Source organism: Anoplopoma fimbria, chromosome 6 (assembly GCF_027596085.1).
Source record: "Anoplopoma fimbria isolate UVic2021 breed Golden Eagle Sablefish chromosome 6, Afim_UVic_2022, whole genome shotgun sequence".
Classification (NCBI taxonomy): Eukaryota; Metazoa; Chordata; class Actinopteri; order Perciformes; family Anoplopomatidae; genus Anoplopoma; species Anoplopoma fimbria.
This window is the reverse complement of record NC_072454.1, coordinates 11403200-11691557: the sequence shown is the minus strand read 5'-3', so window position 1 is coordinate 11691557 and position 288358 is coordinate 11403200. Positions and strand designations below refer to the sequence as shown.

The 288358-nt window shown below is 39.2% G+C and overlaps 5 protein-coding genes across 5 annotated transcripts; 3 read left to right on the top strand and 2 right to left on the bottom strand.

Annotated features, from left to right (window-relative positions):
* Positions 1–12663: 12663 nt before the first annotated feature.
* pcsk2 (proprotein convertase subtilisin/kexin type 2) lies at positions 12664–37823 on the top strand. The gene is made up of 12 exons (XM_054600111.1): positions 12664–12849; positions 14779–14883; positions 18882–18995; positions 19462–19570; positions 20138–20175; positions 25438–25514; positions 26464–26552; positions 27331–27506; positions 29732–29947; positions 31338–31438; positions 32796–33023; positions 36885–37823. Exons 1-12 carry the CDS (start codon positions 12664–12666, stop codon positions 37372–37374), a joined length of 1929 nt encoding a protein of 642 aa, XP_054456086.1. The 3' UTR covers positions 37375–37823.
* A 3330-nt stretch (positions 37824–41153) lies between these two features.
* On the bottom strand, positions 41154–50124 carry LOC129092245 (filensin). The gene is made up of 8 exons (XM_054600110.1): positions 49757–50124; positions 48853–48913; positions 48283–48378; positions 46407–46499; positions 44948–45061; positions 43763–43983; positions 42838–42929; positions 41154–42585 (listed from the first exon to the last, which is right to left on the bottom strand). The coding sequence occupies exons 1-8, from the start codon at positions 50122–50124 to the stop codon at positions 41549–41551; spliced, it is 2082 nt and encodes a 693-aa protein (XP_054456085.1). The 3' UTR covers positions 41154–41548.
* A 6795-nt stretch (positions 50125–56919) lies between these two features.
* prokr1b (prokineticin receptor 1b) lies at positions 56920–60851 on the top strand. The gene is made up of 2 exons (XM_054600813.1): positions 56920–57386; positions 60146–60851. Exons 1-2 carry the CDS (start codon positions 56920–56922, stop codon positions 60849–60851), a joined length of 1173 nt encoding a protein of 390 aa, XP_054456788.1.
* Positions 60852–74850: 13999 nt separating this feature from the next.
* Positions 74851–79982, bottom strand: plek (pleckstrin). Its single transcript, XM_054600274.1, has 9 exons — positions 79851–79982; positions 77748–77903; positions 77455–77636; positions 76450–76541; positions 76163–76347; positions 75959–76063; positions 75548–75631; positions 75367–75436; positions 74851–75222 (listed from the first exon to the last, which is right to left on the bottom strand). The coding sequence occupies exons 1-9, from the start codon at positions 79890–79892 to the stop codon at positions 75083–75085; spliced, it is 1056 nt and encodes a 351-aa protein (XP_054456249.1). The 5' UTR covers positions 79893–79982; the 3' UTR covers positions 74851–75082.
* Positions 79983–157785: 77803 nt separating this feature from the next.
* On the top strand, positions 157786–287920 carry LOC129092135 (protocadherin-15-like). The gene is made up of 35 exons (XM_054599942.1): positions 157786–157876; positions 169781–169846; positions 189917–190077; positions 192176–192331; positions 193481–193600; positions 193723–193833; positions 196008–196178; positions 199593–199701; positions 199861–199973; positions 203059–203265; positions 206164–206298; positions 209322–209471; positions 210981–211174; positions 212067–212199; positions 212486–212565; positions 217555–217648; positions 222093–222221; positions 228213–228518; positions 229612–229842; positions 233773–233889; positions 238975–239115; positions 240601–240713; positions 256178–256287; positions 257664–257804; positions 261380–261507; positions 265152–265367; positions 267040–267128; positions 268177–268353; positions 271190–271408; positions 272717–272725; positions 274358–274477; positions 281739–281760; positions 282573–282643; positions 284162–284276; positions 287256–287920. The coding sequence occupies exons 1-35, from the start codon at positions 157786–157788 to the stop codon at positions 287868–287870; spliced, it is 5160 nt and encodes a 1719-aa protein (XP_054455917.1). The 3' UTR covers positions 287871–287920.
* The last annotated feature ends 438 nt before the right edge of the window (positions 287921–288358 follow it).

The following is a 288358-nucleotide window of genomic DNA, read 5'->3' as shown; positions in this document are numbered from 1 at the left end:
TAGTGTATTAGAGGAAATAATAGTTTTCAAAAAGACATTTGAACTTGTATTTTGTAATAAAAGAAACAACATACTCCTCCCTGAAAAAGTGTGTATGTGGAAGAGGATTGGCTCACTGGGGGTGAAGAAGAGGATAACTGTAAGAAAGAGTAAATAAAGTAACTCCAGAGTGAAAGTGAGTGAGGTATTGATAGTTTTCATGTCGCTCCATTTTTCCACTTCGTCGTTACGGACGCCTACATTTTCCATCACACCTGAATAAACCCTGTCCTCACCTTCCTCACAAGAGGAAGTCAGCTTCCTTCCAATATTTTGTCCCCTCTATTTTGCCTGTCACCGTGGTTACCAAAAAGATTTAGGGAAAGTCTATTGTGTGTGTGTGTGTGTGTGTGTGTGTGTGTGTGTGTGTGTGTGTGTGTGTGTGTGTGTGTGTGTGTGTGTGTGTGTGTGTGTGTGTGTGTGTGTGTGTGTGTGTGTCAATGGGTTTGAGTGTTTGGGGGCTTGGCCGTGTTTAAGAGGACCTTCAATCATTATCCAAGAGACACTCTGTGTAAAGCAGCTAACCCTCTCCAATTGGCTAATAAAGATCTTGTAGGTCAAAAGGTCATAGAGCTGGAAGAAAAAGACAGGAAATTAATCATAACATGGGGAAATGGGTACAGCCATTAGCCTGTAATTTAAAAAGAATTGAAACCGAGAAAACTCATTCTGAGACTAGTTTGACATATAAGTCACAGATATGTGGAAAGATAAATCTAGTTAAAGGAAAGTGGCTCAAGTATGAGTCTTGTTGTGATATCTGAATATACGTATACTCTAGTTTAAATAAGTATGGGCCTTCATCAAATTCAAACACCTCATCCACATTCTTGAAATCATATTTAACCATGACATTGAAAATATTTAGGGTAGCACTAAGCAAAGCTTTCTGCACTAAAACAAACTCTGCCAGGCTGGTTTGCAGTGTTTCACACCACCCAACATTTCAGAACGTGAGCAAACTTTAACTTATCCTTGAGCGAGACTTTTTAAATAATGTCAGACATTTATAACAACAATCAGAGCCTGTCACGGCAGACAATAAGCACGTTAATGATGGTGCCAACTTGACTCGATAGATGACATTGCAGCCTTTGCATAACTGATGGGTGATCCTGCATAAGAAAATAAAATCTACACGAATCTGTTACATGTCATCTGATTAGATTTAGATTTCTAAGACAATGCAGTGACGCATAATGTGTAAATCTCAGTAAATGCTCAAAACGTTGCCGTTTCAGACACACGTATTAGAGTAAGGGCTGAGTGAATTAGACTTAACTCCACATAAATGAAAACATGCGGCATGCAGTGTTTACTATCAGAGCCAGAAGGTTCTGGGTTTAAACCTGCCAGTGGCTTGCATGTTGTCCCCATGCCTGTGTGTGTTTCCTCCAGATGCTCCGGTTTCTTCGTGCAGTGCAAATACATGCAGGTTAAATTAATTGGTTTTCTCTAAATTGCCCGTAGGTGTAAATGTCTGTGCGAATGGTTGTATGTCTCTAAACGTCAACGTGATTAATGGATGGGTGTCTGTTGGATGTGTAAATGTGCATCTGTTTGCCAACATGCTCACCACAACAACTATACACAATATTAGGCGTGATGTTGTTTTTGAAGCTTGTTCTAGGGCCCTCAAGATTCACTTAAAATCAATTACTACTGCTTTAAGAACTTTTAATCATACTGTAAACCAATGTTTCCCCAACTGTTTTTCTGCTCTATTCCACTCTATTAGTAATATTGTATTCTAAAACATAGTGAGACGGACTTAGATACATAAAATAATCTCTGTGGAGTCTCTTCAGTATGAACACATTCCCCGGAGTCTCTCAAAGCTTTGAAAACTTCGTTTAGGAGACATATCCACTGACCTTATTAAACAAACTAATCAATGAAGCTGTCTGCGGGCTGTCAACAAAAGTTTTCCTCTATTCATTCCCTTTATCCGTTAGTGACCTAAAAGACACCTCACAGTCTTGTCCATTTTTGTTTTGTTATCATGCAACAGAGAATTCGACCTTGCATTGTCTGTTCACTTCCTTGAAACATTTTCTAACAGTATTTAAACACCAACAGAGTCAAAATGCTTTCTCAATAAGAGAGCATGTTGTATGGGCCCTTTAATTACTTTTTTCTTGTGTAACCAAGAGCTGGGGTCCATTTTGTCCCGAGGAGTTTCCTTGCATCAGGCTGACAGATTATCTGTAGCTTTATGGAGTTGCTGAAAGCTTTTATCAGAAATCGTCTACATCCTGTCTTCAAATGTTTTTTTCTTTTTTCAGAGGTTTTTGCACAAGCCTCTGAGCTATGAATAGAGTGTTTGTCATGACAACCAATTACCCATTACAAAAGCAGTGAGGCTAAATAAGGCAATTAAGTGTTGAAACTAAATTGTGTGTTGCAGGATTTCTCAGTGTGTTTCCGCTCACATAGGTATGTGGGTGAGCACACAGCAAAATGTTCCAGTGTGATGTTTTATATAAGAAGATGGGCTGTGCTTCAATTCTAAGCTTTCCTAGTATTTCAAAAAGCAAACTGTCTATACCTGACATTATTTTAATACATTTGATTTTTGATTTTAGAAGTAGCACTCATACAGCAATGTTGTTATATTAAGTACTTACCATTTTAATTTTAATAAAGCAATATAATTCATTGGTAAATGGGCATTGTTATACACAACAAGTTGGAAAACTAGCCTTAATGGTTCATTACTTTTAGATGATGATGTGTTCAACATTGTCTTAGTAAAACTCAAAATTAAATAAATATACTTCAACGACTAGTGATTGAATAACAATAAAAAGCATTCTTCCAAAGTTGTATAGCTGTGCTGTCAGTAATAGGGACTTTTGATCACTAAATTATTATTAGCTGTCTGTTTTTTAAAGCACAGCAGCTCTCCTTCTTGGTGTACTGTGTCAGCACGCTCATAAGGCTGCAGTTCGTCTTTTAGGTTTCGTCTTGTTTCTTTTAAGTTCCATATCTCACTCTTGCAGCCAGCCAAAGCGTTTTGCCAGAGTGACATGACTGACAAAAACAACTGCTGTAACAGAACGTATCATTATGGAAAAAATGGTCATGTATTACCCCAATGGCTGAATGTCAAATTATAGCAAACAGTGCAGCATAAACAAAGCACGTGCACAGACATACATTAAAGGTGTTATTGCATTTAGTTGGAGGGGTTACCTGCGTCACCATGTGTACATTAATGTGAGTGTCTGTGACAAATGAGTGTCAGAATACATTGAGTCAGAGTAGAACAACATCCTGCTTTGAACAAACCGCTTTGTACGCACCTCTTGGCCCCTTACAGGTCGGCCGGCTGTCCTAGTGAGCGTGTTGTTACTTTACAGAGCCTGTGGGCAGTTTATAGACAAACCAGGTTTGTTAAGCCTAATGGTCCTTGTATTGATTGGCTGGGGTATCCTCGCAAATCGCAGGGGTAGAATGAACAATGAGATTCTCATTGAGGATCTCTAAATGCATTTCAGCTTGTAGTTTTATTGACCCTCCTGGAGCGGTGAGCGCAGGGTTTATTTACACACTTTGCTCTCAGCCTCTTTTTACAATGGTACGATGGAGCTGTGAAGGTGTTGGAGGAAGTAATGTTCATCATCCACTGCACAGTTGACTGGTTATAATGAAGTGAACAGCTTTTAATCATATCTAAAATAAAGTGGCTATGGTTTGTAAAGTTGGGAAGTGAAAACAATAAAAAAGTATATGCAAATCAATTACCTTTTTTGCGCGATTAAATAAATGAGGCCACGCTGAACAAATGAATCAGTCCATGCAGGAAAGAACTGCTAATTAGCTGCGCTGACTTCACAGTCAGTAGGCAGAATGGCAGGTTTATCGCTTAGCTGCTGTCAACTCACAACAGCCAGTGAGCCATAAGGAGACTGTGGCCACCACTAATCCCAGGCTGGATCAAACGATGCAGGTTTCTCACATCTGTGTTAACAGTCTGATGAAAGGTGTCAAACTCCCCGTTTCTGTGGGAGACACAGCTGCGGATTAAGTGTGCACCGTTCACACACAAAGGACATAATCGGAAAGAGCCTTCTCAGCTGACTCGCATGGAAAAACATGCTTATCCACACGCATAATGCACATATACAATAGATTGTTTCTTACACAGCAGTTCTCTTTACCCAATGTAACCTTTGTTCTCAGTAACCGACGCTTAAATGTCAAGCTGTTGTGTTAATGATTTTGTGTCTGAATACCTGGAAATGTTTACTCCTCATCACCTCTTTACTCGGAAAAATCTCCTCTTTCATTAATTTCTTCCTGGCCATTTGTTTGTGTTATCAAAGAATTATGTCGGAGCTTTGAGCATTGCTAAATAGCTAAAGCACATGATATGTCGCTGATTGTTTGTGGCATGTTTACCCTGTGCCCTGTGTGGCCTATGACATATATCTATTGTTTGCCTTCTTAATGGACTACGCTCTTTGGCTGCTAGTATATAGGGCAGTACTGGAAAGAGGCTTGGAAACCTCTAAGATACCATTATCATTAGCCCTAATGTTCTTTTAAAATGGAAAGAGCATCAGAGCCCACACACAGAGACTGCTGCACACGCTGCTGATGCTGTTTGCGTAATACTGTCTCATTGTCATCATATCCTGCCGGGCAAGGTCACTTGGCCTGTCCCTTTCCTGAAGTCAGTCACATTTGCCTCTTAGCAAAACAAGCACTTGTGTGATGCTGTCCGGTGTTCATTTAGCTATTTCTAGCTGTGCAGTCATGATACAATATCCTGTCGGTAAATGTTTATATTTCTCACACTTACAGTTTCTAATGAGTTTTTCTGACCTAACAGAAACAAATGGAAAGCATAACCTCATTTAAAAACACTACAATTTCAGTGAGTCAGGTTTTCTTTTCCATTTTTGCACACGTATGTTTTGAGTGAGGACATTGGACCCTCGACAGGTTTTGTGACAATAACATTGGTTAACATGGTGATTATTTCATGTTGTGCCTCAAAGGTCAGGCTGTCTCATCAGACTAAAAAGGCACGCAACACTTCACCGTCAAACTTCACAGCCCGGCTAAAGCTGATAATTGCTCAGACATCAGTTTGGAGGTGGCTGACGACTTAATGAGTGTATGAAAGGAAATGGGGGAGTTGGCAGTGCTGTGAACGGCTGAGGACCAGGTCCAGCTATGGAGGCTTGATTAGGAACATTTACTTTGAGGTAATGTTTCCAACACTATTAAATCAAAATCATCAGCAGCAAATGTGTTTGAGGTGTTTGATTCTGGCATGTTGGGGGGCACTTGGCATGATACACTAGTAATGGGAGATAGAGCAGTAGCTGTTGGTAAATGGGCTCTGCTCAAAATACAACTTCAACAATGTTGTGCTTTTCTACCTAAAATGAAAGATCAAAACTAATTTTCCAAACTGCCAATTCGACAATAACGATGTGTTTCATTAGCAGAAAAGCAGGAACCCAAATACGTTTAAAAGAAGTGACTGTACAGTTTGTGTAGGAAGCTAATAGTATAATAGCACTATGTTCAGTTTCACAGAATTACCAAATATTCCGAACTGAGTACAAACAATTTATATGATTTGGACACGAATTGGTGAATAAAAGTCACTATAGATCTGCACATTATATTGATATTTTATGAAAGATGGTTAAATATACTTTTTTCTTCAAAGTGTGAGTGGGTTTGCTAATTTATCAAATCAGACTGAATGTTTTTTCATCCTCTCTCTCTTTCTTGATTCATCTCTGACGTTAATTTGCATGTCCTTTTATTCCCTCCTAGGTGGTGCATTCATTAGGCAGCACAGAACACTCACCTTGAAATAAGTAATACACAGAGGGAAATAATTGTTGTGATTATGCATAATCTTTGCCCGCACAGTTGTTTTTCTTTTCCAATTAAACTAAATTTATATTCAGAATATGCTTTGAATAACAAAGCAGGTGGTACCATAGCTCTTGCTAAACCTCCACTGCCGTTTGTGAGGAAAGCTGTGTGATACCTGCACTTCTACAAGCTGCGATGGTGGATTGTTTTCCCCCAGACCATTCATAATATAGGACATTTTTCCCCATACTGATGCTGAGCCTTGGCACGAACCCAGCAAGTTTATGTTTCATTTGTACAGGGATTTATAGACGGAGCTGGGCAGAGAGAAAAAAAAATTCTGGAGAGGAAACAATTGCATAATTTATCTCTCCAGTTGGTGAATAAAACATAACATAGCTGGTGAAATAACATTATGATGAGTTGAACTCGTGTTCACCGTTTTTCAGGGTATACATTCTAGTAAATATAGATTATTTGTCTAAAAATTTGTTTTTGGTTGCCAAGACTGATATCTCATAGTGGCGCCTACCTCTAATCTTTTGCACAGCGAGCGGTAGCTGCCGCCTGGCAACATTGGGGCTCTGCATTTTGTACCAGCGTCAACATGAGCACAACACCACTGCTGGCGACTTCAAATCATACTGGCCTGTGCACCACAGGCTGCTGTTACGCACCTACTGTGATCTCATCATGCAGCTAAATATATAACTAATAGAGCGTGTTTCAGCTAAAAAGGTGGCGGCATGTCAAAAAAAGTTCAACCTTCATAAAATCTGCATGCAGCAGCAAAGATTTAAAAGAAATATGTTAATAGCCCTACATATAGAAAAAAAAAAAGGCTTCAGAACTCTAGTGTACCTGCTCAGCACCAAACAACACCAGGACAAAGTGAGAAACCAGGTAGTGAACATTCAGTGAACAATTGGTGACTAGTTGGTGGAGCATTTAACTGGAAATCAAATCAGTGCTCAAAGACAGGGAACATTTGATTTACATTACACATGTTGATATTGTTGCTCCATATCTGCTTGATGCGTTAATAGGCAACTTCATGATAACAAATTTTCCAAATCCACGTTTAGGTGGTCACTTGTTTCTGCTGCCCCAAGTAGCCAAAAATGATGAGATATGTCAATAAACTAGCCCAAGTTTGGGCTTGAATGAAATTTGGATATTTTCACTACAGAATGCTGTAGCATTAAGTATGTTAGTTTTGGCTGAATTAAAAATACTTGTTTAGGCCTGCACTAAATACATATATTGAGTTTGGTAGCACCCTAATCATATTCAAATGTCCATGTTAAGTTTCATGTTCAGTATGAGGTGAAAGTTGCTCACAATGAAACCTACCTGTTTATGAGTAGACAACAAGATAGACATTAAGGTTTTTGTCATGCTCAAGGTTAGCCTAAGGTGAAGCAAAAGCCCAGGCAGGATTATCAATAATGTCTGAATTAGCTAGCAAAACTTCACAGTTGTGTATCACTGGACCTCACAAATGAAAGATGTGGTAAACTGAATTACCTGCTTCCCACAGAGCATTATTTCCTTAGAGTCCCGTAGTCCTGCAGGGGGGATGTAAACATCTCTTACATGGCAACATGACAATTTAAGGAGATGGAGGGAAGAGGAAACTTAATATGATTTTCAGAAGGAGAGTGGGAGAGAGAGGGAAGGAGAGAAAGAGGGCAGAGTGACATAAGAGTTGGGGTGAATGATGAGTTCAATTTAATCTTCTTCTGGCCCATGACAAATCGAGCCGCTGTTTCCACCTGAGTTGGCCTTGCTGTCTGCCTCGCTTCACAGCACATCAGGCCCAACATAACCTCGTGTTGTCCCTCTGCTCCCTGCTTACTGCTTCTCCAGCTGGCCCGATGGAAGTAATAGATCTGTACAGTGTTACGGCCAAATCTGCTTGTAGAGCAGCTGCAATTAAATCCTAATTCCACAGTTCCTCACTTCATAGAGAGATTACTCTTGAATATCAGAATCAGGAGACTTCACATCTCTTGTGCAAACTTACACTTGACAATGTGTCAATTTATGCACATAGACAACATCGTTTTGATCACATCCTGGTTGCCAAAGCTGAAGCATATGACTGAACCAATAATTCTTTAACAGTCTGCTCTCATTTCTAGAAGACCACAGTTGAAGCCAAATTGAATGATTGAATGACACCGAGGTAATGATATGTCATCATTTGTCAACCCTCTGCCATTATGAAGAGCAGCGAAGTCAGATATGGGTCTACCTGTGATGGCCGGCATCTTATCTCACTGAACCAGAGGCAGGCAGTGGCGTCCTATGACATAGAGAGAGTGGAGCAGAGAGACACTGAGAAAGAGATAGACCATTAGAAGAGCAGCTCCTGGCACTATCCGCACTGCAATCAATGCGGATATACTACCCACAATCCCCCACTCACTCACAGACATCCCGTCCCACATCACTGGCTGGCACTGGAGCAGTAGAGTATAGAGCTGCCTCTCTGAAATGACAGCTTAACTACAGAGAGGGATAAGAAAGGCCCTTTGCGTTTGTCATTTTTTTAATCTTTGCCTTTCTCTGAGCCGCTCTTAATTTATGCAACACTAATATTCACGGAAAACTGTAAAATGTTAAGTCCATTTGGAGGTCTTCACTTGAGAAATTACAAGTAACTTTAGCCTCACTTGCTCTAATAGTGAGTGTTTGCATTTCAGGGAGCGTTGGTTGTATCAGCATCTATACAAGAGCAGAGGAATGGGATCTATCTTTAATCATAAACTATTCATAAACGTTGCATATAAAATGCAGAAACAACGCATTGTTGTTCATGTATGGAGTGTTTCTTGATTTCATTTAGCATTGAAAACACAGTGGAGGAGCAAAAGATCAATACTCTTGTGTCTGAGAGCTAGCGAACAATTCCAGTCTGGTTGGAAGCTTGGTGGCAGAGGTTGCAGAGGCTTTGTCATGGTTCTGTGATCCTTGTGTTTTGGTGTGTGCACATGCTTATCAGCTTGTATGATAAGCGCGCAACACACAGCTTGAAGCTGCCGGAATAATCTTTCCTGTTTTTCGCAGAAACTCGCAGCAGAAGCACTAACAGGCAGCCTGTATCCACTCCAGCCTCGGGCGAGTATGAAAAATTAAAGATCCATGTTTTTCTGCTCCTCCTCAAACACTGCCGCAGATACACAGCAATGAATTCTAACAACTCCCATAATGTTATGTCAACCCTGCACAGCCTGTAATATAGGGTTGCCTAATGATAAAGTAGGAAACAACACAGTAAATATCCAATTTCAAAAAGTCTTTAGAGCTTTAAATAAACAATCAACCCATAATATTTTTTATATTATATGTTTATTTGGACTAAAGTCATCCCATAACAGTAAGTGCTGATTTGTGAACATGTAATTGCTATACCATAATATTATCACTATATTATGGACTGTTCTAAATTAAATAAAGTTTGCAAATTGCAAAAAAGAAAGATTACAAACAGTTCCATCTTTAATGTGTTATGAAGCCTCTTTATAGAAAACAAGATCCCAAAGCCATTAGGAAAGATGAGGAGGTCTGAGACATTTCTTATGCTGTAAAAGTATTCTCAGTGCAATCAGGGAAGCATACTTTAACTTGAAAATACACATTTAACATTCTGTTTTGATGAAGATGCAGTATCAAATATCACTGCAGAGGCTGTAAAAAATAATCATAAGCTGTTTAGTAGGATCAGATGACATTCAGTTATTAAATAAAAGCAAATGGATGATTTCGATGTTTTATTCGACATTTCCCAGGATGGCTCGTACGTACTTGGAATAATTAAAAATCAGACTTTCTTCAGCCACCCACTGCAGACCACAGGATTTAAAGCTTCAGAAACAACACACAAGTTAGACTGTGTGTTCAGAATTATTAAGTCAAACACCTGTTTTGAAGGTCAAGAATGAACCTTTAGGCTAAAGCTTTAAAATATTAAATTAAATTATGTTTTTTCGTTCTGCTATAAATACCTGCTAAATTTCTGTGTTTGCCTTTTGTGCATCGGGAAAGAATGTATTTAACCCCAGCTGAGACCCCAAACAGAAGTAATGACTTATTTTCTCAAGCTGCCCTCTGAAACCTTATGTCATCAGTTAAAAAATGCTATGTTTAAGCAATTATTATTCCCAAAAAGGTTACTATTCACTTTCATGAACTGAAAATACACTGTGATAACACATTTACTGAGGTAATAAATCAAGTGAGATGTAGGGTTATTTTCTCATAGACTTCTATAAAATCTGACATCTTTTTGCAACCAGAGGCTATAAGAAAGAATACAAGTTTAAGTCACCTCGACATAGGCTTCACTCTTCAGACCCGGAGGTTGCTGCCTGCCTGGACCCCAAACAGAAAGAGCTAAAGGGATCCCAGCGCCATCTTTACATTATTTCTATAAGTGCCAAGTAATATAATAAGAATATACTGTATTATAATTAGCTAGTTAGTCAACAGGTTTTTCTTTATACATCAGAAACCACTTGCGCTGATTAGTACCATGAATAAAACCAACTTGATTATATACTGCACAAATGAGTGACATGATTTCCACCATGTCAAATTGACTCCATTTCCTTCTGTTAAAATGACAGGCTTACCTGCGCTAAGCACAGGAGGGATAGTCTTTGAGTATTAATTCAAACAGTGGGAGATGGAGCAGCTTTAAAAGCATACAAAAGCCCACTCCTCTAACAACATCAATTCTTAGTGATTTGTCAGAAAAAAAAAACTGTCTATAAGCAGAGGATGATGTAGTTTTTCATTACCAGTTTCCCAGATATATGATAAAGGGAATACTTCTCATGTGAATCAGCAGTATAAACACAAGTGTGGATCAGTCACGAGGACTCCGCAGTGTAGAATGGTGTGCTGATGGAGAAAGGAAGGTTGCTGGCTTGCCCGAGATAAATAAATAATCTCTGGGCTGTAGAATCTCAGGAGTGTGGGAGGAGGTCTACAGGGAGCATGGAAACAGTGATTAGTAAAAGCGAATCCACTTATATAAAATCCACCTTCATTATTTTTCCAGACTTCTATGAGAACTGATCCACATGCAATTGTGCTCCCTTGTTACCACACCTTGTTAACAACGTTATGTGATAGTGACAGTACGCCATTATGGTGATGGATTAGCATCTTTCAAAGAGGTGCGTACTGGCTTAACAGAAAGGAACACATTAAATACAAAACACGGTTAAAAAAACATGCATATTTTATTAGGATTTTCTATCACTCTCAATGCACATTTTTACATCACATTGCACTAAACAAGTGTAACGATGGCAATTAATCATTCCTCTTCAGTAAATTCACAATTTAAACTGGTTTTATTAAAATCCGGCTCTTGAAATGTATGCAATGCTAAATACTTGATGAACGGGACTATTTCTTGTAAATCTTGCTTTAGCTCCATTTGGTCGAGATAGCTGGATACTTAAACCCTGCAGTTGTGCAACTAGACAATGTGGCTTTTAGGTGCTGACAGAATGAATTCCGACGGATGACAACAGCGGTGTTAAAACCGAAATTAGAAAAACAAAAACATCCTGCTGCACAGTCCACTTGCTAATGTATAAAAACACATACAGAGTTATGTTAATTGGAGAACCTGCTGATTCAGAAATGGGCCACTTAATAAAAAGGTGCATTTTTATTCAAGCCAGGGCAATGACCTGTCGCATAAGTTGACCGATGTCAAGTCCTTGTGGCTGAACTGAAAAGACCAGCTGAGCAGCAGACATCAAATATGCCCCTTTTCACTGAACCTTGCCTGCATAAGGGGACCTAACAACATCACACTCACAGGAACACATTTCTCCATCTTGCTCTCTACTTTCTCACTTATGCACATCACTGTTACATCAGTCTACAGCAGCCAATGCATGTATCGTAGAGCAGCAGGGGAGCAGGAGTCCTTTAATGAGCCACCTTTTTTTAAGAGAAGTCTTTTTTTTCGCAGGGTTCTTTCTAACAACCTGCTGTTCACATCCAAATGACCAATTATAGCCCAATGGGACTGTTCTTACATTCTATGTGACAAAGAAGGTCAGGCTGGTCATAGTAGAGGTATGCCATTTATAAAACAGAGAGTGGACTGAAGGCTGAGTAGCAGGCTATGTTGTAGAATTGTACATATAGGAATTCTATTTCATTAAAAAAAAAAGGTATTCCCCTCAAAAGGGTCACCATGGGCTATAAATGGCACACTATAGTCCCTGTTGGGATATTATGTGAACATGTATCCATTCCAAAAGAGGCCATTATCAGAAACTAATCAATAGAATGCCTATTAACTCTGAGGGCGATGGGAGGAATTCTCCAAGGTGCTGAAAAAGCTCATCCGGGGGAGCAAACAACGGGACACACCCGCCGGAGCCCATTGGTACAACGTCACGCGTAGAAACTACCCGAGCGAGTAAGGTAAATGAATTACAGATGAGAAAGAGGAGGAGGAGGAAGAGGAGAATATAGAAAGCTGAGGATGCAGGTTCGGTCCAAAAACACACCAAACCTCCCCACTCTTAGCACACAGCAGGAGCGGCTACACCTCGGTGACATACAACTTCCAGTGGTCTCATCAGCTGACGGAGAGGAGATGCGTCCGCTGAGGCTTTGATTCGACCCCCTTCGCATCCTCCCTCCCTCCCTCCCTCCATCCCTCCCGTCTTTAGCGAGGAGCACCCCCGCACGGCGACTCCACTTCGACGGTCAGGCAGACGGGCGGATTGACACAGGACAGCCATGATGCGTGGATCTCCCCGACATGGGACAGCCGTGGGATTTATGGTGCTGCTGAACGCGCTGCTGCTGGCGACGGAGGCTGCAGAAGGAGCGTTCACGGACCATCTTCTGGTTCAGTTGCATGAGGACGCGCAGGATGAGGCGCACCAACTTGCAGCACAACATGGGTTCCAGAGTGCCCGAAAGGTAGGGGTGATCCGATACAATTGTCACGCATTGCTTGAACTAAAGGCTTTTTTTTTTTTTTTTTTTTTTTTTTTTTTTTTTTTCTCCATGAAAAACTTAAAAAAATAAATGATTTATTATTGTAAATCAAAATATTCACATTAAATGCTAAAACATGAATCTATTTGGCAATGCTCCTATCCACAACACACACACACACACACACACACACACACACACACACACACACACACACACACACACACATATATATATATATATATATATATATATATATATATATAGGTTTGAAATAGTTAAACATACCCTACTGTATTTAGTAACACTAGCAGTCCAGCAGACTATAGAACTTACAGAGGCTTCTCATGGTTTTATTTGGGTTTGACTTCATTACACTTTTGCCTAATTTAATGACGTCATTCATTCTCAAACACAGGCCCTGGTTAGGTTGCCCATTGGCCTATGGCCCTTGGGAACTCAAAGGTGCCCAGGTCTAATACATTTATATCCTCTAACACATCCAATATAAGTGTCCTATGAATAAAGAAAGAAAAAGGGATCTTGGAGATTTTTTTGTTGTTGAAATATGCCTATTCTTTTTTTAAATTTAAACACATGAGAAGTATTCCCTTTATCATATATCTGGGAAACTGGTAAAGAAAAACTACATCAAAAATTTGATACATTACAATCTTTGAATGTTAAGTCATTCAATACCATTAATGGATGTGGATAACATTTTCACCTTTATTTATGTTGAATTTATTTTAGTGCCGGGTTTGTTAAAGGGAGTAACCATTTTAACATTACATTTAGTGACATTAAAAAGAATATATATTTTTTATCACTCACACAGAGTAGGCGACATGGTGTATTCAGATTGCATAACGTGATATACATGGCCTTCCCTGCAGACACCTGAGACAATATGTCTTATTAAGAAGCTTGTCAAATGCAGCACGCATCACAACATGTCAAAAGACGTATAATAAGCCCTTTATGGCAGACCAATGGAAATAATTTCCTGACAGTGTGTGTGCCTTGCCACATGTCAAAATAAATGTGTGGGTGAAATTGTCCGGAGCCTTAGTCAGTGAGGCGTAGCAGTGAACAGAGAGGTGTCTGCCCTGCTCTGAATGGGAATTTTATTTTTTACCTCCACAATAACAAAATAAACCTGTTTCAATCTGGAAATAGTCTCTGTGTGGTGGTTGCGCAGCATCAGCAATCCTGTTTTCTAGTTCCATTTCTTGTTGCTCTAGATCACCCCCCCACCCCATCTACTGCTTCCCAGGTTATGTAATCTGCAGCTATATTTGTCTTAATGGGATATGCATCATTAAACAATGTCTGTGTCATTTGAATTATCTTCTATTGTTGCTTAATTAACAAGATCACGACAGAACTGAGACAGGCACATGTGAGCACAAAGAAAGATAAAAAGAGAGAGGAAGAGATCTTACATCGTCATATATTTCTTAGGCAACAATGGTAGAATTTAAGAGGAGTGGATGAAGGATAATCCTCATCTTTCCCTGAGAAATTTATTTTTCACATTAGATCTGACAGGCGCATCTGAAAGCGTTTATTCTGAGGATTGACCCTGGCTGTTACTAGCATAAGGGGGTCTTTAATCTGTGCACAGTGCTGGAGGGAAAGCTCTGGATGGTGCATCTCATTTCCATGCCCTTGTGATTTATTATGGTTGATTACAGCACTGTTCTCCAGTGCCTTAATATAGACCCTTGTTGAAAGCCAGGGAATCAGTGGAATATGACCTGCTCTCCTTCTCCTTCATTTATTAATATATAGAATATTTTCTATAGGTAATTCACACATTTTATACTTGCTGTCTCTGTGTTTTTTTTTTCCTATCTCTGCTTCTGCTCCTGAACTATCTTCCATATCTTGTTTTGTTTTTTTATCCAGCTTTCCTTTGGAGAGGGGCTCTTTCACTTCTATCCTCAGGACACTTCAAAGAGGCGGAGCAAGCGCAGTGCCCACAGCAGACAGCGGCTCCAAAAAGACCGCAGGGTAAGCATACACACACAGAGATTCACACTAAAAAAAGCACACTTTGTGTCTATACTGTTTGCATGTTCCTAGGAAAGAATGGCCCCCCATTTACTTTGCATGACAATGGTTATATCTAGAATGCAGTGCAACACAAAACATACTCAGAGCAAACAGAGCTCACCGAGGACAGTCTACATACTATTCAGTATAGCCAGAGATGAAATAAGAACATAGCATGAGGGTGATATAATTAAAATTCAAAAGCAGGGAATATCTGTAATAAAGGGAGTATTGTATTATGACGCTGATGTTGCTGCACATTAAAAACACTCTTGTATGAAGTGTTTACTGTGTGAGTATTATCTGTATTTTGAAATGATATGGTGTACAGATGATGACGACCATGATGAAGATGTCAGAAGTACCGGTCCCCAGTCAGTGTCTTATGATTGTAGCATTCATTATAGCAATTTTTAAGTCCTAACATTGAGGACTGCCACCTATTCGATACCCAGCTCCAAATAAGTAACTAAAACTGCCTTTTATAGACGTGCCTTTTGGTGATAGTTTTGGATTTTCCTGATAATGTGCCTTTTTTGTATTATAAGATTTGTGTTTATATGCCTTCCTATGAAGGGTTTTAACAAGGCTCAAATAAAGTAGGCCTAGTTGAGAGGATCAAGGACAGACACACTGGAGAGAATTTAGATCTCGTCTGGCCTGGGAATGCATCTGGGTCCCCGGATTGTGCTGGAAAATGTGGCTGGGGAGAGGGACGTCTGGAATACCCTGCTTTGCCCCCGCAGCCTGGCCCAGAATAAGTGGCAGATGGATGGATGGATGGACAGATAGATGGACTGATGGATGATTTTAGGTGAAGCAGTGGAACTGCATTTGCTTTGTAAATTATTGTAACAGTTATTTTCTAATATGCTAATATGCTATTCCAATATAATTATACTAATATTTCAAATCCGATGACATTTCAAGAGCTTGGGATGATCACTAATTGCTTTTGTCTGTTTGACCAACAGTCTGAAAATATTCAATTTACAGTAACAAAACAAGGAAAAGCAGCAAATTCTCACATTTGATATGATTAAGCTAATTTTAGTTATTTCTGCTTGAAAAATGAAGGAATCGATTTTCCGTTTTGTTTATGTCAATGGAATTATTGATGAATTGACAAATTGTTTCGGTCCTACTTCATTATATTAGTCACAAAAATATGCCGTGTCTTCAAGCTCTTTTCTAAATAAAACAGTTGGGCTGCGTGCTGAGCTCTGTGTGTTCAGCTCTGTCCACCGTTGGAGGCGGTGACAGGGGAGCTCCTGCTGCAAACAATCAACTAACCTCTCTAATTGCAGTTGTGAGAGGTGCTAATGAAAATAAATGCGAGCCACTCCACAGGGCTAATACAGCTAATGGAAGTGAGACAGCCTGGACACGGGAAGGTCTACGTTCCAGATGCTGGGGTTTCATCAGATGCTTGACATGCTCATATGCGACACTGCAGTTATTGATTTCCGTGCATCTCTGGAAAGGATGGGGTCAGCTCGTCTGATTTAATGTTGCCTGTTTATCATTCTGAAGTGTATTCCTTCCATGTTTCAAGACGGTACGGCAGACATATCTCAGTATTACACCTGCAGTGCTGTCACAGAGAAAGGAAATATTCTGTTGCATTCGAACATTTAGATATAGATGAAAAAAACTAAATAGTATTTTAAATGCTGGAAAAAAAAAAGAGTGTGACCTTTGTAGTAGTCTGTTAATTGTTTCTTTTTTAAAGGAGTCCATACACACTCACTAAATACACTTCACTAAAAACTCTAACTGAGCAGCAGCTGTGAATGTAGTGCTGAGTGTATGGGATGGATTTTGTAGCGTCCCAGGAGTCCTGTTATTTGTCGGAGTCTATAAGTGGAGGATTTTGACCCACTTCTGACTCACCCAGTAGCTTTTCCTTGTATTTCTCTGCATCTTTCTCTAAGGTTTCTTGTCCTCCCTTGTCCTTTTACATCTCATGTCATACATTGATTTCAAATGAGATGTCTATTCATCCACGCCTTCACCCAAACCCTCCATCCATCACAAATACATTAAAAATCTATTTAAGGCATATTAGGAAGTAGGTGAGAAATACATAAAGGTGGGAAATAGAAATAAATCATTGTGAATGAGCGGCATCCCCTGACCCTGAAAGACACATGCCTGGTAAAGCCTGGAGGAAAATAAGGACGAGGAGAGAGCCGGCACAGCTCTTTGATTTGAAGGGAACTGGAGCATTGTGAGTTGTGAGCAGGCAGCGGGCAAAGGCGAAGAGTGATGGTGGTGCATCGGCGCTGTTGGATGTTGTGAGTGGGCAGTATGACATGCTGTCTCAGGGGAAATACAGGCTTTCCTGCCAAGTGATGGAATAAATTGATGATGGATGGAGAGAAGGGTGGGGGGGCCGTGGATAATGTAGAAAGTGCAGGTAGTTTCCCTCTGAATGCGAATGAAATTATTTGAGGACAAATATGTGTAACAATGTGGGTAATTCAAAAAAAAGGAAATCCTCCAAGACAGAATTTGAATATGCAAATAAAGTGATTTTATTTTCTTCAGAACTGACGTGTCTTTTGAAATGACCTGCGTTGATTTACAATGTGTGTGTGTGTGTGTGCGCCTCTTGATTGCGTGGAGTATGCCATAAAAGAAAGATCTGGATGAATAGGCTTTGGCCGTTTTAAAAGGCCATCTTAAGTGCAGCTCTGCTCTCTTATCTGTGGTGGTAAACACAGCGGACAATGCCGGCTTCCCTCACGTCACACTAGAGTGAATTTGCCATCGGTAAGCAAAAGATGAACACGTAGCCGCAGTGACCTGATTTCAAAATGTAGCTTTGACACTGCGGAAAATACATTTAGTTTTTTTGTCATTAGCAGCACTATGTCAGGTATGAAAACAGAATATTTGCCAATGCAATGTCTAGTTATATTTATTGTGTTTTATTTGAAGTAAATAAAGTCCAGTACACTTACACACACAAAGAGACAGAAAAGGACCTAAACCTTCAAATGAAATCATTTTCCTTGGGACCTTTTTGACAAGCTTTGATTGATAGTAATACATTTCCAATGGAGAACTTCTCTTCAGGCTTGGTTTAGGTATTACCAGACTGTGAAAGATCAAATGACTCATGCTTTCTTTACCTCTCCTCACCCTCTTCAATTTTTCCAAATGTGTGAGGGTGCCTATTTGATTAAGCCTCACAGGAAATGTGATTAATTTCAAATTAGAGCAGCTGAATTGATTGGCTACCGTTGATTGGCGTTGTCGTCACAACTACAGACAGAGAGGAAGACAGTGAAATGTTGGGAGTGTATTATTGGCTTGATCTTTAAATGTAGCAGAAATGAAAATACAACATTTTCAGAATACCCAATAATTTTGATGACAGCAGCCAGCCAATCGAGAACCTAAATCTCACGACATTTATCCCCATCATTTATGTCCTCGGTCCTATGTTATCATCCACTGCTTGATAAATGGTGTTGTGGCAGCTTTCAGTGAGCATTTCTAATCTAACACACAGCTGTTCATCCGCCTGTAAGTCTCTTTTGATGATTCAAAGAAACACAAGCGTAATTGTGAGGGTAATTGCTGTCGCTTTTTGTTGATAATGTACTAAGAAGAGAAAAAAAAACCTCCATCTCTTGTGTGGCAGGTTAGTCTGGAAGCCCTGTCTCCAGCTGCAGCCTCTCTGATTAGGAGGAAAAGAATAGCCCTTTTGATTTACATGATGTTTTGCCTTCATGGTACAGTAGAGCACAGCTGGGTCTGCTGATTTCCAACGCATAGAGCAGCACACGCCTACATCTCACCCGCCATATTAAATCCTATTTCTTATTTCTCTGGTGTGCACTTTCCTTTTGCTGTTTGTATTTTTCTTTTAGAAGAGGTTTTGTGAGGTCATTTTATTGCCTTTAAATAGATCCTTTACCTGCTATTTCTTTTTCTTTTGTCCCCAGGTGAAGAATGTGTTTGAGCAAGAGGGTTTCAGTCGTCAGAAGCGAGGCTACAGAGATATCAATGATATTGAAGTCAACATGAGTGACCCTCTATTCACAAAACAGTGGTATCTGGTGAGTAATAAGCCAGGCAGCCGCCTCCATGAGGCCTGACCTTCAGCACAAACCCACCTTAATTACTCAGAGGCCAGGCATATTCCCCACTACTTTCCGAATCAACGTTGTTATTCATTCTTTAATTAGCCTTGCCAATACTGCCCGAGCCACCTCATCGCTGCATTCATGCCGCCTAGTTTCCTCCCCTCTTGTTTACCCAAACTGGCAAGCGTGACTTTTATGCCGCGGCGAGCTTGCTGTCAGTCATCTGGCGTGGCGTATCGCTGACATTTACTTCCCCTTCTTCTCACCTTCACTCCCCCCCCTCCCCAAGCAATCCTTATCCGTAGCTTCCCACACACACACACTCACACACACTTACACACACACACAGAGATATCTTCCATGTTGACTGAATTCTTTAATGGCGACTTACCAGGGTGCCGTGAGTCATGGATGTTCTCCATATTGTCTGAGTGATTAGATAAACACAGGCCAGGCAGACGGGACCCCTGGGCTGGATCTTAATGTCGCGGAAGCTTGGCAACTGGGCTACACAGGCAAAGGAGTTACCATCGCAATCATGGACGACGGTGAGTGTGAAGTAAACACACAGTTATACCTGCGCGCATATATAGTCACCATGCTGATTTGATTAATTCCTTTGATCACATCAGTTTAATTTACAGTACAATGAATAGTAAGAAAAGGTTACTTTCCAGATGACGTAGGGTGATCACTGATAATTTGTTATGATTTGTAATTGTTTAGATTGATTTGTCATTCTCTGTTTATGGTGACTAACTACATAAAATTGTGATGTAAGACATAGCACCAAGTAGGAAAAAGCTACAGGTTACTGTACAATGAAAATTATGTATCTACAGCATGGTCCAACTTTACAACATTTCACCTTTTTAAGCAGAAGTAGTGGGATTTTCTCAACCTCTAAAGAAGCAATTAATCCTTTTTGTGTATCTGTAAATGAAAATCACTAAATATGCAGTTAATAAGTAATACCAAATCTGAATGCATGCAAAAATAAATAAATATAAAACGGTGGTGAAACAGCAATAACACATTTGAGGTCACACTATCATCTGTAAAGCACATCCTCTGAGGCTTAATATCACTGATTAATGTCAAAAATCCCATTTCAGGCATCGACTATCTACATCCAGACCTGGCATCAAATTATGTGAGTACTCCAGAGTTATTGCATTTCATACTTTCCCTTCGTTTCTTTATGAAGGGCTGTTAATGAGTGAAGCGGGGATCAGGTGGTGGATTTCATGGGCTTTGTGTGGTATGCCATCGGCAGTGACAGGTGCTTTCCAAGTTGCCTTCATGGCCGCCGAGTCTCCTTGTATTCCTGGAGGACGCAGAGACAGGCAGACGGCCAGCCAAGCTGTTTAATGTTAATGCACACTGCACTGTGGCAGGCACAATGGCAGGCCGATCTGTCACAAGCAGAGATAATGCCAGGGTAGTTGGCGCTGCATAATGTGACGCTCTATCTCCAGAATACTGATAAAAAAACCTTAAAGGACAAGAGGGATTGCTAAATGGAACAAGGAAATGTGAAAGGCTTAGTCTGATTTGACACTATAATTTGCAGTTTGTTCACTGGAACTATATTGTGCCGTCGTCTTGAATCCAGGATGTTCAAATAAACCTTACAGAGAAAGAGTGGTGCTTTGTTGGTCTCAAAATACCCCCTTTTGACAATTACATCCATGCTTTTTAATAAGGATTCTAGTTTGAAACGCCAGCAGTTTGTGTTCCTTTCTCATCGATTTGCAGAAGTATAAAAGATTTCACCGGCACAGTGTGATTTCTGTTTTGCTTTTCCGCCTCAGCTCTGGTGCACACTATGTGATCCTTTTAAAAGTGGCTTGCATAAGTGTTGTTTTTTGTGTGTGCATGTCACTGTGCACTTACCACTATGTTTGACTATGTTTCTTGCCTATGAACAGAGATGAGCTGCGGCCCAAAAATAACACTCGGTCTCAGCCGGTGCAGGAGGATGCTCTATCATGCTGTGCGTAGATCCATAGTGCGTGTTTGTATGAGTGCGTGCAAGAGAGAGACAGAGAGAGACGCTGTGTATATGTAATCCTTCTTTTGTTACCGTCGTCATGGTAACTTTAAACATTAAAACAACTTGGGTTCATTCTGTCTTTCAGTTAGATTTTAATTGATTGTGTGGTTGTGGATCTTTGCGGGATCAGCTTTGGACAACAAAATATTTATCGAAGAGCGTTCATGTTTTTTAAGATTACCTGTTTGGTTTGATGATTATACTCTACTGCAATAGCTTAAGATATATTTTGATATATGATTTCAATGCGAGTTTGCGTGTATCCTGAGATAAGAAAATGTCTGACTTGGTAAATCAATTTCACGGCACATTAACCAAAAGTTATACTACTTTAAATATTTTTCGCATTAATAAATATATACATACATTCTTGTATAATGCGGCTAACGATATAATAGCAGATATACTTTGTTGTGTATTTCCTACCTTTAACAGTATTTAAGATAACACTAGTGGAAAATATCTCTGATATGAATAAAAATGAGGAAATATGGTTGTATTTTTCCTTATAATTCAGTTGTGATGTTGTGTTTGGAGCTATGAGTGTGCAGTTACTCGTTTTTTTTCTCCAAGCTTGCCAGCACCTGATCAATACAAGTATTGTGTTAGGCTACTACAGTATTTGGAGGAAGTGTTGATCAGCGGATGTGTGTTATTTTTCTGTTGCAAAGATAATTTTTCAAGTGTTACTACATCCATGGAAGTTACCATGACAACATGTTATGATCTCACATTACCATGAAGTTGATCTCATACGTTGCTTTTGTATAAGAGACGGAGCGAGAGAGCCATAGAGAGAAAAAGAGAGAGTGTCTATAAAATTAGCACGATTTATAATGTTGGTGGCTCCTTGTGATGGAAAAGGACATTTCCATCTGTACTGTAAGCTCGGACCTTGCTAAATACTTTCTGTCATGGGACTAAAGCATCTTCCAAAAGACTTCCAAGTAAAGTTCTACATTCTACAGCAAATCTGCATCAGTTCTTTCAGATTATAGATTAGGTTATCAGCACCAAATGGACAAATGAAATCAGCCATGATAACATGATAAATTACCCTAAAAGAAAAACAAGAGGCTGTTTTGTCTGTGCTTAGTCCCCTCATTATTGACATATATAATAAGTCAGGAATAAAACACATCCACAAAAACAGGCTTCACTCTGGATTTAAAATATTTGCCTTTTTAGTGGTGGAAGAATTCCTTTACTCAAGTAAAAATCAGTACAACAAACAAAGTAAATTTTACTTAAAAGTCCTATATTCAAAATCCTACTTCAGTTAAAGTGCAGAAGTATTATCAGCAAAATTTACTCATTCTGGCTCCTGTGAATTATGTATTATTATATGTGCCATTATTAGTTAAAGGGTCACAAGCTAAACCTAGGTGTTGATATGAACAAAGACTTGCTACATACATTTGTATTACTTTTCTTTTATATTTGCTATTTCTGGGAAATATTGGATATTTTTTAAGACGTTTTAAAAGGAAATCATCTTTTTGTAGAACTGCTGGCAACTAGACACTGGTTTTTTTTTTTCGGGTCACAAGCCAAAAAGGTTTGGAACCACTGTAGGAATATATTATTAACACATCATGTTTTCTTATGTAAAACGTAATTAAGAAAATGAATAGGTAACTGCAGCTCTCAGATAAATGTAATTCAGTAAAAGCCACAATATTTCCCTCTGAAATGTAGTGGATTAGAAGTAGAAAGCGTCAGAAACTGGAAATATTCCAGTGAAGTACAATCATTCAGAAATAACACTTAAGTATAGGGCCTAGTTAATTCCATTCCAAAAAAACGTTATGTTACTTTATCTCTAGAAAAACAGCCTACGCTACAGCAGCTTTAAGTCATTGCTCTCTCAAGTACCCTTAGCCCCGAGGACGGTGAACAGACAAGGGTTGCCCGGGAAAGGTGAGGTGGCTGAGACTGGACACAACCCATTATTCTGGCCACGGTCACTCACAGGACACCAGAGGAAGAACAGAGTCTGATTGATGACAGAAGATATGAGCTTGAGAAGCACAGCAAGTGATTCATGTACAGGCCCCTGTGACATTTATTACCGGTACTCAGCACTTTTTCACTCCATTTAATGAATAAAAGAAAACAACATTCCTGCTTGTGATGTAAGCACAAAACACGTTCTCCGTTCACAAATGGTTCTCTGTGAATAATGCTAACAATTATAAGCCAATTGTTTTAATATATATATTTATATATTTTAGTTTTTTATTGTTTCTTTGACATGTACATGTAAAAAAAAAAAAAGAGTCAAGATGACATTTACCCTTCTATTCATCAACACAATGCCTTAAATGCAATCAAGCTGCTTTATTTTAGGGGTTTAGTGAAGGTCATTTTTGACCCTTAGGACAAGTGGTGTATACAGAAAGTTAAGACAACACAAGGGTTAAACAATCAGAGAGGTGTGGAACTCTCTTCCCCGCCACTTCCTTGTGCACCCCGTAAGCATCGCTAATTTCCTCCAGTCACCTGCTCCACATTGTGATAATTACAGGGTTTCTCCATTGGGTCAGTAAGCTTCTGCCTTTTTTTTTTTTGTTGCTTTCTCTTTGTCGCTGACTGAGTCATCTACTCTAAATGTCAGCCAGCAGAGCTGTCAGGCCCGAGCGTGGAAACGGCCCCCAGATGGATCTGATGTGTTCAGTTCTAAGGCCAATGAACGCGGCGGTGGCCTCTCCATGTTCGTGACCACATTGAGCACCTATTACTTTGTTCCAGAGCAAAATGGATACCACAACAAGTGTCATGAGTGACAGGTGAAGGAGAGATTATTGCAGCAGCCTGAATGAGCTTTGGAAGAGAAAGCGCCTTTGTTGCAGTAAGAGCAATAGGTGGTAGACTTTCCCTTGGACGTCCGTTCAATCTTGAATCCAAATGTTTGTGTGTGTGTGTGTGTGTGTGTGTGTGTGTGTGTGTGTGTGTGTGTGTGTGTGTGTGTGTGTGTGTGTGTGTGTGTGTGTGTGTGTGTGTGATCCTCAGACATGGCTATTCTGGTAATTACGTTGGCTGCATTAATGTCTCTCTGGCAGATGTGTGTCTCTTGCGTCTTGTTTCTCCTGCTTTTTCTGTTGCCGTTCATTCTGATCCTATTACTTTTGGCCATGTGGAATTAAATGCTGGCAGTGATCAGGCCATTATTTTCTCAGCTTGAAATCCCCGCTGTGACCACACATTATTCCGGTATTGCCGCAGAGGAAATATTTTGTAGTTAGATTCTGACTGAGTTTGTTTTTCTCAACCTTACTTTCTAAAACATCTAAAATGGCAACCTCTATTAATTACAGGTCCATACCATTAGAGGAATAGCTTGACTTTTTTGCAAAATACATTTATTCACTCTCTATCTCGGAGTAATAGGAGGTCGATACCATTCTCATGTCTTTAAGGTGAATATGAAGCTACCGCTAGCAGCTGGTTAACTTAGCTTGGCATAATCAAAATCAGAAATGGTTTATTGCCAAGTATGTTTGCAAATACAAGGAATTGGTGATTGGTGCATGGCAATAAACACAGTGCAATAGTATAAGACATCATTTAAAATAAAAAATAAAAATTTGTCATAGAATATGATAAACAAACAATATAAGAGTGTGTTTCTACTTGGGGTCATATGCCAGACTATTTCTTGAAAGAAACAGTAACAATTTCTACAATAAATAATTTTGTACAGGTTAACCAAACTGGTAGGAGGATTTTGTTACCATTGACAGAGCCAGGCTTGCTGTTTCCCATCTTTATGCTATGTTAGACAAAGCCTTTTTAAATTTCCAAGGGACGTTGTCAACGGGTTATCAACATGGGACGTAACTCTGAGCGACAAGCAATCAGGTCCGCCCGGTGTAGATGGCCAATCACAGCACATTAGTTCTTGGGCGCTAAGCTGGTGGAAAAAAATAACACCTGAGCGACCGAAATATCGAAACAAACTACAGCTTGCTGAGATGAGCTAGTGTATTATTAGTTTAATATTTTCGAAAATGCCCCAACAGCGCTCTTCTTTATGGTCTTTGTCTCAAACATAGCACAACATAGAACCGGTTGTGAATGTCCAAAGAGGGGTCCCATCTGCCTGAACAAATAAAACATGAGCTCACAGATTTGTGTTGTTCGCAGGCAAGTTTGTTATAGTTAGCCTAGGTGTACCTCATCACCTATAAGTATCAGCTCTAGAAAGCAATGTTTTGGAAAAGAACATCTAAATGACAGAGCAGCAGGTGATAAGGTCAGCACCTCACCAGTAAATGCTTCTCTCTCTGCGTTCTCTCCTTTTGTTTTTCTATCTTGTTGCTTGTTGTTTTTGTAAATGCATCCTATTGGTCCTTTCAGAATGCCGATGCCAGCTATGACTTCAGCAGCAACGACCCGTTCCCATTTCCGCGCTACACAGATGACTGGTTCAACAGGTAAAGCTCACCCAGCCGACCCCCTGTTTGTACACACATGCTCTGGGTGTTTTTCTGTGCATGTGTGTGTATACTCTCCCCGGAGTCTGGCAGCTCGCCTCTATTGATTTTCTCTTCACATAGTTCCATTAAGACATTATGGTCCAGCATAAACAGTGCTGTTGTCTAACACAACACAATAGAACACATGATAGCTATTTTTAAAACACGCTCACTTGGAGGAGATAAGGTAGACAAAGGAGGACTCGCACAAGTCTGGTCTCCTTTCAGAGTGGCAGTGTTCACAGTGGCGACCTCCTGTCTGATAAAGCCTTATCTGCCTGCCATCTCCCAATCACATCGGCTGATCCACTGAATGTCGAAAAAAGAAGGAACAAAGAGGAACATATTCTTTCTCCTCTTCTCCTCCTCCACCGTGCCTCCATCTGCTCCGATGTCTCAGTGTGTGGGAGGGAGAGGGGAGTATTTGGGTTTTGCCAGTGTAGCAGTTGCTGACTGTCGGGCGCAACTCGCTGGCTAATCAGCTGGTTGTTATAAATAGCTGCCTGTCTGTAGCAAAGCATGCTGGGAGAGAAGGGGTTGATTCTGCAGTGTCCCTGTGGGGAGAGATAGACACATTACATGGTGCACACAAAACACTGATATGTGCAAACATATTCAGTCGGATGGATAAATGGACGGGTTAATATCGTTGCCACTCCATGAGCTAATGTTCTACAGGTCACAGAGTGTTTGTTATTTTTAATTGATTTGATGCAAAAATAATAAAACCTTTTCTATTAATAATTGCCTCATTCTTGTCCGGCACAAAGTGAAAAATATCATGAGTTGCATCTAATCTGGGAAATCTTATCTCAAACTTTACCCACAAGATATCCTTTTGTAAATTCATGCAAATTCATGCAAATCCTCTGAGGTGCATTCTCTGCTTTTTTTTTGCTATCACCAGCCATGGCACACGATGTGCTGGAGAGGTTTCTGCATCAGCCAACAACAACATCTGCGGCGTGGGAGTCGCCTACAACTCCAAAGTGGCAGGTGTGTGTCATATTCAAGCTACAGTTTGACCAGGGAGAAGGATGACAATTAGCAGTCAGCGATGTAAGCAGATAACATTTCTGACAATGGTATGATTCAAGGGTGAGATATAGCTTTATGTGGAAGAACATTGTTGCATTGTTTGGTATTTAAGCATCTTTAAACTGTACCTCTTCTCATAGAAATACTGAAAATGACTGCAGAGGTCAGTTACATCCAGTCCACATAACAACAGGACAACACCCTAAATCCGGACAGATCCATGTCTCATTTCATATAGATTATTCTTGAAATTTGCTCTGGGTGTAACACAGTAGTAAAGGTGCACTCAGTAGAGAGCAGACCTCTGCCAGGTGTGTCTGCAATGGCTACTGCTGTATCGTGTGATTGAATGAATACAACCCAGAATTGGCTACCTCTCTGTCTAGACACCAATGTGCTATAACGCTTCATGAAACACATTTCATTGAAACTCAAAAACAAGCTGCGACTATTGCAGGAAATCGACTAAAGTAGTCGTATAAGATGAGTCATACAATATTGTATACAACTCACAAAGCTGATTTGCCAATATTTGTGTGCTGGTAGTCCTGTTAGCTTTTAGAGGTTATCCAAACACACCATACAAAACAAAGCTTGACAGTCTAGATTCTGAAAACCTGACCAGCGGAAAATGGTTTTATAAATCAACCATTTATATTTACATTACTGTGTTTCTATAAACCAATAGTCGACAGAATTGTAATGTCACATTCATATGGAGATGTTGCTCTTTCAGGTATCAGGATGTTGGACCAGCCCTTTATGACTGACATTATTGAGGCGTCATCCATCAGCCACATGCCCCAGGTTATTGACATCTACAGCGCCAGCTGGGGACCAACCGATGACGGAAAGACGGTGGATGGACCGCGAGAGCTCACGCTGCAGGCTATGGCTGACGGCGTCAACAAGGTAAGGCAACGTCAAACGTGCTGTGCAGAGGGTTTCATGAATAAAAAGTAAGTGGTGGATACTGTAATAATCTTTTCCACTTACAAAATCAAATTTGCTTCCCTAAATTCTTGTTTATTCTTTTTTGTTTGACTGATGTCTATAAATCAGATATTTTTTCTTATTAATTAACTACTGCCTCGGAAAAAGTCAGAGTGGAGATTCAGGGATTTCTGGAGCTGATTAGGCATTCTGGTCTTGCTCAAGGACACTTCAGGAAGTTGAAATCTCTCCTAAGGACGGCCAACAAGCGCTTGAATCTTAAATGTAGATTTAGGACTGTCTGGTTGAAGGGCAGTCTTCTTTGACACACACACGCACACACACACACACACACACACACACACACACACACACACACACACACACACACACACACACACACACACACACACACACACACACACACACACACACACACACACACACACACACATACCATGCCAACAATGCCACTGCCAATGACTTGCTTGATTAATCATCATGCACTGTGTGCATGGCAGATGTGGGTTGCTTTGAAATGACCCTGTATCGGGCAGGGTAGCTTTGTTGGAGCAAAGCTTACTGTAAAGTCTGATCATGTAAACACAACTAATCAAGCAGCCACTCGATCGTAATGCCTCTTCAGTTCTAATGATCACTTATATAAGCTGCTGTGTAGGCTGAACATGATGTGCAATGTGCAAAAAAAGGAAAACATTTAAACATTTTATTATTATGTTATATTAACAACGGAGTCGGACAGAGTGGCTTTAAGTCAGCATGTTAAACTAACCTGTGTGGTTTTGGAAATTGCCACCGATAATGGGAATAAATAACACTGAGTGCCGCGAAAAATGAAAGCACTGTGTTTGGATTGTGCAGGAGACAGAATACAGAAGGCGAGAAGCTTAACAATACTCAAACATGTCTTTGCACTTCAAACAAAGAGCGACATGAATAAGCATCATGAAGGGAAGGACATGCCACTCCTACTCCACTTGATCTTTTGTTCTAGGGAAACTGTCGGCCTTTTGTAGAAACAGGTGCAGCATTTGGTGAGGAGGATGCTCTCTGCGTGGAGCCACGGTCAGCTGTTTCATGTTTCAAGGCACTCTATCAGCAACAAAGATGACATTTTGCTGTGTGTTTAAATGCACACAAAGTATTATGCTCCATTGCAAGGATGATGTACAAATGGACATACATGCCATTATTTTAATCAAACCTTGACTACTGTAATGCTCTTTACCTGCTGCAGCAAGCACAGCCCTACATAGGACCATATATGTCTCTATTTGTTTCCTGTTCTTGTGAATAGGGTTTCAAGATATAACTGACTACTTCTTGGTGTTCGCATGACCGACCAACCAAGTTATTCTTCTCAATTCAGATGTGTTCCTGTATCCTGGTTACCAATGAGAGATGTTCAAGTTTATCTGATAAACTCATAGAATCAGTACCATAATTTCTTATTTAAATTAACATTGATACATGTTTATAATGACCCTCAACTTCTTTTGTTTGTTGTTTGTGTATTGTATGCAGTTTTCCTGTTCTTTTCCTGTCAACCAATCTTCCTCCAATAGACAATGAATCCTAAACCCAGACACACAAACACAGTAGTTTCACCTCACCATCTTGATCTTATTCTATGTACAACGAACAAACAACTGATGACCTTAGAGGTCAGTGAGCATGTCAGAAGTGTACTGTGAAGCCCATTATTAAGCACTTTAAAGACTAAAAGTACATTTTTGTACAAGTTTCTGTATGATTTGATTGATTGAGTGATTGATTCTTAAATAATCCATCTTTGGGACCTCAATCTATTTGCTGTTATTAACATTTTATAACATATAGATGTCTAAACGTATAGAAAACGACAGATATTATAAGACACTACATAAAAAAAACAGACCAAAAAGATTGAAATTTAAAAATATCGGTAATTTCAGCACTTGTTATATCCTCTGAAAGGCTATTTCAGCTACTTGGAGAGTAAATATGTTAAATGATATATCCTAGCTATATCAGTAGGATTTGTCCTTTCATTACTTGTTTAGATAGATTATATACATTCTTAGTAAACTGGCACACACCGATAAATACTGTATAGTTACAGCCAGGTGAAATTCCCAAATCTCATTTCCCCCATGTATGTCCCACCAGTAATAAACAGAACTGTGTTGACGATGTTGTTTTAGGGGCGCGGAGGAAAAGGCAGCATCTACGTGTGGGCATCAGGAGACGGTGGTAGCTATGACGACTGCAACTGTGACGGTTATGCCTCGAGCATGTGGACCATCTCCATCAACTCAGCCATCAATGATGGACGCACCGCCTTGTACGATGAGAGCTGCTCCTCCACCCTGGCATCCACGTTCAGCAACGGACGCAAGAGGAACCCAGAGGCTGGCGTTGTGAGTATCTTTGTGTACATTTATGTTTTCACAAGACTGAAGTTAAATCTCTTTGACATTATATGGTCCCTGAAGTTGCCTTCTTTTAATAGATACAGGCAAAGGAGACTCAATACTGTTTGGTAACGTTTTATGTCTTTCAAATTCGTGTCCTCATTCATGGACTGAACTTTAAATAGCTTATTTTCAGTTGATCCAGCAGGCACTGTATCCTTAGCCTTTCAGGAGATTGGATGAGACCAGGGATAAAGCCTAAGAAGCTGTTATGCTGTAATTGCTGGCTGGATGTGAAAAATGGAGGGTTCAGGTGGAGGAATAGCTCTTCTGTGATTACCCTCCTGAACATCCAGATGCATCATTGTCGACGCTCAGAGCAGACTCCTAAACCTACTGCGTTTAAAGCATAGTAGATGTGTTATCAAAAGAAATAGGAAAATGTTTTTTTATGGACCTCTCTTATTTGTTCTTATTGTTAAAAAATATTTTTCATCCTGACAAAGGAAACCAAAAAGAAAAAAGTTAATTTCCAACAAAGTGGCTTTACAGGTTTTTTTTCTTCTGTATAAGTGGAAAGAAAAGTAACAAGTGAGACACCCAAAGTGAATCTAGTGACTCACCTTAGCATACACAAATGGGCTATAACTGTATCTGTATAGTGGCTTTTTCGAATATTAACCTGGAGTATTATGTCACCAGTGTGTGATCATTGAAAGACGGAAAAGATGAGTCTCCAGAATCATTAAAAAGAAAAGAGCATAAAGATAGCAAAAAGAGAGACAGCTGAAGTGTGACAGAGGATGCTTACCTCCTGTTACTGAGGACAATTTTTTAGGAAAAGTAACGCTCTTGTGTCTTAGCATGCACAGCACACATCGAGGAATACAAATCGGCACTCTATACCATGCGTGTAAAATAATTTCCCAGTGCACAAAGGCAGCAGTGTTTGTGTTTGAGATTATGCAAATCACCTTTGGCTGTTTACAGAGTCACGGATCTTCCCTAGGGTTTCCCCTCTAATTTCAGTCAATCTGTTATCACTTCTAATTAAACCCTAAATTAAATAATGAATTGCTTATTCAGTAAATAAAAAACATGACTTGCCGATGTGTGTATAAAACAGTACAGCAACTATACACTCGGCCCTTCTTTGTGTCCTTTTCTATCTTTTTTTCTAAAATGTATACATAAAGCAAAAGGATTATAGTGATTACGCACACGCCCTGACACTGAAAACACTTTCCCAGATGAATGTATATTGAATGTCTTTGTTGGTAGCTGAGGGACTGTAAAAAGAAATATTACGGGGGGGGCGCGTAATCATTTTTTAGTTACATTTTTTTGTTGCGAGAGTCTTAAGAGACTGAACGATTCTGTGATTCACTCCTTTCAGGCCACCACGGACTTGTATGGGAACTGCACGCTGCGTCACTCTGGAACATCAGCAGCAGCTCCAGAGGCAGCTGGTGTCTTTGCTCTGGCAATTGAGGCGAAGTATGCACTCTACTGCCCCATCCACACACCTGAAGTATTTGTGATTATTGCTTTAGATGGACTGCTTATATGCGTATAAAACACTACTACGTTGCTCAATCTATTCTTCTCTGCTGAAGAAAGTGCTGCTCAGACAGTATTATTTCACAATAACATGCTTTCAACCACTAAATCTGGATAATACTTGTTTTGAAATAACAGTGATTCTATTCATTTATGAGCTGCTTGCTTTTTCCAAGTAACACCTTGAGCTTTTATCCTGCATTGATCTATCAATCTTTATCCTCAGATCCTTTATTTTACATTTTCTTTCGGTGTGTCTGAACTCCTTAAAAGCACAAATCATTTCTCCACTTTTCACAGAGTTCCTTATTTATCACAACCATGAGCTGAATGAAAAGCAAAACAGCACATATTTTGTTGCCCACAAAGTACAGGCTCTATGTGCTTGTGTCAAGGACACAAATCATATTCGGATCAGTGCTCTTTATATTTCAGTGCAAGGCTAGAAAAATCCAGTTTAAATTCTGATAAGATGGGCCCCGCTCCTATGTTTTATTTATTACTTAATATATGCATATAGCAGAGTGACTGGGATGATAAAATACACTGTAGTAAAATGGATGCAGGCTAATGGTGATAGTCTCTATTATTGATGTTGGAGTTGAAGTGTATTTTATACTCCTCGTGAATTCAGAGCAGATTGTTCCTTGTGGATCAGAAAATTGAAAATGTATGCCACCAAGGTAAACTCGCCCACACCTAATTAAACTTATTTGACAAATCTAAAACCTGGAGAATTGCTGCTTCTACTGTCCCAGAGGGGGGGAGCCTTTCCTTTCTCTCAGACGCTTCATTTCTCACATTAAACGCTGACACCACTCTGCTGCCATTAACTGACACCAGTTAGTGGAGTTGAGTAAAGAAACGTTGTTTGCTCAGCACACACAATAATGATGTTGCTGTTAGGAGGAGCGGATGCTCACCCTGTCCGGCGGCAAATAACCCACAAGGCTGTTTCGCCTTTTTACTGCCCAAACACACTTGAACCAGCGGCAGGAGTCAGTGAGTCAGCCAGAACAAAGCTGTCGCTGCACACGGCCGAGATAATGGAGGGAGACGCGGACAAAGGCAACCATCTGCCTCACAGTACAGACACTATGATGTTGAACAATTGAAAGCATGTCCCTAACACAAATCTATAAATCAAATGGTTTAATATTTATCATTAAATGTTATTTATTTTCTGCCTACTGATTCTAAATTACAATATTGTCTCCCCTCCATCCCTCTTTCCTTTCTTTATCATCCTTCCTCTTTCCTCTCCACCCTGGTGACTGTTTGTCCGCCCCCCCAGCCCAAACCTAACGTGGAGAGACATGCAGCACCTGTCAGTCCTAACCTCCAAGAGGAACCAGCTCCATGACGAGGTTCACCAGTGGAGGAGGAATGGCGTGGGCCTCGAGTTCAACCACCTGTTTGGCTACGGTGTGCTGGATGCTGGGGGCATGGTGAAAATGTCCAAGGAGTGGAAAACTGTGCCTGAGCGTTTCCATTGTGTAGCCGGATCCATTCAGGAGGCCCAGTGAGTCATATTTCTACAATGTTTTTTTTTGGTACACTGCATATTGCATGTTCACACTACATATTACTACTGTGCCTATCAAGATGGTGAGTAGAAAATACTGCTGAGAACAAGAGACACACTCATCTAATGACTGAGTAATTCAATAAAACATCTGTGATGGGAGTGTCCACTTCATAACCCTGTGATATTTAGATTAGCTGCTCAGTCTGTCTGATGGTCTGTAGATTTGTTATGACATGGACTGATGTCCTGTCAGGCCCTGATGCGTTTCTCTTATGACATCTGAATTGGATATCTGTCTGATTATGGTAAACATTCCTAAAAGGACTGTAAACAAATACATCTAGAACCATCTTGTTTTGATTGAAAATCTTTCAGTTTGTTAAAAAAAGATGTAGAATTTAAAGTCAAAATTGCTTATTGCCCCTTCACTGCAGAATGATATATGTGCAGAGTTTGTCTGTGCTCACCTTAAAGTAAAACTGAAACTTTTGAAATGAGACATAACATTTATCCTATTACACATGAAAAGTTTCATTCATAAGCATTAAAACATACTTGATCTGGTGTGACTTGCACCTTATGGCGGCTGATCTTGTGACATCACAGTGAAGGTGATCTTAAAATAATTTACTGAAGTACACAGTAAACACAAGGTCATGAACAATCTTTAGAAATAGACGTTAGGCTGTAAACAAACTACAGCACGGCTGCATGAGTATACAACAAGGCTGTAAAGGTGGACTAGTTGGACAGATAAGGTGTTGTAGTTTTATCCATTCAAATCAATAATCACAAATACTTCAGGCGTGTGGATGGAGCAGTAGAGCACACACTTGACCTCAATCGCCAGAGCAAAGACATAAGATGTCCACTATAAACTAGATTTGAACTGAAAAAACGACGAGTCAGAAATAACTCAATGCCTTGTCAAGTTGCTGGTTCATCATCCGTTTCGTCTTGTATCAGGAGAGACTTATGAGATTTGGTCCAAAGGACACTGGGGCACTGCTGCGATTTATGGCAACATTTTTTTTTAGAGGACTCCGGTATTACCTTAAAGTTACTACTAGATTTTAAACATAAAATATTTCTCACACTCTGTAATGTTAACTCCTGCTGTCAGGCCTCTGGTTAGAGTGAGACTTAGCCCCCATCTTTCTTTCTTTTTTCTAATGACATTAAATTTATCTCCACTTTCAATCACCCAATCCTCTTCCCCGCATCTCCTCCATCCACAGCCTTCCTTTCACTTCCTCCTGTGTTCTCCCTGTCATCCTTTCCTTTCCACCCTCACCTCCTCTTCCTCTCTTTCATCATGTTCATCACATCCTGAGGCTTTGAGCTCCCCCGTGTGTGATGCCTGGTGGTTTCCTGTGGCTAGCCCTCTTATTCACTCCAATTAGCACACCCAGCATGGCGTGCCCTGGAAACTATGTCAATAAGATTGACTGACAACCGGAAAGGGATTCCAGGTGGAGGTGATCATGATTACACACAAATTTATGTGTGAGACATAACAAAAAGCTTTCACATACATTGTGAAAATGTCAATGTGTGGGTGAAGATAAAAAAAAGGAGGAGACTGAATGTAGTGCATCTGTGTTTTTTACCACCATCTACACCTCCTATTCCTTATTTTAGTCTCTAATCAGCACTTCACAGAAGATGCAGTCACGACAAAATGGTGTGAAAGTAGGCCTGTATGTGTGTGTGTGTGCGTGTGTGTGTGTGTGTCTGTGTGTGTGTATGGGTATATCCTTTGAGAACAGTGCCAGAGAAAAAAGGAGCATCCCTTTGGGGTTATACAGCTTTTATTGCATCTATAAGGACTTGCCCTACAATCATTATTGCAGAGTGGTTGTGCCTTTAGACATTCTAGTGCAGAAAGAGGCATCAGCTTAGAAAACCTTATATATGTGAAAGAATAACAGATTGTAAAGGTAGTATTTATGAGAGTAAAACACCATCTCTGTTTTTCATCAGTTCACTGTCTCCACAGCAGCACCTCTGCCTCTACTGCCTCTATTGTGGTAGAGATATAATTACAACAAGCCCACCTCTGTGATAGTGCATCACCAGAGAAAAGCAATAAACATCGGCATAGTCACGCTCGCAAACACGCTGCTCAGCATTGATATGATCGCTGCTCTTGCTGGCTGTGGCTTACTTAGCAGGGGGAGAACTTTTCATTATCAGTGGAGCTGGTACGCAGTGCCCCGCTGTATGGGGGGTTTGTTTTTAATCTACACTGGTCCTGCCCCTTCAGAGGCATCTCTCTTCCTGCTGTACCGACTGCTGTAATTCTTCTCGCACGTTATCTGATGGGGACGGTTCGCCTGCTGTGCACAAAAATCATTTCTGGGGTTCAAAAGTGAGATCTGGACATATTAATTCCCAGATTTAGTTGTAGGCGCAGCCAAAATACTAATAAACTACTAATAGTAATAAAACATGAACAGTAATGACACGTTTAATGATAATGAAAATTACAGCGATTGTTAAGTTTGTAAAATAACTTTTAAGCTGTCTCTCTATACTTAGGCTATGATAACAAATACAACCCCAATGCCAAGGTGACTGAAACTTGCGTTCTTTCCAAAAGCAAGCAGGGGGTGACTCCTGTGCAAAATGTAGTGTGATTGTATAGAAGTCTATGAGAAATGACCTTTGAGAAAGTCTATGAGAAATGACCCTGCTTGTATAGAAGTCTTAGAGAAATTACCCTACCTCTCACTTGATTTATTACCTCAGTTAACATTGTTAACATGAGAATATGGGCTCAATCGCTAGTTTCAAGTCTTCTTCAATACAACATGATCATTTTGTAAATTATGGTCCCATTTAGAGCATAATAGACAATAAAGCATAGGCGTCGCTATCTTGTGATTGACAGGTTGCTCCTCTGGAAGTTGTCAGTTTTTCATCTTAAAACTTTAACCCTTTCACAGTGTTTTTTCAGTAACTGAAAGTGAGGGATAAACTTTTTTTGGTTGCCTAAAAATGTCTTATTCAGCGTTGCGGTTGTTCTTAGCTCGACTTTCTCGTGTCACTTCTGTTCGCAAAAAAACAAAACAATATGGCTGCGGCCGAAATGCCGAACATGAGGCTTCAAAACGGCAGTCTACAAACCAATGTGTGCCGTCACGATGACTACGTCCACCTTTATATACAGTCTATACAAACAACCTACATATGCAGTGTAATGCTGTTAGTAGAACAACCGCTTAATATTTGGTTTCTTCCAATAATTCAACATGCATTGTAGGGTGTAACTTGCTGTCAAACACCCCACTGTGGATCGTTCGTTTTTTCTGGGAATAGTAATTTGCTTCATCAGCCCTTAGAGATCACCATTTTACACCACCTGCGGTGCAGCCCCGGCCTCTAATAATGTTATTAAGCCTCCTCGTAGACTTTGGTCACCACCCTTGCCCTGCTGTGTTCTCGCTCTTTCTTTCCATCACCCAAAGAGATGGGAACAGCAGTATGTCTTCTCTACCACAAAGCAAAAACAATACCAAGACCAGCCTGTTTTTACACTCTTTTGGCTACGGTTGGCTATATCATTTTCTACAGAAATTCCCATCAGAGTGGGATGATTTTATAGGACAACCAGGTCAAGTTGTTTTTTTAAAGAGACGTTCAAAAGGAGAGCAGGATGTAATTGGATTGAAGGACAACAATATTTTTTTCACCTGCTCTCATAGTTGTAGCTTTAGTACAGGGATGCCCAAATATTCTCTCTGTGGTCTGTCTATTTAATTTTACACTTATTTCACTTATTTCGCTAATTTTTAATATATATTATAGATATTAAACTTTTTTAACTTCCTCTACTTCTTTCTCCTCTTCCAGTAAAATCCAGTCTGGCAACAAATTGGTACTGACCATCACCACTGACGCCTGTCAGGGGAAGGACAACTTTGTCCGCTATCTGGAGCACGTTCAGGCCGTGGTCACTGTCAACTCCAGCCGCCGCGGCGACCTCAACATCAACATGACCTCGCCCATGGGCACCAAATCCATCCTGCTGAGCAGGAGGCCCCGTGACGACGACTCCAAGGTGGGCTTCGACAAGTGGCCCTTCATGACCTCCCACACCTGGGGCGAGGACCCCCGCGGGACCTGGGTCCTGGAGGTGGGCTTTCAGGGCGAGGAGCCACAGCGCGGAGCCCTGAAGGAGTGGACTCTCATGCTGCATGGAACACAAAGTGCCCCTTACATAGAACAGATAGTACGCGATTATCAGTCCAAACTTGCCATGTCCAAAAAGGAGGAGCTGGAGGAGGAGCTGGATGAGGCTGTAGAGAGAAGCCTAAAGAGCTTGCTGAGTAAAAACAACTAAAGTCCCATCTGCATGTTGCCGACTCTCTCACTTCCTCTTATCTTTCTCCCTCTCTGCAGTCTTGCTCTATCCTTCTCTAAATCTCCTCAGTTCTCCCCCTCTCTCTCCTCATCCTCCCTTTTTGTCTACCTCTCTTCAATCTGCTTTTTGTCATCAAGTGTTTCAATTAGCCCCCAACCTTCAATTAATGTTTCTTGTAATCCAATCATGATAAAAGTGTAACCTTTATTAATCTGTTCTACATAGAGAAAGATAACTATATCACCAGAATTTTTACACTTTACAGAATTGTACATTGAACCAAATATAATCCACTCGCTCATGCTCTTGCTTTAGCTGCCCTGCACCTCTCTTCTGCCAACTGTTGTACAGTTTGTGACTGTAAATGATTTCTTTGTGTCATTCTACTTAAAGTTTAATATCTTGCAAACAGAGCAGTGATACTTCTTTCTGTTTATATTTTTATGTGACATGCACTGTTTATATAAACAAGGAGAGGAATATGTGATTTATTTTGCAGCCTGTGGTCCTCAGTTTCATATTTCATAATCTTTGACGTATGCTATAATAAATCTATTCAGCTGTTTATTTAAGCACTTGAGTGATTTGCAACACACTAAAGATACTGAGTAAAAGTAGCCTGCCATTCTCTGTCTCTTAAGGGACCAACATTTAGATAGGGAACAAATAATAATATGATAAAGAATTAATAACATTGAGTAAACTTTCTCCATCTGAAAAATATAGTCTAAAAAGTGGAGCACAAGGAGCCAACATAACGGTTTGTACCTAGTTTTTAAATTTTCTTTAATTTTGTAATATAAAATTTAAAAGAAAATGCTCCCCAAAAAGCATAGCCTTTACTACTTATGCCAAAGTACTTCTCACCTTAAAGACATGTGTTTTTGTTAATGGTGCTTCATGTAGCATCAATAAATCAATGTCACAATTTACAGTAATGCATTATAAATATGTTAAGCATGTATAGAAAACTCACTGTATAAAATAATAGTAGAGGTTTAACAATCATCATCCAAATAAATGCTAGCTTTGTATGGGTGGATGTGTGAAAAGCAACTGTTTGCATTATCAATTTATAAAGGTGATAGTATGTCAGGGGATTGTCTTTACTGTAGCTTACTTCTGCTGCCCCTTAATGCCCCCCCCCCAAAAAAACTGTTAATGTAGGAAAAGAGAGCAGAGAAAGACGGGAACATTTCTTCATGCCAAAAACAGGGGAAAAAATATATATATATTTTTGGAACATTGTGCAACATGGTTATACGAAATATAGTACTTTAAACAGTTTCTGAGTAATATATATATATATATATATATATATATATATATATATATATATATGTATATATATAGCGCTGTCACTAGGGACTACTAAGTATGTCAACCATTATATCATTCCTCTAAACAAGCCAATATCAATATATCAAGCTAAAGGCTAAGAAATAACTTGATCATAGGCCAATACACCGGGATGGTCAAGAGTACTACATACTCAAGTAAAAGTACTGTTACTTTAAATAAATTTTACTAGGTCAAAACTAAAGGCCGGCCTACTTTTGTAAAAATGTACTTAGATAAAGGTAAAAAGGAGGTCAGTTAAAATGTTCTCTGAGTAATCATTACTGCTTTACATTTGTTTTTGAAGTGTAGAAGAACATCACCTCATCGAGCCCTAATGTCCAAACCAACAATAAATTGGATTTCTACAGAAGGCGGTCTGCAGCGATATGCATCAAGCTGATTATGAATTAAAATACAATTTCCTTCCTCAGTGTGGCCTTACCAGAATTAACCAGAAAGAGACAAAACTCAGAAAATTCATCACAAATGACCCACAGTAAATACAAACAACTATGGAATCTGGCGGCAGGTGAAAGCAATATTAAGCACACATGAATTGCAGCCATTAAACATAAAACATAACAAACTCCAAAACAGAGACAGCATCCAGATGAACAGAGCAGAAACTGCACAGATTTTACTCATCGCTTGGCGTGCACTCCGTTTACAGGTATTGGGGGAGTGGCTTCTGACGCCCTCCTTTGTACAGTAAGTTAGCTAACGTTACATTAATAAGTGTTGCTGTACTCAATGTCTGGACGGCATTCTGTGAGACTCTGCAGTCATATCAGGTATGATTGTTGCAAACAGCAGAAAGTCCTCATACACCTTGCTGGAGGTAAAAAGGTCCGAATGCAGAAGCTTTTAGCATTTGGAACGTTAACTAGACCCAGAATGCACCTGTTGTTGACGCAATGTCGCAGGTGTGTTTGATTTGGATCACATAGCATGCTTGCGGGGTGGTGCAGTATTAGATCATGATCAATTAAGGAATATGCAACCCATTACATTACATTACATTACATTACAGTCATTTAGCAGACGCTTTTATCCAAAGCAACTTACAATAAGTGTATTCAACATAGGTATTCAAGAGAACTACTAGTCACCAGAAGTCATAAGTGCATCTCCTTTCTTAAACAAGCATCTAAAAGCATAAACCAGAGCAAAAGTATAGTGCAGAAGCAAATTACTACGAAAACAATAAGTGCAACAAACTAATACGAATACAATAAGTGCTACGAGGAAGGCTCAGGGTAGTACTTCTTGAAGAGGTGAGTTTTCAGCCTGCGCCGAAAGATGGGCAGCGACTCTGCTGTCCTGACGTCAGTGGGGAGTTCATTCCACCACTGTGGGGCCAGGACAGAAAAAAGCCGTGACTGGGTCGATCGGCCGCAGGGACCTCTGCGGCCGGGACCTTAACTATGCCTAGGTACAATAAGGTTTACCATGAGCGTACCTTATAAGTACCTGGTCCTCAATTGTATATCGCTTTTGCACCAATTTATGTCTAATAATAATCTTTGACATAGTCATCATATATTTTGCAGAGATAAGCAGAGGGCAGTGTTTCCTTTTTAGACCCCTGACCTGCTGCAGCAGATTCAGATTCATCGCTGCTACTGATTGGCTGATTTGGCTCTTGTTTTTTAAGGCCTTATTGTATGACTTTTGTGTATAGTCTGTTATAAAAAGAACTTAAGTAGCAAAATTACGGATTTAAAATCTACTCAGAAATATACTCAGAAAAGTAGCCTATAAGCACACAAACATATTTTGTTACAATAAGGAAAGTTGTTGTTTTATTATTTCCATTCATCAGTCGTATTCTTTTTGGATGTACGAACAACAAACATATTAAGTTTTAGGCTGCTTTATCGGGTCAAAGATGAATTATTTTTCTCAAAAACCCTCTCATACCTTTTGCTCATTCAGTCTTTCTTATCTGAAATTATTCCCCCCCTCTTATTATTATATCCTTTTCAGAGGCAGATTTTGTCATAATGAGTGAAGGGACATTATGAACTACTCAAGGACACATAAAAAAAATATTTCCTGTGGATGCTGCAGCAGACTTCTTAACCCTTGAGTGAGAACTGTTACGTACATCAAAAATAAGTGTGCATTTTTAAAAGCACACTTAAAATTATCATACTATAAATTGTCTGTATCCACACATGCACATGCATAAGTGGTTTTATGACACATCAAATAGTAGTGTGTGGTGTTTGGTGAAATGCGCCTGTCTAAAAGCAGACCAGGGTGATAACTGATGTTTGAATCGTTTTTATTATTCAATATATCAAAGCAAATTAATACACAGCAAAATTGTGCTGAGGGCAGGCAGTGTCATCGAATTAAACAAATCAGCTCAAAGGGGAAAGTTGGAGTTCTAACACAGAGTTCAGAGGGGTGGCACAACTTCTCAGTTTTTATTTATTTTCTTATTAAATTGTATTGGTGGCATGGAGCTCCGTTTTTTCATTCTCCCGAGTTTTCAGACAGTAAAGGACTCATAGCATGAGTATGGGTGTTAAGTCGAACAACAACAGCAGTACTTATGGAACCAGCAAAACGTATTCTGGACACAAGGCCAGAAACTGCAAGCAATGGAAGAGCATTGGATATCAGATCAGGAATGTGTAGTTGGTCTTTAAGCACTGTTGGGTTCCTTCAGAGACAAAACGTGTTGGTTTTATCACGGTAGTTAGAGGAACAGTGGTATTGATCAGAATTGTCTTTTTCTCAGAGGACCTGAACCATGTAGGACACTGGTGGAGTTTGCTGACTCTTCATGTCAGGTGACGTGGTTTCAATGCTTCTTCTTGCTGGACTTCTCGATCATGGTCTCCACCACCACGGAAGTCTCCTCATAACCTTTAACCTTGCGGCCGTTGGAGAACTTCTCCACAGACTCCACCACCTCCAGCTTCTCGTAGCTCATGGCGTCTGGGGTAAAGCCGCTGGTGCTGGTGCTGGTGCTGGTGGTGGTGCTGGTGCTGGTGCTGGAACTGGAGCTGGCGCCACGAGGAGCAGGTTTTGGAATGGGCCCAATGTCATCCTGGCTTTTCTTGGGATGATCGGCAGCTGGGGTGGGATCTTTGGGGCCAGAGGGTGACGGCTGTGGGCTTGGATCTTTAGAGTGAGGGTCTCCGTTCTTATGCTTACCTTTACCGTCGTTGTCCTTACCTTTTCCACCCTTATCGTCTTTTCCTCCTCCTCCTTTGAAGGGCGGGGTGGGTTTTGGAGGCTTGGGGTCTACTATGGGCTGAGGAGGTTCAGGTTGAGGTTGAGGTTGAGGTTGAGGTTGAGGTTGAGGTTGAGGTGGAGGTGGAGGTTGAGGAGATGGTGTGATTGGTGCGTAAGGATCATAGGGAGGCATCATTCCATCTCTGATTGTAACAAAGATGTGGCCGGCTGACGGCGTAGAGGTGCAGAAGCATGGATCTGGGTAGCTGCCGTCGCCGGTTACGAGGACATAGCGGCCCTTGGTGTAGAAGTCAGCGATTGGCTCGGGCTTCTTGTACTTCCTCATTCTGTCTCTGACGATGTTACACAGAGTGTCAAAGGCCTTGCTGATCTGAGCTCCGTCTGGGACATCCTGTGGAGACACTCCAGTGAACACAGGCCTCTTCTCCGTTCTCTTTACCCTCTCCTCCTGCACTTCCACGGATGGGACTCCCTTTGTATATTCATCTGGCGCCGCTCCAGCAGCTCCGCCATTTCTATCATCCTGGCCAATGTCCATCTCGTCTTTCGGGGTCAGGTCTTTCTTCTTCAGGACTTTCTTGGCCTGGATCTTCTGGCGGGGCTTGATGCTGGTGATATCTTGGATAACCTGGGTGATATCTGGACACAGATGAGGCCATAAGTCAGCTAGATAAAACTAGTGAACTATGAAAAGACCAAAATTGTGTATGCAGATACAGATCCAAATGTTCTGAGATGCTAAAGACAATTAAGACATCACTTCAGTTAGCTTTGTAAGACTGAATATTTAAAACAGAGTAGAGTTTTCTCTAGCAATGGTGGCTGATTGCATGTGCATTCAAAAGTGATTCTCAATGTTAACCAGCTGTGATGTGCCGACGGTGCCCTCACCTCTCCCCCTGCTGGCTGCAGTGGGTGTGTGAGTGTAGCGGTAATTAGTGGTGAACAGGGTAATAGGAGTGCCAATTATCGCTGAATTCAACCTACAGGAAAGAGAGCAGTGAAATGTCAGCAATGCAACAGCCGTGCACTCAACAGCTTAGCTATGTACAGAAATATGCATTGGTAATTCATATTTTTCAAAAAAGGAAACAACTTGTAACTTTGAATAACAAACAAATATAGATTACCTGACATTAAAAAACACTCTGCTTTTTGTTGTGCTAAGAGAGAAACATTTGTTGAAAACCAGTGCTATCTGTTGGCTGATTCTGCATGTGAATGAACGCTCTACAATTATACTGTAAAATTACCAATTATGTTTTTCTAAGGCTAATTCTGATATCGTTAAGAGTCAATAGCTTTAATTTTTTCTGTGTTCTCACAAAACAGCACTTGTCCAGAGATAAATTAACCGTGTTTACCTCTATTAAGTATGGAGAAGGCCACTAAAACAGCATTTAGACTTTCATTTAAGGAAATCAAATTTAAAGAAACTCATTAAAATAAATGTAAAAAAAGCAATATAATCATAGCATTTTGCAACATTATTTTGGTAGCTAAGTATTTGGGGTCAAGAAGGATTTGCGTCTGTCTTGAGATCATTTTTTAAAGACTGTAAATCCTTAAACTCCATTTTGCAGCTTTTGATCCATGTTTATGTTAACTTATTATGTATCCTGGTCATAATTTGGTTATGTAAAAGCAGTATGCGTCGCCTTTGCATTTATATTGTATTTACTTGGGGTCAAAATGAGCAGCTATTATTTCATCCTTCAGTGAAGAGCTACGTGCCTTTTCAGCCTCTTAAGTCAGGCCCTACATGCCTGTTCGAGTGTGTTCTCTGTGTGTCAACAACCAGGTGGATGTGGTCTACCTGTTATCCTCATTCTCGATGATCCTCTTGTATCTCTCCAGCTCATTCTCAAGGGAGGTCTGGTACATGGCCAGGTGACGACATTCACTGGTGAACTTCTCCAGTGACCGCTCAGCTTCCTCGATCTCCTTACGCAGTGATTCAATTTGCTCGTTGTACATCTGAATCTCATCGTCATAACTCTCCTGAGTGTTTTTGATGGTTTGCTCCAAAACTGTAGTCTGATTGACAAGTCAGAGACAATATTGATTAATGAATTATGATTTATTTATTTTTAAATAGCAAACCCCTTTGAGTCGCCAATGAAAGCGAGAAGTAGAGAAAAAAGATGAGCAAGTTTTAAAGTAAAAATCAACCTTCTACCCTTCTGTCATAAAGTGGTCATGGCTGACATCTAGTGGTGCTTCTGCAGCATTTTTTAGCAAAAAGCACCACAGTATGGAGGCTGCAGGGTGGTGCCTATTCTATGCCCGGCTCATTCATTCATTCATTTTCCGTAACCTGCCTGGCTCAGTGAGTAGTTATTATTCGTTAACTTATGAAACAAAGTGAAATGAGAAAGGATACAAGTAAAATATTCCTTGAAAATCATTCTAAAGCATATGCAATCTGAAAAAAACATCTATATGTTGTATATATATATATATATATTGTTTTTTTTACTGATTACTGATTGGTATGCTGACTAAACAACTAGTAAAAAATTGTTTCATTTGTCTGTTATTGCATTTTTTTTTACTTTTCATGTATTCTGGTTCCAGCGACTCATATCTGTGTTGTTCTGGCTAATTAAGAAAATGATCGGCAGTTTAATCAATAATTAAAATAACTAACTAATAAATAAGTTGTAGCCCCGCTCCAGAGGAGGACAGACTTTGTTTGATGTGAGAGCTCAGTGTAATTGAGAATGACTCACGAGGGTCGGGCACTCTCTGTACATGACACAGAAATAATCCATTAATCAATCAACTTTACAAACTTCACAACAGCTCTACTTCTTTGAGGTACTGGTGTAGTTCATGACAGAGAGGAGCTTCGACTGACAAATGTATGGAAATCCTGTTCAATGAGCCAGTCCGTAAATACTGGCTTGGTGGTGAAATAAAAAATGAAATAAAAAGGGAAACATGTAAGGCATGTCATTAACATGAAACCTCCTGTTGTCATGGGGGCCGTGTGACCCACCTCAGAATGGAGGCGTTGTTTCTGGGACTGCAGCTGACAGAGGGCGCTCTTATATTCCTCCAGCTGACTCTGCAGCCCCGGCACTTTCCTCTGGGCCAGCAGCTTCTCCTGTTCCTTTAAACATAGAGCACAAATCAAGGACACGCAGACGAGCACACTGTGTCTTTACATCATGAAGGCTACACACAGACTCACACAGCCATCAGTCAAGTGTCTTCCTGAAGTCGCACTGTATTAAAAGGTTTACTGATTGATTTTGTTTTTAATTTAAGGGCTCTCTTGCCTAACGTTGCCTTTTAGCAATGATGTTTTCTGTTTTATCTACTCTTAGAATTAACCTATTGAGTGTGTAGAGGGCAGTGTCCACCACCCAGAAATTGAATTAATAATGATACAAGTGACATAAGTGGCTGTTGTTAGAGCATTACTCTTCACACATGGTAGATATATTGTAAGAAGTCATCCTTCTCAGTAGTATAAATTAATTGAGTTTAGAGTGTTGGCAGAAGGGGTGGTTTTTATGAAGCAACATTATAGAGTTTTGAATCAATTCAAAATCCAATACTGACTTCCAATTCTTAATTCCATGATTGAGATGCATCATTACTGCTCATTTAATGCTCATCTCCAAAGCATAAGGCTGCTACGATGGGAACCAAATAATTAAATTAAATAAAAAGCTTGTGAAATGTATGGTAAAAATTAGCATGCAATATACTTCGTAAACTTGATGATCATTGATGTAATTAGTGACATGAGTGCTAAACTGTACTGCCTTGATGAATGCGCAAAAGCCCAAAACTGTGGCATAAAGCATGTTGTACTGGTTACGTGTATTCATTGTGGTTTGTGGTAAAAAAAAAAACATGCCATAGGATTTTATTTCTCTACTCCTTGTTATGTTTCTCCATTTACACCCATTTGTTTAAATCCCTATACATAAAGCTGGACTACTAAAAACTCCATGAAGTCATCTCCCTCCTTGTTTACTTTTGTCGTATTTTCATTGGATTTCAGCTCAGCAAAGCAGCCAAGAGATGCAGCTCTTTATCATTGCCCGCTGAGATTTAACTCAAGCAATTAAACAATTTCTGCATCCAGAGCAGCTCTGCCTCTAAGAAATGTTTGTATAAATAAAACTCCCATCTCCTACACAAATGCCTGTCACTCTGGCACAGTTGCTCAAAAATTAGCATGCACAGCTGTTCTTCCTTGCATTTGCTTCATTATGTGTCCTGCAATCACAAGCTGCAGGGCTGTCCATGTTTCCGGTGGACTGTGGACACGAACACGTATACACAATAAAACATAGACAAAAGCGGGCACAGGCCATCCAACTGAGAAGCCACTAACCTCATCAACCCCAGACACGTAGCCAGCACTGACACACATGCAAACAGCCTCCTCTCCCCCCAGGGACTGCAGCACACGCACATAGTGACAACATTAATGACCTCACCTCGGAGATGCCCACTGACACATTGGGAGCAAGGGGGAGTGTCTGGTTGATTTGCTGTAAAATGTTTACGTAGGTCTGGATCTCTGCGAGGTTCTGTAAAGGAAGATGATATGAAAGGAAAACTTGAAATATACAACCCATTAAAAGGAAGAGCGTCCGTAAGCTCTACCATTTTGCAATGTTGAACCACTTTATCTGCTTTGCTCGCAAATCTCTTGCAGATTTACTTTGCGCTTTGGTGGGAGAAATAAAATATCCAATAAAAGGCTTTAACTAAGCTGAAATATATGTATAAATGGTGCTAGAATTTCTTTACAGCATGGGGAGTTTCTTCTAATATCCATTTGTACAAGCGTGAGCTCAGACTCTAATAAAGAAGAAGTGATATATTTCCTCTCTCGGGATACTTCAAAGCTCAGGACCAAAAGCCTAATATTCATGTGAGACGACCCCTTATTCTCTCCCACATAATATAGGGACAGCAGTGCCCTTTGATATGCTATCTCAATATTGCAGAGGCCGAGTTTAATTCAATATCAAAAGTAGTGCTGGGTGACAATAAAAAGAGGAGAAATTGCTCAGGCAAGAAAGTCTATGGAAAGTATGCTTGATGCATTATGGAACAGTTTTTGTCTCAGCGTTTCTGTTGCCACTGAAGACGGAAATATTTCAGTTTTTCTGGATTTACTCTGTGCTTTCCTGCCATGCGTCAATACCTGTGAAGAGCAGTGTTACAGTTTCTCTGTAATCCTTTTTCTCACTCACATCACATAAGGTGTATTGGTGCTAAAGCCCCAGGTACATCATAACACCTTCTCATTCGATGAGTAGCGGCCTGAGGCCCAGAGTGTTCAAAAGCAACAGAAAGGAAAACGCACACTGTGGACTGAAAAACTATTTTGTAAAAATGTTGTTTGATGTGGATTAATTTTCTTTACTGACTGTGAGTTATACAACAAACCCATACAAAATATACCACCCAGAGATCAAAGATACTGTCAAAGAGAACAATATGGACACAATTTCAAAATGCGGTTGCCCTTTAAAGAGCAATAAGTAAGCAATATGAACTGCTATGAATAATGAAGAGCAGCTATTAAAGTCATTTATCTGTGAGTGGCTTATAAAGGTCCTCTTTCTGCTAGCCATCAATAAAGACTACAATAATGTGAGCATCAATACAATTGTGTCATTTTTACTTTATCTTCGCTCTAACATCAAAACATATTGATTTATATATTGATAAACGCTCTCCCTTGACTGACAAAAAATAGATAGCTGTTACATATTTATCTATGCTAACCTTTTAAATGTGTGGATTTCTTACTGTATATAAGCTTAGCATTTACACCCAAAGATAATTTGCAATACTGTCTCTGTGCAACTCCATCTTGCTGAAATGCCATTTACATGCTTCTTACTAATATACAACATATAGAAACATCATTTCTAGGATGCAGGGTTTCCCTGTGGGGCTTTTATGAATGGAAACACATAGACTGTCCAATGGAAATACATAAACAGTTATGAAAAAGAAGCTGAAAATACAATATAAGTTCACTAAAAGTAGATAAAATCTTAAGGAGAGGCACATGATGAGCCATAACTACATGTCTAATCATTTTTAAGGAAGTATTTCTACTTGGAGGATTTCTTGTTAAAAAGGTTATATTAAAAAAGTATGTAAAAAGACATTTACAGTGAGTTATTTGTGTTGATGCTATCAAAACTATTATTTTGAACATGGCAATGATCAGGTCTCATTGAGATCTTATGTGCTTCCTCTTCAACATCTGCATTGTGTTTTAGGGGTTATTTATGGCCAAGGAGTTGCACAGTAGTTTCCTTTCGATCATTTACCATTAGGGCCACTGACCTTCTTGTGTCTGTCTCTGGTGGAGTTGATGTCATCCTGCAGGAACTGTGATTGGATCTGGTACTCCAGGTTTCTCAGCAGAGAACTGTCAGCCTCCTGCAGAACGGGAGAAGAACAAACAATAATAGGAACCAAACTGTGGAAGGTTATGTGTGAACTGTATTTAGTTCATCAAAAGCCAAAGAACACTGAAGTGACAAACTTCTTACACATGCTTCAGTGTCATCCTGGCCATCTAAAATCAGCAAAGCTCTCTAATTGTGTTGAATCTTGCATAGGCAGCAATCATAAACCATTTTCACCGTTCATTTTCTAATCAAATCTCTGTATCTTCTTCTCTCATTATGTGTAAAGATTTAACAAACCTATTACAGAAAAAAATCACATTTGCTTTACTCATTTTTTATTTTAGAGTACCATAATTTTAAAATCATTTATAATTTCTCTTGTTTCATATGCAGGTTTTTTCCATGTTTAAATCTTGCCGAATTTTGATACAGTACATTTAAAATGCCTCTCATGTTAGTTTGTATGATGGTGTAAACACACTTCATTAAAACCATACAGTACCTTGTTCAATTGTTCCAGTGTGCCCCGCAGCTGTTCTTGATAATCACATTCATTTCTATATCTGGAACATAAAACATCTGGATTATGTGTAAATCTAATATAAAAGCAGGAGAAGGTATTATTGCATGTTTGTGTTGTGTGCACCCAGTGAGACAGGACAGATAAACACTGTCTCTTTCTTGAAGCAAGAGACATCTGTGTCTGTAATGTGTCAATGCAATCAGAATTGGTAAATATTCTAATCAACTTAATCAATAATGTAGTGATGCATTGCTGCCTCCAGACAGATGATGACACCGTGTTTGTAGGTAGTTGGAATTACATACTTATTTGAATCCTAACCATGCTCTTTAACTAAATCTAACCCAGCGGTTTTGCTTCAAATCAAAACATTACCCACGTAAAATTGCGACCTTTTTATTATGAGCTTGACTAATTCAATTCCATGTACCTATTATATTTAGTTAAGGCGTGGATATTCTAGTGGTGAGTGGGGTGATGTGTATTTTGCTTTGTTAGTTTGATTGTTTTTCAGTCATTTGGGTGAACTTACCCTTTATTTTGATTTATTTCAATTACTTATGTATTTAGTGTTTTGTTTTATGATGACCAAACTGGTTAGTTTTTAGAATGATAAGATTTGTCAGCAAGTTGTATGATTACCTGATTATAAGGCAGAACATTGATACAATTGACTTTCAGTAATGCATCCATTCCATCTATAGATTTACAGTTTCCATGCTGATTTACTAAGAAGTATCAATTATCAGATTGTTTTAGAACCAGCATCTTTACTTCATTAAGATTTAGGTCCTGTGTCACCTCCTCTTAATTCTGAGAACATTTCTATAGATGTCTCATCACTCCATCTCTAACGAAGATAACACCAGCCCAACTCTCTTACTTGCTGGTGAATTCATCCAGCGTGCGGCAAGCGTCTTTCAGCTCTCGCTCCAGTTTGGTGTGGTCAGAGGACAGCTCCCGGATGCGCTGCCTGTTGACTTCGGTCTGCTCTGTGAAGGCCTCCTCTAGACCGCTGGCCTCTTCCATCCGCTGCAGCGTCTCCAGCTGCTTGCGGAACACGGCGTTGCGCTGCTCCAGGACTCGTGCCCTGTTGATGTACCGGGCGAAGCGGCCATTGAGCTCCTGAAGGTTTTCCCAGCCCTGGATGGCTGAGATGCCGGCAGAGGAGTCCATAGGTTCCTCTTCAAAGACATCTGAACGCTCATACTTCTCCTTGCGCACCTCGTGCAGGTAGCTGGTCTTGTACATGGTGGTACGCTTCCCTCCTGTAGGTCGGTGATCTCCCCGGAGTGCTTGGTCCCCTTCCGCACCTTTATTGTGTGAAAACTCGGGTGTTCACCCTTGACTGTCTCATGCTAGACTAAACGCTGCACAGCACTGGCTGTTAGCGAAATAGCCCCCAAAACCTCCCCCTAGCTGTGGCCGCGCACGCTACGAGCCTGGGGCCTTCCACAGTGTATTGTTGCCTTTGTGGCAGAGATTAGAAAAGCCGTGCTGTTGATGACATAGCAGAACCACAAAAACAAACAATTGGCTGGCCCGCGAAAGCACTGGTTGGTCACACGCCATTATTTTGTTTTCTTAGTCAGCTGCTTTTTAGATCCCTGTTTGATATGGCAGATTGGATGGTAGCCCACCACAGGACAGAGAGGAAAATTCGTGCAGAGCAATTTGTGTGGACTGTGGAGAACCATTCCTGCTAGAAGTGGCAAAGTGTTGGCACACTGAGCGTGCTGAAAACAAAAACAAGTGGGTACTGATTATGTTTGGGTTCATGATCTCAAAAACATTACACAAGTCAAACTAAATTACAGAAATGTATAAGCAGCAAGCTGGGCGTCCTGGGCGTTCATACAATTCAGTGAGTGTTTAATGGTTGTTTATCATACTAGTTCTGTCTGTTAAACACTAAAACTGGTGGCAAACAACATCAAATGTTGCCTATCAACTTAGGGTCTGACGCTGAATATGTAACAGAAGTTTCAATATTTCTACACATTATGTTGTTTGTTTTAATAGAAACAATCAAAGAGAAGAGACAATATTCAAATGCAAAGTATGTGGCAATGTTTGTGTTTTGCTGGGAATATGGCTTTGGAGCAGTTATATCTCACCATTTTATTTTTTAATAACAAGAAATAGACCTTCTAGTTGTTATCCTCAAGGTGCTTTTAGCCCACGTGTCTGTATTTCTTTATTACCTTTTTGTATTTCCATTATCTCCCTCCATAACATTTAGCATAGATGAGAGTAACAGAGAGTGATAGAAAAATAAGGAAGAGACACAGGAGCTCCTGCTTTTGGCTCACTCGCTGCAGGCTGTGGTACAAGGTCAGTCAAAATGTCCCTCTAGAGTCTAGAGGGATCTAGCAGGCTGTAAAACAGCTGAATGAAACACATGTCAAATGGCTTTACATCAGCATTTCAGCAAATTTGGGCCCCAGCAAAGCCCATAGCTCAAGGGCAAACTGATAACTACATAAACTGCAGTATGAAAAATAAGATACTAATAAAACTTCATGAAAATAACAGAAAAGATAAAGATATAGAGCTAATATCTCATTCAAACACTAGATGTCTGCTTTTCTTTCACACCCACAGTTACTTGATCAAATAGATATAACCAGTGTTGATGTGATGACCTTTACCTACTCCTACCTGCTCTACTTTTACCTACAGTGGTATACAAAAATAACTTGATATAGTTAAAATAAAAGTGCAAACATTTTGTTATCTTTGAAAGGGTCAGGACATTTGTTGTTCAAAGGCAAAGTCATTCTCCTACCCATTTCCTTCCAAAGTTTGGGTTACAGAGAATATCTCATATGTATCACACATATTCTGCTCGAAAAGAACTTTACAAATTACATTCACACAGCGTTGTCTATAACGCCTTCCACACTTACCTTTTCCCACAGTACCAAGAGCAGGAATGTTCTCTTTAACAATTTCTCAGCCCGGCTCCGTGCTTGTGTGAATCTTCAGGTGTATGCAGGGATCAGTCTCTATCGCAGTAGATGCATACTGTCTGTATTTATTAATCTGTCTTCATGTAGTATGTGTCATGGCTTGACTCCTTAAGCCTTCAGAGTGCACATGTGACATTTCCGCCACGTGCAGTGATTTCAAACAATGAGCACACTGAGATATCGTTCATCCATAGAATGTACAAGTTTCAAGTTGTTCTGTAGTGTATGACACACACAGGTGGTGTCAAAGCTCTATACACTACATGCCAACGTTTACCCCATTGACACACACGTTCATACAAGGTGCCAAACTGCTCATCAGGATCTAAGCCAATGCTCATCAACACAAACAGACACTTCAACATACTGACTGGAGGAACCAGGGATCCCCAGAAGAACCAACATCTTGCCAAAACAGACAGCCTCTGTTCAGATTTGAACCACATATATATATATACATATATTTGTATGGATTTGGTTTAACTGCTGTTTATCCCTCACAACGTTGTCATCAATAAACTATGTCACTATCTGTCCAACCTCAACTGCAGGCCATAGATTATAAATCTTGTGAATATTCTCCATGGCTGAGGAGACAACGCCAGAATCACACTGCAGTCATTTTCCATCTATATTCTTTGGTTACGAGAGGCAGTAAATCCGAGGCCCAGTTGAGATTAAAGAGATGTCCAGAATTGGAAATGAGAGCCTAGTGTTTATCCTGCTGGTCAGGCCTCAGGGGCTACTGTGACTGACACAAGCAGGGCCGAGCTGTAGCCCCTAATATTTAGTGGGTGATAATAACTAATAGAAACATACAAAGGCAGTTCTCTCCTCTCTTATGAGCTGATGGGTGGATATGTTCAAGTTCTCAAAAAAAACCTTTTTCATCTTCCTTTGTCAATTGTAGATGACAGAAGGAGTTGTCTGATGGTTCACTCGTGTCTCTTGCTATCTGTAATGATGTTTAAACTGCATTGGGTATATCTGCTAGCCAGCTGCACTCAATGTGAGAGGACACAAAAAGCCATCACGCCCGCGACTGACAGATGATTGTCAGAGGCGGTACAAAATCCCAGCAGTGCTAGCTTTCCATAACAATAAGGAATGGATCTGAAAAAGTCATCAGGGCTGCTGTCTGTGCCCGTTCATCTGCTGTTCAGGATGGTTAACCTCAGATATTTGGTGATGACAGCTTTCTACAGCTCTGGCTATGCATGGACTCCCCAACCAGAGAGAGGGGGAAAAATGTCTTGTAGATTCAAGGAACAATGCAGTTTATCATAAAAACCACTAAACCTAATGAAAGTCTGATTAATATGAAAGGATTTCTAAAACAGAAAATGAGACGTGATTTCTAACAGTAAAAGCCAATGGGTGTGAACATAAAACATGTTTTTTTTTCCATCTAAGACCGGCAGAGGCGAGAGCACTTATCACCACTTGAGACACTTTACACTTACATGCCACTTTAATATCCGCATTACATTATAACCATAAACGGTCAAACCAAAGGAAAAGCCAACCCCCCAGGGACTCTTACACAGTGATACAATCATTTCAGATACTCAGCCACTTACGGTGCTGGAACATTAAAAGGTGCAAAGCTAGAATTTTATGTTCAGGTATTTAAAATAGTTGCATTTTGTCGTATTAAATATGAAATTTATTAGTTTGTCAACTGTTTAATTAAACATATTGACATCTCTTTTTTGAGAGAGACGCCTGTACACAAGAATGAACATACAATATAAGCAAAACATACACTATTCAAAGACTCAAAAAACACACTTTACTCAGAGGCATTAGCTCTACATTAAAGAAAAAAAGTAGTGTTAAAAAGGCTTGAGTAGGCCTGTAGTTTTTAAAGGCTTCATAAGGGAATGAGATGTTTTTGTGTCTGTTTCAGCTAACTACGATACACCGGAATGAATGTGGAATATGTCAACAATCAATATGTCAAAGAATTTTTACCCAAGTTCTGGTAGGATGGCAACGTAGAGTTGTATAACTCTAGGAATTCAGTCAAGCAAAGTTTATTTCTCTTCCATTTAATAGTCCTTACACCTACCGAGCATGGCCAGACTAGACATTTATGAGCCATTGTGGGAGATTCCAGACAACGCAAGACTTCCCAGAAGAAAAGGTAGGTGTTATAAATTGGACATTTTCAACTTCATGTAAATGAGCATGAAGCTAATATGAAAAAGCAGTGGAGAGCAAGTCTTTTGAGTCATTTCTTGCTGTGGATACATGTCTGTGAAGGAAAGATCATTGCTGTACCTTCACGGAGCCCTCTTTTCTTTGTTTAGCAGCCAAAGAGCAAGATATTTCCAACCAAGAGCAAGACATTTCTCTATTAGCTCAACAAGAGCTAATAGCAGAGATATTGTCTCCAACAAGGAGCATTGGTGCGGGAAGTGTATGTCCGAGGGTGCTCTAGCACACACTGCTTTTCCTTTAGGATTTTTGTTTAACTGCATTTGGGAAAAAAAGTAAAAATAAAATAATGAAAAAAAATAATGAAAGAAAATAATAATACAAAATATATATTAAAGATCTAATAAATAAAGTACATTTATATTCATTAGTTCTGTGTTGTTAACAGTGTAGTTGCTGTGACTGCTACGACATACAGTATGTTGGTCTTCAAGATTCCTGTCTGCTGTATTGTAAAACTTTCAAAAAGTAGTATAAAATGTTGTTAATATCTTATAAATATAAATGATCCTCATCATTCAAATTAATGCAAAAACCGTGAATGTTACGCAGCACTTAATTTGACATCATTATAGACTGACTTTCTCTTGGCATCCCTAACTCTGACTGATTTCCAGCGTCGCTGCCAAGGAGGCTCTGTTTTCGGTCTGGCTTGTTTGTTTGTCTGTTTGTCAGCAAGCGATTTTCATGGAAGAAGGTTCTAGCATTTGTCAAGGGAGAAGCCATTACATTTTGGAGCGGATCCCAATCGAGGGGCGATACACACATTCTTTTTTCACCTATGGAAAGGGCCTTCTAGTTGCACTGACATCCACCAGGTGGCCATGTGAATGCTAATGTTGCTCCAAATCTGCTGAAAGTGTATCAACTGTATACTGATTCCCTATATAAACTTAAAAAGACCATAATATGTCCGGGTTGTGTTACAACAGTTGCTCCCGAAGGCTTGCCATCGGTGTGGACTGGATGATGAATGTTAGTTAGAGTCTGATGGGCAGCTGGCATGGTATCCCTATCATCAGTGTGTGAATGGGTGAATGATATGTAACATACTACTGATTGTAAGTCGCTTTGGATAAAAGCGTCTGCTAAATGACTGTAATGTAATGTAATGTAATGTAATGTTTCTGCTGCCCCCAAGTGGCCAAACCAATCAGTTATTGCTGTTTAAAACCAATTTTCCAATCTTGGACATAAAGTACAATTAAATGAATAATGTGAGCTGAGAATGTATGAGGTTAATGAGAGTCCTGTTTTTTTTTTGTTTTTGTTTTTTTAAATCTCTCCCTCCTTCATCCATCCATCCATCACTCTTGTAAGGTTAACAGCCTTTAAAGTAAAGCACATCTTGTGTTTTCTTACACTGTATTTACGGACATCCACTTAAGCTGGTTGATCTTTGAACTGTTTCAGACCTGGTGAACACTTACCCGGGTGTGGACGCGCACACACGCACCTCAGTCGCACCCCTGACAGGGAGGCTATGTGCTTTCTCCACCTCCCTTCACCGTCGGATTTTACATTTGAGGCGGAAAAGAAACAGACGTAACTTTGTACCCCTCCTTTCTCCGGAGAGGAGCTGGCAGACGGATCGCTGCTGTGCGTGGAGGCTCTGTTTGCTCTGGTGGGGTTTTCCAATCATTTTTCACACCTGACACAAAGCCAGCAATTACATTATTTTTTAATTATTGTCCTGGGACCTTCTGCAACGTTTTCTGGTAAGTGTCTTTTAACATGTTTTAATTAAATTAGCTTTTATTCCTGGAGATAATAAGAGATTTGTAGTTCTTATTATAACTCAAGAGATATAGTCTCTCTCTCTCTCTCTCTCTCTCTCTCTCTCTCTCTCTCTCTCTCTCTCTCTCTCTCATATAAGTCTACATTTTAATGTGTGTTACTTTTACTCTATTGATTTAAATTCAAGGTGATCTCTCTCCAGGATTTGATGATCTCTAACAGCTTAAAGCTCCATATTGAGACCCTCTGTTGCTCAGTAATAGAGCCAAGTTCAGTTTTATAAACTACCCCAGAGCCTTAATTCAAAGAAAATGTTCCTTTTAACTCTGCATATATTGATATATTTGATGCTGTTTTTGCCTTGTCATTGCATTAAAAAATATATACCATTACTGATCTCCATATGCAATTAGCTCTCCCATTCATTCCAACATAGTGCTGAATTAGTGGAGATCTCATAAATCATGATTGTAAAACACATTTTTTTTTTAAGATCATGGCTTAAATCTTTTGAGAGCATCATCACCTCTCTGTCTACCTCTCTTCTATTATAGGAGTGCGCAGTTAATTGCCCTGTACTTCTGTCACGATACAAACCTGGTAGAATCTTGTTAAATGTACTGTTTTTCTTCTAATTTGTTTTGAATATTTATATGCCCCGTCATCACGCTGTGCCTAGTCTGTGATGTTAGTCTGCTGTTGAGTGACACAGTCCTAATAAATTACCTAGAGGTCTCACTAGATTTAATGACCTCGAGAATTATTATTCTTCGTCCAAAAATATAGAAATGTCACACATGCCAGCATGATTACGCCTGAAGCACTGAGATCATGTTATTTGTTTTGATCATATCTTGTCTCCTTGGATCCTGACCCTGAATTAGTAATACTGAGATGAGAACTCTCCTTTCCAGGTGAAGATGTGCTGCTAATATCCAAAGAAGAAGCCTGTTAAAATTTACATCTACATACAAACAATTTATTTAATAGTTAAACTGGTTTCAAGGAATCATTGGAATTATGTACCAAAAATCATCATCTATTTTCACCTAATCTGTTGAATCAAATTGGTCAAATACAAGTCTCTCTCAACCAAAATAAGAGCGTGTGCTAAGACATGGGGGACTCCAACATCAGCTACATGGTAGCAGCTTATACAGAGACACAGGAGAGTCTCCCAACAGGCAAGTTGGATCATTACATGGACAGCTATTACATGGACTATGGTATCCCTCCTGATGAGATCCCAGACACGACGCAGGGTCAGGCCTTCTTTGTTGCCACCATCGTTATCGCCCTGGTGCTCGTCTGCATCATGCTTGTCTGTGGGTTCGGAAACTTCATATTCATTGCCACGGTGATGCGCTACAAAAAGCTCCGCAACCTCACCAACCTACTCATTGCCAACCTGGCCATCTCAGACTTTATTGTGGCAGTGGTGTGCTGCCCGTTCCTGGTGGACTACTATGTGGTGAAACAGCTTTCCTGGGGTCACGGATTAGTGCTGTGTGCCTCTGTCAACTATCTCCGGACAGTGTCACTCTATGTGTCCACAAACGCTCTGCTTGCCATTGCAGTTGACAGGTGAGTGTGTTGTTTCTTTTTAATATTTCTTTGGGTTTATTGGTTTAATCCAGCAAGCCAATGCTTCAGCCTTCCAGCATAGTCTATAGAGCCCAACAAAAAAAAAAAAAAAACATATAAATCAGGTCTTTGGTCATCATTGTTGATGATCCTTCATTTTCTTGCCATAACCAAGAGATTTTGAGAGATGGAAAGACATTGATGCTTATTTCTTGATTTCTATTAGCAGATACAATAAACAGATTTTTAGTGCAACAGATGTTAACAGTCTTGCTCTTTCTTTAAGTGACCTGGTATTGTGCATGCTGGCTCACTGCCATGGCTTAATGCACATGTGAATGCAACAGGGCCATTCGTTAATGAGATTAGCAACACCTGTGTTTTTCCTTCTCCAACAAGTCCAAAAAGTCTGCTTTAAAAAAAAAAAGGCACATAAATTGACAAGGCCTAAAAATGCGTTGAAAAGCCAATCGTGACACTTACCCATTTTTTATCCAAAGTGCTTTGGGGGGGGGGTTGCTCTACAGTCGCGCCTTCTGCTACTAAGCTACCAAAACCTTCATGCTGCGATTACAGTGATGATGAAGTTGCAGTACTTTAGCTGTAAGCCGCACTGACTATCTAAACAGTCAAGTAGAAACAAAGATAAATGGATTTCCAGCAATGCAAATTCCTCACAGTAGCTTTACCTCTTGATCTGTCATCTTCAATTTATCTGACCTTAGTAAAATAGTCCGTAAGAGCTGGAGCAGATGTTAAAGCTCTGGGTAGTCCTGCACTTAATTGATTAACGTCCTCTTCATATATTTACCGGAGACTAATATTTAAGGAAAACAGAAAAGATATCTGCTAGCTGTAATTGTTTGTTTTTGTCACATGACATGCAGTGATCACTGCAGCATTATGAAAGTTTTTTTAAAAAAGTGTCTCGGGGCAAAGCTCCCACACCCCCAAAAATGCATTTAAGAAAGCTAGGCGTCAATTTGTTTTTGGAGCGCGCTATCTCGCAAGTATACATTAACAGCAATGGATTTGAGAGCACAAAAAACATTATATGTCACAACCCCCTAGCGTGTTTCAATGCTTAATAAACCATGCTAAAGACCATGATTGCTTCCGAAGAGTCACAGATCAGGAGCACTATATGCTAACATAGCACTTCCTCTTTCTAATTGATTGAACTGACTGGTTCATTGCCTGCACCTGTGCCTTTGATATTCAACACCCTTAATCAAAGGTTCTGTAAGCATAAACATGATTTTCTGCCTTCCTCATGGACACGATTACACGATGCAATTTCTTATTTTATGCTTTTCCCCTGTTTTGTGTTTTAAAAGTTCAGTTTTCAAATCTTTACAAATCAAGAAACTGTTTTTTAGTAAACCCAGGTCTCCAGAATTCAACCTCCACTGTCTCCACTGCAATACTCTTCCTTGTATGCATGAGTGCACACGACTTCTACAGATTCACTAAAGAAGTGTGTTAAAAATTCAAGAGGTAACCTGAAGGCTGGATAACGAGTGCTTAGTGTGCCAAAGTGATCATTAAAATGTATCGTTCCGTCAATAATCCTGCTGCCTTTATGTAATCTTACTTGTTTTAACTACAAACAACAGCTTACTGAGCACAGACTGTTCCACAGGAATCCACACGACTGTTGTCAAGCTAGCGGTTGTTAATTTACTTCTTTGAAGGAAGTGCTCTGTATTTGAATGTGTCACACAGGCTGCAAATTTACAATTTTAAGTTAATTCTAAGGTAGTGTGAATATTTCTGCTGCAAGAAATTAATATGAGAAAAGAATACAATATAATAATAATAATAATAAGTTATTGCGTCACCAAATTAAGCACTCAACTATCTTATTTAAGATTTAACTTAAGGTCACCCTTTATCACTACACTATATAAAAATGGAAATCTTATTAGGAGGATGCTGTGCAATAATGTTGCTGATTAACATTTAGTAACTTGTAAGTTTTCAACCTAAGTGAAGTGTGTGTGAACCAGGTGTGAACAAGTGGTGCAGTAACATGATCAATAACAGAGACAGTGAGTATTCAAGTGAGCTGTTTTTAGGTTTCTATATTAGTGCAGCGTAAACAAACCAGATACAGCATAAAAATAAAACAGCTTAGTAGACACTGATAGGTGTAATATTGTCACCCTCAAAATTAACCAACTCTTGCTTAAACGTCAGATTTCAAGACATCAAATGTTTTTTAAATGTCTGAGTTGAAATATTCTAGATATCTTGCACATCATTTTATACACATTTTTCAGCTTTCTTTATTAAATAAATATTTAATTATGATTTGTTTGACTGTAGGAAAGTGTATCCACATTGAAAAGGTTGACCCATCAATGTTAACACTAAATATTGTCTCATAATTGAAGATACATTACTTATTTCAAAAAATTTAGGAGTAAACAATTTAAACATACATTAACAACTGACAGTTTTTACGTTAGCTCATGCATTTACCTATTCCTTTACATATAGATAAGAGAGGAGAATAAGAGTAGCTGAAAGCCTCAGTACCCTTTGTCCACCACTTCTATCAATATGAAAAATCCAGTTCACTGAATAATGGAGTGCTGTGTATTGAACTTCAGTGTTCCACGAGTGACTGAGAGCCATTTTCCCAATCTATTGACTTCACACAGCACTCAGGCTGCTCAAAAGGGCGGTTTGATTGCATTGCAGTATGTGTTTATTTCCTGCCTCTTCAATGCAACAAGATGTCTTTGTTCTTCCAGGTACATGGCCATAGTTTATCCTCTGAGGCCTCGCATGAAGTACCAAACCGCCTACTGCCTGATTACAGGAGTCTGGATTGTTCCCATTCTGATATCGATTCCCTCTGCCTACTTTGCCTCCGAGACCATATACCCTCATGGCGGCAGCACCCCAACGACACACAAAGTCTTCTGTGCCCAGATCTGGCCTGTCGACCAGCAGGTCTACTACCGGTCCTACTTCCTGTTCGTCTTTGCTGTGGAGTTTGTTGGGCCTGTGATCGTCATGGCAATGTGTTACGCCAGAATTTCCCGCGAGCTCTGGTTCAAGAATGTCCCCGGATTCCAGACGGAGCAGATTAGGAAGAGACTGCGTTGTCGCCGCAAGACAGTGATGGTCCTGATCGGGATCTTGGCGGCGTACATCCTGTGCTGGGCGCCGTACTATGGCTTCACCATCCTACGAGATTTCCACCCAACGCTCATCTCCCGCCAGAAGAACTCACTGGTGGCCTTCTACATCATCGAGTGCATTGCCATGAGCAACAGCATGATCAATACCTTCTGTTTTGTCAGTGTCAAGAACAACACAGTTAAGTACCTGAAAAAGATTGTACTGATGCGCTGGAGGTCAACGTATGCCCCCAGTAAGACTGTGGACGAGATGGACATTAGGACCTCCTCCATGCCTATAACAGAGGAGATTGAATGCATTCACTTGAGGTGAACAGAGGAAAGTCTTTAACATAACAGTCATTTAGATGTGGGCTGTTGATATACAAAAACTACATGGCTGACAGTGATGATTTCACCCAGAACATTTCTCTTGTCTTCTGATTACATTTTAAAAAGGTCAAACTCTAACAGTATAGTACACTTATGAGGCAACATGGCTCAAACTTTGTTAGCCAGCAGAACATACAGGACTTCCGTTTTAGGTATTATGGAAATGCAATTGATGTGCACACTGTCACTATATACTGTGTTATTTTTAAATGTTGTAGCATGTGTATAATAGATATTTAATGTAAGACTTGTTAATACAGCTACTACTGCCCTTACCAACACGTTCTCATCCCAACTCGTCACATAATAACTAAGTGATACGTAAACACGTAATATATATACATAAAACATGTCACAAACACCTGTCTGCTGATTGAAAGTCCTGTTTGTTTGACCCGACAACCCCTATAAGACTGTATACTTCGTCAATACACTTACAGAGCATTTTTTCTGAGCGTCCAAAAAGGATGCAGATGGTTTGACATTGAAGTTACTTAAGAGCCTGAAGTGTTAATACAAACGCTAAAGGGTGCGTTGTGCGTCGGTTTCAGATGCCGAGGTGCGGGACAAAGGGTTGGTATTTGACGTCCTGGGAATGAGAACGGGTTGTTCCAAGATGTACCTGAGGTTAATCTAAAATGCCTCTATGTTTGTTTGTTTGTTTGTTTAATATTCAGGATTTCTCATTTTGTGGTTTGTGAAACATTAGGAAGTTTAATTTGAAGACGTAGTAAAACAACAAAGATATATACCCATGTCTTTTGAATGTCTGGAAAAGAAAATTTATTTTATTAATTTGTCATGAAAATAATTGATACATTGCTTGTCTGTCTTTGTGTGCTTACTGTAATAAATAATAAGACAACTGAAAAGAAAGCTGTTTTATTTATTTAACTATACTTTTATTTGCTTTATTTCCATTATGAAAGTTGCTTTTAACAACCACGGACTCGCTCATTATCAGTTGTAAGTTGTAGTCTTCAAATTTGTAATACTACAGCATTAAAAATCGTGACCATCTTGACTTCAATCTGAATGGACGTGTACATAGAAATAATTAGGGGTTAGAGAACAGCCTGGATTTTAAAACCTCCGAGCCAACAGCTGAGGCATTATGTCCTTGTCCATTCTCGTGAAAGAGGATGTCTCAGAAAAATGTATTTGAAAATTTTGGCACACTTTTTTTACCTGGACTTAAGGATGAACTGGTTACAATTTGGTGATAAAAGGTCACTGTGACCTAACAAAACATATTTCTGGCCATGAATCTGCTAATTATGACAATTTCGCACAACGTCTAACAGGAGAAAATTTTGGAATGATTGATTGATCATTTTGGATAGACAGCTTTGTTTGTATTATCCGTTTGTTATAAATAATACAGATAATTGTTGTTTATCTTGTGGGACAAATCTGATGTCATATTAGTTAAACACTGTATGCTGGAAACACACTCAGACTCTGTAAGATCCTTTAAGCATTAGTGCCATTCCTGCACCTTTGGGAGGATACCTGGAATTCCGGGGTCCTTAGATTAATATCGTAGATAAATATCTTTCTTTCATTAGAGATGCACAGTGGAGTAATACAAAAATGTGGAAAAGTTTAACTTTTTAAAAAATCAACAGAAAGCCTCAGGTTTTGGTGTCATTCTCTCAGAAAAAAAACATGCAAAGGTTTATTTATTGAGTTATTATGTGCACTGACACACGAATATCTTTTTTATTTGAAATCCTGAAACCAACCTGCCAGCTCATGAATTTAACATACCAGTAAGCGTAAGCCGCTAAATTAAAGTAGCAAAATCATGCCCACCTCTTTTTGTTATGAAATACTTGGGAATATTTTTGAAGAGTCAAATAAAATAAAATGTCAATTAGATGGTCTGCATTAGAAATAAAGAAAAAGGGAAAAAACTGTTTGACCTTGGCAGAAGTGATCACTATAGGAGGTTTGCACTGTATGTAAAATGGAACCCCTTAAATGTCCTCAAAAATGTAGTGGAGTACTGAGAAGCGACAATATTTCCCTCTGTGAAGCACTGAGGTAAATGTAATTAGTATTACTCCAAGCAGCGCCACAAAGCAGGAAGTGGAAATTTTACTTTACTTGAATTAGTTCAATTAAAAAAAAGTATGCACCTTCTGCTTCTGTGGATGGCAAAGAGTTCATCATTAGATTTCCATAATGTAAGACCCGGTGACCCGCTTACTGGGTTCAACAGCTTTATGTAAACTCACAGCAGTGGGTTAAAAAGGTCATTCACATTTTGATTCTGATTCTCATACACCTCTAAACAAGCTGCTAACCATTTACCTTAAAGTAGGAACAGCAGCTGACCTTTTTTCCTATCAACCTCATTCCACAGTGTGCATCAGTCTTATTGTTTTTCAATTAGCTTAGCCATGCTTCTCCTGATTTGGCCAATCATTTCTTGTTTAGTATGTCAGCAGCTTGTAAAGATTGTCGCCTCTTATGCAAATTTTCTTACAGGCTTTTGTCCGAAGCTAGTAAATGTTGTCATTAACTGTGTCCTTGCTTATTGTCTAAATTAGTCTCTGTTCTTTGGCCCCTGTGGGTGAAGTGTCAGTAAGTGCGTGTGTTTGCTTTTTTTTTTTCCTCTCCCTGTACCTTCATTTCCTGGAGAACCAACATTTTCAAACACATATTTTGCTGCAGACAGACAGCTCGGCTTCTCATTGTTTGGCTCTAATGGGCTGTTTCTCAGTGAGTGTTTACACATCACCATTTCTCCTCCACCTAGTGTTATCCACTTGCTCACAAGGCATGTACACTTCTCAGATATTTGAAATGACATTGACCATTTTCACATATTTTCTGTGTTGTCTTGTAAGTGTTACAATTGAAATCAATACAGTTTTTAAAACATTTTTCTTACCTGAAAAAGGAAAACTACACAAGGGGCTGGAGTACTATCAAGTCATATTGACAGAAGTAATACAGATATTTAAAGAACAGAAAGTCCTTTCCATTAAAAAAAACACTTTTTCGACAGCTCAATGGGGAAAAAAAAGGTTGTTTCCATGAAATTAGTTTTTATGACCAATACAAATCTAGATTTTCGGGGATTTAATTTATTTGTTGTCCTTAGGAAAAAACAAAGTGTATGATTATAATAATTTATATTTTGATAACGGTCAAAGTAAAACTCAGAAAGCAAGATCCTCTATTGAGACTAGTTATAGAAGGTGTTGTTGCAAGTAATGCATTTGAAAGCCTCCCCTCATCAGTGAAAAGTCCTTACTCCCAGCATTTGAGGTTCAACATTTTTTGTTGTTCTGATTTGTATCTGACTCAATGGTTTTATGCTAACAGTAACCATTCAGCACTAACTGGGTTCATGTCTGCTTGGCATTGTGGCATCATGTGAGTGAAATCTCTGATCACGAGGGATTATGCTGCTGGCAAAAATCAATTTGCAGATGGATGCACACCTGCCATGGAGAAGCACACATGACTGACAATGATATCAGGATAGACATTTTATCCACTGCATGATGGATGCATAAACTCACAGGATTTTCTTCCTTTCCTTTTTCCTTTCATCAGTGTAAACAGCAGGAACCTGATCTGAATTCAACAGATCACAAAATGGTTTTCTCACATCCCACCCATTTGGTTTCCTGAGCCCGATGTAACCGTGCCTTTTCTTTATTCACATCACCACAATACATAGTGTATGCATGTTAACATACAAATGAGGAGGGGAAACAAGTTTGAGTCATCCCCCTTTGCCATCATTCAGTCAGTAACTCATTTTCATTTGTCCAGACACCGAATTAAACTTAAATTATTATTTACAAATTCAAGCTGTTGTTACCCGATATAATTAATTCAAAATGTATCTCTTTTGTCATGATGAATTTGAAAATATTTAAATAGTAGCAAACATTTTGTGTTGATATGTCAATTTATGTAAAAAGGGTATAACGGTATCCTCCCACCAGGCTGTATACAGTGTCACTTTTGTGTCTATAAGTGTGTCTGTGTGTCTGTGTGTGTGATGTTCATCTGTGAAAACAGTGTTCAGTCTCTTGACCTGCCAGCTGACTCTTAGTTTGACCTTCCATCACGAGCAGATGACTATATCCAGAGAACTTCATCTGACGATAAGGAAAAGTTTATTCTAACGCTCCTTCTTTCCCTTTGCTTAAACTCGACTAGACTTCATGTTAACCTATTCCTTACAAAGAAATGAGGCTGAGGTGTAAACAAAGATATCCTTAAATGGGTGAGCAGTTTGACTGTCATCAGAAGCAGATTCAGCAGGATGACTCTGTCCAGGAGGCAACATTTGACATTAACAAGAAGTTGCTTCTTCTGTCTTTCTTATCCTCCTTGCTGAATGTGCCTGGCTCATTCTGCATAGGACTTCATGTTAATCCATTTACTCAAAACACAGAGACCCTTCTTTTCCTTGAATGGGAATTGAATTTCACTTTTCATAAAAGTTGCAAAATTCACTTTAACCATCGGTATCCAAAATGCAGGGCCATCGTCAGCCTCATCTCACAAAGGCTTGCCTTGCCAGTTTTGTTTTGATTCAGTGCAGTGGAGACGTGCTTATACTTATACAAACTGAGGAGGCAGGGGTCAGCAAGACATCCTAAAGTGACTTAAGGTCTTCAGCATCATTAGATTCTCTGAATACCATAAAAACTGTATTGGTGTTAAAATTACCAACAAAAAAAATGTAGACTTGTGCCTTCCGGAAGCTTGAATAATAGGCCTCTCCATCCCAAAGTCCCGTGCTTGATTTAAGTCCCAGTCTGCCCCTGATAACTAATTTGGAAGAAAACACTTACATACAGAGCACAGTGATACCACTTACTGTGAAAAAATAAACTGAAAATCTATATTGGGAGTATAAGATACACAATGTCTTCAGGCTTGAAGGGTTGCTCTACAGAAGTTTTGCTAGCTCATTCATGGAAGACAACAGTGGTAGTTGCGGCTGTGGCGTAGTGGAGAGCAAGGTAGTTCTCCAATCAGAGGGTCGGTGGTTCGATACCCGGCTTCGGCAGTCGATGTGTCCTTGGGCAAAACACTTAACCCCAAGTTGCTCCCGAAGGCTTGCCATCGGTGTGGACTGGATGATGAATGTTAGTTAGAGTCTGATGGTGGCACCTTGCATGGTAGCCTGTCATCAGTGTGTGAATGGGTGAATGATATGTAATATACTACTGATTATAAGTCACTTTGGATAAAAGCGTCTGCTAAATGACTGTAATGTAATGTAGTTAGTTTGGATTCGCACCAATGAGGGCCCAACTCCCAGCAAAAAACAAACCGTCAAAACCATAGACTAAATGGACAAAGTCTCCTTAACGTCACCTATAGGTTTCTAAAGAGCCACTGGGCTATTAAAAGTGGGTGCCTCCAGCCATCAACATACAGCCTAACTCTAAAAATTGGTAACGAGGTGCATCGTCGGTGGAGCGGAGGCTTGCTTTTGTAGCCTTTGTCAAAACGTAGAAACACACATACAGACTTCTCTAACCATATGCAGCAGAATCCACTTATATGCCCTTTAACTGTGTGTTCAGTATGTTCATGGAGTCTCTCCACAGTATGGTAAAAATAAAGTTCAGTGTTGCACCATAAGTAGCATTTATTTTGTATCAACCTATTGGGGAAACCAGGACACTACTAACCTAGAAGGGAGAAATACAAATATCACAACTATCTTATCTATTGACATGCCATGTAAATATCTCATGGTTGGGGAAACCAGGACACTACTAACCTAGTAGGGAGAAATACAAATATCACGACTATCTTATCTATCTGACTTTAAAATGTGTATCACAGCTCACTGAAACACATCCAAATGCCAAATACGCAACTTAAATCTATATAAAATAGAGAAAAAGAGAGTCATTAAACATTTACAAATGCATCCATATGTGTGGATCATTCCTGCACTTTTTTCATAAAAATTGTGGCCGAAAACGTTCAGTATTGGTGGATTTGCTCAGCACTCCTCCATTTCACAAATAAACAGAGGCAGAATCTCCTCTTTAGATCAACAGGTGTAAAGGTTTTGCCAGGAGCTAGCATGTTCAGCAGACTAATGAATTTTGGACATATTATCGAGGGCTGTTAAGACCACCTTGTCTCTTAGATAGCAGTTTAATGTGATGTTTGTGCACTTCCCTTAGTTACACTGCCTACAGCTTTGCAAGCTAGGGACATCCTGTGACAGAAAATCGTTGCTGGTCATGAATAATGATTCACTTGAGAACAATTTGATCAATACTGTTCCTATAACAGCTTAAATGAAGCCCTGTTAATTTGTCTACTGAGATGATGTTTTTTGTTTTTTTCAATCTTCTGTATTTAGTTTACACTATTAATTGTCTAAAACCTCAATTGAACATCAAAGCATTCACAATCAAACTAATTAAGTAATCATATTTTCTAATTGACCCATCGCTAAGTCCCACCCATAAAACACAAAGGGGAAATACGTTTCTAAAAAAGTTCTGTTTCTATGTTAAAACCTTAGAAGATAACATTAGCAGACTATTTTAGCACACCATTAACTAGCGTTTGCACTTCTATATGCAAGCTACTGAAGGTTTACTGAAGGTATAAAGATGCTGCTTTTGCTTTTTAATGATTGTAACTGTGATAAAGACCTGCCTAGCTTTACAGGAGCAGTTTCTGTTACGTTTCAGCAGAATTAGTAAGACCCAAAGCACACTCAGAAGCACAGTGAAATGATTGAGGGATGAATTAAGGGGGAAAGGGGGGAGTGAGGTTGGGTTTGGGGAAATAGCGAAGAGCGAAGCTGAAGGGTAGATGGTGGAGAGTGGTGGCAAAATATCTGGGGAAGATGGTAAGGCAGGCTGGTGTGGCTGATGAGAGCAGGCAGGCAGAAAAACGGTTTCTGGAACACAGGAAAACACAATTACTCGGGAGCAACAACACGAGGAAAAAACACTAGAGAAACTACACAGTATGGACTCAATGGTAGCCCCAAGAGCCTGACGGTGTTGCAGTGGGGGGCTGGGCTTAGCGTAAGGCCATTTTTGCTCTGAATCATCAATCATGAAATCGACATTAACTAAAAAATGAACTATAGAACTTACATAAACAGTAAGACCTGCTCAGCATGGTTGTGGATACCTTGAAGCTAATACCTTTGACTTAACTGATGTGAAAAAAATCGCAATTTAAATAATGAGTTAAACCATAATGAACCATTGGATAACTATGAGCGTGGCTCTATTTAGTAAGTATCTGTTTTTCAAAAAATGCTTCAGTTATGTGGTTCTTTGGGTGCAATGTGACAATGTTGCCCGTAAGCCACATGGACAATCTGATAAAGCTAAAGGACATAATTAAGTATGATGCATGTGTGTCATTCTAATCTTGAAGGCAGCAACACATTGGACGCAGAGTCCCCACCGGGCATGAAATCAAAATGGAAAGCCAGTCGTGTCATTAGTTGTTAGAGTGGCACAACCCTCTCATCACTGGGCCGATGAGGTGATGACAGGCTGTCAAGCTCCAGATTTTACCCACACTGGAACATGAGAAAGTAAGAGGAGGAGGAACAAGTAAACAAACCTGGCTGTTTGTACAAGCTCTCATCACCTATCAACTCCCTGCCAAGACCTTCCATCAATATCTCACCAGCTCAAGTACCAGCGGGCTTGAGACTTTTGGCAATCACACCTTTCAGTTGCTGTCTGCGTGGGTTGGTAGGCTCATTGTCAAACATGAAGGCTCTGTGACAATACAGGAGATGGATTTCTTACAGTGGAAGAAGAACGAGGGACCAAATTTATGGCATTCATTTAACAAAATAACAAAGTACTTTTGCTCTTATCCTTATGAAGGACATGCCCTTTTACTTTGCTGTTGACAATGATATTCTACTAGTCTATAGATTGAAACTTAAAACTTTCCTTTTATCTACACTGTGATCTACTTAGATAGAAATGTAACACATTTGTTATTAACCCTCCTGTCGTGTTCGGGTCAAATCTGACCGATTTACAACTTTAATCAACCATAAATATTGTGTTTTACATCTGATTGCCTCAAGGCCTTATGATATCCTCCACACTAGGCATTTGAACATATAAAATTGCTGATCACCACTTTCATTGAATTTTGAGTGGTTTAGTCAACTTTGTTACACCCATGGTATTCCCGGTCAAAAGTGACCGCCATAGGAAATGAATGGGAAACTAAAACACTAAATTATGTCCATTCATCAGATGGAAAACAGCCCCATACACACCCACACATCCACAACCACACCCCCCTCCCATACACACACACACACACACACACACACACACACACACACACACACACACACACACACACACACACACACACACACACACACACACACATCCCATACACATTACATTACATTACAGTCATTTAGCAGACGCTTTTATCCAAAGCGACTTACAATAAGTGTATTCAACATAGGTATTCAAGAGAACTACTAGTCACCAGAAGTCATAAGAGCATCTCCTTTCTTAAACAAGCATCTAAGAGCATAAACCAGAGCAAAAGTATAGTGCAGAAACAAACTAATACGAATACAATAAGTGCAACAAACTAATACGAATACAATAAGTGCAACAAACTAATACGAATACAATAAGTGCTAAACTGGAAGGCTACAGGGTAAGTGCTTCTGGAAGACTCAGGGTAGTACTTCTTGAAGACCACACACACACAACCACACACACACACACACACACACACACACACTCACACACACAGACACACACAGACACACACACACACACACATATCTGTGTGAACACCTGTTCACAGCCCCATATATAAAGTTGTACACATTTCAAAATCAGGTGTTTGTTATGGGAACCCATCTCTATCCCGCGCTTATGTGCCATCCCCCCACGTGAACCACACCTTCCACACTAAACAATGTTTCATATCTTCTCACTTTCCCCTTATATGAACCTTTATTTGTGCCTTGCTCTCATTTTACTCTGTGAACACAATGAGTAGGCGACGGATGAGGCGATTTTCTGTCAGAGAGGCTCTGGACCTAATTTAGCGATACATTTTCAATGTCTATTCTTTGTATATTCACAGCAGTTATTAATGTAAACCACTAGTCTGATACATTGTTTACAGCTTCAAAAGGTGTTAAATAAAATCTGGTGATGATTAATGTTTTTTGTGTTAATGTAAGAGCAGTTAAAACAGACCGGTCAAATTTGACCGGGAACACTAAAGTAAGGGGGGAGAAACGAACACGACAGGAGGGTTAATGAAAACAAAACAACAGATTTGTTTTAGACAAATTAACTATTAACTAACTAAATAATTGGCAGTAGTACTATTCTGAAATATGTAATTATTGAACTATTGCGTTACCCTCTTGTGCCTTTGGAAACCTTGTTTTTTTACAATACGCAAATAGTATCGGTGATGGTACGACTATTATGTCCTTTTTCTGAGGCCACAACAAACACAGGAACCTTTAACAAAAGATTATTTATTTAAACAAATGAACCCAAATTAGACTCAATATCTACAGTGTGGAGTGTGGGAATCAGTGTCGTTTGGAAAATATGTGTGTGGGTGCAAGACAAAATATAATGTTAGACTAAAGCAACATAACAAAGCCAAACTGAAGCAGTAGAGTTTTACAGGCCCATGTGTTCCCGGTTGGCCCTAACAAGTCCCTGCCACCAGGCATCAGGAGAACATGGCACATTACGGATTGGCAGGGAAGGGCTGGGGTTGTCACATGATGGAAATTCCATTGGCATTGTAGTGAATACAATTTCAAACGCGGCTGTTGCTGAAGCTCTATCAGTGGAAATCATTGACAGCTTTGGTGGCAAGGTACCATCATGAGCCAATGATTAAATGTTATTTGGTCATCATTTGACAAAACGAGCAAATGATCATGTCTTTTGTTGTCTGCCTTATTAAAAGGTGTCATTGTTTAGAATGGCACAGAATAAACATATTTAATGCTTTTATCTGTGCAAGGAAACAAGGGAGGGAATTGTGTGGAGATTATCATACTCAGTGTCGAGCATGCAGTGAGGTTTGACGAAGCTGTCATGCTCCTTACACACACCAATTAATGGATCCAGACTTTAGGAAATTCAGTCATCCATCATCTTAGCAATTATTCTGTTATTCTCCTGTTGCAGACAGCTGTTGCTGCATAAAAGTAGGTTATCATTTTAGAAGATTGTTGCTCCAATCATCCTTGCATGGCATGACCAATACCTTTAACTGTCTTACCCAGTCCAATGATTTGGATGGGTTATCACTGTCAATTGTCCTTACTCATAACAAACATTCAATAAATGCAGATGTGTGCATAAGCTAAAATGTAGAGAAGACAATCAAATAATTGGCAATTATCAGTCTTAAATGTGTAATGTTGACCAAGCCTGCATCACACACAATAACAATGTGTAAGCTGAGGAGTCAGACATCAGAACCTTTGAATTGAGAACAAACGTTTGAACATACAATACTAATTTAATTCCTGTTGACAGGTACAGACTGCAGACATAGACTGTGCCTTTTGAACAGCTGATGGAAGATATGGCTTTTAGTCAGTAGAGCTTTGAAGTACTCCTCCTGGGCAGAACCTAAACTGCAATCTGACAGCAGGCCACTGATCCAATCTCATAACCCATGTTATCTGAGATCAGACACGTATAAAAGACTCTTCTTGGGGATTCTCCAGTCAAAGGTGAGCTAAACCTTGTTTCCATGCTGGTCAAAAATGGGCTCTCAAAAAAGCAGTTTGGCCAAACTCAGGAGTAAGTCACAGGCTTCCTGATGTTACTGATGCCATCTCAATGGGATATAAACTTGGAAATGTTGTTCGCTTGCCAAACAGGGTTCCATTCGCCGAGTATTTTCCACTTTACACTTAATACTAGATAAGTGGTCTGCTTCTGCAAATTTAGTTTAATGTCAGTTGGAAAACATCAAAAAATGTGAAGCACCATTATCTTCACTGCATGGATGGGCCGTTTTGAAAAAGATGAATGGTAACTGTGCTTGGTGTCAGCAGGGTAAACCTTCCAATCTGTGATCACTTATTAGAAGGAAAAAGATATGTCAAATAGAACACTGCCATAGCAGTGTTCTATTTCACATATCTTTTTCCTCCTTCTGTTGACAAAAAACTACATGAATATGATAGTGTCATTACTGACAGTTATACAATAAGTGCCACCTGTAAAGCAAAGCTCATGATAAGTCAATGCTGCATAGAGGCAAATGGTATTAGTTGGAGGCAACGCAAACATGGAAGTAGAGCAATTGGCCAGCTTGGACAAACATTTTTAGTGCTGGAGTTTGGGCATCGTGTTTGGAAAGCCAAAAGAGAGAAAAACTAATATTTTTAAAGCGTGGACTTCAGAAAATAGTTTTTTCCCTGTTATTGTCCTGTCTGTCGATTTACAATATTTTTCCAATTTCTAGATCCTGCTCATTCTTCCTCTGTCTCATTACATTTTGTTTCTTAGAAGACTTTAAACATGCATTAAATCCATTTGTATCAACATTAGCCTGCTTACACATAATGGGGAAATATTGGTACATCTTTACTTTATTATAAGAGTTCAACTGTATTGTAGCTTCATAGAGTTTCCATCAACTTAAATAATAAAAGTTCAGTGATCAGGCTGAACATTACAATGAAGAGCACTGCATTCTTCTTTAAATAAACAATATACTGTCACATTATTTTGGAAATCAATAATCACTTTTGATTTAATTCATTATAATATTGAATTAAACATTGGTGCCTGTATGTTAGAATACAAACTCCCTGTCTCCTACTCCTTGGGATGTATTTTATTTGCTCCAGGATCAGTGTTTTACACATGAAAGAGCTACTGTTTCTTGGTGCTCTGCTTTGATCTGACACCACCACCACTGCTGGGGACTACTCTTGGATGACATCCCTATTAAATTGATGAAATATGTTTGTTATCTTCCAAGTTTGGTGGGACCCACATCCCTTTTCTATTTGCTACTCTACAAGAAATGTAACTGTGTCCAGCACCAATATTGCAACAGTGTGCATGAACACGCATGAACAAGCTTTTACTGAGCCACATGTATGTCAACTAAGACTGATAACTGTTACATTTACATTTACATTTCATTTCCACTCACTAGCTGGTTCAGTTAGTGGGTTACATTGTACATTTAAATGTATTGTGATTGCCTCTTAAGGTATTAATATAATAATAGCATGTACTATATTCTGATTAATGGTAATGTAATTATACATAGCTACAATATAATTCAAGCTTTAATGAGTGGTTGCAGTTACCATCTTTCTTATATAAATGAACACGTGTGTGTGTGTGTGTGTGTGTGTGTGTGTGTGTGTGTGTGTGTGTGTGTGTGTGTGTGTGTGTGTGTGTGTGTGTGTGTGTGTGTGTGTGTGTGTGTGTGTGTGTGTGTGTGTGTGTGTGTTTTGTGTGTGTGTGTGTGTGTGTGTGTGTGTGTGTGTGTGTGTGTGTGTGTGTGTGTGTGTGTGTGTGTCATGTTTTGCAAGATATATTGACCATTAATCATTGAAAGCAAGATCCCACTTTGCAATGAGTCACAGGAAGATAAGGTTGATATATAGTGCCCTCTTGTGTTAAAATAGTAAAACACACACACACTCACATTCAGGCAGCCACAATGATGTTTGTTTTTGAAATGCCAATGCCAATCATTTCTAAAAAATATATATATATTAATGTAATGTAATATGATTCAATAGGTCTTGATGGAGGAAAAAAGCTTGTGGTAAATGGTGACAAAATGTTCCAAATGTAAATAAGATGATACATCTCAAGGGGCTTATCCTGATATTATAAATATGACTCATTCCACAGGAAAAACTGCTAACAACAGTAGGAACACATGTTCAAAGTTGAACAAGGGGATTGATCTGTAAACTGTCACGATTTAGGAGACAATTCTACCATTTGGCATTGTTTTTTCCTCCTGATGTTTGGCTAACCCAGGGGGTTTGATTAATACCCTGTATGAGTGCATGTTTTTCGTTCTTGCCCTGTAGCTAAAGCCAGTCATTTTTGCTACTGATAAATTATTTCACAGATGCAGCAGGCCAGTTAGCCACAAAGTGACACTGATGTGTGAAGGCGGAATATGATTCAGACTGAGTTCACACTCAGGAACCGAGTGTGTTTGTATGATAGTTCAAAATACCTTGAACTTTGTAAGACAAGTGAACAAGGAGGAAACCTGAAAAAACACATTGGAAATAATAAGCCTCCAACCAAAAGCATACAGCTCCTATTTCATTGTAAGCACTCTTTCCTAATGAATATTATATTCAAACAGCATGTTGAAGCTGACTGCGAGCCTTCCCTCTAAAATAGTTGCCATGGTGTCTTCTATGAAATATATACATTATCCTACTTAGCAAATAAACCTCAGCATGCAGCTTATTATAGACAATCAATTAACAGATGCAAGGATATAGCAACTTTTTTTGATTCCACAATGAGTTGTCTTCTGAGGGACATGAAAATATATAACAGTAGCACTCATAAGGTAATGAAGAGTAATATCTTGAGTACTACTGGGTAGTATAGGTAACAACATGGCAATTGCACAGGTAATAGCATGTGACAATGACAATGAGGTTTCATTTCTGTAATAGGGGTATAATGGGTAAAATACTTTGATGTAATAATGGTACAAAACATAATAACACCATTATTAAAAAAAAAGTGTTAGTATTATACGTAGTAAGTACTAAGATATTCATCATTATTACCATGTTTGTCCTGAGCTTGAAAGTAAAGTGCTCGTGATTTAAATATATTGCCACACATTATAATATTGTTTGCATCGTTTGCATCAAAAGATGTAAAACATCTGTAAAAAACTACACTGTTAAATGTAACTGTTGTAACTTTTATTTATTTTTTATTAGATACATGCACAAAAAAATCATGGAATGAGTTTGATAGTGTATACAGCATTGAAACTTGCCAATTACTATGGAATGACACAGCACTATTTTAATTTTGCTGACACATGAAAACTTTGCTGACACACTTTGATGTAATTAGAGACATTTCAAACGTAGCATTTTTACAATGAATAGGTTCAACTTTGGTTGCCCCACTGCTCCTGTTATTTTCCGCCTTTTGAAGCTGCCTGTATTGCTTTGATCCACTCCTTTCTTTCTTCCGCCGTAGCACCTTGGAGGAAGTAGTGAGTCTCATCTGAGGTGATGATCTCAAAGAGGTTGTCCTCGATGTCATACTTTTTGGCTGAAACCGGGAAAAGATGCGGAAAAAAGGAGTTAAAAAGGATGAGTCGATGGAAAACTACTGACAGTAAACACAAATGATATTTCCTGGTCACAGTGGGGAAGCAGCAGGTCATGTGATTCCTGTGACAGTGGTTCCACTCACCATCAGGCACAAACTCCACAGCTGTAACTACAGACCCACGGAGATGGATCGAGCCCAGGGGATCATCACCCTTACACAAAGAAAAGAGACAAAATAACCCACAATGTAAGAGCACATGAGTAAAATAAACTCATATTCTTTGATCTTTCCTATTTCAGCTTATACAAGACAGTATATTTACCTTTGTAGGGTCATAATAATGCATATAAGCAGGGTCGTCTCTCAGTACGAATTTCCGCACCTTCCAGTTTTTTCTCTTATGTCCCTGTGATTAAATAACACAACTTGCTTTATCTGATTTGTTCATCATTAGTAAACAACAAACGTGGCATTGTGCAAATAGAAGACTTCCTCTTTCACAACTTGACTGCATAATTGTTATAAAAAAAGAAATGTTCAAACTTTCCATCGCAGGTTATTTTCATCTGTATGTGTGCTTGAATGTGAGAGCTCAATTAAAAAGTGTGATTCTTTGCTGCTGTGCAACAGAGAGCCTTGCTTCTTCTCCTTAATAACACAGTTTAAATCAGAATCGTAAATGCATCCAGGGGAACAAAATAACTGTGACGCCTTTGCTTTCATTCTGATTCACCTGTTTCAGTAAACAGCCCTGTTTTATGACGTTTCCTCTGAATTCTTCCTTCAGAAGCACATCTTCATCACTGGAGTAGCCTTCGCAGAAGAACCCACTGTCTGCCTGCCACAATGCACATCATATATAGACACACAGAAGTCATGTTTAACCATCCTCAATCTTATTAATTAAATATGTTAAATAGTAACTTTTCAAACTTACAAAGTAATAAAGAGCAACTGTCTCATCTAAGAAGGCTGTTTGCTCTCCACTCTCTGCTCTCTCCTTTGACAGGTCACCAGCAGGCTGGAGAAAACCCTCATTCAGGAGCCCTGTGGCTAGCATGAGGGCCTCATGTCTATTTCTCGCTTTCTCCTTCGAAATCAGCCACTCTACCACTATTGCACCTGGGGGAAAAAAAGAGCAAAAATGGCGAGGCCATTAGAAAGACAACGAAAAAGACAACAACCACTTCCACACATGTTACATAAAAAAAAAGACTACAGTACCGGTGAAGCAGTGGTTGAAGACTCGGTTCTCCTGCTCTAGCTTTAACTCTTTTACTCCATCGTCTTGGTCTTTCATCAGTGTGTACAGTTCTCTGATAAAACACAATGTAGACATTGTCAACATGTCTTGCCATGCTATCACTAAGCACAAGCAATTTTCTGTTCACCAAAGGAAGTCCTGTCAAGCATCACATTTACTCCACTTTCAGGTGTGCAGACTTGAGAGAGCGACAGTAACATTAGTCCAAGGACAAGAAGCATGTCTTTACGTAATTATATTATTTTGTGCAGTTACAATTAGCCAATACAGTCTATAAAAATGACACATTCACTCTGTGTGCACTGGTCTTGGATGCTGTTTTATTGCTGAACATGTTATTGAATCTAAAGCGGCTATTTTTGCAATTGGGGAACCAAAACCAGGTCATTACTTTCACATCACATCAGTTAGTCTTCATGCTCAAAGTCTTTTCTCTTGCAGCTTTAAAAGTGAAACATACTATTAAAGCATAAATCTAACCTTTGTGTTTCTTGTCCAGAAATTATTTCCCAGAATAAAGAAATCCATAAACCAGGTGATGCTAGAATGACATAACAGTCTGATCCTATATTTTACTTTACAATATGTATAATGTTGTTGATATAATATAATATTGAAGACCCATTTTCAGGTATCTCGCCAGCCACAGAATTTACTACCAGTTCATAGACAACTGTAAGATGTGCCAGCAGCAGTTATATTTTCAGCCAGCAAAATCAATAGCCGACGGCTAGAAGCCTGCTTTTCTCTGCCTCAATGTAAAATCAAGGTCCCATTGTTTCCCAAATTCTAAACATTTATACCTGGAGTGGGAAAACGAAAAGCTTGACAGGTGTAATAAATGTAGCCTAATCAAGGGAGGCAGGCTTTAGCCAAAGGTCAATTCTCAGAATGTAATGAAAGAGTTTTATTTGTCTTTTTAAGTGATCTTTCTCACCACCGAGAAGATTTTACAGAACACATACGTCAGGTTGACTTTGTCAGGCAGGCGAATGGAGCGTCTTGTGGACTTTCTGGCAAACTTTTTTCCCCCCTCTAGGCAGGTAATCGCTCTCTTGATGTCCTTGACCCAGAACTCTCTCTCCTCCACATGTGAGGCTTGGAAGAAGTGATCCTGCTTCCTGTCCGTGGTAATCTTGAAAACCAGCTAAATGGATCGTTATTAGTCAGTAACTCTGTTACCAATACTAATTTTCACGTATCTAATCCTTCAATACGAGTTCAGATTTTTCAACAGCTGTACTTGTCGTTTTCTTACCATTCTCTTGCCAAAATCCTGGCAAGGACTGCTGAGCATGGCTCCCTTTAGAGGGATCATTCCTTTCGGAGAACGGTCTGTTTTCTTTTTGTAGAACTCCACCCCATCTTCTGACAGCACCACCCACACTGCCTTCCAGGAGTTTAGCACTGTACCCTAAGGATCAACAAGACAGTTGAGAACAAGCAGCCTCGAGCAGAAGCGTGAAAGTATTCTAGAATGTAGTTGTTACCAAAAGCATTTTGTAGATAAACTGAATATTTAATTTATTATTTTAACATCTCTATTTTATCATCAAAGATACTCATGTCTGTCAGTTTGATATCGCCAGAAGAGTTAACTTTTTGTTCAGATGATGTAACATGAAAAGTACAATTTTATTTTTCCAAGAATTTCTCTCTGTAAATATATTTTTTTTGCCCTGTCTTTGGTTTCACATGAAAGTGAAAGATTAACTTACAGGCTTAAAAAATGAAAGTGTAAATAAAAAAATGCAGAAATGAATCTACAGTTGGGAATTCTGGTAATAAGTAAGTTGAAAATAAATGACTGGCTTTGGCAACCCCACTCTTAAACAATGTGGGAAATCTTTCATTTCACAAAACTTTGAGGTTGCAGTATCCTCTGTTCACTTCACTCTCTTTGTGAATCTTCACAAATATAACTGCTGTGAAACATTTCCTTAATTTTTGTTATTAATGTCCACTGTGTGTATCATGATACTTCACCATTCATACTGTACTTTCTTTCATGTGACACTGTGTATGGTTTTAATACTTACACTCTGTTTATGCAAAACACAGATTTATAAATCCATTTGCATGTCAATAAAATCAGCATGCATGCAGAAACCTTATTATATTGAGTCTATCAAAAAGTTTTATTTTTCCAAGAATTTCTCTCTGTAAATATATATTTTTTGCCCTGTCTTTGGTTTCACATGAAGTGAAAGATTAACTTACAGGCTTAAAAAATGAAAGTGTAAACAAAAAAATGCAGAAATGAATCTACAGTTGGGAATTCTGGTAATAAGTAAGTTGAAAATAAATGACTGGCTTTGGCAACCGCACTCTTAAACAATGTGGGTTTGTTTTTAGTTATCTTTCATTTCACAAAACTTTGAGGTTGCAGTATCCTCTGTTCACTTCACACTCTTTGTGAGTCTTCACAAATATCATCATCATCATTTGTCATCATCAAACAAGAGATTAATAATTATTTTGTAACTGTCATGCACAGGGAATCAGAGATTTTAAAGTGCTTCGCAGTAATACAAAATTTAAAGAAGTTACAAGATAATAAAGTTACATAAGACAAAATGTAAACTAAATAAAAATAACAAAACACTGAACAACCTAAAGCAATTCATTCAAATGTTGTTTATAAATGTTCTTTTGATTGGCATGTTAGGTCTGTAGAAGACAAAAAGTCACACGTGGCAAAATCTAGAAAACACGGAAAGTGAGAAACGAACACATCCTCAATACACTTTTTTTTGTGAATTAATTCCTGTTTCATGACATAATGCAAGACATAATGTTTATTTCAGGTCTTTGCATTCTTAGGTTTTAACTTCAAGTTTAAATTTTATGATCGATAAACGGTCAAACACAACATACAAAACCAATGACATGTTTCTCTCTTTTGCTTCTGGACAGAAGCAGGAACTTGAGTTTTGGTTGCAACTATAGCACAGAAGTGTGTAGCTGTGTGTTAACCAGCAACTTTTCAGTAGAATGCACGTCGGTTCCTCTAAGTGTCGGTTTGACTCGTAACAAAATTCCTCTTTATCAGCCCTGTTTGTCCACACATTTTTGAAATGTTAATTTATTTAAGTCTGTCACAGTTTGGGTGATGGCTGCATCCGGGCAAACCATAAACTTACATTAACTGAGGCAGTGTTCCTCGCCACTGCAGCCATGTCCTCCCGGTACAAAAACTCAAAAGTGGTGCTTGTCAAACATCTTAGAAATCTCCTACATTCTGCAATTCTGCATCCTTTAACAAACACTTTTGTTTTGTTATGTTAGACTTGTAAAAAAAATGTTCTTGCACTACAGATCCAATGCGAGGTGGATTGTGTTTTCTTAAAATTATTCTTACCTTTTTCACCAAGTATCCCTCTCTGATCTCTTGTGGCTCCATGATCTTTGCTACTTGCAACTTTCGTCACTTTTTCAGTGACTGTCAAAAGCGTTTATTACCCAATCCACCTCTCTCTCTCTCTCTCTCTCTCTCTCTCTCTCTCTCCCTCTATCTAAACCATAAACACACACAGGCAGACACAAACAGGAAGTTGAGCCGTTGGGTGTGTGACAACTACGTGTGGTCAACCAGCTTCCTCTTCTGTATGGTATTATTAGTTACAGATACTGCTCGGCTGATGCCTCTAAACTTCATAGTGAGGAATATAAAGAGGTAGTTTGATAGTTCTGATAAAAAATACCAAAGTTACATCTCTATAAATTCAAACAGAGGAGGCTGGAAAAGAAACAGAGTGAAGCGCAGATTGAACTGCCTTATGATCGTACAATAAATGTGCCCCACATTTAGAAAACCTTCAAATTAAGGTTTTCTAGATGAGTAGTTTTCTTTATTGGACTTTTTTCTTTTTAAGTTATAATATCTCTATCTTCCTCTTTATTGTTTCAAGCTGCTATATTAATAAGTCCCTTGCCCGTACTCTCAACCCCATACGATCTGTTTGTGTTTTATATATTTTTCTAGGTTCCTGTGGTTGTGCTGTAGTTTTAAATTTTGTCTTATGGCTTTAAACTTCTTTCCTTTTCTGTAAGATTACTTAACATGAGTTTTTTTGAATGGTACCAGAAATAAACTTGTGTCACCAAGGTATTGGGTAAGTATTGCACTTTGGTATTCACGGAAACTTGCTGACCAACTGTATGCATCCTAAATTTAGCTAGAATATGAATAACTATGACTGCGTGACTTAACTACGGATGGGTTCATTACAGCGGTCAGACTACAGTCTGCCTATTTCTGGAAAAACAAAGGTTCCTCTTTTCTTGATTGCTAAGGCTAACTAAATAGACAGGCTGAATAATAACATAGGGAAACAGCTTTAAAAGAGTCAGACTGCAGTACAGTCTTATTAATTTATCAAACTTCAAAATGTATGTAAAAGAAGAACAATGGGAACATAAGACTTTAGATTAAACATACAACATAATACAGTATCTACTTAAAAATCATAAAGATGGAGAAGCTTTCTGAATTTCACAGTTGTAGTCCTAACTCTATAAAACCATTACACTTGCTGAACTCTTAACTTCAGTTGCAACAGATGCCACTCACTCCTTATCAGAGAGTGTCACAGTATGTTGTTTCACAAACTGTAGTCATCTCATGACATGAAAGGAAGTCTTTGTATCTGAAGTGTCAGTTCCCATCAACGTGGTGACCCATCTGTTTGCTTCAGCGGAAAAAACTCAAGATACAACAAAGAGTGGCAGGAAAGAAACACTGGGTACGACTGGAGGTGACAGACTTAACGGGTGAAAGTTTGACTTGTTCTCTGAATCAATATTGTAACAAGTTTTTTGATACTCTTAATGGTTTAAAAAAATACCCAATATAATGCAACACCTTTTTTTACATGCTGTGCTTTCAGTCTATCTTTATGAAGCATATAACACAATAGCAGCAAAATCTTTCACAATTGTGAAGACAATGATGTTGACTTTCTGTTCAGCCCATTTGTGATTCTGAAAGATACAGTTTGTGGGAATGTAATTCACAGGGATGGCAGGAACAAATGACAACACCATTCACAGCAGGTTATTCTTGTTATGTTGTAACTCTTCCTCTAGAGGGTGTCAGAAACACATCAGAGGCAAAATAAGCTGAATAAAAGCAGGGAGATAATTGCTGTACTAAATGGAAGGCTAACACTAAAAAGAGGATGAGAGAAAACAAAAGGCTATAGATGAGAAAGATTGAACATAAACATAAAAGTGATGATAAGAAAGGTGGATACTTCATAAGAGTTAACACAAAAAAAATTGCATGTGAATCAGCATCATCATTTAGGCAACCGGAGCACAAAAACAAGCTGATAGAATGTTGAATAAGACATCTAATGTATTCATTAATCCTCCTAATGGGAAGAAGGTTGAAACTAGCTGCCTGATTTTAATCAACCAGTTATTTTATGATAGGACCATGCTGTGAAAAGTCACCTTCTGATGATGATCTCAATCCTGAACACGGATCACGTGGACATTCTAGACAGCATTTATCAAAAGGGACACTGACTACTGGGTGTGTGTCTGCCTCGAATCATGCTTCCTCTTTCCCATGCTGTGCATACACATCAAGCGGTGGGGGGGCTGTAGTTTATGAGTGTAGTAATAATTCTTGGAGCAGGTTCATTAACTGTCAACATAAGAGTCATCTCTCTGGGGGGTTTGTAGGTATGGAATGTTAATTTCACTAAGAAGACAAAGATGGAAGCAAAGAGGACTCATCTTTTGTTGTCGTCTCTTCATCAGGGACATCTTTAAAAAGAAAATAAAAACTGCATGGTCTTCTTTGCTTGAGACACATAAAGGTGCAATAACAATAGCTAAGAGAAAAGCAATCACAATCAAACGGTCCTTTGGTTTGTTTTACTTAAAGTATGTCTCTGTCTCTCCTCTTCATCCCTGTCAAACTGTACATCCTGGGAATAGTGATAAGAAACAAAGAAGTTAGTGCTGTGCTTGAAGAGTAGAAAAGTAAAGTACTGTAAGTATGATGAAACTGAAGAATCAGGATGTCTTCTCAAAAAAAGGGAAAGAAATCACTCTTCCAATCTTATAAACTCTTTTCACTGACCTATGAGCAGCCATTGTAAAACACCTGCAAGAGTACTTTTTATGTACCAGAACCATTATTATAAGGCACTGTAATTTCTTCCTGTGGAGTTAATGGTTTACAAAATGTACAGTACAGGTAAATGTCGTTGCCAGGCCCCCCCACATTAATCCAACTCTTCTCTGTAAGTAAACTTTAACACGTTGAAGTAAAAGGTGAAACCTCTTCTCAGATCCTGAGTGAAAACCACAAAGTCAGAGTTCATTTTGCATTTGGAAGAAACAGTCATGCTTTACTTTGAGTAAATCTTTTGCAAACAATTTTTTCAAATCTCTTTTTCATTGAAATATTCCTTGTGACTGATTGACTCATTTTTGATTAATCAATTCTTAAATGTGGTACACTAAAATAGTAGTGAGGGTATTCACTTAATAACTGTACCTAAAGCTGCTTTAATGAATATTTCTAAATTAACATGCAAGCATATGACTACCCCCCATCTCTACTGAATTATTTAACGTGCATTTATTAGTTTTGTTCTACAGCCTGTAACTTTAATTGTCTTAAGTCAAATGTTCAAAGCAGGTCTACCCTTTTTTATTAGAATTCAATATTTTCATTATGTTATTACGTGCCAAATTTCTTCCATCACTCCTAATACAGTAACAGCAGTACAGGATGAGTTCTTTGTTGCTCCACTTTTGAGATCACTTCCATTTTTCTTCCTCTCTTGCCCCTTATTGAACACAGCAATAAATACTGCATGTGTTGTTCCTCCTGCTGTCCCATCCTTTGCCATAGCTCTTGTTTTGCAGCCCAGGCATTGAGACATCTTCATCCCAGTCCTCTGTACCTCACAAGCACCATCAATAATTCTGCTAAAGAGTGCACTGAGCCGAAAATGGGAGGTTGGAGGAGGGGGGGGTCAGTTGATGGCTTTTCCATGGCATACTCAATCTCTCTACATCCTTCCATTCCCATTGTGCCCCCACACTTCCTAACATGACCTTCTGCTGTGTTGTTTATCATCTTGTGCGGTATGGACGACAGGCACACACAGCAGGCACACACAGCGTTTAGCCCTCACATAAAGCAGGCACCCTTGAACTGAAGCAGGTTCTCAAGAGGGCTTTTATAATGTCATGAGCAGTGATCATTATGAATCAGTAGGAAGGTTGGAAAGTTACTGTATGGAAAAGATAGCAGATATTAAAAACATTGAGTGATGGAATTTAATCAGTGCTTGTAACATATTCAGTATATTGAAAACCTGTCAGTATTTTAATATAGATGAAATTCAGAGCACTTTACATCATAATATATATCAAATAAATAACAAAACTCTATTCTCCCGATAATTTGTGTTATCACGAGTTACTGAAAAATGAGTGTCCATAGATTGCACGAGGCCATTTTTTGTTATTTATTAAATTCTGTCATAGCTGGCCTAAATTCTGTGGACGCTAACTTATTGTAATGAACTCCCTTTCATTCTAGATGAGCAGATGTATCCATATTCCTACAGAAATCCTCCAAGATTGTAACCACTAACTTTATCTTCTTCTTCCTCACAGTGGAAAATCTCAAGTGGTGTTTTGCTGATATCTTGTCATTGAAGTAAAAAAAAGGAAATGTATTTCATTGTGTAAGTAATTGCAAAAACCATTAGGAAAATAAATAACTGCAAAATTACTTCTTACCAAATAACACAAAATACTGTACATTACAATCCAGCTCTAATTTGATGTCAAATATAATATCAACAAAAATATGCAATTTAATATACTAAAGCCATTTTATCGTTCACCTCCATACATTTTTTTTTATTGTTTCTTGCAAAAATAAAAAATGTCAGACAGGATTTAAAAAGTCTGTGCAAACAAGTCCATGCTTCTCTGATCCAAAACTTTATATCAAGCCCTCCTACAGTGAATTTTTCTCCAATTATCTCTTGATTTAATCATTTGTTAGGGTGTAGAATTGTATGACAGATAAAGGGCAAAGACATCAAGTTCACAGCCTGAATTGACAACAAAGTGAAATGAATAAGGTGCTGGAGAAGATGGCCCACTGTGGTGGGACTAATAAACCTGCAGGCCAGTTTGGAAAGAGGAGGAGGCTCCTCCATCCTGCCAATTAAATGAAGAGGAAATTAATGGATAAACAGTTTCACTGGGGATCAGAAAAGACGGATGATGCTGTGAGCCCTGCAGGGGACTAAATCGCATCGTTGCCACCGCCATCACCAACCTTGTGTTGCTAACAGCCTCAAAGAACAAGCCGTTTATTTATTTTCATATTTTATTCTAATCTCTCCATGCCATTGCCAGCAACTCCCTTCAAGAGTTGAGTTCTCAAGCACAACTATGCTAATGTAATCTTTTTTAGTATATATGCTCTTATGCAGATAAGTCTTCTTATCCCTTGCCACACACCTGCTTCGCTGCTGGCTATTTCTGCCCATTATTTTTGGATTGGACGACTGAGTGCATACACTAGGTTCTGGCTTTGAAAACTTTACGTGGATTTTCATATGATTACATGGCACCTGTAACTATTGAGACAGCCACATAGAGGCAACATTAAATGTAGAGGCTGAGCGATTTGGAGTGTCTTCATATGGCTTGTATAACCTTTTTAAAGGGATTGATTTGAGTAACAGCCCAGAGCCACTGAGGTGATTTGTTCCCATCATCGGACCAAAGCACTGATGTGGTCCATCCATATGTCTGTCTGTTCAATCTCAGTGCCCTGAAGATTGTTTTGATTTCTCCGGCTTTAACATGAATTCTATTTGATCTGTAGCACTTTGGCAACACCTGTGGATGATGTTGTCGTGTTACGCCCCGTTAGCTCCTTAAAATTGATGCTGACATTCATTGTTGTGGCTCCAGGCTGGGCCATTTGTGCCCACATCACTATTGTACAAATGTCAAATTGTCTTTTTTTTTTTTTCTTCAAGCGAGGATAGATGTTTGTTCAAACTGTGCATTAATTTGCCTCAGGGCTTTGATCTCACTTTGTTGAGACACAGAAAAAAAACAGATCACAGTCAGACTCTGTCTCCAGTAAGATATAACCTTGACAACATATGATTTTTTTTCCCTTTACACATTCTATAATAATAAATCCAACCCTGAAAATAGACTGTGGTGACCATTTACTTGTTTTGTACAGATGAAAACTACATTACAAAAAGTGCAATCTGTGTTTAAAGGCTGTATAACATGTTTACCGTTTTTGATGATCTAGTTTTCGATAAAAATGAGTAAAGGTGGCTTTGTGAGAGCGCCGCCATTGAAATAATGTGTGGTGAAGGGAAGGGCTGGCTTGCTCCTGCTCTGGGGTACAGAGGGTAGCATGGAGGGAGGAGATGCCAAACAACAGACTGAGGCAGGATATAAATCAAATCTCTCTGGAGAAAATGGGGCTCACGACATACACACACACACACACACACACACATGCACAGTGTTGTCTGGGGTCTGCCGGTGCTTCAGTATCTCAGCCACCAGGTTAATGACTTCTAAACTCTTCGGGAACGAAAGCATGCAGAAGTGATTACAACATTAGAATAGTAATTGAAATGGAAAGCACTAGAGATTTGATTTGAAAGACATTTTTAGGAATAATAAGGTATTATCAGTCAGGTTTGCCCTAGCTTATAGAGTTGATATAGGGTGCATTGTGTTTTATCTATACTTAAAAAAACTAAAAGAATCAAACAAAAGACAGCGGTTGAAAATTTGAATCGCATGTGAAGAAAATGTCTCCACAGATTAGAGCATTGTCCAAATCAAGTGATTGGATGCTGTCACTTCACTGCCTATGTTTCTGCTGTGGTTAAGTGTGTGATTTGGTTCAGAGGCCAAGAGGCTGAGTACAGAAGGACATTATGAAATTGTCTACGCCTGAGAGGATCAGGTTTATTTAAGTGGCTTTATTTTCTAATCTGTCTCTTCTATTTCTACTGGACCTCAAACAGCTAGTCTGGGGTAAGGCTTTAGCATTTTATGATCTCTAATGTTTGATTTATCTTTTGTTTTTTTACATTATAAGCTAGTTTGTGACAAATTGGGGACTTGTCCAGGATGGATTCAGCCATGTTTGTTTGTTTGTTTGTAATTGTTTGATCCCAGTATTTGGAGTCGATAACCGGTACATGGCGTATTCACACTCTAAGTCATTCTAGTATATTCCAGCCCATGCACATGGCCTTTTCCTGTGCCAAAGCTTTGGCCTGGCCGGGCGCAGCACTCAATCAGGGTCCTCAGAGATTTCAATGTGCCACAATGTTTGTAATCAAAATCCCCCGACTCCTCCTTTGAATCCAAAGCCCAGATGGTCATTCACAGGCCTCTGTATTTTTAAATTCATAAAGACTTCCCAGAAGGTCAAATCAACTCAAATAAACAACAGAAACCAGCAGGAGGTTGCTCCTCTGGAGTTCCTTCATAGCTGAGCGGCACATGCTTTACCGCAATTTCCAGGGTTTTATTCCAGCCTTGGTCCCTTTGTTGCATGTTAGACACTTCTCATTTCCAGTCTCAAAAATGCCCATAGAAATACTGTTCAAAATTCAAGAATTTTGGTCCTCTGACTTTACAAATGAGATTTTCTCTTGGAAAATTCCAGTTGCATGCAATATAAGTCCGCATTGCACATTTTGGATTTAAATGCAGAATAATCAGAGTTATGTTATGTCATGTTGTATCATGCACCATGCTGTGGGGAATTGTAACCTCCAAATGATTATCCTCAAGGATTTATTAAACAAACTGAAATCACAGCAATCCACCTACAACCTAACGTGTTGGCTTCAAACGTGCTATCCAACAATTATACATTTCTTGTATGGCTATCACATTTGCATTTCATTCATTATTAATCATTGTTTAATTATGGATTACATGTATTTCACACATCATGTGTCCTGCACTGCATTATTAATAATTGTCACGAGATGAATACCATGAGCACTGAGCATTAGGATGAGCTCACTTTTCTTTACAAGACATTGCAAAGCGTCTTCTCAGAATGACAACTTGTATGGTAGGTACTCTAGTTTATCCAGGAAAAAAGATTGTTGTGCTGCTGTCTTAATCTTGTGAATCTTTCCAAATACCATTACAATATTAGAAAACAGCATAGCACTGTATGTTAACCACTATTTAGCAAATGTATCTTATAGTGTAGTCGTAAGCAGAATTACAGTGAGGGGTTTATTAATGTATTTGACAACAATTACAAATTATCCAATAAAGTTATAATCAGTTAAAGGCAAATCATATACATTCAGTAGTTTAAAATACACCAATAGAAAGTTTTAAACAGATGTACTCACAGTTAATAAATACTTGTTACCCACTATAATAACATCCCAAAAATTTAAAACAACATATCCGGACACTATAAACTATTTTAAACGGTAACCTTGACAGGCTTTGCATAATCAAATGAGAATAAGTAAATGTTTAATTGAAATGATCATACTTACATTAATCAAGCATGTGTGTCCTGCATGTCTGATTGGGTTTTAGATTTTTGTTATACATATGTTATTAACATATGTATAGATACGAAGTCTACCAGTGCTTCAGAGAGATAACTCTTTACACTTTCCAAGTCAAATATGTATATTTCCAATTTACTTCTTATTGACTATTTCTGGTATAATAATTTTAAGAATTCCTTATTATATGATGAATTAAACTTCGTTCATAAACCCAAGAGTGTCTCTCCTAAGCTGGCTGTCACTTGCTCTTTAATTAAGAGGGTATTTCTTGGCTCCGGTTTCAGTATACGGATCGATTCTGTTTTGCTGTTGTCCTCTAATTCACTGACTATTACATCCATATTGCTTCTATTACATCTATTTTCATTTGCCCTTGATTAACAAATTAGTTTCACCATGATGTAGTCTGTTCTGGTTATATGACATAAATAATGTTGGATGAAAATAGAGGCTGCCTACATGACTTCTTCCATGCTTTCCCTGTCACCCCATGCTTTCTGGTCCTGACAGTTGCCTTGTAAACAATGTGCAATGGGGAGCCAAATCAGTTGGCACATTCATGACTGACTACCACCTGCCATTGACACACAGTGATTGGCAACCACCTGTCTTTGACCAGGCTCTTATTTGATTTAATCCTCATTCCAAAATCCATCCTAACATGTGTGCTGCCTTGTGCATACCAAGCAGAGGGCTGCCTGGGAGGTTAAATTGTTCATTATCTGATTATGGAAGACAAATTGTGGTATCACGCCAGCAATAATGATACAAGACAGTTCAGAAAAGCATAAGATTTTTAGTGGCAGAGACTTAAAGTTGTCAAAGCAAAGTGGATATTTTTTATCACAGGCTTAACACAGTGAGCACTCACTTTGGACACATTAACTAAAACGTGTCACATTTTGTTCTGTGCTTCAATAACTGTGTCATGTTCACACGTTCCAAGATGTTAATTAATTATGAAAAATTACAAGTCGTCCGTGACAACTTGCGCTTGATTTTTTTTAGACACTAATTGAGGGATGGCTATTCTCATACTGAAACATTGATCAAAAACATTAATGTTTTCCTTCTTTGTATTAAGCGTGTGGAGCAGTAGGTCAAAAGCATATATCGATTTGATAAATACTTAATCACATTTGAACAAAAAGCAGTTTTTGTAGAACTGCCAATCATTTTATAACATCAACAAATAGACGACTACATGAAAAATGATGTGCTGTCATGAAGATTAATGAACTACATAATTGTGTTGCCATTCATTTTTCTACTCTAATCAAACTTGGAGGCAATATTTTTTTGACTGCAGGTAAGCGGATATCAAAGCGTAAAAAAATGGTTTAAAAATAAAAATGAAACATGCATTCACTACTTTAACAAGGATAGAACCAACAGGGCACATGCTACAAAAGATGAGGTGTGACTGTGAAAGCTGAATATGTCTCAATTTGCTCATAGGAGAAAGTAATAACTTTCATGTAAATCAGAGCAGTGTTAGTTCTGCATTCAAAGTCAGATGTACAGCTGTATTATGAATCATTCAAGCTGTCACGAAATGCTTCTGCATAGTAAAGGAGAGCCAAATCTGACATCTCTATCTGCATAACAAGAAAGGATGGTGTCTTCTTACAGACAAAAAATTTGATATAATCCACATGTTTTATTCATGGGGAGCTTACTGGGAGATTTGTGGTTTGGCCAAGTGCTGCATGTTGAGCCATTTAGCACTAATTCCCCGTGAAATAGATGTTATTGTTTGTGCCTTAACAACAATACTACATCCTTTAAATCTGTTGGCTAATGGATCTGTCAGACAATCACAAATGGATTTTAATTATATTAAACATCTCTCCACAGTCATTGGCCAAACTCCTGATTGGACCAGGCGGATTGAGTTATTATGATTAAGCTCAGTGTTTATGGACAAATGATTCCAACCTACCTGAAAATCGATAAAGGACACCTCAAGGACCCTTTTCATGAGAAGTAGCCTGCGATGCATAATAAAGTTTCTCCAGCTTCTACCCGATAAGTAATTACATTCAATACTGGTGTTGAGTTAAGTCATTTACTTTGTGTAGAGAAGCATAAGCTGCCTTAATGCCCGTCTCAGATTCAAATATGGCTTTTAATCCTTAATAACTTCACACCTGAACTTCAGAAATCGTTTAGACGTAGTTTTATGGCAAGCACGTCTTTGCTCAGGACATTCAGTCACACAGTATAAAGCGGCCATTGCTGAAGGGTTCCTCAGCTTGCCTCTGGTGCTAAATCGAGCGAGAATCACTTGGCCCCCAAGGGTTCACAAGCACCTCACACAGCACATTTGTTCAGAAAAAAGAGCATTATACACCATTTCATATGAACAGTGCTTCTCTGCTTCTTGTATTTTTACAATAATTCCATATCTGAAGCTTTTGTTTTTTGGCAATCAAAAGTCTTGTCTGTTGGCATTGTATATGTGTCTCCTTGCGTTTGCTTTTGGAACCACACATATCATCTTATTTTTCTCTACTTATATAAAAGCGGAGTAATATGTCGCAATGACATTTGTGTTATTTGCCTACATGGTCTTTTATTGCAAAAAGAAGTACTCAAAGCATGGTTGACGCCCTTGTAGTCTATTCTGTGACCATGGTGAAGGCAGCAGTCTGCAACTTAATGAAAATTTTGATGTTCTTTCATTTACTTCCTTTTATGTTCACAGGGGCGGCTGTGGCGTAGTGGAGAGCAACGTAGTTCTCCAATCAGAGGGTCGGTGGTTCGATACCCGGCTTCGGCAGTCGATGTGTCCTTGGGCAAGACACTTAACCCCAAGTTGCTCCCGAAGGCTTGCCATCGGTGTGGACTGGATGATGAATGTTAGTTAGAGTCTGATGGTGGCACCTTGCATGGTAGCCTGTCATCAGTGTGTGAATGGGTGAATGATATGTAATATACTACTGATTGTAAGTCGCTTTGGATAAAAGCGTCTGCTAAATGACTGTAATGTAATTATGTAAGTTTTAGATGCCAGATGGATTGCATTCTTTGACTGCCTGAATTTGGGTTTTGAATTTAGAAAATGAAGCCTTGAAGTTTTAATTGATAATTTACTTTACAAGAGTCATTAGTGAAAGTCTCACATGATGTACATTTGGTGTCCAGAGTACTGTGCAGAAAATGATTTGGTTTATTTCAATTTTGTGGTTTATTTTATCATGGGTTAGGATTTAAATTATGGCATTTTTAAATTTAACAGCTGATTTACTTAATTAAACTTGTGAAATTGGTTTCATTTTTGAAAATAAGTTCTAACAAGTTACTGGAAGCCCTGTCCTGCTACATGGTTCACAATACAGCATCGTTTAATGTCAATCTTCCAAACACTCTTCATCACATAGATATTTATAATAAGACAGGAATAATTGGTCAGACCAAATTTGGAGAGGCCATTTGGCAGTTCTTCTCTTAACACATGTGATGACATACAACTATGAACAGGATCGGTGCTTAGGACCGTAGAATCATAAGATCAGTCCTTTAGATCATAAGTGTAGAGTAAATCAATTATTTGCTTTTTTTTTTAATTACCCATATTGCTCCTTTCCAGTGATTTTCCTTTCATACGAGAGCTTTGACCAGAGTCTTATCTCAAATCTAACGATTAAGATTCAGGTTGTTCCTCTATTTCACAGTAAGAAAAGGTAACACTTGAGAAAAAGAAAAGCTGGCGTATTTGCATTCACCAGGTTGGGAGTTTGGAATTTGCAGATCAGAGCTTACATTGGATCAGTGTGGGATATGATAAGGTACATGTTTAATATAGAATCTGATGTGCAGAATCAGCACTTACATCTAATGTGCTTGACACTGAGGTCGTTTTCACTCTGCTTAGCGAGATTTACGGTAAGAAATAGATAAATCACAACGGATCTTTCAAATCCTGCCTGATAAATAGATATTATGCAGATTGTCAACACTTGCAAACACAGCACACTGAAGGTGCTTCAAAGTCTTTCTTACTCAAATGGTTCTATGCAGCTATAGATTCTGTGTTATATGGGAGTGTATATAGGTTCGGATATAGCCCTTATTCTCGACAACCGGTCGTTAAAGAGCAACAGACGGAGTTGGAAATTGCTAGTTTGCCTTATCAAATTGACAACCACATTGTTAAGACTTAATGTTGCAGGCATTTGGATTTTGACCCTGATACTGTAGCTTATGCATTAAAAAATGATATTAATACTCAAACTTTTTTCCCCTTTATTGCTGACCTTATTAAAACCCAACATATTATAAAGTTTTACCTTTCCTTTGACACAAACTGGGCTTGCACAATTAATAAAAGGTGGCAATACACAGAAATGGACTTGACAATGTGTTATTTACCAGAAAAGGAAGAAAAATGTTAGGTCTTATGGCAATTTTAAACGTTATATTGACAGTTATACTGTATATTCCCTTTAGAAATATTCATAGCTGGGATATCTAATTAACCTAAACAAAGCTATACATCACATAGTATAGCTTGAACTTTGACCCTCGTACTACTTTATTTGCTGCACAGAGGTTTGTGTTTTAGAATATAGGAGTAGATTATATAATATTGCCTGATATTTTTGGCATACTGCATTTGACATATATAATTATAATTGGGGCATACTAAATATTTACTTAATATTTGTCTCGCACACTAAATTGTACGGTAGTATTGGTATTGGGAACACACTGGACCTTTGCTTTGTTGGTTACTCAAACAGGCAGGAAAAAAAGGCAGACAAGTGTCCCCAAAAGACCAGGAGAAACAGCGACGACCTGCCTTGGAAATGAGGGAAAGTGCACTAAAGGCTAGGGAGCAGATTATGACATTCAGACCAGGTGCTCAGGTGTATAAAGATATAAAGATATAGGAAACAAGAATTAGTAACTTGCTAACTGAAAGCTGATTCTAAGCAATATTAAGAACTGTTTGTCGCCACAACACACGTTCTAAAATGTTTATTATTTGACTCATAACTTCAACACACCCTCCAGCTGTGCGAGTATGGCGCTGCAGAGATTTGGATTAGTTCCATTTCACTGCTATTTAATTCTTTCGACGCTCCCGAGTAGAATAACAATGTGAGAATGAAATCACATTTCTGCACCACATGATATAAACCTCAAACTCGACGAAGTATAATCTCAGAAGGTGTGTCCCCTACATGGAAATTGTATCAATCGGCCTTTAATCTGGTTACATGAACATTTGGGGATCCTTGAGTGTGGATAAAACTCTCCAGGACAACTTCGGGTGGCGCCAGAGTGCAAGAAAAAGATGGGGGAGAGAGATGGGGGGGATAAACACATGGGCCGGGTTAATCTGCCCGGAGAATCGCTTTATGGCACCGGCCGTCTCCACGTCCCGCTATTGTGATGTGCGCATCTTTTTCAGCGGGTGGTTGGACTCGGCCACCTGTCAGAAACGGTGAACGGACTTCCTCGCTGAAGACCGAGCCGAACCTCTCCTACTTTTATTTATTTATTTATTTATTTATTTTCTTTCCATCGGTAAACGTTGACATTATTTCGTATAGGCTCGCCTGCATTAGAGGAATAAACGCGGAAAACTTTGTCTGGCCGGCTGCGCAAGGGAAGTGAAGTGACAGTGACAGTGGTGAGATTAGGAACGGAGTCTCTGAGCTCCTTTGAAGATTAGAGGGTTGACGACGTCTGAAGGACACTAAGAACTGGATTAGGTATTGTGCAGTGTAACCTACTTCTCATCACTCCTACAGATTGTCCTCCGAATATTTTGCGCAATGACCTTTGGTGCACTTGGAATACAGCGGGTGCGTCCGTGAGGTAAGGTAATACCATTTATACTGAGTTTATTTCAATTTGTTTTGTCATTTTTTCCTTCTGCTGTTCTGATTAATCACATTATATCAAGTTGAAGCAGTCAGCTAAATCCATTCTGAACACATAGCAGTTTGTGTTTGCTTTATCGGGGTCTATTACGCACACAGGTGCCATCGCAATCCCTTTTAATAATAGCATCGACATCTACATTATTATTTTCTTACACAGGCGTAATGTTGGTGGATTGTTATCCCTCACGTTGCATGGCTTTGGGGACCGTGCATTAGTATGTGACACGCTTATTAACGCGTCAGCCTGCTCCATACGCATGAAGGTCTATCTGCAGAATTGGCACCAATTCAGAGCCGATCAATACTAAATGGACTTGTGCATAAGTGTGCGTTACTGCATGTTTGGTAACAGGGTCAAAGCTGCCATCAAATGTCTCGACCTGCTCTGAAACGGGGGCATCGACAATGATTTCGGTGTGAGCTCCCTTCCCTCGGAGTGCCACTATTTAAGGAACACATTTGATTTGGATCGTTATTTTTTTAGCAGAAGCCAAGGGAGACGTCTTTCTTGTCACAGGATGTATAACGTGGAGTTGCTTGATAGATCAACAACATTAATGAAACGCTGAGGAACGTGGCGTGTATTATTCTGTGAGCATTTCATAATGCTCACTTATAGAGCAGACTGTCTCTGCATCAGCTTTACATTATTTACAATTATGGTAATTAATAATGCACTTAATCCTTAGAAAAGACAGAGTTGATGGATTTATGGTGCCCTTGTTCCTGACCAAACAGAGGGCACAGAAAGCATCATCATTTTATTACACAGCATATTAATGCATTGTCTCATGCCTTGAACCCCAGTCTATCGATCGATACTGTACAATAGCAAGCAACTGAAGGCCAAATGCATAAGCACAAAAGCCATTGTAATTTATTTAGTATTGAATGGCATGAATAAAAAAAAACAAAAAAACCTCTGTGCATCAATCAGTTGAGTGCAGTTTGACTTAGACCATAGCACATTATGTGAAGTTTGAGTTTGTAGAGGACAATAGCACACACTTATTGCAGACTCTGACCCATCTTAATTTGACTGTATTTCTGTGATTTGATGTTGCTGCAGACAGATCGGTAACTATTAATGTCCGGATTTAATTAGTGGAATTGTATATATTAATATAATGGTATGTGCATAGTGCTGCTTTTAGTAAGCATCAAGAAAAACTCCAAGAGGTTTTAAGGTACTCTTTTCTCTTTGGTCTACTATGAATATCATTTATTCAGTGTACTACAGTTCCCAGCAGCCACAGGTTTGGTATAGTGCCCTGGAACTGTGCAGGGAATACTTTAAAAGCATTGCTACAGGATGTCTTCATCAGTCGAGGTTTGGACCGGTTCTTTCCAGAGGCTCACATTTGGGAAATGAGAGATGAAAAGTAGCGTGGCTGAAGCCAGCCAGACTCCATTGATATTCTGCTAGAGTCCTGCTCCATAGGCAGCCCATTGTCATGGCTCGCTCAGTGGGATAGCATCTGATGATTGAGGGGTATGCAAGAGGGTTGAAAGCCAGCTCGGGAAGAAACTAAAGGTCCATTTGCTGAAGGTTAAAGATATATCCCCACAATAAAGGCCGATGGCGTGTTTGTGTGCAAGCTGCATAGAGATGAAGTGAATCCAAAAAAAAAAGAAAAATCATGATCTCTAGTATGGTATTTTAATGATAGTTTAGTTAGAATTTCATGTAATGCCCATATTAAAGTGGTCAGTTTGTTGTTGTTTACTTTTACTTTCTAAGAGTTGAATGGCAATCAGATGCATATTTAACAAAATCAAACCTGCTTGTTCAGAACCCCAATGGCCTTTTTTATTTTCTCTAAATGTGCAGGCATTTCCAAGCAATGCTGGTGCATCCAGAGTTTCATAGGGTGCAGCTTCACTAACGTCAGGTGTCACACTGTGTGTCCACTCAGCCCTAGAAGATTCATGGCCAGCCAAGTAGAGAGATTTACTCGTCATGAGTTTGTGAAATTGCGATGCTCTGCAGTATGCTGTCTAGGGCCTGTGAGAGAGACTGATCCTCCACTGCTTTGGAAAATAAAGAGAAGTAACAGAGTGGAGATACGCACAAAAATGTAGTGAGCGCTAATGACACTTGTGCTCTGTGTCCGGTAGACGTGATCAAGGCAGTAGTCTGTTTTTTTATGTGGGGAAAGAGAGAAAGAAAATGGACAGAAAAGAGGAACCACAATGGAGTAAGAAATGAATTCCTCTGATGAGTCGAAGAAATAGGAATAACTTTTAAAGAGTTCCATGGAAGTTGACACAAAGACGTCGGAAAGTTTGCAAGTGGCTGCAGTAGTTGGATGCACTCTCAGTTCAGCATTTTATTAAGGTATTTACACCTTCCAAAATTGCTGCAACTTTGTGTGAATTGTTAATTTAGAACTTAAACGGCTAATAAAAAGTAAATCTATCATGCTTATAAATTTATTGACTTTTACTTCTGTTTAAAGTATTACACTGCGTTGAAAACAGTATAATTCTGATACTGTTATATATCATAATGTGGCACATTGATATATTTACATACTTTTCATGTCTGTCTAATGTTTTGAAACTCAATGGCCACAAATTAGTTTTATCTGTACTATTGTAACAAGACTGTTACTGGATTAAAGTCGTTACATTATAGATCAACCAAATCAAAATGAATATGAAAAATACATTAAACTGTCAGAACAGCCAGTAGTGTAGTTTCATGGGCTGCTTTGACCTACAGATCGAGAAAACAACAGAGAATACAACATTTCATCAGCTTGATCCTGAGGTGTTGTTAATTTAAAGCCAAAAGCTTGCAGCTGCATTAGGTCTTAGTAGGGCTTGACTAACCACAGTGGCTGGCAGCAGTGACAGAAATATGTGCCCACGCTCCCACTCCTACTGAACCATGAAGGGAGAAGATGATTTCATATAAGTTATCTCAGTGTGGCAACATCAATAGTCTCAAAATTAACAGAAAGGGAACTTGATTTGAATATGAAAAACCATGCATATGGATTCATTTTGTGTCCTGTTCTTTTAGGTTCAGTCAACAGACAGATCTTATTGTAGTAGGGAGCCCAGTCAGTTAATCTACAGTGGGCTCCCGTACTTTGACTATCTTGTTAGGTCTCTGAATATGGACTACAGTCATACTGCTGACTGGGCAGCAGTTTCTTGTAGAGAAAAGGATGCTTTAAGTGTTATATGTTATGTTTGGAAATGCTCGACTCCACAGTGGAACAAGATTGCTCATTAGCTGTATTCATGTAAGCTATGTTAGTGTAAGTCAATGCATGACCTCCATATGAAACTCTCAACAGATGTGTCTGTGAGGAATAAAGAGGCTGCTTAATAATGTTTACTCTTCAGTGAATTGCCCAAATTGAAAAGAGTGTCAAACTACAGAGCCAACTTGCCAATTACACCAGCTGCGAAAGCTAAAATTGAGCATTTATCATTCAGTTGATATTTGGACCTTTTGACTCAATAAATATATGGAGGTTGAAAGCTGTTTGTTGTTTACTTGCCCTTCAGTTAAAGTCCTTCTAATGAACCAGTGCATCAGTAACTTAACATTGAGCGTCATCTCCCTCTAGCAGCTGCCCGTGGAAGGAATTTATTATTTTTCATTTTTGCTTGAGAAACCATTGACAGCTCAAGTTTTGAAGTGGAAACTGTTTGAGAGATAATATATGGAGTCTATTTACATCTATAATTTGTAAGGAAGTTTTTAAGTGTCCATATGTTTGCTGATTTAATTTCTATTAGCATGAATTAATATTTGCCTCGGCTCCGACTATATATTGCTGTACGAAAAGCAAATAGAGAGGAAGGATGTGAATTATCATGCTATGATAATAGCTTGACTTAACATTGGCTGCACCATTTGAAAGTGTGGACTGATAACATAGTGGCCGTGTTTTAATTTCACACTTCAGCAAGAGTTTTATCTGTGGCTGGTGTGTCAGAATATGGTATTATGTTCTCTATCTTTACCATGCAGGGCGTTTGAATGGACCCTCTATGAACTTGCATCTTTATGCACTTCATAATTATTTGATTAGGAGAATATTGTAAAATATATCGCATACAATAAAAAAAGATTAAAAACAACAGTAAGGCCTATGAAGTTTTGCTACAAAATCTACAGAGTCTGTCTTCACTATCTCTGAATATTTGATGTTAAAGAAAGGTTTTGAAGTTTAAAAATGGAAAATCCTACTAGGATGATTCAGCAAAACATATTTTTTCATGTCGGAAATGTAATGAAAAGCACATCATCATTTTAATTCACACAAAAAAAGACATACATACACCTTATTCTAACCTGGTATTAATTTAGTTTTTGCCACTTGGTGGCAATGCAATGAGTTGTAAATACAAATTGACATACTTTATTATCACCTGATGAAGTGTAGTAGTAGAACATTAGAATTTATTCTGAGACCGATTTTTTTTTCAGTCCTCTTTGCTCCGTTTTGGTCTGCACCAACTGAGGAAAACATTTGCCTGCTTAATGGTCCTATATCTTCACCAGCTAGTTGTTAGTTAACCTTGTCTTTGTGCCGTTAGATGCTGGGCAGGTAGTTTACGGTGGATTTGTTTTTGCTGGAAAAAATTATGTTAGAAGTAATCAGTGAGTCTAGTTGAGTTTGCTACTTTGTTCATTGAGTTTTCAACTTTGGTATTTGAATTTGCAACTCAATTGTTCAACTTTGGTCATTCAGTTTTTGAATGCTTGTAAACTCAAGGTTATACTCAATCAATGCTCCAGCAGAAAAACCCAGCAATGATGCTGGAGCTGAAATCTGTCAGTTTTTACATTACATTACATTACATTACAGTCATTTAGCAGACGCTTTTATCCAAAGCGACTTACAATAAGTGTATTCAACATAGGTATTCAAGAGAACTACTAGTCACCAGAAGTCATAAGTGCATCTCCTTTCTTAAACAAGCATCTAAAAGCATAAACCAGAGCAAAAGTATAGTGCAGAAGCAAATTACTACGAAAACAATAAGTGCAACAGACTAGTACAAATACAATAAGTGCAACGAACTGATACGAATACAATAAGTGCTAAGAGGAAGGCTCAGGGTAGTGCTTCTTGAAGAGGTGAGTTTTCAGCCTGCGCCGAAAGATGGGCAGCGACTCTGCTGTTCTGACGTCAGTGGGGAGTTTTAGACTCAGAATTTCCAATATTTCCAAACATCTAGGTTACACTGTTGGCAATATCACTCAAATTAAAAAACATCAAGACCCAAGGCAACCTGCTCAGGCCTGTGAAGGATTTTTAGTCTCAGAGGTATGAATCCTGAAAGCATATACGATCCACCCTCCCACCTCACCAATAAAACATCTCCAAATCCTCATGCTCTCTATCTCTCCCTTGAATACACACTCAAACACACAGACTAAAACATATGCAGCTCTCCTTGAATATCTATTTCAAGCCTAAAAATAGTACGATGCACACAATACCATGAAGCTCTGAGGCAATCGTAGGTTGTTTGAGCATGATATGTGACTCGAGAGTGGCATATTTTGATTATGCTTTAAGTCGTGGAAAACCTAAACCTGTTGGGATTTTTTTTCTCAACACATGACCGTTTTAAGAAAAAGGTTCAGACACTTGAAGCATTGAAGCTCCAGGTAGTTTCAAAAGTGGCTGAGGAGATATGTTGTGGTCTGGTGGTGGCTTAACCAACCTCTTCACATAGACTCAGCTGCTCAGTTTAAATAAACAGGACGGGCAGTGAGACAAGTTAGATGTGCACAGATACATGAGACATGAAGTAAGAATATCAACTCCATCTGATTGATTGACAGCCAATCAGATTTATTCATGACTATGGACTAGACTATAATGATCTTTGCCAAACTGGTATGTGAGATCTTTCGTAATAGATACTATTTAAAATGATTTAAAGATTATAAATACATACAGTACACCAATGGCTAATACATAAAACAAATCGTATAACATTAAAACATTTATAACAGCTACGCTAGGAGGGGGTCTTTTTTAAGTAGACATATTGTTGGTGTAAGTCTACACTGAGGACATACTATTCCATTCTCTAGGTGTAAAAGTACTAACTTCAATCTATCCAGACTTTGAAAATGCCCTCAGAACATGAATGAGATTTGTGCCTTATGACCTAAAAGATTTATAAACTGAGATCACGTCTGATCTATACTGTGGAGCAATGCCATTTAGAGGTTTGTTTCCCTCTACCAAGAAAGCTATGGTAGCAAATGGAGGTTTCTGAGCACCAGAATAATGTGGTCTGATTAAATATTTATGTCATAGTTGGAACATCTGTCTGTCTGATTGAAACTGTAGTTTAATTTTGGTTTCAGCATAAAGGTAGACTTCATTTTGTGAGCATTTTTTTATTTAGTCTTAGTCTTAGTCAAAAGTCAATGTAAAGTTTTTATAACATGCAGTCAATCTCTTGGTAAAGTTTTAGTTCTTCGCATTTTAGTCTTATCTTCTCAAAGATAACTCTAAATTAATTTAGGTTTAGTCAATGGAAACTGTTGACATTTTATTATTTTTTAGTAATCAAATTGTATTTAACATTTCAGTCTATCTTATCTAGCCAAAATATCAGCTTGTTCCTTTCTCCCAAGGCGTGTTGTTGTCATTGTTAACTTAAGTCCTTCTAAATATGCAAATTGTATGCTGCCGGTGTAGTCCCAAAACGGTGCAGCACAGGACAAAATACTGGCGTGCATTAAAAAGAAACAGTCTAATATTTTTTCCTGTTTTTTTTATCAACTAAAATACAGAATGAATACAAAGCTTTTATTTTTCTTAACTACATTTAAGTCTCTTTTTTTAACCAACAATATTGCATGTTGATATAGTCACAGTCAGTGTTATAATGACGTTAGTGCCATCTCAGCCAGCTCATGACAAAGACTCCATTTTCAATTTTAAGTAGTTTTTAGAGCCAAACAAGCAGTTGATTTGTGAGTTTATGGAATTCATGTGATCATAGGGCAGTCCTATGAGCTATGACAACTAATGTTTGATATTGTCACCAAAGGTTAAGCATAAGGTGTAAGTAGGAGAGGTCCAAGGTAAGTCATATTTGCAGGAGTCAAAGCCAGCGAATATTAAGGTCAAATACATGCATGTAATTGTCAGAAAGACCAGCTCAGTTTTTCATCATACGGTATCGACCCAGATCACATGTCAGGCAAATCCTGCATGGTCATTGACTGCGTTGCATACTGAAATTGCTGTGCACATTAGTTATGTGCGGGATTCTGTATGTCCTTGATATGGATTAGGCTATACCAAAATCAATACATGGAATATTCCATGTTTTTGGTTAAAAGCGGCTCACCTAATAAGCAAATGGGAAACAAGAATTTGTGATTAGTGGGGCTCCTACCTGGCTTGGACTGGTAAATCTATATATATATATATATATATATGTATGTCATTTATATCGAAGTGTAGATATATAAACAAAACAAAACTGAAGCGGACATACCATCCTCCTTTAGACATTAATGTTCATACAAATTCCTTTAATGTGTTACTCTCTAATGCTCAGCAGTTTAAAAATATTTCTTACTTTCCATTGTGCCCGAAAGATAGTCCTTTAATTGAGTAACGGAACAAGTTTTGTCTTTGTTGATGAATATTTAAGTAAAAACGTGGGCGTTGCCATTAACATTTCTTTATCTTTTATTTTAAGAATAGTTTGCTCTGGGCTGGTAAACCTCTGCACCTTTACAGCACTTATTCTTTCATTAATGCAGAACTAATATAATGGGTCTCTGACTTGTATGACCTACAGTATATTAAGATTAATCAGGGCACACATTATAATATTGAATGTTTTATTTAAGAGGAAACGATTATATGAAAAAATACATAGTTCAAAGCCTTTCCCGAGTTATATTTGTGCCAGTCAGATGTAAAGTGTGCATCATGAAAAATAAGAAGGTAGTTTTAGTTAAATAGCCTACAAACAGCTAGAAGTAAGATTATTGTAGTTTTCAGTTCATTGCAGTCTTGTTGTAATAAATCTGTCTTGTTTCCCTTCCCGTGCTGAAAGATAAAATGCTTGTGAATTTCATTACAGTACTGAGTTAGCTGATGGTCAAATGCCTTGTCAAATTTCAAAACCCTTCATGCCTGGGTCGTAGACTTTTTTAATTTATAAAATCTTCAAAAGCTAATTTGATGATTTACCGTCACAAGGTGTATTGATGCCCGCTGGAGGATTGTGATGAAAATAAAACTTAAAAAAACACAAGCCCACAAGAAAACAGAACCTTTTAACGTAAAGAGGGGACAAATTGCCTCAGTTACATTCATTGCCAGCAGATGGCGCTAGCACAAAAAAACTGCAACAGCTAGTAGTTTCTTTGTCAATAGGAGTGGACATTGACATCTCTATATTTCCATGTCTGAAAATGTTCTAAAGATGGCAGGAATGATCTGACAATAAGTGCATTTCCATCCAACCCTTGAATGTTCAACTCGTGCATAACAATCCTAAAATATTGGGCAGAGAAAGTTTTTATGCTGGTCTGTGGTAGAAAAAGTTGGTTTATCAATAAAGCTAAATGTGACACAGTGCATTGGAAATAGCCTTAGCAAATGCTCATGTTGTTCATGAAGCATGTTACTTCAACATCTAATGAATCACCTCTGTGCAGAGTGAGGAGGAGACTGTAACCTTCCTCACATTAATACATGAAACATGCATAAATGCCGTTTTTCATCATATTCATTACAGGGTTGATGCCACAATGTATGGTCCACAGGGGCGAATGGTTAGGATAGCCCATTAATCAAGGGATAGGAAGCGCAGAATCCGGCAAGCGTCCATCTGGTCTATCTATTCTAGCATCAGCCTTTTTTACGTTGTTGCACTTTTTCTTCTTCTGCAGTGGTTTAATCGCACCCGTCTGGAGAATTAGCGCCTCCAGCTGTTTATCTCGATGAACCAACTCCTAATATTCACATAACAATAGTGGAGCGAAATGTTCATTAATTCACATTTTCTTTGTTGATTTAGCAACACTTGGATTTCAGAATTGATAGCGGCTTTTAACTTCAAACAGTGAGTGAATATTCATGCAGTAGCTGAAGTACATACTTTACCAGAGCGTATCAGATGTAATGGCTGTCAGACCTTTCTTGGCAAAAAGAAAACGTATTCTTTACTGCTTTCGAACTGAATGTATATTTTGTTTTTAGTTGTTTGAACAAACGACAAATGCTGCTGGGTATTTTTTTCCGGAGAGGCAGAGATCTTAACAGATCATCCAGCTGGAGGGCCTCAGTCTATTTATCTGCATGAAAACAATATCCCACTGTTAGCTGCATGCAGAGAAGGACTTCTTGGCATGTTTCTTTTTTATAAGTTTCATCTACATTTATCCTTTTAAAGTAAAACATTTCAGAATTCTTATCATTTTGATTGTAGGTACACAAAAACACACCTTATACCATGACTTTCAAGACACTGAATATAACACTTTTGTCAATCTAAGTATAACCTGGCAGTTTAGTTGCATGTGTGGAAGTGAGACAGGTATACGATTGAGATTTTATGAAGCAGTCAGGTTCTGTTGTGTTCTGCTATCTACAAGATGGAGATTTAAACTTGCTCAATACGAAATTCATAGCATAGCTGTGCTTCTTCAAAGCTCTCAACATGGCGACGGATGATTTTTCTGTCACATTTTTCTATTAAAATGCCATAACTTAAAAGAATTTGTCCTTTTTATTCTGCAGCATTTTTTCCAACAATGCCTTCCCACAGTTCTGTAGCAAAGTCTTTCATTGAATATTGATCTAAGCATACTTTTGATGTGGCCTAAAATATTAATTCCCCATTTATCATAAGAAGGGGACATCATGGTTTTGACGTCTGCTGCTAATCAGGTCAGGTGAAGTAGAGCTTGACTTTATCAAAACCAATGTAGATCCTCATCTGTAACACGTAATCCATTAGTCGCCCAACAATGAGCAGAGCTCCAGCCTACTGCTGTGATTTTGAGAAGCATTTTAACTTTATTGTTCCAAGATAATTGATGCTTGATCTATATTTAATTAATTGAATCTGTGTGAGTTTAGAAATGTGCGTGTATCTGTGTGAGTCTGTCAGGTTGGGTGACACTCTTACATTAATATTGGCTTTTAAGAAAGGAGACTGAGGCAAAGATCCAATAATACTTTTAAATGAAGCCAGAAAATCTTAATATTTGGAAATGGGCACCTTGTTCTTTACCTGCCATTCACTGACTTCAACCATACAACTCTGCTGTTTTATTTAAGTTTTGTTTGATGTTTCTGTCTTTTTTTTTTTTTAAATAGTCCTAGAAATTCTGGACCCACGATTATAGATTGTGTCTGGGAAGCTGTAGATTGAATATTACCCAATCCGAGGGAAATATGTCTAGATTTTGAATTCCTTTACAAAGAATCTTGAATTGAATGTTCATGCCTGTGGACCCGCTCGTGGAGTGCTGTTTAGGAAGTGAGAGAGTCCCGAGTGGTCCAGCCAGTCAATTAGTTGAACCTTCACCTAATTAACCTCTCTCTCTGTTACTGGAGACGCTTGCTGAAGAGCTTGTAGACTGAAATACCATAGTAAATGTCATGGAACTGAATAATGAGAGTCCATTACAGGCCTTTCAGCTTTAAACGGCTATCATACATACAGACAGCTGCTAAAAGAGGAACATATAATTAGATGCTTATTCCCAGGAGAGGAAGACTGAAATAATCCATATAAGAAGAAAAAAACACTGCTGTATCTGACTGTTACTCTGCACTTATAAGAGACATTTGGTCACTGGGTTTCAATTGCTGACAGGTGGTGGTTTTGTGTAGGCGCAAAGTTTATTTTGCAGTCTAAGCTCTATAGCAACAACATTAACCTCCACTGGATCACGGATCGTACAGCAATGCAGCAATGTTTTGCTTGTGCTGTATTCGTTTTTTGTAGTTGAAAAACAATTAATTATCAGAATTGTAATATTTAGAATACAATTTATTTCACAGTTTTTTTTTTTGTTCATCTTCATCTGGATTATAGTAGCAAAAGTATGTTAGCGCTATCTCTGTCAACAAGCTGGCCAATTCAGAGGTTTGTCAGAATCACCACTTTGAGCAATGACCAAATGGGTGTTGGAGATTTAGGTCATTCCTCATCCAACTCGTACGCTGAGAGCAGCAGGTGTGTTAAAATAAGTTCAACACATTGACAATGTGGATGAACTGTCATAGTCAATTGTTACATAATGCCTGTGTTATAAGTAGTATGCTGGCATCTTCAGTTGTTCCAACTGGCTACTTTTAGCAACTATACAACTAACTTCTTTTGACTATAACCACATGGAATAATGGAAAAACAGGGATAAGACAACAATTTACCGTTCAAGGTTACGTCTGAAATCCTTGGCCACAGAGCAATTCTTGGAATCCATTTGGTATCTTTAAAAAACGCAATGAAATTGATGAAGCAAGAAATATCTGAGTACACCACGGCATTTCAAGGCAAGCTGCAAGGTTTTCCTCTTGGAAAAATCTATTTCAACTTTTGAGCACCACAGTTCCACTGCAGTTTTTACCTCATTATGCTTTTCTCTCTCCGAGCGATAATCACTGTGGTCCCTAGTCCACACTGCTTTTCCCTTATTTTGACATTTTATATCAAATATTTCATTAATCCAGCCTAGCAAGGAGCTGAGAACACTGTTTGAACATGACAGGCTCAAGGGGATGAGGAGGGATGGGCTTTTAATGAAGAGGACAAGGTTTTAGCTTGGGAAAATGAACACCAGCTAAGAGTGGGGAATTACTTGTCTGTCGCTTTGAAGTTAATGTGAGAGCTTCAATTAAATTGGAAAAAAAGTCGTATTTTTCTGCACTTCGCTCTGCTTAGCAGAAATCCTTAACCTTTTGCATACCTTTTGCCCACGTGCCTTGGATGTGAGTTCTTCTGCATCTTTTTTTCTCACACTGCAAGATGAGGAAATGGTGCTTGTGCTGTATGTGTGATATGACAGAGAGGAAGACTGATGAATAGAAAGAAGCTCTTACTGTAGCATGCCATTTTACACATCAGAGCTCTGTTCACGGGTTGGCTGGGGTCATGTGCTACAGTGAGTGCTTTGCTCGTGTCACTCGTGGTTGACAGCAGTGTGTAAATGCACATGGTCAAGGCCCATTACCTTACCATTGAGTGGTAGCGCATTCAATAGAGAAAAATGCCTTTTGGTTCAGTGAAAAGAGACATTTTTTGTGAGGATAAACACCTTTTTTTCTACAGGGATTGTAAATGCAGCCTACCAGAACAGTTTGTTTCTTAAAAGCCAAAAACATGTTCAAAACGAAATCTTATTTGCAAAAGACACGTCATTTACCATAATCTAAATTTGCGCTGTTGCTTTGGTGAGTGTTTACAACACATGATATGCATACACTTTTGAGGCGAAACACATTATTTGTATAGAGCGGACATTGTAGATGAAACCGGGAATGATATATGCATTCAAAACTAACATTGTGTGGTCCAAGTCAGCGATTCAGCAGATTCTACATAATAACGAGAGAGATTTGCAGATATCTCTCAAGCCTTGGCACAGAATTAAATGCATATTACAATAAGAATGGATTTAGTTAAACATCAGCTCTCTTTCCATCTAAATTACCTTCAAACTGCATCATGTGTATTTCCGATGTGATCCTACCTCAGGCAGTGGGCTGAAAGCTCATGCTGAGTTTGTAACAGACTCGCTCTGAGTTACCAGTGAAACATTTTGTGAGTCAGTGTAGACCCAAAGCCACGCTAAGCCCTGCAAATGAAAATTTATGATGACTGGAGACAAAAAAAAAGGCAAATCAAGACAGGGTCATATTCCTATTACTTCAGATTTATTTTATGAAATGGAATTAGAGTAAAATTGGGCAGTAAAATGAACTATAAACTGTATACTGTGGTGTTTCCACATTAGGAGAGGAACACTACAATAATGTGTAGCATATGCACAATTGTTATCAGAGGGTTTTCACAAGCCGCAGCAAAAATAATAAAATTTTAAGCAGTAAGACCTCTGTCACATTTTGTAATTGTTTGAATTGAGTTGTTTCTTGCAGTTATGCATCAGTGAATGAGTCATTTTGAACTGACCAACCTCATGGCAGTGGCCTACAATAAAACAGGACAAGTTATATCTCCTTCATTACAGTATTCAGTTGATGCTTCATTGATGTAGTTCCCCTGAAAACTTTTAAAAGTCTCATTTCCACTTTCCATTGGCCCTCCTAGTGTTTTTCTACATTCTGCTCTGAGGAGGATATCTATTAGAGAGGACGCCAAATCAAACCTTTTGCCAGAATGTGCTCTTCTCTTGTCTAAACCTTCCCCGTCGTGTACCTCCCTTATGAATTCTCCTGACAACTCTGATAAAACCAGGTGCTGGAGGGCTATTTATACACCAAAACTGCCATTTGCATCCGAAAAGCCAGTTGGCAAGCAGAATCACCAATCCTCATAACACCCACAACAGGGGCCTCGTACAAGTATTTCCTCGAGTTTGTCGGTGCATTGATTTAGAGGGCAGGCTGGGATAGCAAATGGCTGAGTAACCTTGCATCCCATCGTGAAGGTTATCACTATCCCGAGCAGTGTTGGAAAATCTTGCAGGTCCGATGACAATTTCACGACCAATTACGCGCTCTCTCACTCATCACCACTTGACAATGTCGCCCCTAGGTGAGGATGAGGATTTTTACTCCTATTAGAACTGAACTTTCCTGCCTTCATCCTTCTTACTTTTCTCTCAGACAAATAGAGCAGTACCTACTGTTTTCAACTCTCTCTTAACAGTCAAATCACTGAATGCTTATGAAACAAATTGTTAGAAATAAGGCGTCTTGTTTGTGCTGTACAACATGTCGAGAGTGAAACTGCTGGACAGGCCTCATGCTGATGGATACGCGAGGTGAAAAAAGGGATTCTGGAGCCAGTGCAGTCCTCGTTCTCGCAGGCTGCCAACCTGCCAGCACTCAGCCGAAACCTCTAGTGATTGCATACAGACTTCAGTACAGTCACATAAGGACCACACAGGCCTCATGTTAGTGTACATACAGTGTACTGCAGACGGAATCAATCATAAACTGAATGCTGGTAGAAACTGCATTGACTGCAGAAGGCTGTATGCAGTTGGAAGCCAGTGTGATTTATATATATGTATATTAGCTTGAAGTCTTCATTAATTAATGCAACGATTTGTTGAGTTATGCGGTAAAACTCAATGCTAGCTTTGAAAAAATATATTTCTTTAGATAACCAGAGCAATTAATTTGCCTACTGGTCTTCAAACTGGTTTGCCAGATCAAGGGGTCTCGGTCGGGGAATATAACAGTGTGTTATCTGAGGGATGACATTTACCCCCCTCTTCCAAAAAAAAAAAGGCATATACATTGTACAGTGAGCTTAGCCTTTGTCAAAGTAATAGACAGTGACATTTAAGAAAGTGCCACGTTGCACTTGTAAGGCTGACAACAAAGAAGCTTCTGCTCAGAGGCTTCATTAATGGTTTTCTGAATGTTGGAAAAAGTGCCGGAGTTTTTATTGGCACTCAGGAGAATTGTGCAGTAGCCATACACACCTTGTAATGTAAATAAATTAGCTGTGAAATGTGAAGTTGTGCTGATGTCAGGTTCTAATTGAAGCCCTCTCTTTCCCACTTTCAAGGTGGGCTACTTTAATGTTTCTTTTCTTTACGTAACCAAATAGAGCATGACAGACCCTTGGAATAAAAAGTAAATCATAGATCATACTGGTCAGTTCTTTTGTGTTAAAATGACAACACATTCATACACTTTGTCTGCCCATGTCAGCTCTTTTGCTGGAGTCCTGCTCACAATTTATTGCCAGTCCACACCATTGCAATTGTACAATAGAAATTAGTTTGTATCCGGCACACAGTCCATTATCTGTGCTCCTGTGCCCCCAAATGTTTTCCCATTTAGCAGCTTTTGTTTTCTTATGGTATTGTGCAGTATGATAGGTTATCCAGCAAAATTGGACATGTCACCCTAGCTTATCGATGTTTTGTTTTGTGACCTTAAATTCATGTGGTAGGACTCAGTCCAGTGCAAGAGAAATCACTGTGGTCTATTTATGTTTATAGTTTCCTGTGATCAATTTTCATTTGCAGAAGCCAGAAAAAAAAATCTAGGCCACCTTTAGAAAGGCCAGCAATGCTTCAATGAGCAATCAATGGCCAGCATTCCTCTTTTACTGGAAGTGTTTTAGTGGAAACACCAGACATTTTACATTGAGCACTTGTATGTCAAATGTTACACAATGTATTGCTCGAACAAATAAAAACAATGTTTTATTTTGGAGTTTCCCAGAGCAACACATGAACACCTAACGGCTGTGTCTCGGTTTTATTTAGTGGCAGGTCAAACCGAGGTCTTCTTTTGGCATGAACCTTCAGGGTGTAGACAGAAAATGGGGACACTGCCATACAGACTTCTTGCAGTGCTGTTGGCTTTGTAACGGCTTATTAAGCTTTTGCAGCACTGTGGTGGTCTTTAATTTCCTGCAAAGAAAGGTCAATGATAATTACTACTAACATAATCACTGTCCATGAGTGATAATCTTTAGCCTCTGGTTAAAATGGTGAAAAGTCCTTATTATGCATTTCAAATGGGCCCACTTGCAATTCAAATTACCATTCATCTGTTCATGAAAGGGATATTCAATGCACTTCCATAATTAAATTATATTCTGTTAGGAAATGTTTATACTGATTATTGCAGCTGTCATGTTAATAACTTCTTCGGGTAATCTTGTGATCTTATTTGAAATGAATCTCATAATGGGAGAAAGCATAATATGATTAACAGAGGTGGTTACTTTTAGGTATTATGTTAACCATGCTCACCATCATGGCGTGCTAACATTTCTAGCATTAAACACAAAGTAAAGCCAAAACTGATGGAATTATTGTTTCATGAGAATAAGTGAAATGTTTTCCTGATAATGGTGTTGGATGTTAAATTGAAGGATTACCAAAGTTATTACAAATTCATGGCATCCATCCAATAGTTGAGATGTTTAACTCCAAACACCACCACAAATGTCAACCTCCTGGTGATGCTGGAGAAAAGGTCAGAAAATCAAGTCGGTAGACTTTATCCTCTGGAGACCATGTCTGTTCAGTATTTCATGGCATTCCATCCAATAGTAGTTGAGATATTTGGAACAAAGTAGTGTGCTGAACAACATTGACATCCCGAGAGCCATGCTGCTCACCCAGCTAAACATAATTAATTGGTACTTAAAGATAAGTGAAACGAAACACAACAGAAACAAAGCCACAGCAAGACAACCTGTACCATTTTCTCAAAACAAAGTATCAGAGTAAACGAAAGGTGTTGCCAGGGCAGGGAGGGGGACAGTAGAGAGTCCTTAGTGTCCCCGGCCACTTAAACAATCAGAACAGGCAAGGTGCATCTACGTGGAAAAGGTCAAAAAAGTTAAGATAATCACCACAAAGGCCAATAGGGGGGACCGGATAGCACTCATTAATCTTTTAAATAACTATTTGTTTACAACATACTCCCGTTTCTTTTAGTTTTTTGTTTCTGCACACGTTCCACAAAGGTCACCTGTGCACTGGATGCATGAAAGCAAAAGAGCAGGAACTCAAGTAAAAGAGGCACGCTTGCTCCTGAAATGCAATTAATACCAATAAAGTACCTGATCTAATTCCTCTTTTTCCTTCTAGGCTTTTGCCACACATTCCTTTTAGATTAACAGTATGTGATTTATCAAGCAACCTGTGTGAACTTTTCAAGTTTGAAGGCAATTCAGAGCTGTTACAGGTCTATAGATAGAAAGCTCCAAGTGCATGTTTGATCCCTCAAAATGTGTTTTCTAGACTCTGGACAACAGCCATCATTGATCATCACTGTGCTGAGAAAGATAAGATAAAACTCAATATATTGCATTTGTCTTTTCTACTGACTGACTGACTGTGGGGTTTAATGGCACCTTCTGTAATTTCCTGGACTAAATGGAAAGATCTCTGTCCCTTTCTATCTCTCCGTCATGCTGCCTCTCATTTACTGAGTCTGTCCATCATTCTGTTCCTAAGCGGCAGTTTGAATGCGGCTGTTTTCTCACTAGAAAGCATCTCCATGGCTTTTACTGTCCATTAAAGTACATCAGCAGAGACACATGTTAATAATAAGGAATATCTCTGCTTAATGGCTACCACCAAAGGCCCAGGTCTGTCAGACTATGAGTGTCACATGCTGAATGAATTCATAAAAAGGTGCTGCTTTTAGCACCATGTGCTGACGGTGCTGATGAATGATCCCATTAAGTCCGATGTCGTGCTATATTCAGGGTGACTGCATTTGTGTACAGTTGTTAGAGGGTTTTTTTATTTTTTTTATGTCAGCTTGATAACAGCTATCATATAGTAAACAACCAGTCATTGGCTGTTTAACTAATATTTGGCACAGATGATTCTTGATTAGTTCAACATGTTTTGAAGTTGTGCATTATTGAATTAACACCCTTGACATTGGTTACAATGTTATAATAAAAAAAAAATTGTAACAGAAATACAAAAACTAACTTCACGCTATGCATGCAGATTTTCTCGTTATACCACATCCCATTTACCTTTTAAGAAGTTGCTTCAACCAACCAGTAGGAGTTGCTAGTGCAGTGTCAAGGACATGATCCCTCACTGGCTTCCCTCTCTGGAACACTAACAATAGGCCTAATGTTTGTTGGATGATAATTGCAGTGACATTCGTTATTCAGTTTTCCTTCTTTTTTTGCAGGCCTTGCTTTGTTTCTCTTCTTAGCATTCAGTTGCTATAGGTGAACAAGTCCACACACAGTCATAATGTTGTTTAATCCCAGTGCCCAGCTAGGTGTGCAGCATCAGCTCAACTAGCTTGACTGTCTAAAATATTGAATTGGCATCACCCAGACTTAATATATTCTTAACTGCCAAGCAAAGCAATGCACCCTACAAGCGTCTTTGTCATAAAATATGTTTTTAAAGCTTAGAAAGGTACTGCTAAGATAACAGGTCTTCATTCACAGACCTCGCTGTCAGGCTACATGTAGTTTCTAGGTCTAACAGCCTGAGACAAGACAGTGCTTGAGAGATTACACTTATGAAAATAATGTTGCCTATGTTAATGCCCAAAGTCATCAACTTCCAAGCTGTGTTGTTACTGAGATATGCATGGTTTGTTTGAGTAAATTGTTGACATTAAAAAATGTGTCCAACATCAGACTGCTGGTAGTTGTAACACGAAAACAAAATATTTCATTCATGCGGTGACTTATCCATTACATTTTGGAAAATCGCTCGGTACATGGAAAGGCAGCACACCAGCTACCGGCAATTTCTCCTTTTATTTCTTTTCACATGTCCTTTTTTTTATGAATATTAGGCCCTACTTTCCTCAATAGCTTCCACTGTTTGGCTGACAATCTAAAGATTCAAATGACTGTATCCTGTTTACAAGACTTTTCGAAGGCCGAGTCCTTTAATGTTAGATTTAGAAAAGAATTCAACAAAACATCAATTAGCCTGCAGAAAATCTCTTGAATGCAACATGAACATACATCCGTCCTTATCTGATTAAATGAATGTTAATAATTGCTCTTAATGTAAAAAAGTGTTTTCCTTTAAAGTGGAGTTTATGAAAATGCATCAGTGAAATAAAAAAAATACCCACTAGAAAACTAACAACCTCAGGTTGGATAAAAGTCCTTATTGAATTGTGATTATATGCAGATGTGCCGTTCTTTCTTAATGACACATGGATGTTCTTATGCCCTCTCATTATCATAACAGCCAGACTCTGAGACATGTTATTAAGAGTGTGGTGGAGCGGTGGCGGTGACGTTCATGCACCTCATAATTCTTCATTATCTCCATTTCCCTGAAGTAATGTCCTTTCTTCTTAAGCATGCTTGGTTTTTTTTTTAATCATCAAAACAATAGTTAAAATTACACATTAACACATAGCAATAGCATTACATCAGAACCTCTGAGACAGTACCCTCTAGGAAAACTACGTGTTTGGACGTAGACCTGGTGGAATAATGTAGTGTTTATTTCCTTGCTCAGAATGCTTACATGTCACTGAACTTTCAATAACCTTAATTACGGCAATAGTATTTCAATAACCAAGTGTTTTGGTTACCTAACCTTAACGATACAATGTCTTAAAGCAATAGTCTCATATCAGTCTGTTAAATAGACAGCTACAACATAGCATAGCTTAGCATAAAAACTAGATGAAAAATACCCCTACCAGCAACACTAAACCTTTTTGCTAAGTTATATCTTGTTAGTTTTATCCATACAAAAACAGATTTAACCTTGCTTTCAGTCTTTATGCTAAGCTAAGCTAACTGTCACCTGGCTGCAGTTCCATATTGAATGGACAAATAGAGCGGTATCGACCTTCTCATCTGACTCTGCAAGAGATTTTTCAGTTTACACAACCTTCCTATGTGTTGTTTTTTGGAATGCACTCAAACCACCAATTTTGTCATTCAGGTATGAGGCCCCAGAACAAGATTGCTTAATGTCTGTGGCGGTTGCAGTGGTAGATGGAGACAACCAGGGCCACAGGGAGAAGCTAAGCTTTGAAGGCAGAGAAAAGCACCATATGGCCTCAACAGAGATGCTGTACACTTTAGATATTGCGAGTTTATGTGCAATACCGCCAAAATGGGATAAGTGCGTAATTATTATTTGGCATTTTGGCAAAATGTTAAAAATATTATAGGACTTAAGGAACCTAAGTAGTTGTTTTGACCTTTTGACCTGTATTATCTAAATAAATCATAGCTGCAGTGTAACCTAAAAAAAATGCTCTCTGTCTCTTTAATCTTTCCTTTTGGACGGACATATCCTACTGGGTACGTTTGGCATTTTAGCTGCTGCTGCAACCCGGTCTCCTATGAATTTACGTTACCATACGACTAAACGGCTCTCTTAATTACATTTCGAGGGAAATATATTTTCTTCCTGTCTGAATGGACGCCGTTTTAAACGGTTTCATGTGATTAAATAACAAAAAAAATGTTTAAAAACCTTTCTGCTTTGTTTAGTAAAAAAAATATCATGGTTTGACTTTAATTGAAACAAACAAAACAAAAATGCAACAAAAGTACTTGGGTATGTTAAGGCAACAAAAGTATTAATTCATATGGGACCTGAACAGCAGCGTCCTGGGTGAAAGCCCCATAGTTTTTGACCCTCCCCCCTACCCTTACTTTAGTAGACTCATTTGAAAAATATTTTTGAAACTTCAAAATCAAATGTAGTCCACATCAAAATAAGTTTCGCTCGCAAAGTAATTCAAAATGCAGTTTCATTGTATGGGAACTCAATTTTGAGGAGACAGGGCCTTCTGTGAAAGCAACTACTTGCATTCAAACTCTGTCCATCTCTTCACTTCTTATTTCTCTCATATTTTCCCTCCCACTCCTTTACTCTGTTCCTTTGCTGCTCCCCCTTTGCCTTTTCCTTTTTCATGTTCCCTCTCTCACCCTGTGCTTATCATTTCCTTTTTTTTCTCCCCCTCTCTCTGGCTCCCTTCTCTTTTCTCTTGTTTCCTTTGAAGTGCTAAACAATGAGAGGGCTTCACTCCCTGTTAAGCTCGTAGGGAAATCCAGGCTGAAACTGCGCGTGGCACAGTGCAGCGAAGCAGACTCGTGTCCTGGGGACCACAGGGGCTTGGGAGGGGTGGAGGCAGCATCAGAAGTATCGTCAGCATGTGGTGGCAGTGACAATGGCTGCACAGAGCCTTGATCCTCCAAGCCGTCACCAGACTACATCAGCACAGCATGGCTGATGAAAGCAATGACTCATTTTCAGAGAACATGCCTATCTGAGCCTGTGACTGATTGTTGAACCTTGACAACTGTCAATTTCTTAACAGGATGTGTACGAGACTATCAGGGTGTAATTACGGAGACCAGGAGATTTGCATGTCAGGGCCCTACTGACTATAATTATTGAGTTTCATTAGTACAGCATATCAGTGTTGAGGGGAAAGACAATCACTTGTCCTTCCATTGTCTTTGTCTTCCCCCTCCTGTCTTTCGTCCTTGTGTCCACACATCCATGCAGTGATGAATGCTATTCATTACTAAAGGATGGAACGGGAAATGAAGCAAAATGAGTGCTTTGGGAAGCAATCCGTGACTGGGGCATTTACTTTAGTCTGCTGAAGCATCTGAGACATGTGTTTATCCACTCCCACATGTTTCCTTGAAGCTATATCTCCCAGTTGCTCACATTTTGCTGTAAGTACCTCTTTCTGAAATCTGATACGGCCTCTCTCCTCTACAATTTCCTCTGCTGTTTGTCTCTTTCAATCATATGCATACACGCAAATTCCAACACTGCATGATATTCTCTTATTTGGCCCTTGAGTCCGTCTGTGTTTTAGAGTAAGTGCTATAATTCACCCTCCATCAACCACCCTTATTGCAATCAAATGCCTTCCTCCTCTTCTGACATGACACATAGAAATTTGTGATGACCACTTGACATTTTGCATTTATTTTCATGAATCAAGAATATTATGGAGTTCATATTTTTGTAGAAAAGGCATATGTAGCACATTTCCTTTTTCTCTGCCTATAAATACCTGCATTGGTGTTTGTGACGCATGTGGGTAGAAGATTGCCTCACTCTCAGTGGGGCTCTGCAGTTTCATCTAATGGCTGTTTAATTTGTTTGATTACCCTGATGAGGTGAACAAGTCTTAAGGTCTCTCCATGCTGATCGAATTGTCTGAACTCTTAGTTCTCTCCAAGTCATTTCACTTCATTGGAAACACAATGTGATAATTGCTGAACCTGCAAGCTACTGAAAATGATCTGCAGAAGGTTTGAGAGACTGATTTCACTGTGATCACTGATGATTGCATAAATGCATAAATGTGATGATTGATTCTTGTGATAATGTTTGTAAGTCATAATCATTTTTTATTCATCATAATCGACACAGTGATATTCATGTGAGCCTTGTAAAGTATGAGGGACTTTGTATGAGGGACTAAAATTATCCAGGATAAATGACCAAAGGAGAGGATTCGGCAGCCTAATAAAACTATCGAAAGACATCTTAATGGACGAGCAGGTGCTAGCATGTAGGGAAAGTCGAGCTCTCGCAGCAGACTATGGTCACAGCCCCTGATTTCTGAGATGCTTCCCTATTCCCAGCTGCTGTTGATCAAGAAGTGGCTGAAACCTCTGCATTATCTATTTTAGAATTGTTTATATCTGTGTTTGTTAACTATGTGTTAAAAAGGAAGTTATTAAGTTTGTTAAAAGGTGTATTGTTTCACTGCTGATGTAGGTAAGCTTCTCCTTGGCAACTGGCATAAAAGGAAATTCTGAGCTGTATATGCTGTTACTCAAAGATCAGAGTCAACACATTAAGGTTGAATTTATTGTATCCAAGGACAAAACAGTCTTACATACAATTAAGCTACAAACTAAACAGAGTAAACAGAAGGACACCTCTCTTTGTGTATATTCAGTAAAGGGTGATTATGCAAGTTAGGCCTTTATGTACATCACAGGTCTTAACCAGTGTGTTGCAACAGTTATGAAGGCAGATCTACGTGGCTCAGTTTACTTGCACAACGGACTGGTGGTACACTCACACCGTACATTGTGCTAAAAGGGTTCAGATTTGGTCCAACAAATATGATTTGAATTGGATAAAATACTTAACTACCAGGCTAATGATGCCTGTTGTACAACGACGTTGATAGTTATCATGGAGGTATCAGTAAAATATCACTCAGGATCCACCACATCAGAGTATACAGCCTCCTACAGTACGAGACTAATCTCCATCTTTGCACAAGACACACTCAGTAGCTGTATGCATCACTGAACAGTATAATGGAGACTGACAGAAAACATGGGAGACTGAAGGGATTTTATCTGAGAATGAGATTAGTAATTTCACCCATATTCACAAATAAGTGAGGAGATGATTGCACATCAGTTTACTGAGACGTGGTTTGCTTCTGCATTTGTTTCTATGTACAATAGATGTTATGAATTGTCTTTCATACAGAAACAGGCATTATGGATCTAACACTTTCCTCCTTTTTTCTGTATAGGTGTGTGTGAGTTTGACTACAGGGCAAGATGTGGTGTGATAATAGGAACTCAAATCAGGTATTTATCTATTACATTTTAATGTTTGCGTTGCGTGCATGTTTGTATGCATTAGTGGTCTTAGAGTAGAACATTCCAGAGACATACTGAATCAGACAGGATGGACCGTGGAGGTTTTTAAAGCGTTGCTTTGCTATGTTTTATTGATGTCCCTAAGATGATTCACCATGACATTTTCTGATGCTCTCTGTCTCAAGAAAATATCTTGCCATCATAAAACATAAAACAGCTTGTCCAGGGTCCACTTGGTAAATATTTAAGGGTCCCCTCTATCAGTGTTGACCAGCGTCTGAGGCCCAGATTGTGTTGTTTTTAGAATAAGACTTGAACTGTTATTAGGTTTTACCAAAGTCTACTATACATTTAAAGCTGGGACAGGAACTTTATTCCAAGATAAACAAAACACATTTAAGCCGTTGTGAGACAACCACACGCCTGGCACCAGAAAACTGAAAGGGGCTAAGATCTGCACAGAGCGTGATACACAGTACAAGAAAACATTTCTTATTGCAGGGAATTATTTTATTCAGTGTCACAAATGTTTCATTCTGGAGAGCAGTGTCTTTGTTAACTTCACAATAGGTGTATGGAATTAAACATGAGCATAGATAAGAAAAGGAGAGTCCGTTTTGTGTCCATTACCCTCTTGAAAGCCGCAAACCGTGTCTTCAAACGTCCGTGCCTTAGGGCTGATAAAGACACTGGACAAGCTGCTCGCAAAAAGTAGAACATTATAGCTAGCTTCCTCTGCATGTAGGCAGTAGTAGAATTATAAAATGCATAATTCAACTGCATAATTCAACTGCCCTCGGTTATCAAGGCTGATTTTTGTTTGGCGAATCAGGGATGAACAGGCCATGACAGCTAAGACCTAGTCAGTAGCGAACATGGGTATCTGTGTCATCATTTTCAGGTCTCTGTTTCTGACCGTATAGACAAAAACTCAACCTCGGTATTTTCAAACTTAAACGATATCAGTAGCATTTTAAAACATCTCTGTTTTAGGGATTCTAAAATGCTAAAATGAGTAGTGTGGATGCTGGGCACAAGTGAAGCAAAAGTTATGTGTTTTAAAAATAAAACGTAGTAGTGTGAATGTAGCCTTAATGAAGCTATATCTATCTGTTTGACCTTGACCTTAATGACTCTTCACAATTGCTGTTTAGGGGTCTCTGAGAAACTTTGACTCGACAAGCCCCAGACCTGTGATTGAACCCCGCCTTCATTATTGTCTCAACATATGATTCTTTTTCTGCAATTTGCTCTCTTTTGTTGAGAAAGGGGTGAAAAAAAGCAGCACCTCTTGATCAATATCTGTATCTGGATTGGGCAAGGGAGGCATTTAAAAGACAAAGCAGTTGATGGAGCCAGAACTTACATTACATTACATTACATTACATTACAGTCATTTAGCAGTCGCTTTTATCCAAAGTGTATTCAACATAGGTATTCAAGAGAACTACTAGTCACCAGAAGTCATAAGTGCATCTCCTTTCTTAAACAAGCATCTAAAAGCATAAACCAGAGCAAAAGTATAGTGCAGAAGCAAACTAATAGGAATACAATAAGTGCAACAAACTAATACAAATACAATAAGTGCAACAAACTAATAGGAATACAACAAGTGCTAAGAGGAAGGCTCAGGCTAGTACTTCTTGAAGAGTTTTCAGCCTGCGCCTAAAGATGGGCAGCGACTCTGCTGTCCTGACGTCAGTGGGGAGTTCATTCCACCACTGTGGGGCCAGGACAGAAAAAAGCCGTGACCGGGTGGATCGGCCGCAGGGACCTCTGAGCGAGGTAGCAGAGCGAAGTGGTCAGGCGGGGGTGTAGGGCTTGATCATGGTCAAGCCCTACACCCCCGCCCGACCACTTCGCTCTGCTGGAGATAGGAAGGAGCTGTTCCTTTCACTGCCCTGTAGGCTAGCACCAGAGTCTTAAACTGGATGCGAGCTCTTACAGGGAGCCAGTGTAGAGAACGGAGAAGGGAAGTTGTGTGGGAGAACTTGGGGCGATTGAACACCAGACGAGCTGCAGCTTTCTGGACAAGCTCCAGAGGTCTGATGGCCGACGCCGGGGCTCCGGCAAGTAGTGAGTTGCAGTAGTCCAGGCGGGAGATGACCAGAGCCTGGATGAGCACCTGCGCCGTCTCCTCAGTGAGGAAGGGGCGAATCCTCCTGATGTTGTAGAGGAGGAATCTGCAGGAGCGTGTGACCAATGCAATGTTTGCTGAGAGCGACAGTTGGTCGTCCAGGGTCACACCCAGATTCCTCACAGTCCGAGTTGGCGTCACCACGGCATCATCAATGGTGATGGACAGGTCTCGGTGCGGGCAACCCTTCCCCGGGAGGAACAGTAGCTCGGTTTTTTTTTTCTGCCTCTGCGTAACTCACAAGGAAACATTGTGTTTTTCTAATAAATTAGTTAAACAGTTAGACTGTTTTAAACATTTGCATTCTTCATAAACCAGAATGATATAAGTGACATTCCCATTCAAGACAGAATCAGAAGTGAGACGTCAGAAACCAATTGATTGATCTTCTGCTTATTGACAGCAGTTAAGTTGAGCACACATCCCTGTGCTTGAGGGTGCCACACTCAAACTGAGATTAATGTAATTACTGACAGAATTATTATAAAAAAAGCTTTTCACACCTGGTTATAAAGAGTTTTAGCTGATGCGTTTGTCGTGTACAATCTTTGCACTACTCATAATTAATGCAGGTTTTCTAATTTCTTCCCGGGAAAAAAAAAGGCTTTTCATAGCTGCCAGATGCAAGTACTCATATTTTGCAAATGCAAATTAGGACTCATATGTTGATCATTTAAATGTCTCTCTCTCTTTGTGTGTCTCTGTTTTTAACTGTCTCATTCACTCCCTCAGTTTCCTTCCTTTCCTTGTAGTGGAAATAGGAAAAGTTTGGTGTCGACTTTAGCTTTTGGTCCACCACTTCTGAAGGTAACAGGCCCAGTACTTTTGACAAGTTCAGAGTTTGTGTTCTTTGTGTTAAGAACAAAGTGGAATGAGGAAAGAGATGAGATGAATAAAGAGGCAGCCGTGCAGGAAGGCAGAATGTAGCGCAGCATATAGGGTATATAGCCTACGCTGAGCAGGCGGTTGGAGCAAAAGGGGAGCTGATGAGGCTCAGATGGTCACACTCAATAGATGGCATGTTTGGTGGAGCACAGGCACAGACATCAGGCTCACATGGCACCAAAACGGGGGTCAAGATCAGACATTGATCATACAAGTCAACCTTATATGTGTATTAACGGATATAACAGCTGAGGTTACATAAGTGGCTAACGCTCAATGGACGCTTAAAGGAATATGGTATCCTTGCACTCCAATATAGAGGAACCAGTGAAGGTGCTGAACCAGAGACTCATCTTATTAATCATATTTCAGGAGAGACAAGTGAATGAAGAAAATATAATTGTTTTTGTCAAACAGATGATGTGTGATAACAATGATAACAGAAAATTGCTAAGGACTCTAAAGGGAGATTTGTAATCAAGCTTCGTAAGATAAAATAAGATAAGATAAGATAAGATAATCCTTTATTAGTCCCGCAGCGGGGAAATTTGCAGGCTTACAATAAAATCAAATAAACAAGTATTATAAATAAGCAATAAGAAACAGTAGAAAAACAACAATAACTGAAATATTATATTTACAGACAGAAAAAACTATTTTAACTATTATTGCACAGTGTAATGTATTGCACAGGTTTTTATTGTCATGTGTCATGTGGTCTGCTGGGAGCAGAGTTGGTTGTGCAACCTGACAGCAGCAGGAAGGAAGGACCTGCGATACCTCTCCTTCACACACCGGGGGTGAAGCAAGTATTTCGGCAGTTTACTATTACATCTTGCTGCTGGTAAACCCTTACCAGCAGCAAGATAAATCCCCCACTGGAGTCCAGACACTGGTGCTGGTGGTGGTGGTGGTGGTGATGATTCTTGAGACTTGAGGCTGATTGAATGTTAAATCTGATGAATCTGCGATGATGGGGAGTTGGAGGGGCGTGTAACAGCAGCATGAACATACTTAACGCAGAGAGAAGGTCTTATTTAAAAGGAGACAGCAGCAAGATGATTGGCTAACATGTAGTTGTGTTACTGGATGGATGTGACCAGCTGATGAGAACAGAGGATACCATGATTGAAAGCCCCAAACAAGGAAAGCAAGCAGATTATGACTGAGCATGCATGAGAGTAGTGAATGGAAGCATGTATGAGGAATAAACCACAGGCCTAAGTGTGCAAAAGTGTAGTGTTCCTGACTGAACTTTCGCTAGAGCTTAATTTGTGTTGTCTTTTAAAACAGTCCCTCCCTCTTCATGGAGTTTCTATTTGAATAGAGGAGGGGGAGAAAAGCGTGCCTTTGAGACAATCCAATTCAGTGCTCTTCTTCCACGGCTTTGCTGTAACACTAATATAATCTCCCTCATCACTCAAGCTCCGAATGCATCTCCCTGACAAAACAGTAATCAGTGCTCTGCCTAGCATCCCTTAATGGGATGTTAAAAACTGCGGCATTTTTTATGACTGTTGTTTCATTCATCTCCAATTTCATTTGGATGTTTCCAGTAGGCAGAACACAAACTGCATTTAGGGAGGCTGTCTTGTTTGCCAACTTGGCCTTTGTGTGTGTGTGTGTGTGTGTGTGTGTGTGTGTGTGTGTGTGTGTGTGTGTGTGTGTGTGTGTGTGTGTGTGTGTGTGTGTGTGTGTGTGTGTGTGTGTGTGTGTCTTTGCATTAAGGCTTCAGTATTATTCAATTTTATCAAAATCGCAATATGGCCTACTGCAATTTTTTAATTAAATTAGGCCTGCTGCAACAAATATTTTAAAATTGCAGTAGGCCCTAATATATGTTAAAGGTAAAATGTGTCTAAACTAATTTAAATTAAATATTGTCATTCTGCAGAGATGTCATGGCCTACACATCATATTTGCTGCACAAATTACACCACAGTAATTTCAATGTTTGTTCCATGAAAATAAGATTATCAATATGATTACCTCTTATGTTGCCATGTCGCCATTGCAATATCAGTTAACATAACTGCAATAAAATATATTTTCAAAGTGTTCAGCCCTACTTCTTTTACCTTCTGCAGAGAACCTGGACATAAAGGGTTCAGGAAACATGGAACACACGTGGTGTGTGGGTGCTGAGAACACTGCAGGATGAAATTGCTGTCTTTGTTTGTTTGCTCTTTTGCAGTGAAGATCACCTAAACATTCCTGTGTATTTAGAAAATGTCTGTGCTTAGAGTATCTAAGTTTTATTCTGTTTTTGTTGCAGCTGCATTTCACTGTAGGTACAAATGGTTGTAAAGCAATGGCGGCATCTGAAAGAGAAGTCAGAATCTATGAATGTCAGTGGTGGTCAGTGGAAAGGACTTTCATTGTCAGTTGTTATGTGTCATTATTTCCACACTAAGTCTGAATTTTTTTTTTTCATATTGGCACAAAACCAAGCGGTTAAATCCTTGTTTCTAATTACACTAATGCACCAAAGATGTAATTTTGTAAAATACATTAGGAATTGTGTTATTGTTAAATCCATTTCCATTGAATGGCATCACCTGGTTTCAACCTATCAAGTCCACATCTTATTTTGTGAATTATTAAAACATTGCGTCATCATGACAGACTGTGGTGACCTCTTACAACAAAATCTGTCAGATGGAGGTGAATGAGAGGGAAAGAGCTTTAATGGCCCTGAAAACAAATCTATAACATAATCCTACCTCAAGCCCACTGCCATTTGGTAAAACTCACGCAGATGATCTCATTTCTTAATTTCCTATTATCATTAAAGCATAATAAGCCTATAATCATCATTGTTGGATCTAGGACCATTGCTGACAAAAAGAAAATGAAATGAAACACATATATTTTCATTTGGCCATTGGTTCATGGTCCACTGTTCAAGTAGAAAATTATCTTATATAATTATCTAATACAGGTTGATTTGTTTCACCATTATCACAGATATATCAATATCTACATGTGTGTTTGCAGATATGAAAAAGAAAAAATGTAATAGTAAACTGCCGAAATACATGTATTTATTTTTGATTTATTTTGGTTTCTCAAGTTAAATATAAATATAAGTTAAATATAATTTAAAATGATGTGATTTTAGCAATAGTTATTGTTTACATCTTTTGAATTTTCTGTTAATATGAGTGCTCAAAAAATACATATTTACGTGTTACCTGGTTAGTCAGCGACCCAACTGCATACCAATAAAAAAGTGTCACTCGATGTTTTCTCATATTTACAGTTTAAATGTGCTCACAAGTAAGTTTGTTTGTTGCAGAAGTTGACTATCATACCAAAAATTCAACCTAGTTGCAATCGCAGCTGTTTTAAATAAAAGGAAAATATATTTTAAAGTTATGCTGAAATTAAATGAAGCCCGCTTTTCCATGTCTACTCATCAATGAGCCGATGTGTGTAAAAGGGCTTATTCAGGAGACACTGTATATGACAAGTAATAAAATGCACGAGTCTGCTGCTGAGCCCAAAGCTATGATTAGGGCCAAATTCAAATTCACATAATTTGCTATTCATCTGACAGGTGTCTGTCTCCGCTCCTGTTCTACCTCCAGTGTATTCTAGATGTTGCCACAATGGAGTTCTTGAAAATCAGCCCACTCCACCACGTTCAAATCCAATCTCTGTCATGTCACCTCCGTCTGATCGGCTGTGTGAAAGGCATTTATAAATGTCTGAAAATACATTTTATTCATTAAACGCATGCATCACACACTTGTGTGTACACACCAAGTCCCCCAGGAAGAGCGCCAAGCTTTGAAGCAAATTTTGCATAATGGCCAAACTGTCAGGTGATGCCATAGGGCCCAAAAATACTTTTCCCCATAGACTTGAATGGGGAAAGAGATGTCTGTAACTGAATGGATTTTTGTTATTGAGGTAAACCAACTTCTTAGTATAAACAGATGAATAACCTTTATTTAAATCATTGGGTTCTGAGAGTTTTAAAACACACTAGACGAATCCAGGGTACTTTTTGATCCTCTGTTCATGTGAATGAAGGACGGGGGCTTGGACAGGGGGTTAAAGGAACACTAGGTTGAAAGATTGCCCAAAGAGCATATTTTAATATGAATTATTTAGTCTGAAGTCAATCTTTATTTGCTTCGAGTGTCACTGAGCAGCTTTCCTCCGAAACTGTATCCAGTCCTCTTAATACATCCATGGTCCACACACACACACACACACACACACACACACACACACACACACACACACACACACACACACACACACACACACACACACACACACACACACACACACATACACATGCCAACACTCAGGAAACAGGAAAGAAGTTATCACAAAAATAAAGTTGCAGCAGCCACTTGGGTGTTTGGAGGTGGATCTGAGGGACTCATTTTATAGATGAGTTGTGTGCCTCTGAGTGGCACAGCTATCATGCTGGTGGAAATAAAATAGCCTGGATAAAGTCTAGATCGAGAACAATGTAAACTAAGCACATTTGGCTGAATCCGTTTATTTGGAGTTTTCTTTGACTTGTCAGGACTCGTTTGACAAGTCTTTTTGTCTCGTATGAACACTAATAGCGAAGCAGATTGATCTATATTTACCGTCCTGACAGGTCAAGGGCATTTTTCAGGAATAAGACGTTTTATAGCTTTTGTTTACTCCCCCCTCCTATTTGTTTCTGCTATTACGCCTTTATCTGAGCCCCATATCAGACTTATCTCCCGATAGCATCTACGCCCCCCTATGTCCTGCATCTTATCTGGAGTGCCAGACACAAGGAAATGCAGTACAAAAAAAAGAGAGATAAAGGGAGAAAATGATTCACAGACGTAGGGAGAGATGGAGAATGGATGGTATAAGAGAGTGAGAAAAAGAATGATTCAAAGGCTTTCTGTAGGTGCCGTAAAGCTCCATAATCACACAAAGTACAGTACTAGTCAAAAGTTTGGACACACCTTCTCATTCAACTACTTTGAAGAATCTAAAATATAAAACATATTCTGGTTTGTTGAGCATTTGTTTGTTTACCACATAATTCCATATGTGTTCCTTCATAGTTTGGATGTCTTCAATATTAATCTACAATGTAGAAAAAAATAAAAAATAAAAATAAAGGAAAACCATTGAATGAGAAGGTGTGTCCAAACTTTTGACTGGCACTGTAAGATGCCAGTCAAGGTCTGTGTTTTTCAGTCACCCTCTCCACTGCAGAACAGAAGGTATCATGTAAATTTGTAATTTTAATAGTTAAAATATTTGTATTTCATTCTGTTAAAAGTTATTTCACATCATGAATTTGGATTTTTTTTCATGTTCTTTTTTTTTTTTTTTTGCAAAGGATTCTGCCCAGGCCTTTATCTTCTACATCTGTTTTGATAGAATACAATGCATCTTTACAGTCTTGTTTTGAGTATGTATTGATTTGCACTTTGTGACTATCCCAACACCGTGCACAAACAAACCGTGACACCAATCAGTGTCCTCACAAAGCACTCACTTTGGCACTTAATTGATCCTAGTTTGCACAAACTGTCATGTTTTGATGGATCGACTCTGTCCTCTTTTAAAGTTGAAAGTATCTGCAAGCCAGTTATAGAAGTCAACTGCTCTTTTAGGTGCTAATGGACTCTCTAGAGGTCTGGTTGCCCCTGGTCACAAAAGTAATAACCTTTGGTTGCTGTCAAAAGAGCTCTCTCTCTCCAAGGTTGCCAAAGTGCAAAAGGAGAAGAAAAGGCAGGAAGGGGGGGAAGAAAAGTAAGCGGGAACATTTTCATTACAGCCCTTAGTGTTGGTTTCTATAGCCGCTGGGATTCCTAGTAACAACTGTGGTGCTGTTACTCTGGTCCCTATGTGTTCCAATTATCAAACCATTTTTAACTTCTATGCCCATGTGAGCAGCACAAAGAAATCACATCTCATGAGTATCTGATGTCACAGCTGTAGGGCAACTGAAAGAAATAATTACAAATAGTATTACAGAAATAAACATGCAATTCTTTTTTATTTCAATTGCAACCAGTTATTATTACTAGTAGACATTATTCCATCAACAATGGATCACATTATTACTTGCATTTGTGTAATGATCTCACAGAGAATTATCCTCTCTGGAGTTTAAATTAGCTCTTTAGAGCATTTCAGAATCTTTTAGCTCATTGTTTTGGTTTTCTCTTTTTTCCGCTCCAACACAGTTGATCATTTAGCAATTAAAGGGTGAAAATACATCCATGTGTGTTCACACAGCCTGTTTCAGCTGCCCCAAAGTGGCCAAAAGACAATCAGTTATTTCGGGATTTGAATGGCAAGACATGTGTAAGCAAACTGTTGAATGTGACAAGTAGCTTTGCTCATGTTCTTTTTTTGTGATGATTGACCTGATGTACCTTTGCATCACAATCCAAACTGTACAGTTGCACATGGATCAAGGATTTACCACACTAAAAGCCTTTTCACACCATGGATGATTTCTCATGCAGAAAACTCAGACAGCAATTACAGCTAGAACATATAGATTGACTCCAAGTCTGCAATATAACTATTTACAAAGTGGCTCAAATCTGGAAGCAGTAAGACATTTTTTTTCATAATTATGCAATTTCAACACGCTTGCATAGGACTTTTTCAGATTGGCTTACGGCATTTTGAACAAACTAGTCACAGTTATTTTAAAATCCAACCCCTGTGCAGACTTAAGCCCATGGACATTCTATGCTATGTTCGCTGGAAACTTTAACTGTTTACAATTTTCTGATTATTGACACTGGATTTCTTAAAGTAGCAGCATCAGCTTCCTACCGAGTGAATTGACAGGTTACAATGGGACAGCATTGTTTGTATTGATGTTCAAGCACCACTATTATCTCTGGCAATGATATTTTTCTAGGGCCCCCATGTATCTTAATTTTTGACTGTCTTGCTCACTTTGTTTCTTTGACCTCTTTCACACATACACTGTCTGGTTTCTCTGACCTCCCTCTCCCTCTTGCTTGCCCGCTGTCTCAATTGCTCTGACCTCTCAATAACACACAAGCTGTCAGTGCCCAACTATGAATGTCCCTTGACACTTATTCGACTCAAGACTCCCTTCGGCATTTCCATTTGCACAGAGCCAATTTCAATTTTTATAGTGGGTCGGGTCGGGTGGGGGCTAGTGTAAAGCCTGCACTCAGAATGAGCCAAAGTTGAACACAGAAACAAGCACCCTGAGCAGAAGTGTGTGTGCGTGTGCGTGCGTGTGCGTGTGCATGTGCGTGTTGGTTTCCTTGAAACTGTGGCTCACTCAACCACCTTTGGGAAATTCTACCAGCTGAACTACCCACCATCCTTAAACTGGCTTGACAAATACACATCTTGACTTGAAATGCGTATTCCATAGGCATTTCTTATTTTTAAGACAAATCAGACAAATTTATAACAATCTGTTATCTGAGAAATAATTGGCATGCTAATGAAGACTCACGGCAGAAAGCTCACCACTGGGAGTGCATGGTGCTTTTGTGCCTCCCAGAGCTGGCTCTCATTCAGCACCATGGACAGCATCAACTACTTGTGTGGGAGGCTACCTTCTGCCCACATCAGTGTAACCATAAATAGTTGAAGCACCTGGTTTTTTTTTTGTAGAAAAGTCAGTTTGAGCTCTGGTATTTCTTTTTCTTCAGATGTGTACTTGGGCAGATTTGTAAAGTTAAATCTCTAAAATTGTAGAAAAGCACTGTCATTTCTTTCTTTTACCTTTTAAGTAAATGTAGAGGGTGGTGCTCTCTTGGGGACTGCATTATGAAGTCCAGCTCACATGCCTCCAGAAAATGTTTCGGGGAGAGAAGGAGAGAATGTGTCATTGCACCATGCTGTGCTCACAAAGCAAGACATCCCTATCCTATCCTATCCTATATTTTCTTCACACATGGTGTCACGCATCAGCAAGTCTGTTAGCTGCTCTACTCATCATTCAACCTGTTGGACCGGTGCGGTACAGGCGGTACAAGGAATGCCAAGATTTTTTTGTTAATATTATAATACCAACATAAACCTCTAAAACCACAGAATAGTCGGTAATTACACAGCATCTTTCAAACATCACATTGAGATCGAGATCTCATCTACAAGCTAGATCGAAGTACAGAAAAAGTAAATAGAATAAATAATAATGACAATTATAGTAATCACAAAGGAATCCAGTTATCACAGTTTAGATTTTGACCCAAACACAGATAAAGTGATGAGGAGGCAGCAGGTAGAGATTGAATCATTTAATGAGAGAAGAAACGACTTTCATCTGAGAGTCTAAAAACAAGCAGGTAACAGAAGTCAGTCTAGGGCAGACAATCAGAACTGCTGCGAAAACAAACAAGGCAGGAAGTGAAGCGAACTGAAACGAGAAGAAAGGTGAGTAACTAACTTGACTTGAAACAAAACAAACATAACCTCAGGGTAGAGCAGATTATGCCAATAGTAATAAAATAGCAAAGTTTTAAATATACATACATATGCGGTAGACAACAGCATAACAAATTATAAATGCATGTTTTCTGAAATATCCTTGCGTCGGTATAAAAAGGCAATAAATTATGTAAAACAGTCACACCTAAAATCATATAACCTCCAATTGTTTGAATTGCCCTATTTATATCAGTTCCTGAAGTTTGGGTCCACTTTGTATATAATTCTAGACGAATGGGAAAAAAATTACTGAAGGCTGAATTTTAAAGATAGGTATTTACTGCAGTAACATATAGTGTAAGCCAGTCCTGAGAACTGGTATTATAAGTATATTGTCTCAGTGTTACAGGAGTGACAATAAATAAAGTGGTCATTTTTGGTGAAAAGATAAAAGTGCTAAACTCGCTTGACTCTAATACGAGTCACAATGATAACTGGTGCCATATGGGTCGTCAGTTCTAGTAATAAAAGAGAGATAGACAGCATCTAGATGTTTAAGGTTAGGGATAGTAGCACGTCTATAAATAACATCACCATAAAAACAATACAGAGAAAAAGTTTGCTTCCACAATCCTGTTCCTACCATGAAATGGGGAACAGGAGCTGTTCCTATTAAAATAAATTCTCAATTCGTGTTTTGAAGTTGTCAATATGAGTTTTAAAAGTATATTTGTCATCAATCTCTAGCGGACTGTTGATGTCTGCTAGAATGTCCTTTGGAACGGCAATCAAGGTGTATAGCAAGAAATGTGTTTGTGTTTTAGCAGATTGGGTGCGGGGGTTTGGTACAGATTGTGTTCATCGTGTCTCTCTTAAGTGCCGCCAGTATTAGTTAAGGCTGGGCGATAATTCAATATGATGATTCATTGTCTTTCACTGGAATCAAATTGTGATGAAATCATACATCGAGATAGTGTGATACACATTTAAGTCTTCTTAATTGCTGAAAACAAGCACAAACTAACTCAAACGACTCCGAAAATCAGTTTACTTTGCACTAAATTTCCCCAATAAATAAAAAAATACCGAGCACTTTTCTTTCGGTAGAGTATAAAAAAACTATTTATTGAGTTACCAGAAATCAAGCTATATCATGTTATATAGGCCTATCGTTATGGAGACATGAAATAAAAGATAAAAGATAAAAGATTTTGGCCATATCGCCCAGTCCTAGTATTAATACCTTAGCAACTGAAGAAGTAAAAAGGAAGGAGAGCACACTGAGGGGAAGAGGTGAGGTTTGAAGGCCTCGCCTCGTTTAGCGGAATTAGGTTAGTTAACCCTGAGCAGACTTCTTGAAAGAGGCAGCCAGTTCAATTGCAGGCCTAAGATTTGAGCCTTTCAGCTGTTTTGCAGCTCTAGATCTGCGTGTGTGTCCGTGCATGTAAGTGCACATTCAGTTCCATGCGCGTGCACAAACTCCCATGGGATTGCCTAAAGGGAGCTCACAGGCAGAGGATTTTGGGACTGAACAGCTGAGTGCATAGACACAGTCCAGGAAAATGATGCTTCAACAAGAAGAATTGTTCAATATGTCCCCAGTGAAAAAAACATATTCAAGATGAAGAATGCCGTTTTGTAGAGTCAGTGTCCTCTTGCTCCTGATTTCTCTCTCTCACAAGGCTTGTATCATCACTGGTGCTGCTTTGATGAGTTTGTGGACAATATGCTTTAAGCGCTCACCTTAAAGAGGCAAAGCAATATAAAAAATGGTTAAAGAAAGAAGGCATCCAAGGAATTGTGTTCATTTTCTGCTCATTCAAGTATGACCACGCTCTCCTAACAAAAGACCTGTAGATGATTTTTCTTTGCCATTGATTCAAAGAGCTCGCACCACCAGTTGACTTTTAATAAGGGGGAGGCATTGGTTCAATTGCCTTTCATTTCCAGGTCCATGTTGACTGGATGGTTGCTTGAGTCCCTCATTTAGCCGAATAAATAAATAAATAAAGCTAAATAATGCTGCAGATGGTGTGCAACCAATAACAGAACTCGGTGCGGTACAGTTCTGAAAACTTCCAGTCATTCTTTCATATTCAAACATTTTATCGGTCCCAAAACAAATTTAATGGATCGGCAAAATTCAATGATCAAACAATACACCTTCCATTCAAAAAAAAAAAGATTGAATGAAAACTTTCTCTAGTCTCCAAATGTGAGACAAGAAGCATTCATTGAGAATAATTAAACCACTGCTATCTGTCACTGCAGGGGGTTTTCATCTGCAAGGCAAAATCTGTTCTTTGAGCTTTAAAGAAATGACTGAATGCGCTGTATTAATGCAACATCACTAATAGGAATTATTTTCCCTGAAGAAGACTTGCCTGCTTAGTGATTGAACCCCCAACCGAATACAAATAAGCAGTGTGCATCATTCATAAAGGGACCCTGAGGCTTCCCTGGTTGTACAGGGGGAAAAAAGGCATACACATTGATATGACTTTGAGCATTCTCAGAAGAACACACAGTACCTCCAAGTAAACTGAAGCGCTCCTGGTCAAAAGTACTTTGTGCCTGTATAATTAGTTTTAGAGAGAGAAGACTTGGGAATTCTAGATGAAAAAGACTGTTTTGTTTTTATATAATCATTATTAGGATGGACAAAGACACTGCAGATATTTGAAGAAGTATTGAAGAGTGAGATGTCTGTTCATTTTTGTTATAATTGCCTGCAGTTTTTGTTCATTTTTTTGTTCTCCATTATTCCTTACTCATTTTTTACTGATTAACTGACATACTAGCACAGACCTGTGCATTCACACATACCGCTACAATACAAGGACACACACACACACACACACACACACACACACACACACACACACACACACACACACACACACACACACACACACACACACACACACACACCTGGATATGTAGGATGACTGTTCTCACTAATAAGACTTCATCGGGGTGCCGAGAAGAGACATGTTCCCAAGTGCAGCATATCCTTTAATCACCCTCCTCTGTGGAGTGTCTTCACTCCTGCCTGAACCCTTGGCCTCTCGTTTTCTCTGCAGCAACAGAGGCAAGATGAGAGGGAGAATTAGTGCTGTGGCAGGGCCTGATTATTAGAGAGCTTCTGCTCAAAGCTTTCTTCCTACCAAAAACAAGCTAGGCCAAGTGGAGGTAGTGATGACTTAACCCCGGATTATCTCTGCATACTCATCCAGGGCCTATGCATGCCTGTTAGAGGGCTATTTCTATACAAATCTTAGATGGAAATTTTTAGCTTGAATGATAAATATGCAATGATCTTGCCTTGTCTGTATCCTAATGGTTCTTATGTATAATTTACAAATCTGCTGCAGGTCTGTTGCAGCCGTATTCTTATTTTGTTCATAACGTGTCTTTATATTAAGTAATATGTGTTCCGTTTCGCAGAGTAGGTGGTAAGTGGAGTACGGGGGACAGTTAAATAGGTGAATCAGTAATCACAGAGCAGGTGTGTTGTTAACCCCAAATGGGGAGAACGTTTGTTACTGCCATGTTGTGTGTGGACGTTACGCGTATCGTAAGCTATTTGTTTGTTTGTATATGCAAGTTATTCATTGATACAAATGCATGTGAATCACCGTCAAAACTGGAGATGGACTTGATGGTGTACAAATAAATACACAGAGTAATGTTATTAATACACATATACATTTGGGATATAAGTTATTCTACCGACATGATACACAAAGGCAACTTGTCAATTAGGCAAGTACCGGTATACCAGCCCCTCAGTGGCTTGTAGGTTCCTTGTTTTATCAAGTTAAGTCAAGCCTCTACAATATCTTTGATGTTACAGATCACCTAATAATAATAATAATAATATAATAAAATATGGCTACATTCAACTGCTATCAAAGACAAACTGACATGATGCGCTCTTTAATGAGCCGTTGGTCTTGAATTATATATTGTGAGGAATAGAATCTAAGAACATCCATTCAATGAATACGGTCTGTTGAAGTAGGGCGGCTGTGGCGTAGTGGAGAGCAAGGTAGTTCTCCAATCAGAGGGTCGGTGGTTCGATACCCGGCTTCGGCAGTCGATGTGTCCTTGGGCAAGACACTTAACCCCAAGTTGCTCCCGAAGGCTTGCCATCGGTGTGGACTGGATGATGAATGTTAGTTAGAGTCTGATGGTGGCACCTTGCATGGTAGCCTGTCATCAGTGTGTGAATGGGTGAATGATATGTAATATACTACTGATTGTAAGTCGCTTTGGATAAAAGTGTCTGCTAAATGACTGTAATGTAATGTAATGTAAAAAACTCCACATTTTAGTGGTGGAACTTTTGTGTTGAGATCTTTTACTGCTCTCAAAGGTCAAGAATGAACATCCATTCTGCTCTGAATTATTTATGTCAGTAGTAATATTTAGAGCAGTGGTTCCCGACCTTCTTTTGGTACGAGGTATAAAGGCCTCAGATACCCTTTCATTGACACTACTTGTCACATTTTTAACTGGGATATTTAATGTGTGATTAAGTAGAAGCCGAATTTGTTACAATATCGTTAAGGTTTACGTCTGGTCTTTCCTTTTTTTCTATAGACATGGCGATGACGACCGGTCCGTCCGCCACCTTGTTCCAATCTTTAGTGATCCCCTGTGCTGCTCAACATCAGCATGTTTAATTGTGACATCCATGCTTTGTTTTATTTGGGTCTTTTCAGTGACATTTTTCAGGTTAAGCAGAACTCCAAAATACTCCTGCTGATTAAAAACTGCACCTGATTTTCAGTATTTGGTTCATCATCTCTAAAATAAGTTGAGTTACACCACAATCTGGCTATATTTGCCTTTGCAACTACAGAAGTACAGGAAAGTTAGGAATCCATCATTTATAGGGCCGCATTTTTGTGGCGTCACATTAAACCAGCAATCTGTTCAGCTGTCATCATAACAGCTATGCTGATTTTGATGACGCATGGATTGAAGAGTGTCAGTTTTATTTACATTGGTTTGGCTGGTTGTGATATTCCCTTTTTTGCATGTTATTTCATTTGAAGTCTTAATAGATACTGGCAAATTGTTCAAATCTCACCATGTACATGTACTGTTTGAGAAAGGCAATTTCATATTTTCGCGAGATTTGTCACTGACAAGACCCCGCTTTGAATCTCTTGCGTAGACGTTGTTATTATTATTGAATGTTCCCTGCAACCTTTATTTGGGACTTGCGTATACAGCACAACATCTTATTAGAGCATATTGATGGGAGGCTTTTTTGTTCATGGTTAAGAAAAAGGGCCAGTGATTGTTGCAAAGTGACAGGTGAATCATAGCCAGCTGCCTCCAGTGGTATTATTTCTCAGCTCCACTCCGATCGACCTTCAATCAGAAACCACAGTTCCTCTTTGGTGAGGGGATGGGGATGGGGGGGGGGGTGGTACCTGAGTTGGATATGGTGTATATCTAGCAGATAGGAGGTGGGAGGAGGGGTAACGGAGCTTGAGCCGGGATCACCTTTACTGACCGGTGTAATAAGATTAGACTACCTGCCTCACACGTCATGACCAGAGAGAGAGAGAGGGGGGAGAGAGAGAGAGAGAGAGAGAGAGAGAGAGAGAGAGAGAGAGAGAGAGAGAGAGAGAGAGAGAGCTTGAAGCAGGCTGCTCTGTGCAGGCTGCTCGTATTAGAGCCAGGGTACATCCCGACGGTGGAGCGTCGCTTCTCGCTGTGTCGTGCGCAGCGCTGATGTGCCCGTGTGAGGAGACTGTAGTTGCCTCGCCAGCCGGAATTAGTGGCGTCTTTTCCCGTCCGAAAGGGATTTTTTGGGGTACGAACTTCTGGAGCCAAATCATGGTAAGACGTTTTTTTTTTTTCTGTTATATTGTGGACGATCATCGTTGTGTTTAGGCGCATTTAATAAATCATACCACATTGGGCGTTAATACGCACACATACAGCCCAAATGTCTCCTGTTCTCACTGCGTTCTCACTGCTTTTTTTTATTTTTTTTATTTTTTAAACCATGAAATAGGAGCTTGTTCGGGGCGATGCATTGCCTATATTTTCACCGTATTGGGTCGATTCCCGGCCGTGAAATGAGTAATCCGTTTGGCGAGGCGCAGTCGCTCACCTCAACTCTGATCTGTGCCGCTAAGCTCTGGAGGGGGAAGTTTTTCAAAACACTGATTCAAAACGACGTTCACTTTGGATGATCTCAGGATATCTGTCCCATCGATGCCTTTTGGGTTCACTGTAAAAAACAAAAAAAAAAAACAAAAAAGCAGTCGACACACCATGCAGTATAGCTCATTGAAATATTTCAAAAAGCTATATTACGCGAGTGATTACCCACAGTTTTAAGTGAGCAAAACCCTCGATGAGAGTGTCGATTCACCGGCTGAGCATCGACAGCTGCGTGTTGTATTGGTTGACTTCTGTATCCCTCCTCATATGCATATCAATAAGAGCATCTGATGGAGAACACGCCTGGCATGCGATGACATCCCCCTGCGAGTCTGACACTTCAAAACTACTAAAGTCATACACGCGGTCTTTTGACAGGCTCACGAGGGCACATTAATAAAATGTAACGTGGAGGATTTGGTCCTTAAGTGGGTCATAGACTTTTTTTTTAGCTATTAGAAAGCCGTTTTAAAACCTTAAATGATTTCAGAATATACTTTGATTGCAGAAGTAAAAGCTTCTGCCTCGTGGTGGAGGTTATAGACTACACCATCAACTAACTTCACAGCATTATAGAGTCCTGTAAGGGGTTCTGGTGGTGACTTATTTGGATCTCATTATAGAGTCCTGTAAGGGGTTCTGGTGGTGACTTATTTGGATCTCATTATAGAGTCCTGTAAGGGGTTCTGGTGGTGACTTATCTGGATCTCATTATAGAGTCCTGTAAGGGGTTCTGGTGGTGACTTATTTGGATCTCATTATAGAGTCCTGTAAGGGGTTCTGGTGGTGACTTATTTGGATCTCATTATAGAGTCCTGTAAGGGGTTCTGGTGGTGACTTATTTGGATCTCATTATAGAGTCCTGTAAGGGGTTCTGGTGGTGACTTATCTGGATCTCATTATAGAGTCCTGTAAGGGGTTCTGGTGGTGACTTATTTGGATCTCAAAGGTGTCTGAGGTTAATTGGCATGCTATAATTGATTTTGCATTCAAAATAGAGCAATCATGATGCAGCCACCTACAGTATAGCCTTCAATTTAACGCTTATGTTGTCCAATTTCTTGCTCAATGGTAGCCTGAGCTCTAACAGAGAACCTGAGTAAATGAGACTTTAAACTCCAAACACATACAGCTCTGAAAGGCCAGAGTTACAATAACTTGCATACACATAGCACATTTCCAACATACCAAAAAACTGCAGTAGCACATTGAAAGTCATCATGTACAAAGCAATCTCACTCTACATGACTATGTTACAGATCCTCTTGATACCTCATGTTTCCTATGGCGAACCATCTGTCAGCCAAAAGGCTATTAAGGTAACACTGTTGCTATTCAGCCAGTCTTAATAAATTATTAATAATGGCCCTTTGTTGATAAAGGTAGCATCATTTTGGTACTAAAGCTAAATTCACATTGGGATCTTATTTCTGCTTAGGTCTGTCTATTCCGAGAAGGCATTTCCCTCTGCAGATATTTTTGCATGTCATAGGAGCAAGAGAACTGGTGTAATTACTGATGGCTGCTTTCCATTTAGGTGTGCGTAGTGGCTTATCCTGCTGTGACACTTTAATAGAATGGACTTCATTGATGTTATTAGCTGTACCTATGCTGTTCTTGTTATGGCGAGTCAAATGTTTCCTGGTAGGCAGTGTTATCCAGTCCTATTCTCTACCTTAATATAAAGTGTTATCCAGTTCTGTTTCCTTCCCTTAATATAAAAAAAAAGGTAAAAAGCTTTTACTGTCAAACGACTTATTACTCCTGAACCTCGCTTTCCAAGTGGCCGTTTGGCTAAAAGTAACATTGTAGAAAACAAAACCTAAAGGAAGGACTCGAAGAAGCTGATGCTTTGTAATTTACATTTACTTCATTTTCATTTTTTAATTTTCTCAAAAAACGACAGTGCGCCTTATAATCCGGAGCGCCTTATATATGGATTAATTCTGGTTGTGCTTCCTGACCTCGAAGCGGTTTTGTGTGGTACACGGCGCTCTGTCAACATGTTTTAGTACGACTTTGGTAAACTACAAAGCCGCACCGCAGCAGCATTACGGCTACCGTAGTCAGGAGCGTCGCGGAGTAATACACACTGTGCTTCACCATAATATTACAGTGTGTGTGTATAAGGACCCCAAAATGGCACCTGTCAAGAGACACGCTTACGACGCGGACTTCAAACTCAAGGCTGTCAGTCACGCAGGAGAACATGGGAATAGAGCAGCTGCGAGAGAATTCAACATTAATGAATCAATGGTAGGAAGTGGAGGAAGTTTGACTGACTGACTGTTTTGTTTCGCTTAATGCGCCTTATAGTCCGGTGCACCTTATATATGAAAAAAGATCGAAAATAGACCATTCATTGACAGTGCGCCTTATAATCCAGTGCGCCCTATAGTGCGGAAAATACGGTACTATTTATCACAGTCCACAGGTAGTTTAGGTCCTCCACAGGCTTCTCCAACCTAAAATGGTTTCTGTGCCGTATGTTCACCTAGTTATTGAGTGAAAAGTTCTGCCGCACAGTTAGAGTGTTAAAAAATAATGGAAAAATTGGCAGGTGTCAGACCTAATTTCCTGCAATTTCCTTACCATAGAAGCACTTGTATGCAATGTTATTTTCAGTGGGCAGTGCCTATAGAGAATCACATTATGCACTGTAGGTAGCAAAGAGCAATTCCAGAGAGAGAAACTAGTGTGCACTTGCACTCTCTAGGTAGAATGATCGTGGCCCTGGATAGTGTTCTGGACACTCAACCAAACGGAATAGTGAGGAATGTAATTTGAAAGACATTAGAGACAATTATTGTATCTGTCTTAAAATGTCAGGGACATCGTGGTAGGAGTAGTTGATAGAAAAATGATATATATATATATATATATATTTTACAGGAACCACGATCTTAACAGGATTCTGATTCATGTTTGAATTTTAAGAACAACACAAATCAATACCGGACCAGATTCTGTATTTCATTTAACATTTCTTTAATTATTTATCAATTCCTTTTTCAAAATCCACATTAACCACATCGACATAAAACAGATGTCAGGAGATGAGTTTTCATTCCAACAAAACTATGACTGGTGTTTAAACTGCATGCCAAATTAATCAGCGCACAAAGGACCCAGTTGCCTCCTTAGTCACCATATGACCGGTTATGGACGAACAATGTAGGAATTAAAAGGCCATTTTTTAAACAGAGGCTAGCGCAGTGCTCACTCAACATTAAACACACCGTGGGGGCTACATTACATCCTCACTGAAAACAATGATGATCTGTTTTAACAGAATATTCACTGGTCTAGCACAGCTAAAAACCCAAAAGTACAGCATACAACAGCGTTGCACCGCTGTATGAAAGAGCGGTATTGGCCTTAGAACTGTAACTGATAGAATGTTCAGTAAAGGGCGATTCTAACAATCTATCTGTAAAGGCAATTTTGTTAATGTAATCGTTCACAATCTTATATTGTCATATTTCACACACCCTTATCTGTAGGACAAATTATGTAGGCCTATATATTGAATTAATAGGTATTTACATCAATGTGACATAATGTTGATTTGTCAGCCGTTCAATTCGCCGAATTGTCCAAATTTGTATTTAATATTTTACGTTATATTACTCATTTATATTTCGAAAAAATGTATTATTAATGAATTCTGTCGTCATCATGACTTAAAAAGACATAAAGTATCCCATGCACGACTGCAACTAACTATTATTTACATTGTCAATGAATCTGTCATTGCTTTTTATTGTGAAAAATGCACATCAGGATGTTCTAAAGCCCAATGTTATTTCTTGAAACTGATTGTTGTTAAAACCCACAGATGTTCAATTTGTGATCCAATTTATGAAGAAAATCTGAAAATTCTCACAATTGAGAAGCTGCAGTTAAGGGAAGTTTGGCAACACTTTCACTTTTTTTAGACACTTTGGATGATTGATCAATTATCAGAATAGTTGCTGAACGAACTTTCTTTGGGGTTTTCTTGAAGCCAGTGCTCAGATGCCATCAGATGAATTGCATATTAAGGGGCTTCTGTACTTCAGCTTTGGTGGTTGTTGCTTGATTGATGTGAGGTCTTTAGCTCTGCTAGAGCTTCAAGATTGGCACATGGTGTATGCCATTTTCATTGTCATAATGGAAGACATGAAGCTCAAGGCGATCTTCCCTTTAAGTATTAATTGGGTGAACTACTGTAAAGAGGTTATAAAATACTCTGGTAACTGAAGTGAGCCAGAGGGGATAAATTAGGCAGTGGTGAATTATCCTAAGAAGTAATAGAGGGTCTTGATCATACCAGAGGATGGAAAGGAAAGCCTTCGGGGTGTGGCTCGTACAGGTGGAAGTCAAAATGAGACTAATCATTCCACAGGGCGGTCGGTTCCCACTAGACGTAGCAGGTTATTTTTTGATGGAGCAGCTTGTTAGAGAACAGGATGGCTTTCCATGTTCTTCTGGCTCAGCATTATCTTTCAATATTGAAATACAATGCTCAGCAATCCACAGCTACACAGCTCAAGGCACCTCATGTTCGCATCGCTTGGGGTTAACAGTTTGCATTAATTTTGTCTTCACCTCTTGATAACATTTGCTCACACCAGGCAGATGTGTGTATGTGTATGTGTGAGAGTGGGAAAAAACGGTAATTAACAAGGGCTGCAACAATCCCATGGCTGACTAATGATCTAATCTTGTCTGTTGCATCAGCGCTTCACAAAAAATGTATTCTGGTGCTGAAACAAATATAAGACTGCACTAATTTGCAGCCCTTAAGCACTGAAGGCAGAAAACAATCTTCGGAGTCTAAAAAATTGTCTAATTTTAGGCTTTCATACTATCATCAAAATGAGTAACATTAGCCACTGCTAGTTAGGTTGAGGTTGGCAGTATTCCATGGTCATTAGAAACAAATTCCATTACAAACACTTAGCCCATTGGTTAGGAACTGAAGACGTAGAGCTTTAGAAACAAGTCACAAATATATACTAACATTTTGTGCTCAAGCAAATATATATAGCAGCAGGACAACGTACGTGGGATGGACTCCAAATAAACAGCACCCATGTTGATCGTAAGGAAGCAAAATGTCACCCAGTAGAATGGTGTGCCACATTGATGAGTTTGTAATATTGTTTTCACATCCAATAGAGGTCCATGGCACAGAGGACAGTGTAAGCTACAGGGCATCAGGCTTTGGCTACTCATGCAATACTTGTTAGTTGAATCAGTTCATTGTTGTTTTTGGTCTTTCCAAGGCATTTGTTGCAAATAAAAATATAGAACTTTGCCTGCCTTATGGTGTTAATTTTAAATTGTAAGACTCATTCATGTTGTTTTTAAAAGTTGGGTTATGTTTTGAACGAATCTAATAGGTTTACTTCAGCTGAGTTGTTTAAACTTGTATTAATCTATTTATTTGGGCTAATTGGGGTCTGCGTAACAGGCTGTAACCACAGCATTGACTTATTATCACAATTTAAACTTGTTAAAGCAAATGTGTTAGAAGGCACTGATGAGAGCAGTAAAAATGGACCAAAAATGTTAATTTGCCCGCCAGAGGCAGTGACATTGTCTGTATGACTTATGCCTTTCACATACCCATGGTCAATCTAAAACATTTTTAATTTCTGAATATTTCTTAGAGCAGCTTTACATTTTGCTGCATATTGTCTGGATCTGTAAAACACCAGAATTTCACCCCCCAAAAAAGCAAGACTACAAGGTTTAAGAAGTTATTAGGCAAAACACTGTAGAGTAGGCTGGGTTTGATGTTTTGAAATTCAGTAAGTGCTTAGTTCTCGATTTAGATTTTTTTGCTCTCAGGTTTTACAAAGTGAAGAAACAGCATGAGTTATGAAAATGGAATTTCATCATAGGATAAAAAAACATTTTCCCTACAGTCCATTACTATCATAACTTACTTATCATTCAGCAAATATGTCTTTATTCATATGCACAATGGACACCTCAGGGTAACCATTTCAATATTATTTGATAAGAGACTCGTGGGTAGTGATGCCTGAAATGATTCGGGCCCAAGTGTATAGTGAGAGGAAGAGGAAACAGGAGCAATCGTGAAATGTGTTTTCTTTCTTTTCACCTTCCTCCTGGTGTTTCAATTTCCACTGATGTTCTTTCACATATTCAGAAGAGAGGCAGTGGGTTGCAAGCCTGTGCAATGATTTACCACCTTCTCCCTCCCTGTTTCCGTGTGGGGAAGGGCACGTACTGCACAGCAAGAACACCATTATCAGATCAGTAGCTCAGTGTCAGATATCAGAGGTAGTAAACTCCGCCAGCTGTAGTGGAATGAAATGTGCGAATGGGAACCATTAGTACCGAACCAGTATAAGAGGCTGCAGTGAGCATTGTAGAGATGAGTCAAAGACACAGGGGTGGTACAGGAGACTGAAGGATGATCTGTTTCTCTTTACCAGGGGAATGGTGTATGTAGTTTAAATTATCTATTTTAATCATCCTACATTTCTTGAGTGTTGGATCATTTCTAACTCGCACATTAGTCTCAGATTGTCTGCATCTCTGCCCTCTTATCGCTCTGTCTCACATTTAAACCTTTCCACAGCTGTCCTTATTACCGTCAATTATGGATTCGTCATGCGTTTTGCATGTCAGTGTACTTATTATATGTGAGAAAACAAATTAGATGTTGAAATCTATCATGTAATATGACATTCAGTCCATCAGCGTCAGTGTCATTGTGTGTCAGTTTATTGTTCAAGCAGTCATCTTTCTTACCTTTGCAGTTCCAGAGTGAGAGCTTAAACAAAGGTAATATCTCAAGGCTACAAAACAACTGCATTATGGATTCTCTTAAGAACTCAGCACAAGGTGTTGAAGGGAAAATAAGTAACCGTTAATAAGCTTACAGGAGATAGAGGTATTATACAGAAGTCAAGCAGTATAGTCTGCGTGGGATTTCATACTCTTCTTTAATTAACTGTAAGCCACATATCACATATTGTTACAAACTAGTCAACATCTGCTTAGAGTTTTTTCCTCTCTTGAGACATATTTAGTGGAAACACTAATTAGATGCTTTGGTTTGGAGAATAAATTAGTGTGTCTTGGCCTTTGACCCATTGTTAGTTTACTTTGTAATGACAAGCATATTGACAAATAACAAAAGAACGTTTGATCTGCCCTTCTCTCCATGCTAAGGAGAACCACAATTTTTTTTTTTTTTTAAAGTTTCATTTGGGGCATTTGCATTATTTATTTGTTTATTGTGACTTTAGTCAGACTGACTGTGTTCCAGCTGGGACTAGAGGGTGGCTGGCATTACATCTGTGGTGCCTGTCATCACTGCACAAATTCCCTTGAGCCATGCTTTAAACCTGGTGTTTCAACAGTGTGCAGCACTTTCTGAAACTCAAACTCAACCATGATTCTAGAAATTTCCCTCTAGTGTAAAAAAACAACAAAACAGTAGTATGTTTCCCACCCATAGATGGCTTGAATTCTATCTTATTGCATAACAGAGTGCTGCAGGGATGACGTATTTTTGTAGGCCAACCCAGAAGGTAGCATCATTCTGGTTCCCTCAACAAAAGTCATGTATTATTGCAGAAAATAAACTCTGTGGCAAACAACATTTTATGACACTCCCAAGTTTTCTTCAGCAAGATAAAGTAACTCCACTATTATGAGTTTTGGAGCTTGAATGCAATCGACAGAAGTAAAGAATAAAGACTATGCTATCAACAAACTACACCACGGTCACATGAGTGCGAGTATACAAAGAGTCTGTAAAGGCGGACTAGTCGGCGTGATGACGTTTAATGGACATGACAACCTCTGTAGTCTCATTCAGCCACTTGTTAGCAACCGCCTTTTTTTAAACACATAGAAGCTTTAAAAATTCCTCAGTAGTATTTTCGTATTTTATGTCCCAGAACAAAATGTAATAATCTCTCAAGCATGTGTTAACAACGGACATAATTTCAGCCATCTAACCCAAAACCCATTCAAAAAACCTATTGGCTTTGATACGAGAAAGATTAACTTTTTTTCCCGATTTTTAGACCCATTCCGCCAACACTCAGGTATTTTGATTAGGGCACACATACATGCATACAATACATATAACAGCCTGTTATTGGTACTCCACATACATTATCTTAGAAACCAAGTGATCTGAAAACATGGTATTGCATCTAAATGTGTCTTGCGGATGGCAAGGACTGACTGTCAACAGCCATGGCTTGCATGAGAGAGAAAAATGGCAAGAGTGCCAAGGCCTTGTTGAATTTCCAACTCACCTTCAAGCAAAACCATGCTGTCTTTGCCAAGCGCAGATATCAGTTAATCAACATCCTTACATATTCTTACTCTGACCTTAACACACTGAACCTTTGCTGAAATGTAAATAACTCAAATATCTCAACACTGCCATATTATCATATTTACATTTTACCCGAAGGCATCCATCCTTTACCTTATACCTAACACAATCTGCCATTCTAGTACCATTGTTACACTTAACGCAACAAACAAAAGTATTTATTTTGAACTATTTGATAGCTCGCTTACCAGACATTATAGTGGTTTTGTTGTCTTATTAATCATCAGGTTTCCGATGCAGACTATTTTAGCTACTGTACTATGTTTCAGTGTTTCTTAAGAACTTGGGGCTGAGGTCAGAGATCTTCTAAGCTTTAAGCTTACCTTTAGTGCCTTATTGTGCTTTTACTGCATTTTTGAAGGATCACTTTGACATATATTCATCTGAATGTTACTCAAAGGGCTTTGTTGGCACATGAAAGACCCATTTCAATACAAATAAGCACACTGTCTTTTATATCAGCCATTAAATAATCCTTTGAAGCATTTGAAGCAGTCAGAGGAAGTTAAGGAGGTGAGTGGATCGCGTTGTGTGGTGGCTCACGTGCCACGTAAGCAGACTCTTAAAAGGAAAAAAGAAAGTTTTATATTTCATATCGTGGTTGAGCCCACAATATTTGTGAAACTTCTTCCCAAATGTGAGCAATGAAAAGAATAAATTGAGATGTCTGATCTAAAGAAGATATCATACAAATCCATTTAGTATTGTGCATCTGCCAGACATAGATTTTTGTAATGGATTAAGTGATTGTCTGATCTTTGATGACCAGATAGAACAATACGATATATTCATCACTTTGTTGAACGTCTGCATTGCAGGCAAGTGGCAGATGGCAATGCATAGTATAGTAATAAACTTAATATTCAGTGCTCTGAGATCTTCTTCCGATGCACTGTATCATGCATTTGTGATGTTTTTGCAAAGCAAACTGCACCCAGTGAACTTACCGAGACATTCCATTGCAGGGAATTACAACAAGACCAATACTTGAGTTAAAAAACAATCCCTTCACAATATATTGTCCGAAAGTCTTTTTATTGTTAAACATAAAGCAACATAAACAGAATAAAGTATATATATTTTTTTGTGACCAAGAGTGTCACTGTTTCTAAATTACCTCAAACCTAGTTTAGTATTTTTGTACTGCAGTTTCTTGTTACTTATTGGCCCACATATACACAGATTCCAATTTATCTGCAATAAGCTAATATTGACCATTCTGGCTGATGAATCGTTACAGTGAACAATATTTCTTATTTAGATAAATGTAGCAAAAATCCCCACCTGCTTCATAATTCTAACCATTGCCTTTTGGATTTGTATTTTACTTTGAAAGGATTAGTCATTCCAGAGAGCAACCTTGTGATCATCACTGCCGTGCTGCGTTTAGCCGGATGAAAGATTTTAAGAAAGTAAAAAAAAAAACGTTTTGTGTGGCATCAGCTGCGTGTGTTTAAGTCCATGTGGCTAAGTGGTTCCTATTGTGCAGAGCTGTGCGCCTTGTGACATGGATAGGGCATTGTTGATGCTAAGCAGACAGCTAAGAGTGGTGGTGGCACCCACATGGACTGAGCTCAGCGAGGGTTTAGAGATATAAAATGTGGTCATGAGATGACTAAGGCAGGGGGATTAGACCCTCTGAGATCTGTGCCTCGTTCGCTACGTATTAAAGAAAATGAGAGGTTTAGTGGACCACCAGGCTCTGTTGACACTATCTACTTACTGCACTGCATGTGGGTTTACTTTTCAGCTTCCTGTTAAGGGTTCTTCAATTGTAAATGAGAGTGAAAATCACAGAGATTCTATGGTGTGCAATTATAGTCTTTTTGAAGATTGTAATGATGTATGTTCTAGTGCTGATTGGTGCTTTTTGTGTCTGGCCCAATTTTTGTTGAATTTTTAATTAGTTTTTTTTATACAGTGTTCTTAAATGTATTCACAAAAGAAAAGAAACAAATATATTCCTGACTTCAACAGAAGATGTTATTGCACTCCTCATACACACTTTTTCATCCATTTCATCCTGACTTTCCCCTGCCCGCCCCTCATTTAAGTTCCCTCAATTCCTGCAGCCTTCACTTTATGTGATTTGAGCGGCATAAAATCCATTAATTTCTGCTTATCATATGTTATTTTGCTTTCCTTCATTATATGTAATAGCCTTTATCAAGATGTGCAATAATGTATGATTAAATCCCCTTGCTGATTGTAGCTTTACCTTAACCCTTTAGCTACAGTATATTCCACATCATTAAAACTGACCTGGTCTTCACCAGGGGATACCTGCTTGTTACTTTGGCTGTATTTCCACAGGCCTGGTGTAGCCCGTCATAGTTACACTCTTTACTCCTTATTAGGCAGCATGGACTTCAGACCAAAGTTTCGTCTAGCGTTAAACTGGCTCAAAATGTGCTGCTTTGCTGGTGGCCAGTGAGAAAGTACTGTTCATGAAAGTGTTTGTATTCACTTCTCAGTACTTTCTAGGTTCTAACTGAATCTCTGTTGTATGGAGGATATTTTCACTCCTACACTATTGTGTGTGCTACTTCACATTAAAAGCTTTCCATTAGCGGGAGACTTTATTTGTGAAGCAGCTAGCTATTGTTCAATAAAATAATCTACACTGCAAGACGTGGACATAGTTGAGGCTATTTAGGGAACCTGTCAGTTTTAAGGATTGCAGGGGGGAATGGTAAAAGATAGATATTTTGTCTGTTTGGCTAACAATTACACACAACTTTCTGATGTATATTCTTGGATTCTGTTTGTTAACATCACATCTTTACTTATTAATTAATTCATCATTGTCAGTTATCTATAACACCTCTTTATCATCCAGACATTCAACGGTCATAACAAACAGTGGAGCGCTTATTTCTTCTTTGTTCTTCTACTTAGAACTAGCTACATTTTTGTCTGTGAAAGTACATTGCATAAACAGGTGCACCGGGTTTATCATGTACAAACCATCTCAGCCCATCACTATAATCATGAGAGCACTTCAGTCCTACAGTAAATCTTTCATTTACTGCTAGCAGCACCGTAGAAGCACATAATGGTGTTTATACATTTTCCCATTAGGGTCAGTGTTTCCAGCCGAAATACACAGGATAAACACCACCTCCACTTTTTTATGTCTGTGTTTAGAATCAGCACCAGTCAGCTCAGGACACATCCCCATAGGGAACATGATAAAATGCACTCCTTGTCAGAGGTGGGGCTAAACAAGCAGTTACATAATTAGGGAAACCGAATGAACACCAACTGCATAATAGCTTTTCATTTCTGTGTCAAGTGCACATTGAGGATGCTGTTTGCACTGAGGGTTACTCTCTCCTACAGCGACATGCATACAATGAGCACTCAGTTAAGAATCACTCGTCATAATAGCAGTTACATAATCATATAGAGGGAAGCACCTCTAAGCAGTGTTACTGATTGAAAACAAACCAGTATATTGAATTTAAATTCAATCCAATGGGGGTTTATAACAACCCATTACAAAACTCCCCCGAATACAAATACTATTGATATTGATCGTGTGAATCCTCATTACTTTTGGTGCATTAAGAAGGTACAAATGCAGCCTTAAAGATCAGGATAAAACTATATTTGTTCAATTATATCAGGGTAAGATTATGGCTTGTGCAATTAATTAGGTTTTATTGCCTTGATTGTCATATTTACACTTTGCATTTATAGCTGTGCTTTGGTATATGTAGTTGCGCTGGAGGTCAACTTTTGGACCAATCACAGGTGTTTGTTCTGATCACACTGTGATTAGCTGGTCTTTGTTTTCCAAACTGAAAGTTGCAGCTGTATATTAACACTTTTTTGAAATGGCTGCATGCTGCTGCAGCTTTATTATTTTTGACCTGGTGTCATGTAAAGAACTACAAAGGTGAACTCAACAGAGTGAAGATTTACGCAATATGTGTCTGGAAGAACCACTGCTGTGTTGTGTTATTGAATGAATACAACCCACAATTGGTCAACCCTTCGTCTAGACACAAATAGCCTGTAAGGCGTCGTTAAACACTTAATTTAAATTTAAACAAAAGCTGCGATGTTTGCAGGCGATCATGTCAAAGTCTTTGCATAAAACATGTAATACAGTCTTGCCAAAAACAGATTTAAAGTGGCTGAGTTGCGCAAAGATACAGCAGTGTGTTTACTGGTAGTTCCGTTAAGTGTTAGCAGTTGCAAAAAAACTGTAAAAAACAATAAAAGTGAGCCAACAAACAGCTGAGGTTGTACACAACTAATAGGCTGTAAAGTGTTATAAAACTCAGAAACAAGCTGCTATGTATACAAACAATTTGCTCCAATGTGACGTATAGAACACGTCATGCAATATGTGGACGGACACAGAGGTGCACACTCACAGACGAACGTACACACACTATTGTTCGCATGATCATCTTTGCGGAAAAATATTTCGACACCTTATTTTAAATTAACTCTTAATTGCTTTTCAGTACAACAGTGTAGGTTTGTAATGCAATTTGCCAGTAGATTAAACAGTGTTTTCCACAAAGATGGATGAATAATTCTGGTAATGTCCGCCGTAATTGTTCAGCCTTTATGGTATGTTATTATGTTGATATATCGCCTAGCTGTATAGTTCAGTTTCTGGTTGTGTTCCTTCCTGCCATCAGGAAGCAGTAAGTTAAAACTCAAGTTGTCAGTAAACAGAATTTTTGAGAATGTCTTGCTTCCCTAATCTTTCATACTGTACTAAATTTCCTGTAATGAAAGATCAGGGCAGGCTATGTATAGTAATGTAGGGAGTGATCGCAAACACTTAAATCAGTAAGATATCTGTAAGGGAGAGACTTGAATGACATAGCCACAGTTGGTTTCGGAAAAAATACATTATAGATATTTTCTTTGACAATCTTTGGTCCAAGTTTACTTCCTGTCAGCTACTGCATTTACAAACAGTGCAACAGATAACTCAAATGGGCCCATTTAAAAAGTTTTTTGTCAAGCTGGAAAAGATCTATTGATTGAAGTTATTTGGCCTACTTTTTTGAGATAAGATAAACCATGAAACATTCACTGTTTCGGAGAAAGTATAACTGAGATTTGTATAGGAAAATGTAGTCCCATTTGTAGGTATTTAATGTTAAATAGGTGTATATCATGGCATGGAAATGGAAAAACTACTGAGGCGTAAAAGCCATTTTTCATAAAAAGAAGTTTACTAAACAGCAGCAAGTGAGTGCTCCATTCAGGCAACTGGATCTTTGCTGTCTGTCATACCTTTAGTTTCCTTTACTTCAAAAACATCACTGACCAGCTGGATAAGGAAACGTAAGCATGGCGTTTGCAGTTACTGATGTCAAGTCCAGTTTTAAACGTTGAGTTCTCCTATTAAAGTTAAGGTTGCATGCGCGGTGCAGCTGAAATGAGGGAAGGGAGTGTGAAGGGAGAGTCTGGCCCAGCAGTGCAGAGCACGAGTTACATTGACCTGCAAAAGTCTCCTTGTCTCAGTGATCGAATACCTTACATTAATCAGTTAATGAATTGTCTTGGTATCTATGAACTGGAGAGAGATAAGACTTTAGCTCCAGCTGCTTCACTGGATGTGTAACCTGCTTTCTTTTCTGTATTTGAATGCTATCTCTAGCTGGGTGTAAGCCATGAGCAGGACGGTCTGTTAGGGCTAATCACTCCCATCATTAGAGCACAGGCTTCCCTTGCTTCCACTGATTACATCTCACAGTAGGTAATAAATAGATCTGCACTGGTCTAGCACACCTAACCAAACTGATTTAACATTTGCTTTATTTTTAATCATTTTGTTAGTGTTTTCTTGCGGAATTTGGTGCACAAGCATGCATGTTTGTATCTGTGTATGGCCTTGCTTAAAGAGGCAACAGGGTCGTTTACGTTCCCTAGTTTTGAGTTACACACGAGCGTTGAGCTGCTGGTGTAACATTACTGTGACAGGTATATTACGCGCTTGATTTTGCTTGCTGTTGCCAAGTAAAGATCAACTTACATGCCCAGGTAAGACATTACACACCTGGGACTTCATCTATTGGGACTTTTTGGTAATTAACTATGATGACTGATGTACTATGTAGCTCTATTTTATTAGACCATAACACCCCATTTCAGGTTAAGTAGAGTACCATTCTGTGTTTAAATGCTCTAAATTGACCCCACTCCAACCCCTGCCCCCTGCTGCTATTCCCTCAACCTGTCAGATCTATGGAGCCCACACTGTCACTAACTGCACTCTCTGAATATATATCATCTACTTTTTGAAAAGAAAAAGCTATTTCAGAGAAGAGCAAGCAGGAGGGTCTTCAAAATGAATTTAAAGGATATATCCAGTCTGCCTTAAGCATTATAAGCATTATTATGCTTCGCTAGCTATTAAAGGTATACTGAATGTACACACATGCTGCTTTTGCTTTTTAATGATTGTAGAAGTGAATAAAGACCAACCCAGCTTTAGAGGAACAGTGCTAATCCCTAATTTCATTGTCTTCTGTTTCGATCGCCAGGTGATGTGGTGGTTCACTTTACCACTGTGATCTGTTGGCTTTAGCTTGTTTCTTTATCTTTTTAACCTGTTTTGGCTGTAGAATCAGTTTGACATCCTAGGTTTTCTTCAAACGCATATTATAGACCTTTCTGTCTGCTTCTCTCTGAAATAGCTTTTTATTTTTCCAAAAAGTAGATTATTATTCTTCAGAGTGCAGTTATAGTTACCAAGTTACTCATTGTCACTGACAGCTTGACGGCGTAGCAGCGGGGGCGGGACTTAGCGAAGGGGTGAATTTGTCGCTGGAGCCACCATGCATTTTGCAAAAGTCAGAACCTGGACACAGAAAGGAGTCCTCTTGTTGTGTTAAAAGAGTGCTGAGCTGTCAGCCCCTTTCTCTTAGTCATTTTACATTATTTTGTTCCAAGTAAGTTGGTTTAAAATAATTTTCAATTGATTTGTTTTGGCTATATAAATCACAATCCATTGTTTATTTAAAATGATGGTTCCCTGTGTTCCTGCAAAAAAGACAAAGAGTGTTTGTTTCCAGCGGGTGTTTTAAAAATGAATATTACAGGACAGTCTGCTGCTATTCTGATTCTAATTGGGATATAATAAAGTTGTAAACACGGTGATTAAACTAATAGTCCTTGTGTTGCAGTTTGTCTGAGCACTCTGACATTATGGGTAATATAGTGTCCACTGATAACTAATTCATGAGCCCATGTGCTGCTGGCATCTCAAGGGTTTTATGACTTAGATCTTTGCATAATTTATAGTGCTTTGTTTTTCAATTGGTCACTTGATCAGTTGAATGTCATGGCTCTGCAATGTAAACAGGGATGGGGAGGAGCCAATCAAGATGCAATCTGGTGCTTTTGTTACATTGATGAGTCTGCAAATTTCATTACCTGCACAAAGGGGATGATGCTGATATGAGATTGATGAGGATGTCAAATCTCTTGAGAAATGACTGTTTTCTTCAGTCATATATGTGAGGCACTTTGTTCCTGAGTGTTCAGCTTAGTTAAAGATTCCATGATTTGCATGGACATACAGCATACAGGAGACAAGGGGAGAGAGAGAGAGAGAGAGAGAGAGGGGTTAACACCATTAATGTGGTAATGTTGCATTTTGGGTATGCACCTTAACCATCAGGCCTTAGGTAGAAAAAATGTTTGTTATTCAATTTGTCAAATCCTGTTAGTGGTTATAATGATAAGATTAGACAGTAATTCTGTATGATCTTTTATCGACTTTTAGCAGAATCATATTACATAACAATCTGATCATGATATTATTGTGATTAGACTGTGATAAGAAATTACCAAAACAAGTTACTAATGAAGAACAGAGTTTGTTCTAATGTAATGCATAACAATTGAAAATATTAATCAGTTTGAATATTTTATGCGATTTTATTTGCATAAAATATTTGCAGCATCATGATGTTTATCTATCAATAAAAATCCTATTAAATAGTGATAATGATTTGAGCAATTTAGCCCAACACTCATAATTAGACTTTAGTGAAATGTGTATCAGTCAAGATAAGAGAATGTCTGAGTGGTACATCATTCAGATTATGTCAGTGTATTTTGTCTTTTCTGCCTCTAGTCAATTTTGTTCTGCTACAGTGGAAATGCCGCTGTGACAGATTTAAGAGACAATGTTGTGACCCACTCAAAAATCCTCCTCTGTCAGCTATCAAAGACGAGTAGCATCCACACCTCCACTTTAACAGCTGGAAAACAACAGCGAGATGTCATTACCTCACTGTCACCAGCTCAGTACCACATTTCCTAGAACTGAATGGGTTTATTTTGACATAAAACAGACAAAACAATTCATGGGGACAAAGCAGCACTACTAGGTTCCACACAGTCTACACATGAAAGGATTATTTTGCTGCTTGTTTTGTAGAGGTCCAAGCTGTGCAGGGTAGACATTTCCACCCATTAGCATTAATCATATTAGAACATGTTCTTGTTCTATTTCTCAGTGCAAACTAGGTTTGAATTAATTATTTTTTCAATATGGATTCAAAAGCTCTGTAAATTGAAAAATCACTTTAAATTGACTTCAAAATTGGAAACTAGGAAAAAGAAAATTTAACATTTTAAAGGCAAACATAATTACTTCTCTTTTTTTTTTGTTCAGCATGGTGGATCAAAGCCATTTTTAACCTCAGAGACTACAATAGCAAGGTTGTTAGCAAGGAAATGAGCAAGGGGATGAAATCCAGCTTGTCATGGTGGTTTGCCGTTCAGATGGCATCCTCCAATGCGATGAGACATGGTGGAGCACCTCAACAGCACCTTAACTAATAACACTTCCTCTTGCCTCGCATTCGCTTACTCGCATTTCTGGGTTTTTTCCTGGATCAGAATGGGCCTTTGGAATGGGACTACGTACGGCAGGAAACATGACCGGTCTATGTACAGTATAGGTAATTAGTCTAGGTGCTATTATATGACAGAAATCTATGCATTTTCCGTTTATTTCTGACGATTTGATAACCAACAATTGTTACCTATGCTTGAGTAAATGAAACCTCAACTAACAAAACTGGTTAAAGAAAATCAAATTTGTTGCTTCAAAATTCAGAGGTTGTTTCAGAGCATTTCACTCTTCTTTGCTGGCAGACTAGAAATCAACATTGAAGGTGCATGCTGCTAGCTACGTGGAGTTGCTAGAGGGTGAGGCGGCTTAACAGCCCAAAGATTAAAGAATAAATGCTACAATCTAAACCACTGGGAGAGTCTGGTACAGCCTGACTCTGGACGCTAAAACTGAGATCCCATAAGCGCGAGCTTCAGGCCCAGTCAAAACAATTCAGCTTAGCTGGCTTATCCAGCGCCAGGCTGCGGATGAGCGGGGAGTCGACTGCTGGAATTTAAATACCTTGTATTTAAGTTAATGTTCTGTTCATGCAACCGTTGTTTGATGAATTGCTATTGAATACATTCAGAGAGGATTTGATTACTATTTTTATTCTCAATTCATATAATTTTGGCTTTTTTGTCCATTTTGCTTGGCTTTTCCAAACTGCTCAAAACACTGAATTACAAAAAAAAGAACAAATTAAGAATACTTTGTTATCTTTTAAGAAAACAGCCTAGACAACAAATTCACTTCAGAATGGGATATGTACAGTGAAGGAAATAATTATTTGATCCAATGCCGATTTTGTAAGTTTGCCCACTGACAAAGAAATGAACGATCTATAATTGTTATGGCAGGTTTATTTTAACAGTGAGAGACAGAATATAAAAAAATAATCCAGAAAATCACATCATATAAAAGTTATAAATTGATTTGCATTTGATTGAGTGAAATAAGTATTTGAGCCCCTACCAACCAACAAGAATTCTGGCTCCCACAGACCGGTTAGATTAGTCCTCTCACTTTAAGAAAGTACTCCGAATCTCAACTCGTTACCTGTATGAAAGACACCTGTCTCAATTCAGTACCTGTATAAAAGACACCTGTCCACAGAATCAATCAATCAGATTCCAACCTCCATCATGGGCAAGACCAAAGAGCTGTCTAAGGACGTCAGGGAAAATATTGTAGACCTGCACAAGGCTGGAATGGGCTACAAGACCATCGGCAAGCAGCTTGGTGAGAAGGAGACAACTGTTGGTGCGATTATTCGGAAATGGAAGAAACACAAAATGACCATCAATCGCCCTCGGTCTGGGGCTCCACGCAAGATCTCGCCTCATGGGGTATCAATGATCATGAGAAAGGTTAGGGATCAGCCCAGAACTACACGGGAGGAACTTGTTAATGATCTCAAGACAGCTGGGACCACAGTCACCAAGAAAACCATAGTTAACACACTACGCCGTAATGGATTAAAATCCTGCAGCGCCCGCAAGGTCCCCCTGCTCAAGAAGGCACATGTACAGGCCCGTCTGAAGTTTGCCAATGAACACCTGAATGATTCAGAGAAGGCTTGGGAGAAGGTAATGTGGTCAGATGAGACCAAAATTGAGCTCTTTGGCATCAACTCGACTCGCTGTGTTTGGAGGAAGAGAAATGCTGATTATAACCCCAAGAACACCATCCCCACCGTCAAGCATGGAGGTGGAAACATTATGCTTTGGGGGTGTTCCTCTGCTAAGGGGACAGGACGACTTCACCGCATCGAGGGGAGGATGGACGGGGCCATGTACCGTGAAATCTTGGGCGACAACCTCCTTCCCTCAGCCAGGACACTGAAAATGGGTCGTGGATGGGTCTTCCAGCACGACAATGACCCAAAACATACGGCCAAGGCAACAAAGGAGTGGCTCAAGAAGAAGCACATTAAGGTCATGGAGTGGCCTAGCCAGTCTCCGGACCTTAATCCCATAGAAAATCTGTGGAGGGAGCTGAAGCTTAGAGTTGCCAAGCGACAGCCTCGAAACCTTCAGGATTTGGAGAAGATCTGCAAAGAGGAGTTGACCAAAATCCCTCCTGAGATGTGCGCAAACCTGGTGACCAACTACAATAAGCGTCTGACCTCTGTGCTTGCCAACAACGATTTCTCCACCAAGTACTGAGTCATGTTTTGTTAGGGGACTCACTGTATGTGATTGTTAAATCACAAAGTTGCTTTCAGCAGATAATGGCGTCTACAAATTAGATATTGATTTCTAACCTTTTTGTCACTTTTCACCAAACTTATAAACAAACCTTCCGTGGTGTTCCAGTGCATCTGTTTGGTGTTCATTGTGACTGTGCCATTAAATAAAATATCTTAAATATTTCCACTTGCCAGTAGCAGTACATTTTTAATCATCTTGTGTTTGGTTTTTAACAGTTAAAGATTGTGATATCTGTTATCGAGACATCTCTGACAGTCTGTCAACAACCGAGCACATGAACAGGAAGAGGTCGAAAAAAATGGATGCCAGGCGAGAGGCGATCGAAGGAAAACAGACAGATGAAGAAAGAAAGAGACAAGCTGTTTTCTTTCTTCCGGGGAGTGCAAAACCCCTGCACTTTAGGGATAAAGAACGGCATCTTGACTCTCCCGAGTAATCCATAACTGTGATTGTTTCATTCGCCTCTCCACACCCTACCTTAAACACTGCCTGCACTTTCTTGTCCACCCCCTGCATTATAAGTTTAATAACTTTTCCCCCTGCACCAAAGAGATATGATGGAAGATATAGGCAAGCATTTTTATTTGGAAGAACCACTTGACTCGGAGGGAGTTGTAGTTTGGTTGTGGTAAAAATGATATGCGTTGACGTAGAGCAGCTGTGGCGTAGTGGAGAGCAAGGTAGTTCCAATCAGAGGATCGGTGGTTCGATACCCGGCTTCGGCAGTCGATGTGTCCTTGGGCAAGATACTTAACCCCAAGTTGCTCCCGAAGGCTTGCCATCGGTGTGGACTGGATGTTGCATGAATGTTAGTTAGAGTCTGATGGTGGCACCTTGCATGGTAGCCTGTCATCAGTGTGTGAATGGGTGAATGATATGTAATATACTACTGATTGTAAGTCGCTTTGGATAAAAGCGTCTGCTAAATGACTGTAATGTAATGTAATGTAATGTAGAGCAGAGTGGGATTGACCTGTTGCACTGAGAGCTTCATGAAAGTTTTTGATTGTCCCTGAAGACACAGATATCTGCTGATGTTATGAACTATGGACGGCAATAATTGCGAGCATTGAAGCCATTTTTCTTTCAGCACCCAGTCAACAATCTCTCAAGTTTCCCTGTTCATTTAATTTGAGGGATCACCGTTGTTAGCCTATGTAAATGAGATACAGCGTTCCCATGTCAACCAAGAGGAGATTTGGATGAAGCTGCGGAAAGAAATGACTTCCCTCTTCAGGGTGGCTGGCTGTGCAGGTCTGCGTTTTCTCATGTGAAAAGGATCAAAGCAATCTTACTCAGCCCTGTTAAGAAAGATAGATGTACGAATGTGGGGAATCAAATCTGCTTCAAAAGGGAACACCACTGGGAGCCAGAGAGATGAGAAGGCAGTGAGAAAATAGGAAACCAGTGTGAAATCGCTCTTGTTGCACCGTAAGAGAAGAAAACACAGCTGTCTCCTGCCGTCCACAGACTTTTCGTGCAGGATGTCTGTTGTTTGGAGTGCTGGGTTCAGCGGGGTAAAACGTGTTTGGGGTGTATGTCTGCACAGATTTTTAAGAAAGCGAATGAGTAAATACATACTGTACATTGCGTGGTAAAGAGAAAGTGAGTGGGGGAAAAAAGAAAGAATCACTGAGTGCTGATAGTGTGAGTTGGAGATTTTAGATTTTGTTCAGCATGCTTTGATATGATAGTGTTGATGCTTGTGAGTCCCCTCCCGTCCCTTTAGCATATGCTATGAAAGCTGATTTCACAGCTTACCGCCTGCTCAGAGAACAGGCCGTGTGAGGAAGGTGTGACATCAAATAGCTCAGACAGACACAAACCCCCTCTATCCCCCTCCTGACACCTTGATTTCCTGAAGCTCAGAGTGGAGGCTGTCTGCTATGGATTTGTGTTTTGTGCTGCACAACGAGTCTCGATGTACAAACTGTGCACAATTCTTTGCTCGTGATTTCCATTATAGCCAGTTTGATACATAATGTTTTGGGCTGATACAGTTGGATCTGATTCTTAGGTGCTGGCTGCTTGCTTATAGGTTATAACTTCTAACGATGATGTGTTATGGTATGCCATTCAATTCCACCAGAAATGTATTTCTTCTTCCCACACACACACTAAATAACGCAATCTAATTGTAATTTATACACATTGACTCTTATCAATTCATGTCCTATGTCGTTGTAACTGCTTTATTGTATTGTCTGAATATCTGTCTACCACGTTTGTGTCACTTTATATGTTGTTTTTTTGTTGTTTTCACCAGTAGAAAAAAGAAATGCATCCTCTGTAGACTTGGATAGTGCCTTCAAAAAAAAGTTTGTAGTGCTGGACTTTGACAATGGAAGCTGTGGTTGGATTTCATTAGTAAGAAGTAGTACCAAGACTTTCAGAGAAGCTTCCCAAGCATAACTTGCAGCATAATAATAAAACATGTTTGTATTTAGTCATATTCCACAATCCACCTCATGGGGCTTTCACTTGGGCAGACTGCCTTCATTTCAGTCTTTATTCGTTCCAATCAAGCCTGCCAGCAGATGCATTTGTTAGCTGATTTATGAGTTAAGATAAGATAATCCTTTATTAGTCCCGCAGCGGGGAAATTTGCAGGCTTACAGCAGCATAGAATAAAGTGCACACAAGAGACATAGTAAAGAAAGACAAGATAAAAATAAAAATGAAAAAAAAAAAAAACAAGTATTATAAATAAGCAATAAAAAACAGTAGAAAAACAACAATAACTGAAATATAATATTTACAGACAGAAAAAAACTATTTTAACTATTATTGCACAGTGTAATGTATTGCACAGGTTTTTATTGTCATGTTTTTATTGTCATGTGTCAGTTAGCTGGCTATCTGGAATTGCAACACCACCCGTTGTGTTGGTGCATGTCTGTAGTGGGTAACAAGACAGATTGATTGGGAAAGGGGTGCTCAGTGTTAACCATAGTGCACCACCTAAGACCCATCATGCTCTCAATGGTGACAGACTAAAACACTCATCCACTGTATATTAGGGAAGGGTAAAATAACTGCTACTTGCTCTGAATCCTCCAAACAAAAGTCAGGAAAAGGTTTTCGCCTAAAATAAATTCTCAAGCACACTGGTATCTATGAAGTTCTGATATACTGCTCAGTCCATGAGACAATGCAAATTAAATAATCAGTTATTCCGATTTAAATCTGCATGTATGAGATCAACATTGCTGTTATATAGAAAATCCATTTGCTTTTTTAGGAGTAATCCAGAAGTAACTGCACACATTTAGATTGATCCAGATGACCGGGTGGATTATTTTATTTTCTGTTTCAACAAATTGGATTGCCAGATTAATATGTTCTTTGAAAATGTTAACCTAATGATAATGCTGTAGGTCACTGTGTGTACGGGTTGGAGGGCTTGCTGAGACATGAATGAAAAAAATCTCTCTCCCTCTCATTTTTTTTTGTCCAGGTGGGCAGGCAGTAAGGCTTGACAGAAGATGCGACGGGGGTGGTGGCTCGTCAGATGGCTGGGGACAGGAATGGCAATCCTCTCTTTGCTAACCCACAGCTGGGGCCAGGACACAGAAGGTATGAGCAGCCAAAACCGAGGCCAACATCAGGCCTCCCCTTTTTCAGTTAACCAAAGCTGCACGGCCAAAAGAGGACAGTTGTAATGTAGAAAAAGGCAATGTTTCCTTTCACTGCAGCAGATCTGATAATTATTACTGATTAATGTGCCAAAATGAGGTGAGGACCACTTGAACAATTTTACATAGTTGCTAAATGGAGCGAAAGTAAAACTCATTTTGTGAATATTTGAAAATAATTTTCTAGCTCTACGCCCTTTACTTCAAAATATGGTTGTACAGTTTGTATTTATTCCCACGGCATATTTTATGTAGAAGGTCTGTAAAGAGTTTTCATCTGTTAAAGATTTTGAGATGTGGATGCCATCTGAAATATTAAATATTTAATGTTTATGTACTATATACCTGCCACCCACTGTGCTGTATTGATCTGTAATTATAAATAATGCAATGCTGTTTTTATGGATAGTAAAGATGATTGTCTTTTCATGCCAGTCCAAATATGTGCCTTTTCTATATATCAGTACCCAGTTGTAGAGCTTTCATGAGAGTTTGATTTCATCGAAGTGGAGATGGACCGCAGGGACTCTGCTCTCAGGTGCACTCTCACTGACGTGCATACTGTGATGCTTCAGTGCAAATACTCTCGCTCTCACAATGCTCCTTCTATCCTCCCTTTTAAATTTCCATAATGTTTTTCAAAGGACATAAGTTAAAAAACGGGGGCATGAATCCAGCTCACTTCCTACACAGTTCACAGTAATTTTATGTATAAGTTCCCATGTTACTGAGGGAATCTTAGCATTTATAGTCTCAACTCACTGACTTTGTAGCAGATGCCAGTTAAAAGTGAATTCCAGCTGCATGAGATTGGCAGGTCTTTAAAGACGGTGCTGAGAGGAAGCTGCTCATGCACAGAGACATGCTTTAATTCCCCCCTGTGTGGCAATGTTGCACATAATTCAGGTCAATTTTAAGATCCCAACCCCGTTTCCTTCTTTTTTTTTCATCCCTTTTCTGCTTCCCAGTCTTTCTTGACAAGCTCACTAATGTAAACACATTTTTTTAGATAAAAGCGTAATCTCTGTTTACTGTCTTTGAATTAAGATTTTATTTTGAGAGATTTAATAGGTATGTATGATATGATTTTAGTAGAGAAATGACTTCATGACCGACTGATCCTTTGAAGGTGAATGAGTGCCTTGTGGTTCCCTTTAATGAAGTCATCCTCCCAGGCTCTGACCGCATTAATAGACGTGTGTTTTTGTGTAGAGTGAGGAAGCCATTTACCCCAAGCATAGCAGCTGTGAAACTCAACAACGGCCCCGCGGAATATGGGTTTGTGGGTAATTTATTTTACAATTTATGAGGGCGTTAATATACGAAAGTATTATTAATTTGGTTTTTTTACACTTCATATGGTGTTGCTTGAAATGTAGGGCAAATTATTACAATATTTTTAATGTGTCACTTAATATAAGATCAGTTAAACACATAATTACCACATAATTCATTTTTTTAACATTGCAAGTAAAGAAAAAAGTTTTTTCCTTAGTTTTGAAATCCAACTGAAACTAATTTGCTTTGGCAATTGCGTTTTAAGGACAAATATAATTGCGACCTTGATTCTGTTTTCTGGAAATGTTTTTCTGGTGGAACATTTATTTACTTCACACTAGTCGTAGGAAGAAGGTCAGTATGGCTAAATGCGCTGGATTGTGTCACCGGAGATGTAAGGGATTACCTCATGCACTTTAGTTAAGAGTAAGCATGTATGTCATGTGATTCAAGTCACTCAAACTTTACATTCATTAACAACATTCCCCCACTCTGTTTATAGAAAAAGTAATCTGGATGGCATAACATTTCTAACAAAATGTTTTTATTAGTAGTATCTCAGTGTAAATTCTAGTTTCTTTATCAGTTTGGCCTTAAACCTCAGGCTGTTTTGCAAAATTTTCAGAAACATTCTCATTCATCTTACAATTGCTGTTGACAGATTTCTTGTTTCCTTTTTGCTACAAATGCATGCTTAAATGATGCGAATGCTGGAAGGATAAGGCTTCAAACTTCATCTTTAATCATCAAATGGTTCCTGTATTGATATATAATCAAAAACGGTCATGATAATGTCCTGTGGCCGTAAAGGGTTGGTTTCATTATGCTGATTGGAGATGTGGCTGCAGCCTGTAATTTGACTGGCTGCAGACAGAAATAATTACAAAGGTGGGCAGCTAGGTTTAGTGATGTCTGCATACAAATGAGCCCTGCTTGGATCAGAGTCTGCCAGCGAATGACCCACAGTGTCACAGTTGTAATTAGGTTTCAGAGGGTGAGAAGCAGTACATTGGAGTGAGAGGTATGGGTGAATGTGGACGCTGAGTCCCTTCGCTGGTCAGTGTCACCCAGCGATGAACTTGGTTTGAGTTGGGATTATCCCCTTCCCTCAACACATGCTGCATCTTCCCACCCATAAATCTCCCTGCTCTGCCTACATCAAGGTTCTCTTGGCATTTGGCTCTCTCAACTTGTGTGTTGTCTGTCTATCAAATAAAAAAAAGCATCCAGAGTTTTTGTGTTGGCACTTAGCTGAGGAGTAATGCATGTATCGATTTCCTGTGGACGTCACAGTGTCTTTAAAGTCCTTAATTAATTAGCATGGACACAATATGAACATCAGGCTTCTGCTTAATGTGAATGTGGACACTGAGAGAGAAAAAGGGCTGACCTTGATGAAATTAGGGCTTCTTCAACTAATCAATTAGTGGATTTAGTTGAAAGAAAAGCATACAATTGGCCAGTGTTATTGTCCTTCCTCTGATGAATGAATTCAGGCAGGGATCTTAAATATGTTCTTAATTAAAGACAAGAGTGTTTTAATGAATACTACTGTGTGTAAGTTTCCAATAATGACGACTAATAGCTAATTTAACATGAAGAAATAACATAATATTAAGATAAGAATTGGATGCATCTTTCAAGACAATAATGACAGCTTTGTCTCAAATAATAGGGGGATGCCATTAAGAAAATCCAGGCACTGTCCTCTTCCTGTTGCATTGTGTGTGTTTTTCGTCTACATTTCATTTCCCATGTTTCCCCAGTATTCTGCCCCTCAATACCTTGAGCTTTCTTTTTTCATTAATAATCCTCGCTTCCACGTGACATGCTGTCATGTTCTCCTCCTTACCTTGCATCATCTGACTCCACTGTACTGTAGTCTCACTCAACAGAGATTCATCTTTGACTTCACATATATATGCATGTAAACCCGTGCAGTGTATTACATGTGTGTCCATCGATCCTTGCATGAGTGGAGACTAGCCCTGCCCAGCAGTTCAACAAATAGTATGAACAAACTTCAATCCAAAGCAGAGCAGCCAGATGCACACTATCCATACCTCTAAATCCCTCCATCGCTTAATCCAGATGTAGGACAACATGCATGTACACACACAAACATGCTCGATTGTATGTGTGTGTATGTGTGTGTGTGTGTGTGTGTGTTGTGAGGTAAGGATTAAGTTAATATGCCTGCAGACACTTCTGCCATGTGACATCAGCCTACGGTACCTTCCCCTCTCACACTATTTCCATCTCTCTGGCGGTCTCCCTCTCTTCCCATCTGCACAACCATTCTGACCCACAATTGTTTGTCTATTTTTGGGATTCTCTGATTAGGGGCCAGATGTGCAGACTGTGCCGGGCTGCAGCAGAAGCCTGTGGAGTCGGGGAGCAACTGAGTGACAGGGGGAAGGGGTTTTAATCTGCCCGCCAGCAGGCTGTAATCATGCCCTGAGCAGCACAAGAAAGGAGGGGGGGGGGGGGGTCGCTCTTGGTAAGGCTTGGGCCCTCGCTGCCTGGAGTGTGTACTCACAAGGCTCAACCTGGGGCTCGGTACGACAGCATGTGTGTGCTGAACTGTTCACTGGGAGTGTTATCCCAACCTTTGCCCTCCCGCCTGTGTGGTTAACATGACAGACGCAAACAGAGGCAGCAATGAGGAGGAAGTCTGGAGGAGAGAAGGAGGGGGAGCTCTGCAGAGGGATTACCCATCAGTGAAGTAATCCCCTTCTCTCTCTCTTCCATTATAGGCCGCTAATGATTTACATGATGCTGCAAGAATTCATTCCAACCTCTATCTCTGACATTCTTCATCACTTGTATACTTTTTCTTTCTTTCACTGCCTGTCTCCTCTTATTTTTTACATTTTGTAAATACATATTCTACCCTACATCTAAGTACATACACACAATTACAGGGAGAAGCCCTGCAGAGAGACCCACACATAATTTGTTAGGAGAGAGGGAGAGATTTGGAGAGAAAATGATGGCGAGAGACAGAGGCAGTGATTGCATTTCTTGTGCCAAACATAGACAAGCTGCAAGAAGAACTCACTGTCTCTCTGCACATTGAATTAGCAGTTTTTTCCTCTAAGCAGGAAGTGGTGACCGACCCAATGTATACATGTAAGGGGGTTGTGCTGACTCACACATCCACAGGTATTGTTCTAAGTCGTGTTGGGTTTTAATTCTGAGATAGTTAGTCGCTTTGATTATTCGTTATTGTTTTGTTGCTCTGTCAGATCTGATATCTTGGGGAATTAAATTCATATTGTTTTTTAAATGGCGGTTTATGCAAAAGTACAATCGTTAATATTTAAAATAATTAAAAAGACGGAGACAATAATGTAATCAAATACGATAACTTTCTGAGGCTTTCTGAAGTAATTTTTTGTTGCCAGTTTTTTGGAGTACATCATATTGTATAGGGTTTTGTAAGAATGTTACTTAGATACACATATATATTAAACATACGGATGAATTAATATGTAAACATTATGACGTTTTCAAGCAAAAACTGATCTACAATATAAAACTGTCCAAAAATAACTTCTATAAACATTTAATGGGTTTTAGACCTGACAAAGAAATGACAAGTATACTCAGAAGAAGAGACCTTCAGGATCTAAACTGTAACGCACAGCTTTGACAGCCGACCCCAGGGGACCACTGGCCCCAGCTGCCCTTACTATAACAGAGACTGATCATCTGTTTTGACCTGCTGTCTGCCCATGAGCAGCCATTACCTGGCAATGTGTATGACTAGACAGCTCCCCTTTGTGGATCTCACTTTTTCTTCGCTGGGGCCTATTGGACCTGTCCCAGAATGCACCTCTGGACATGGATCCATGCAAAATAAACTATCAATCCGACTGGGAAATTAAAACACAGTCCCTGTTTGCTCTGTTTTCACTCATCCCTGTCCTGGGCTGCCTGCCACTGCTGGGATTAGTGATAACTCTAACCCCCAACCTTGACATTTTTAAAGTAGATGCTTGTCAAACCAGAGGTAGACAGTAGCGATGCACCGAAACCGTGTCTGATATCGGGCCGATACTTACTCAAATAGCTGGATCCGATATTGTAGCATTGCTGCTTCTTGAAAAAAAGTTTAAACTTTTATTCTAATTTAAAATGTTAAATATCAATTCAGTACATTTTGACTTTCTATTTATTTGTTATATTTTGTTTTTACAAAGTTAGGAAAGCAATGTTTAAGTCAGATTTTACACATACGAGGATGATCACACATACTACCTATTGAATAAACACTGGTATTGTTTTGGCCGATAAACAAAGCCGAGGTATCAATATCATTATCAGGATTAGAAAAGTAAATCGGTCCATCCCTATTCAGTAGACATTCCTCCCTCGGGTGGACCACTGGTGATAAAAAGCTAAAAGAAGAAGAAAAAAACAAACTCATCCAGATATTCCTGTCCTTGGTGGAGGAGCCTTCCATAGGCTCCGTTAGACATTTCCTTATCATCACATAGGGCCTGATATTTATATGAAAGGGCACGAGCGTTCATGGTTGCATATGGACATTTAGTATGAGACGTTTTATGATGAGAGGAGCCTTGTGATGAGTTGGCGGTGTGCCATCTGTCTAAAGTATACGGAATTAGCTCCTACTTTCCTCTTTGTTGCTTCTGCGTTGATTCAAGAATCCCTCTGTGCCTCTGGCTTTATTCTCTATATCTCCTTTGACAAGTGTGGACAACATTAGTGGCTTCCCACATATACAGAGGGCAAGCTTGTTTTGGTGTTTGTAAATGTGATATGATATGCACTTCCTAGTTATCTAAATGCGATGCCTCGGATCCTTTGTAGGTTTATTGTGAAGGTGTGCCAGATTGAATGAGACAGTGCAGCCTCATGGACCATACTGCTTGTTAGGCTGCTTGTCCTTTAAAGTCTGTTTCTCTTTTAGATCTCCACTCCCAGGGAGCAGCAGTTTGATTTATCGGTTGCTAAAAAGGTGCTTTTGCAGATGAAGCCACAGGAAAGCACAGGCTATTGAATTGAGTGTCAGGTAAAAATGCCTTTTGAAAGTAAATGTCAGTGAGCAGAATTCATCTCGCCACTGCCTTGTTGCTTCAGTAATAAAGCGGTCAATGAGTTATTTAAAAAGTATGATGAGAGAACTACGTTTAGATCAAAAACACATATATGTTGGAGATACGTATGAAACCTTTCATTTTCTATGGCTATATTATTATATTATCACTGTATATGCCCCAAAAATGTATCCCAACACTGTTCAACATTTTGATTAATTGAGTCATTATCAATATTTCCTTGTAGTATTGTACACGAGGAGTTCTGAGTATGTTTAATGGTCCCTTAGTGCTAAAGACCGGCTTATTTAAAAAGGGAACATGTTGAATAAGCCATGTTTCGTTGTTTTATTGGCATTCTGAGAGAAATGTCATGGTTTTATAGGGAAAAATGCCGATTTGTTCAATCAAAAGCCGCAATCATTTTGTAATTGCAGCTTCACGGCTTCAAGTCAACATTGTTCGGTTGATTAGAGCGAAGATCTCTTTAGGTGAGAGCAAATTACCCCTAGGTCAAAATTAGAAGATTTTGATTATATTTGGATTAGGCCTCCCAAGTGTACAGTGCCCTGATTAGTGATTGAAAAGCTGCTTGTTGCATTCTTTATGATTCTCGTCTTTTTAAATCCCTGACTCTACCCTGACCTTGCCCAATGCTCATTTCATTTGGAACGGAGGGATCAGGTCGTTAAAAGAAATGCTTCTCTATATTTATTGAACCAAATCCTAATGAACATCAGCTGAGGACTGGAAGGGGGAGACACTGCAGCAATAAAAGCTAGAAAGTAGGATTAAAAAATGTAATATCGAGGCTGCTTTCTTTATTGAGGATAAGTAAAGGACCGCAACTCTCTTTTGAAGCTGACTTGATGCAGTATGCCAACAAACCAAAGTTAGTCTGCAATGCTCCAACTGTGTGAGATAAAAAACAAAAAAAAATTGAATCAAATGATTTGCTTTGAAGTTATTATCCCTTGGAAATTAAAAAAAGATATAGTATGAACATCAAACAGTGTGCTTTCTACTTGTCTATCTAGACTTAATTATTTGGGCTTTATTTTTGTCTCCTCAAATATTTGGCTTGTGAATGTTCTGAACAACTGATGCAATTTTACAGGTGTATAAATATAATAAAGATATATTCAATCTTGGCCAAGAATAACTGTTTTTTCAGTCAGCTAAACCCAACTCAGTCCTCTCCTTGCTCAGTATTTCTTCTTAAGTCAATTGTACTTTCTGCTTGTCTTACAAACGTGCACATGATTATGTGTATGCCTACATTTAATCAAAACTAGTTTACTGCCCCCTATGAACTCTTTCAGCCACTGTTGGTAACTATTCTTTCCAATACAATACTTACACGATACCTCGAGAATTCCCCACAACCATAACATTTTACCCAGCAGTAAAGTTGATAAGAGGCATATGAATCTATCTGGTTAAAAACACAAACAATCCCAAGCCTGATGAACAGATTTGTGTGTTGTTCTTGTTGTTGTTTGTTAAGTAACTGAGCTCCCTGTGCTGCTGCATATTCCTCTCCCTAAGCTGTGTGAAAGACTGTGTCTTTCATCTTGCTCCAACCCTTCTTCTCTGTATTGTTTTTGACTAAACAACTGCATCGCATTTCATCATCAGATAGACATAACATTTGATTATGCAGATTGAGAAGGGCACAACTCATTTAATATTTACAATTTGCTTTTTATCCCTTTTTTAAATATTTCTCTGCATTCCATGTGTAAATGCTCCATATTCCCTCAGTGTTTTATGAAAAGCGTGGCTCTCCTTTGCACTTTGACCCTTCTGCCGGTGTTCTTTATTCTTAAATCTAGATGTAGCTTTTCGGTGGATTTGGTCATGGTCTTCTAGATAAGTGGATTAATCTCTAGCTTCCAAATCATGTATGTTACAGTGTATGTATGGGATCTGAAGGTTTCATCCTACATTATTATCTTGAGTGCTGCCGGAGGGGGGGTACAGGAGATTTGCAGGGACAATTTGGCTCATCTTGTGTGCACCCTTGTGTAACCAGAGAACCAAGGGGAATTATTATTTTAGAAGGCTTCTTAATGGGAGGAAAGCTTGACGTAGAATGTCGTTTGAAAATATCACCCACTGCTTGAAGATGTAGTTTGGCAAGAGGTTGCGATCATTCAAACTGAAAATGACTTAGCAGACCTTGATGCTTTGAGTTTGCGTCTGTATTCACACACATGGTTATGCCTCACTTCATCACTGCAACATGTTTTTGCTCTGATCGCAATATAGGCCCGTTAGCACCATGAGAGGAGGCACTATTCTTTTTCTCTGCTTGGTTCTGCCTTTTGTCTTGAAAGCAGATTCTTCACATCTTTCTCCCCTTCTGCCACAGCTTCGACTTCAAGCTTCACACACACACAAACACGCACGCACACGTGCACCCGTACAAACACACACATATTCGTGCCTGAACACACATATGCAGAACTAACAAAAGACTGTGATCCCTTAAAAAAAAGCTTCTCAAAATGAGTGCAAGTAACTGTTATTCCAACCACTCACACACGCACACATGTGCACACCCAATTCTACTTCACAAAGAGTATATTCTCTCATAGCAGATTTGCATACTTATTTTGATGTTGTTTGTTGTTTATGTCTCCAATTGCGAGGTGTGACCCACTTGCTCTGTTCATTTTGACGCTATTAAAGGAAACCCTCATCCTGCTATTTCTCCAGTAGATGGTTACAGGTTTTCTAATTGCTATGGAATCATAGAACTCTTAAAACGAACAGTGAGTACACCTTAGGAAATAAGCAGTGCAAACCGAGTATGTGCTGATAATTATTCGCCACTGATTTAAGATTAGAGAAGGTTGTTTATGCTTACCGACATACTGTCTTGTACTAAAAAAAAGTATTTCATAGAGCTCATATGGAGCGAGATGAGACTCTGTGTATGGATGTGAATCTCTACTTTATGAAACTCATTAGGAAAAATATGCCCAGATCATGACACTGACATAAATTAGAAACAAGAAGATGGAAATGCAGTCAAGTCAAGTCAAGTGATTTGCATGAAATGTTCCATGCTGTTGCCGCAGGTTTTCATTGCCAATTATCGCTAATTATTGTTTATATCTACACTTAAGAATCAGCCATGTTTAAAAATACGACAACATCGCATACTAAGGTTTTATCTCTGATTAAAATGCACTCTCAAACCACCACATTATTAAAGGCTCGTGGGCATGCATAATTTAATAAGAAAACTATCCACTGTTATGCACCTGGCAACAGGTGCCTAGTTGCACAAGTGATGTCAGGCAGCAGAAGGCGGGTGTGAAACCTTAGAGCGCTGACTGTTGGTGTGGTGTCATTGACCATGTGTCTTTTTTTTCTGTCCATCTCTGATAACATGTAATGTAAGTTGACACCAACTGACAGCAAGCAGGCTGAGCGATTTAAGAAAGAGGCCATGCTCTATCATGCTTTTTTTATCCTTTTCCAGGACACATTGTACCACTTGATTTACACAGAGAAAGTGTTTTAATTTTTGAATTGATTCATATTTATAATGCAACCCACTGACTCTCTTGTGGAATAATGTCAGCTGGCAGCTACTGGCAGCGAGAAGAGATCTGTTGGCCGTATTTCTGAAAACTGTGTGTGGTTCACTCACATAAACCATTTCTCTAGCAGAGTCTTTCTTGAAACTGCCTCTCTTTCCCCCTATTTTCTAATATCTGGTCTTTTTTTTATAATGATATTTTTTTCTCCTTTCCTAACATAAGAGTGGTTCTCAACCAAATGTTTCATACTTTTCTTTTCTCCCATGCTTCTGCTCTGCTTCTCTCTGGCTCCACTAACCCCTGACCCCTTCAGACTGGCAGTATGAGGGTAAGAGGGCAACTACCCGTTGTCTGTTTTTCTTTTGTTTCATTACATTCCTATATTCTCTTTTCCCCGTTTCCCTCTACCTCTGTCTCCTCTTCTCTCTTCCCTGTTGAAAGACATTTAATCCTGAACTTTCCTCACATCAACTGCAGAGCGTCTCGCCATGCAGCGCCTATTCCTCTACACTAGACACCTCCCTTCCTCCTGTCTGCTCCTCTCCACCTCTCCTGCTGCCCCATCTGGTGCTGTCTGTCAAGCTGCCATTACCTGTGTCCCATGTGCTCATACCATCTCGCTGCTGTGACCTCCATCTGTGAAGCTGCTCTCGTCAGTGCGTTGCTTATGAAGTTGCCACATGCTTTGACCACCCTGTTTGTCTGGTGTCAGTATTGTACAGTCCATTACTGTTGATGTTAGTGCTGTAGCAGACATAGATGCCACCTGCTATTACAAAATATGTTTTAATGTGACAGCTTATGGCATGACAGGAAAACACTGAGTCAACATTTGAGTTTTATTTCATTTATGTCATTTTTTTTTTCAATATTTTTCTCACATGCTGTGGGCTATATTCAATTAATATTGCATATCAGTCATTCATTCAAAATTATATTATACGTATGGAAGTATAAGCAGCAAAATGTACTTAACCTTTTAAAAGTAAAATAAATGATTCAGCTGAAAAACAGCCAATATGACACAATGTTATAAATTACATCATTAAAATTGTAATACTGATGCATCAGTGCGTATTGCAAGTAGCATGTCCTGCTGAGGCTGTTCAAGTTGCAGCAAGTTTGAACTACTTTATAGATAAGATAAGGTACTTTGGTCCAATGGTTTGCAATCGTTTGCCCCAGTGGGTTACAAAAGCAATCTGGAGTTGGTAGAGATTTATTTGAGGAGGAAAGCCGGAAAGAAGATCTGCTACACAAGTTTTAATTCATTCTTCTTTTTTTTTACCTTTCCATAATTGCTGCTTTTTGGGAGAAATATACTTTCATTTGACTTCTTTGGGCCTAAAACAGGAATTTAAATAAAACAATCATAGAAGTTTAAAGGGCACATGTCCATTTAAATATAGATGAAAATTAAATCAATCTAGATGAGAAATGTTTAAAAATCTTAATCTCCCTGAAAAAAATTTTTATTCTACACCAGAGGTTTTCAAGGTTTTTCATCCTAAAGATGTATGATTTGGGTAAAGAGATAGTTTGAAGACACAGCTCTTTTGGGGAATTTGACTCTTTTCCAACTCTTCCAAAGTAAAATAAAATAAAAATAAAGGACCTTTATTATGTTTTTGGTATAGTATGAAGTTATGTCAAACAGCAATTTTAGGCTATTGTGAAGTGTCTATGGGATCAAGTAGCATAAACATGATGCCATAGGCATCAAGGAGTGAAACCAAGCAGGTAAACTAGAGGTAACCAAGCTTTGTCTTACGAGAGGCCCACAGTCTCAGACTTTAAAAAAACCCTGCTCTTCACAATATGCAGTCATTTTCATAAGCTGCCATGAAGCACAATATACCGTTGGGATGCAAAGTAAATAATTAAAACTAAGCTCATAGGGGTTGAGCTTCTTTGATGTAAATTTGTTTTTTCTTTATTCATATGCAGAGTGTAAGCTGTCCAGGCCAGGCCCCCCTGCAACCATAGTGACCATTGATGAGGAGAGCCCCAACGGTATGTATCTAACAGTTGCTTACCTAAGCTCCTCACTTATGTTGGCTCCACTTCATTCTGTGTTCCTGTATGGTAAACGCTTATTCACTGAAGTGGCTTGGATTACACTGTTGGGATTGTTTCTGTTGCTTTGGTAATGCAATGCATATTAATGCTTCCCCTGTCGGGACTGCTCGGTGTTGTACAGTCGCACATCCGATGATCTCTCGGGGCATGTCGGTTATGGGAGATGTTTTGTAATGACATATTGTAATGTCATTCTGGTCGTATTTTAAATGAAATATGAAAACGTTGTTCTTGGTTTGTATATTAGTTCTGCTCTCCCAGTGGTGTGCGTGTGCGTGTGTCTGATTGAATGAATACAGATGTTGTTTGGCATACAGATGTGACATGGGCATCCATTAATGAGTTGTGTGCTCCCCTTGCAGGTTCTCTTTACTATGGTATACCTGTGCTACAGCAGCAAAGGAATTGCTGATACATTGTATAAATAAACAATTGCTTTTTTGACTAGTTAGAATTCCAAACCAACATATACATAATGTTATTTTGACCAGTAGCAATTTTAATTAAATATATCGACAATTAATTTCTCACTAGTCAAAATGTAAATTGTTGACATTAACTATGAATTCATCACATAATGGAAATGTTCTTTGTAGATATCTGTAACCTAATTAAAACTGGTCAACTTTACCATCCAAAATGAATGTGGTTATTTGAGCAACATATACATATAAATCATTAACATCTGTTGGCCTATTGCAATATCGCGGCAACTGCAGGGGATGGCGAGCAACCGCCACAACCACTGTAAGAGCTGTTAGCACCGTTGGCTGGCCGTCGACATGTTGAGATCCATTGAGAGTCTATCGAAATGCTCCAAATATCCTATCTTTCGCCTTCAACAACAAACAAATATTCAAAATGTAAACTGTCATATTTGTCATTTCAAAAGCAGCAATATACCTAAAAATAGCCTAACATTAACACATATTGTGCTGTTATGCCAATCATTATCACCAACGGGGAAATTCCTCCACCAGCCCCAATGATGTCCAAAATAACGAAATGATTTGATGATATGTCCGACCTTTCTGCAATGCAATTGTTGATAGCTGAAACTGGAAATTTAATTTGCACTAGTCGTAAACATTTTTCAACATCTGCAAATTTAATTGGAGATATTCGGTATCATTATTCTTACAAGGAAAAAAGGAATGACTGATATCTATAATCACATTCTTCAAATAAGTTTTGATTAATTAAAATATAATAAAAGTTGTACGGATATCTTAAATTAACATTTCAACAAGTCAAAATAAAAATGTTAAATGTTAAAATGTAATTTCTTCTCGTGGAAATGGAAATCGTTACCAATCAGCCACATTAAGTGTAAAAGTGCTTTCCATAGACATGCAGCACTTGATTGGATCAGGTGCAACTATTATTCCCCTCTTTTTCTATTCTTTCTTCCTTCATCTCCCTCCATCCCCTGCACCCACTTCTCAGATCTCTCAAGTTTGCATCTATTTTCCTCTCTTACCTCCCTCTTTAACTAGTGTAGAGCCTTTGCCATCTGCATTCTTTGCTGAAGAGCTTGTGTGTGTACGTGCGACTATGTGTGTGTATGTGAGAGGGTGTGTTGACTGCTGCTTGGGGAGGAGCTATATGTTCATTGTGGGAATGAAAAATGCATTCCCCTAAATGGAGCAGGTGTGTGTTTGTCTCACTCAGTTCTCCCTGCAGATATTAGTACTGCAGGTTAATAGAGTTTAATGAGCAGCTCTGACTGACGATAGAATCCAGAGCTTGTTTATACAATCAGAACACTATTCCACAGATAATCCACTTCCCTGCAATATGTGCTCTGGGCACTGCTTTGTAGGTGGTTGTGAAGGAGAAAATTGTCTTTGTGCACATAATGCATACACCTTATGTGCATATTTGTATCCCAATAGCATGATTGGGTGGCTCTGTGTCAGACGAGGCCGCCATTCGTCAATGCAATAGCCTCCAATTCAGACTGTCATACTGTCTCACCTACTCCTTCCTCTCTGTGTGTGCAGCTGTGATTTGGGGCTTTGATCGATTGCCGGGGGAATGTGTGAGATGGAGGTAGCCAAGCCTGCATCCAAAAGCCTCCCTCGCCCCACATGCGCCAATGCTCTGTGTGTGAGGGATTTGCACTAATCTTCCTCATAAAGCACTCATTTACCTGGGATATGGGTCTCTTCTGGCTCCGCCGTCCTTTTATTTATCTCTCCGTGATGAAACGGCCCAGGGCCCATCCTCCCCATAATGGAATGTAAAACAGGCAACCAGCCGCTATTGACCAAAGCAATTATCCGTCTAAATGGGATTCATCTCTTTTCTTCTGTCACACAGAAACCATACAAATGACACGTAATAAGATTCCATCTTTTCTCAGCATTCGCCTTTATATTCGTTCATGTCAGTGAATAGGGAAGCAAACAACATAATCACCCGTCAATCTGGCTTTGTTTGGCCTAGGTCAGAAAAGATAGACAAAAAAATGCATTTAAAATCGTGCTTTCATTGACACCTCAGAAGAATAGATTCAGTCAGAATAGTTACAAAAACACAGGGTTCCCTGTGGAGGAGGTGTTTTGCTCAGAAACTTTTGTTTGTTCATTGATTGTCAAGGGTGGAATCATATATGACTCTGTAAAGACAATTGACCTTGGCTAAGAGATTGTGAAATAATCCCATTTTCTTGGTCCAAACTCCTTTTTTTTTTTTTTTTTTATTTCAGCGTGCTGTGTTTTATTCTTGGAGGTTTTCACTTAAGAGAAGCAGATAGTCACGAGGGGATAACAACCCAGTTGCTCAAATGGAGCGTAGCATGTTTAATTTATCCAAGCTGCTGCTTCTGCAGACCCACTGACAGGTGCCAGACACAACACATAAAGTCTAACTCGCTTGCAGAGTAGATCTCTATTGGGAAGATGAAAGCTTTTATTTCTATAGGCTCTTTGCTTATTTAGCCTCATGAGCTAAATCCAAAAGCAGTTAATCAGATTGAACAGATTTTCTATCTCCTGGATAGGGGCAGCTGGATATGAGGAGAGAGGAAAGAGAGCAGGGCATTTCCTCATTGACATGAAGCTTCCTACAACAGCAATGGGAAATCAGTGTGTTCATAAATGAGCGTGCTGTCTCCTAGCTTTTATCTTGTCTCTGCAAATTCATGATTTGTATCAACTGTTGCCTGAAGCGTGTTAGGATCCTCTTAACCCTCTGCATATTGAGCAACAGCGTATAGGAAGTCAGAAATGAGTGCTGCTGAAGGGCTTTATTGAAGAGAAGTCGGTTAAGCATTATGTTTTATATCTGCCAAGGTAAATTCACTCGAAATGCTGACAAATCATTACTCCTTGAGGAAGGCTGACATTTTACTTGGAGCATAGTACTTGTATGAGTCAGTCACTAAAATGCATGCTTGACCTTAAATACCACCCACCGGTTACATTGAATGTCCACAACAAGTGGTTTGAAGGTCCGATCAAACCTATTCACCAGTGGTAGAGAAATACCATAGGTTGTTGAGCTCCGGCACAGTAACTCACTAACTTAGAGCAGGAGTTAGATGTTTTTTTCTCCTCAGATGAGCTTGAATACATATATTTTCATCCATTTGGGAATCAAATTGATTAAAAAACTGTGCTTATGTATTCATTTTTCCTACTAGTGAAGTGGTAGTCCATTGTAGGTCAAGCATGTAAGTAGTCCAGCTTCATACTATAGCTGCTGTAATGGGACTACAGTAGACAAATTGTTGTGGCCAGCTATTTGAGTATTTTTTTATAAGCCTCCCATAATGACTACAGTCATCACCTGTCTTTAAGCTGTAGAAACAAAAGATAATAACAGTTTCATGTTCGCACCGCAAGCTGTTGATCTTATGACATATTGAGGAGCAGAATGAGGCTCAGTACAAGCTTGCATGCATCTCTCCACATACAAGTTGTGGTGATTATTTAATGGTTATTTAAGTCCAGCTTAGTTAGGTCCTAAAAAAAAAAAATGAACATCACTTTTATTTGAATAAGATAGTGATGAAAACTAAGACTTTATCTGAGAGCGGCACTCCAACACAAAGCTTTCCTCACCCTCCCATCACTTAATGCCCTTTTGTTGTTACGAGTACTCAGACCAATCACTCATGTGATGGAAGGAAACAATATCCTTGTCTTGTCTCTGCCTCTTCATGCTCATCTCTGAATTTACACCAAAGTCAACTGCACAAAGCTTGTCTGATAGAAAGTGAAGTGACAACTGCGCCAGAGTCTTTATGAAGACGAACAAAGAGATCAACTTAAATCTTCTGCTTCAGCTGCTTTTTTTCCTGGTCTATTGTCATCTCCTCACATTCGTTGTCTCATTCGTATGTTGTGTTTAGACTCCTTGCTTCTGTTTTTAGACCCAAGACAACTGGCCACAGAGCAGCCTTGACACTGCATTAAAAGATTAGATGGAGCTGACTGGTCTGTCAAAGCACTTTGTAAACCTTGTTTTTAAAAGGTGCTATATAAATAAAGTTATTATTATTATTATTATTATTATTATTATTATTATTATTATTATTAAACAGAGAGAATAGAGAGTGCAGATGCTAAATACCATGCAGCCTGTTTAAAGGTCTCTCCTCTGCAGCTCTCATAGAGTGGTGTTGGCTTTCTTCTCGACCACAATACCAGGTCCTGTGTCTACTGGTTTGTCTCCAGGATTGACGGGCTTGGAGGCAGTTCTGGAAAGTGTTAAATGTGTTAGCAGGTTTAAACAATTAATGAGCTGAGCCGGGCTATGTGAGTGTTTTTCTCAGACACCATGGACTCATTAGCTTTTCTCCTAAAAGTTAATTTGCACCCTTGCACTGTTTCTCTCCACAGAGCTTGTAATTTGATCGACCATGCTCTCTGTTGCTTCATTCCTTCACATTAACATGTTGTGACGTTAATCTGTTTGTAGCCATTCCCTTTCTTAATGTCTACTTCTTTCTCTCACTTTTTTCTATATTCCCAGACACGACATTGAGCTTGTTGATAGGGGTGCAGCACATCACATAAGTCACGTTCAGATCCTATCAGATCATATCAGCAGAAAATAGGGGAGAAAATATAACATTTAAAGATGCCCCAATTAGTTTAGTTTTTTTGACGGCAATACCAAATGTCTATGACCCATATTGATCTATACCGAATGGTTTAGTTTTTTAGATATTTTTCTTTTTTTGGGTGGGGTCTGTACAAATCATTGATCAACTGATTCCATTGAACTACTATATTTTAGTTGGAGCTTAATGATGTCTGTTCATGCACACTATATCATAATCAGCTTGTTTGGCCAGGTAAGAGAAATTTGACTACATTTCTCTTTGCTCATATATAGAGATAGAAGTGGAGGTAAAAACAAGGACAACAAAGCTGAAAAATAAACAAAATAAGAACCTGAAGAAAACCACATCCCCTAAAATATTGAAAGTGATCAATACCCTTAGAAATTGACCTTAAATCTGTAATCCTACTTTCAGACAGTGGATAATAAATCAGAATTTAAAAGCAAAATGGGCACATTTCAAGAGCAAAAGCACTGGCTGGAATTTAAATGTATCGTTAAAATTCAGGGGCAGTTTTCTTCATTAAAATTGAACGTTGTCAGACCTGCATGATAAGTCTGCAGTTTTATTCCAGCAGTTGCGCCAGGAAGGCAGTAACATTTCCTCCGAGGTTAGCCCAACAGTTGGCTAACACTACTGTTAGACACCGCTGAGCATGTAGTGCTTTGCCTTGCTATGATGAATCTTGAAACACCCAGAGTCCTGAATTCAACTGTTTTCAAACAATAGTAGTCGTCAGCAGGGGAGTAAATTGATGTATGGTGCTTTCAGTGAGGCACTGTACAAAAAGCAAGGGAATAATTTGTAACCTCTTTGCCGATTGGGGTGAGAAACTCTTGGTCCCTGTACAAAGGCATATTGATCCATCTTTAAGTGACAATTCACAAGTGAACACAGTTGCCTAACTGCTGGTCACATAGCTGCCTTTGAGTTGATGTCGGGGAAATTTAATTGGCAGGTGTGAAAATGTCATGAATATACATAAAGTATGTTATATATGTTACTTGCAGCATCTCAAGGGCATTCATTTTGGTTATCATAACAATGCTTCTTGTTGAGTCATTTTTCTGCAGACTCGTTTCTATGTACATTATATTTCAGACTCGTTTTGTGTAGTGATATGCCTGTCATTATTCACTTTTCTGTTCTACTGGTGTACACTGTGTGAGATACTTCTGAGACATGATTTCTTTGTGATGAGAAGTTATGAAAACATTCGGCAGTATGATCTGTGTTACATTTAGGCATGACCAAAACCCATAAAGCTATGTACTGTCAGTACAACATGCCTCAATGACAACATCCAATTTAATTATAGGTTTTAACACCGGCAACATAGAAACTAAAAGTCTGCTCACTAATTAATCTGCTCTTTTCCCGTTTGTTGGCATTAGCTTGATAACTGTTGACAGGTTAGCTAGCGTTAGCTTCCCGGCTACATGGCAGCAATAGTCGGACCAAAGTAGAACACGGAAACTATTCTGTTGTCTCCCATCTCCAATGGTCTCCTCTCTCGTAACCAGAGATAACAAACTGCAGAGGGTTCACATATAGTGTAACTATTTACCTCATCTTTGTTGTGACACAATCAATGTTATTTTTAACTCATTTTACATTTTGTGCACTTGATTTTTAACCCTAACCCCAAAATGAAATATTTAATTAAATAATTTTATGTTATATACTGTATTTCACAGCCCTAGCCAGTGCCAGTGTGCAGGCAGTCGTGTACAAACCCTTAACTCCTGTTCTAACCCCAACTAAAGCACTTAACCCTAACCGTTGACTCCAGAATCTGGGGTCGAATTGTGTCTCAGAGCTGGATGGCCTTTCCTCACCTCAAAATGGTTTGCATTGAAAGTAAAAAAATAAAAAAAAAAGTCCTAATTCTCTGCCTTTGCTTTAGTGAGCTGGTTGATTTTAAATGAGTTCTATTTTAAAAAACACATTAAAAAATATGTTTGGTACTCTCACAAGGCTGGCTTTAATTTTCCTGATTAGGACTTTGGACACTCCTGTTCTTCCATAATAATTGCAACTTAGCAGGGGAGGAAACATCTGGGCAAATCTGTCTGGAGCTACCCAAGTGGCCAATTTAATTTTGTGGAGTTGTGAATCTGTTACTCAAACAAAACGAGCACTGCTGTTTTGGGTGTGCACACACTTTCAAGCATTTGTGTTGAGTTACAGTGTGTGTATGTGTCTGTTTGTGAGTGGGGGACATGGTGAACACGATTCCTCTGTTTTACAAACACACAAACACACACACTGGTCTAAATTCTATGATCAAGTCCAGTTGTGATGATTGCTAGGTCATCAATATGTAATTAGAGCGTAGCTGAAAGGCGGGATTAGTGCACAACACCTGCTCCTTGTGGATTAGAGAGCAGAGCAACGGCAGGACGCTCAGTGAGGCTCAATTATACACTTCATATAGTACATTGTGGTTATCGCAATACGGCATTGTTTTTGTATGGTTCATGAACCAAGCTATTATTTTTTACAACGTAATTTATGATAAACTCGGTCTGGTTTCCAGATGCTGAAGGTCTTTGTTAATCAGATTTAAAGCGGGTGGCAACAGCCTGTACTTTCTCGACTACGTGCCCCTAATTAGACCACTAGTGTGTTAATGTTATTGTTTTTCTTTAGAAGTGGAAAACATATTTTAATGTTTGATGTGCAAATAAGAAGAGCAATTATAGGATATTATGGAGATAAACGGTTAGCATAAATGCTGTAAAACAGGCCTTTCAAGTGTTTCGCTGCACTGTAATATTATTTGCATGAACATTCTTGGATTCCCTGGTTTAAAAAAGATGCAAATAATCTCAAATTGCTTAATCTAATTGAATGTGTTTACTTCATGCATGATCAGAAAAAAGAAATGTTAAGTAAACAGTCTGAACTAAATTCAGGCAAACTCTTTGTTTTCTAACACCAATTTCTTTTTTTTTAGAGCTGATAGAATAAAATGCCTTTTTAATGAGTGCTGGTCCTGGTGTGAGCACACAACCCTCATTGAATAATTCAGCTGGTTTTCCCCAGAATATGGCAGGATTGTCAACGTAGATTAATAGTGTCATCATAGAATTATTTATTTTTTTATTCACATCCCTCTAAAGGAATCCCTGTGTCTCTGCAGCATCTCCCCCCTACTGTATGTACGTGAAGAGACTATAGAGCAGAATGATGTTGCTAGTTTTCCACACTGTACTGTGGCACAGACAAGAATAGAGATCACTGCAGTACGTACAAAGTACTGTGTTGGCCTCTGCATGAGCAACCCACACTGTTAGTCTGTTTGCATCTTTGGATGTACACACACTTTGTCCCTCATCTGCATGAGTTACACCCAAATAAAAACAGTTTCACAAATATGCTAAACAGTGAAGATTGTTCACAGAATATGTAAAAGGTGAGGTTTTAAAACAGAAAATTTACCTTTCATATTGTTATTCATTCGACATTCAAACAGTTTTTCTACCCCAAAGCTGCAGAGCCAAAAATGTATTGATGGCATCATCAGTAGAGAAATCCTGGGGCTGCTCCGCTGAAACGATGATGCCAAGTTTGTGGACACCATAATGATGCTTAAGGCGAAGGGATTTTTTGGCTCATAACTGTTAACATTGCATTGAAATTAAGGTTTATTAAAACCTCCATTAGTCTTGAGGAGTCGCACACTCGACAAGACCAAATATGTTTTTGCTCTGTGACGGCCCCTAGTAGTTTTTTGTGTCTTCGGTATTGAAGGAAGGTATTTATTGACTTTCCATTGTAGGGGAGCAGATACACCGTACATTCGTTTAAGTGCGTGCTATTGTCTTTAAAATACTTGTCTTTAAAATAGAAAGAATTGGAACTATTTGCGTCACTTTTTAAAGTGAAACATTGGACAACTCTCTGTTTAGTTGGATTTATTTGTGTACGGTCCACTGGTAATTTGAATTCCTCTGTTAATAAAATGTGGAGCATTCTCTAATTAATTCCCAGCATATTGTAATGAGATCGTGGATTAGTTTAATCCTCACATTAGGCTGAACAGACATTAGAATTATTGGTCATTCATATTTCATGTTTGGATCTAATTTCACTGCAAATTAAATCCGTGCTGTTCAACAATAGACATGTTGCCGTGGAGATTTAACCATGGGTCTCTTCCAATCATAATGGTTGTAAAATGGTGGTAGCAAATTGCCTGCACTAACATTTATTTTCTTTGTAGAACGAAGTGCTTTACAGTTTGCTTCTGATTCATCTATTGACATTGGGAGCAATTTGGGGTTTCTTGATCTATTCAAGGATTAACCCACTAACCCTGCTTTTACCCAACAAGCCGCTCTGCCTCTTGAGTAACAGCTGTCTCCGTTTATCAATTTTTCCTCGGGGGGGGAACACATCAACAAGTACTGCCTTGCCTACTTGACCTTTTAGGTTAATGTGGAATGGCTGTAGGAGTTTGCTGACTGCTGTTGACGTGCTGTTGGCTTTGGGGATGACAAAGTCTGTTCGGTTCACCACTTTCTAAACTGAGATATTTTAACAACCATTGGATGGATTGCCATGGCATTTTGTTCAAGCATCTGTAGTCCCAAGAGGAATAATGCGGATCCCCTGGCTTTTCATCTGGCAGCACCGGCAGTTCAAAGTTTCATTTGACATCTTCAAGATGGATTTGGAGCTACTCTACCTGTGGCCCCTGCTATTTTTATTTTATTTTGCTATTGGCTAACAGAGCTACCAGTTTGCACACACACTGCTGACTGCTACGACACTGCTCATCTGCTGAGCTGTTCTGCTGCTGCTCTGCGGCTGCTCTTCTGGACCGTGCGCCCTATCAGAGAGCCTTTGCAGATATCGGCGTAGATTAAAGCCAGGGGGTATTTGTTTGTGAAATGTGCGAGTAAAAGTCACGTCTGAAACACTTCAGTCACAACACTGGTTGTTGCAGACACACCTGCGGAGATCTGCACTCTTCTGAGCGGATAATTCTAGATATGACTGAGACATTAAGGTGCTTATTACCACACAGCTACAGTATATGCCAAGGCTGAGCCACTCTTGTGCCGGCTTGCTTGATCACTCAGCAGTCAGTTTGGCATGGAAGGTAATCATAATCATAGTCTGCTCAGTTAGTGACAAATGAGGCGAAATGGGATGAAATATGAGTCAAAGACAACAGGGAAATTGAAAGGCAGGCTGGCGAATGAAGTGATGCCTTCTGTTTTCTTTACATGCACACTGAGGCCAGCCCGTTCAGAGAAATCACGTTAAAGCAGCAAATTGGAGTTTACATACACTGCAGTAACCTGGTTAGTATAAAACCCATGTCTGGTCAGTAATGAGATTCCTCCCCCATGGTGCTTTTCCATATTTTTGAATGAAGGCTGCACTACTTCAAGTGCAGTGGTGATACTGTATGTGACACCTCAGCTCAATGTGATTTAAAAGTATTTGGAGTCACACAGCTCAGTGGGAGGATATACTTTGTAGTGTCAGAGCAGTTTTCTTTCTTCACGCAGAACGCGGCTAATGGCCAAGAAATCAGAAATCTAGCAGCATGTACCAGGTTTCTCTTAATACCATATCCCAATTAAAGAAACCTTGTTTCTCAGTCACATGTTTATGAACTTATTTTTTGCAGACAGTTGACAGTAAATGTGTTACTTGTGACTGAATGCAGTTTTATTTTTAATGAGCTTGCACTGGCTGGAGTTTGTCTGACTAACAGAGACTGTGGTGGGACTTTAACATTATCAGAATGTTTTCACTCAGCTCGGGTTTAGCATCGAGTAGAGACAATGGAAAAAGTACCAAGCGACTGCAAAGTTTTCAGTCATGTGGAGAAGCAAACCCCATTCTTAGTTTTAAATGTGGTTGTTGCATAGTGTACTACACTGGAGCTCTTGCAAAATGTGTCACGCATAGCTATTTTTGTTCACATGGGACAACTCAATCTTTCATGTAGTCTATTCGTTATAGGGAGTGAAATGTTTTTTTAGGAAGAATGTGTACATTTTTGGATTATAAATCTTTGAATTGCAAATGGAAAATATGGATACACGTCGTTAAACGTGCCTGGAAACACTCCCTGGGTAAAATCTAGCTGTCAGAATCTAAAAATGAATAACAGTTTGGGGTGTATGGGTGGATATTCATCACTCGCTCCCAAAGCTAGAAATAAGAGAGATGAGTTTGCCCCTCTGATGTCATTCCAATGTACAGTTGCATAGAGAACCGCTTAAAAATGATGCCAGTGGAAGCTACTGGATGAGAGTCAGTTCCGATACCCTGAACATTTGTCAGGCTAACATTCACACAGTCAGTATCCCATTCATTATCTCCAGGCCGTACATCAGAATGACATCACACATGAGAAGCTTTGATTTGAAATCTGAGCTTGGGACAGCTTCAGATACTAACTGAGTCTGTTACAGACACTTCAGCGTCCTGCTGCGGTGGTTTATTCCATGCCTCAATTTTTTGGATTTTCACACACCTTTACTGGTTAAGAATATTTGACTCAAATCTTGTCCATTTTCACATTATGACTACTGTGGTGCACATTTTAAACTTAGATCATATCCAAATGTTATTAATACTATGTCTGCAGCTGGCCGTTACTCGTTATGTAAAATAGCACATCTGAACGGACATAACCAGTCATGTGAATCTGCTTTTCCTGATCAACCACAATGTTATTCAAAGCAGTTGCGCTCCCTCCCTCTTTAACGCTGCTATTAAAGACGTGCTTTACTATTTATGTGCTTAAAACGTGTTCATGTGATCGAAGACTACCGAAGCAGTGGAGACAGACGCAAAGCTTTCTGGTATTAAAGCATCGATAGGACTTTAGTCATGGATCCAAACAGTCTATTCTCTTTTCGTCAGGGCTTTTCTCACACACCCCTTCATGTTACTCAGGGTAATGACTGCTCTGTCTGCAAGGTTCTTGTTTAAAGCTTTCGACCTGTTTAATGGGCTTCTAGAGTTTAGATGATGGTCTTGCTGTGCCTGGCATACTCACTGTTAGTAACCCTGGATAATGCCAAATGTAAAATCCATGATGTACAATCCACTGACATCTACACTGTAATGCATGTGATGTCAGCGACCTGCACAAGGACATATGCTAATGCTTTACATCCCTTCCAAAAGTCTGAAAATGTGACCTTCTTGTGCTACAGTTTTCAGGAAATGTACAAGACAGCAGTCTGCTTTTTTAGCATGACATTTTAATTAGTTTATGGATTGTTCCAGCCAACAAAAATCCCAATATGAATTGCTAGCTCAAGGCTTAGATTTGTGAATTCTTCTGGTGGTACAATGCTTCCCAACAATCACAGTGTTCCATAAGCACTTGCTGCTGGCTGCGGGCCAAACAGCTGACTACTAATTTTTAGTCCAGCCAGCAACTTTAGTAGAAGTACTACCCTGAGCCTTCCTAAGAAGTACTACCCTGAGCCTTCCTCGTAGCACGTATTGCATTCGTATTAGTTGTTGCACTTATTGTATTCGTATCAGTTCGTTGCACTTATTGTATTCGCAGTAATCTGCCTCTGCACTATACTTTTGCTCTGGTTTATGCTTTAAGATGCTTGTTTAAGAAAGGAGATGCACTTATGACTTCTGGTAACTAGTAGTTCTCTTGAATACCTATGTTGAAAAAAAAGCGTCTGCTAAATGACTGTAATGTAATGTAATGTAATGTAATATTGACTTTGATAAATAATAAAATAGTGTTGATATACAAGTTGCGATTTGATATACATGTACTATACATCTTACGACCAGTATGACGATAGAGAAACTTTTGTCCCGCCCCCACATACACTTTAGGGATGTGTGTGCACAATCTCAGCGGAGAGGTTTATCCCTGCCGAGTAGAGAGCGGAGAGTTGTCTTCAGTGTTTGACAAATAATTGCAAAATAAATTATGACAAAACACACCAAGATTTATATCAATTGCACAGACAGGGGACACCCTCATTACACAGGCTTCGTAGGAAAACACCCATGGCAACAATGTGACGATTGTACAGTAAGCATTCAAAAGTCCACTGAAAGCGTTGCATTTTCCATAAACGACACACAGACGTTTATGGCTGTAGTCCTAAAACGCACTAGAAGCCTAAATCTCCTCCCTACAGTAGCTCACTATATTTAATATTTTCCTTGGTCTTAACTTATTATTTTATAAAGTAAATGTTCTTGGAATTAAAGGTTAGATATGAATATGCCCTGACAAAGACCTACAGTGGTTGAAACATGTTGGCTTTTTTAATGATTTAGCCACTACAACTTAGGGTTTTTCATAATATTATTTCTTTCCTGGTTGCTACTTGTTCTAAGATTTTTCGGATCTATTCTGATATATTCAGGCTAAACAGTAGCTTACCCAAATACAGTGGACAGTTTGCAGAGAAATGTGAAAATAGGCTATGCATCTCGTGTTGCTCTTCAGCAGACAAAGCAACAGCAGCTTTATCATCTATTTTATTCCTGTCTACTTAGACAGTGCTGATGGCTTAGTGCACTTTTCAGCATCATCATTAAGACTCTGTTGCCCATCTCTCCTTTCTCTACATAATCTCCTGCAACAAAGCAACCATGTTTATCGGCTAGGAAAGCCTTCGACATCACTTGATACTTATGTAATTCACATATAATCATCCTACAGAAAGTGTTTAGATTTACAGATTTCAGTGTATTTCATCCATTATCCTCACCACACCATAATCTGACCTACCACACAAAGTCGTTCATTATTATGAATTTATGCAAGTTGCACTGTCAAATCTAATTTTCTGGACCAGTTCGCTTCTTTGGCTTACATTCAAATGGAATATTATTATTACACAACAGTTATGAAATCATCCTGACTATGTGGCACATGTGGGTAAGACTTATTTAAACAGTAATGTGTCACATTTGTTTGTGCATTAGTTTGTTTTGACTGCAGTGTGACATCTGTTACCACACAGCAAAATATCTATTTTTAATTGAATAAAAAGCCTTGACAAAATGTTACAGCTAGAAAACTTACAAAGACACAATGGACTTCCTGCACTTGCTGCTGATACCAGATGGAACTGATTAAGTTTTCTCAAAGCCTACAACACTGAATGGTTTATCTGCATAATATTTTATATCTGTCATACCTTTAGTGAATACATTGAGCTGTACTCTGCATTCACTTGATGCACTTGACTTGACTATGTCATCTTGTTATCCCCAGAATAAATCAAAGTTGTGTTGGTAGGAGAACATCTTCCAACACTGCTTTCTATCTTTGGAATACAGTGTGAGTCTGACAATTAAGAACTAGTTCTTTGTACCCATTGTGCTCTATGCAATTTTTGAACAGCCATTTATAGCCATGCTAGTTATGTGGCGCTATGGAAGGCAGCCATTTTTTCCTAAATGTAACCGCACAATAATTTATGTGATTAATTACACCTGTGCTTACCCTGCGGTGATATATCAAAACAGCTGTTGTAAAAATTACCTTTTGTAGGTTGTTAGTTGATCACATTTATGATCCCATGACTTTTCATGCAGCACCATCATCGGGTCAAACAATTTGGTTTATGACCAAATACCTGCAAACCTACTGACAGACCCATCTTTATCTGTCCTTTTATGTTCAGTGCTAATTAGCAAATATTGGCATGCTAACACGCTAAACTAAGATGTTAAACATGTAAACATTATATCAGTTGTATAGGGCTTTCTATTTTTTATGTGTGAAGTGGTAATGTGCCTTAAATGTATTAATATGTATACAATGCATAGTCTGCTCAAAGAGAGTGTGTGGTTTAAAACTGAGATTAGGGAGAGAGTTGCATCAGTAGGTTTGACATCGATATGCTTATTGTACCGTTGTGATTTTCAATGATCAATTTGCATTCAGGAAATTATGTTTGTATTTGTGCTGTTTTGTGCAATCCACAGAGGCAAATTATCTGTCTGCCAAAGTGATGGGAAAAAGTTCATAGTTTCACTCAGGCTGAAATTAACCCAATTTTCAAGAATAGCAGGGTGTTCATTTTATGCCCGGTATTGCCAAAATTATGCTCAAAGCCTGATACAAGATTAGCATGCATGTACGTATGACATGCAACTCATCCAATATGGAAAGTAATTATAAATCATTCATCTTCATCTTCATGTTTCCCCGGAGGAAGAGATGGCTGCAACACCATTTGGGATCCCTATTAACTGAATAAAACAGCTGCAGCTTTTTTTCTTTGTCTTCCTGACTCTAGTTTACTTTGGCAGACATGCATAAACAGGCAGATGTTTTTCATGTCAAATTATATCAAAAGTAATTAAGCATTTGGAGTGCTAAGATGGCACCGATATTACACCCCCTCCCCCCTCATCTGGGGATGGCTGCAATGCACTTATTTAATTCTTGGCAGTTCATGCTGCAGAGTGGGCTCCTTGACAGCTGGTGCTCATGTTTATACTGTGTGTTTTTGTGAGTTTGTGCCTGAGTAAGAAAGTTAAACACTTCTGCGTGAGTTTTCTGAAACGAATACCCTGCATTGTAAATGTAATTTCACAGTCTCCATAATTGCTCCGTTATTGCTGATTGACCACTCCACATCATATCATAAGTGCATAGACATGTTCAGTTTTGAAATGTCTCATGTATAGAAGGTAGATCATCCTCCTCTTCCTCCTCTTTGTCATGTCAGGCTTCATTGCTCAGACAGCAATAATGCCCTGCAGAGGCCCCACAGTCATGACTGCACAAGACTGTGATGGAGAAAGGTGTCGGCTACTAGATATGTTTTGATATTTATTGAGTAATGCACCCAATATGTTTTACTTTTCGTCTGGGGAGGGAGAAGGATACATTTGAAAAACAATTCACACTGCATGAAGTGCCAGAAGGAGCAGATAAAGTGAAAAAAAAATGAATCTACATGCCTTTTCATCCCTTGATAACCTTAATATTTTCCATATACATCTATAATTTAAGTTTTCTCCTATAATGTTAAAGCCAGTGAACACAGAAGTATTTTATTTGCTTGCATGCAATGCAAAAAGTTGTAAGCTCTGACCGTGGATGCACTCGCTTTGAAGGGTTGTCTAATCAAATGCCTAAAAATATTAAGGTTGTTAGAAGAAATGTTATACACTATAGGATTGTTCATTATGAGGAAACTAGGCCATGAGCTCCTAATTTGTCTCATTCTAGAGTCTAGGTACCTGAATTGCAAAGCATGATCTAATTTCATTTTAGACTTTTGAACATCCAAAACACGAACTTCATAGGATCTCAGCCAGCAAGCTGTCGCATATGAAGTCCCACCCGTGCTTTAAAAGTAATCTGTAAGATGTTAAAATCACTTCTAAAGTTAAGTAGCCAGTGAAGTGATGCCAGGATAGGGATAATATGCTCTCATTTTAGTGCCAGAAAGACACTTTTTACCATATCCAGAAGAAGGGGAATTACAAGAATCCAAATGGAACATTACAAAAAAAAAGTCACCAGGCTTGTTATGGGGAGGAATTCACTTAATAGATATTATGAGTGTGAATAAGATGTTGAAGAGAGTGTTTGAAAACACGGCATGAAGATTTAAGGGTCCCCTCTGAAATTACTTACACAGCCCTCAGACCTACACTAAAAGATTTACCTGGAGAGTTGAAGAACAGTAAAGCGCTGTGTCGGTAATGGCCACCCATTGCTTGCTAAGTCTGCTAAACTATATCAGCTGTATCAAACATTGCATAAAGTTTAAGAAAACTGGAAAATGATTTCTCTTATTGTTCTATAATAACTAATTTCTTGTCTTCAGGAAGGCAGTTACAGCTCTTTTATAAGCTTTAAAAACCAGACTAACATTTCAGACAGGGTTCTCATTCAGATGTGCCAGCAGTAGATGCATACTTTTGAGATGGGTACAACATTCACTTGGAACAAGTGCAAGTCTTTGCAGCAGAGTTTCAAATGGTGCATTAAAAAAAAGACAATGAGAACAGTCAGTGTCAAGAGAACCATTAAACACCTGTTAAGGATAGCCTTACTGAAATTGTTGTTAATTTATATCCTGCAGCTTTCAGAATAGAGCTATATGTGTACAATAATTACAGCTATTATCACATACCAACTATACGTGTGTTCATCTACGTTATTTTGAAGGAATGATTAAATGCTGAAAAATAAATAGTTTCACTAACTGTTCCTTGCCCTTAGAAACAATTGTCTTATTGCCCTTTACTTATCTAGTTATGAGTTAACTGCTTGTTATAACTATCATACCAACTTATTTATTTTTTACTTTATGAGACAGATGACAGCATAGAGTGTAAATTGGAAACGAGGGGAGAGAAAGAGGGGTATGACATGCATTGAAGATCATAGTCAGAATCGAACCCGGACTTTGTATATGACGATCGCTGTAACCATTTGGCTAACAAGGTGCTCCTTTATTTCTTTTGGTTTGCTTCCTTGTGGCTCCCTCAACCTTTTATGAATTAATGAAATTTAAATCAAATTCCAAACAGGACTTCATGCTAAAACCAATACAACTTAATGCAACAATTTCTTTTTCTCATACTGAACCTGGAGCCCTAGCAGAAACACGTCCCCACACTTATCTGGTGCCATCATCTACAGATGCCAACTTTATTGATATTTGGGATAAAAGTAAGCCCTCTGTGTTGTCTCTGTGGGATTCATCCACTGTGAAGGCCGGATCAGAGGCACCCTGACCGGAGATGAGCCTGACTGAATCACATGCTGCTGAAGAGAGAGACATTTTATTCATTTAGAAATGAAGCACATATTCAGCACGGTGGAACTCAGGGCAGCACTTGTTAATTAAGGTCTGAAACACTTTTGCATCCTATTGACTGATGAGGATAACAACTTTGCTGTGTGAGATTGAGAGAGGAAAGGCCAAGAACAGTAAAAGTATTGACTGTCACCGAAAAAAATAATGAAGTTCAATAACTCGAGAAAGAAAGAAGGCTCTCTCTGCCCTTCCTTGTAATAGTATTAGCGGTATTTACGACCCTAGAGTTTTAAAAAGATGTAGCTCACCAGTCAAAAGAAGCTATGAAAAGCTGTGTTTTAGATTAATGAACAAGCAACAGGGGGGTCTTTTGTTTTTAAATTAAATTCTTAGGAGATCCATTTTTCAGACAGAGTTTAGCACTAGTAAGACAGATAATTACAGGGCTTTGTGATTACAACACACAAATGCGTCAAACCCTGACTGCTGCAAACGGGGAGCGCACTCATTAATAGCAGCATAAAAATGCAGGAGCGGGGATTATAATTACAAGGCAAAAGCTTCCATCACACTTCCATCTGTGCTCCTTCCAGAGAGTCTGAGTGACTCTGCAAAATGGATGAACCTGCTTTATGAAAGGATGAAATTCAAGATGTTATGGGCAGTAATTAAAAAACACATTAAAACACCGCCACCCTCTTAAGTTTTACAGCTGGCATGTCAGGTACTTTTACTCTCCACAGTATTTCAACATTTATATATATATTTATATATATATATATATATCCATCCATCCATCTTCCATAACCGCTTATCCAGTTAAGGGTCGCGGGGGTGCTGGAGCCGATCCCAGCTGTCAATGGGCGACAGCCTATCACAGGGCATATATATATATATATATATATATATATATATATATATATATATATATAAAAGGGGATGAATTAAGGTAATTCAGAAAAGAGAAAAAAGAATAACAACTCGGGATAACTTGTGTTTTTACAGGAATTCTTGGAAGCGGTGCTTTTGCTCACATGGTTCAGGCTGTCATGGTGCTATAACTCCAAATGGCTGTCACCCTATATTTAATTAGACAGTGAAATTTAAATTAACATTCTGTTACTAGTATATTTGCATGACATGGTGCATTTACCTACAGCATGTGTAAATGAATACTTGTTATCGAAATATACTTGTGTTTAGAAAAACGTGTTACTCTGTGCGTGGTTACTGAATTGCTTATTATGTTGTTTTGAATTAATTGAAACATCCTTCATTTTGGCATGAAAGCACTGGTAGGAGTTTTGTATAATGTTTTCACTTAGATCTCCTACATTATTTGTATAATATATTTTGACTTAACACTATTTTAATACATATGTTAGTTTTCTTTTTAGATATTTGAAGTATTCAGTTCACTTTCTAATTACTTTTACTGAAACTTCTGAAACAGTAGTTTTGTAATGAGAGTTCTTCCCTTTCACTCTTTCAGCAAGGTGTTATTTTACTTAAGTATGGATTTGAATTCCTTTGTGCTCGACTGATCTCAATTGAAACACTTGATCACTGCTCCTCCAGGCTTTTTCTTTTTTTAATGAACCACCAGTTATTTCATAAATCAACTAATTTGCCCACTAATGAATAAAACAATCGTCAGATTAAACAGGCTTTTGGAGGGTTATCGCAGAGGGCTGCTGAGGCAAAGTTTAATCAGTCACTGATTGAAAGCTGTGGAATATAAACCAGAAAGTGTTGCTGCCTTAAAGGATGATACTTATAGAGATTTGCCTGCATAAGATATAGAATAGTCTTCAGATATCTGAGGCATTATTTCCTCTTTTCATTTAGGGCTGTTGAGTGGTCAATGCAGAGGTACATTTAAATAGTCATGTTGGATAAAAAACGTACACCACAGAAAAAAACTCTTCTACCGTTTAAGATATTAAAAAAAACCTTCATCATGACCTTCATCATCTAGTGCATTTGCTTTTCAGTATTCTTTTTATCAATACATTTTGTCAATGCCTAACTTTGTTTTTTGAAAACATATTGATTGTTTCATTTATTTTCCAACAGCAACCTTGTTTAATACCAACTGTTAGAATATAGCAATGGTGATGAATGTCCATAAACAAGAGGGCCGTTTATTAACTTAAGACTACTCTGCCTTCACAGGTACGGTTTTGGTGGAAAACATGCAGATAAATGGCCGCGCCCAGGACCCAGGCAGGACCATCTCACTGATGTTGCTGGACAACTATGACTACTGGGTGATACTGGAACCAACACGACAGAGGCTCTACCTCAACAGTACCGGGCGCATTCTGGACAGAGACGTGAGTACAGGACTAAGGATGGTGATGTGTCTGGGGAGTCAGGGAAAATAAAGTCACCCTTGTGTCTCTGTGTTTTTAAGTAAATCTATTTTCCATCATTAATGAATACATGTGAACTAGTTTTGCGGATTAGAGAACACTGTTCCACACAAGCTAATAATTTACTGCTGTCACTGGTGTGATATTAATGATTAAGTGTCGTATACACGAGGTATCCGTTTAATGTTAATCATAGGAGTTTGTTACTTCACACTTTTTACCAGGGCCGTTTCAATTTACTCATTAGTCAACATTAATATCATTTCTGAGGCCAGCGGGAGGCCATCCAACTTATGAAAAAGTAATAAAGCATATTCAGAGGGGTTAATTGGCTGTTTAAGGTGTAATGCTTTTTGTACAGCAGCATTGACAAAATATTCAAAAGATGTTGTGAGAGTCTTTTATCTTCTTGTGCTCATAATACGAAGAAGGAAAGCAACCACTGATACAGGAAGTTTCTCAAATGAGGCTTTCTGGTATTTTGAACCCTCATCATATTTGTTTTTTTAGTGACTAACTACTACATAACTTAAGTTGATGACGCATCTGCACACATGGAAGAGAATGATCAGTAACCTGGATAAGGTGTTAACATGCCACAAAATCCCTGTTTCTATCAGAGTGCTCCAGCTAGCATATCCACGTTTCTCCCATGTGCAACACAGCAGGATGCTCCTTTTGTTTTGTTATGTTGCTCCTTATTTGTAGTTGATTGTCATCTTTCATGCTTTTCGAACAGTAAACAGATAAGGAAGATTATAAATCAAACCTGTCATTTGAGATGGCCTAAATAGGCTTTTTTGGTAATTTGACTGATATTAGCAATCATGACAAAGTGATTAATACAATGAGGCAATTCATCTTGATTCTAACCTTTTAATATTTACCATTACCTTCATTTTAATAACTTATAGTAGTTCATGATGTTTTTTTACTGTTAAGCTACAAAGAGAAAATATTGTAGATGTAATGTGGCACATTACATTACATTACATTACAGTCATTTAGCAGACGCTTTTATCCAAAGCGACACCAAGTTGGCGTTGGTTTCAGCCAAGACTGATAAGTCAATGAATAAATGCAGACACCCTTTCTGTATGTAATATGTTCAGTTACCCAGTAAACCTGCAGTGATTTCAGATCAGTTTAAATGGTACAGTATAGGATGTGAGGTGTGGAGTTCACTGGGTGTTAAGTGCTGTGACTGCCATGGAAGAAAAGCTATTTTTGAAGCGTGTGCTTAGGTTATATGGACTATGGGGATGGAGCTATACTTGAAGCTGCTAATGGGAATATCTTACAAATATGGGCAATTAACAGGAGACATGACAACAGACGAGGTGCACATGGGAATCAAACCTTTGCATGTGAGAAGGAGAGAGGGGGAGGGATAAGCTGACCAGGCTGCATTACACCATTAGTTTCTTAAACTCAGATGTCTGACAAGCAGTGGTGGCAGTGAGACAAGCTCTTGCTGTCCAATATACATTTTAAACAGAACATGGCACAAGGCTCGCAGCTCTGTTTGATCATACATTTGAATAATTTATTACATGAAATATTTAAAAAGTGAAATCAGGCTGCACAGTCTAGCTTAAAATAATAATAAAAAAAACAATAGCTGTGATTTGTTTACACCAATACTATTCGCCAATTCATCCTGACTGAAGAAGATTCAGTCAGGATGAATTCAATATCAAAATGCAGTCGACCAAAAAAACACATTGATTGGAGTAAATTGGTTCAACCCTGTTGGATGCTAGTAAAAATATTTCTTTGCCAAAACCTCTCTCCCCTCTGTCTTATTGATTTGATCATCATCTGTATGTCTTGTTTGTTTGCCATACTGGTTAGGTAGCTTTATTACTTGGAGTATTTGAAACCAGTGAAGGTCAGTGCAGCGACTCTCATTTGATTATCTCCGACGAAGTACACATGTTGTTTGTTCGAAAGGGAATTCCAACATATATAAAAGGGTTAATTGTGAATCTTCCAGTGAATGAAGTGTCTCTCTCTCTCTCTCTCTCTCTCTCTCTCTCTCTCTCTCTCTCTCTCTCAGCCCCCCAACTACATCACCACCATCGTGGTTCAGGTCCAGTGCACCAATGAGCTGGTTGGTACGGTCATTTTCCACGAGGTACGGATTGTTGTGAGGGACATGAACGACAACACCCCTCGCTTTCAGCAGCCACGCTACTATGTTGCCGTAAACGAGGTAAGGGAGCGACTCCTGTTTTTTTTAATGTTTTAATTGTTGATTGGACCAGTTGGGTTTATTTTGAAAAATGGGCCAATTCCAGCGAAAAACGGTGCAGCCTGTGTATAAGTTTCAGCCCATTCACCTCTGTGTCCCTGAGTCAGATCCACAAATGAGGGCAAAGTGGCAAAGTCAGTTTTTTTTTTAAACTACCAGTGTGGTCACCAAAGTTTGAAATATTAAAATCACACTCATGAAGGTTGATTGTCAACATGGTTCTGAAGAGTCAAATTAAGTTGTTGACTCAATCTTATTGTGGAACGTGACTGTCTGACTGCCTGCAGCTATTAATTAGTAGTTAGGTTCTTGTTGAATACACATTATTATGTTTAATATTTGATACTTTAAATAATATCTTCATCTTTTGCAACAATTCTGTACAATGTGGCTGTACGAACCAAGTGCTACTTCCCTCTCAGACATAACAGTCAACGTATTTGTTCTTTTTTCTCAAGTTTGTACATTTGATCTCAACAGTATGTATTCATGGAAACTTGCAGGTCAGGAAAGCATTCAAAAAACTTTGTTGTGGCCCCCTCTGTTTTTATTTATTTACTTCTTGTCAGCACAAGACATGACAACCATTTGCCTTTAGAACAAACCTGCAATTCATCAAATCTTTTGAAATTACAGTTCATGTGATTAGGAGATAATTCCCTGCTCAATAACTACGTCTTTGTATCTGTGGTTTACACTTTGTGTACATTGCACGTTAGAAGTTCCTGTCACAGTGTGTTATCCTAGCCACATGCAGCTGCCCCAGCAGTATAATGAGTCATTCTACATTGCTGTCAACTTCTCCTCTGAACAAGCTCTCCTGCTCGCTGCTGGTCCTGTGGACCAGAGCTGAGGGCTCTGGGGAAAAGCAGTGGTTCTCATACTTACTTTTTGTGATTCTGTCAGCACGTAAGTCTTCAGACTGCTGCAGACTGCAATGTTTCCTCTTTTAGATATTATTTTTTCCTTTTTGTGTACTAATGGGCTTGGGTGGCCACAGTAATAGCTATATGCATGGCAGGCTCTCTGCTGTAAGTAGATGTTGTACTCACAGCAGGCTGTTTGAGCCGTTGACTTTTCTTTTTTCCCCGCTCTCATATTTTTCTGTAGCTCACACCAGTTGGAACGACCATTTTCACTGGCTTCTCAGGAAGTAATGGAGCTACCGACATTGATGATGGGCCCAATGGACATATTGAATACGGCATCCTTTACAACCCCAATGACCCGGTATATGGACGAGTCAAGCCATGATAAACACCCTCTACACCATTGTAAATTTCTTCAAGAGTCATGACTTATTGCTCACATCCACCTTTCTTCCTGTCTTATCGACTCTCTTTTTCTTTCAGGCATCAAACAGAACAGTGAGTGTTGCAAACACCCTTTCAGGACACATTATTCTGGCAGAGAGGCTAAACTATGAGGAGAGAACTCGTTACCTGGTTTTGGTCCAGGCCAATGTAAGTGACTTTAGATTGCTAGCCAATAAGACCAATACGTGCTCATGTCAGCAAATTATAAGTAGATTCTGATTTTATACATTTTGTGTAAGGTGAAGAACTCACAATGCCAGTAAGCCGATATCTCAAGATATCAGCGGCTGCTTTTTGTGGCCTAAAAATAACAGTACTTCAACCATATTTCAGATCTTTCAATGCTATTTTAGGGGGCTGATGTTATAAACATGAGGTCAATAGTTTGCTGCTTCATTGAGTTCAAGTCAATACACTGAATCATTTCTATCGCTAGGTCCAGTTTTAAAGCAAGACCTGGCATGTACTTTCTTTTTTTTCAGAAATGTGGTCATCATTTAGCAAATCATCCTTTTTCATTTTTATTAGTTTTACCAGTCAAAAGTTGGATTCTTGTTCCTTTTTTACATATTATCATGAAGTAATTAGAGATTTCTCATTTGCCAGTCAGTGTAAGGGAATCCTACAAACAAGAATTTTAACTCCCATTTAACTAATACTAATTCAGAGACCACTCACGGTCAGCAATATCAAGCAGAGATGATTGAACCCTCCAGGGTTTAAGTACTACTTACTTAGTTTTTTCGTTAAAAGTGATTGAAGCTGTTTTTGAGACATTCTTTGATAACTGTTTGTAGTCTGTATTTACCAGAGCAACTTTGCAATTCAGAGTTAATTATGTATGCATAATTATGGATTTTACTTGCGAGTGGGAATTTTCCTTCACACTCTCACAGGGCAACATGTCTGCAAAGATAATGTTAAACAAGTAATCCTAATGATTTTGGTATGAGTTATAATGAAGGCACTTTTAGGCTTCTTTTTCTAGTCTTTACCCTAAGCCACTAGGCAGTAAATGTCTGTTGACCAAGAGCTACCGCAAAGCCACTGGCCAAGAATTTGACTTCAATTAGCCAAACACCCAAGCTGGGATTTAAAGGTTCCCCCTTCTTATATAAACAGTGTTGGATGTTTCAGAACCTTATTGATTGAAAGCTGTGAGTCTCAATATACAGAGCCTTTCTTCACAAAAAAACTAAAGCAACAGTAATTATAATTCACATCGTTATAATCACTTACCAGTCAATGATTACATAACCATTTTATTTGACAAGCAGTGGTCAAATATTACACCCTTTACTATAAAAAAGAATCGCTGCAGGAGAGATAAACATTAAGCAGTAAACCCATATCCTCTTCATTTCCTGCATGAGGGAGCAAAAGACTCAACCCTTTACTCTGGCAAGAGGTCCTCCAGGGAGATTTTTATATTCCTTTGCAGGAGGACGTCAGAGTAGAGAAAGAAAGAAGACATGGTATTTACCAGAACTATATGCTGCTTGTGGCAAGAGTTCAATTATACTAACGGTGCAAATCTTTGAAGTGCTGTGCTGCTCACTTCTCAGGGTACAACTTAGGGAAGCAGCGATACCACAGGAGGAGCTCTTTAAGGATAGATGCTGAAAAGATATGTCTTATTAGCAAGAATTATTTCCTTGCGAATAAATGTTTAAGTAGAATGTAGAGTCATAATGTTCCATCTGGTTTGAAGTGGTCTGATGTTGGGTTTTAATGTTTGAATCATAACATCTCTTACATGTACATACATATGAATTTATTATGTAGCAAAACATTAAGCAAATCAGTCAGCTAACTTCTAACATCTAACATGTTGCTTTAACAAATAATGTATATTGTCATAAAAAAAAGCAATTTGTTTGGGTGTTTTATGTCAAAACGCTCCTACAAACAATTTTTTCAAATTGTTTATTTTTCTGTCTTATATAAACAAGTTTTCCTTATTGCGTTAAGATATCAAACAGGGTTATTAAGAAGTGATGATGGTTTGCGGTCATAACAGCACATCCAAAAATTATAATTCTATAATTTTCTACTGCAGAAAATATTTAATTCATGTTCTACCGAAAGCATAAGAACATGTGTTCCAATACCCTTTCCTGAAGAAGAATGAATGCATGACTGTAGGCTTCCATAATGGCAAGCAACTGTAACATATGCTCAAAAACAGCATCAGAAATCTGTCATGGTTTTCAAATGTTATATTGATTTTAGCTCGAGCAGTGTATAGCCCCTTTTGCACAAAGCAACAAATCGTCTGGGAGATTGAAGGTTGGAATTGAAAGCGCTTGTTCATCTTCCAGGACCGCGCTCCGTACCCCCCCAACAGACGGACTGCTACCACAACTCTGACTGTGGACGTTCTGGATGGAGACGACCTGGGCCCGATGTTCCTGCCTTGCATTTTGGTCAACAACACCCGTGACTGCAACCCCCTCACCTACCGTGTTGCTATCCCTGAATTCACTGAACCGGTAAGAACCAGGCTGACAGGCAACTGTGAACACGCTGCTTCTTCCACAAGGTCATTTTAACAGAATTCCTCCTGTTATTAGTATGTGCATATTTATATTGTCATGCACGCAGGTTGTGTTTTCATCTCCTGTCATCCCTTGTGTGCGTGTGCCACATAATTCAGATTGTGATACATTTGTACTACACATGTATATTCCTGCTAAATGTTAAACTATGCCAGCATGTTAAAAAGCCTAATTGACCGCTTACACCTTGTTTTTTGCCTCAACACATGTAGGCAGAGCAAGCTCTGCTGTTGTGTCTCAGCATGGTAATTCCAGGGGCATTTTCTGGTCTGTTGGACCAGCAATTAGAGCTGTAGGCTGAGTTGACCTAGGATGACAGCCAAACACTACTGGAATTCACAGAGGCAAGAAAAATAAAGAGGGCTATGAGTTAAAGAGTGTAAGGTGATTCACCAATAGAAATTATATGTTTATCTAAAAACAGTTTATATATGTCTTGAGAAATCTATATCTACTGTGTGTTTCTTTGCATGACAAGATCTGAACGGATATTACCTGAACTGGACTATGCTGAATTATTGTATTTGACCAGACTAGACTTAAAACAATCTCACATCAAGGTCATCTGAGTGCTGTTTTGGAGGTTTCTTTCATATCACATTATCTTCATCAGAAGATTGCGTCATCAGTAGTCATGGAACTGTAGATGTGTAAACTTAATTTCCCATATGAGCACCTCAAGGGCTGGGCAATACATCAATATCATATACATTAAAGCACCAATGGTCAACCCAGCAATATCGTAACGAGGTATTTGGTATATTGTAAAATTGTATTTCCTGCATATCGCCCAGCCCTAACTTGGGAGCAGCAGTTGACAAACAATTTATCTCTACTAACATACTTGTTCTCGGGGTTTCAACTGTATAACACAGTCCTCATCAGCAGTCTAGACTACTCTGTGGACTGTATTGAACTGTATTGAATGGTTGTGACCGGAGAAGTCTCGATTGGATTGGATTGGACTGGATTTACTGGACTGTATTGGATCAAGGTTTGCACTGCTGTGTCTTCAAAGCAGGAAGGTTTACGAGTTTGTTGCAGTCGTTGCAGTATCATATACTGCATGAAACACAGAACATAATTATACTTTAAAATAATACTTTCACATTAAGTATATGTTGTTAATGTGAACGTATAATTGTGATGTCAGAGCATTTTCCTAATACGTAGAATTGCTCAATTTACAAATAAGGGCCAGGTTCTTTTGATGCTTTTGTTAATTGGAGCTTGGCAAACTAAATTATAGTTTGATTAGCACCACCAACTGAATCGTGATGAAACAATAGGATACACATAGCTGAGAATTCTGATCTGAAGCAATATTTGGAAAACACTGCATCAAGCATGGGTTAGGTGTGTGGGTTGACGCGTTTCATACATGTAGAACTGAATTAAATTGAACTGAGACAGAGAAAGATTAACTAACACAGAAGCCTGCAATAATGACACAACAGGAGCTATTTTGGTTGTAGATTGAGACCTACAGAGAGAGAAGGGAAGCTGCCACAGTTGTTTGTCCAGACTTTCTATTCAGAGTTTGCCCATGTAATGTATAATTTATGATAAAAGGTTTGCAGAATGCTAAGTATGCAGGACCTGGGAGCAGCGGGTGCACAAACCAAAGCTTTTTCATTAGTGTGAGAAAATGTTACCCTTTTCCCCTGTCCTTCTGCTTCTCCCCCTGGAAACACTGCATGGTTTCATCCTGCCAAAGCTTCATGCCAATAAAGTCTGACGTTACATTAATATAACATCCCTTTACTGTATGTATACTATCGCATCTGGTTCATTACTTGTGTGTGATGTAATTTCATAACTTTGCAGTTATCAGTCAGTTTTTTGCTGGCCTTGGATTTTTCTCCATTCTGCAGTGTAACCATTATGCTAACATATCTGTCCATGGGGAGATTTGTCTTCTCATAATTGATGAGTGTATTGTAATTAATCACAATGGTTAGACAGGCATTATTAAGTTGATCTGTATTTATTTTTTGCCCTGGGGGGATATAATGTGGGCTCTGGAGCCCCATGGATAATGACTGCTAGAGGAGGGTATTATAGCTAATCATCATTGTGCAGAGCTAGGGGGATTTGATTTAGCGCACCTCCAGACATTGTAAAAGCGAGAGGGCTGGTTAGGGAGGGGGTGTAAGGATTACTCCAGAGCTGAGGGATATAAATGTGCCTCCTCAAGGAGGGATTCTTTCTGCCAAAGAGCTGTTAGCCATGTGCCTGTCAATGCTAAAGAAGTTTAGCGCAGGCCTCTTAGCATACTCACGCATACTGTATCAGCCATATTGAGGCATTTTGCATGAGGAGAGGTATCCTTAAATGTGGTGTGCTAAACATATTCCCACTTAGCCATATGTTGGTGCAAAGGTTTAGAGGCAAAGCTGGGCAATTAGTGTTGATAACGTCTGAATATGCATGAACAGGAAAGTAGCCTGCAGCACCACAACAGATTATCCTCAATGTGCAACTCTATTAGGCATTTCAAAAGTATGCATATGAGAAATATATCTTACTAATCAAATATCCAAATAAGTGGATAGTGTGCTATGGATTATTACTGGCCTAAATCAGGAATTTGGTTCTTTAATTAGAAATAAGAAACAAGGGATGCACTGATTCAACTATCTCAGTCCCCAACCCTCAGTCCCCAATTGGATACAAGTGTTTAATTAATAAGCTGTGTGCCTCACTGTGTGGAAGTGACTGAGTTCATTCTTCTATGTTTAAGGAAACATCAGGCTTGATTAATAATTGCTTTCCTACATTTTTTAAACAACAGGTTTATAACATTTTATCTATTACTATATTGATCTCTGATACCAGATTGGCCGATTGTCACCAATCCAGATATTTGAGGTATCAGTATCGGTATCAGTGCATCTCTGCAGAAATGGTCTCTTTGTTTTTGTTTTTTTAAGCCTCAATATTCTTCAAAAATGCCGAATTGCAGCAGCTCCTCTCATCCCCTTCAAAAGCAGAAAACAGTTAAATGGGTTAGGAAGAGAGTGTCCAGAGAAGCATCTCTAAAGAGCTGTTTCTATCTGGAGGAGCACAGTTGCAAGCAATATACAACACGTCAGATAAGATTATACAGCAGCCAAAATATCTACATATACCGCACACAATATGTATTCCAGGGCTAATGATATCCCATCCAATTGGTATTTTCCGTTTCATAAGACACTGAAATGTCTGTCTCTGCATAATCATCTCTCATAGGAGACAATATCTGTGCAACTGTAGGCAACAACTTCCCAGTCGACAGAAAATAAACAGATTTGCATCTGATTGTCTTGCTGTGTTGTTGACTGACTCCCCCTCCTCTTGTTGCAGAGCAAACTGAACCCACTGAATGTGACCCCTGCAATCCGGGCCGTGGACATGGACAGAAACATACAGCCTCCATCAGACAGACCTAGAATTCTTTACTACATCCTAATTGGTAGGTTCATCATGTATCTAGATTTATTTTACACATCTGATGTTCTTTGGCTCAGCTGGGAAGCCATGACTTGACTTGGGATATTCATCCAGGTGTTCTTGATCTTATCATAAAGTGCACTGAATCCAAATCTGTAAATGTTTCTATTCTTTATTGCAGGTCATCCAGTCACATATCCAGACTATTTCTCCCTGAATAGAACCACTGCAGAGCTGCGTGTCCTGCAGCCCATCAGTAGGGACTTGTATCAAAGGTTCACTCTCATCATCAAGGTAAACAATACAATTCTGAATCAGTGCTAGTTTTATTTTGTCAAAGGTCACAAAACATCACCTATACTGATCGTTATGTATTGTGTGACTTTTGATTTAAATTAAACCCCCAGAAAAAAACTGTTGAGTGCAAATCTACTTGGGAATTTATTGTGTTTCATTTCATCTACATATTTTTCAAGCATAGATAGAAATAGCTAAAATTGGAAATCCATCGGCCAAAATATAAACAAACCCTGAATTTACTGAACCAGATTGAGCTTGATTGTCTTAATCAGGGTTCAGCTCAAGGTAAAATAGTGATACTCCTGCTGCCTCTGCAGTAGGTAAGCAAAGTTTTATGAAACACCTCAATTCTTTAAGTTTAATTTATATCTGGAAAACTTAAGCATGCACACTCTTCACCTAGATAACCTCAGTCCTGAAGGCCGTTAACCTTATCTTTAGCTGTTTTGGAGATTGGGGGGCGAAAAAGATGTTATGATTTATGGACTTAGCAGGAGGAGAGGCTGCTGCGCTTTCCTGAATCCTAATTTAGAGCAGAGTCAGGGATTGCCTCGGTGCTGCTGGTGCAGAGCGGCAGTGCAGATGAACTTTCAATCCAGCCATCACTAACCTCTAGACACCTCTGAGCGCCGTGTAACCTGCTGTTTACCGGGGAGTATAGCTGGGGAGCATAGAGATGAGAGGAAAGAGCTGATTTCCACGAGAGGAAGAAGGTGACGGGAGATGGATCATATGAGAGGCGTTTTGCATTTCTTCAGGTGGATTGTGCATAGCTAGGGGAATGGAGAGAGTTCAAAGGGGGAGCAGGAAAACACCAAGATAGATGGAGAGATGGCTGTGGAGGATGGCACTGTAGGAGACTTATCTACCTCACTCATAAAGAGGGGGAGGGACCGTTGCTCAAGGACTCCAAGGGGCAGGGAAGTGAGAATTAGACTTTGGTATCTTGAGAGGGCTCTGATGCAGCGCAGTATGTGGTGCACATAGCTTATGCTTTAGAAGATAAAAAAGCAGTGATGGAATGAGCTGCAGCATCTCAAGCACATTTTGGAAAACACATCTGTTGGTCTTCAAAAGTCATGATTTATCCTGATCGAGTCAGAATGTCTGTGTTGAAATGTTAAAACAAGTGACAATGGCAGATGAAGGAAAAGAAAAAAAGAGATCCAGTATGGCACTCTAGGAATGATTGAGTCAGGACAGGAATCAAGATTAATGAACAATGACTTTTGGTAGCAGTGAATCTCCTCCAGGTTCCTGTGTTGTATCCGTGGAGCACAGGTCATTTAGCTCTGCCTCCCAGAAATAGGGACACCGCTAAAGAGCCAAATCACCAGGGAACACTGTAAACTTACATCCCGTCTTTTCTCTCGCAGACAAAAATGTGTGTCAATGTCGAGAAAATGAGCCGAGAAGAAGCCAGGGCGCACACACTTTGTCTGTCAATGACACCACTTTTCCCTCCGGTGTTTTGTGTGAGCAGATTGGATCTACGGGTCAGTGCAGTGTGGGGTGCTTTATTATCACTCAGATAAGGGAAAAAGGTAGAAGATGTTTGGAAAAGATAGGCTGGCATTACATAGTGATGCCAATAAAAATATCAACTGGAGTGAAACTCAACTTGATGTGCCAAAACTGCAAAAGAGTGTAGCAGGGCTCTGCATCATGCGATATACTCTCGAGAAAATACAGAGGGTTTTTTTTTTTTGGGCCCAAGCCCTTTCCTGTTTAGCTGTTGAACTATATTCTCCTGTTGCAATCGGTTCTCTGCAACACAAGCCCAGTGAAATTGAGCTAATGTGCAAAATTAGTTCCAGGTCATGGCTTAAACTGATGTCGCCTCACTCCCCCCTCTCCATCTGTATTTTCAAAGCCTTAATGTTTCTGAAGCATCCCAGTGTGGGAGCCAGTAGTGACATATGTGTGGAGGGGAAAGATTGCAGTGACAGCCTGGCCAGACCACATTCATCTGCTCTGCTCTCACCGGGCTGGTTTAATTCACAACTCGGGTTGAAGTGCAGTTGAAGAGCTTGGACAACACACATTTTGATTTGTGGTGAGGTACTGAGCTACTTAAGCAGTCATGTCACCAACTGTGCTGGAAAATGAGGGGAAAGTGCTGTTTTCTTTCTGGTGATTGTGCGAAACAGTTTGGTCCGTGTTCCAGTGAACATGGCACAAATACAAACCGGTTTTGGATTCAGGTGAGTCAACATTTCATTAATGCCTTGTTGTGTATCGCTCTGGAAATGTATGTACAAGTTGCTTTGTAACATATAGTTTGTCCAGTGACCTTGCATGTTTTAGTATTTGTAATATTTTTTAGATTAAGAAAGTATACTGACTACAGGTGGTATATCTTGGTGCACATTGCTGGTTTTCTTATGAACTGACTTTTTCCTGATTCAGAAATATCAATCTTACTATTTATATCAACTTGCAATGTGACATTTAAATATATTGTGTTCCACGGCTGGAAGCTGCATGTCAGTTTTTGGAGAAAGATATTAATGTTCCGAAGAGATGTCAACTAGGATTTTGTCTTATAAGACTGTTCCATGGTTCATTCAAGCTTTTTAGGCAAAACAGAGACACTGTACGGAAACTCACAGGATTCAGCTCAGTCGAGTTAATGGAGACAGTCCAAGCTGGACACAAGTGCTAGAACCCTCATTTATTAGTCAATTCTGGCACTGACTTACTGAGTAATATTTCATCGAGCCTCCTTCCATCACTGGTCACCCACTCGACGGTGTAGCAAGAGCCACTAATTACTGCCTCTGCCCGACAAATGATGGTATTTGCGTTAAGTGCTCTGGTAATTACTAGGGCCTAATCCAAAGTGGACCCCTGATTAAATTTAGTCAATGTAGCTTTTTGTAATTAAAATGACACTCGGAGAAATTATGTCTTTCTGTCTTTGTGCCTGCGTAAGAGTTGGGACAGCATAACTTTCATCATCCAACTTCTTATTAGTACTTCCTAATACATTTCCAGCAATAAATTAATACTTCCTTACAGGCTTGTTGGTCTTTGACTTTCACTCTCTCTTTGCTCTTTTTTTTCGTTTTCATTTCAGGCTGAACAGGACAACGGTCACCCCCTCCCAGCCTATGCTGACCTCATTATCGAAATCCTGGACGAGAACAACCAGGCACCATATTTCCAGTTTGTCACCTATCAGGGCTATGTGAGTGAGTCCTCCCCAGTGGGCACGACCATCTCAGCCAGTGCCAACCTCACTGCCCCTCTGGGAATCATCGCTCTGGATAATGACATTGAGGAGGTAGAGAGAAAGGGCCTTTATCCGGCCATGCTCACTGTTGCCTACACTTTACACATGTCCACCCATGCGTGTTTCCAGACAAACACCAAGCGCTCGTAGTGCATTGATTAAATATTGATTGAAGGTCCACATTTATTTATGTGTTTTTGTTGTGCACTCACAAAAAGTAACACGCACATTCACGAGTTGTTCTCCTGCTGTTATTTTCTCCTTGTTGTAGCTGGCTCCTGGTGATACACCTGTAGGTAAAGGGGGTTGCTTATAGGTGCAATGACACACACACACACACACACACACACACACACACACACACAGAGTGTAATTTAGGGATGTCCCGATCAAGTTCTTTTCTCTTACTCCTTATCTAAAATTTTTGTCCTTTTCAATATTGAGTATCTGTTGAGGGATTATTCCAATATTTATATTTTCCTGCATTATAGAGCAGCACTTGATAGCTTGAAATGAAGAGAAAGAAGGAGTGTCAGTGTGGGGAAGGTTTGGACAGGATTTTGAGAACTTATCTTCATCTCCACTTGCTGAAGGTCCAATGCATTTGTTTTGTTTTGTTTTGTTTTGTGTACATGAAAAGTACTTTCTTCGCCCGCTGTGACAAAATATTAGTTTGGATATCAATAATTGAATCAGATGTCTGCTGTTTAGTTGCCCATAAACTAGTCCTGGGCAATTTTGGGAAAATATTGAATTGATATTTTTCTGACAGATATTACGATTGCTATTCTTTTTCTGATATCATTTTTAAGTAAAGCCTTAGTTAAGTTTAGTTGTTGGTGGGCGTATAAGCAATCGCCTTACGCCACTTCTGATAGGTGAGCATAATTGTCACATAAGGAGGATGACAGGAGTTTGTAAAACCATAAAGCCTCTTATAGATGAGCTGCCAGTTGCCTCAAAAGTAGAGAGAGTAGCTTATTGCAGCGTGCCTGAAGCTGAGCAGCTCAGAGTTGGCTTGAATTGAACTGCGAAGGTGGACGTAACTGTGGAAGTGGGTGCATAAGAAATCCCACTATTATTAATTTATTATTATTCATATTAATGTATGGAGATGGACATGACAGTCCCTGTCCGTGGCATTATCAGTATTAATTTAAAAGTATGATACTGACTGACTACTTCACCCTATAGATAACATAAATTGTGCAAGAAATTTGTTTTCTCTTTCTCTCTAATAAGTCAAAAGCTGATATCATAAAGATAATGAAAACCAACTAGATAGAAGTGGAGATATGTAATAAATTGACAAAAGCATAATAATAAAACCAAAATCAGCAGCAGTGATAGCAAAATACACATAACACTGCAAATGAATATGAATTAAGGCTCATCTCCAACAACAGTTTAAACCCCTGGGTCGGGCACACTGCAGAACTAATTGCATTGTTTGAAATAATGATTTTGATTTGAAAATCAATAAATATTTTAGCCCTACTCTATGCTACGCATTAAAAGTGGTTTCAGCTTTTTGTACATTTTAAAATTGGGACGGGATACCTGGAGCACAATAAGTTACTATAAACAAAAGATCAGAAGTGGATAGGGTTTACTTTGCCAATACTGATCCATTAAAAAAGCCTCGATCAGCTTGATTCCTACTTTGAAAATTGTCTCGGGACATCCCTACTTTATATTCATGCATCACACAAACCGAGAGCACTCATCACTGCTGGAGACATCCTAAACAACTATTTGTCAGCTTTCCAGTGTGTTCGCAACAGCAGAAATTATATGTTTTCTGTTGTTTCGAAATTTCGTAAACTGCGTATTAAATGCTCTGCAGCTCTCCGGTAATGATTGGTGTGTGTAGATTAATCCAGCTGATGCACTGACTTTTATATCCTAATGGGAGTGTGTGTTTGGAGTGTTTTGCTGTGCTGTGTTGTTCGTCTTTCTATGCAGATGGATGTTTTGCTGTGTGTTTCTGCAGTTTCTTCAGTAAAAAAGCTATACAATGATTCTCCGACTATACTCTTTCAAAAGATTTTCGTTTTTATATAATAAATGTATTGTTGGTTGTGTGGTAGTTGGATGAAGTGGGTGTTTTAATAGATTTTAATAGAATTTAACAAACGGTGTGATTGTGTGTCCGCATGTTTGTTTGTTTGTCACCAGTCACAGTGTAGAACGCATTGAATTCCCCTGTACCCTGACTGCACTGATATATTTGTATTTGAATGGGTGGAAACAAACAGTCGCACCCACAGTCAAAACAAATGACTTCTACCTCTAGTTCATCTTTCAAAATATCCCTTTACTCTGTCTTTGGAGAAGATTAACAAATCAAAGTGGGGTGGAAACAGAGATAATGAAAATCAATAAGCCACCCAGTCCTGATGTTTACCAAACTCTCTAAAGAGGATTCATTGATCGATGTGAATCGAAGCCGACTCGCAGCAATGGACCACAGTGAACTCAAGGTTTATTTGTTAACGGGGTCTTAGCACGGCAGACATGACACATCTTTAGTAAATGTCTCTTTTTGAAAGTGTTTGAAAATGTAATATGAAAACGTTACAAAAGCTGTAGAACTCAAACCTTTTAACGGCCGCTTAATGTGCACAATATTTTTCCCTGAAAAGAAGCCGAGGCTGTAATGGGTCTATGTCATTTAAGCAGAAGTAATTTCCTCTTTTCTTTTCTTTAGTGAGACTATCATGTTAAAAATACATTGGTTTCTAGTTTTGTCCTCAGCTCTTCCTCCACTGTGTTCTGAAGACTGATGAGGAACCTGCCAGCAGATTACTATTTCAACTCTTTCACAGATCAAAATGTACTGTTTGATAGGTTTTCTCAGCCCCACAGCTGCGGCTTTGGAAAAAATATGATGAAACACTCATGTCACTATGGTAACGTATTTCTTTTTGTATATCTTTCTTTTGGAAGACGAAAGACCCTATGCTGAAGATTACCCTGAATGACTACACCACGATCTTCAGCCTGACCCCAACTGGGGTAATCCGCCACCTGAAGCTCATCAAACCTGTGGACCGGGAAAAGCAGATGGCCTATACATTCACGGTGAGGCCCAGAATTCAGTGGAAGCGCTCTGCAAGACAGCACTACAGCCCTTCGACCTACGTCTCCTATTCTGCGTATATTAATAGAAGTCACAGGTTAGCTCTATACCAGGAGGCACTTGCAGATACAAAGCTGCCATGACACTTGTAAAGCAATATGACCTTTATCAGGAGTCACATAGCAGTGAAGGTAAACAGTCTGTTCACTTGAATTTCCAAATTTCCATCAAAAGGTAAACCGCAGGAACATATCAGAAAAACATTGTATCTTATGTTGATATTACTTTGCACCATTTAGAGCTACATACTGTAATTGAAGAAAACTAGTTTCTATAGACAAAGCACAATTAAAAATAAAGAACCCATCTTCACCAGTTTGACAACACAAAGAGAAAATAAACTGCAAATAAATCACAAGCAAGTAAATAAACACATTCTCCCGTTTGACAGCAAATGTAGTCTAGAGCGAATAGGCTGAAAATATAGAAAACACCAAAAAGCATGTTGTACAGAACACAACAGACAACAACAAAATGTCTGATACAATAATAAAAACTGTTCAATAGATTTTACATTTTTAAAAACCTGTTCATTGTAATCCTAACATTTTGACTGTATGATTCATATTATTTGACATATTGGCTTGTTCAGTATTAGCTTGATAAATAATTTCCACTTTGATGTGAAGGTTTTGCTATTTGCTTGTATTTGTAGTATATTTCTGTTTTGTCCTGTCAAATTGATAAATTTGTTTCTTAATTGGCTTGTGTTTTTCTACTTGCTTGTGGTGCAAATGAAAGTCGTGCCATATCTATACATTCTACAGTACAAATTTAACGTGGTTACAAATAATTCAAACACTCACACTAACAAATCTCTCAACTAACGCTTGGCGAGAAGGCACCCAATATGTCAAACTATTCGTTTAAAGCAACATATTAAGAGTGTATTTTGTGGGAACTCTCTAATACTTTGATATATGAGATGGAACTGAACTCTGCATCTACCTTCATGTTCCATTAGGATTCTGTCGTTGATTACTTAATCTTTGAAATGTTTTATTAATATTCTTGCTATATGGTGTTTTAACTGGACTTGTTTCAGTTTCTTATATTACTGCTGTTACATTGACGTCAACAGCGTGGTTTACCAAAGTGACTTGTTTCTGCGCTGCTGCTCAGCATCTTGTGAGATACAGTATTTCACTACATCCAGGGGTATTCTTCTGGTTGAGAGAGCATCAGCAAACCAACAGAGAGCTCTGTGGGAATGGTTCTCTGGAGTTGGAGTTTCTGAAGAGGGAGGATTTGGATCCCTGTACATTCAGATGTAATGCTAAGTTTGGATGGGGTTTGTTTGGACGTCAACATTTATATATCAGGTATGATATGTTTACTGTGTGTGTGGAAAGTTGATGTGCACAGGGTTGTTTATCTATTTACAACCTCCATTCATATTTATTATACAGTGGTTTTCTCTCCTGTTTGGGGAATGAGGATCTTAAACGCTGGTTTTGTTTATTTTAAGCTCAGGATACATTCTGAATGCTCATTACAGTGAGAGCTGGCAGTGTGCCTCGGCTTTGCAGTTTTCAGAGGGCACCATGAACACAGCACAATGTCCTGAATAAAAAAGCAGTTTTTCCACCTTGTTACTGGTTGGGAAAGACAGTGACCAAAGCAGGACCAGTGAAACGGTCTCTTCTCTTGTGTCATAGAGAGGTGTGTTGGACCAGAAACTGAATTTAATGAAAGATTCATGAATTTTGAAAACTTGCTGCGTTCAAAGAAATTCTCAGTCAGCTGTCTTTTAACAGCTTTTAACAACCAAGCAAGGTTGGATTATGGTGTTGTAATTGGCTATATCAGCAGATATGTCAAGTGAATGCAATGTTTTCTGAGTTCTTGCTAAATCTCGTTAACACAGTGTTTATACGATGATGGCATTGATGCTTTGAAAGTTGTACTTTGGCTTTCTCAAGATGATGTTATTTCAGAGATTGTCATTGAGGGAAATTTTGCATGAACGCTAGCATCAAATCAATTGTATAATTACCCTGCGTATCCTGCACTGAAGGGAGACTGAGCACACATTTCTAATTAAGATAAATATCAGCCTTCAGAGATTATTATGTTTATGCTTTGTGTCATATCTGTCTGTTTGTGTGTGTGAAAGAGGAAGAGAGGGATGAAGAGCTAGGCTTGACATTTGCCATTTGTTCTGTGTATGTGAGTGTTTGTGCAGGGACGTGTCAGCATGTGTATAAGTATGGAGTACCTATACATACAGTTGTGATGACTCAGTGAATCCAAATCCGTTTTCTCTCTTGGCTCCCAAAAAGTGTCTGGCATCTCTCTCCTGGGGCTGGCTGAAAAACAGAGACACTGTTTGATGTGAGAGAAAGTAGATGCTGTTGTGTATGTTATCATGCATTTCTGTACAACACCTTCTCTGTGAATGTGAAGCAGCTACTGAAGGCACCGTCCTGATGCACAGCAAAACCAGCAAGACATAATTTCCATTTCAGCACTAAGTGAAAATGTTTTGTGGAAAAGCCATTTCCCCAACAGAAACATGGATTTCTCGCTGCTGTTGTTCCTACACAGTTGTTGTTCCTACACTTCATTTGTTGCTCAACTTGTACCATTTTCTTTCTCCCTGCCAAGTTCTGGAGATCAGAGCTGGCAAGGACAAATGAACATGCAGTTTGCTCAGTGTGCAAACTGTCCTTTAGGCAGGCTTTATATTCTACAAGCTCTCTCCTCTCATCTATTTTAAAGGCACTTCCAATTAAGGGTATTACAAATAAACACATGCAAAGGCAAAGTGTGAGTGACTTAATGGTGGTGGCAGAAACAAGTTGCAGTTTGACTCGTTGTCTTATCAAAGAAAAACAGTCCTGAAAGCATAAGCCTGAATAAAATAATCAGCTTCCTGTGATTTATTTCAACGGCACAGACTTTGTTTTCTTGTCCTCCAGTTTCTAAAGCTACAATATGTATTTTCTCCTTCTCGTGTTTACAGATGGTGGCATCAGATGGCGTCCAGCAGAGTATCCCAGTAACTGTCAACATCCTGGTCATTGACGCCAATGACAATACGCCCAGGTTTCCTGAGGTCTCCTACAGCGTTGAAGTCTTCACAGACATGCAGCCCGGGGAGACGGTCTTACAGGTTCACAATCCAACAGTCGTTCTCTTGCCTTTCTTTTGCTCTGCCATCCTGACTTACACCTCGGTCTTTGTCCCCGTCCCGGCACAGAATCTCTCACACACACATTCTTTCATTCTCAAAGTAAAAAAAACACAACAATCCGGTGCCAGATTACCGTTCCCTTGGTCTCATCTGCAGTCATGACAGGCGAGTCGGAGAGATTGTTTCTCTCCATCCACAATGCACAGGCATGGGAAACCTTTTACCCAGCAGAACAACTGCTGCCATGACTGAAGTGAATGCATTGTGGTAGGCATCAGTGATGACAATTTATCAATCTTTACACTAACATTAAAATTATTTTTAAAGCAGGATTTTTGATTGTTTTGATGCATGTTATGTATTAGAAACATTTTTTGCTTAATTTCATTAGAACACCGGCTTTAAAGGTCAGGATCGTTCCTCTTTATAGACTGGCATATACACATACTAAAACCAACTAAAGCAAGCTTTCATGGACATACACAGGACAAGTGTAAGGACGTTGGAAGGCACAATGTAAGTCCATAACCCCATTCTGCTATATCTATTAATGTGGAGCTCCATCATTTCATCGTCTCGTATTTAATAGTTGGAGCAGGATCTTTTCGTCCTTCAGTTGATCTGTCCCCTCAGCACAGCATCTCCAAAAAAAATGTCAGAGCCTGAAAAGGTCAAGTTTGATCTGTCTTAAAAATCCGCCATTTCGCCCTCCCTGAAATGAGGCCAGGGGTCACAGAGTGTCTGGCATGACCGCTTAACCGATTTTTATAAGCCGTTTATGAGAGCTGCAGGCCCCTGGAGGTTGCTGCTGCTTATTTGATGCTACAGCTTTTACTCCAACATCAGGAGCATGAAAAAGGAGGTCTGGGCAGCTTGGATTAAAGTTTCAAGGCCTTAAAGATAAGAAGCCAACTACACCAGAGTTCATAATTACAAGCAGCGGGATGCCCTAAATAATGGGCTTGAAGGGAATTGTGGCTGCTTCCTTCATTTCATACCATACTGTGCAAGACATTATATATATTTATTTATTTATATTTTGCTTTTTTCATCTTCAGCAGATGTCTTTCCACATCTGTTTAACCCATCTCATATAAAAGGTAGCATGGAATTAATTCCATCCAATTTAAACTGTAATCACAAGGGGTGAGTATATTGCAACCAGCGGGAAAAAAATGGTCAGATTGCAATCCAATAGTGTGTGTATTTTTAGCTAAATGCCAACCAGTTGTTCCTATCTTCACATGAAACAAAGGTCATGTTTCTATTAGTTCATAAAAGGGCACCAAAATGTATTCTACTATGAGCTGGCAACTTGACTGAAGTCAGTCATAACCCCCTACTGAGAAATATGTACTGCTTGACCGGTTCAGTAGGCACGTTGCTGTCAGCTGTGCAGAACTCCACTTGCAAAACTACAAAGTATGGATAGAAGTATCAACGTATTACAATGTGTATCCCTCTCTTTCTCTCCCTCTGTTCTTCCAGTTAACAGCAACAGACGCTGATGAGGGACTGAATGGTCTGGTGACCTATGAGATACTGGCTGGTGACCAGGGACATTTCATCATTAGCAATCGCACTGGACGCATCACTGTTGCGCCTGGTGTCACTTTAACTGTTGGACGATCTTACGCACTCACTGTCAAAGCCTCTGACAATGCACCAGAGACCCAGAGAAGGTATTTAACAGCAGTTCTCTTCTTACGTTTGATTTATTTGAACACTAAAAATGTTTTCATCAATAGAATGAAGCAGATTTGTTCTACTTGTTTCAGGACTCAAGGTTGCAGAGGAGTTACCAGCATATGTTGTTTCACAAGTCTTATTTAATATGTGTTCATAGTAATTCACAAGATTCTGGGTGACGTGAAAAGTTTTCTCTTGGCTGAATTATAAAGACATTACAATTCTCACAAGCTTTTGTGATTCAAACAACAGATGGTCCTGCTCCATCTAACACTGATTCTGGTTTGAGGTATCTCATACATTGTCTATTGTTTAGCTTGTGATTAAAAACAAAGAATTCATTTAGTGCAAAAGCAAAACAGACAAACTCATAGACATTGTAGACATTGTAGTTGAGGGTGGAAGAGGTGGCGTCTTTGATTTCACCAAGTAAAACAAAGCCTGGCAAAGACACATTAAAGCTGGCCAGGATTGAAACAAGCTACAGCAGGCTACAGGTTGACATAATGGCGCTTTGTACTTCACTAAATGGTAACTGCACTTGTCAGATCATCTTTCAATGAATGTGCCTTCATAACAGTTCAACAAAAGATGTCTCACACAATGAATGAGTAAACAATGAACACAGTCAGTCCCATTTGCATGCGTACAACTGAGAACAAGCAGGGAAATTTTAAGCCGAACAATAAAAATCATGAATGAAAGGCCTCTTTTGTGTTTGATATCCCACTTAAAATGAAAACCCGTTGAGTTTTTTCTCTTTTTTGCAATCCAAATGATATTTTCTGAACATTCTTATTATGTTTTGGGCATAGTACTTCAGAGTGGCTCAACAGGTTGTAAAAGTGCGGTCAGTGGGCTGATGTGTGCTTTTCTTTTTACCAGGAGCTCCATCACTACTGTGTACATTGAGGTTTTGCCTCCCAACAACCAGAGCCCCCCACGCTTCCCTCTGCTCACCTACAACCTTGAAGTCAGCGAGGCCATGAGGTTAGGAGCTATTCTGCTCAATCTGCAGGTGAGTCACTGACCCACAAACCACACACACACACACACACACACACACACACACACACACACACACACACACACACACACACACACACACACACACACACACACACACACACACACACACACGACATATTTAATACATTAAGGTATACTGTAGATCCAGCCAGCAACATACTTTTGCTTTTTCTCTCACATTACACTCTCCAGCATACATAATGCTTACCTTCATTCAAGTCACTTTAATGGCTCTATTTTATCTTTAAGATCCTGCTTTCCCTTTCCTTCCCCAGGCCACAGACAGAGAAAATGACCCGATCACATACCGCATTCTGAGTGGGGATTCCCAGAAGGTGTTCAACCTCTCTCAAACGTAAGTCCAGATATTTCTCAAGTACAGACGGGTAATCTCATCAAGGCCCACTTGAAATGGAGGGATGGTTGAGTATTTATATGGATGGATGGAAAGGCTTGTTAATTAATAATATTGAAATGGGCAGTAGGAGTATGTATTTTCTGTCTGCGTGGGTTTACTCCAGGGTCTCTCAAAAGATCAACAGCATGCAGGTTACTGTAGGGAGACTGTGAGTAGTTTGTTGGTGTGAATGTCTTTGTCTATATATGTCATTCCCCCCCACTCACAATTAATGTTGAACAGGATAGTTGTATGGGGAATGAAGGGATTGCAAAACGCTTTGCTAGTTTCCAGTCCAACTAAAATAACAAACCCCTGTCAAAGTGTTGTAGTTATTATGATATAAAAGTTCTGCAAGGGCACTCTTCAAACTCTGACATCAATTTGAGAGTTAATTGAGGTTTTTCAGGAACAAGACAAAGCTGTTGTATACAGTGGCTGCTTTATCACATGGACAAGGACAGCTCAGCTAAAAGTCTCTGATAAGCATTTGTATGTCATGTTGTTCTCTCAGGTGAAAAGGCTTCACATAGACAACAGTAATGATATGTTTTTACACAATGTTCACTGTGTTGGCAACAGAAAAGGCCCTTGAGACAGAAGAGCCGGGGTCTGACCATCATCATTAGCTTCCCTCTGATGATATAGACTGCCAGAGCGAGTGATGGTGGTGGGAATGAGAGGAGAAGGGATTGTGATGGTAGGGAGTAGATGCTGACTTGCCTATTATTGGTTTTGGCTGATTTATTAGCCAATGCATTACTTTGTTTTATGAACACTGGCGCTGGTTGTTGGCACCATCTAGAATCCCAAATGAACCAAGTTGAAAAGCAAATCAGAAAATTTGCCTCAAAGGGATTTACAATCTGTATTGCAGGAAAGAAAAAGGAAAGAAACATCAGAAATAGAGCATAGGAGGAGTCCCTCTCAAAGGAAAATGTATGGACACAAATAATAACATTAGGTTAATAGTGTGCAGATTTATAAATACAATCCTGGGAATATTATAATTATAATAATAAAGTAACCACTTTGCATCAATTTCTTTTTTTCATTCATTAATTTCGTGTAACATTTATTACGTAATTAAATGTTTCTTAGATCAGAGGTCTTTTGTTATATGATTGGTTACTTTTTGCAAAACACTCATATATGGCTCATAAAGTTTCTTTCCTGTATCATCTGAGTACCAGTATAATGAATGTCACTGATGAGCTTAATGAAAACAATCAGAGACGTACATTTTTACCAAGCGGGGACGATTCGGTCAGAGCTCCTAGAAGCTGAAAGGCAGAGTGATAAAACTTTATTAGTTCTTTTCAGGTCTTTTTTCCTCTTTCTCTCCAGCTCAGTTCCATTCTAATTCTTCTGCTGTCTGAGAGAAGACGGGGCATGAAACACCACATATTTCTTTAAAAGAAAATGTACCCCAAATATCTTACCTTACCTTACGTTTTATAATCAAAATCAGTATTTGAAAAGCCAGCCCCAGCAAGCCTTTAGTCTGGCGCAAGATAAAGGCATGAAATATTAAAGTGGTCTGTGCTTTTTACCATTAAAAAAGCAAGCTAATATGGAGGGAAGAGACGTGTGGAGACTGAAAAATGCAGGACCCTGCCAGACACGTTTCTCACTAATTGATTAAAGCCGCTTTTCTCTACATCCTCAGTCTCCAAACTATCCAAGGACGAGCTGTGTTGCAGCAGTGTTTCCCTGCCTTTTGTTTACTCTTAATCTGCTCCAGTGTTAAAAAAAAAAATGCTTCATGGAGGCATGTTTACTTTATGGCTTCATAGTTTTAATGGTAAGCAGAAACTGCGATACGATCACATTATGGGAGACTATGAATACTGCCGTTACTACTGTAATCTCTTTAACCAGAAACGACATAAATCTGGTTGAGAAGATAAACCTAACCTAAAGTTCCTTCTCCGTATAGCAGATATACTACAACCTCATCACAAGCTCTCAGCAACCTAGCAATATAATACAGCAAGCCGGAGCTGATTTTGCACATGATGAAACAAAGAATGATTAGCTGGTATGCTTGATAAGTGTGCAGTATAAAGAGCCCTTCTTCACGCTCTCATTGTTCAACCCTTCAGAACTCCAATATGATTCAGTGAAGAGATTTTCACATTTGCTGCATGTTTGAATTCAGGCTACATATGGTGCTGGCTCAATCCAGTTCTATGAATAATTAGCTCTGAAGTCTATAACATCATATAAATTGGGCAGGTTCTCCCAAATGGAAGAAGTGGGACTGCTTCAGATTCACATACCATTATGGTAGTGAGCAGGGCTCACCCTTGAGTCAGTGGCTCAGTCAGCCACCAGGCGCTATACAGAGAACATTTAGTAATGGCATACTAACAGGCAGAGGCTAGATGCGTTTTACACATCATACACAAGTCTCAAGCATTTCGAATGAAGTGCCAGGTGTGGTGGGTCCACTTAAGATGTGTCACATATTCAGTTCAGAGTACTTACAGACTCTTTGAATATTATGTTCAGTGTCGGGTTGGAACAAAATAGATCCAATATATATTCAAGTACTAGAAAAGTACCTCCTGATGACCCAATACATATACATATCAGCTGCATCAATGTATAACCTGATTGTAGTGTTTCGCACATATATTGGCCTTGGTGTATATGTCGGGTGATAAATACGAAATGTCTATAAATTAATGTGTTTCAAGTTATTTAGAAATATCTTTGGCACTATTCTTTAAATAAATGAATGAATCTAAGGGATTTGTATTGAGATTGTTAATGCTATTTTTATTTTTTTATGCTATCGGCCAATATTCGGCCAGATTTTTTACACATTAAAATATAAATTTAAATAACAGTCTCAAAAATCCAGTGTCTGTTTGGCTATAAGCTGCAGATCTTGCTGCTATTCTTTATTGTTGATGAGAACATCCAATTTGAAGCCAAAGTCTTTTTTTGTAGCACCTCAAAGTCACAAAAACCTAGAGCCCACGCCAACTTTGGTACTTGAGCCATTTCCAGTGCTCAGGTTCCGGTTGGCAACTGATTGTTCAGTTGGCAGCCGATTTTCTTGCTTCACAGAGAAATTGAAACTGAAATTGAAAAAGAGTACAGAAGAAGGTACGCCTTTTACAGCCCTTTGAGACCATACCCTGCACAGTCGGTTCTAATTAGATTGATAACAAGGGTTTGAAATCACACAATTCAAGCACAAATCTATGTCACATATTTGTCTCTGATTTCCCCTTGTGGAATAGCTGAAGTTTATCTTATCATAAAGAAGTATTTCACTGCTGGAAAGATTGTCTTCTCATAAAACAAGGCTGTGTGTGAAATAGAAAAGCGCAAATTGTTTTTTTCTGGTTGAAAATTGGCTAAGTATCCCTTTAAAGTATTCTCACCTGGCACTATCACCCTGTACATCAAGTCCCATATCAAGTCCAATTGACCATTTAGAGACCTGATCTGAGCAGAATGAAAGATTGACTTGGTGTGACTCGGATGGATAGCCTCTAACCTGCACCATTGTCGCTCTGGACAGTGCTGTTAACAGCACCCTGTCAGTCTGACAACATCTTTTCATTTGCGGCGGCTGGGGAGAAGAGGCAGGACGCTATCACACATGATCAGTGAACCTCTCAGACCCAGCCACTCGAGTGTAGTTCAGCACTCCAGCTGTAGTAAGGAACAAACTCCCCAAGCTGGCTAAGTGACATTAATCATTCTAATCGTCAGCATCGAGATCATCATTATCAGCGTAATTATGACAGTTATCACTGTATATCTTCATTATTAGATGAACATCAAAGCTCCCTGTACCTTTAGCTTCATTGAGCACAGTGTGGCCTATTTTTCTACTGGCATGCTTTTGTATAAATAAACATGAGCACAGCAGCCGGTGAAGGACGGTGTGCTGCATATTTATGGTGTTTTTAGAAAGCTGCATTTGGCCTCTTGAACCAGCGATCATCACACGTATTAGATTGAAAGCATTGTGATCACCTTAACTTGGGGCAAGTGTTTTGAAAAATAGACAACGTTGATCGAGGTTTCTGTTTATTTGCCTGTCAGGCTTTAAAGATGAGGCTCTACAGTTTGAGGGTTATGAGCCAGAGAGGCAGGAGGGAGGGCAGCGGCCAGGTTCTGCTTGGACTGTTTGGCCAAAGAAGCTTTAAATTAGAAATGTGAAGGAGCAGGGGGACAGGAGGGAATTGCAACAGGCATTAATCTAGCAGTGCGTTAAGATGCATTCGTCTTTCCTTCCATTTGTGGTTCTGGCAGAGCCTCTCCTGAGTGTGGCAGGGAAATTGTTTTGTGCATGCTGTGTATGCGTGTGTGTGTGTATGTGTGTGTGTGTGTGTGTGTGTGTGTTAATGCTCTTGCACTCACGTGTCCTGTGTGCCTGTGTGTGCAAACAAAGATAATTCAGCGTTGTGCTTGGGAATGCATCCACACTTTGTGTTTGGCGTGCCAGAGTGCCAAATTATACCTTGTGAATGAGCAGGAGGGCCACTGAGTCTGCTGCAGTCATTGGAAAGGAAACATGAATCTTTCTGTCTGTAGTCCATGTGCTTTGGGAGCAAGAGGCAGGCTACAGAGAGAGAAAGACAGAGTGGAAGCATTTAAAAGCCCACCTGCTCTAAGCCAAAAACTTATCCTCCTCTTTCAGCGACTGTGTTTTATAAATCTGTCTAATCTGGAAGTAAATAAACTCTGAAGTGCAGCCCTCTCGATCACTCTCTGTTGGAACAGCGATAAAGAATTAAAATCTTTTGTACAAATCTCTTTTAGAGAATGCTCCTTCTTCATATGACACAAATAAGTAATGCGGGATGATGACTACCAAAACCCTATATTTTGCTTCTTTTTGTGAGGTGGTTGTATTATTGTCTCTAGTTGTCAGCGTGTAATAATAATAACACAAGTGTCTTCTCTGACCTCTCTCTGCAGGATTGGCCTACTGCTTCTGGGAAAGCCTCTGGACAGAGAGACCACAGATCAGTACCGTCTGATTGTCACAGCCTCCGATGGGAACCTTGGAGGGGTGAGGCACAATCCTCTCTATTAAGCTATTGGCCTGAATCTTTGGGATCTGTGTTTGTCAAACATTTTGAAAACCTTTAGCTCATATAAGATCTTCCTTATTCATGCTTTTTAGTTCAGAAATGTAGCTTATTGAACCCAAGTGCCTTGAAAATCTAGTAGTCCGTTTGAACTCACATACTTTAATACCCTGTGATTTTGTCATAGATTACTTAAAAAACTGTCGTAGCATTAACAGTCATGTCTTTGTGCCAAACAAATGCGACACCAGAATAAAAAAGGGCTGCCTGTTAATTTAAATCCATGCTGAAATTTTGTGATTTAGTAATCTGTTGAGATTGATAAAAGCCACTGCTGAATATAATTGTGTAGGCATTAGAGTCATTTTTTTTCCCCGAGCACAGATGTGTTCATCAGTACTGACATTCAGTATATTATTAATTTCCCTTTTTTTCAAACTCGAGTGATTCTCACTTGCCAAGTATTCGGCTTTCCAATTACTAAGGCAATGGGCGAAAATGCCCTGTAATGATGTTAATGATAACTGTCAAAGCCTTAGGTACAACTAAGTGAGATTGCAAAGTAATTTTTGTACATTTAAAAGCTTGTCCGTTCCTACATCTACTGTTAAAAGTTTAAATCTAATGAACGTTTATTTTGTTGGTGTGTTTTTTATCTACAGTTAGTTTGAGCCAACAAAGCAGTTTTGCTCCACAGATGTTTAACAGTTGTTTTGAATGTAAAAAAAAAGGATTGTATCATATCAAACGTTTACATAATTAAAGAAGAATTTGTCATTTTTTAAGACAATAACAATTCTTGAGGCAAAGTTGGTGGATAGTGTTCACTGAAATGGTTTAAGAATAAGAGCAAGAGCAAGTTCAAGTTCAATTCATGGATAGATGCAAACTATTGGAAAAGTCTTTGACGAGTACAATGATTTGCTATATATATTTATATATATCAAATAATTTTATCTGAGTAGTACTGACCATAACTAATAACCAAGCTTTAATTGTTAAATGGTGGAGTTTCCCTTTATCAAACTGCTTCCCATAAGATGTCATCACGAGTAGTTGTGACTTTTGAGTGTTTGCATTCACAGAGCTGTCTCTGTAACTTAGCCTTGGGAAACAGCAGACACTGTAACTGGAAGTGAATGCAATGCTGGCTGCTCTATCTCCCACCGAGAGCAGATAATCATATAAACACTCTTAATTTAATTAGACTTCATCTCAGTTGGCTCAGTTTTCACAGCTGTCTCTCTTCCAGGCAGAGGTGAAACGTGGTTTCCTTTTAAGATGCAGTGTGATAGGTAATGAACATTAGCTGATGAGTTGTCACATGAGTGATGTCGATTACCCTGCTCTCACCTGTGCACGCACAAACATTCAGAACTGCAGCTCCTTTTTTATCTTTTGGGAGGCCACGTCTGTCAGTCAAATGGAGCTATATAAGAAGCATTATATGCTGCAGGAGTATCCCAGAACTGTAGGAGTGCAAAGTGGGGCAGAGGAGATGGACAGTGAAGGGTCAGTGAGATAAGAGCAAATAAAAGAAGACAGTGTTAGATGGGGCATCACCTCACAGAATGAGGTAACCACAAGCTGGTGCTCTTTGTCCTAATATTCATGGTCAGATTGTACAAGCAACGCCTTTTACCTGTGTAGTGTGTGTCTCTGTCCGCGTTTGCTAAACTGCTCGTCCGCAGAGTCAATTACCAACTGACTTGTGTGGGCTGAATGTCACAGCTAGGCAGAAATGCTGTCACAACAGGAAGGAAGTGGAGTGACTGAGAGGGGTAAAGGGGTTGTGTGATGTTTGGAGGTGAGGGACTCATTCAGCAAGACAAAGTGCTGCAAGGAAGGCTGTAGACAGTGAAACGATCAAAATAAGTACAGGAGGAGGGCACAGAGAGGAGAGAGCGACAGAGAAAAGGACGGGGACACCAGGGATTCTGATGTGTAATTAGCACAGAACTTTGGTAACCATGGGAACCTGACACAAAGAGAGAGGCAAGCCATCTTCGCCCCAGAGCTCTTTGAGTATTTTCAAATCTGAACACTAAGGCTTCAGCGCTTGATTATTTTGAGTATTTTACCGATTATTACATTGATTATTTGAGAAATCGATTGAGTAAAAATACTTTTGCTTTATTAAGGAGCAATAGTGAATACAGAAAAGAGAAAATAAGACAGAACCAGTAATTGGTTTCCTTTTTAGAAAAATCAACATGTGTATTGCTTTGATTTCATGCAATCATATTGTTTCATCTGTCAAATTTAAACCCATATAGTGCATTTAAGTGCCTAACTGCGTCAAGGTTTCAATGTTCCCCTCGTAAACTAAATTGTAAACTGTCAAAAATTGCACACAAACCTTTTTGTCATTTTTTAAATATTAACTTTTACATCAACTAGTGCATGGAAGAAATTGAACTAATCCGCATGGCCAGTTCAAAATCTGTATTCTCAACAGTGCAAGCTGTAATCATAACCATCAAGGAGACTCAGATCCCAAAAGGGAGGGTGGATAAAGCCGTTTCTCTTGCCCACAAAGAAGGGACTACATAACAGTCTGATAATGTCAGTCCCTGCAACATGGCTTCTGGCCAGGGTTGTCACTTGAAAGGCAAAAGCACCACCAGACACCTCTGGATCTTTCAGACAGTGAGGACAGCAGACGAGACATCACAGAGCTCCATCTAATTTATGTTAAATAAATAATAGGAGCTCATTAATCACACTCCTAGTCGTAGAGGTAGGCTTTTTTTGGGGCTTTGATAAGAACACCCACGCCAGGATGGAGATGCTAATTGGCTTCGGGTCTTCTGTGAAATTGAAAAATAAGTAGATTCCATCACCAAACTGATGGTGAGTTGCGTCCTCTTGTATCCCCGTAGTTAAAGAGAAGTATGAAGTGTGATGATTTTCAGCATGGGTTGCCACGTCAAGTGGTTCATGAAAGGACTGATTATGTACGTCTCAGAAGCTAGAACAAAGAAAACAACAAATACTGGAGGAAATCCCTACAGAGAGTGAGATAAAGGTGACCTTAACTAGGTCATTTCACTTGTGACATTGCTGCTTTGTATCTGATCTGCAAGGGTAACTTCAAACAGCTGTCTTATGGAAAGTATTTTCTCTTGCACGGGCCAACTCCTCCTTCCATCCTTCCTCACCCAGTGGAGACGATTTTATGCCATTGTTTGCATGCAGCTTCTGTTCAGTGCACTGAGCGATCATAGATTACAGAGATTCAGTCATTTTTATATGTTGATTTATAGGAGTGCTATATGTGTGTGTACAGTGTCTTTGTTTGAAACTTACCACCAGATGCTGGGGGGAATTTGCTCTGCCCAATTAGCTTTGAGATCAAACAGACATGCATAATATACATGACAAACAAAAGCATGATAAATCACTGTAAGCCTGAGTAAAATACATTCTATGATATCTTCCAATGCCATAAAAGAGTGCCTTGTTGATATGAATGTATAGAAATGGAATTCTGCATCCTCCAGAGGAAGTGGATTTGATTTTATGTTTCTATGCCCCAGATACTGGTTCCCCCAATCTTACAACCTCTTTCAGTTTACTCCTCATAATAACCACCAAAGCATCTGCCCGAGCAGGAATGTAGAAGGTCAATACACCCAGGATTAGTACACCATATTTTTCTGCACACAAAGCATTAGAGTCGGCGTTCAAATTCCACTCCGTATCATTGATAGTATGAAAGTGCTTGTAGGTGTATCCCTCCACACATTAAATTGTTGTAATATTCACTTTTACAGGGGTTGTGACACTGGCTATGTTGATGTCATTAATTGACATTAATTTGTGTTCTATGTGTCAACAAGACTAAGAGCCTCTTAGCAGCTCGCTGAGGTTGTATCGGATGGATTAAGCATAAGCAAATTAAACATTTTGCGAAGATGCGGCTGTAGTTGAAAAGTCAGAGGATCAGCAAAGTTGTTTGATTTAGCCTCTTGAACTTCGATTGTCCGTGCAAAATGTCATGGCAATCTATCCAATTAGTTGTCAAGATTGTATCTGATCTGATTCCCATCAGGTGAAATGCTAACAAAAGCTTTATCATCTGCAGAACAATGTACCGCCATAGTATTAGCTGATAAAATCATTAGCAGAAAGTGTCAAAATCACAAGTGACCATGTCTCTTTTGATAGCATAGTTGTCACTAGTGTTTGAACTGTTATAGTATACCTTTGCCGTAACAAAATATCATTTAATGAAGTCATTGCTTTTGCCTGTGGACTTCAGGTAGAAAAGCCACAGCAATAGTGACAGCTAATGGGGTTCTGATCAAAATATTGCATAAACAAGGACCAAGTAAATCTGCCTATACAGTAGATGTAGATGAGACATCAACATAAATAACATTTGTCTTTATTGTGCTCTTTGTTTATTTTATTTTTCTTTAGACATCCACTACTACTGTGAACATAGTCGTCACTGATGTCAACGATAATGACCCCGAGTTTGACCTGACCATACCCACAAATTTTACTGTCCAAGAAGAAAAGGCCAATTTGTTTGTTGGACAAGTCACGGTAAGTTTGATATCTTGTTGTTCTTTTGAAACAAATATGCTGCTGTCTCACCAACATCCACATTTCATTCTTTTTTAGCCATCCACAGTATTTACAATTTGTTCTTTTCACTGTTGTATGTCCACATATTGTTCCTCATAAATTGCACTGAGACCCAACTGTGCCTCAGTTCTCATTGTTGTTGCCATTAGAAATGTACCTGACATTTTACAACATGGCCAATGTTGTTGGCCAGATTTGTCACCTGCATCCCTGTTGACTGGCGTGGTTCAGCACCACTGAGCTGCCAGACTTCGTAATTACTGTTGTAGATTTATTGGCATGATGTTTGTCAGTGAATAAATCATGAAAAAGTGACAGAAGAAATCCTCTGCAAGTACAGTACATGCTTACAAAGTGGCCGATAAGGCAATACAATCCAGGGGGTCTTGTTTTTTTATTGCATCCATTTCTCTTCTCTTTCACGCATAATGGTGACCCCAAATCCCTGATTTTTTTTCCTAAGTCACTGTTTTAAAACATAGTTCTGAAATTAAACACAGCTCAGGAAAATGTTTTCCAACCAAGAGACATTTTGAGGGTTTTTAGCGCTGCATATTTTGTATGTATTTCACAGCACTATCTGTATCTCTGTATCTCCATCCATAAATATCGTCATCATCATTTTAGTAAGATACCTTCGAAGAGCCTTCAAAAAGCTTATGTATGCATCTGATCACTTCATGAACTCACATTTCTGATGAGATTTGTATGCTCTTCCAATTCCTTGTCATGTTCTTGTAATTGCTTATGCAAACAATACATTTGCCAAGGGTAAACAGTCACATTTGTCTCCTTTCAGGATATATACTTTTAACATTAGGCATCCCATTACATTTTTCGGGAGGTAATAAAACAGACCACCAGAAAACGTTGTGAGTTTATGAACTGTGAAATAAGACAAAAGGACATGTGAAGGAAGCTTGGTGTTTGAATGGGGTAAAGCTCTCAAGTCTTTTCCTAACAAATGCAGCCAGCAGCTAGATTAAACTGTAACCCACTGTATCTCTCTCTCTCTCTCTCTCTCTCTCTCTCTCTCTCTCTCTCACACACACTCTCCCCCTGTCCCGCTTAGGAAGGTCTTCTCAGCTATTGCCTTGCCAACTTGAGCTGAGACTGTGCTTTTCTGACTGAAAGAAAAGTACATTAAAGTACTTAGCAAAACACAATCCTGCTCTCTATGCACATGCACATAGAGAGGCTACAATTTAGCCGGTTGTAGATTGTGATCATTAGACATTTTGCTGACGGTTGACTATAGACGCTCTTCCTTTGTCTGTACTGTTACGCTGCGTTTAGGCAAAATCCTGCAATACCGTAAGATTCCTCACCATTTCTATGACAAGACCCAGATTGACTTACTTAAACTAAAGAAGTGAGCTCATATATATGTTTTGGGTCAGTGCTTAGAACAATTAAACGGTGGATTCTTTATTAGAAATGGATATTATTTTATATATTAACGATGCTTCCATCCTGCACATCGATGAAAATTTTAAAATATTCTTAAATTCTCCCCAACTTTAGCCACTTGAAAATCTTAATTATAAACTATGCTTTCCTCTGCCTTCAGAATAATTTATTACTACAATAATACTCTGCAATAACTGTACAATCCCTTTGTCTAGGATTCAATTAATCTTTATTGTATTTATTCTATTTTGATTCATTTTCTTTTTCACATCCCATTCTCATTGATATTGATTGAATTGATTTTTAGGCTTTGTTGTAAAGCACATTGAGTTGCCTTGGTTCAAAGGGTGCAATAGAAAAGGAAATATATTTTAATTACATGAGAATGACTAAAATGTGAAAACTTTAGATTTCATTCCACATTGGAAGCTGAACTCAATTATCATAGTTGAAGGCCAAGTGAATCTGAACACACTGAACCAGCCACAGTGCCATTACATTACAACCTACTACTGTTACCTGTTTCTTGTGTAACCTTATTTCATGTATATCCCCTTCGCTTAATCCTGTCATGGTGGAAAAACATTTTCCTAATTAATAATGGCAGGAGCACATACTTTAAGAGATTTCGCTCATTAAACAGTATTTGAGGAGATCAAGCCCTTTGTGATGTAGCTTCAAAACAAGATAACACTTGTGCTGTAACATAGATAACACCATGTTTACAGGAATGGTGCATGGTAATTTACTAAACAAAGGCTCTTGGTTTAATAGTTACCCCATTTCAGCCATAAAGACATGTGACCTTTAGATTCAAAATGCCATTAACTTTATGTAATGTAAATGAAAATTCCCCTTAACCACATTTTCATAGACATTTCAAGTCTCATTTGGCCTTATTAAGTCACCAACAGTAGCGTGCACCTCATATATTTTTATCCGAACATGATCAGAGTCCGAAACAGAAATAACTGAGCCTAACCCGACAGAAAGATTTTTTTTTTTTTTTTTATGTCTGAACCGAGCCAGACGCAGTTAATGTAAGCTGGAGCACTGAATTTGTGTTACCTAGATGCGTTTGTAAAAAGCCACTCCGAGTGCTGGAGCGCACTCTGGCACAAACTGGACTTTTTGTGGAGTGCTGTTGGAACGTACTGTTTGGCTATTCAGAGCACCATACTATCGTAGCGGCAGAGCGTACTTTGTGCACTCTCTCTGAGAAGACTGAGCAGCAGAGTGCCAAACACAGTGAATGTATGATGAGTAAAAATATAGAACTGTAGTCTTTTTAATTTAACAGACTCTACACAGAAGGAAAACCAGTTGTTGAATTTCAGATCTGTCAGGTTCGTACACTGTGACTCACCTCTTCAGTATTTTACTGTTTCATCACCCGGCCTGTTAGGCGGACACTGCTGTAACTGCTAGCTTTCTGTGTCTGAATAACGTTGTGTGATGTGGAGGTTTGTCATCGTTTGTCCTTTGTCCAAAAAAAAGCCATCAAATGACTGTCACATGAAGCGCTAGGTAAAATTCAAGTGGCAGAAGAAGTTATCAATAAGAGGCCGACTGCTTGAATGAAGCTGCTGTTTGTGTCTTCTCAATTATTTCACATGTAAATGTTATGTGATACTGTAAAATCAGTTCACTTTTTCCTGTAGCACCTTCAATTCCCCTGCAGAGAGGAATGATAATGCTGTCAACCACGAAGCTTCAGGCAGTTGCCAACGGTGAAGATGACTGCAGTGCAAATGCATAATGCTATTAAGTAGCTTAATACTAGCCCTAAAGCGTTTTGGATTATCGTTACAGTCATTCGAACTGGTTCCCACCTGTTCTTATTTTAGACACACTCACAGAGACTCGAGACGATTAACTAGGTTATCACAATTGACAGCATTGCTGGTTATGCTAATAGAGGTATTTGTTCTGTGACTGACAAATCCTACAACATACAAGCCCATTCTGTTTGCTCACAGCGGGGAGCCATAATCTGAGTATGCAGATGACCGGAGGACAAATCGATTAGCATTTGTGTCAGACACATCACGGAAATTGCAGAGGCTATTGAACATAATCCCGTTTATTTATTGTATAAGCAGATTCCGTGATCAAGTGAGTTTTTGCAAGCATTAATATGATGCATTTCACTTAACAGTCAACGCACATACAGTTATCACACCTTTTGGTTTGGTTTCGTGAGGCTGACAGCTTCATTTTATGTTCCAAAATTCTGTGCCCAGGGTGAAGCGAGACATCATTCTGCCTACAGTATTAGTGGGCAAATCAAACTATATTTTAGATTTCAGCATGAATCATCCAAAGCAAGATGATTATGTTTGTTTTGTAAATGTAAGAGTGAAAACACACACTGTACTATACTATATATATGAGGGCAGCGTGGGCTTTTTTTTTTTTTTAAGACTGCACCTGTTCAAGGTGCTTCTTGTGCTGCAATCACCCGCATCTGAAGGATAATCCTCCACTCCTACAATGGATTTACCGAGCCTTACCATCAGCTCACACCGCTCAAGTATGTACCAGTTACTCATCATTAAAGGGGTTCTGATTGAAAAACTATGTAAAAGACATTGTGAGGAAGACGCTGAGCGATGATTTAGTGCGAAATAGTTGGAAAATATCCAAATAGTTATGTGATAATAATTTGGGCAAAGAAACAAAGACTTTACAGTCTACACCAAGGCCATGTTTTACAACATGACCACCATGTTTGTTATGTCTTACAACATCTCTTGCGACCTGGCCAGCCATGCACAGACCTATAATACATAGAGTATATTGTCCTTTGGAGGCTATACAAATATGCTTTTTGATTTTACTGCATTTGAAATAGTTTGATAACATCCTTTACAAGGCAGAGAGCAGTGTGAATGTTTGTTATGTAATCACTTCAGAGAAGTAGTGATCTTATTGCACATATTGACACAATATGCATTGTTCTGTTTTTCAAAGGCTTAATGCTGGGGTTAAATTTTAGCCTTGGTTTTGAATCTTTGTCAGGCACTCCATGTAAAATTCAATTCAATTCAGTTTATTTTGTATAGCCCAGAATCACAAATTACAAATTTGCCTCAGAGGGCTTTACAATCTGTGCACATAAAACAAATTGGGGCTAGCTTTTAGCAACCATATATATATATATATATATATATATATATATATATATATATATCCTCCTCCCTCCTGAACTGTTCCTCTTTTTTTCCCTCTTTGTGCAGCCTTGTCCTCACTTGCACTGAAGCTGATAAAATATTGCCAAACAGACAGATGAAATGTGGCTTCATCTCACTGTTTTTTTCCCCTCCTCCCCCGTCCTCTTTCTGTCTCTCTCCTCTGTCTCTCTTCAATTAAAACAAAGAATTAGCACCACACAGGGGACAGTTGGATAATGAACACAGACACACACACACACACGCACACACACACACACACACACACACACACACACACACACACACACACACACACACACACACAGCCACATGTATAAACATGAGGCATAATGATTGCCTGTCATATCCACACAGAAATTAATATTTGTTAAGAAGATAACTTATTTTAGCCCTGCAGGTTCTGCATTAGTACCATGTGCCTTTTCTAATTTCATTTTTCTGAATCTTTTTTTTTTTTTTAAGATTTCCATTTACTCTTGTTATTTAAAGTATGACATCTATACTACAAAAGGGTGATTGAGCATTAAAGGATTTCCTTTTGAGGGAATGCAGAGTTTGCCTAAAATTGGGTTTTGGCCTAAGCTATTGCTAATGAATCTGTGACATAGACCCTAATCTCAATATGAAGAACAGGACATGGGACTTTAAGGTATGGCAGTTGTTTCTGCTGGGTTGCAGAACTCTAGCTTACATGGCTTTGTGCCTGAAGCCTGTCTAAATAAGTAAGGCATTAAGGAGAAGCCAGGTTCTAATGGATCATGTAATGTATCAAACTCACACCAGCTTTTTGCTTAAATAGCTCTGCAAGTGTTTTTTCTATGGGAATAACACAATGCTTTTATTGATGTAAGTAAATGGATTCTCAGTGTTTCCTTCAGGTTGTCAGTTTACTTCAGCAGCATCAGGAGGGAAAAGGGGTTTATTGATGACTTTATTATTGACGTTTCATTTAGCTCACATTTCTTCCAACATATGCAGTCGCTAAGTCCACTGTTTAATAATGGCCATTGCAATATTAGCCGACTATTATGTTTCTATCTGATTAATCAGGCTATATTTCATGCTGTGTCTTGGTTCAGTCAGCGTTGGCACGGACCAATACATTACAGTCATTGTAGTTCACTTACTTGCTTTGGGATCTTGGCAGAATCAAATGGTAATTGGTTGAAAAACCGCAAATGTCACCCATCAGAAAATCAAAACTGAAGTCAAACAACACACTTGACCCAGATATTACTATTACAGGGGAAACATTTCTTACTATAGGCCTAGACTGAGTTAACAAAAACAAGTATATATATATATACATATATATATTTCATTCAATCTTTTTCTTTCTCCCAAGGCCACAGATCCAGATGCAGGGGTTAATGGCGAGGTGCGCTATCGGATCGTGAATCATCCAGACTTGTTTATAATCGGTGCTAATGGCAGCATCTACACAAGAGTGCCTCTTGACCGGGAGCTTAGGAGCCAATATGACCTGGTGGTAGAGGCCTCAGATGGGGCAGTGGATCCACGGCGGACCACCTTGACCCTCTCTATCCAGGTCACGGATATCGATGACAACAGCCCAGTCTTCTCCCAGCAAACTTATGTTGTTAACGTACCTGAGAACAGCCCAGTGGGAATTGTGGTCCTAAAGCTAAGCGTAAGTACTTATGTGCATATTTATTGCCAATGTTTTTTGGGTTGTTTTTCTCTTTCCATGCTTAAATGTCCTCTGTCCCTCCCTTTATATATTATAGCTTGGGTGCTGTAAACAACAGCTGTAGTAACTGACTTTTAGCATCTTTTAACTTCTAGTGTTTAAATGTCAAACGTTTCCAGGCGGAAACATAAAGTATACTGCCCTACATAAACAGAGAGAGAAACTGTTTTTTTCACCTGCCATGACAGCTCTTTGAGCATTTTTAGACTCAAACAGAAGACTGAAAGCTAGATTTTTCAAGTCATAACCAACCTTTGGCAGAGGACCATTTTTCCATCTGTCCTTGACTAAAATGAATTTAATAAATGAATATAATACTCCCACATTTTGAAAAAAGAGTTTCAACTTGCTCACGTGTTTGCACTGAACTGAAGTGTAAAGAAACCATATGCATGCAGAGCAATACAACAAAGCGGAGTTGCGAGTAATTGCTCGCATATTGTCAGTGACATTTCCCGGAGAGGAGTTAAGCAAGAGGAGAGGTTAAGAAGCAGGGTGTTGAGGGTTGAGGGTGAGGGGTGTGAATGACAATGGCAATGTGACACTATCAATATCCTAGACAATGTCACATCAACTCTTAACGGAAGGGGGTTGCTGGCAAGACGCCTATAGAGCAAAAGTGAGAAAGATAAAAAAGAAAGTGGATGAGTTCAGTAGCTTGAAACCTACTGCTTATACATGAATTTATTTGATCTTTTTTTGTGTGTCAATACATAACGTTTGTGTCCATCCACATACTGCATCCTATCATCTTCTATTTCAGTAGCCTTTGCAATTTATATCTACTTTGAGAGTTGTGATTTTATGCAGTGAGGACCAACTTAAGCTCCCCTTAGTGGTTTAATTTAATCAGAACTTATAAATGATTGATGTAAGTAACCACTGCAGCATAAAAACGGAAACATTAATATTCATGTTATATATATATATATATATATGTCCATGTTTTCTTTAATTTACTGTAACTGGTTTTCCCACTCCACATCCTTCTTCTTCTTCTTCTTCTTCTTCTTCTTCTTCTTCCTTCTCACAGGCAGTTGACGCAGACCTCGTCTCCAACGTCACGTATCGGATCAAGACGGAGTCGGCCAGGCAGCTCTTTTCTCTGAATCCTGTCACTGGGGAGTTAGCTGTGCTGCAGACCCTGGACTTCGAGGACCTGGCTGCCATGGGCATGGGGGCCTCTTTCACTTTCCAGGTGGAAGCTGTCGACCAAGGAGGGGTCATGCCCCCGGGGCAGGCTACCGTCACGGTCCGCATCACGGTAAGAGCCCCCGGATAGTCCGTCCACCACAACCTCTTTGTGATCTATTCTCCTTCCATCTATCCTCATTGTCCCTGAGGCGCAGCAGCACTGGCAGTGAATATGTGGTGACCCATTAGCAGAGTTTTACAGTAATAGTAGCTCATCTAAGCCATAGGCCGAAAGGGGATTGGAGACATATTGTTCAGAGCTGCACCTGTGCTATTTTTTAAATATGAAATTCTGTTTTATTCCTTTCAGTGCCAAAGCTGAATACATTTCCTTTGTACAACATTTGTTGGCCTCCCAACCTACTTGTCCTGGTTACATCACCAGAAGAAAGGGAATTTTGATGGATAGGTGTTTCAGCCTCGCACACGGTGCTATTCCAGATCTGAATGACTCATTAGCTTTGTGACAGCAATTATGTCAGGTTTTTCAGGAGCTTGTATTCCCTTTACAACCTTTCAAGAGATTAACAGCTGAATCCCAACGAAAGGATTAGACGCCTTATGTTGTGCTACTATTCATGTGTGTACGTGCACACATTCGTGTGTGTTTTAAAGGGTGTGTGTTTTTGCCTTGTGGGTAATTCTGCGCTTCAAATGTGTGCGTTCACATTTATCTGTGTGTGTGAATTCAGTCCACCCCTAGTGACTGTTTTAAAGTGTGCAGTGTTAAGATTTCTATATTACACTGAATGGGAAGCATCTAAGCTTATTTAAGCAGGCTCGCTACATGATCTGCCAACCTGTAGAGTGAGTTTGTCCTCTGATAAGGACAAGCTTTGTTGCAGTGTTTGTGCTGTCACCCAGGCGCTGTGTTTGATAGGATAAGGCATTGCAGCCACTGATATCAAATCAATGTCTGCTATTTGAAATGGTAGACATGAATCCGAATGAGCCGAATGGATTCACACAGGCTTCTCGGGCACTAGAGTTGGAGCTGATTCAACTGATTCCATTTCTTTCCTCATATAACACCTCCAGAGGGTTATTTGAAGTTGTTTGTGTTTGATTACCCCTTGTACTGTTTTGTTGTTGTCTCTTTTGTCGGATGCCTCGCAGTGATGGATTGAGAGTCCTGCCTGTCTTTGTTCCGAATCAGTCTCCCAAACTCTTTCTTCTATTCTTGTTCTTCAGAATTGTAAGATAGGCAACTTGTGCTTGTAGGTGTGTGTGTTGCTGTATGGAGATACTGTATGAAGCGCATGCTCGTCTCAAGCAAACACGAGTGTGTCTGCGCGTGCATCCTGTGAACACTTGAAGCCCAATGATCCAACTTTGTTGTTCAAAGTAAGAGCTGGGCATAGATTTTCTGCTAGGAAACACTAAACCTGTGTGTAGATCAAAGTGAGGCAGCGCTCCACCACTGAGTTTATATTTTGTTGCCCATGGCTAAGTCAAAACAGTGGAAAGCAAAGAGAAAAGTCAGGAGAAAGGAAGATCGGGCTCCAGCAGTTTTACCACAGAACTAATCTATTCCTGACCGATATGAGAATGGCTTACTGAGGTTTCATTCTCACAAAGCAAAGTGAAAGGGTTACACAGTTAAAAGATTTAATTTATTTAGCAGGCCCATAAAATGTTAGGGAGAAGGTTATTATCAGGGAGAAGGTGATTAAAAGCAGTAGTAACAGAGAACTTCAGTGGCCCTCTGGTTACGTTAAAATATGAAAGGCTCTCCCTAGGGCCAGTGTTTGGTTTTTCCATTCTGGGCTGCTGTAGAAAAATGGCTGTCCAACGCTGCAGACTTCGTGAAGAGGACCAGGTCTCTATGTAGATACAGCGGGTAAAATAAGTATTGAACACGTCACCATCTTTCTCAGTAAATATATTTCTAAAGGTGCTATTGACATGAAATGTTCACCAGATGTCAGTAACAACCCAAGTAATCCACACATACAAAGAAAACCAAACAAATAAGTTCAGAAATTAAGTTTTGTGTAATAAAATGGAATGACACAGGGAAAAAGTATTGAACACATGAAGAAAGGGAGGTGCAAAGCATGGAAAGCCAAGACACCAGCTGAAATCTATCAGTAATTAGAAAGCTATCATGCCCCTTTCATGCAAATTAATATCAGCTGGTTCAGTCCCAACTGATGGCCTACAAAAAGGTGTCTCTTTACCAAGGTGTCACACAAGAAACATCTCATGATGGGTAAAAGCAAAGAGCTCTCTTAAGACCTTCGCAACCTTATTGTTGCAAAACATACTGATATCATTGGTTACAGAAGGATTTCTAAACTTCTAGACAAGCATTTAGACAAGCCTGTGAAATACTGGGAGAATATAGTCTGGTCAGATGAGACCAAAATTGAACTGTTTTGGATGCCATAATACACACCATGTTTGGAGGTCAAATGGCACTGCACATCACCCCAAAAACACCATACCAACAGTGAAGTTTGGAGGTGGGAACATCATGGTGTGGGGCTGTTTTTCAGCATACGGCACTGGCAAACGTCATATAATTGAAGGAAGGATGACATTCTTGATGAAAATCTGCTGCCATCTACCAGGATGATGAAGATGAGACGAGGGTGGACATTTCAGCAAGACAATGATCCCAAGCACGCAGCCAAGGAAACTCTCAATTGGTTTCAGAGAAAGAAAATAAAGCTGCTAGAATGGCCCAGCCAATCACCTGACTTGAATCCAATAGAAAATCTATGGAAAGAACTAAAGATCAGAGTTCATAGAAGAGGCCCACGGAACCTTCAGGATTTGAAGACTGTTTGTGTGGAAGAATGGGCCAAAATCACACCTGAGCAATGCATGCGACTAGTTTCTCCATTTATTGAAGCTGTCATTACCAACAAAGGCTTTTGTACGAAGTATTAAATATATTTCAGTAAGCGTGTTCAATACTTTTTCCCTGTGTCATTCCATTTTATTACACGTAACTTAATTTCTGAACTTATTTGTTTTGTTTTCTTCTTTGTATGTGTGGATTACTTGGGTTGTTACCGACATCTGGTGAAAATTTCATGTCAATAGCACCTTTAGAAATATATTTACTGAGAAAAATGGTGACGTGTTCAATACTTATTTTACCCGCTGTATGAAGGGCTCATTCTAAGCTAACAAAAACACAAAGATTCTTAGTTTCAGGTGAGTAAACACCAATGAAAACATGAGTTATGAATACTATATTCCATTTATCCTAATAGATCCTCCGAAAACACAATTAACAGCTTTTATTTCTCTTCAGATTGTGGAGTGCAATGTGTATATCAGTAAAAATAATAAATAACTAATTATGAACCATTTAATTTCACAGCGGCAGCAGTATTTTGTCAAAATATAATCAAATGTTGTTAGTTACCAATACATTAATTAGCAAAGGCCTTGTAAAAAATTGGTTCAATTGATTTAAATTTGCACAATCTATGTTTTAGATTTAATCAGCCACCCACAATATTTTGTGGGATTTTGTATTCTAAATTTAGAATATGGTTTTATTTTTTATTTTTTTTGCTGTATTGGTATGATACAGTACAATAAACGGTATATCATATGACCACATTCAGCTCAGATGCACAGTTCTTAAAGTACATGAACAAAGCCTGGGGCATGGTGAATTACTGCAGTGGGAAATTTGCCTGAATCCACAATAACTTCCTTGAAGTGTTAGCTGAAATCAAACAAAGCAGCAGCTGCAAAATCTGCAATGCTACAATATTTATCTTTCTGCATGCCGACAGCATCAGCAAAAGTAGTAGAAGAATACATTGATAAATGAGTTTGAACCTTTTAATGCCAAATCAGATCTGTCAGCGAAGGAATATCAGTCCTGCCAGTTCTCTATAACCTGTTAATCTGCACTGTAGCTGAACATTTTGTTCTTTGCTGACTAAATGTCATATAACTGCAATGTAACCACGGTTACAAATATCACAAACACATAACTGATTCACCCTTTTATGGAATCTCTTTTTGTTTTTAGGACATGAATGACTTCTCCCCCGTCTTTACCCAAGAACTGTATAAGGGCTTGGTGGCGCCCAATGCAGAGAAAGGAACTGTCATCACAACTGTTGTTGCTGAGGACCAAGACCCACCAGTGAGTATTAAAAACAAACACGTCACCCATCAACTTTATATTTAAAACATGCAATGTCGAAAACATTTGTGGTTAATTTCCAAAGCACACGGAGCATGTTGACTCCATCTGTTTCTTTAATAAAGATAGCAGTACACCACCTGTTGTGCTCTCAAAACATCAGGTAGTTTCAGCCATAGCATTTCAACCGATGCATTTCAAAGATGTTTTCAATGCTCCGATGCTCTCATTAGAGCCATAGTGCTGTGTGTGTATATAGTAAGGGGTCTTCACTTGTATGAGTCATCTATCAGCTGCCTCAGACAGCTTCACGGTTCCTCAGACTCCTCCACACCACTATATCTGAGCAGGTTTCTCATGGGACTGGAGCTATGAAGATCCTTTTCTTCTTTTTTATGGAATCTGCAAACCAAGGAACACAATGAATAACAGAAATTGTACCAGACTAGAAATGATATGACTAAAAGGAGGCAACACAGGAGCAATGGAAAATCACATTACTTTTTTTAAATGTATTGCTCTGTGTAAGTCAATAGCATAGTGTGTATTTTTAGGATAGCACCTGTCCTGAGACTGTTTGGTTCCATGTCATTCACTCACCTCACCTCACCTCACCTTTATTTTAGTGGCACTACCAACCAACTTAATATTTTATTGCTGCTTGGTGAGTCAGCAGTCTTCTTACTCACATCTCCTCTTTCTTTTTGGTTGTGGGTCGTTTTGCTCTATGGACACTTCACAAAACCAGTGTTTTTCTCACAGTGTCTTTTCTATTTATTTTTCAAATTTTCTCTGTGAAAAACAGAAAGAATAGAAATAGCCCAGTGACATCCCCGCCTTGCCCTTATAGCCTCCTGCCCTGAATTTGTTTCCCAGTGAAGTCTTGTATGGTTGGACTCGATACTTGTTGTTAGTGGCCCTCCTGCTGATGGAATCTCACCAGGCTCTGGGTGAGTTTATGTACTCTCCACAGCACTTAAACGTGAGGGATATGGATGCTAGAGTGTGGCACTCTCTAGAGTGCCACAAAGGCCCCCGTTCATCTCACTTCTCCTCTCAGAGGGAGATTCTCCCTCCTTCTATTTTCCCTGCCCACCTCCTCTCCATGTCGCTGTCTACACAGCCAGGAAATCTTTCTATTTAATCTGAATTTGAGACATTCTTATAGAGACATCTTGTTCAGTAGAAAATATCCAACAGTGCTGAAGCCCAAATATTGGGTAGGAAAAGTAAGAATTAAAGCCAAAAATTCTTTTCCAGCTTAATTTTAATTGAAGTCAGTGATACTGGTTGACAGTCTGAAAAGCTTCGGAGGCACTCTGATTCTGAAATCAAAAATCCTTTATTGATACATCTCGTCATCAGGGTATGAAGTGCAACGAGGACAGGTGTTTAAATTAAAACTTATTAAGAGGTAATTTTATATGTTTTGTATGACATGTTGATATTGCCCGCTTAAATAACAAAATAAGTGTAAACATGTACTTCAACAAACACACGTATGCCGGCCAAAACGGGATATTTTGCATCTCAAATTAATAAACTAAAGTCAAGTCAGAATCACTTAAGAAAGGGTGGGGTCACTGAGCAAGTTTTTAGTGGTGTTATAGTGTTTCCTATATCATAGGCCATGTTGCTGTACTGTTCACAGGGTCTCATGTTCAGATGATGATTCCTGTCTAAGGATTTGGCTCCGGTGATAGCTTGATCGAGGCCCTTTTTGTTGCAAGCCCTCTTTTCAAATCTGGAATACATGTCTTTGGTTTGGTAAAATCCTTCTTAGCCTTTGAAATTGGCCGTATCATATATTTGATATGAGACGTTTTGGTAGGACACTGTCCACCTTTAAGATGATGTTTCTGTCAGTGTTTTTTTTGTGAATCAAAGTGTTCAACTGTCCCTGACTATCAACGATTCTCAGCTCCAGAAAATGTATCTCTGTTACTGTTTTCCAAACTGAATTTGATATTGGGGTTAGTGGTAAAAAGTAGATGTGTGTGACTAGGATTATGTAAGCCTCTCATTGTAATCTTGCTTTTGTTGTTTAATTTTTTTCAATATTTATTCTGTGCCATACATTTGCAAAGTTTTTCCTTGCAGCATTTTCCTCTCCGTGATGACGTATTTCGCCCTTAGTTTTTTTAAGCTACCTCAATTAAACACATCAAATCCAGTGAACATTTTTTAAGGATTGTCTCCCTTTTTTAAAAGTCTGGATTGTCCCTGACAAAGAAGGGAAACTGATTCTTAAACCTCTGGGTATAATGTCCTCTCTCCAGTAGTCAAAAAGTGTGATAGCGCGTAATTCCAATTTCTCGTCCTTTTCCAGGAGCTTTCTTAGATCTAGGTGAGCGGCCTGTGCCACAGTGGTTTATATTGAATCCACGTTGAACAAAGAATCTTTGACAATGATATCATTGCCTTGTTCGTTGGTGAAGAAAAATGTATTACTCGTTGTCCTTGACATCCTGGGTATAAAAAGGACCCACTATATCTTCTGGAGCAGCAACACGGAGCAACTCACCAGACTAAGCCCCCATTCACTGATAATGAAGAAAAAATAGGGAGCTCTGTACTGGGTCAAGAAACCTGGTGTTAGTGATGTTGAAGTAAAATTGGTTTCTCCTCAAGGATAAGGCAAGTAGTCGAGTAAGAATGAAAAGCAATGACTCTCCAGCTCACATTAAATGAAGTCCAAGGTATTGGTTGGCAATCTGAAAGCATTGGAGGAGCTCTGATCTTAAGTTTTCATGGATAAATGGATAACACATTTTGACTCAAGTCTTCATGAGCACGGTGGCAAGGAGTGAGACATAGGAATGACTCTGTAAAATGGCTTGACAGACCAAGGGATAAGATTTTCTAACAGGAGCTGACTAACCCTGTCTCTTATTGACCTGCATTTGGGAGCTCAAAGCATTTTATTGACAGGATGCCTGTCAAAGACACCTAATGGTTGAACAGGGCTTAGTTGAGTGCTTGCTAAGTACACACACACACACATTCTCTCTGTTACACAGGCTCATAAAAACCTGGGCACACAAAGACAGAAGGAGAGGAAGTGACTCACTACGGCTTTTAGTCGTGATGCCACAAACACAAGCCGTGCGTATTTTGTCTGAGGGTTAAAATGATGAAGTGGACCATTCCTTCTCCTATTTTGGAAAGAGGGCACAATATATCTATCCACCTGCACCTTGGGAGAAGTGATTCTAATGGTTTTTAAAAAAGTGTATCATGGGTGTTGCCACTCAAACCCATAACCTGCATGTTAATATCACTCTGAATAAGAGAGGAACTAATAACAGGGAGACAAATGTTCCAGGAAGAAGCTTGATTCTCCAGCACAAGTTTTGTTGAGTTTGTTTTTTGTGAGTGAAATCAAAACTTTTCATTGGTGTTAACACAGCAGAGAACGTTTACTTTTACAGAGATTCACATTTCTTCACTAATCTAGCACATTACATCTCTTCTTGTTTAAATAGCGCATTATCCCTTTTTACTTGTCATTAATTGTTTATAAACGCTACTATATTAAGTTGTATGAATGTGTTGACTTTTGTTTTACACTCAAGCCTTGTTTTTACGTTGTTTGTCTCTGAAGCATCATTCGGTGCTTTTTCATGCTTTTGAGCTTGTTCTTTTATTCATGAACTAGCTATTCTATACTAAAGAGAATGAATTTATTTAAAAAGAACTACAAATAAAATAAATGCTTCATGTTGTCAAAAGGAAGAATAATTTTGATGCCAAAGTACTAAGAACAGAATGTCTAAATGTTTTGTTGCTCATCTGCAATGTTATAAGAAGCAATGAGGTCACTCAGCAGTGGACATAAAACATTCATAATCTGTGAGGCAAATGCCAGACAAGAAATGTGTTGTGAAGCTGGAAATGTCTTTAGATCGAGACAGACTAAGATGTCTCTGTAACTACAAGATAAAGTTTTGAATGGTTTTGTATTATGAGTGAGGGAAATGTGGAATTTTCATTTATTTACTGGTTTGCTTTTTGTCCTGATATTCTAAAGGTCAGTTAGAATCAAACTAGTAATACAATACACCTCTAGGTATTGTTCCTCCTGAACAATACCTAGAGGTTCGCTTTTGCTGCTTTGTTGCCTATAATATATGTTCATTTCTTGAGCAAAGTACTTTAAACTTTATCCGCTGCCATCACTGTAGAGGTTTTGCTACTGAAGTCACTGTATTCAACTCTTCTGTAGGTGTTTTTTTATTAATGGCCCTGTCCTGACATCTTTTCCATGAAATGTTGCAAAACAAGTTGAAGAGCTTTTAGAGACGAAGCCCTTTTTCTGAGAATCCCCTTAGTGAATTCACTCCGATAGTTTTGTAACCTTTTAGAGACGCATTTGTGTGAGTAAGGCTCCCGAGGGATCCACTGCTACTACAGGATTTACCTCTCTCTAGCCCCAGGTTCTTACCCAGTCCCAGGGGAGCAAAATCAGTTTAGGCAAGGGAGCAGAGTTTTAAAAAAGAAGGGGTCCAAAGAGATGAAACTGGAATAAAATATACTACAGATGTGATTACTAATCAGGAACTGTATTTAATCTTAATCAAAGGGTCATATTAAAGTCCAGGCTCTCGCTAATGAATGTAAGTGTGTTACTCTGGAGACGAGAGGGGTGGGTTTAATGGAGAAGGTTTTTATTCCAAATGAAAGGGAAGAGGTCTGAATCAATGAGTAACAGTATACATTTGACTGTCTGATGTGGAAAGAGAAGAGTGAGACATTAGGGTAATTTTTCAGGCTACATAGAGAGAAGGGCAACCTTTTCTTACTTTAACCACTTCAGCTCTTTGTTTTCTTATTTTCTTAATTGTCACATACATACATACATACATACATACAAACATACATACGTGGAATTTGTGAAATGAGATTATTCAAGATGGCATTTCCAAGCAAACAATATTGCTACACCCTTATTGCTTAAATACATTTTTCAGAACCTAATTACTTTGACACACCTTCTTTCCATCTTCACAGCTTCATTTGAAAATGTGATAGGTGGGGTCCAGATAAGTGGATTGATGTGGTTCATGTTCTTTCTCCTTCCTCCAGGGTACTCCGGCCAGTTTTGTCCGCTACAGAGTGGACCATGATAGGTCCCCGTACAGTGGGAGCATCTTTGATGTGGAAGAGGAAACTGGAAGAGTCATCACTAAGGTCAACCTCAATGAAGAGCCCAGTGTCACCTTTGAGGTGAGTAGCGGTGATTGTGTTCACAATAGTGGTGATTATCTGCTGCCCCTTGTAATGTCGGTGTGTTGCTGCCAAGATGTAAATGTTATTATTCTGTTATTCTGTTCTGTTCTGTCAGAGGATTTGCCCATAATAAATGTTTATATGGATAGATTTGGCAGAAAATTAGATGCTCTTTAAGAGATCCCTCAGGGAATTCAAGCTAATCCTCCTTAATAATCACATACGTGAACGTGAAATCAACAATATAAATCAACAATTAAATCACCAATAGCAACAATATAGCACATAAGGAGGATATTGGGGTTGTGTTGGAAAGAGCTGTGGCAGCAGAGTAATAGTGACAGGTGTCAGGTTACAATGTCCAGGCTCTACTCCTGCATACTTACTATTGGGCATTAGTGGTCAGCTGAAGCCACACAGCTAGTGAAAGAGCCAATTATTGTAAAGCATGAATGAAACAGCTGATTGCAGTCATCTATTGCACTTAAGTCATCTTCCTAATTTTGATTTTAATATAAAGGTAAATGTTACATTTATTTTAAATAAAAGTGTTGTCTTTATTTTAAATAAAAGTGTCTACCAACTATCTATATGAGCTTTCAACATTTGACTTGAGCTAATTATGAGATGGGGATCTTATGGGGGCACTGGTAAGTATAATTGATGAACGCTATTATAATAATAGTCATCATTCAAATCTCATCCTGTATCACAAATACAAGAATCACAAAGTTATTTACTGCATAGATGCTTTTGTTGTTCTGGTTGATGCCAAGTGCTCTGCCTGCATGTTTTAGTGTACTTGAAGTTGTACTGAAAATCAGCGGATCAGAAATGTCCACATAGACATTTTAAAATCGAAGAACAGTTTCAGGACATTATTACTGATTTGTCTCATTGGTCATGTAATTTCTTCCCTTGTGTCTGTGACCAGTAATATTGAGTTTATTTATTGATTAACCCGATTCCCTCCCAAGTGCTCACATAAAGGTTTTTCTACCAACTTAAAGTGACCTTACACAGGAGTATCTCTCGTTGTGAACAGTGGAGCAGGGGCTTTGGGATATTAGCAGATGTCCTGCTTACCCTCCCATGTTGTCTTGCCACATCTATCCTCTTTTTTTCCCTCCTCTGTTTTTCTTTAAACATTTATCTGTGTTTATTCTCTTTCCGCCTATCTCTCCCTCTCTGCCGCCTCACTCCCCCCCCTGCTTCCCCCAGGCTCCATTCTCCACAGTCTATGAATGTAGATCAATACATTCGCACTCTCTCCCTGGGAGCTTTGCAGGCTGCTCACCGGATCATATTCTGCCAGTCTGTTTTCATTAGGATTCCAAACATGTCTAGCAAAAAATGCCTGGCAACCTCAAAAAGGGAATCATTTGTGTAGTGAGTAGTAGTAGAGTAAAAAAAAATAATAATAATTGTGTGCTTGCATTTGCATGTGTGTGTTGTTAATGTGCCCTCTCCTGTCCACTGCAGTTGTTCGTGATAGCCTATGATGATGGGGAGCCTGTGAAGTCTAACACCACTCTGGTGGAGATTACTGTTCTTCAGCCTTCCCGCATCCCGATCTTCACCCAGGAGGAGTACAGGTACGTCTCCTTGACACACTGTTGATGAAGCCGCCTCTGCCTGTAAATTCACACATCAAAGAGCAGCTTAGGCTGTAGCGCTAGACAGGGAGAACTTGTGAAAAAGGCTGGAGTAATGGACTAAAGAATCCTACAAAACACGCATTTACATCTGTGGTCACATCTTCCATTCAGCTTCTGTTATGCTTTCGTTATTATTTTATCACAAGGTAAATTATGTATTCTCACTTGATCTGCCGCAAATGGCCGTGAAGTCACGATTCTTCATAAATATATTACTTTGTGATAACGATAGCTATCTGGGCATTATTGCGCTCTCCCAATAAAGAGGCCCGACTTTTGATTTAGTGTCTCCGTCTTTATCACGCTGTCTTTTCCGTGCATGACTGATTAATGAGTTTTGAGTATAAATATGCATAAGAGCTTCGGGGTAGATGCTGCAGATCATCACCGCTGTAAACCACATTTGTTTCTCTCCGAGGGTAAAGGCGGGTTTCCCTCTGAGTTTATTAAGAGCCTCTTGTGACAAGATTAAGTGTTTAGACTGTTAAACTGGCAGAGAGAGATGCAGGATGAGGGAACATAATCTACAGTACTCTAAGATGACTGGCTGCTACACATGTGATATACGGCTGTACTGGGCCAGAGCTGGGTGGAGTTGGTCTGTTCCGATGGTATTGTGACTCAGGAGGAGGCCAAGAAATAATTAATAACAAAAAAAAATCATGGATTATTAACACTCTCGAGCTGAAGCTGCTTTGAAAAATCCTCCATGATGAGTGAATACTAACACTAACTATGCTGTCTATTTTGTTTCGAAGCTGTAGGTACCTCTCTGCAGTGTTCGGAGACTGTGAAGCTTTAAGGTCTGATGGCAAAGTTGCCTGGCACAATGCAGTCTCTGGGAGCTTAAAGTAAAGCTTGTTTTAAGCAGATTGTTTTACTAACTTGCATGTCAGTAAAAGTAGGGAGTCTTGGCAGACTATACTCTGTAACAGAATTTGATATGCCTTTATGCATAAGAGAGGGAATGTAAGTCCTGGCCAACCTGTCAGCACATCAAGCGAGCAGTGTGTATCTGTTTGTGCACTAGTGTGCCTTTCTGCCCATCTCACTTCCTTTCATGAGTGTGTGCCTGGTTGACTGTGTGCCTGTTTGTGTCAGTACTTGTGTATTTCCTAATACAGATGAGTTTGTGTGCGTTGCATACATCCTTTGTAATCCAGCACTTTGTGTGTGTGCTCACGTTCTCCCGTAGCTCAGCTTTATTCGGTGATTGATACACAGGCGCAGTGGCACAGCCGTTGAAAGGCCATTGATTAACACTTTGAATGAGTGCCCTGTCTGACACACACACACACACACAGAGGGTCGGGTCCATAGGCACAGACCTTTGTAAGGTGTCACATTGACAGTGCCAACCACACGCAGTGGCAGGGCCTGCTGTAAATTGTGAGCCATGAAAGCATTAACCAGGTGTTCGAGCCTCTCCTGCTGGACAAGGTACTCTCCAGCGGAGAGCGTCCAATCTGCTCACCCTGCGATGAACTGTTTCCTCATTCCTCGCCTCTCTATCTCTCCCCATTGTCCTCTCCCTGAGGAACCTTCTGAGCACAAATCACTCTCTAAACGTCCACGGAAGATCTCGTCTGTCTCTGTAAAGGCAGTTAGTTATGGCAGCAATCAGGTAAGCAATGCCTACAGCTCCAGAGCACACAATTAAAACAACTCTGCAGGGCTTTGGCTGACTTAATGATTTCTGCTCCTGCTTTATGGTCGGTCCCCTCCATCTGTCAGAGGGAAATGGGGGGCTCCTAGTCATTGTTGGCTGAAATAAATGGCTCATACCGTAGTTGCCACTGTAGCAGCATGTTGCCACTTGCTTTTCAAAAGGTTTTGAGCAAAACACCTTGTGTTGTTTCTGTGGAAATATAAATTATATGTTTAGAGTTTCACAACCTTTCTGAATTTCTTTTAAACCTGCATTTCATTATATTGTTTGTATAAATTCCAGAGCCAATGACTCATGTTTAAGCCTCTTAGCCCACTGTTAAGTTCTTTAGACCATCCACTCTAATCAACCACCTATAAAATACTGCAGCTATATATTGAATTGTGCACTACCTGCACAGCTTGAAGTCAACACTACCTGAATGAAGGTTTAAAAAAATACCTTTCTCAGCAGTTGGTGGGCAATATAAAAGGGAGCGAATATTGAACTCACATTTGTCAAGTGGCCAGAAATGAGCTCAATGGAATGGCTAGTTTCTCTGTATATGCTGGATGTGTATGTGCAAACATATGAGCTATAATATCTTAATAAGCCAACAGTATATTGTGGATACCATTGGTTGTTATTTTGAATGAGAGTCTTTCTCAGCCTTGTAGGGCTACACAATGTAAAAAAAAATAAGAATCACAATATTCTTACTCAAACATAAAATAACGATATTTTCTCATGATTCATAGAAAAAAACTTGTATATAAATATTTTTTGCATTTGTTTTTGTCTATATCTTAACAGAAACACAACAAACTCTATGACTGTGACTTATATTTCTATCTTATATTTTACAGATATCCAGTAGCATCACCTGCCCAAACTTCAGCCTCCCCAAATAACTGCAGAATAAATCAATTCTATAGCTTAACCTTCCAGCTAGGTGATAAGTTATTGACTCTGTAATCCTTGTGGCTGTACCATATAGGGAGATATTCTCTGGTTTTCAGGGCCTTGATAGCATCATCTTAATAGCTGCAGAATCTGCTGCAACTACGGCAAAACTTTTGCAGAGTGTCTATGTGGTTCTAACTGTCACCATTATTCTTTATTTTAATACATTTTGTTGTTGTTTTTACTTTTCTATTTCTCATAAACACAGAAGATATCTGAGATCAATTCTTTGTCACACACAGTCTGTCTTCAGCCCTGTCTCTAAAAAATTGCATTATTTGCAAATAATGCTTTTAACACACTAAATGTATCTTTATTAAACTCCAGGTGTTTTGCTGGCATGCTTAATTGATGATCGCTTAATCAAGCACTGTCTTGATTTTGTTTTTAACTGAAACTTGGCAAGACCAAGATAACAGCCTAGCAGTTCTTTTTGAGACAACTTCTCCCAACTTAAGTTTTACGATCGACCTCTCAGATGGTCTGGCACGTTTTGCTTAATGTCCCCAGGGTCAAAACTAAACACCGAAAAGCAGCATTCAGTTTTAATGCACCACATCACATATCTGGAACAAACTTGGAGATTTGCTGCAACTCTAAATTCTTTTAAATTAGGACTTATTAGGATGTTAAACTTGGTATGATTTATTAATTTCTTACACTGAACTGTCATTTTTATTCTACTGTTTGATTTGATTTGACTTATTTATTTTTAGTTTATTTTTCATCAATATATATTTCATTTTGCAAAACGTGTCTTTTTCTATTATCTTTTCTATTGCCTTGTGTTTTTTATATCTTGTCTTAAAGTATTTGTGTCTTAACAACTTTGCTTGTTGTAAGATACTTCAAATAAATGGACCTTGTCTTGCCTGTGCAGATTTAGTGATGTCATTATTTAATGCTAAAAGGGAGAAATGAAAGGTACAGTTCACCACAAATTCAAAAATACATATTTTTATGCTTGCCTGAGGTGTTGTTTATCAATCTAGATTGTTTTGATGAGAGTTGCGTAGTTTTGGGAATATCAGTTTTAGAGAGTGCCTTCCAAAATTAATTTGAAAAACTCAACAGCAATGTCTCTTTCCAATGACCTTGTTACTCAAGATAATTCATAGACTTTGTTTTGAGCCTTTTACATGTGGGAAATATTTTCTTTCAAGAATTGTTTGTACAGGAAACATTTTCAATGTAGGATTTTCTTTTGAACTGCAAGCCAAAAGCCGAGTGCAATATAGTCCTATTATATTGGACAGAAATCAGACATCTCTACGTCCGATATATCCAAAATTGGCAACTTACACCAAAACAATCTAGATTGAGAAACAACAATACAGATAGTCATAAAAATATGTATTCTTGATTTTCAAGTGAAAATGTCCCTTTGAGTGACAATGGAGTCAGGACTGTGGTCATGAATGAGGCTACATAGATGTATGAATCAAATAGGATTAACCATGCAGCCCTACAACCTCCAGAAATGTGTGGGGGGGGTATGATTAAACCACTGTGAATGGCTCATTTATATGGTACTCACAGACACAACCCTTTGGGGAAGTCTTTAGCACTGGGCACATGGGAAGGGAATGAATATTTATGTTTCCCAGTGTGTGTGGCTGGAGATGAGGAGGGGTAAGCTGCTATCTAACATGGGCCCACTATGTGAATGTCCTTCTCTTGTACTGAGGCCACTTTTCTGGCCCGATGTTACAAACCTGTGGTCTGGGCAGTTTTCTGTGCTGCTTATTTCCCCCGCAGCACTTCCCCTTCTAAATCTACTCTAAATCACATGAGACTTTTGCCTCACCGCTCCTGAGTATGTCATTTTACTCTCCTCCTCCTCCTCCGCCCCTCCCCTCAAGCCTCCTCTCAGCTTATATCTCTCTCTGTCACTTTCTTTCTCACTTTGTCTTCCCCTTTCTTCTCTCTTCACTGTAAAGTCAGTAGCCCTTCATTTTTCTCCTCAACAAGGGGGTGAATTTATCTCTGTGTGATTCAGTGTGCCTGTGCTCACACTTGGATGAGTGCATTTCTTTATATAAAGTCCTCACTTGATTGGGGTTTTGCTGTAGATTAACCTATTTTGGCCCAAACAATTCTCTGCTCCTGGGCAACTGTAATGAAGTAAATGTCCATATTGATATATTAACAGTACATCTGGGTTTTTTGTAATATCTTTATATATAGTATACATTAAATAATGTATCATAAGATATAGGTGTATGTATGTTACCTCCATAAAAAAATTCAAAAGTTGGTCTTTTGGGAGTGAAATGACACCATTATTTAGTTCACTGTAGTCCCAGACAGCAGATGTTATGCTATACCTGTCACATTATCATGCAGTCTGTCAGATCTGAGAAGAGCACCAAAGCCCATTATTTAGCGATGCTCAAGTTAAACTGCATAGTAAACAGTGTCAACATTGAGTATTACTACAATCAACAACATCGCTATATGCTTGCCACCCCACTAATTACTCAATTAGTGACATTATGCTAAGATCACTGTGTAGGCATGTTGTTTGCTGTTCCATACATACATCTGCAAGCACATAAATATAATTTCTTGGTTGCAGCCTTCACTCTTAAAGGTGCACTTTGTATGTAATAGAGAGACAATTTTTCTCAGCCTTGAAGTATCATTTTCTTTCCTATTTCTCCATTAGCCCTTGTTACTCTGGCTGTTAATGTGAATGTCAGTAGTAATAGCTCAAACTGTGGAATATTATACGGCACGTCTATTTCCTGCACTTTCTTGATGTTTACAGACCATGGAGACTGCCAGTGTAAAGTTTATGACAACAGTGTGACCATTGATTTAATGTTCTCAGCGGTCTGCCTCACAAATGGCTGAACCTGAAGTACTTTAAGTAGAAATGTCATGTAGCTTGAAATACCAGGCACACTGGACTCCACAACAATTGGCCAGTTATCAAAAAGCAATAAATTGCCAAATTAAATTTAAAAAAAAACTGCTTCTCATTTAAGAGAATATAAAATAAATAAAAAACTTGACTCTCCATCATCTCTTCCTGACGTGGAGAAAAATATCATTTATCATTTTGAGAGAAAACAAATCCATACATCTAATTCAGACAAGGCTACAATTCTCACATAATTAGGCAGATGACATGCTTTCATATCATACAGCTCCTTTATTGGCTGCCTTCTTGCAACTGTTGTCTTGCCAGACGTGAACACAAGTGATGGAGGTGCTCACAGCCTACACATCTATGCTTATTACCAGGCATTTAAAGGGTTAGCTGTAAACCCTACAGTGTGCTCTCCCACACATTGTCGTCATGTCTCACTGCAAACATATATTAAAAAAGCAACCTCAGCCCTCTCTATTTCTTTCTATTCATCCATCCATCTATCATTCCATCCTTCCTCATCTGAATCACAGCTATACGGTGTTGAGCGCTCTCATACTTCTGAAGGGCATGATTGATTTTAAGCCGCAGGTTTGATTCTGCTGCCCCAAGTCTGGAACCTCTAAGCCTCAGGAGCGCACTGACCTTTCACTTGTCTCTGCTAAGTAGGCAAGCATCACTTTTCTGTCTAACAGCTGTCAAGTCACACTCATAGCACACATCCCACATGTCAGCTAAAGGTCGGTGCTGAATGCCAGGAAAAAAATGCAGTATGACCTATTATTAAAGGCAAACTTTCCAGATAATTATCAGAAACAATAAACAGTATGTTTGGATGCAAACTGTCTAATCCAGTGCATGCTGCTGAATAATTATGTTGTTTGGATTTGGTCTGAGCTATTTCCAGCTAGAAGGATCAACAGCTACATTATCTGATATTACTGAGAGTGATGGTGAAGTTGTACTGCATGAGATGTTTTGTAAGCTTTGGTACAAATAGAAGTACTCCTCTTAAATCTGTCTCTTACTGGGGCTTCATTTTTGTGAGATGCAAGTTATTTTTCATAACTTAAACAAAAAAAAGGGGATGAAAGCAATACAACAGAGGAAATATGAGGACTAATGCAACTCTCTCTCGCTTGTATGAGCTGAGATCCAAATCACAAATTTAGCGACAGGCATGAGTAATTAACACACTGAGAGACAAAAGGGGACCATTTATACCTGTCTGGCTGGACACTGAACACAAAAGAGGGGATGAGGGAAGTTACTTTACAAAAGGAAGAAGATAACATTAACTTAAAGTTATGACAAGTTTTGATCTGTTTTGTAAATGACTATGGACATCATCTAATGACCAAGTGAGATAAAATGAAACGGTATGTGGAAGCACAACTCAACCCATTCACATAATGCCACATCCATATCATATTGGAATTATCGTCATTCCCGACATACCAGTCATAATAACGACAGAGACGCAAATTTTTGTGAGAGCTCCCCCCAATCTGAGTTGGCACCGAATAATTTAGAAGTCAAAGAGCCCAACGCTAAATGTAAGTAAACCAAAATGTTATGGATTTGGTGTTATGTTGTTAATGCATAGCATTTGAATAAAGTAACAAGATTTGCTCTGTAATCTTGAAGACATGATTGCTCACAAATTGTTAAAATTGGAGTCTTTCCCATCTCTGCCATAATATATCAACATTGCAAAAGAGACATGTGACTCGGCAGTTTCTGGAAACATTAAAAAAGGATTTCTGTCATTTTTGGTAGCCAGTCCAACACACAATATCGGTTACTGATATTTGCAATGCATTTTGCTAGTTAATGACTGGGCCAGTTTGGACAACACATTCATTCACCAGCGTCCAGACATTTTACGGCTAGCTCTCCTCTTGTGTACTAAATGACCCATTGGGTGATATATGAAGTGATGTCATGTGGGCAGACATTGCAAAGCCGGCATAGGGTGGTACAACTGGCTGCACAGTTAATGTTGTTTCTCCAGCTTTGCTTATGTTTCCTGTTCTGCCCTCCGGAAGATAGTTTTGATTGAAGCCCCTTTTATTTCTCATGGAACTCAGAAAAATGGCTCAGTGTGAATACAAAAGAAACTGTGGGTCTGGTGTGGCAAGATAAGTGATCAGAGGAATAGCTCAGGGAGGAACATGATCAGACGAAGGGTTGTAAACATTTTTTTCTTGTTTTATAGAACAGGCTGGTTTAATGTGAAGACTTGCAATACTTCATGTCAGAGGTGTTGGATTTCTGAGATGTTTGTGAGAACCAGAGCATTTTTTTTTTTTGCAAAATCCTCTTAGCAAGTGAGTCAGTAGCTCATAAACATTATGTGCTAATATCTGCCGGTGTTGAATTTGGTTTACAACTGAGAGAGCATGTGCTGGAGGAGGTGATGAATTGTTCATTTGTACACAATTTTAAGAATTTGAGGAAGCCTCGATTGGCATAGATAAAACGTGTAATATTAGTTTTGAATTGAAGTAGCTAAGGATAACGTTGTGTTTGAAAGCTGCAGGGCTTTCATACTTAGCATAAGCTGTTCAATGCTAGGGAGCTCGAAGGACGAATACAAATAGACATAAAGCATAACAGAAATTACATTTTTAGATTAGCATTTGATGCAGAATGATTTAAAATTTTGCCCCCTGTTTTTTAACAGGGCCATTGCCTTGTATTTGTGTCTCAACGATTATGAATGCTCTAACATTGCCAATTTAAAATGATATATGAAAGAAAAAAATGATACAATAGTTTCTGAAATAACTATAATGCTTTAGATATGCAGACATAGTTTTCCTGTCAAAATTAATTTGTGAAATAGATTATTAACGACATAGACGGCAGTGTGATCATTAGAGCCTGACAATGAGGATAATGACTTTTACTATTCTACTGCTAATTTTATAATATGTTTTAAATAGGCAATCAGCTTGCAATTATTTTTTTTAGAAGCTAAACATCACATATCTAACATTAAACCTACATTGATGTCACTGGACAGGACATGGCAATGATAGGGAAAGCAATATTTTGGTTATCAACACTAAATCAAATGATTCCTTGTACTGCGACAGAGTTTGTAGCTACTGCAACATATATATTTTGTTAGCTCGCTCAGTCCAAACTTTAGAGACGGGATCCACAATAAATGCTAAGGTACAATAAGCACAAAGCTAATTCAACAATAAAAAAGAAGAGCAGCGATATTAGTTAGTGAAAAATGGTTTACTATCAAGGATTTTATCCAAGGAAAGTAAGTAGTACGATGCAGTATTCTACCTATCTGTGTCTACTGTATCTTACTTTTCTGTCTTCTTTTCTGTGTACCCTTCCCATGCCCTGTACTCTGATGATGTACATGCTCAAAACAAACACATGCATCATATAAAGAGCTTTCCATACAACGCGCCACAATGCAGTAGGACTTTATTTTTGTATTCAATAACAGTTGGGTATTTTTGTTTGCAGCACAGAGCTCTTGTGGAGGATGAGTGCCCATGCTTCCTTTATGAAGTATTAATGCAATTACATTTGTACTTTCTGACAGGCAACAATGATGCAGTAGCCTTTATCCCGCTGTGCCATTGGGGATGTTGCCTTCATAGTTGGGTGTTTTTTTATCCACAATGGCAGTAGTGTATTGTAAATTCTAGTTTGAGGATTGACAAATGAAATTGCTGGCTGTTTGACCCTGCACTATTTTCACAAAACCTTTCAAATATCTTGAGTGGTTTCAGAATATTGTAATAGCTCTTTTTAGCTCTGTTTCCCGTTTACCTTTCTCCCTCTCTCCTCTTGCCAAACATAACCTATAATCTTTAAAGTTCACTCTTCAGTCAATAAAGAACCACAGCTAGAACACTAGGATAATATTACATTAAATGAGTGATGGTGAACTCTTTATCTCAGCTTGAACTTGGATTTTAATGGACTGCAATGTTGGGAAAAAAGAAAATGCATTGGGCAACAATTGACATTTAACACCTAAATATTTTAAGGACTCAGTTGCAAAGTATGATACCAATATTTCTAATTTTCTCAAAGAGCAGTTATGCATTTTTGAAATTATACATATGATATATGTATTTACAGTTGCTGGTTTAGATTGTTACAATACTATACAGTTTCCAACATCTGGAACTGGGATGTTTTGATTATATGCAATACTAAAGTAAGGAGTAATTTTTTAGGTTAGATACGCTAATGGATTTTGAAAACCCATAATAAGATTCAGGTTAAAAGGCTGTTACTATGTAAATCATGCTGTGTGACTAAGCTGACTTTGCCTTTGCTGTCAAAATCACTTAGAAATGTGATTTTTATAGAGAACATGAGTTCTGGACTCAGCAATGTTTTTTCATTTTTGTCTTCTTATTTTTCAGGAGAAGTTGAAATGTATTCCCTATGTGTACTTTGTTTCAAGTCAGAGGAGTCTGTTTGTCACTCCCCCAGTATGCTTCCAGGCAGGAACAAACAAGTTAACACCAGTGTGACATAAAGTGTGGGGCGGCTGTGGCGTAGTGGAGAGCAAGGTAGTTCTCCAATCAGAGGGTTAACACCAGTGTGTGTCCTTGGGCAAGACACTTAACCCAAAAGTTGCTCCCGAAGGCTTGCCATCGGTGTGGACTGGATGATGAATGTTAGTTAGAGTCTGATGGTGGCACCTTGCATGGTAGCCTGTCATCAGTGTGTGAATGGGTGAATGATATGTATGTAACACCCCCTTTACAGTCATTGAATTAGGCTCAGTCCTAATTGTTGAACGAAATGTGCCATGCAATACAACCATCAGTAAACAGGCAGAAGTGTGCATATTTATGGGCATCCACATCCGCACAATGTTTCTGATGATAAATTCAGCACTGCATCCACACATTCACCAGATGAAGACACTGACTTAAGCGGAGAATTGCAAAAAGCGAGGTCACTCTTTGTATCTCCCAGCGTGTCCATCGTCTCCTGTTCACTCTGCGGTGCAAGCCATGCATAGAAAGGGAAGGCAAGGTAGAAAAGAGAGTCGACACAGTAACAGAGGCCCCTGTGGCGCAAGACAAGGTTTCTACGCCTCTGCCTTGTCTAGTAAGCATCACTCAGCCATTGGCCCTGGGGCAGAGTGCTGGCTGACACCTGTGTGCCGCCTACGCTTCTCAATGGCATGTCATTCACCCTCTCATGTTGACACCAGGACTCTCTGCTGCTGCCTGTAGACATGCCAGCATCTTCCCCTCTCTCTGCCTCTCTCTCTCTCCCCCTCTCTCTCTCTCTCCCCCTCTCTCTCTCTCTCTCTCCTCATCTGAATATGAAAGGAATGAAAAGTGGCTTTGGCCTCGCTCATTAGTACATGGTATTGCTTTATGCATAATTGACTCTTTGATTTCACCCACCACTTATTTACCTTCTCCGGTATCTTCATTTCTCAATATATCTGCCAGCTCATAATGCCCTCCATTTAATTATTATTATTATATATTGGAGTGCTAGTGCTCAAGTAGCTGTTTAGATCGTTGCTCCTCTATGACATTTTACGTGCCTACTGTACACATACATATCTGTCTATTTTTCCTTTAGTCTGCTCTTCTATTCGTCTATCTACCTATCAGTATCTACTGTATCTAACCTTTCTGTCATCTTTTTCGTGTACATCAGAATGCACCTTTATACTCATCTGCAAACTTCATACACCTTTACACCTCCCTTGGCATTTCTCAGCAGCTTACAACCCTCAGGCAGAGCTGCTTTGGAAGGAAGTAATAACATGTCAGCTCTGCCTCTTTCCTTGCAGTCACATCATGCAGCCCAGTGCTAGCTTCACACAGAAGTCCATACCCCACTCACTCAAAGAACAATAAGAAAACAAACCTATAAATTGGAGTTTTACCAAAGCTGCAACCACCAAAGCTGATTGCTCCAAGAAAATGTTACATTTCAAAATATTTTAGAAAAAAGGACCAGAATCTTTGTAGAAAGTTATAGGGCCTGATGCAAGAACTACTTGTCCTAACAGATTTGTTCCTAAGAGGCAGGTACGTGAGCTTTTGTAACATTCCAACAACCAATTTCAGCAGTTTTCTGGTATCGAATATTCTTTTAGGAATGACAAAAGTGAAAAGTGGTCCAGACCTGTCGTACAAGTCAGCAACAGCAGCAGTAGTCAATACAGTCTATCTTTCTCCACAAAGGGGAAAAAATAACTGATTTGATTTATAACACCTTAATCTGGAGGGATTTAGAGTTTAAATGTGTTACGGAATCATCTCAAATAAAAGTAAATAAATTAAATAAAAGCTAATGTGAAATGAACACCCCATTAGCCATATCCTTGTGATGTGCTTGTCCTTTGCTTATAGATTCAATGATTTTATTGGCATATTTTGGCATGGCAACAGCAGTCAGTAGCTGCTAGGAAAACGATCTCAGGCCAACTTCTACCTCAGGTGTGTGAGCCTGTCAAGGGGAACATCCTATTTTGCACCTGACAGTGTGACACTCCCTATTGTATAATATTCTGTCATCTCTCTCTGTGATTGTCACATCTCCTTGACTTCTTTTCATCATGGACTGCTTTCCTTTAGAGAGCAACAGAAGCATCAAACTTCATGTCAATCTATTCACTACACATGCTATGTTTCCTCTGCTGAAGGTGTTAAGTTCTTTATTGTGTGACACTCCTGTGAATGGCTGACTTGTTCTGCTCCATTCACCTTATATAGCAATTTGGAGGCATTGAGTATGCTAATGATCTCATGATCTCATGAATCTCATGAATGCAAACCTCCTCCAGAACAGGTGGTGTTAATAAGATTGAAAAGAGCAATTTACGTTTCTGCAGTTAAAAGAGTTTTGCGAATTGGGCTGGGAGCAGTCGTAACACCAAATCTCACAAAAAAAAGAGACATGTTGGATCACAATATGTTTTAACATGAGGCCGATTTGTTAGATGCAATTGGGGTTTCTGTGACTTAATGTCACAATTTATTTGTGATGTGACATATCTGGTGGTGATTTTGAAAGTGGCTATTTATAACACAGCAAGGCTCAAAAATAAGTGTTTTGGGCCATTTTGTTACCTCAGCTTCACTCAGGCTCCACACTGAGGTCCAAATTTGTTTTTCTGGCTGCAATAACTGCCAGGAATGGGTTGAGCAGAAAACCCTGCTTCAGGCTTCAGACATGTTACACATGTGGTTGACACACGCTTTCACATTTAATGGTGGACATAATTTAAGTATGGGGAATAGTAACAACACGGTTGAAAAAGCTTTTTTTTTTGCATATTTGTTTCATACATTCACCAACTATAGACAAGTAATCCAATAAAATGATTCCTCATTGTTCACATCATCCACCCTGATATTTCTATATATTGTATTGCAATCAACTTCTTAAAGTAACATCCAAACCCTGTAGAGCAGTGGCCAATACAGCAGGTTCTTGAATAGCCACACATTACTTGAATCTGTGCTCAAAAACCTGCATCATAAACACACACTTGTATTAGCTTCAACCGCTAAGCAGCAAGAGAGTTGTTCGTGTGTGCCTCTGCATTTCTGTCGGCCTATACCATCCTGTACGGTTAATTTACTTATGGTAAGGCCATATTAATAAATTTGTTCCATCACTGCGGAGCATGGTGCGGCTTATTGTTCCTGTATGCCACAGAGACAGCAATTATTCGGTTACAGGCCAACAGAACACCTAGAGGGAAATTGATCAGAAGTAATTTAATGCTATCACATGCTAACACATTATTCACACGTCAAATACGCCACTGTATGTTTCGTGAAATGCTTTGTGAGCACGTTAAGTTAGGTTCACTGCAGCACAATGGCTCGAGAAGAGACTAGAGAAGTGAAAGCATTGAATAACTTGTTACAGTATGTTAAAACATGTATAAACATGGACTGGAGGCATCTAATCGCCTCCGTTCTATGTGTATAACACGAACTTCCAAGATGGCGTCTTCTCCCAAAAATACTCCATAAAACTGACAATGACTGTATAATAGAATCTGACTGTCACAGATTATGCTATGAATATTACTTCCATGACGTTGTCACAGATTTCTTACTACTTCTGTGAATAATAGTCAAACTTTAAATAAAAACTGCAAAAGACACCGTACCACCATGCACAACGCATACACACCTCATATCATAGACGAGAGTATAAGAGAGAGAGCAGTCACGGTATCACAAGAGTGATGGCACGGTGAGATGACATTATCAGCTTAAATCAGCCCGTGCTGACACACCGCCAAGACAGTGTTCCCTGCCATTTATGGCAGCAGTTATTCCTGTGGAGAGTGGTGACAATCATATCTGCTGGAGATGATTACCCACTTGTACGCCTAACAGTCAAGCATAGTCATTAGCTGTTAAAATGTCTTACTTGTCAGTGAAAATAAATTTGTTTCACAAAAGAATTTGTGCTTTATTAAGTATTATCTATTAGTTCTTTGTTTGATTTAAAAATAGTCTATGTGGAAGTTAGAAAGATATTTGCTCAAACTTGCTCAAAGAACCTCATATTCAAAATAGCTGATGAATTAATAAATATATACAAGCATTTAAAAAATGTATCATATCAAAAATCCACATTTTTCAATCAATATTTTTCTTTCAATTCCACGTTTAAGCAGCCTGTCATAGTCAGGGTTTAAGCCACAATTGGATAAGCAGAGCAGCCCAAACATGCTTTACACCTACAACTTCCTCCCGCTCCCTCCTGGTAAAATCCCCACCCTTCTCCGGAAAAGCTGAAAGATCAAATTCTTCCATAATATGCAGGGTCTGTCATGGTGTCTCCTCCCAGTGGGTTGTTTCCATAAACTGCCCGTAAGAAAGTTGTCAGGGGGCATCCTCACTAAGAGCTCAAACAAGCTCTGCTGGTTCCCCTCAACACAAAGGAGCAGCAGCTTCTACAAAGGTTTACTTGAACTGCTGAACTACTCGCATTATCAAGTAGAGTGAGACCAGCCACCCAGCAGAGAAACCTCATCTCAGCTGCTTTAATCTTCAATCTCATTCTTGCGGTCACTACCCAAAGCTCTTGACCATAGTTGAGAGTCGAGGCAAAGGCTTTGTTAAAAAACGAGAGATTTGCTTCATAGCTCAGCTCTCTCCTTACCGCCACACTCAGACACAAAGCCAGCATTCGCCTTTAGAATGTTCTTATCCTCCTCACTATGTAGTTATTATTGAAAATGTGGGAAGATTTGCCATCAGCCCAAGCAGCTGGAAATTATTTATTTATGAGACGTATTTTTTTTCCCAAACTACATTGTGCTCCCTTAGAGAAAAATCGTTTACTTATTCATTTACCAAATAGGAAAAAAGAATGTGGTGTATTGTTATCGGGAGACCTGAGTGAAGTTAAAGTGAACGGTAAAACAACTGAAAGAAACAACAAAATCATTGGAACACTTATATTAAGATGTTACAAAGTTTTATTTTATAAATGTTTATCAGGCAGATTTGAAAAAAATACACAATAGTCTTTCATTCAAACAGTGAATTCTTAAGAGGTGAATAAGCTGGAAAAATAAATATCTTTGCTAATAAATACATATATTCATAATTGAATACACTAAATACACTATGAGGAAAAAATATATGCTTTTGTGAAATAGTTCTCTCAAGATATTAAAAATTGTTAATAAAGATGGTAAATTAATTTTACACAAAAGTTCAACAATCACAGTAATGTACTGAATCATTTTCATACACTGAGTGGGAATCCAAACATTGTATTGTTTTTTATACTGTACATAGATATACTGTAGCTTCTACGACAACCTTTGTATTCATGTTAACCATTTTTATACTGTATCTGTGAAATATGCATTTTAATTTATGACTGCTATATTATTTGTGTTCTATGTTTTTCCAGGTTTCCTCTGGTTAGTGAGCTGGCTCCACTTGGCACATCGGTGGGAACTATTCTAGCTGCTGCTGTCAATCAAACCATCTTCTACTCCATTGTGGCAGGAAATGAACTAGGTACAGTATGTGCTACAGATCAAATACCATGAAGTCAATTTTTTGCCTATTCTTACAATACAAAATGATGTTAACATACGCACACAGTCACTCAAATTATCTAGCAGGCTTTGGGTTTGTGAGACTAAGCCCTCTTGTTCCTGTTTTTATTTGTTTTTCTACAGAAAGCAAACACATTTATTGTGTACGTCAACTTGTCCGCAAACTATATTTTATATATTTAATTACAATAAAACTGCAACATAATATGTGCTTTTACTAACATCAAAAGGTGCAGAATTTAAAATACTCCTGAAAAGCTCCTTGATTATTTTGTAAATTGCAAGATGCACGTCAAAGCCATAGGGTTTGTCCTGTCTTTGTCTGTAGTAGAATGTTTTGATGTACTTACCACTGTTGACTGCTTTCACACTGAAGTGAAGTCTGAAGAGCATAATTACACCCTGGGAGAGAGAGAGAACACGAGACAGGTGTGAGGTGAGCTCAGGTGTCTCCTACTATCCTACTTTTGTAGGAGACGTAGCCCTGAGCTAGAGAGAGCAAAGAGTGCAGTAGGAAGCTGTCAGTCAGTAACCCCTTCTCACCACGCACCTCAAGTGCTCCTGTAGTGGACTGTTTAATGTGGACACATGAGCAAGAGTCACTTGACAGTTTCTTAGATACTCCTGGAAATCGCAGGCTTGAGACCTAACAAGAATGCTCTAATTCTACCTCCTGACCCATTGCAGTTATGTTATCAGGAAAATCAAAAGCCTTCTTTATTTTGAAGCATTATCTTTTTACATAGCCAATGTGGAGGAAGGGTCTACCCATACCAGTAGAGGGAAAAATCAGTCAGAAGCATTTCTGGGATTCTTTTTTTGTCTATGCTCACACTAAACATTTGTTTTAAAACCGACGTTGAGGCAGCATTCAGGAGATTTCCTGAAGTTTTTTTATGATTTCTGTATTATCCAACAATTGCTTGTTTTATTCAGAGCTGCCACTGCAAACTCTAATTTTGAGTATTTCTATAGCACATGTGTAGAGATGTGCAACTGCGTTAGCATCTGGATAATTGAACTCAACATTGTTGCAGGTTCTTTGTGTGAAGGGTGCTAAAAAGGCTTTATTGAGCTCTACACTGAAGGACCAAGATTAAAGAGCCTGGGAGGGAGTATAAATGCATTCAGTTGTAATACATGCACAGTCACGTTTAAACAATATTGACCCAGAGATGTGTTGTGCCAAGAATGCAAACAAAGCCGAGCCATATAGCTCTGATCAGAACCCTACTGTTTGTCCAGTAACTAGTTAGTTCATCCATTATGTTACTTATCTCCTAGCTTTGACTTATTACTACTCACCTCATGTGCTCTGTCTTTGTTTGTTTCTAGGTCATTTTCGGGTAAACAACAGGACCGGCGTCATCTCCACAGCTAAACCTTTGGATTATGAAAATGTGACCAGCTATGTCCTCCGGGTCCAGGCAGACTCTATGCTGGTTGTCATGTCCAACCTGCGTGTGCCTTCTAAAAGTAAGAAATAGCATCCAATGAATGGGTGAATGTGGAGGTTGAGTCGTGTTGTAGGAAATAAGGGATTAAATTCTGTTTCATATTATTCCAGATGCTTTATTTATATTTATTCATAATAATCCTTCACTGTGACAGATTATGGTTGTATACAGTTTTAAAAAATATATTGCAGCCTATTTTAACCCTTATATTTATTTTAATTTTTACTTGCATTATGTTTGTACATATTTGTGGATTATTACATGCTGAATTCTGCTACTTAACTACACGTTAAATATATGTCTACTGCCTACACTATTAGGCTGCAGATTTGGATCAAAACCAGGGAAACATTGTGCCACAGTGTGTATAGCTACAATTTTATGCTTTATGCACTGTTGCTTTTCTTCACTGCACTGATCCATTTGTATACTTGTTGACAGGTTTACTGCAGCCTGTAATTGGTTCTTCAGTTTCACACTTCAGTCTGCTTGTTTGTCTGACTCTATGTTTGACCAATATGGCATTTTCATACATTCAGACAAAGATGAATTGTCATATTATTTGAATAACTATGCTGCAGTACCAGCAGTTCTTTTTGTTTTTGTTTGTGGAATATGATTTTTCTCTATCTCTATATCATTTTCTGCTTAAAAAGCAGCATATCATAAATCACTAAAGACCTTTCCAAATACCTCACATAGGTCTAACGATCAGAAATAGCCCATTTGTTTTGATTAAGTAAGAACTCCCCCAAAACAAGGGTGGGTGACAAAACATTAATCATTTAAATGATCAGTTAGTGCTACCCCTTTGTGTTCCCATTCTCAAGGCCTCGGTGTGCTTGAAACAAACTAGATCGTACAACGCGCCGGCCGACAATGACCACATCCAAAGGCGAAGCTAAAAGCCTGCTATCACAGCCTCTTCCTGGCCGCGTCCCACTGCTTCTCCGATCTCTGTCCAAGACTTCAGTGTCTTTGGCGTGTCTTTGTAGTCCGGGCACAATGGGGGATAATGGCGCATATGTTCTCCCCTCAAAGCCATTTATGATGTTGCACTCGGTTGTACAGCCAGAAAAAAAGTGATGGAAGTACTTGAAGAGAGCAGGAGAGACAAGTTCGTACAAGTTTGTATCATACCTGGCCAATTGCTTTATAAAGCAGGCATTAATTGTCGGCTGCAGACACAGTCAGAAAGGAGTTTAAGACGCTGTTTGATGGTCTGCATACTGAGCCCTTCAGACAACGCTCTTTTTTGGCCGTGCTTCAGCTGGAATATCATGAGGCTTGTTTGTGGACAGTTGACTGACCTGAAGTTATGTGAAATGCTAACAACATGTTGGGTTCATACCTCACTCTCGATCCATTTGAGCTGAATAATCAATGGCCTACTCTACCTGCCTCTCTCCTTCTAGCACCATCTGTCTGTCACATAACAATAACGGCTATTATAAGTACACAATATGCAGGCACACACACAAACACACTCACATTACTTGTCTGATTGATGTGAAGAAGAGGACTATCTCTCCCTCACAGGGGGTTGAACTCCCCTGGCATCTGCAGGCTAACATCCTCTCTTGGCAGAGTGTTGAGACACCGTTTCTTTCTCACTTATATTACTGTACCGCAGATCAGGACTCCATGACTCTTTTTTCTCTGTATTGAGTTTAAATTATCAGAGCATTACTGGACTATTTTGTCAGATAGATTTCTCTTAGCCCTGTTAAGACTAGTACCCAGTATATGTACGCACAAGGCCAATATGCACTCATGCCTGCATTCTCTGACATTTATATGGACATGCACACATTTAATAATCCAGAGTATGACTAGATTTAATTAAACACATTTTCTAAATGATAATGAACTCTTCAGCACACTCGAGCTCACTCTGCCTTAGCAGCAGTCCCTCCTCTTAATGGACTGGTTTCTTTCATCCATCTTTATGAGTGTGCTAGGGGGGGCTGTATTTATGTTTTCATACACTCATACTCTGAGGATGGAATATAGCCACTTTCTACAAAGGGAAGAGAAGGCAGAGAAACTCTTCAGACCTCTTTTCCATCCCTTGGAGTCCTCCCTCTGCGCCTCGCACTCCAGCTCTGTGCCTGTAATTTGATGTGCTGCGTTTTTGTTTGTCCAATTCCCCTGGTGCATCCTTAGCTCCAATGCCACATGGCTTTGCATTTTTTGTATGCCGCCAGAAGAAAAATGGTCCTTGACACTGCATATTTTTTACCTAAACTGCATTGTTGGAAGGATGCTGTACATATTTATGCTTTTCACTGCATAGGTGTAACTGTGACAGATTAGGGGGGGCCCAAATCTTTATACTCAATATATGTGTGGTTTCCCTATAAAGGGGCAGGGTTTATATTTTACAAGCCTCACTAAAATACCATTTAATTAGCCAATGTATTATTAAAATAGAAAAATGCTCTGCCTCCTTTATCCACAATGTTTTCTCTTACTCCTCTGGTGCTTGATTTTTGGCTGCCCTTCAAATTAGTATTCCCTATAAAATACAAAATGCAAAATAGAGCAAAATGCGGAAACAAATGCGGAAACAAACTCCTCACCTACCAGAGGTAGATTTCACTTTCAAATAATAGCTTAGAAGGCAAAATTTCATCATCATTTCACAGAGCCATATTTCGCTCAAAGTGTGAATGTTCTCAGTAATTGGTTGGTAAACAAAATTCAAACTTGCTCAGTTGTTTTCCTGATCTACTTATCGGGGGCGGTGAGAGAGAAGTCATCAACACACTTCAGACCCAGTTTCTCTCGATTCAAAATATTTGCTGTATTCAAAACAAAATTAACCTCCTCATTATTGACTTAAAGTTGTATGCATCATCAAAATAGCTTCTAACACTGTTTCATAAGAAAGGCTTGAGTTAGGACTAAGGGAGCTTGTTTCTCTTTCCAGCATGCAATTACAAATCCACTACAAAAAAAGTTGGAGCTAAAGATTGCTTCTAAATGACGAGGGGTTTTACTAAATTCACTGGGGTCCACTTTCGGTCAAAACGAAACTAAACAAATAGCATTAATATTTTCACATTTTTAGTGAGATTTCAAAAGCTAGGTGAATCTGATTCCTCAATTTCAAAATGAATAAAACCACACATTCAAATGGGTGGGACAAATTGGCGATGGCCAGCCACAGGATCTTATTTGAAGAAATACTGTGATGTTTTCAGCGATGATTTACTTTAAAAATATTCTGGGAAGTGAGTTCAAGCTGTCTTTTGAAGTTGTATATTAGCTGATGGCCATGAAAAAATGATATTGACATGACAATTTTGAGGCTAAATTATGCATAATTTTATCAACGCCAGTTGAGTTGACTTCAGAGATGTGTTTATTCAACAGCTAGTGGCTGTGACGATATAAATTTTCTTGGCATGTGTGTCCCAATTCCTACTCTGTGAGGATGCAGCAAAACTGTGTTATCAAATGCTTGAATAGTCTCACATCGAAGTACACAGACTGGAGTATTTGTGTTTTGTTTCACATGAAGTTAAGTGGTGTTATGCCTAACAATATGCTATATACTAGCTGTATTCTCTTGCCATTTGCTTTTTGCAGCTAACACAGCCAAGGTGTTCATTGAGGTGCAGGATGAGAATGACCACCCTCCCGTCTTCTCCAGGAGGCTCTACATAGGCGGCGTGACGGAGGACAGCAAGATCTTCAGCTCTGTGCTTAAGATAGTGGTAAGAAAACATCAGCACAGTTTCATCTCCTCCCCCTTTCACTCGCTACATCTCTTACCTCAATTTCGTTCTCCACACTGTCTGCTGTCTCCAAGAGCAGGTAGGATCAGAGTGAGTTGAACGGTGTAATCCCAGTATGTTCACAGAAGCATGGCTGGAATTCCTGTCTGATTATCAGACTGCTCTGCCAAGGAGGTTTCACTTTGTCATCCTGTATACTACACTGTATGTCTATTTTCTGTGAGTGTGGGTGTGTGTTGGCGTGTCCTCAGGCTTGTGTTTGTGTTCAAAATCCTTGCGGTACCGGTGTCCTCAATGCCTACCTTAAATTCCAGCACTATAGCTGCAAAGAGTCACGCATTTATGTGTGAATGTACAATGTGTCATGACAGCAGATTTTTTATTTTGTCAAGATTCCAGGATTTGCTGGGGTTATGTGTCTAGTTTGTTCTAACAGGGTGTCTTCTTTGTTATTGAAGTATAAAATATTTTTTAAAAAGCATTGCAACAGGGTAATTTCCACTTCAAAAAACCCTTCAAAACACGGGTGTTTTTCACTTTTTTCTCACCCCAGAACACGAATTAGTGTAGCCTGGCCAAGGCTAAGCTTTACCTTTGATTTGAGTGCCTATAATCAGGACTTTTTTGTTGCAATTTATCTGAAGGAAATTGGTTACACAACTAACCTGTACCTTGAAAACTGAAACTGAAAACTTTCAGTTAAGTGTCATCCACTTAACTTTAGAAAGAACAATTATGTCCAAGTGGAGATATATAAATAGGTATAAGGTTGTGTTTCTTCATTTGGGGCAATTTAAGCAAACTCTAATTTGCTTGGTTCAAGACTTTTACGCTGCATAAGAATGCTGAAGAAACACAGCACGGACCAACAACATAGTTATAGTGCATTATGGAACACTATTTAGAAGTTGAAAGGAAATGTAATTGGGAGGAACTGTAGCATGTAACTGCTTAAATTGAACTGGGGCCTGGCCAGAAAAATTAGAACTATTTACAGTATTATGGACACCAATGGTGTCTAGAGAATAGTTGAGGAAAGAAGAAGAAGGCGTAATATCAAGCAGGCAAGCAGGAGTACAAAGTTCATAAAGGGAGGTTCATAAAAAGTGTTTTAAGACCTTCCAGCAGATGTGAAAATCAGCCTGAATCATCAAAAAATACAGAGGAGGGAGCTGTCACTCAACCTTTAAATCCCCATTTTCTAAATAAAAGATGGGAATAGCAGAGGCAGACGGGGATTGTATTCATTTTATTGATGGTCTCAAATAAAAGTGTGGGGTTGTTTTTTTGTCAGGAAATTAGTTTATCCTTTATCTTTAGAAAAAAAGCTCTCAAAAGGACAGAAACATTCCTCAAGGATTTATTTAAGCTATGTGAATCATTCTTGACTGCATTTGACAACTCCAAACATGGGGTTAACATATATTGACAAATAATTAATGTTAAGAAATGCCGGCATTATAGAAGATACCTAATAAGGTAATATTATCATCCAAATACTTAAACACTTGCTGATAATGCCCAAATGGTTTGTGGGATGCAGACGACAATAATGAATATTTTGGCATATATGCCATTAAATGTAATTGCTAAGAAATTATTTTAACTGAAAATATATGTAATTGTTTTTTCCTACAACAATTTAAAATCTGATTGTCTCTGTGAGAGAAAATGTATAAAATAATTATGTACAAACTGAAACCTGTCACATGGATTGAAGTCATCGGAGCTTTCAGATAAGGAATGATGACGATGATTTGAAAATATGCCCAAGACCTCTTGATATGTAAAATAATATATTTAGTAGGCTCAGATGTACAGTAGATCATCATCAACTTATCAATGTACAGTGGCTTCAACCCCTCGACCAGCTCAGAATCCCTTTCCAGAAAAGACACGAACATGTAGAATTATGGTTCAAGTGCTATCTATAATTTCCCCTGGGCCTAGGAAACTTTGGCGCTTATGGCTAGTGTGAAGTGTTTGTACTTGACTTCATTAGTAATAAGGCTGAGCGCCGCTTTCTCTGGAGAAATACCATCAACATTTGGCATACTCTGACACTTACTCAAAAAAAGTCACATCAAACAGTCACAAGGAGTAACTGGCAGACATTTGTATATCAGCAAATGCACTTTGCAGTGCCAGACAGGTTTTAGTAGTATGAAAAAGTTTAGTGGAAAATATATCATTAACAAGGTAAAAGTGTGCTGTTTAGAAGATTTGATTGCATAATAACACCCTGCTCCTGGTGCCACTTACATGACCAATAAATCAGTAAGAAATTGGATTCATGGGTCACTTTTTTTTTTTTCATTGCCCTCTCTGGCTCTTTGGTGTTTTAAGAAAGAATGAAGAACTATTTTTGAACAACAAGCAGTTTCCTTAATGTTTACATTTTTAATGTAAATCATCTAAAACTTTATGTTTTCACAATCTATTCTCTTATGGCAGCTTGCAAAAAAACCTCACTATGTGACAGTCTCCTCTCAGTGTCCACAACAACTTCTAAAAGGTTGCCCTAAATACATGACGATGGTACAAATATTTGGTAAATTTGTCTTCACCCATTGTGGATATCTCACTCTGTTGATTTATGCAGCTCTTGCAGTGGGACCTTGCCCACCCCCCACCCACCCCCTTCAAATAGCTGGAGAAAAAAAAAGAGATTGCTCCTATTCATCAGTGTCTCGCTTACTACTGACAAGCACTCTGAGAATTGATGCCTGTATGTGAGCTCAGTGGCAAGTCAGAATCTGTGCCTCAGAGGTTGATGGGAAAATTTTGTGGTTTTGCCAACAATGACGCAGTGTGGTTTGACAGACTTCATGCAGATAATGACTCTGTTTTTTGTGGATTTAATGTCTTTTTTTTATTTAAGAAATGCTATTTTTAAGAGATTTATCAAATTTAAAACTATCATTTATATTTTCAGAGAAACAATGTATCAAAAAAAACAATGTCTAATAGTAGGAGGGAATCACTTTAAGCTCTACTCTTTCACCTCTTGTTTGAGTTTACTGTGATCAATTAGTAGTTAATAAGCCAGCTGTAGTTCAACACGATGCTATAATGGATATCCATCAATGGTTTTCTTATTATTATATAACATTTCTTAACACCATGGTGAAAATCATGGAATGCACTAAAGGCAACACTCAGAAAATAAGTTGACAGCTTGTCATAAGAAAATTTGTTTAGATTTGTCACCTGGCTGCAGAATATTTGTTTGATAAATACCTGGAAGATTGATGCGTCACGGTGGGGTCAGACTAGAAAATTCCGCCTTCAGTGTTCAGACTTTGAGGCACATTGCTCATCCGACCCGATCCACTGATGTCACAGCAGGTGTTTACCATCGGATGTCATAGACCAAATATCTCCTGTAATATCACTGATTGGGAAGTGGACAGAAGTGCAATGTGACTGGAACCAACAGCCACCATAATACCATGAAGAGCTCAAGCAAAGATTGCCTGTTTGCAGCTCAGACTGTATTGAAATCTCAAATCAGTACTTTTTCTTTCTGTGACACATTGTTTTTTCTTTTTCTTATTGTTTTGAGTATAACACAGTTTTTTTCCTGTCTAACTTTCTATGTGTGTGCTACATTTGTGATACAGGCCAATGATAAGGACACTGGGAATTACAGTGAGATGGCATACCGCCTGATCATTCCGCCCACACCAGAGGGGCAGGACAGCTTCGTCATCGAGACATACACAGGTGTCATCAAGTCGGCCATCATGTTTCGAAATATGCGCAGGTCCTACTTCAGGTTTGAAGTTATTGCCACAGACGACTATGGAAAAGGTCTCAGCAGCAGTGCTGAAGTGGTGGTGAGTATCCAGAATTGTGCCTTTTATAGCGTATGTATGATGATCAATATATATACTGCACGGGCATTGGGCTGTGTCCACACTGGTCACCTGCAGTTTAGTTTAACTTGGATTGGGCTTTTGGGATATTTTAACACAAAAGTTAAAAAAAATTGGAAACGCACTTATTCACATCTGGCAGAGTTCACACTCATGACTGTACAATGAACATTAAGCTATGGTCAGCAGCAGGTTAGCTTAGCTTAGCACTAAGACTGGAAATAGTTGGAAACTAGCCTGGCTCCGTCCAAAGATTTGACATTCCACCAACCAGCACCTCTAAAGCTCAATGATTAACACATTACATCTCATCTGTTTAATCCGTGCGAGAACCAAAATGTGCTTGACTTGTTAGCATTGGACGAAGCCATGCTGTGTTTTTACATCTGTTCCCAGTCTTTGTAATAAGCTAACTAACCAAGAGTTAGCCTTATATTAAATGGAAAGATATGAGAGAGGAATCAATTATCTTGACTTACTCTCCAAAATTTTATAGAAAAGTCTGCATTATAAAATGTGCATTTGGAGTTTGACCTGGAAGGTAGGGTCTAAGGAAAGACATTTAAAGTTGCAATATGGGAGGTGTAGGCTCCAGTGTTTTTTTTTTAGCTTGACCTAAACTAGTAAAAGTCAGGATATCTGGGAATCTTCTGCACAGAAACTCAAGTCCCTCTACTTTCTGGAAATGCAATATAAAATGGCTGGAGCACAACTTAAACATGTGATTTGCTTTATAGAGTAAGGTTTTATGCAGCAGAATTGTTGGCATGAAATTCTGTCTTAATAATTATGTCAGTTTATCAGAAGATGTCTGTCATGAAGAACCACCACAAACTATTTTTGGTTTAATCATTTTGAAACCTCTGCTAGTTTGTTCATTATGAGCCTAGATGGTACTTTTTTGTGTGTTTACCACACAATGATCAGTGCTAAATGTTTTGGTTCCAGACTATTGAATTATTCACAGTAGGTACAGGACACACAACATGTGGCCTCTGCCACTGGCTGATGATCCAATTAGTCTGTTTCTTTCAGCCATGTGTATTAACTTTGCACAAATTACGTGTGTTTGTGCGTCTGTTCGCCTAAATGGGTGTCTCTCATCTTTGGGTGCCTTTCTTTTTCACAATAATTTCCCCCACTCACACGCTGTGATTGGGCTCAGCTTTGTTCCCAATTCAATGCTTATCTTTCCTGACTGTGGGAAGGATTATTTTTCGTTTCAGTGAAATATGTCTCGCTAACAAGCCTCTAACGAGACAGAAGGAGGGTCTGGGACATTGCCTGGATATGGGAGAGCAGCGAGTGCGTAACCATGGTGCTCGTTAATTTTCAAGGGGAAACCTAATTTCACAGGAGTCGCATGGGAGATTTGGCTTCAGAGCACAGTGGCTGTTGCCTATGCACTTAAATGCGGCATTAGAATTAAAGCCTGTTTGCCGCATTGGAATCAATGCAAGCAGGCAATTAGAGGGTCCCATTTGATTTGACAGCAGCATTTGAATGTGTTGACCAAACTCACAGTAGGAAATATGTGACACACTGGCTTAGTCAAATTATTTCTATTTTCTGATGCTTGTTTTACCACTTGGTCTGTTATTTCTCTCTTTCCCTGCATCCTACTCTCTTTCAGGTTTCCGTGGTCAACGCGTTGGACATGCAAGTTGTTGTGTCCACTGTCCCACCCACTTTAGTGGAAGAGCATAGAGAGCAGCTCATTAGGTAAGGACAGCCATTACTGTTATATGAAGAAAAAACTAATTACTTTGTTAAATCAGAACATCAGTGTTTGCATAAAGGAAGTACATATTTGTGTTCATTTCATGTGAATTAAGAAAGGAAAATATTCACCTCAGTACATTTCCTTGCCCCCTTATGTTGCTTTTGTTAATTGATCTGAAGGAGAATTTACCTTGGAAAATGAATTGCATTTTTTTTGTGCGACACAATGATATAAGCGAACTTGGTTCAAGGTGGCATATACAATTATTTTAGAAGGCCTGGAGTGAAATACATTAGTCAGCTGTCTGAAGCGACAATTAGAAATAAACAGGATCCAATAAGAATTAATGCTATGTACACCTTCTCTGTTGTTATTCAATAAACATTGACCAATCAATTAGGATCATGGATTAGCCAATGAAATGCTTGAGTCTATTCTCTGGAGTCTGTGTTCCCGGTCCAAATTAATTTATTAACATATTTTTGCAGCTCTTGGGGCACCATGTTTAATCTAATTAGTCAATCTGAAAGGCAAATGAGTGTTAATAGTTGTTTTCAAGAGCTTGCTGTGTCTCTCCCACACAAATGGCACTCCTCTTTAGGCTGAAAAACACACACATCAGTCATGTTAAGCTCTTTGCAGTGATGACATTTGAGAGGTCTACAATTTTGCACAGTGCTTTTGATGATCCCGGGCCATTTTACCTGAGTGCTCAAACTGTTTATCCACCTTGGCGAAGGCAGACTGCAAGGCTTTTCTCTATTGGATGTCATTTGAGGTGTGGATTTCTCCCTGCCTGAAAAGGATTATCAAAGCCTTGCTTTGCCAAGAGCCCAGTGGTGAAGCAAAAAGCAGGCCAATGGGACAATCATTGCCAGAATGGAGTGCTTAAGATTGGTGGTTCTTATATTGCTTCGGGCACAGAGGTGCCAGAAATGCTTTGAACTAATGCAAACCTTTATTTTTGCCTTATATAAGTCTAGGCATCATCTGCTTTTTGTAATTACGCTGATATAAGTTTGACCGTTTTTTTTTTTTTCATTTCAGTATTTTGGAGCGCCACGTCCAGGACCAGATTCCAGGTGCCAAAGTGATTGTAGAGTCAATCGGGCCACGTCGCCATGGCGATGGCTTTGAACTAGAGGACTACAGTAAGTCGGACCTGATGGTGTACGCCATTGACCCGCTTACCAACAGGGCCATTTCACCCAAGGAACTTTTCAAGTGAGTGGGTGTATTTTTTTTTATTATAAGAAGTACATTACATTACAGTCATTTTTATCCAAAGCGACTTACAATCAGTAGTATATTACATATCATTCACCCATTCACACACTGATGACAGGCTACCATGCAAGGTGCCACCATCAGACTCTAACTAACATTCATGCAACATCCAGTCCACACCGATGGCAAGCCTTCGGGAGCAACTTGGGGTTAAATGTCTTGCCCAAGGACACATCGACTGCCGAAGCCGGGTATCGAACCACCGACCCTCTGATTGGAGAACTACCTTACTCTCCACTACGCCACAGCCTCCCCAGTACAGTCCAGCATGTCCGAATGTATAGTCTGACCACTGAGAGACCATGTTCACATGCTGTTAAAGCAACATAGAAAAAGTGCTTACATGATACTATTTCATCCCTTCAGAAGAAAAAAAAGAGCCTGAGTTGGCACCTGAGCACAATCTCACCTTTCTCATGTTTTTCAGCCTCTCTGTCAAACCGAACAGACACCATTCTTAAAAAGGCAACTCCATCAGAGCATGAGAGTTGCCAATCAATAGGAAACACCCCCTTTCTGAGTTGTCCCCTTCACTCTGTACCAATTTGCTCCCACGCTTGAGCTATCTGACACTATCTCCGGTCTTTACTTCTCCTTATATGCTTGCTGCCAATTCTGTTTTGTGTTTGGCTTCTAAGAAACCTTCCTCCTTGTCTTTGAAATAAGACTGTGACCATTTCAGTCCATTTGGAAATGCTCCACTCAAATTACATTCAGAGGTGCTTTGTGTATGTATTGAATTAATCTAAAGATATTATCTTAGTGTCCTTGACTATCAGAGGAGTACCTCAACTGTTTTTTAAGTGGGGGATTGAGGCCGGTGCCATTGGAAGAGTGGCACTTGTGTCATAAGAACAGTTATTTTTTAACCCAAATTAGTGACCGTCGCCATTATCACAATTAGCAGCTTTCAAGATGGCCAAGCTTTTTTTAAAATAGGCTCGCTACATCCCTGCTTTTATACGAGTCTGCTTCCGTAGACACAGATACTGAAAGGAAAATCATTTAGACTAGAGGAGAAAGGCTTTTTATGTATGCAGTGCATGTCTGACAATGTTGTGGGGTAATTGCATGTAATATATCTGTGACTTTGCTGTCAGATAATAGAGGGAAAAAGAGAGAGACAACATAGTGAAACAATTCTTGCATTATAGAGTGTCCTTATGTCACCTTGAATACAGCTCTCTCTACCATTTGACCTCTAGAGAGGATGGATTGCCAGATAAAACAGTTGATAACCTTCATCTGAGCTCATTTATTCACCTGTATAAAAACAAAAATGACAGTAATTAGGTGTGGCAGTTTGCCCACTCCCTTGTGAAGCAGAATGAAGCAATTATTGTTTCAAAATAACATTGGGAGAACAATTGTCGGATGCTTTTATGCATGTTCATTTTACTTCAATATTGATGCAATTCTTTCACAAGAGTGAAAAAACTATTTTTTTTGTAGAAAGGTCACACTAAGGATTTATCTCCATTTGGCAAATCATTTGCACTTAAAGTTCAAATGAATTTATGTGAGCAGTATGTAGATAATAATAATGTGAGGATCTAATTTACCAGATGCTACTGACCTTGAAATAATTGTCTCTCCGCAAATGACGCACCTAAACAACTTAGCAAACAGTTATTAACTGTATTATCAATCCAGCAGTTACAGATCAACACAATTCATTTAGCCCTATCTTGGTTCTCTACCATAGACAGTATATAAGAAGTGGACATAATCACTGTGACGTCACCCATTGGTTTGTGGACTGCCGTTTTTGAAGCCTTGAGTTCAGAATTTTAGTCGGCACCATCTTGGTTTTTGATTCTCGCCAATCTTCGCTTTTTGCAACCAGAAGTGACCCAAGAGGCTGAATCTAAGTACAACTGAACGCAGAATAAAGTCATTTTAAGGCCACCAAAATGATTACAATTAACTTTTGCAAACTGAAAACACAATGTTAAAGTTGTAAGATGAAAAAACTGAAAAGACCTGATAACATTGTCGTAGAGACCTGTCAGTCAAAAGGTAGCCACACCCTAATTCATACCCTTCTTTATCGTCTATTATGCTCTAAATTAATTAACAACAAAAATGAACCTTATGCTGTATTGAAGAAGACTTGAAATTAGCAATTGAGACCCTAAACTCATGTTCACAATGTTTACTGAGGTAATAAATCACGTTAGAAGTATTGCAATTTTCTAATAGACTTCTCTATAATTCCTCTATACAATATTTTTTCTTTTTTCAACCAGAGGAGTTGAATCCTGCTGGCTATTAGAAAGAATCTAAGTTTAAGGCACTTCAGCTCTGGCTTCACTTTTCAGACAAAGAGGTTGCCGCTTCGTCTCTACAAACTTTTAAGGGAAATATCTTGCTCTTTAGCTGTGCCATCTGCCAGTTGATGTAAAGTGGGTTTTTCAAACTTTTCCCCTGAACACAGCTGCCTACTGCAGTGAAAAATTACACTATGGGAGCTATGAAACTGAACCAAAACAGTACATATTTTGGCCGGACAGCTAAAAAATGACGTAAAAAACGTTTTAGAAAGTTTTGTAAAGCCAAACTGCAGATTCAGATGATAATTCTCTGTAGGTTCATCCCTAGTGAGCAACCCCTTTTCACATTGTCTCATTGTTTTCACATCAACATTTGATACATTGTTTTACAAAAATGTTGATTATAGCTGCTTTAAGATAAATACAAGTTTGAAAGATTAAGATTATTCTCCTGTTCTTATTTAACAGGAGAATCATTTTTAATGTGTTATAAATCACAGATTTCTGGATGGGAATGTGCTGGAAATCAACAAGGAGTTCCAGCCATATCTGGGCGAGGGTGGCCGCATCCTGGAGATCCGCTCCCCAGACATTGTGGCCAGTGTGAAGAAGGCGGCCCAAGCTGTGGGCTACACAGAGGGAGCCCTCCTGGCCCTGGCCATCATCATCATCCTCTGCTGCATCCCTGCCATCCTCATCGTCATGGTCACCTACAAGCAGTGAGTACTCTCGCCTCAGTAATCATCACTGGCGTCTGTAATCGATTTATCATATTTAAACTGTTGTCAGGAAGTTAAGAGGGAAATACATTTTAATTAAGCGGACCATTGTCTTGGGAGATATTGTGTTTCACTTGGTTTAAGTGGAAACGTTTGCTCCTCACATACTAATCAGACATTTATTGTTATTTTATTGTTCTCTGTACCCTCTGGCTCATTTTTGAAAAGGGTTATGTCAGGTTCTTAAGATAAATTGAAGTGTGTGTGCCTCTCTCTCTCCCTCTCTATCTCCGTCTCTCTCTCTCATCAGACATGCTGACTGCGCACTCTGCTGGGCTAATCTCCTTGCTCATGCTCTGTGAAAGCAGATTAATTAACACTCATTTGTGACAAATATCTACAGCCAATTGTGACCGTCACAGTGCGTCTTCACGCTACTTAATCATCCCCGCCTGACACACACACAATAAACAGCGTCTGGCTTGCTCAAACGCTCTCATTCACACACACACTGTGCAGTTTTTGTTGTCGGTTTAAAGGTGAGGTAGTTGAACTCTTGGCTCACTGGAGTAGCGGTCTTATCCCCTCTAATCGTTAGTATGCTGCAAATGTTCCATAAACAGTGATGTTTGGGAAATGTTTATTCACGGCAGATGGGCCGAGTGGTTGTCCCTGCGCAAATGCACAGACCAAACACAGAGTGGAAAGCTGTTGATGGTGACATTAGACCTAACACACAAACTGTCACAGCAGATGGCACTTTGTTGTTGGCGTCATTACTTTGGTAAAATTAAATGATAAAGAAAATCAGTTTTTGGTGTGTCAACATAATTCTCTGTTGCCTTAATTTTGGAATGAGCGTCATATTTTAAACAGGAATCTGTTTATTCATGTGGAATAATTGAATTTTGTTGTGAATAAGTGATGGTGATATGAAGCATAGAAGATTCACTTGAGGAGAAAGCAAAGCCTACTTTTGCATTTAGGCCTGCAGTCACTGCTGGAGTCTTGAGTGCTTCCTATTTTGTATAGAAATTGGAGAGAACACTCAGAAAGTGTTGTGGTTAAATAGATTAACACTATATGTTATGCAATGAATTTTGATGTCTGTGAAAGCATAGCATGAACAATGATATATCATATTTAATCCCACATGTCTGTGTCAAGTCACCTCCCAACATGAAATACCTCCTAGCATTAACATTGTATAGGGGTTACACTCTTGACAAATTTTGCAATTACTCATTTTTTTTAATCTCTCTCTCTTCCTGTCTCCTCTCCCTCTTCGAAATCCAAACCTATAACCAGGTTCAAAGAGTAAGTAATCATTCTTTGTTCGTGTTTTACACAATCTCTCATTCCTTGAAGTGTGTGTGTGAGATGTACAGTTTCTCTCTCATTTTTATTATTCATTAGTTTTTTGGAAGATGAGTTGGATTTGTTAATAATGAACAAAATGCATGCTAGCTAATGCCACTCTTGGGAAATGTCTGCCAGTATAATGACATAAAGCAACAGTGATTCATCTTGTAGGTGACAGAATGAATGTTTATTTTGGAAGTTTGGATTCATGTGGAAAATCTAATAACATTCTAAAGGAAAATCAACCTGAAGATAACAAGACTAGTTCTGTACTAAGATCCTCTTACTCCTCTCTAATTGTTCACTCGTCTCTCTTTTGAACACCTGGTACCAATCAGTTCTGCATGTGCATTATTGTTAGAACTGTTAATTAATAAAAGTATATAGCCGCCAAATGTAGCTCTAAAAATGTGAAGTTCAAAACAAATAAAAGCTAAAATCTACAATATTTTTTGTTGTTGTTAGGTATCATAGTAGTCAATGTCCTTTTCTATGACTGTCATTGAGACATGGAGGTATTTCTACTCCGCTGCTCCTGTGTAATCTAAAACAAATTCTCCATTAAGCAATATATTTTGTATTAATGCAGAAACAAATACCTTCGTAAAGGAGAAAAGATTGCTAGTACTGCCCATCCCTTTCAGAATCAACACGCAGCTCTGTGCAGCTTCAGAGTAAACAAGTAGCTGATGAAGAGAACTAAACAGGCAAACAAGAGTTATATATTCTTAACAGTTGTTGGCGGAACAAGCCAGAACCGAAATGCCAGTGAATATTGGACTTGCTTACAGTAGACAGATAGCATGTCATCCATAAGAAATGAACCTAGTTTAAATAGCTTCTAATTCCTTTTGAATCTTTTTTCTGTCCTTAACAGTCAGAAAAGGTTACTGGAGTTTTAATAAGATGAGAACAGATGTTGTTTAAAACTTCTTGTCTATGCCAAAATAATTGCGATTCACAATATTATCCCAATATACTATCAGAAATAGGACATCTCCTCTAGTAAACAATGTTTGTAGTGAAAAACAAACCTAACCTAATCTTAAATGAGATGATTGATTATCATTAGGTCCTCCTGCATAAATAAGGGATAAATTAAAACTAAAACAGAAAAGTAACCTTGTGAGTCTGTTCTTTCTCCATGAACTCCATGAACTAATTCACCATGATAAACTTTTTGTAACTGTTTTTTATACCCGCGATAAAATATTATATCGTCCAATCACTAACATCATCCCATTATATCGCGTTATTCTTTCCTGCTCCCTAATATTTATTTGACATGACTGAACATAACAGCAACTTTAGTTTTACTGCCAGTTACTTCATGTACCTCCTTTTAGTAAAAGAAAACTTGTGAAAACACATGGTTAATTCATGTCAGAGTTCATGCATAAGTGATGTGTCTAGCTTCTGCTAGACACATCACTTCACATCTTAGTTGTTCATTCCTAACTACATTAACTGTGAAATAAACATTTGGGGTTGATTTCCCTTTGTATGTTTTTGCATGAGGTTGTATTTCTTTTGGCATGTGGACTATAAACATATCTTCGTAACTATTAATGATGACACTTTGCACAGGCGACAGGCAGAGTGTGCCAAGACTGCCAGGATTCAGATGGCTTTACCACCAGGAGGGAAAGCAGCTCCGGCAGTAGCTCCCACTGCTAATCTCTATGAGGAGCTAGGCGACAGCAGCATGTGAGTGAACCCTGACCCTTTTTTTCTTTTTATCAGCCTCCCACCTGTTCCCATGATAGGCAGGTACTCTTGTTCTGCAGGTTCCCTTCTTTGAGTTTCTTCTTGGAAAAAATGCTTTCATGTTGAATACCAGGACTACTGCCTTAGTATTCTCCTGCTTTTGACACCAACTGCTGTCTAAGATTCAAAATCATTTCCCTCTGCTTTTCTAAAATTACTACTAGCAGCTCTGCGAGTTGACCTCAGACATCCACCTTCTGCTTTTGACATTTTCAAACCTGCATCAATGGATCTCCCTGCTCTTTGGCTTCCTAACTATGCAAACCACACTGTAGGCTGCAGCACAGCTGGTGATAAGACTTGAGCCAAAAATGCTTTTCCCTAATTTTGACTGTGTATGCATTTTTGCAAGACCCTCTTTCGAGGTAAGAAAAACCTACATCAATGCTTCCTGAGCTTGCCTTTATGTCCAGTGTTTTGCCATCTGATTTCACCTTTAATTTTGAATATGACCCTAAACGTGTAATGAATTATTAATACTTGCTGATTAAATTAGTAAGTGACCCTAAATTGAATTGAAACAGCTGTCCCGCTGGGTTTAATCATTTTGATTTATAGCATTTAAAGAAAGACTGCTATTAACATCACAATCGCGATTATAAAAAAGAAAATGAAAGCTCAACAGCAAGCTGTAAAGAGCTTGTGTAATGTTTACAACAGATTCAATTCAATTCAATTCAGTTTATTTTGTATAGCCCAGAATCACAAATTACAAATTTGCCTCAGAGGGCTTTACAATCTGTACACATGCGACATCCTCTGTCCTTCAACAGATGTTGACCAACACTCAACAACAAGCAGAAGCTTTTCAGTCTGTAGCAGAAGAGCTCTCGTTGGGATTGTATGGTACCCAAGCTACGTTTATTTGGGGGTTATTTTCCAAGAAGAGTTAGTCCTATTAACAAACCCTTAAAAAGACTTTTAAACAAAGTTTTCTATGCAGAAATGTATAATGTGTGTGTCTGTGTGTTTGTGTGTGTGGTTGTGTTCATAACGTAAATCATTACATTAGGCTGGTAGCGGTTATTGTTAGGCTAAGTCTCCAAGAAAATGAATGCAAGTCAATGTAATGTCCCTAAAAGTCCTGAAAACGCGACGTGTGTGTGTGTGTGTGTGTGTGTGTGTGTGTGTGTGTGTGTGTGTGTGTGTGTGTGTGTGTGTGTGTGTGTGTGTGTGTGTGTGTGTGTGTGTGTGTGTGTGTGTGTTTGTTCCAACAGTCTAGCATACTCTGCAGATGCACACGGCAAATAAATCAGTTCAGTATTGACGTACTTTTGAGCTTACGTTTCATCCACACCTCTGACAGCTCTGCTTTAGTCTTCTTACCATCTGTCTGTGTTTCTATCTTCTCCATCATTTTCTATTCCCCTGTCTCTCTGGATTCAGACTGCAGTAAGTAATCTCACAATATATGAAGTCTGAGGTCTAGGATCGATATTATTTGTATGATAGAACACAGGAGAGGCAGCCTAGTTTCCCCCCTTGCTTATAGTTTTTGCTGAGCATATGCATATACTATATGCGGTATAGATGTGTTTTTATCCTTAGTTGAAATGGTAAGATTTTTCACATTTTGATACCCTTGTGCATAAAAATACTTTGTTGATTGACCTCGGTGAAGTGGTAGCAGTTGAAAGGTTTTTATCTTTGGGTAAGATTTAAACTTCCATGTAGTCAGGGAATGTGAAGCACCCTTCTTAGATTCACTGAACCTCAGTAGATATCACTCTAGCTGCTCCTCTCTCCCTTCCCATTAAACAATTGTCTCTTCATGTGCTTCGTTGCCCTTACCTTCACATCTCTCAGTGTTGTGACTGATTACACTAATTCATCTAATGGGTTGATGTTGGTATATGCATCATACTATATCTTTGGACCAAAGCCCAGCACATCTGTTGGGATAATAATTTCAATATTTAATTCATTTAAAAACATGAATTCTTTAGCAAAAGCTTAGAAAGAGTCATCTTTCTCATTTGAGTTGCCTCAAAATACAGTCACAATACTTAGAGTCATAATAAGAATAAATTATGCTATAACTATGTGACTATAACTATGTGACTATGCTATAATAAATTATAGCATAGTCACTTTTGCCTCACTCTTTTTTGTTGCTTCGCTCACCCTTACACCATCTATTTCCATCTGTTTCAAGTCTTTTTCTTCTTCACCTCCACCTTTTTTACTGGGGCAGGGTTAAAACGTCAGTCAAAGGAGAGGCCGACCACCAGAGGATTCTTAGCACCTTTGCGTGTCGCACCATCGCAGCCCGCGGCAACGGTGCATTGCATGTCAACCTGCCCAAGTCAGAGAGCAACGTGACCTTCCTCTCTGACCGCAACCCACTCACCACTCACAACCCTGTGTACGATGACAGCAGTCCCGAGGTCTCTGCACGGGGGGAGAGTCCATCTGAGAGGCGGTTCTCCTTTTCTTTTCCCTACTCAGCCGGGCCAGAATGTGTCCGGTCAATGCCTGCTCGCATTCACCGAGGGCTGCAAGGTTATGAGGAGCCAAGGAGACAAGCTCTTATGGACCCAGACGACTGGGAGCTCCAGATACTCAAAGCAGCCTTGATCGGCAGGCAGAGGCCGGAGAGTTTAAGCACGCTTCGCCTGAGTAGCAGTACCGAGACCAAGATGTCAGTCCGTGAGCAGGCCAGGCAGTTTGAGCAACAGGCCCTCCCAGAACAAACCCTGAAACAGAGCAATGGCTCCCAAGGCTCCCTCTCCTCCATCCTTGTCAGGGACAGAGACAGCGATGACATGCTGGAGCTGACCCCAGAAACGCTGCTCTCTATCATGGATTACCCCTACAGCACCACTTCTGTGGGCAGGGATGTTCCCCCCAGCATCGTCATTAATCAGGGAGATGACTCATGGCCCCTTGCTAGCCAGAGACTGACACCACCTGTCCTCAGGAAGTTCAGCTCCAGCATCTCCAGCTACATGACAGTTCAACCTTGTCAGATCACTGTGGAGATCATACCAGACCCACCGGAAAATCCCCCGCCTCCTCCTCCACGGCAACGTCCACCTTCCCCACCCACGTCTCCTCCCCCTAGTCCACCTTCTTCTCCTCCTTCACCCCCCTACGTTCATAAACCTCAATGTTCCCCTCACTACTCTCCTCCTCCTGTCAATGAACAGGTAGCGCCCCCACCTCCACCACCTCTTCCTCCACCGCCTCTTCCTCCCCCGCCTCTCCCTCCCCCTCCTCCACCCTCACCCACTATCAGCAATCAGTCGCGCCCAGTCGTCCAGTTTGTTCCAACCTCTTTGCCGCCCGTCTCCTCGCTTCGCCCTGTTTCAGAACGAAAACAGCCCCCTCCTCTTGACAAATCACAAACTGATGTCGGGAAGAAGGAACTTAAAGGGATCCTGAAAAACATCCAGAATCTAGCCGACATAGAGAGGTCTGTTGCCAACCTGTACAGCCAAGTAGACAAAACTTGCAAGGTGCCCAAGTTTAACAAGAAACCTCAAGTGACTGAAGAATCAGAGGGTGCTAACAAACTGCAAAGCTCTGATCCCTGGGATGAGCAGAGAAAGCCAAAAACAACCAACTCCAGCTCTGCAGTCCAAATCAACTCAACAACAAGTGTGAACCATGCTGAAAATGGAAGTGAACTGAACATTGCAACAGACGTTCGGCAGACAAGCCAATTGAACAGCCCAAACACTGTTGAGCACTCTTCCTCTGAATCCACAGTGTTCTGACTTTTCCTCTCTGTCTCCACACTCTCGTTATTTCCATTTATACATATCCATGTCTGTTCTTTCTGGTTTCCAACTACGTTTTATTTTATTTTCACCTTTGTTAGTATTTTGGATAAGCTTTAGCCAAGTCTGACGAGTTTTGCTTTGTGGGTATTTCAGACAAAATGCATTTTTACTTGATACTTTGTCTGGAAATTAAATTGTAGGGCCACCTGCCAAGAAATGTATTCAGCTCTGCCACATTGACTGTACAATGTGCTCACAGGCTTGCATTATGACATAAAAAGGCTTGCATATACAGTCAGTTTGGCTCTGTTTTGCATGTTTTAACTATCTGAACTGCTATGAGATCTATGGTATGATAGTGTTAAGCGTACCCCAGAGTTCATATAAGTTATAGTTAGTGTTATAGGTTATTTCAATTCATAATATTAACATTTCATAACCAAAGCTACTTTAAATAGATTATACTAAACACCAACATTTATAAATATCAAAGCCCGGCGGTCCGTTTCCTAAATATTTTGCTGGCTTCATATTGCTGATTTTGAATTGGTGTTTGACTACTTCACCTGAGACAAGAGCATGAACATTGAGGATGCTGTTGCTTCATGCAAATCCAAATAAGGCAAATAATAATGTTGAAAACAAGGGGAAATTACCATAACTGTTAAGAATTTCCCAAAGGTATGCAACAACTATGAAACCATATTACGTTATTTGGAACTACTTACTATGATGAATGAATGTGAGGTATAAATGTAACAGATGTATGTTGTAGCTAAAAGAGATTCAACTAATTCTCATATCCACCCCTGAGCAAGGGAACAATATACACAGAAATATATATATATATAAAGCAATATTACATTCAATTATATTTTACACTAAGGAAGGTTAGAGTAAATCCTTTTCTTTCAATGTAATACAGTTGAATGCAGATAGACAGGCCCAGTCACTTCTAAGTGAAAACATCTCCTTATGTCGGTTATAAAAATACATCGACTGGGTTCCCCGGCAGGCTCATGTTGAATGAAGAGAGCCGACCTCTGGGGGACCTGCCTATTCACGTGTCTGCAGAGATCCTCCCAGCATGATAAAGTAGTCACTGTGATGTTCGGGTGCACACTGGAAAAGGCTAATTAGAGAACCAATCAATCGTTAACTAGGGCCACTGCCTGTGGGACTGTCAGCTAGTGTTAGCCTCTCCTTCTTTTTCTATCTCTATGACCTTCTGCTTGTCCCATTTCTCTGTTTCTCTCTCACTTCTTCTCCCCCTGTAGTTGGTTCTAATACTCTCCAATCCTCAGCCTCTTCTTGTTAATCTTTCCTCGTGGTTCTCGGGAGATTCTATTACCTTCTTTACACTCATTGCAATGCAGCCTCTGTCCCCCCTTCTCTCTTCCTTTTTTTGTGCTCAGGTTTTTTTCCACTCCGCTCTGTCTTTCTCCCACATTCCCTTCATGTGTTTGTTTCACACTTCATGCCTTGAGGCAAATGGTCTTAGCATACCTCCCTTCCAGAGTGATGTTATGTTTGATTCATCAAACGTTCCCCTGATGGGCAGATCGAAGGCCTGCTAATTCTGTATTCCATGTTCACGACATGGGGTAATCCTTTTTGTGAAAAGGCATGAAGCTCACATGCTGTTTTTTTCCCCCCAACAAGCAGCAGGTGTTAATGAATTGTATTCTTTATGTTACATTTTACAACAGTTTTTTTGTGTATTCTTACTGATAATTCAATGCAGTAACATGAAAATAACGATCACATGGAAGACATAATTAAAACGTTTTACCAGTTTTTAAGAATTGAATTAACTTTCCTAAAAGACAAAGTTTGAAAATTAGGGATCAAAGACAAACTTGACAATAAAAGTATGTTTTGAGTAGAAATGTCAAAGATGATATTGTCCCAACAAACCAGATTTCATCATAGTATGTTCAAGAAAATACAAACCAAAGACCTTACGGTATACAAAATTCTAGGCTATAATCAGTATCTATGTATGTATGTACACACAAAATGCTATTCAGAGGGATCCTTGTTGCATGAAAACATCCACCTGCTCTAACACCACATAGTGCCTCATATTTTCATTGCCGATCAACATTTTGGTAAATGCGTTATTAGCTTTTGTACCTAGAGTTTGATAAGAAGATCAATACCACTCTCAGATGGGAAAGTTATATCATTTTTTTCATCTAACTCTCAGCAAGAATAAGTGTATTTTCCCCAAATTTTTACTAATCTTTTAACTTAAGATTCTGCTACAATTGGTTGGGTAAATTTGTGTTGTTGGTCAAGGTATTTGTGGCAAAATAGTAAAATATATGTTATTGTTTTCGACAAAGAAATCTGTAATGAAAAAATGTAAAGCTAGTTATTAGTGAAGATCCCCTTACTGTTGTTTTTATAATTCACTGGGTTCTTTTGTATTCAAGTCCTGCTGTTATCCTGAGCTCAACTCTCTCATCTCTTTTTCTACAACATTACTATATCGCCCATCTTCCCCCAAGTCCCCTCTTGTGCAAACTTCCTATGGCTGCTCTCCACTGGGCCATTTTTCTTGATGTTTCATGAATCAGCAGTAGCCAGAAGCCGAGCCAACGGGTCATCCATCAGATCCCACTCCCATCATCCACTCTGCCTGGGAGGTGTGACCATATGGCTGTGCCCTGTCCCCTGGTCCCTGCCCATAATAACAGATTACAGCTCTCCTGAGGAAGCTCACATCATTGCTTGGCCATATATCTGAGTGCAATAGTCGTCATTATTTATGGGCCAAGACAGGTTACAGTTGTACGCTTGTGAAACTGGAGGGTTCAGCCGGGCTGCTCCATTACTCGCCGTTTCTCATTGACTTGTACTGAATGCACTGCAGATGCATTGTTGTCCTCAGGAGCAGCTCCGAGTTGTTGTTTATGGCTTGGATGGAGTGGGATTCTTAAGATTTACCTACTTAATTTTTGCTAAAAAATAAATAAAAATAAAAACTTTGCCGTCTGCTTATAGAGAATGGCACATTATGACAATATAACCAAAGACAATTGTATTAACTTTAATGGAGTCAGCAATTCCTCCCTAAATCACAATGTCCTTTTCATATCTGCTGGGAGATGCTCTAGATTGTCTGCATAAACACTGACTTTTGTCAAACTCCAATCTTCCCAGCCTCTTTGATATTTGCATTTATTGTATCTTTTTTCCCTCCCTGTTTGGATGAGATAACGGTTGGAAAAACAGCCCACACCAGCACGATAACATTGTGGCCTAAGGCACCCTTTTTTAAAACTGAACAATATCTGCAACTCTGTGATTTACCATATGAAAATGCACAGTAAGTAAAGCTGCATTTTTTTAACTGGTCAGCAGAATGTAGTCCTGTAGACTTAACAATTAATTTATCTAAAAGCACTTGAAATGTTGCTGTCAATTCATATTCATTATTTGTCTTGTTCCCTCTTTTCTGCGGCACACAGCAGGCGAGGCTACGGCAGACAGGTAAGCATTCCTGTTGAGATGTGTTCTTATCTTATTGTTGCGCCAAGACATTTTGTCACCCTCAAAGCATGTTGTGGCAGCTTATATCCTATTATTCTTATCTACAACTGACTTGATTTGAAAACTCTGAATGAGACTACAAGAAGATCCTGGTGATAGGACTTCTGACACTGACATTACAGTTCAGGTTTGATTTGAAAGTCTGATGTAGTCCTCAATGTTCCTGTCAAATAGCAGATAAGCATTTGGATGACTTTTTCTCCTGTGTTGGAAAAAAAATCTAATCAGAGACCAAACAAAGTGACTCTGTTTGACATTAAATATTTTTTTTTGTCACCTTTGAATAATCAATGCACTGTCAGCATCTGACACATACACAGGATGGGTTTCTTTTATGGTGAAATGTCTTACATCTTCCCACTTTTTCCTTGCTTCATTTCCATCAATATTTTATCTTTTCATCTCGCTCCTCCATCGTTTATACCATAGACCTAGCAAGACGCATAAGAGATGCCTGCACTGTCTTGAATTAAATCTGAAATGTGTAGAGTGAACTTATGCTTGTGTCTCTCCTCACCATCCCTTTTCTTCCATTACCTTATCCTTCTTCTGTACTAATCTTCGGTAGCAACAGCAACTGCTGAGGCCATCTCTTCTGAGACCTGAGGTAGAAACCCTCCTGCTTTTCTTAATTCACAGGGATTGTAGTCTTTCTGCTGTGTACTCGCCCTGTCTGCTGCTGCTGCTCTTCTTCTTCTGTCTTTCTCCGAGGAGTGCTGAGTAATTTCTCTTTCTGTCTCTCTGAAATGAAGGAACTTTCCATGGAGTCAGGTATCGACCCGGGCCAGGACTACACACAAGACTACTATAATTACGACCAAGGGTGAGCATGCAGCCCACTGACCCACCGTCTCATCTCTCATCATTCGTACTCTGATCCATGGAACTGATCTCCATCGGTTCATTTAAAGCTAAAAAGAAAAACATCATTAGGACTTATTTATTGTGACCTTGCCTTCCAGCTCCCATGCCTCAGGCCCTTGGGGAGAGGGGAGCATGTTAAAGAAGTCCAGAATAAAATGAGGAGCATAACTTGTGCTTGCCCCTCAGCTGTACATAACATCTAAGCGTTTACTCTTTCTACTCCCATCAATGAGATCAATTATGCTGCCTTGATTCAGACACCTGAGAGTGTGATAGTGTTTTCCCATGGTTTGTTGGATAGAGTGTGTTTTGGCTTGCCTGTTACATAGCCCATATGGTCTGAAGAGGGAAAACATGGAACTCAAAGCCATAACAGCTGCTGGTGAATTGTTATTCATTAAACGCTCCCACTCAATGGCAGGTGACTTGTACCACACTGGGGAATTACAAGTTTATCAAAACAGGGAGAAGATTCTGCACATGAAAAAAAAATCTGACAAATGTTTTTTTACCAAGTTGAAATTAAGAATTGTAATTGCCTTCTTAGTTGCTCAGCGCCTTACTGTACGTAATCTTTATAAACTCTAATTACCTCAGCTGTTGCTGACGTTGTCTGAATCACGCTGGCTTTCATTTACAACAAGCTGTAATTATATTTGAATCGTATGTCACAAAGTTCATTGTTAAAGCTGCTATTGCCAATGATTGTTGCTATCATCACTGCGACTGGATGCCTTTGATGTGTTTCATTATGCATTGAGGGTCACACTTTCATAGCGGTCAAGCTTTTAATCTGGCAATCACCAGACCGTGCCGTGAGCCGCCTTCACATGTTCAGAAGGTGGCGGGAACACAAATTACCATCAGCGTCTTTCCTTTAGGGTCTTCTGTAATTCGGTATTATGGAGTAAGACGAATGATTCACATGTTCAGTATAAATGATCCAAGCTAATTGAGGTCATCCGCTACACTAATGCAGACAATCACATGGTTGAAATATTAAAAGTGAGAAATACAAAAACAATAGATAAATGATTAAATCTCTTCTTCCTTGTTCCTCATTTTAATCTCAATTGGTAAAATATAAAACTGCATTCTGCACAAAGATGCTCTGGAATAAAAAAACAGCACATTGGAGAATGCAACCTGATTTTATTCAAATGTTTTAATGGGCTTTTAGGCATTACTTATTACTCCACAGGTTGGCATCTCAGCATGTCTTTGCATTCTTGCAAACAGGCAAATATATACTACACTATGTTTATTTGTGGAAAAGCTCTCTCAGCCTCTGCACCTTTCTTTCTCTCTATTATATCCCTCCAAACTTACAAAGTGCAGCAAATCCCCACATAAATAATGCCTCACCTAGGGCTTGTTGTTTATTTTAGGAATTATCAAAACCATAAGTAAATTGTGAAGGTTGTCCACAGTAATTATTAACCATGTGTTCCCCTTCATGTTTTTGTCTATTTCTCAGGTATGACATTCCTCAGTATGGCAGTCGGAGGAGGCTGATATCTCCCATGTATGATGAATATGGAGAGGTGATCATGGAGGATGATGGGTATTTCTACAGTCCACATGGCCCTGAGGTATTACCTTTCCTTAGATGTGAATTTCATACTTGCATTGATAATGTCAAGGTTGTTAATTATTGTCTTAACAGGTTGTGTTTCAACAAGTGTCAACCTGGCACAGATTGTAGATTTATCATCACAAAAAGTTTCTGAATTAAATGTGACTGTCTTAGGGCCAGGGCAGAGGCAGAGGCGGGGGACGTGGTCGAGGTGCACCCAAGAGGGTTGCATTTAGGGACATGCAGCCAGGGGATGAAATCGAACAAGCTGAGCCAGCAGAGGGGGCCGAGCCTTCTAAGGCTGCCAAGAAACTGAAGTCAGTCATGAAACTCAGCAAACTCCTGGCAGCCAGCAAGCAGCCCTTTGATGCTGGTCCTTCTGGCACATCGCCATGGAAGAAAGCCAAGATGCTCAAGATGTTTGGTGCCGGGAAGAAGGACCAGGATTACGCCAAACTGATGTCTGCCCGCCGTATTGACAGCCAGGAGAGTCTGAGTGGCGGTCCAGCAGTCTCGGGACCAATCGATAGCAAGTCTGATACCCGCAGCCGGCTTGGCAAAGTTTTGAGGAAAATCAACATAGGCACCAAGTTGCAGTTTCGGAGGAAGTCACAAAGTAGTGTGAGTCGTGGCTCGGCCACAGGCAGCGAGAGAGACGAGGAAGCCTCACAAGTAGCCAGTGAAGATGACAAGAAGTCTAAAGTGTCCATTAGTGTTACAGAAAGTGAGCCAGAAGCAGGTGCAAGTGGAAGCAGTAGGGAGAAAGACTCTGATGAAGAATCTTCAGAGAAAAGCAGTGTTGACAGAGATTTTCTGAAAGTAGATTTGGACCGGGATGATGCAAATGAAAGCACTGTGGACTCAGAGGAAGAGCCTGATGAGGAGCCGGGGGATTCCGATGAGGAAAGCAAGTCAAAATCTGAAGGAGAAGAAACAGAAAAGGAATCTGTCAGTGAGAAAGAATCTGGGACTGAAAGAGAATCAGAGTCGGAGAAAGAGTCAGAGTCAGAGAAGTCATCGGCTACAGAGAAAGAATCAGAAACTGAGAAAGACTCTGAGTCTGAGAAAGACTCTGAGTCTGAGAAAGAGTCTGAATCTGAGAAAGAAACAGAATCAGGAACAGCAACAGAGAAGGAAACAAGCACAGAAAAGGATTCAGGGACAGAAAAAGACTCTGATGAAGAGTCTGAGGAAGGAGAGGCTTCAGGAAGCAGTAAAGAAAGTGGGTCTTCTGCCCGCTCTTCTATGAAATCATCAGCTACTGAGGCCAGCAGCGCTACAGGCAGGAGTGGGAGTGGGAGTGGAAGTGGGAGTGGAAGTGGAAGTGGAAGTGGAAGTGGGAGTGGAAGTGGAAGTGGAAGTGGAAGTGGGAGTGGGAGTGGGAGTGGTACCAGAGTAAGTGAAAGTGCAAGTGAGAGTGGCAGTGGTAGCGCAAGTACTGCCGCATCTTTATCTGACTCAAGTGTTCGGTCGTCACAAAGGACCAGGTCATCAAGAAGCACAGTAGCCTCAGAGAAGTCCAGTGAAGAACTCAGTGATGGCGAGTCAGGGACAGGGACGGCCAGTGAGGCAGAGTCAGGGTCAGGCAGTGAAGGCTCTATGTCTCGAGGCTCCAGCCAGAAGAAAATGTCTGGGTCAGAGTCCGGCGAAGGCTCTTTATCCGGCAGTCAGATGACAGACCAGAGTTCCCTGGGAAGCGGGGAAAGTTCAGCTGAATCCCGGTCCACCAGTGGCAGCCGGGGTTCCCGAAAGTCCATTCTGAGCCGCAAATCTGAGGACACAATCACAGAGGAGAGTGAAGAAGAGGATGAGGAGGAATCCGAGACTCCTGACGAGAGCAAAGAGTCAGCCAGTGAGCTGAGTGATGACGCGTCGCCCTCAGGTCCAGTGTAGGGTCCAGAGACCCTGGGCCCTCTACTTCCTATACTGGTCCACCATACAGCTCTGACATCAGGAGCATTGGAGACACATCTGTAGAAACATACGGAGGACTGTCCCCTATCACTGAGGTGGACGAGGACGCCATCTCCTCTGACAAATCCTCAGTCAGTGGCTCCGCATCAGAGGCCGGCAGTGCTTCGAAGGACTCCGGAGAAACAGGAGCTACGTCTGATGCGGATTCAGAGTCTGAAGGAAACTCAACTGCCTTCTAGAGTGATATATTGTCCGCTGTGAAGTAAGAGTGAATAAAATCAATTACCCTTGCATGGGAGTGAAGAAATATTGCTTGCCACTGCAGAGTGTTTCAAACATCCACTTTTTGCTCATTTCCCCTAAGCAAGAAAAAACGTTGGTGATTTCCTGCTGCAAAACATCAGAGTTTTTCTCTCTTTCTTACACCTTTGACTTATTCCTCTCTTTGATGTTTCCTGAGATTCTTTTTATGCCTGTACTTTTTGTATAACATTATACTCTTTTTTTTTCTGCTGTGTGATTTTGCATGTTGTAGTGCCATCTGGTTTTACTGAATCTTTTCCTGTGATTTTAAAATTATTCCTTTCCGGAATATACAGTATTACTCTTTTACAAAGAAAAATGAGATTTCTCGCCATAAATTCAGCTCTAATACAGAACTGCAGCTACTTGATCATTTTCAGAGGATAGCTTTCACATTTGTTAGAGTATGATATGTTTTGTAGTTCAACAATTCCTCTCTAAAGTGCACAGTTATATTACTGCACAAACATTATTTTTATGGTTGGATGTCCGTATTTGATTGGTAGTGTTTAGGTTTGTGAAAGGCATCTTTGTTTCAGTATATGATAGTCCTCAAATATATATGAGCATAAAGTCTTCTAAAAACATGAGTATTCTGTTCTGGGACCATGGAGAAAAATTATGGCGAGAATTCCCTATGATCTTAATACCTGGTGTACAACCTAGTTAGCTATCTGCAGTGTTAATGAATGTTGTTTTTTTTCCCCAGAGAAACCTATGTATACTTCACCTTCTGTAAAACCTATATATTGACTTTGACCCCTTCTCTCCTCCTTAGATTGGGAAAAAGAAGCGGATTAAGCTGGTGGTAGATCGTGAGAATGAGACCAGCTCCACAGGAGAGGAGAGCACCACAGACACACAGCGAAACCGACTCCCCAACAGCCACAGCAACATCAACGGGAACGTCTATCTCGCACAGAACGGCACCATCGTCCGAACTTGGCGGCCACCCCACCCAAACAACTTAAAGGTGGGCTCTCCATGCCGGCTTGGTAAGCATTTTAAAAAACTAGACAAGTTGGGGGTGACCCATGAAGAACCCTCAACCATTCTTGGCCTTGATGGCACGGAAAACAACACAGAAAATGTAGCAGGTACATGTGTTCCCTCTAACGTTGACATCAACTTAAACACTCGGCCCTCCTGTGGCTCCCTTCGATCCGCCATCACAGATCTTAAAAGTTTTGGGTCCAAAACCAATATTGCCAAGGTCTTGAATGACAGAAACAGCAGTGGCACTTGTGTCAATGAGGAGCAAGAGACTTCTGTTGACAACTACAAGGACAGTAGGGAGACACTGGAGTCTCACAGTGACCACACATTATCAGATGAGGAAGAGTTATGGATGGGACCCTGGAACAGCCTGCACATACCAATGACAAAACTCTGACTGATCATGCAGAAAATACATTTCCTTTTTGTTATTTTCCTATCTTTACCATGTTGTCTTTGTGAAGAAAATGATCATAAAAAAACGATTGTGTGCCTCAACTGGATAAGCTCCGATCACTGTCTACGACAGGCGATTGCACTTAAATCAAATTCTATTTAACCATTAAACATTAAAGCTTACTTATACCAAGCGTTTATCAAAGAGAGGGCTATTACAGATGGGAACATAGAGCTGCAAGGCAATGAGTGCCTCAAAGAAATATGAAATTTTATGTGAGCCGGTGACCGAATTTTTAAGTCTTTATTTAAGACAGAAGATGGGCCTCTTTTATTTAGTGATTCCATGTTAAACTTTCTTTTCTTAGTTTGATTTTTTTTTTTTTTTTAACAAACCGATCAGAAAGAGATTGTAATTCATTTCATAAAAATATTTACAGAGGAATAATGGTGAACATATGAAGAAATTGTGATTATAAAGTCTATGAT

Excerpts from the sequence above, each read along its gene's own strand:
- pcsk2 (XM_054600111.1), top strand. The coding sequence starts at position 12,664 with ATGATGCGTGGATCTCCCCGACATGGGACAGCCGTGGGATTTATGGTG. Across the intron at positions 19,571-20,137 it reads CATCGCAATCATGGACGACG|GCATCGACTATCTACATCCA; the intron begins GTGAGTGTGAAG and ends ATCCCATTTCAG. Across the intron at positions 26,553-27,330 it reads CTACAACTCCAAAGTGGCAG|GTATCAGGATGTTGGACCAG; the intron begins GTGTGTGTCATA and ends TTGCTCTTTCAG.
- LOC129092245 (XM_054600110.1), bottom strand. The coding sequence starts at position 50,124 with ATGTACAAGACCAGCTACCTGCACGAGGTGCGCAAGGAGAAGTATGAG. Across the intron at positions 48,379-48,852 it reads CACTGGAACAATTGAACAAG|GAGGCTGACAGTTCTCTGCT; the intron begins GTACTGTATGGT and ends CCCGTTCTGCAG. Across the intron at positions 42,586-42,837 it reads TGCAGCCAGCAGGGGGAGAG|ATATCACCCAGGTTATCCAA; the intron begins GTGAGGGCACCG and ends ATCTGTGTCCAG.
- prokr1b (XM_054600813.1), top strand. The coding sequence starts at position 56,920 with ATGGGGGACTCCAACATCAGCTACATGGTAGCAGCTTATACAGAGACA. Across the intron at positions 57,387-60,145 it reads CTTGCCATTGCAGTTGACAG|GTACATGGCCATAGTTTATC; the intron begins GTGAGTGTGTTG and ends TTGTTCTTCCAG.
- plek (XM_054600274.1), bottom strand. The coding sequence starts at position 79,892 with ATGGAGCCACAAGAGATCAGAGAGGGATACTTGGTGAAAAAG. Across the intron at positions 77,637-77,747 it reads AGGATTTTGGCAAGAGAATG|CTGGTTTTCAAGATTACCAC; the intron begins GTAAGAAAACGA and ends CGATCCATTTAG. Across the intron at positions 76,064-76,162 it reads CAGTTGCTCTTTATTACTTT|GCAGACAGTGGGTTCTTCTG; the intron begins GTAAGTTTGAAA and ends GCATTGTGGCAG.
- LOC129092135 (XM_054599942.1), top strand. The coding sequence starts at position 157,786 with ATGCGACGGGGGTGGTGGCTCGTCAGATGGCTGGGGACAGGAATGGCA. Across the intron at positions 193,601-193,722 it reads TTTACAACCCCAATGACCCG|GCATCAAACAGAACAGTGAG; the intron begins GTATATGGACGA and ends TTTTTCTTTCAG. Across the intron at positions 209,472-210,980 it reads CCGGGGAGACGGTCTTACAG|TTAACAGCAACAGACGCTGA; the intron begins GTTCACAATCCA and ends CTGTTCTTCCAG.